The 288,358-nt window shown below is 42.7% G+C and overlaps 2 protein-coding genes, 1 long non-coding RNA gene and 1 pseudogene across 6 annotated transcripts; 3 read left to right on the top strand and 1 right to left on the bottom strand.

Annotated features, from left to right (window-relative positions):
- The first annotated feature begins 55,807 nt into the window (after positions 1-55,807).
- LOC112263362 (fibrinogen C domain-containing protein 1-like) lies at positions 55,808-220,461 on the top strand. Its single transcript, XM_024439512.2, has 7 exons — positions 55,808-56,759; positions 87,019-87,504; positions 115,892-116,051; positions 116,494-116,630; positions 157,170-157,266; positions 213,125-213,304; positions 219,019-220,461. Exons 1-7 carry the CDS (start codon positions 56,688-56,690, stop codon positions 219,279-219,281), a joined length of 1,395 nt encoding a protein of 464 aa, XP_024295280.1. The 5' UTR covers positions 55,808-56,687; the 3' UTR covers positions 219,282-220,461.
- Positions 201,734-203,199, bottom strand: LOC112263363. Its single transcript, XR_002955478.2, has 2 exons — positions 202,594-203,199; positions 201,734-202,162 (listed from the first exon to the last, which is right to left on the bottom strand). It is a non-coding gene; the product is annotated as an uncharacterized LOC112263363 (long non-coding RNA).
- Positions 220,462-239,591: 19,130 nt separating the features above from the next.
- LOC112264145 lies at positions 239,592-254,103 on the top strand (annotated as a pseudogene).
- Positions 254,104-255,509: 1,406 nt separating this feature from the next.
- On the top strand, positions 255,510-285,840 carry LOC112263361 (PHD finger protein 19). 4 transcript variants are annotated; one of them, XM_024439510.2, is made up of 15 exons: positions 255,510-255,754; positions 256,751-256,956; positions 257,223-257,304; positions 260,386-260,481; positions 261,734-261,828; positions 262,089-262,237; positions 262,815-262,910; positions 265,544-265,612; positions 270,574-270,694; positions 270,810-270,877; positions 271,137-271,283; positions 271,457-271,523; positions 278,926-279,011; positions 279,892-279,987; positions 284,871-285,840. In XM_024439510.2, exons 2-15 carry the CDS (start codon positions 256,774-256,776, stop codon positions 285,211-285,213), a joined length of 1,698 nt encoding a protein of 565 aa, XP_024295278.1. In that variant the 5' UTR covers positions 255,510-255,754; positions 256,751-256,773; the 3' UTR covers positions 285,214-285,840. The 4 variants fall into 4 exon arrangements, with proteins under 4 accessions (XP_024295278.1, XP_024295276.1, XP_024295279.1 ...); XM_024439508.2 differs by having other exon boundaries at positions 255,511-255,754; positions 256,743-256,956; XM_024439507.2 differs by having other exon boundaries at positions 255,514-255,754; positions 256,739-256,956.
- The last annotated feature ends 2,518 nt before the right edge of the window (positions 285,841-288,358 follow it).

Here is a 288,358-nt window from a genome sequence, read left to right as displayed (position 1 = left end):
AATTTAAGGGCTTGTAAGTAAGCTTTTCACTGTAAGTTCTATTAAGGGCTTGTAAGTAAGCTTTTGACTGTAAGGTTGTATTGTTGGTGCATGTGACAAATACAATTTTATTTGATTTGATTTGATGACAACATAATGATGTTTGTTTCCTGAAATTACAGCTGTTTTCCTAAAGAAGTTAAATTAGTTTTGTCTTTTGTTTCCTTGCCACGATACACACAAGTATTCCGATACTGGTATCGTCCTGGCCCTAGTTATTTAGACACGTTACCTGTGCGTTGTTGGGCACTGGGACTATGATGGTCTTCTTGAAAAATTTACGTATTACAGACTGGGTCAGGGAATGGTTGAAAATGTCAGTGAAGACACTTACCAGCTGGTCAGCGCATGCTCTGAGAACTCGTCCTGGTAATCCGTCTAAATGTTAGTCTTACTTATATTTTTAGGTGTACTGCATGCCCAAGGCATTATTACAGACCTGGGTTCAATCCTGGGCTGTATCACAACCGGCCGTGATCACTAGTCCCATATGGCGGCGCATTATTGGCTCAGTGTTGTCTGTAATCCATGGTTTCTGGTTGGGATATGTAGGTACGGTCACTGTGCGGATGACGTTGACGATGCACTTATTAATGAATCCGGTGACTGATGTTGTAAACTCCTCAATGTTATAGGATGAATCCCAGAAAATATTCCAGTCTGTGCTAACGAAACAATCCTGTAGGTTAGCATCCACTTCATTGGACCACTTCCTCATTCATAGGATTGTCTTAAACGGAGCTCATCCAGTTTGTTCTCTAGTGATTGTACGTTTGCCAATAGTACAAAAGATAGAGGTGGTTTGTTTACTCGCCGACGTACAATATATATATATATATATATATATATATTTTTTTTCAGAACATTAACCGTGTGTAGGTAGATGTGGAAAGATAGATGCAAATTATTTTTTGCAAGTTGGGGGAGGGGGGTCACACCTAGCTCAGCTATTAGACAATTCTTTAGTAAAGGTTGAATAATCTATTGTTCAGCTAATAGCCATCCTGCTACGCTTGTGAAAAACAAATAATAATAATTTTTCCCCTTTTCACATGTAAAGATTCCAATTGATAAAGTGTTTTTAGCCACAATCGGCCCCAACCCCAATTAATTTTTGGGGCACAGTCGATAGCATGCTGGACTTCGGGCTAGAATGTTGAGGGTTCGAAACCTGCTCCCTGCTTATTTCCTTACATTATTATGCCGGTCTCAGAGCAAATAGCCTGGATTGTTACTCCCATCTTGTTCCTGCTCCCTTCCATGCATCATTCTCCACCTGAGTGGCTCGCTTGTGGGCGTGCTGGCAGGATGTACTGTTTTTTATTCTGTGCATATGAATTACAAATCAGCCTTTACTTAAATCATGTTTCTAGTCTATTGTAATACATACATGCAGACACGGCATCATTCAAAGAATGGAGTTTGATAAACCTGGTATTGGATATGACTGAAAAAAAACTTGCTAAATAGCGATTTTCGTAAATTAACTTTATGACAAAAAAATATGCACAATCGTTTGTCTCTACATTAGCTAACATATTCCTCTCAATTGTAAATGTTTTGCTTGACTTGTTATGACGTTATAATTACTTAAAATAGCTTTCACCGTAATGTTTTGTCAGCCATCTTTGCTGAAGAAAGTCACCAGGGACGGATTGCTTGCGTGAAATTCGTCATTGGAACCACTCAATATGATTGGTCATATACAAACATTCAGACCCAAATGCATAATGAGGGCTCTACCTACCCCTTGCGGTGGTCTAGAGCTATGAAGCCATGACACTGGGTACCTCTAAGTCCCGCGGTGTAAGCTCGCAACTTCTAAAGGAGGAACCACTGTAGTCTCATCAAGGAACCTGCTCTTTTGCCTCTCTTGCACCATCTCTTCCTCTTTTGAGTATAAGGGCCTGGTCTGGAATGAGCACCACATCTACAGCTGCCGACTCCTTGAAGTAGAAATCTTCATCCAAATCAAGGTCAGTGATCGCTGATCTGATGTCTAGAAGCTGATTTCGATCATATTAACAAAATAGCAGAATTTGTCAGGAGCCTGTAAAACGTCCGCTCTACACTGCAGCGCCATCTTCAAGGAGATTGGTTGCTTATTGGTTGGTTGAGAAGTCATTGGCGACAGCTCTTTTCTAAAGGCCATGAACATTGACAATTATTTTGGGCAATGCTGCTAGCAACCGAAAGGGGTATACTGGAGAAATGATGAGTAAAGAGTAACATGGACAGGAATAATAGATTATATATATAAGACACCAGAATATCAGAGAGGTAGTTGGTGAACCAGGCGAGAGCCTTGGCCGGGTCAATGAATATGGCTGCACAGTATTGTTTCTTATCGATGGCGGTTAAGATATCGTTTAGAGCTTCCTGGATGGCGCAGCGGTTAAGGGTGCTGTACTCAAATCAAATCAAATTTTATTTGTCACATACACATGGTTAGCAGATGTTAGTGCGAGTGTAGCGAAATGCTTGTGCTTCTAGTTCCGACAATGCAGTAATAACCAACAAGTAATCTAGCTAACGATTCCAAAACTACTACCTTATAGACACAAGTGTAAGGGGATAAAGAATATGTACATAAAGATATATGAATGAGTGATGGTACGGCATAGGCAAGATACAGTAGATGGTATTGAGTGCAGTATATACATATGAGATGAGTATGTAAACAAAGTGGCATAGTTAAAGTGGCTAGTGATACATGTATTACATAAGGATGCAGTAGATGATATAGAGTACAGTATATACGTATACATATGAGATGAATAATGTAGGGTATGTAAACATTATATTAGGTAGCATTGTTTAAAGTGGCTAGTGATATATTTTACATTTCCCATCAATTCCCATTATTAAAGTGGCTTGAGTTGAGTCAGTGTGTTGGCAGCAGCCACTCAATGTTAGTGGTGGCTGTTTAACAGTCTGATGGCCTTGAGATAGAAGCTGTTTTTCAGTCTCTCGGTCCCAGCTTTGATGCACCTGTACTGACCTCACCTTCTGGATGATAGCGGGGTGAACAGGCAGTGGCTCGGGTGGTTGTTGTCCTTGATGATCTTTATAGCCTTCCTGTGACATCGGGTGGTGTAGGTGTCCTGGAGGGCAGGTAGTTTGCCCCTGGTGATGCGTTGTGCAGACCTCACTACCCTCTGGAGGGCCTTACGGTTGTGGGCGGAGCAGTTGCCGTACCAGGCGGTGATACAGCCCGACAGCCCGACAGGATGCTCTCGATTGTGCATCTGTAGAAGTTTGTGAGTGCTTTTGGTGACAAGCCGAATTTCTTCAGCCTCCTGAGGTTGAAGAGGCGCTGCTGCGCCTTCTTCACGATGCTGTCTGTGTGGGTGGAGCAATTCAGTTTGTCTGTGATGTGTACGCCGAGGAACTTAAAACTTACTACCCTCTCCACTACTGTTCCATCGATGTGGATAGGGGGGTGTTCCCTCTTCTGTTTCCTGAAGTCCATAATCATCTCCTTAGTTTTGTTGACTGTGAGGTTATTTTCCGGACACCACACTCCGAGGGCCCTCACCTCCTCCCTGTAGGCCGTCTCGTCGTTGTTGGTAATCAAGCCTACCACTGTTGTGTCGTCCGCAAACTTGATGATTGAGTTGGAGGCGTGCGTGGCCACGCAGTCGTGGGTGAACAGGGAGTACAGGAGAGGGCTCAGAACGCACCCTTGTGGGGCCCCAGTGTTGAGGATCAGCGGGGTGGAGATGTTGTTGCCTACCCTCACCACCTAGGGGCGGCCTGTCAGGAAGTCCAGTACCCAGTTGCACAGGGTGGGTTCGAGACCCAGGGTCTCGAGCTTGATGACAAGCTTGGAGGGCACTATGGTGTTAAATGCCGAGCTGTAGTCGATGAACAGCATTCTCGCATAGGTATTCCTCTTGTCCAGATGGGTTAGGGCAGTGTGCAGTGTGGTTGAGATTGCATCGTCTGTGGACCTATTTGGGCGGTAAGCAAATTGGAGTGGGTCTAGGGTGTCAGGTAGGGTGGAGGTGATATGGTCCTTGACTAGTCTCTCAAAGCACTTCATGATGACGGAAGTGAGTGCTACGGGGTGGTAGTCGTTTAGCTCAGTTACCTTAGCTTTCTTGGGAACAGGAACAATGGTGGCCCTCTTGAAGCATGTGGGAACAACAGACTGGGATAGGGATTGATTGAATATGTCCGTAAACACACCAGCCAGCTGGTCTGCGCATGCTCTGAGGGCGCAGCTGGGGATGCCGCCTGGGCCTGCAGCCTTGCGAGGGTTGACACGTTTAAATGTTTTCCACACGTCAGCTGCAGTGAAGGAGAGTCCGCATGTTTTAGTTGCGGGCAGTGTCAGTGGCACTGTATTGTCCTCAAAGCGGGTAAAAAAGTTATTTAGTCTGCCTGGGAGCAAGACATCCTGGTCCATGACGGTGCTGGTTTTCTTTTTGTAATCCGTGATTGACTGTAGACCCTGCCACATACCTCTTGTGTCTGAGCCGTTGAATTGAGATTCTACTTTGACTCTATACTGACGGTCATGTTTCCAGTCACCTTGCCCTGATTAAAAGCAGTGGTTCGCGCTTTCAGTTTCACGCGAATGCTGCCATCATTCCACGGTTTCTGGTTTGGGAATGTTTTAATCGTTGCTATGGGAACGACATCTTCAACGCACGTTCTAATGAACTCGCACACCGAATCAGCGTATTGCAGTGCCAGCTGTGCCACCAGAGACTCTGGGTTTGCGCCCAGGCTCTGTCGTAAACGGGCGCAACCGGGACGACCGACGGGCGACGCACAATTGGCCTAGCGTCGCCCGGGGTAGGGAGGGTTTGGCCGGTAGGGAAATCCTTGTCTCATCGCGCACCAGCGACTCCTGTGGCGGGCTGAGCGCAGTGCGCGCTAACCAAGGTTGCCAGGTGCACAGTGTTTCCTCCGACACATTGGTGCGGCTGGCTTCCGGGTTGGATGGCGCTGTGCTAAGAAGCAGTACGGCTTGGTTGGGTTGTGTATCGGAGGACGCACGACTTTCAACCTTCGCCTCTCCCGAGCCCGTACGGGAGTTGTAGCGATGAGACAAGATAGTGCTACTAAACAATTGGATACCACGAAATTGGGGAGAAAAAAGGTGTAAAAAAAAATATATTGTTTAGGACCTTGAGCGTGGCTGAGGTGCACCCATGACCAGCTATGAAACCAGATTGCATAGCGGAGAAGGTGCGGTGGGATTCGAAATGGTTGGTAATCTGTCTGACTTGGCTTTCGAAGACCTTAGAAAGGCAGGGTAGGATAGATATAGGTCTGTAGCAGTTTGGGTCAAGAGTGTCCCCCCCTTTGAAAAGGGGGATGACTGCAGCGGCTTTCCAATCTTTGGGGTACGACACGAAAGAGAGGTTGGACAGGCTAGTAATAGGAGTTGCAACAATTTCGGCAGATCATTTTAGAAAGAAAGGATCCAGATTGTCTAGCCCAAATGATTTGCTGGGTTCCAGATGTTGCAGCTCTTTCAGAACATAAGCTGACTGGATTTGGGATAAGGAGAAATGGGGAAGGCTTGGGCGAGTTGCTGTGCAGTTGACCAGGGTAGGGGTAGCTAGGTGGAAAGCATGGCCAGCCGTAGAAAAATGCTTATTGAAATTCTCAATTACAGTGGATTTACCGGAGGTGACAGTTTCTCCTATCCTCAGTGCAGTGGGCAGCTGGGAGGAGGTGTTATTATTCTCCATGGACTTTACAGTGTCCCAGAACTTTTTTGAGTTTGTGTTGCAGGAAGCAAATTTCTGCTTGAAAAAGCTAGCCTTGGCTTTTCTAACTTCCCTGAGAAGTTGCTTATCACCTGGGTTGTTCAATGCTAATGCAGAACGCCATAGGATGTTTTTGTTTTGGTTAAGGGCAGTCAGGTCTGGAGAGAACCAAGGGCAAAATCTATTCCTGGGTCTAAATTTCTTGAATGGGGCGTGCTTATTTACGATGGTGAGGAAGGCATTTAAAAAAAATAACCAGGCATCTTCTACTGACGAGATGAGACCAATACCCTTCAAGGATACCCGGGCCAGGTGTTGATTAGAAAGGCCTGCTCGCTGAAGTGTTTCAGGGAGCGTTTGACTGTCATGAGTGGAGGTCGCTTGACCGCTGACCCATTACGGATGCAGGCAATGAGGCAGTGATCGTTGAGACCTTGGTTGAAAACAGCAGAGGTGTATTTAGAGGGCAAGTTGGTTAGGATGATATCTATGAGGGTGGCCGTGTTTACGGCTTTGGGGAGGTACCTGGTAGGTTCATTGATAATTTTTGTGAGATTGAGGGCATCAAGCTTAGATTGTAGGATAGCTGGGGTGTTAAGCATGTTCCAGTTTAGGTCACCTAGCAGCACGAGCTCTGAAGATATATGGGGGGCAATCAGTTCACATATGGTGTCCAGAGCACAGCTGGGGCAGAGGGTGGTATATAGCAGGCGGCAACGGTGAGAGACTTGTTTTTAGAGAGTTGGATTTTTAAAAGTAGAAGTTCAAATTGTTTGGGTACAGACCTGGATAGTAGGACAGAACTCTGCAGGCTATTTCTGCAGTAGATTGCAACACCGCCCCCTTTGGCCAGTCCATCTTGTCTGGAAATGTTATACAGTAGTTAGGGATGGAGATTTCAGAGTTTTTGGTGGTCTTCCTAAGCCAGGATTCAGACACTGCTAGGACATCCGGGTTGGCAGAGTATGCTAAAGCAGTGAATAAAACAAACTTCTAGAAGGAGGCTTCTAATGTTAACATGCATGAAACCAAGGCTATTATGGTTACAGAAGTCATCAAAAGTATGAAGCATAGAAATATGAGGTATAGAACAATTTAAAACTTAATTTCCCCATTTAATTACTCATCCTATTGCCTATAGCTTGTTATTGCCAGTTGACTGTTACAGTGGTACTGGAATTCCTCAGCTAACACACAAGCAATAAGAGTGGTTTCCCCTGCTCTGTCCATCCGTTCATCATGCTGCCAGTCAAGTCAATGGTAGCTTCATCGGTAACCAGGGTTCATATCTGCAGGAAGTAGGGGTGCTAAGGGTGCTGCGGCACCCCCTGATGAATAAAACATAATTGAAAAATTGGACACACCTACTCATTCCAGGGTTTTTCTCAATTTGTACTATTGTCTACATTGTTAGAATAATAGTGAAGACATCAAAACTATGAAAAAACACTATGAAATTACATGGAATCATGTAATATCCAAAAAAGTTTTAAACAAATAAAAATTTAATAATTTTGAGATTCTTCAAAGTAGCCACATTTTCCCTTGATGACAGCTTTGCACACTCTACCTGCTGGGAGATTGACCAGTCGAGGGTTGGCCTTCTTGGAGATTGACCAGTTGGTGACCTCTGTTGTAGAGTAAGAGTTGAATACCCCAGGTCTATCAACTACGAGAACAACCGCAACCTTTTTGCAAACGACATTGCTAAAATAAGTACAATAAAGTTAACCTCACTGTACGTTACCTCTAATACTCATCTCATGTAGCCTGCTCCAATTATAATAGGTTCATACATTGTGTGTGATGTTAAACAGTTTTTTTTGTATACATGTGCTAACATATGTAGGCCTACACATACAACCCATGGCATATAGGTAGGCCTACCTATGTTAGCAAATGTTGTATACAAAAAACAGTTAAACATACATCACAAACAATGTATAAACCTATTACAATTGTTTCTTTTTCAGCCCAGCAATAACACACCTGATTCAATTGATCAAATACCGCTGGTATACTAAGTTGCAATTGAGAGAAGGTGTTAAAGTTCACAGTTAGCCATTGTTATGTAAATGACAGCTGAAAAGTCATTGTGGCCTGGCTTTGGCCCCTAGTGAGAGCTTGTCCAGCGGAGATATGGCCCAGTGAGATACGCGTGCCAGCCCGCGTAGATGGAAACAGAAAAGTCTGAGCGTTCTGTGTGAAACAGTGGGGTAAATCCTGTATGGAAATGCGCCATTGGTCTCTTTGGACATTCATTGGGACCACTCTCTTCATCTGCAAACACAGGGTTTCACAGCATTTCGTATCTGAGGACTGAAAACATCACAAAGAAACAGGCTTCATCATATTAAAATTAGACAGCAATGAATATTATTTTGCAATTATCTCTCTGGCCTCAAAGGTTTTCTCTAGGGACTGGAACTGGAGAATCTTTTCATAATGTCCTCCTACAGTTACCTGCACTATCCAGTATCCTTTACTGACAGCTGGAGTTGCAATTTCACTCTCTTCCTTGGCTGCAATCTAAAAATGCACTTTTTTAAATGTACAATGATTACATCACGATAGCTAGTTTATACAAAGTTAACTAGCTGATGACATGTAATTCCCTTAGCTAAACAGTGTGTAATGCTCAGTTGAGAGGCATACTTCTAGTACTGTAATAATAGTAATAGTTCTTTTACATTTTCAAAAGGCATTTACTTACTTGAATAGGTTCTCCCACTGCCTCTGTTTTTTGAGTCCTTACAAAAACTACATTTGATTAGATTTTTCTGGTGGTAGAACAACTCAACCAGCAGCTATGTGGACGAATGGTGCAATGCAAAATGTGTTTGTCACTAGATTAGTTTAGAACGTACTGTATTGTGACTTGACCAGAGTAATCCACTTTCAGTTTAAATAAATATAAATCGCAGCTGTTGGCCACATTTGATAAGTTGAAACCTAGCACTTGAAATTAGAACACGCAACAACTCTTTACAAAATGTGTCCTACCTGGACAGAAAATAGTGATACACACAGCACCCCTTCTACGGACGTGTGGGTGGACAGTTCTTGAAATGTAACATCTAATCAAAATCTTGCAGCTGGGAGCCAGCGGACCATTCAAACTGTTTTTGCCATACAAAATTCATGAAGTGATTTTGGAAATAAAGCATCGCGAGACTAAGTCAATGGCAATGTAGACATAATGTAGACTTAACTATCTAAAACAGAAAACAAAATGTAAATGGATATAGCTAGCTAACAATCTATGTGGCTAGCTAGCTAATTTAGCCAGTATGTCTCATTGACTTTGCATGAGCTCCTGTTAGCAGGTTAACCAATTAGTGTGCACCCCACCATGCATATTTTTGTCAGTTAAACATGACAAACGGAACAAAGTATGTATGTATTAACGTATCATGGTCATATATTGTAGTGAGGAAACAACTGAGACGTGAATGGCCAACATTTCACTCCAAAATGAAAGTTGATTTTCTCACTTGAGCTCAAAAATGGTCCCCATGTTTTCCAAAATATTTTAAAATGTCAGAATGATCACATGACAAATATCTGTGCCCTGATTGGAGGGTTTCAAAACATTGCTAACACGGCATGTAATAAGTGATGCGTAGTGTGGAGCAGCATGTAGTACACGCAGTCTGCAGATATTGTAGACCCTACTCCGTTGCTCGGCAATATTGCCCCCTTAAATTGCTATTAAATAGAACTATGCAGCCCCAACCGCATGTGGGGAAAATAACCCAATGGTTACCCAATTGGCTCACAGCAAAAAAACGTCACCTTTTTCAAATACAATGTTGTTGTCTGCTTGTTGTCTGCTTGTTTTAGTCAATTACAAAACAACACTGAACAAAAATTTGAAAGCAACATGTAAAATGTTGGTTCCATGTTTCATACACACAAAAAGCTTATTTCTCTCAAACATTGTGCATAATTAAGTTTACATCCCGGTTAATGAGCATTTCTCCTGTCCCAAGATAATCCATCCACCTGACAGGTGTGGCATATCAAGAAGATGATTAAACGGCATGATCATTACACAGGTGCACCATGTGCTGGGGACAATAAAAGGCCACTCTAAAATGTGCAGTTTTGTCACACAACACAATGCCACAGATGTCTCAAGTTTTGAAAAAGCATGCATTTGGCATGCTGACTGCAGGGATGTCCACCAGAGCTGTTGTCAGATAAATCAATGTTAATTTCACGACCATTAGCTGCCTGCAATGTCATTTTAGAGAATTTGGCAGTACATCCAACCGGCCTCACAAACGCAGACCACGTGTAACCAAGACAGCCTCCAAATCCAGCCATCCGGATAGCCACTGAAACTGTGGGTTTGGACAACCGAAGAAGAAACCGACTCAGGGAAGATCATCTGCGTGCTCGTCATCCTCCCCATGGTCTTGACCTAACTGCAGGTCTGCGTTGTAACCGACTTCCGTGGACAAATGCTCACCTTCGAGGCTACTGGCACACTGGATGAGTGTGCTCTTTTCAACTGTACCGGGCAGATAGCAGACAGACTGTATGATGTCATGTGGGCGAGCGGTTTGTGGAGATTAAAGTTGTGAACAGAGTGCCCCATGGTGGGGTTATGGTATGGGCAGGCATAAGCTACAGACAATGAACACAACTTCATTTTATTGATGGCAATTTGAATGCACAGAGAAACTGTGATGAGATACTGAGGGCCAGTCGTGCCATTCATCCGCTGCCATCACCTCATGTTTCAGCATGATAATGCCCATCTTGTAAGGATCTGTACACAATTCCTGGAAGCTGAAAATGTCTCAGTTCTTACATGGCCTGCATACTCACCAAGATATGTCAACCATTGAGTATGTTTGGGATGCTCTGGATTGACCTCTACGACAGCGTATTCCAGTTCCCGCCAATATCTAGCAACTTTGCACATCCATTGAATAGGAGTGGGACAATATTCCACAGGCCACAATCAACAGCCTGATCATCTCTATGAGACGGAGACATTTTACACTACACCAGATATTGACGGGTTTTCTGATCCACGCCCCCCAACCTTTAAAAAAAAAGGTATTCCCAATCATGTGAAATCCATAGATTAGGGCCTAATTTATTTAAATTGACTGATTTCCTCATTTGAACTGTAACTCAGGAAAGACTTTGAAATTGTTGCATGTTTAGTTTAAATTTCTGTTCAGTGTACATTTAACAAAACTAAAAGGTCTAAAGATTACTTTTCAACATTGCCTGCTCCAAAGCCTTCTTACTTCTTAGAAAAACTTCATATTGTAGGGCTTCCCTCATGCCCCTTTTCATGACAGAGCTAACGTTAGTCATGTGAGTGCTACCTAGCTACATATACCAACCATGACAATAAGCTAGCGAAGACCAACAATACAAAACAAATGGACTATAAAGCTACAAAGGAGTGAATGGAGTTACAAACGGACTATACGAAACAAGTTAAATGTCTTACCTGTGATTAGATGTTTTCCCTGCCAGGTCCCCACAATTTCCCTCTCTTTCACACCGAATAGCCTGAAGCTACATGGATGTTCTCACAGCCTCTATTTCCCTCTGTGGAAGCATTGCAAACCGTAGGTCGGGAATTTGGACCTGGTTACATTGAACAACACAATTGTTATTTTGTTATTTCTGTAAAACAAAAAATCTTCGAAGTTGTCTCTTTTACATTGGGGGTCAATGGGAAAGAATGTTTGTTTTCTCCAATTTGTGGGCATGGTTGAGGGGAATTCCTTCTAATGACATGAATACTGACTCTGAGTATGTATCATGGCTTTAATGTAGTAATCAAACAAAAACAGCATGTTGACATGAGCGCAGTGCTCCATGGTGAGACGTTTGTAATGACACCCAGGTTCAATTTAAATGTTAGCTTTATTTTGGACTGTAATCTGCTTTTCAAATGAGTTGTTTCCACAATTATGGATGAATGAGTCTGAAAGTGTTGTCAGATTTATTTGCTCTGGTGATTGCATTCTAGAGCTTTGCTTATTTATTGGAAGGTCCCCACTGGGCGCACATTTATTGAATCAATGTTGTTTCCACGTCATTTTAACCAAATTACGTTGAACCAACGTCGAATAGACGTTGAAAGCGTGGCTGTTATTTTAGAAAACAAGTGCTAGTTCATAAGTAATTTCTTACATCAATGGTTGTGTAATGTTTACTATGAGGAGATTCTCACTGTCACATCTGCACCTGCTACGCCCTCTGGTATTCATCCGGTGTCTTCTTAACCTGCAGTTACTCCCCCAGTACACTCTCTCTCCCTCTCGTTGTGATTGTGTGGTTGGAGACAGGCGTGCTGGAGTCAGAGCAAATCCCTTCCAGCTGCAACTCGTTCCATAATCAAGACCTCTACAAATACTCAGTCCTGCCACTTCCACTCTGCCAGATTGTAGTCTCTGCTCAGTCAGTTATTATTCTAGCAATTTATGATTACTTAAGATCATGTTACTCTGTTGTGCCTGTTTCCCTGCCTGACACAGTTTATCCTCTCATTGCAGTTACCGCTCTGTCTCCTGTTCCACATCTCACCACCCAACTACCTTGCTTTGGTTTTTACTCACCATCACCACCTTGGATTCCCCTCAGGATCTGTTTACCTTGTTGTACTCAGCCAACCTCAGTCTCCACATCTGATTTTTCTGCAACTCATCCAAGCTTCCCCGGATCTGCACTCCATGTCTCTCTGTGTAACAATAAATATTTTGGTTAATTCATCCTTGTTTCCTCATCTGAGTCTGCTCTTGGGTTCCCCGGTGTCACTCCGTTTAACACTCACTTTCTCGCTCTCTCCCACCATCTCTCTCTCTCCCCCTAATCCTACTACCCATCTATCTCTCTGTTGGTCCCTTCCCCTGTTGTGTACTATTTCCTTCTAATGTTCAGAACATGAGGCTGGTTTCATGACATCTGCCAGTAGATAAGAAGCAGTAAAGGAGTACTTGAGACACGCTGCTTAACCATTTCTGTATGTCGCAGGGAAATGAGATCCTCTTCGTCACAGCTGGAGGGCTGTCTTCACTGTCTGCATTTTGTCAAGGCTTTATTTCTTATTTAAACACGAAGGGTGATTTATATTTTTTTAAACTGCTCTGTTGGTTAGGGGTTCGTAAGTAAGCATTTCACTGTAAGGTCTACACCTGTTGTATTTGGCGCATGTGACTAATAACATTTTATTTGATTTTGATTAGTACCTGCTTGGAATTATGTTATTTCAACCTGACTTCAACCTGGTTGCATTGACATATTTTCACCCAGGTTTTCTCTGCTCTCTCTCTCTGGCAATCAAGGCCAACTGTTTATTGCTCTGAAATCCTTGACCTCCTCATTCTCATGATGCTGCAGTCAGTCTGGCTGTGTGCCATCTTATTCTCCCCCTCTCGAAGGGCTGCTAAGTAGGACTACATCTGAGTTTAATTGTAGCCCAGGGGCGTAAAATGTAATGTTTTAGGACTCTATCCTACCAGGTTTCCCTTTGTCTCTTAAAAATAGACACTCATTCTTTGTGATCGGCCGACATTGTGGTGACAGAAATACAGAGTCCTCATCACTTCTTTTACTGTGATATTTTTAAAGGGAGGTACTGTGGGATCAACCAACCTGCATGTGGGTCGTTTCTGCCTTGCATAGATATGACAGCTCAATGTCAACAATGCTCTTATTGGGGGAGAACTATGGAGGACGTGTTGGAGTGCATAGCCTTTTATCACGAGTGACTGTTTCCAGTCTGTACAAAACTGCTCCTTAACTAACATTGGCATCTCTATGCTAGAGAGAGCGATAGAGGCAGAGTTGTTTTGATGTCTTCGACAAACTCAGCCTCGACTTGTCCTGACCCAGAGGCAAACCTAATGAATGTATTCATGTGAATCTCCAGGCAGTGTACTCTGGCCGGTCAAGGCTACGGCCCTTCTCACTTTGACGAATTGAGAAACTCACAAGGTATCGAATAAAAAAAACTGAGAATAGCCTTATTACTGTAATGTAAAGCTGTGAATTTCTCAGGTCTCGACCATTACCTCCAGAGGTAGTGCATGACATTCTCCTGAAATCCAGCCCAGTCCCGGAGAATGGTAGGGTTGGGCTGGGGACTGGTAAGGCTGAGCCAAGAACTAGTAGGGCTGAGCCGGGGACTGGGCTGGAGGCTAGTATGACTGAGCCGGAGGCTGGTAGGGCTGAGCTGGGGCTTGATAAGGCTGAACTGGTAGCTGAGCCGGGGCCTGGTAGTGCTGAGCTGGGGATTGGTAGGGCTGAGCCGGATACATGCAGGCTGGGCCAGATACTGAGTGGGGGCCTGGTAGAGCTTGGCCTGTTGGTGGGATGAAGCCTGATGACGGTAACTGGCAGCCTGGAGAGCATTGGGGGCCTGTGGGTAGGGTTAGCCGCTCTGGTAGGGGCTGGATTGACTGCTTTGTTGGCCTTGGTTGGGCCCTGAATGGCTTTGGTTGAGGCCTGGATGGCCTGGGTTTGAGGTTGAGGCCTGGATGGCCTGGGTTCGGGTTGCGGCCTGGATGGCCTGGGTTAGGGCTTGGATAGCCTACATTGATGCCTGGATGGCCTGGGTTCGGGTTTAGGCCTGTATTGAGGCCTGTGTGGCCTGGGTTGAGGCCTGAATGGCCGCTTAGTTGGCCTGGGTTATAGTATGTGAGCGGAGCAAGGAGTGTAGCGTGCCCAAATTGACTGGAGCACGGAGCGAGTTTCCCAAAGGCTGGAGCGTCTTCAATTTTGCTCCAGTAGTGCTCACTTTGCGAGTTCAGGGCATGCCCGGCCAGCATGCGTTTGTAGTATACTTGTGTGCTGCTGTAGACCTTGTTTTAGCTATTGTCATGTAGTATGCTACTGTAAATATTTTCATAAGGAAACTGATAAAACACACAGGTGAAAAACCAAGGTGACTTACAAAGATGGGGATGACCAAGAGCAAGAGAGGGAGTGTGGTGATGTGGTGTCCACAACTAAAGAATCATTGTGGAATCTGAAAAGACATATCCCGAAAGCATGTTGGTGTACTTACTACATGCACATGCTAACAGAAAGGAACGAGGTGGGTAGCTAGCTAAGTGTGTCCTTGTAGCAAAGTATTTCTAAACAAAAAGCAGGTCTCTTAAAGGTTTTGTTCATTTTCATTATATTATGTATACAATAGGCCATCATTGATTTTGGCCCAATAGGCCTGGCATATTACCTCTTTCAAGGATCCATTTTGATAGGGTTATTTTACCTAAAATACTTCAAGCCTACCTACAGAAAAAAAACTATGCATCCCTACCCAACCTGGCAAGAGTGAACCAAATGGTATTTAGCATCTCCAGTGGCTCTGCAAGTGCTGAGAGGGTATTCTCCACTGCTGACCTGCTCTCCAGGCATCATCGCAAGAGTCTGAAGCCACAGACTCAGGCCAAACTCATATTTATTTCAATAAATTCAAAGGCACTGTAGATGGAGCCTAAGAGGCAATTTGTATTTAATTCTAAGTAATTTATATCCTATATGTGCAATTTATAGACTATAATGATTTAATGTCCCTGCCAGCCTAGTGTGTCACGATTCACAATTTATTTCTTTGTGAGTGTAGTCTTGCAATAATTGCAATAATATAATTTAATAATTAGGCTCCCTGTCTGGCTCCTGACCTACAGTATTTAGAGTGTTTATTTGATGTTTAATACGACATGTAGTCTATTTGAAATAATGAGCGCTTCTTAAAAGTCACATTTTCCTGTTGTTTATTAAAATACTTTTCATTCAAATCATGTGGTTTGGTTTCAATACTTCAAAACCAAATGGAAGGTCCAGGTAGTCACAAAAATAGATGGGTGTTGGTTAAATTATGATTTTAATGAACAGAGATCATTTGGAGTGAAGTTTTTTTTCTCCTTTGAGCGAGGAGCATTTTTTAGCGGAGCTGTTACAAACTCTGCTCACATACTCTGGCCTGTGTGCCGCTTGGTTAGCCTGGATGGACGTTTTGGAAGGCTGGGGTGGTTTCTTGGTAGGCCGTATGGTAGGCCGTTTGAGAAGCCAGTTAGCCGTCGTATTACCATCCGAGGTTTCGACACAATGAAAAATAACTCAAATAACTGGTAAGGGATGGGTGGGAGGCAACACAATGTTTGTGTCTGTAAGAACACATGGTGAGAGAAGGGTAGCCTTTGACCAATTTATTTTATCTATAGCCAGAGGACTCCTGATATCTCCAATTTCTGACTTAAACTGCCATTGTCTAGTACTGTCCTTTTGCTAACTACGGTCATCTACTTTAAGTGCTCTGTCTTCCCAGGAGTCTACCTGGTGTGTGAACTGCTGAGTGATCATGACTCGCAGTTGATTGTTAACACATCAACCAGGAGTAAGGGGCAGGGCAAATTGTGATTGATGTTGTTTTCATAATCAGTGGCTGAATTGCAGGGGGATTGGTTTCTCCTCTCCTAGGCAATCCGCAATTAGTACCGGGAGGTGTGCTCTTCCCCTCTGCTAGGCAATTAGTGTTAGTACTTCAGTCTCCGTTGTTTTCTCAGTCCAACGTACACTGCTCAAAAAAAAAGGGAACAACACAATGTAACTCCAAGTCAATCACACTTCTGTGAAATTGAACTGTCCACTTAGGAAGCAACACTGATTGACAATAAATTTCACATGCTATTGTGCAAATGGAATAGACAACAGGTGGAAATTATAGGCAATTAGCAAGACACGCCCAATAAAGGAGTGGTTCGCAGGTGGTGACCACAGACCACCTCTCAGTTCCTATGCTTCCTGGCTGATGTTTTGGTCACTTTTGAATGCTGGAGGGGCTTTCACTCTAGTGGTAGCATGAGACGGAGTCTACAACCCACACAAGTGGCTCAGGTAGTGCAGCTCATCCAGGATGGCACATCAATGCGAGCTGTGGCAAGAAGGTTTGCTGTGTCTGTCAGCGTAGTGTCCAGAGCATGGAGGTGCTACAAGGAGACAGGCCAGTACATCAGGAGATGTGGAGGAGGCCGTAGGAGGGCAACAACCCAGCAGCAGGACCACTACCTCCGCCTTTGTGCAAGGAGGAGCAGGAGGAGCACTGCCAGAGCCCTGCAAAATGACCTCCAGCAGGCCACAAATGTGCATGTGTCTGCTCAAACGGTCAGAAACAGACTCCATGAGGGTGGTATGAGGGCCCGACGTCCACAGGTGGGGGTTGTGCTTACTGCGCAACACCGTGCAGGACGTTTGGCATTTGCAAGAGAACACCAAGATTGGCAAATTCGCCACTGGCGCCCTGTGTTCTTCACAGATGAAAGCAGGTTCACACTGAGCACGTGAAAGACGTGACAGAGTCTGGAGATGCTGTGGAGAACGTTCTGCTGCCTGCAACATCCTCCAGCATGACCGGTTTGGCGGTGGATCAGTCATGGTGTGGGGTGACATTTATTTGGGGGGCCGCACAGCCCTCGATGTGCTCGCCAGAGGTAGCCTGACTGCCATTAGGTACCGAGATGAGATCCTCAGACCCCTTGTGAGACCATATGCTGGTGCGGTTGGCCCTGGGTTCCTCCTAATGCAAGACAATGCTAGACCTCATATGGCTGGAGTGTGTCAGCAGTTCCTGCAAGAGATAGGCATTGATGCTATGGACCGTTCCCCAGACCTGAATCCAATTGAGCACGTCTGGGACATCATGTCTCGCTCCATCCACCAACGCCACGTTGCACCACAGACTGTCCAGGAGTTGGCGGATGCTTTAGTCCAGGTCTGGGAGGAGATCCCTCAGGAGACCATCCACCACCTCATCAGTAGCATGGCCAGGCGTTGTAGGGAGGTCATACAGGCACATGGAGGCCACACACACTACTGAGCCTCATTTTGACTTGTTTTAAGCACATTACATCAAAGTTGGATCAGCATGTAGTGTGGTTTTTCACTTTAATTTTGAGTGTGACTCCAAATCCAGACCTCCATGGGTTGATACATTTTATTTCCATTGATATTTTCTGTGTGATTTTGTTGTCAGCACATTCAACTATGTAAAGAAAAACATATTTAATAAGAATATTTAATGAATTCATTTCTAGGATGTGTTATTTTAGTGTTTCCTTTATTTTCTTGAGCAGTGTATATGCAGTAAGTCATGAAGCAAGTGCACAAGGTGAGTTAAATAATAAACATGATGAAAATACAAAACAGGAGACGCGTACTGAATGTAACCAAAACCAATACTGCCTGAAGACTGAGGCCAGTAATCAGGGTGGTGGTGAAGTCCAGGTGTGCGTAATGACAGGGAGCAGGTGTGTGCAATGATGGTTGCCAGATGTGCACAATGTGGGTTGACAGGACCGATGGTTAGTAGATCAGCGACATCGAGCGCCAGAGGGTGGGAGCAGGAGTAAGCATGACACTCAACGTCAGCCGTGTAAGTTGTGGTAGTGTCAGCGGTGGTTTCATCTGCGAAACAAAGACCGTTCTGCCTAGTTGTTCTGCAGAGTTATTCTAGGAAGGAAAGAGAAGACTCCACACCACTCACTTGAGTATTCTACCTAGTTACTTTCAGATGATCTAATTTCGCTCTTTTGAAGCTTTGTCAAGTATGTGTTTTCTGTACCTGTTCGCTCCTCTCCCTGTAGACTTTACAGACTCTCCCCACCCCTTGGCTGCAACCCTTCAAATTTAGTGAACCCTGCACACATAACCCATGTGGAATTCCTGGTCTCCGTGAGTGTTTGGAACTGCCGATCTGCGGTCAAGAATGCAGAGTTCATCTGAGCTTATCATGCCCTTCAGTTCCTAGACTTTTGGCCCTGACAGAGATATGGATCACCCCAGAGAACACTGCTACTCTCTCTTCATCTGACTCTGTTTTCTCATTGTCTGAGAGCATCTGGTCGTCACGGCGGTGGCATAAGTGGAGATTTTCTCTTTTCTCCCTCACTTGAATTATATGCTGTCACTGTCACTTGTTCACACATGCTTAACATTTGTCAACTGTCGCCCACCAGGTGCACTTAGAGATCCTCAATGAGCTTGACACCTTGATAAGTTCATTTCCTGATGATTCGTACTGGTAGACTTCAACCTCCCGTTGGGATTTTGTACCACCACCTCAAATTCAACCTTCCTCTACGGGAAGGCCTGCTCGCGCCAAGACCTCTCCATCACAGTTGACAACTGCACGTTTTCGCCCCTCCCAGAGAGCAAAGAACCTTGGTGTGACCCTGGACAACACCCTGTCATTCTATGCATCAAAACAGTGACTCACTCCTACAGGTTTAGCCCAAGGCAAAAAATACTTGAAATTCTTGTTTGAACAACTTACTTAATCGCTCAAGCGAGATACTATCTCATTTGAACCCCTTAGCATCTCGTTTGAACCACTTAGTAAAAACAAATCTCTAATTTGTTATGCTGCTTGTTAGACCATGTAATGGTTGCTGTAGCCTTTAATTCACCGATTCCATTTCTATGATTATTAATTGACAATTCTTTGATAGCCTAAAGCAGGACTGCTTTTGAATGCCAGAGCACTATTCTTTTATTAACTAGGCAAGTCAGTTAAATTCTCTGCAGCAGCTCTGGGGGATATACCTGCAGTCAGCGGCTCGAACATTTCTGGAGGGACCTGAAAAAAGCTGTGCAGCAATGCCACCCATCCACCCTGACAGAGCTTGAGAGGATCTGCAGATAAGAATGGGAGAAACTCCCCAAATACAAGTGCCAAACTTGTAGCGTCATACCCAAGAAGACTTGCTGCTGTAATCGCTGCCAAAGGTGCTTCAACAAGGTACTGAGTAAATCTGAATACTTATGTAAATGTAATCAGTTTTTTACATTGAATAAATTAGCAAACATTTCTAAAATCTTGCTTTTGCTTTTGCTTTGTCATTGTCATTATGGTGTATTGGTGTAGATTTGGGGGGGGGGGATAATTTAATCCTTTTTAAAATAAGTCTGTAACGTAACAAGATATTGAAAAAGTCAAGGGGTCTGAATACTTTCCAAAGCCACAGTATATATAAATATGCTACTGTGGATGGGCTAGGCTAAATAATTACAACCATATGGGCCTAATAAAAAGTCAAAGGAAACAAAACAATTCTAGGTAGAGAATGCCCAGAGCTTTTTGCCGAGCAGTACTAGAGTGAAATTGGAGAGGGAGAAAAGGCTGACACCACTTTTTAAATCTGCTCGAATGACGTTGTGCTCCTCGCTCCACACTCAGCCATGTACATGCTCTGGCATTCAAAAGCAGCCCTGCTTTAGGCTAACTGTCAATGAGTAACCATATCAATGGATGGAATCAGCGAACCAATGGCTGCAGCAACCATTACACAGTCTGACAAGCTGCATAACAAACTGGCCTAATTAGACAAAAATAATTAAATTGTTCAAATGAGATCCTAAGTCGTTTAAACGAGAATTCCATTTTCCATTCCAATTCCATTTTTATTTTTATTGCCTTGGACTTTCAGTGTAGAGATCTTCGCGGTTTCAACAGAGCCGAAATTCTGAGATCCAACCCGGAACCCAAGTGAATCCTACATTTTTCCACGGTTCTCAGGTAGCAATTAAAATTGATTTACCTACTGGACCTGTCCTCTGTTAACGTAGTGTTTGTGTGATGAGAACTGCGCAAGCTTGTCATCTGTGTCAGCCAATTGCAACTCAAAATGTATAGCTTATTCCAGCTGAAAATGGTTGTGGCTGCTCACCTCATGTTCTCTGTTTCATTCACATTTCTTGAAGAGACCACTGTTAGGCTGTACTTGGCATGTGTGAAGTAGGAAACCACATCTCTGAAAGTGCCCGTGATGGGTATGATAGGCTAGTGGACCACTGCCTTTTACTGGTGTCAAATGCCTTCTAATGCTGTTAAAATGTGACAAAACATGCTCAGTAGGTCTACAGGTGTAGGATCTTTAATTTGAGCCAGTTGGCTACAGCAACAGGAAATGTGGATAATAATTCATGGACTTTTCATAATGGAAATTACAAACTTCAGAAGCCTTTTTAAACCTCAAAATACACTACAAGTTTGACATTTTTTGTATTGCAGAAAGGTCTCCTGCAACAGGAGATCAAATTAGATACAGTGCCTTGCGAAAGTATTCGGCCCCCTTGAACTTTGCGACCTTTTGCCACATTTCAGGCTTCAAACATAAAGATATAAAACTGTATTTTTTTTGTGAAGAATCAACAACAAGTGGGACACAATCATGAAGTGGAACGACATTTATTGGATATTTCAAACTTTTTTAACAAATCAAAAACTGAAAAATTGGGCGTGCAAAATTATTCAGCCCCTTTACTTTCAGTGCAGCAAACTCTCTCCAGAAGTTCAGTGAGGATCTCTGAATGATCCAATGTTGACCTAAATGACTAATGATGATAAATACAATCCACCTGTGTGTAATCAAGTCTCCGTATAAATGCACCTGCACTGTGATAGTCTCAGAGGTCCGTTAAAAGCGCAGAGAGCATCATGAAGAACAAGGAACACACCAGGCAGGTCCGAGATACTGTTGTGAAGAAGTTTAAAGCCGGATATATCTTTATGTTTGAAGCCTGAAATGTGGCAAAAGGTCGCAAAGTTCAAGGGGGCCGAATACTTTCGCAAGGCACTGTACATTTTGGAGGTCGGGAGATAACAATATCTGCTTTTGTTTTTATATCCCCACTGCAATTGGCCTTGACCTGTAAAAGAAATGGACTTCGACTCCAATGCAGTTGTTGGTTATCAAGAGCTTGTCAGCAGGCATGCTTAGAGGGGGATCATCTGACAGCGACCTGGGGGGCCTCCTCACAATCTATTATTGTGCTGGGGAAAGTGAGAGATTGAGATTAGAGTTCTGTCATCCTCCCTCACAAGCACTTGGGTGAAACTGAGACATATACAGTAGTTCCTAGTCCACGGGACAGTGAGGAGGAATGTGCTGATGTCCATTTTGGAGAAACAGAGCTCCCTGCTGTGTTAGGATGAGCCAGGGGCAGCTGGGGTTAAATAAAGAAATGTTGAAGGACGTTTGAAGCCAATGGTGACAGATTCAATTATGGTTTCTGAAAAGCCCTCGGCCCATTATTTTCAGTCTTTTGCCTTTTTTTTCTAAATTTTTGCCAACCTGCTACAGTATGTGATCTGGGTGTGATCTCCAGGCTTTCATATGTGACCTCCAGACCCTCCAGGCTTTTGTGTGTGGTAAGACATAATATCTTAGTCCATGAACTGATTTCAGAATCAATTTGAGTTTTTGTACATATGTTCAATGTATTTTAGTGGTTTAAAACTACTAAAACACAGATGTACATTTGCATTTTAGTAATTATCCAGAGTGACATACAGTTAGTGCATTCATCTGAAGATAGCTAGATGGAACAAGCACATATCATAGTCATAGTAAGTGATTTTTTCCCCCTCAGTAAAGTAGCTATCAGCAAATTCAGAGCTTGTAAGGGGGAGGGGAAGTCTAGTGTGGGTGTTAGTTCACAAAATATAATTTTGTTGGGGGGGGTACGAGGTGGGTGCTGTGGGGGTTTCAGATGTTTTCGGAAGATGGAAAGGGACTCTGCTGTCCTCGCTTCCTAGGGGGAAGCTGTTTCCACCATTGAGATGCCAGGACAGAGAAGAGCTTGGAAAGGGCTGAACGGGACCTACCTTCCCGTAGGGGTGGGAAGACCAAGAGACCAGAGATGGCAGAATGGAGGGCTCGGGTTGGGTTGTAGGGTTTGAGCATAGCCTGAAGGTAGGTAGGGGTAATTCCTTTTGCTGCTCCGTAGGCGATACCATGGTCTTGTAGTGGATGCGAGCTTCGACTGGAAGCCAGTGGAGTGTGCAGAGGAGCAGGGTGACATGGAAGAACTTGAGGTTAACTTCTTGACGCTACCCATCCCTTAAGCGGGATAATTGTCATCAGCAACCGCTGAATAGCATAGCCCCACAGTTAAATAATATGACTAAAGAATATTCATATTCATGAAATACCAAGCGAAATATTGCAAAACACAGCTTAGCCTTTTGTTAATCTACCTGTCGTCTGAGATTTTGAAATTATGCTTTATAGCGAAAGCAATCCAAGCGGTTGTGTAAGTTTATCGGTCGCATGACAAAACATTAAGTACACTTAGTATCAGGTAGCTTGGTCACGAAAATCAGAAAATCAGAAAAGCAATCAAATTAATCGTTTACCTTTTATGATCTTCGGATGTTTTCACTCACGAGACTCTCAGTTACACAACAAATGTTCCTTTTGTTCCATAAAGATGATTTTTATATCCAAAATATCTCAGTTGGTTTGTCCCGTTATGTTCAGAAATCCACAGGAAAGAGTGGTCACGACAACGCAGACAAAAATTCCAAATAATATCCATTATGTCCACAGAAACATGGCAAACGTTTTTTATAATCAATCCTCAGGTTGTTTTTAAAATATATATTCGATAATATATCAACCGGAAGTATAGGTTTTTCAATAGGACAGGGAGAAACAATGGCCGCTTTACTCTGTTGCGCAAAACTCACTCTGAGAGCCCCCACCTATCCACTTACACAATGTGATCTTTCTCGCTCATTTTTCAAAATAAAAGCCTGAAACTATGTCTAAAGACTGTTGACACCTTAGGGAAGCCATAGAAAAAGGAATCTGGTTGAATGCTCTGGCGGCTCCTGGCTGACTGGCGGGCTCTGGTGGCCCAGGACAGACTGGCGGCTCTGGTGGCCCAGGACAGACTGGCGGCTCTGGCGGCCCAGGACAGACTGGCGGCTCTGGCGGCCCAGGACAGACGGGAGACTCTGGCGGCTCAGGACAGACGGGAGACTCTGGCGGCTCAGGACAGACGGGAGACTCTGGCAGCTCAGGACAGACGGGAGACTCTGGCGGCTCATGAGAGGAGGAAGGCTCTGGCAGCGCTGGAGAGGAGGAAGGCTCTAGCAGCGCGGGACAGGCGGGAACACCTGTAGGCAGAATACGGAGAGACAGCCTGGTGCGGGGGGCTGCCACCGGAGGGCTGGTGTGTGGAGGTGACACTGGGTAGACCGGACCGTGCAGGCGCACTGGAGCTCTTGAGCACCGAGCCTGCCCAACCTTACCTGGTTGAATGCTCCCCGTAGCCAGGCCAGTGCTGCGAGGTGGAATAGCCCGCACTGGGCTGTGCTGGTGAACCGGGGACACCACATAACACGGTGCCTGCTCGGTCCCTCTCGCTCTCCGGTAAGCACGGGAAGTTGGCGCAGGTCTCATACCTGGCTTCGCCACACTCCCCGTGTGCACCTCCCAAGAAATTTTTGGGGCTGCCTCTCGACCTTCCAGACGCTCTGCCGTGATAGCTCCTCATAATGCCACCTCTCTGTTTTCGCTGCCTCCAGCTCTGCTTTGGGGCGGCGATATTCCCCTGGCTGTTCCCAGGGTCCTTTACCGTCCAGAATCTCCTCCCAAGTCCAGTTCTCCAGGTATCGCTGCCTCTCCTGCTGCTGCTGCTGCCTGTTACTACGCTGCTTGGTCCTTGGTTGGTGGGTGTTTCTGTAACGGCAGATCTCCTCTTCGTCTGAGGAGGAGTAAGGATCGGACCAAGATGCAGCATGGTAAGTGTTCATGACGATATTTTAATAAAGACAAATGAACACTCGAACAAAAACAATAAACAATAACGTGAAATCTACAAAAACCGAAACAGTACCGTGTGGTGACAAACACACACACAGAAACAAACACCCACAACTCAAAAGTGAAACCCAGGCTACCTAAGTATGATTCTCAATCAGAGACAACTAACAACACCTGCCTCTGATTGAGAACCATACTAGGCCGAAACAGAAACCAAAAATAGAAAAACAAACATAGACTGCCCACCCCAACTCACGCCCTGACCATACTAAATAAAGACAAAACACAGGAAATAAAGGTCAGAACGTGACAACTTTTAAGTAGTACTTTCAAGTATTTGTACTTTACACCACTGATGTTTTACTTAATTTATTTAACTAGGCAAGTCAGTTAAAAATGTAAAACTTCTTGGGGCTAGAAGTCCCGCTAGCGGGACAACTTCCGGTGACGCTGAAGGGCACGCAATTCAAATAAATAATCATAAAAAGTATGGATATTAAACATTTATATACATATAAGTGTCTTATATCGGTTGAAAGCTTAAATTCTTGTTAAATCTAACTGCACTGTCCGATTTACAGTAGCCATTACAGCGAAAGCATGCCATGTGATTGTTTGAGGACGGCGCCCCACATCAAAATATTTTTCAGCTGGCCCTTAAATGTACACAGAGAGCAAACATCAATAACATGCATGTCAATGACTCCTGGATCAAAGTAGAGGAGAGATTGACTGCATCACTATTTGTCTTTGTGAGAGGTATTGATATGTGGAAAGCATCTAGCTGTTTGTTCAAATGACTAGCACACAGCTCAGATACCCATGCATACCCCATGAGACCCCTCTCTTCACAGTCCTCAAGTCCAGAACAAACTCTGGGAAACACAGTATTCCACGTCAAGTAACTCAAGTAAACAGTAAAATCGGATTTTAAAAAACAACATAAAACAACACCTTATGGACCAACGTGAACTGTGAAGAGGCACACACAGGCACACACACACACTAACATGCTGACCAGACAGCCCACATTGCACCGCAAGAATTTGAAAAGGTAATGTTATTCGATAACTTGGTTCTAATTTGTATCCTGGACGCCTGCCTCTCCCATCTACTCATTGGTTTTTATGATCATGTACCTAAGTGGGTGATTGAAAGATGAATGAGGTCCACATTCCTGTCCAGTTGGTGGCGGTGATGCGCCTTAGTTGGTTACCGACTGCCATATAGAATCCACAGAAGAAGTAAGATGACCAAGGGAAGATTTATCAAAGAAAACAAACAAAAAACTAAGTAGGTTTCCCCTTCAGATCTGTGGATTAATTGTAGGAGTAGAGAACACACATTTTTGTATGACTCAACATGTGTCAAAATTCTACAAAGATCCAGTTAAAAAAAGGACCATAAGCATTTCAGGTGAAATATCAACCCAATGTTTTTTCCCAGGACAAATTAGCTAGCAACAGCAAGCTAGCTAAATGTCCATGAATGTTTTGACCTGTCCCAAAATTAATATACACTGTTCAAAAAAACACAATGTAACTCCAAGTCAATCACACTTCTGTGAAATCAAACTGTCCACTTAGGAAGCAACACTGATTGACAATACATTTCACATGCTGTTGTGCAAATGGAATAGACGACAGGTGGAAATTATAGGCAATTAGCAAGACACTCCCAATAAAGGAGTGGTTCTGCAGGTGGTGACCACAGACCACTTCTCAGTTCCTATGCTTCCTGGCTGATGTTTTGGTCACTTTTGAATGCTGGCGGTGCTTTCACTCTAGTGGTAGCAGGAGTGGCTCAGGTAGTGCAGCTCATCCAGGATGGCACATCAATGCGAGCTGTGGCAAGAAGGTTTGCTGTGTCTGTCAGCGTAGTGTCCAGAGCATGGAGGCGCTACCAGGAGACAGGCCAGTACATCAGGAGACATGGAGGAGGCCGTAGAATGGCAACAACCCAGCAGCTGGACCGCTACCTCCGCCGTTGTGCAAAGAGGAGCAGGAGGAGCACTGCCAGAGCCCTGCAAAATGACCTCCAGCAGGCCACAAATGTGCATGTGTCTGCTCAGAAACAGACTCCATGAGGGTGGTATGAGGGCCCGACGTCCACAGGTGGGGGTTGTGCTTACAGCCCAACACCGTGCAGGACGTTTGACATTTGCCAGAGAACACCAAGATTGGCAAATTCGCCACTGGCGCCCTGTGCTCTTCACAGATGAAAGCAGGTTCACACTGAGCATGTGACAGACGTGACAGAGTCTGGAGATGCCGTGGAGAATGTTCTGCTGCCTGCAACATCTTCCAGCATGACCGGTTTGGCGGTGGGTCAGTCATGGTGTGGGGTGGCATTTCTTTGGGGGGGCCGCACAGCCCTCCATGTGCTCGCCAGAGGTAGCCTGACTGCCATTAGGTACCGAGATGAGATCCTCAGACCCCTTGTGAGACCATATGCTGGTGCGGTTGGCCCTGGGTTCCTCCTAATGCAATACAATGCTAGACCTCATGTTGCTGGAGTGTGTCAACAGTTCCTGCAAGAGGAAGGCATTGATGCTATGGACCTGCCCGCCCGTTCCCCAGACCTGAATCCAATTGAGCACATCTGGGACATCATGTCTCGCTCCATCCACCAACGCCACGTTGCACCACAGACTGTCCAGGAGTTGGCGGATGCTTTAGTCCAGGTCTGGGAGGAGATCCCTCAGGAGACAATCCGCCACCTCATCAGGAGCATGCCCAGGCGTTGTAGGGAGGTCATACAGGCACGTGGAGGCCACACACACTACTGAGCCTCATTTGACTTGTTTTAAGGACATTACATCAAAGTTGGATCAGCCTGTAGTGTGGTTTTACACTTTAATTTTGAGTGTGACTCCAAATCCAGACCTCCATGGGTTGATAAATTTGATTTCCATTGATCATTTTTGTGTGATTTTGTTGTCAGCACATTCAACTATGTAAAGACAAAAGTATTTAATAAGAATATTTCATTCACTCAGATCTAGGATGTGTTATTTTAGTGTTCCCTTTATTTTTTTGAGCAGTGTAGTTAGTTCACAGTTGGTTTTGGTATTTTAACTTACGTGTCATGAATGCGTCTTGGTGGAGATAGACAAAATCAACATGCACGCGATCGTGCATTTAACATGCACACTAGTCATCATTTAAAACACACGCTCTACACACATGTACATTTTAATTCTGTAATATTGTGGTATTATACATTTTGTATTGTTTAAATGTAGCGGTAGAATAGTGGTATAATAATGTATGATGTCCTCTTTTATTTAAAAAAATGGTGATGTTAATTGCCTTAATCTTGTTTGGACCGCAGGAAGAGTAGCTGTTGCCTTGTCAGCTAATGGGGATCCTTAATAAATACAAACACATATCAAAGGAACGGCTGTAGCACAAATCAATCCAATCAATCTACCACCTGATCATCCCAAAAAGACTTGGACACCTTAAATGAATGTTTAATGGTACCTTAACTTGAACCCGGTTACTTGTGGCACCTTGTGTTGTGTCAATGCTTTTGAAGTTCATGTTAAAGTCACCAATTACATGCACAACTAGATACGCACATTCTACATGGGATTATTTCCGGAACACTTTGGAGAATTTATCCTTGCCTTAAATCCTTCAAGTTAAAAGCTGTTGGAGGATGCCGCCTGTCGTTGATGTTAATGCGCTCTCTGATTTCACGAAGGTCTGTAATCCTCTCAGCTTGCTTATCCTGCCTGGCAACATGACTTACCACCATCTGACACCGGGAGCCTAGACACGTGCTAAAACAACACACATCCATACACTCAAACAAAACACCATTACAATATGTACTCATATTCAGATGGCTAATAACAAACACTATGAAAGAGTGCAATATTTATTTATCTATGAATGAGAAATCAACTGGCACTCTGTAAGGGACTACAGTACCTATTGTGTTTGGACACTGCTGCTAAAATGTGGAATTTGGCACTTTGCTCCAGCATTTTGGATTTGACATCAAAGGTTTCATATGAGGTGACAGTACAGAATGTCACCTTTTTATTTGATGGACAAAACATAGTCCAAAATACCAATTGAAAGTCAATAATGTATTGTGTCATTTCGGAGAACCTTTATTTGTAAGCAAGATGTTTGTGAACACCTCTACATTGTGGATGCTACCATGATTATGGATCATCGTTAATGAATTGGGAATGATGATGAGCGAGAAAGTTAGAAAGGGGACAAAGATCACACTCCCCCCCCAAAATGCTAATCTACTACATTATTGTTAATAGTAAGAGGATAGCATGTTGTTGTAACCTCTGTAACTTTCTCAATCATCAATATTCATGATTCATTCATGATTTTTCTTAGTAATGGCAAGATGAGGTTTGATTTAGAAGTGTTCAGAAACATCTTAACTTGAGTAATTTCCTTTCTGAGTAGTTATCATTCACCATTCAGTTCGTTTTGGGTAAAACATGACCCAAAACACAACCAAAACAAACTGTAATTGCATTCAATGAGTTGGTAGAGTCACAAGCTTGATGTAGTCATTGAGTGTTAGCAATATGGGACCAAATACTAAACATCTACATTTTCCAAATACTTATGACAAGTTCAAATGGGGGGATTAGCTCTATAAAGTGCTTATATTTCTCATATGTCTGAACACCCTCAAATAAAAGGTGGCATTCTGTACAGTCACCTATTATCCCAAATAATGGGGCACAGAGCCAAATGTAAAATAAAACATTGCATCACTGTCCATCACACAGTACCAGTCAAAAGTTTGGACACACCTACTCATTCAAGGGTTTTTCTTTATTTTATTATTTTCTACATTGTAGAATAGTAGTGAATACATCAACATTATGAAATAACACATATGGAATTGTGTAGTAACCAAAAATGTGTTAAAGAAATCAAAATATGTTTTATATTTGAGAATTCAAAGCAGCCCCGCTTTGCCTTGATGACAGCTTTCTTGGCATTCTCTCAACCAGCTTCAGGAGGTAGTCACCTGGAATACATATCAATTACAGGTGTGCCTTGTTAAAAGTCAATTTGTGGAATTTATTCTCTTCTTAATACATTTGTGTCAATCAGTTGTGTTGTGACAAGGTGTGTTATACAGAAGATAGCCCTATTTGGTAAAAGACCAAGTTCATATTATGGCAAGAACAGCTCAAATAAGCAAAGAGAAATGACAGTCCATCATTACTTTAAGACATGAAGGTTCATCAAGCCGGAAAATTTCAAGAACTTTGAAAGTTTCTTCAAGTGTAGTTGCAAAAACCATCAAGCGCCATGATGAAAGTGGCTCTCATGAGGACCGCCACAGGAAATGAAGACCCAGAGTTGCCTCTGCTGCAGAGGATAAGTTCATTAGTTAACTGCACCTCAGATTTCAAACCAAATATATTATTCACAGAATTCAAGTAACCAGCACATCTCAACATCAATTGTTCAGAGGACACTGCATGAATCAGGCCTTCATGGTTGAATTGCTGGAAAGAAACCACTACTAAAGGACACCAATACGAAGAAGAAAAATGAGCAATGGACATTAGACTGGTGGAAATCTGCCCTTTGGTCTGATTAGACCAAATTTGAGATTTTTGGTTCCAAATGCAGTGTCTTTGTGAGACAGAGTAGGTGAACGGATTATCTTGGCATGTGTGATTCCCACAGTGAAGCATGGAGGAGGTGGTGTTATGGTGTGGGGGTGCTTTACTGGTGACACTGTCATTGATTTGTTTAGAATTCAAGGTACACTTAGCCAGCAGGGCTACCAAAGCATTCTGCAACAATACGCCATCCCGTCTGGTTTGCGCTTAGTGGGACTATCATTTGTTTTTCAACAGGACAATGACGCAACACACCTCCAGGCTGTGTAAGGGCTATTTGACCAAGAAGAAGAGGGATGGAATGCTGCATCAGATGAGTGCTGCATCAATCACAAGACCTCAACCCAATTGAGATGGTTTGGGATGAGTTGGACCGCAGAGTGAAGGAAAAGCAGCCAACAAGTGCTCAGCATATGTGGGAACTCCTTCAAGCCTGCTGGAAAAGCATTCCAGGTGATGGTGATTTGGAGAATACCAAGAGTGTGCAAAGCTGTCATCAAGCCAAAGCGTGGCTACTTGGAAGAATCTAAAATGTAAAATATATTTTTATTTCTTTAGCACTTTTTTGGTTACTACATGATTTCATGTGTTATTTCATAGTTTTGATGTATTCACTATTATTCTACAATGTTGAAAATTGTAAAAAAATAAATAAAGATAAACCCTTGAATGAGTATGTGTATCCACACTTTTGATTGGTGCTGTACAGTGCCTTCAGAAGGCATTCACATTCCTTGAGTTTTTCAGCAGTTTGATGTTACAAAGTAGGATTCAAATGGATTTAAAAATTAAAAATAAAAATTTTAAATTGAAAAACAAAACACTAATATATCTTTATTATATAATTATGCAACCCCTTAAGTTAATACATGTTAGAATAACCATATGGCAGTGATTACAGCTGTGAGTCTTTCTGGGCAAGTCTCTAAGAACTTTGCACACCTAAATTGTACAATATTTGCCCATTATTCTTAAACTTATTCGGCTCCTGTCAAGTTGGTTGTTGATCATTGCTAGACAGCCATTTTTAGGTCTCACAAAAGATTTTCAAGCCGATTTAAGTTAAAACTGTAACTAGGCCTCTCAGGAACATTCAATATCATCTTGGTAAGCAACTTCAGTGGATAATTGGCCTTGTGCTTTAGATTATTGTCCTGCTGAAAGTTGAATTTGTCTCCCAGTGTCTTTTGGAAAGCAGACTGAACCAAGTTTCCTGCAGGATTTTGCCTGTGCTTAGCTCCATTCCGTTTATTTATATCAACAAAAAAAACTCTAGTCCTAGCTGATGACAAGTGTACCCACAGCATAACGGAGCCACCACCATGCTTGAAAATATGAAGAGTGGTACTCAGTGATGTGTTGTATTTACCCCAAGCATAATGCTTTGTTTTCAGGACAAAAAGTTTTAAAATTGCCACATTTTTGCAGTTTTACTTTAGTGCCTTATTGCGAACAGGATGTATTTGTTTGAATGTTTTTATTCTGTACTGAGTGGTATTAAGCTCACTGCCATTGGTCTCTGGAGCAGTGGAAAAGCGTCCTCTGGAGTGATGAATCATTCTTTACCATCTGGCAGTCCAATGGACGAGTCTGGGTTTGGTGGATGCCAGGAGAACGCTACTTGCCCCAATGTATAGTGCCAATTGTAAAGTTTGTTGGAGGAGGAATAATGTTCTTGGGCTGTTTTACATTGTTCAGGCTAGACCCCTTATTTCCGGTAACAAGAAATCTTAACGTTACAGCATACAATGACATTATATACGATTCCATGCTCCCAACTTTGTGGCAACAGTTTGGGGAAGGTCCTTTCCTGTTTCAGCATGACAATGCCCCCGTGCACAAAGCGAAGTCCATACAGAAATGGTTTGTCGAGATCGGTGTGGAAGAACTTGACTAGCCTGCACAGAGCCCTGACCTCAACCCCAATGAACACCTTTGGGATGAATTGGAACACCGACTGCGAGCCAGGCCTAATCGCCCAACATCAGTGCCTGACCTCACTAATGCTCTTCTGGCTGAATGGAAGCAAGTCCCTTCAGCAATGCTCCATCATCTAGTGGAAAGGTTTTCCTTGAACCGTGGAGGCTCTTATAGAAGCAAAGGGGGATCAACTCCATATAAATGCCCATGATTTTGGAGCATGTGTCCACATACTTTTGTCATTCAATGTATTTCCGGAGTAAAAAGATGCGTAGTCATTTAAAAATCTTGCTGAAGACTATTATTGCACACAGAGTGAGTTCATACTGTTGATTATGTGACTTGTTAAGCACAACATACTCCTGGATTTATTTAGGCTTGCCATAACAAATGGGTTGAATACTTTGACATAATTTGCCAACATTTCTAAAAAACATAATTCCACTTTGACATTATAGGATTATTGTGTGTAGATCAGTGACACAAAATATAAATGTAATCCATTTTAAATTCAGGCTGTAACACAACAACATTTGAAAAAAAGTCAAGAGGTGTGATTTTTTTCTGATGGAACTGTATGTAGGGGGTTTATACAACTGGTGGGTCTAATCCTGAATGTTGATTAGTAAAAAGCTCATTCCTGCCAGTGTCTATTCCACAAGTTACCACCAGCTAAATCTATGATGTTAAAATGCCTATTTACTCTGTTCCATCTGACTGTGCAATCCACTTTATGAACTTGATCTCCACTATAAAATATATCCAGACATTATATCACATTTATTTTAGACCATCATTTCGTTTTCAACAGCGGAGATTTGTATAAACCTTGCTGTCTGTCTCTCCGACATTTCCAACATTGTTTCAATATTCAAATTCGATCTCCAGCTTGTCCAATATTAATGAATGTGTCGGGAGTCGGGACGAGACAGGCAGGCAGCATTTGTCAGCCAGTCGAAATCATGAATCAGCTGGCATCATTTTTATGGATACAGTTGAAGTCTGAAGTTTACATACACTTAAGTTGGAGTCAATAAAACTTTTTTTCGGCCTCCCGGGTGCCACAGTGGTCTAAGGCAGTGCATCACAGTGCTAGTTGTGCCACCAGATATTCTGGGTTCGAGCCCAGGCTCTATTGCAGCCGGCCGCGACCGGGAGGCCCATGGGCGGCGCACAATTGGCCCAGCGTCATCCGGGTTGGGGAGGGTTTGGCCGGCAGGGAAATCCTGTGTCGGGCCGAGCGCAGTGCACACTGACCAGGTCGCCAGGTGTATGGTGTTTCCTCCGACATATTGGTGTGGCTGTCTTCTGGGTTGGATGGGCTTTGTGTCAAGAAGCAGTGCAGCTTGGTTGGGTTGTGTTTCGGAGGACGCATGGCTCTCGACCATTGCCTCTCCGGAGTCCGTACTGGAGTTTCAGCGATAAGACAACACTATAACTACTACCAATTGGATACCACGAAATTGGGGGTAATAAAAAGAAAAACAATCGTTTTTCAACCACTCCACAAATTTCTTGTTAACAAACTATAGTTTTGGCTAATCCGTTAGGACATCTACTTTGTGCATGACACAGGTCATTTTTCCAACAATTGTTTACAGATAGATTATTTCACTTATAATTCACTGTATCACAATTCCAGTGAGTCAGATGTTTACGTACACTAAGTTGGCTGTGCCTTTAAACAGCTTGGAAAATTCCAGAAAATTATGTAATGGCTTTAGAAGCTTCTGATAGGCTAATTGACATCATTTGAGTTAATTGGAGGTGTACCTGTGGATGTATTTCAAGTCCTACCTTCAAACCCAGTGCCTCTTTGCTTGACATCATGGGAAAATTTTAAAAAATTAGCCAAGACCTCAGAAACAAATTGTAGACCTCCACAAGTCTGGTTCATCCTTGGGAGCAATTTCCAAATGCCTGAAGGTACCATGTTCATCTGTACAAACAATAGTACGCAAGTATAAACACCATGGGACCACGCAGCCATCATACTGCTCAGGAAGGAGACATGTGCTGTCTCCTAGAGATAAACGTACTTTGGTGCGACAAGTGCAAATCAATCCCAGAACAACAGCAAAGGACTGTGTGAAAATACTGGAGGAAACAGGTACAAAAGTATCTATATCCACAGTAAAAATGAGTCCTATATCGAAATAACCTGAAAGACCTCTCAGCAAGGAAGAAGCCACTGCTCCAAACCGCCATCAAAATGCCAGACTACGGTTTGCAACTGCATGTGGGGACAAAGATGGTACTTTTTGGAGAAATGTTCTCTGCTCTGATGAAACAAAAATAGAGTTTGACCATAATGACCATTGTTATGTTTGGAGGAAAAAGAGGGAGGCTTGCAAGCCGAAGAACACCAACCGTGAAGCGTGGGGGTGCTTTGCTGCAGGAGGGACTGGTGCACCTCACAAAATAGATGGCATCATTAGGTAGGGAAATTATGTGGATATATTGAAGCAACATCTCAAGACATCAGTCAGGAAGTTAATTCTTACGTATCATTGGGACGCTAGTGTCCCACCTCGACAACATCGGGTAAAAGAGCGCCAAATTCAAATTACAGAAATCATCATATTAATCAGTCATGGAAATACAAATGTCATACCTGTTTTAAAAGCTAAATATCTTGTTAGTCCAGCCGCTTTGTCAGATTTCAAAAATACTTTACGGCGAAAGCACACCATGTGATTATCTGAGGACAGCTCCCCGCACACAAAAGCATTACATACATTTTCCAACCAAGCAGATGCGTCACGAAAGTCAGAAATGGTGATAAAATAAATCAATCACTTACTGTTGATGGAATTTATAGCTTAAAAGGAATGATTAGAATACTCCACTCAGAAACCATATAATTGTAGAAATTGACTAGAATCATAAAGTTATAATTAATGATGTAGTTCTAGTCAGTCAAACAATATGTCTATTATAGTGTCTTGAGCACAGACTATCTGAGCAGGATTCTGGGCTGACCTTGGCTAGGGGCCACTGAGAGATTTGGGAGAGGACAGGGAGTGATTCTCACAGTGTTTTCACGGTCCCTAATCTTTGTCGGCTGGGTAGGAGGACATTGTGTGAATGTGTGTGCATATGTTTGTGTGAATGTGTGTGCGCGAGAAGCCAGTATAAAATGAATTGTTTTGTACAACAGGCTAGCGCGCTCTTGTGAATACATTTTCTGACTATCTTAGCTGGGCCTCCGTCTGATTAATTTCAACCAGTTTCCTACAAATTCTGGGTTTCAGGCTGAGTAGTTAATTGAATTGGGGTTATGAACATTGAGAACATAATTCTCGTGACACTTACCTTTTAAAGATCTTCATCTGGTTGCAATCACAAGGGTCCCAGCTACATAACAAATGGTCCTTTTGTCTGATAAAGTCCTTCTTGATATCCCAAAAAAGTAAGTTACATTGGAGCGCTTGACTCAGTAATCCACAGATTTCCCTCTTTCAAAATGCATACAAAATGAATCCCGTAAGTTCCCGTAAGTTACCAATAAACTTCTTCTAAACAGTCAAACAGCATTCCTAATCAATCCTCAGGTACGGGTTTCGCCTGCCACATCAGTTCTGTTATACTCACAGAAATTATTTTAACAGTTTTGGAAACTTTAGAGTATTATCCAATACTACCAATTACACGTATATCCTAGCTTCTGGGCCTGAGTAACAGGCAGTTTACTTTGGGCACCTCATTTATCCAAACTTCCTAATACGGCCCCCTAGCCCGAAGGAGTTAAAGCTTGGTCGTATATGGGTCTTCCAAATGGACAATGACCCCAAGCATACTTCCAAAGTTGTGGCAAAATGGCTTAAGGACAACAAAGTCAAGGTATTGGAGTGGCCATCACAAAGCCCTGATCTCAATCCTATAGGACATTTGTGGGCAGAACTGAAAAGCGTGTGCGAGCAAGGACGCCAACAAACCAGTTACACCAAGTCTGTCAGGAGGAATGGGCCAAAATTCACCCAACTTATTGTGGGAAGCTTGTGGAAGGCTCCCTGAAATGTTTGACCCAAGTTAAACAATTTAAAAGCAATGCTACCAAATACTAATCGGGTGTACGTAAACGTCTGACCCACTGGGAATGTGATGAAAGAAGTAAAATCTGAAATAAACCATTCTCTCTACTATTATTCTGACATTTCACATTCTTAAAATAAAGTGGTGATCCTAACTGACCTAAAACAGGGAATTTTTACTAGGATTAAATGTCTGGAATTGTGAACAACTGAGGTTAAATGTCTTTGGCTAAGGTGTATGTGAACTTCCGATTTCAACTGTATATACAAAGGAATGTCAACAGAAAAAAGGAACAACCTAACGAAGGACAGCTGGTTTGCAGTCTTTCCAGCTTCAGTTTGAAGTGATTGTGTTAGCTGTGTTGTTGGCTAGCTCCTTTGAACAACAGTGTCCTGACGAGGAGCCCATTTTCTATGACAGGGGAGCATTAGCTCATTGTTATGGATATATCCAAATAAATGTCATTAGAAAACTGCTTAAACAAATGCAAATGCAGCTACTTTGGGGTTATTCTTGCTGCACTTTTTGACTTGACTGTAAATTAGCTGTAGTTGGCTAGCTAGCAAGTAAGGGATAGGAACGTTGCCAGACAGTATGACAATGGAACATTTAAAACAAACAACTGGGTCGCATCCATAGATACAGAACAAAAAGACTGTCTCGAGCAACCGAACCGATAGAATGAACAACCAACCGGCTTGGGTAGGAACCCTAGATTTCTGTAGGGACTATATATATTCATAAAAATAACATTTTTATTGAAAATATGTCAATCGTTATTTGAATATGTTGGTAACCTGCTGTTTCAAAGTGATAATGCCTTCGAAGCCGGTGTTTGGTGGATATATTGGCACGGTTTGCTGGCCCTCGACTTCCTCTTGGGCCTAAGAACACCCGTGCCAATATATCCTCCAAATGCCAGCTTCTCGGGTATTATCACTTAAGTAAATGTCATGTAGTGAATTATCTAACACGAGTTAGGCTCCTACTTCATTTTGTTAGATCTTAGAGTGTACTGTAAATGTTTGACACACTCCTACATGTTGAACTTGTCTTCGGCATGGAATAATAACTTGTCTGTTGTGTATGTGTGTGTGTGCAACCTGAAATAAGTATTTGACAAAGCACTAGTACTCTGCAGTATTTTGGCAGGGCTTTCAGACTGAACATAGATAAAGGGGAAACGGGAATAGTCTACATTATATCCTCTATTTCAGCCTACCAGATCACAGTCATATCTCGGGGTGCTTTGTGGCCACTGGCGGAGTATCCCACCTATCCTCACACTCTGCTGGGGTTTAGCCTGGAAAGACCTCTGTCACTGGTTATTCCTCACTACAGATTACCAAGTCATAATCGGTAGGCCTTTCTAAGAAGCGCCAGCAAGGTTAAAGATTCTTCTCGGTTGCCAGGCTAGCTTCCCAGTTCCAGAGAATTACCATGGCAGCTGCACAGCACAACACGGTCCCAGACACACGGCCACCTCCAACACGCAGTCCAAGTCATAACAAAATCTAACGACTTGTCCTTTCCAGGCTGACCTGTCCAGCTGGCCTGGCCAGAGCCCCAGGTCCAACACCTTCGCATAGAAAACAAGTCTGGAAGCACAGGGACAGTGTCAACCGACTCAATTTCGAGGAGTTAGCTGAATTGGGCCAGCAAGGATAGGATCAGATCAGGACTGTCAGTTCGAGTTTTAGGTTGAGGAGATGTGATCAAAGATGTGGGTTTATGCCGGGATTTTCCTCTTCCTAATACAACCCCATGTCTCCAAGTTAATTAATCTGCAGCCATCTCCATGATTAATGCTGAACAGACAGGCTTTTCCAATCACACATTCAGAAAGGTCACTTATCCCCTGTCTGTGCCACTTCCTCCAAGACTCTGTGAGCATGTGGTCATAGAAACAGCTGAACTTCACCTCTGGAGTTTGCTTTCTCCCATGTTTGCTATATGTATTGTTACCACTATAAACCAGCCCCAATAGACCCTTACTTGTCTTCATTGTACTGCTAAACTTTATTCTACCTCCACAGAACTACATGTATGTTTCAGCTCCTGAGTTTCTTCTCCTACACAAATCACTGTGAGATTATCCCCTAAACACAATGTCGGGATTGAGAACCAGATTGCATCGCATCAGAACTCAAATCGATTACCCGTATGATGCAGTTACAGGACACAGAAGGCAGTGAAATGAGTACAGCTTATGACTGTTTGCAAACTGTAATAAACTGTGCTGCTTGGAGGCAGCTCTAGCTTAGCCCCATGGCAAAGCTTCATTTCACAACAACTTGGAAAGGATAGCAACCCTGTTCCTGGAGCGAGCTCCTCACTTGTCCTCTCCCCTGGGCTGTCTCATTCAGATGCGCTCCTGCCGCCTGTAATATGTCTCATCTGGCAGTCATGTTTACTGGAGCTGCAGTGGGATCAAAGTGGAAACCGTGTAACAAAAGGGACCTCTGGGAAGGAACAGCAGGTGTCCACTGTGGCTGCCGGGGACTTTAATTACCTGTACCCTCTTGTCTTTTCCTTTTGCCACCAATCTTCCCTTCATTCACTTGGCCTTAGTCACCCCAGGTTTTGTTCAACCATTCCTCTCCAAAGAACGCTCTACCTGAATCCATTACGTTTCCCCCTTTCACTTTACTGTGATACTGTTTCTCTCGCCCCGTATTATCTCACTCACTTAATGTCCAGGATTTCAATGTAAGATAAGTGTAGGTGCCAGTGAGAAAAGAGCAGGGTTCATATGGTGGTGGCCAGAATGTTTTTCTTTGTAGATCTGTTTCATGTGGTATTTATCTGGTATTTATGAAGAAAATATGTGGTAACAATTTGTACTGTTTTTTTTTGTGATGGTTTATTATAGATGTGTGTTCCGTATAGTCCGACAAGTTGTTTTTAGAACGTGTTTGATCAACAAAACAATATTTTTCGACTTTCATTTTCCTCTCCTGAGTAATTGTTCAACTTCATGTGGAGTGTTGGTGTTCCTGATGGCCTTGTTGTCCTGATTATCTTGGGGCCGTTATGACAGCCAAGGTTAAGTATTAACAGCATGCATGTCACTTATAATTGTGTGATTAAGAGATCAACGAGGGAAAACAACTTTGCGAACTGTTTGTATCTGAGCCTGTAGCCCCATCCCTCACCTATGGCCTGCATGGTTATGTACTGTTTGTTATGGATAACATTATCTCTCAGAGTTAATAGCATGGTGACAGGAAGACAGCCCCGTGTAATATCCTGACCCAAAACCTGTGTCTGCTTTGAAAATAGAAGGAAATCTGGATTAGGTTAGAATTGTTTACACATTTTATTAATATTTTCTATCATTACACAATGGAACAGGAGTTATTTTTAAGCCAGTAATAAGAACGTATTAGTCAACTTCCATCAGGAAATCAATTGCCATTACAGTTCTTAATAAGCAGCTGTTCTTTACATCGCTGTATTAATACTAGATTTGCCACATAATTGCCATAATTGTGATTATTCTGTATGTAATGTAAAAGGATCAGTTAAAATGAGAACATACCGTACAAAGTGATTTAATACATTTGTAATTTAGGAGACATGGTAGAGCTTTGTATGTAGCTTTGGATGAATGACTACCAATAAAAGGTACATTCATCCATACTTCATCCATCTCCCAGCCCATTGGAGCTGCTACTTCCCAATTTCCCACAACACTCTTAGCACATCGCTGTACCCGTCAAGGCTATGAGAGAGACGACTGCTGCTCCCCTCCACAAAGATACAAACAGAAGGTAAAGTGGCTTCTAGAACAAACCTAGCGGTTGTCTGGTCAGCACTCTAGTGAGCAAATAAATAAAATGGGGTAAAGATTTCACTAAAAGAGAGATTGCATTTTCTGTTATTAAGTATTGATATGTCTAGACAAAACCACTAGGGTGTGTAAGAATTTTTATTTCAGGAATTCCACTTTGACCAGAAAGAAACAGTATATCCTGAGTGCAAAGATGAAGACATTTCTTAATGTTTGTTCTGTGTCTGATCTTGTATCATCTGTATACTTTCACCATACTCTCTACTTTCATTCGTGCAATCCACGGTTGAGAGTCAGAGTGGAGAAGATGCGAGGGTCCATGTGACTGAGCAGGGTTCAAACCCAGGTAGTCTTTGCATTACAAACCTGTTGGCCTGCTGAGCTTAAGCCTAGGTGGTGGTTAGAAGTGCTTGACAGAACTAAACCTGAAAGGTTATCGTCTCCAGTGTCTTTGTGGCTTTAATTCAGTGGTGGTCAAAAAGTGGAATGAGAAATACTAAAACTTGTATTCAACTCAGTTCTCCAATTTGTGCAGTCATTTATATATTCCTAATGAGAAAGTTGTCACAATAATGAAAATATTGATTATGCTGCTCTAGAGCCTTTTCCTTTCAAACCCCATGGGAAACTAAACTTCCCCCCATAATGCACTTTTATGATCATTCTGCGACAGGCAGTTTCACAAGGTGCCCTTTTGGAGAGACTGTATAAGAGTGCCTGTCATGAATTTGTGTGTGTTCCGAGCTAAGCCCCCCCCGCCCCACCCCACACACACTCTTGGCTGACTGTCTGCAGGGGACTCCATGCGGTTGATTGTCTGATGTCGCCACATTCAGTACTGTCTCATCACCCTAAAGCGGGGGTCTTGAAGCGGCTCCAATCGGGCTAGAATATTCTGAGATAGGCTCTAGAAATTCCATTTTCAGTTGTATTGTTTCACTTCTCAATGGCAGCAGTAGAACAGGCCCACAGATCCCTAGCAACCTTCCACTGCTCTCTGCATGACTGGCAGAAATACGTGAACAGATTTCAGTCTTCTGAACAAGACGGTTTTATAAGCAGCCTTGCTGAAATGAGCTTAATCAAGTAGGGTACCCACCATCTCCTACTCAACTATACTTGCTGCATTGCATTGAGGTTTTTGGATCATGTGTGTGTCACACGTGATACCTGCTACAGTATCCCTTTGTAATTGAGATTACCATTAAACAACTTTCAAACTGTCGTGCCGACCGGAACTGTACTGTGATGACTCCGTATTTTGTTTTCACGTGCACAGCTCCAGCGACTATGGTAGATAACCAAGCCGACACAGTACAGCTCAGCAGGGTTCAGCTCTGGTTGAATGTGCAGGATGTGTTGAATATGCATTAACTTTCAGTAATGAACTGAAAACGAATGGTAAAATAACCTCACTGCATGTCCTCTGACTCGCTTCTCTGCACATTTCTACCCCAAAATGTTATGCTCCAGACCAGAGTGTTGCTGATTTCCCATGCAGAGCCCAGTGGTCTGCAAATAAAGCTGAGCGTATGGAGACTGTGAGAGAGACCTTTCAACCATCACATCTTTATGCACAGTTGAATCGTGTTTTGATAATAGTGTAGAACAGTTATGCATAGGGATACTGTACAATCCTGAAATGTGCTATGAAGAACGTAATGCATAATGCAACAAAATGCTTGACTGGAGTGTGCTCCCTTCATGACCATCCTTTATTCAAACTGAACAGAGGAAGCCTGCGTGCACTATGTTTACAATATGCTCAGAGCTGTGGCTTCGGAATCTGCCCATCACTACTGTGTTGTATTAGCGTTCTGACCTATGGCAAGGAAGCTTTCCTCCATTTGGAACGTATCTTCATGCCTTGATTAGGAGGCTGTTTCATGACACCAATTGTTATTTTGAGGGAGGAATTAATTGCTTCATATCTTGTACATAAATGGTGGGACCAAACATGTCACCCCCCAGCTTTCATCGTAAACATGCCATTACACAGGGCTCTGTGCCCAGTGAAATGTCACAATGGGAATTGCCTTGCTCCACGAAGAAGAGCAGCCGCAGCAGCACAGTGAGCCTGTGTGATTGAGTGGCATGTCATCACTTGTGGATAAATCAACTCCCACTCAATGTAGCTGCTTATTTACTCTCAAGTATTCCCATCTCAACCAAATCTGCATTTTGCATGTTGATGTCCGTGCTCTCGCTTCCTATTTCGAGTTTATTGAATGATTGCCTTTTATTCAGGGGGATTCTATAGCATGTCTTCATAACTGATAGGGATGGTTGAATTCCCACTACTGTATATGAGAGGTGAGGGAACAAATGTGGACTTGAATTAGCAACGAGGCATTGCAGCCTGCTGCTGGTGGCACTTAATAAAACTATGGGCTATTGGATTATTCTTCTGATCCAGCTCTGGAAGCATGACTCTTTTCTGTCTGTACCCCAGAGCCATTGGAGAGGTATAGACAGCCTGGGGAACCATTAAGGTAGTGTCTGTAGGTTATTTTGAGATGACAAAACCTTTCACATTATTGTGAGATGCTGCTTCCACTGTTGTGATACTCCCTGATTCTTTCTCTGCCATCACTGCAAGTGATTGCCGTTAGGTACAGCAGTATCACCAATAGCTGACCCTCCCATTGAATGTGGAGTCAATACACCGATTCCATCTGGTGCCTCCATCTGTTTCTCGCTGGCTTAGTCCACTCCCCTAGACCACTACCTTTGGGCTCCAGCTAGGTCCATCCAATGGAAAATCCATCCCCATCGGTTTTTGAATTGGTTATTTTGATTAACAAATGTATATTTGGGAAAGATAAGATTTGCATTTTATTTGTTTTAATCTTTTCCTTTCCAAGATTGCTCTTTGATCACTCAATGTAACAAAAAATGTGGTAATCCTTTGCCGGAGTAGTATTTGTGCTTTTGGAACTCCCACTCTCTCATTGGCAACAGTCTCCTGAACCAACTAGCCAACATTAATTGTATTTTGTCAATGTGCAGCGGATTCATGGACACATAATCCAAACAGATCCCACTGGATCTGCCAAGCCCTTGCTTACTCATTTATGTTGAATAGATATTTGTGCCTTTCTCGGGTCAAAGTTGAAAGCACCTCTGAGGTCATGAGTGGTTTCATTCACCGTTGCCAATCATAATCAATGCTGTTTATACATTACATATCGCATAATGAGGCTGCAAGGAAACATTCAGCAGTAATCTACTTGAGTGAAAACCCACTGTCTTGATACATGCTGGCATTTATGGGGCCCCGCAAAGAAATGTAAACAATATCAAGGCACCAAAGCATTCAAATCAAAATCAGAACATTTCTACTACTAATCCTATGTCAACTTTCTATGCCTCCAAAGCATCCCTTTCGCTTGTTCTCTTCTCCCTACTTTCTATGTCTAATTGTCACAGTCTTTTGCTTCCAAGACCTTTCATCTCCATCTGCGGGAGACAAATCATGTGCTAACCCCTTCTGTGTGTAAATAATTACGGGGAAAAAGACACTCCTCTTCCTTTTAGTATATATCTATTGCCAAATCACTGTAGATTCTCTAGATTTTAGTTAAACCTACCCACTCATGAGGATGCCTGAACCTAACCTGTCACGCTTGCATGTATGACAAATGTCTGTAGTTTTGCGATTGGGAAAATGAGAGTGTTTATCAGGCTGTTGCAATTCATACATGAGCATTTGTTAGCATTTGGCAGTGAGATTAAGTTGTTCTTGAACCAGAGATGGAAAGAGCAATAGGAAGACGAGCTTACTGTAATGGCTGGAATGGAATCAATGGAACGGTATCAAACATATGGAAACCGCATGTTTTATTCCTTTCCATTAACTCCATTCCAGCCATTACAATGAGCCTGTCCTCCTATATCTCCTCCCACCAGCCTCCGTTGTTCTTTACTCACATGGAGTAGTAAAATGTCACTGGAACTGACATGAAAGGCCTGCTTCCCCATACATACAGTGGGTCAAAAAAGTATTTAGTCAGCCACCAATTGTGCAAGTTCTCCCACTGTAATTTTCATCATAGGTACACTTCAACTATGACAGACAAAAGGAGAAAAAAAATCCAGAAAATCACATTGTAGGATTTTGTATGAATTTATTTGCAAATTATGGTGGAAAATAAGTATTAGTGGTTAGAGCGTTGGACTAGTAACCGGAAGGTTGCGAGTTCAAACCCCCGAGCTGACAAGGTACAAATCTGTCGTTCTGCCCCTGAACAGGCAGTTAACCCACTGTTCCCAGGCCGTCATTGAAAATAAGAATTTGTTCTTAACTGACTTGCCTGGTTAAATAAAGGTAAAATTAAAATTAAAATAAATAAAAAATTGGTCACCTACAAACAAGCAAGATTTCTGTCTCTCACAGACCTGTAACTTCTTCTTTAAGAGGCTCCTCTGTCCTCCACTCGTTACTTGTATTAATGGCACCTGTTTGAACTTGTTATCAGTATAAGAGACACCTGTCCACAACCTCAAACAGTCACACTCCAAACTCCACTATGGCCAAGACCAAAGAGCTGTCAAAGGACACCAGAAACAAAATTGTAGACCTGCACCAGGCTGGGAAGACTGAATATGCAATAGGTAAGCAGCTTGGATTGAAGAAATCAACCGTGGAAGCAATTATTAGGAAATTGAAGACATACAAGACCACTGATAATCTCCCTCGATCTGGGGCTCCACGCAAGATCTCACCCCATGGGGTCAAAATGATCACAAGAACGGTTAGCAAAAATCCTAGAACCACATGGGGGGACCTAGTGAATGACCTGCAGAGAGCTGGGACCAAAGTAACAAAGCCTACCATCAGCAAGGGCATTGAAGATGAAACGTGGCTGGGTCTTTCAGCATGACAATGATCCCAAACACACCGCCCGGGCAACGAAGGAGTGGCTTCGTAAGAAGCATTTCAAGGTCCTGGAGTGGCCTAGCCAGTCTCCAGATCTCAACCCCATAGAAAATCTTTGGAGGGAGTTGAAAGTCCGTGTTGCCGAGCAACAACCCCAAAACATCACTGCTCTAGAGGAGATCTGCATGGAGGAATGGGCCAAAATACCAGCAACAGTGTGTGAAAACCTTGTGAAGACTTACAGAAAACGTTTGACCTCTGTCATTGCCAACAAAGGGTATATAACAAAGTATTGAGATAAACTTTTGTTATTGACCAAATACTTATTTTCCACCATAATTTGCAAATAAATTCATTAAAAATCCTACAATGTGATTTTCTGGAGAAACAAATCAAATTTTGTCTGTCATAGTTGAAGTGTACCTATGATGAAAATTACAGGCCTCTCTCATCTTTTTAATTGGGAGAACTTGCACAATTGGTAGCTGACTAAATACTTTTTTGACCCACTGTATAAATATATATATAAACTCTATTTCTTGGGCTTGTCAGTAAGCATTTCACGGTAAGGTCTACACCTGTTGGCGCATGTGAGAAATGCAATTTGATTTGATATATATATATATATATATATATATATATATATACGTAAATTATTATTTTTTGAACGAAAGAAAACAAGTGACAGACAATAATAAAGAGAAACAATTATAATATATATGTATTTTAAAAAATGGTGTGCAGGTTATATGGATTGTGAAAAATTGAGTTTAAATGTACAGTTGAAGTCAGAGGTTTACGCACACCTTAGCCAAATACACTTAAACTCAGTTTTTCACAATTCCTGACATTTAATCCTAGTAAAACTTCCCTGTCTTAGGTCAGTTGGGATCACCACTTTATTTTAAGAATGTGAAATGTCAGAATAATAGTAGAGAGAATGATTTATTTCAGCTTTTATTTCTTTCATCACATTCCCAGTGGGTCAGAAGTTTACATACACCCAATTAGTATTTCTGCCAAGAATGAACCAGACTTGTGTAGGTCTACAATTTTTTTCTGAGGTCTTGGCTGATTTCTTTTGCTTTTTCCATGATGTCAAGCAAAGAGGCACTGAGTTTGAAAGTAGGCCTTGAAATACATCCACAGGTACACCTCCAATTGACTCAAATGATGTCGATTAGCCTATCGGAAGCTTCTAAAGCCATTACATCATTTCTGGAATTTTCCAAGCTGTTTAAAGGCACAGTCAACTTCTGACCCACTGGAATTGACCCACTGGAATTTGTTAAAAAGAAATGTGTGGTGTGGTTGAAAAAAATCGTTTTAATGACTCCAACCTAAGTGTGTGTAAACTTCAGACTTCAACAGTAAGTAATAAAATAAAAAGTTTTGTTGAAACATAATCCTACTAATTATCAATGTATAAATACAGTGCCTTGCGAAAGTATTCGGCCCCCTTGAACTTTGCGACCTTTTGCCACATTTCAGGCTTCAAACATAAAGATATAAAACTGTATTTTTTGTGAAGAATCAACAACAAGTAGGACACAATCAAGGTCTTGGTAGATTTGCAGTGGTCTGATACTCCTTCCATTTCAATATTATCCCTTGCACAGTGCTCCTTGGGATGTTTAAAGCTTGGGAAATCTTTTTGTATCCAAATCCGGCTTTAAACTTCTTCACAACAGTATCTCGGACCTGCCTGGTGTGTTCCTTGTTCTTCATGATGCTCTCTGCGCTTTTAACGGATCTCTGAGACTATCACAGTGCAGGTGCATTTATACGGAGACTTGATTACACACAGGTGGATTGTATTTATCATCATTAGTCATTTAGGTCAACATTGGATCATTCAGAGATCCTCACTGAACTTCTGGAGAGAGTTTGCTGCACTGAAAGTAAAGGGGCTGAATAATTTTGCACGCCCAATTTTTCAGTTTTTGATTTGTTAAAAAAGTTTGAAATATCCAATAAATGTCGTTCCACTTCATGATTGTGTCCCACTTGTTGTTGATTCTTCACAAAAAAATACAGTTTTATATCTTTATGTTTGAAGCCTGAAATGTGGGCAAAGGGTCGCAAAGTTCAAGGGGGCTGAATACTTTCGCAAGGCACTGTAGACTCTTGACAGTTGGTCTGACATGCTTTGAGTGCATGTACCTGTTTAAAGGTTTTGTTCACATCGGCAACCAAGAGTGTTCACACAGTCATCCAGAACAGCTGGTGTTGTCGTGCATGCTTCAGTGTCGCTTGCCTCAAAGCGATCATAAAAGGCATTTAGCTCATCTGGTAGGCTGGCGTCACTGGGTAGCTCGCGTCTGGGATTCCCTTTGTAGTCCGTAATAGTTTTCAAGCCCTGACACATCCGATGAGCATCAGAGCCGGTGTAGTAGGATTCAATCTTAATCCTGGATTGACGCTTTGCTTGTTTGATGGTTTGTCTGAGAGCATAGCGGAATTTCTTATAAGTGTCCAGATTAGTCTCCCGCTCCTTGAAGTGGCAGCTCTAGCCTTTAGCTCGATGCAGATGTTGACAGTAGCAGCAACATTATGTACAAAATAAGTTTAAAAATAAGTTACAGAAAACGCAAAAAGATAACAAAAATGCACAGTTGGTTTGGAGAATGTAAAACGGCAACCATGTTCTTCGGCGCCATCCCATCCATCCCAATGATTGTGGAGAAGGACGCTATTTTATTATTAATACGCTGGCTAAACACAATGCAGCTGTCAATGCAAATCCTTGGCAGTATCTGCTTCTGAAATAATTGCCTGTTTATGGAGCCACTGAGGTGTTTCAGCAAAAATAGATGCCCAAGGAGGCTACTGTACGTCAGTGCTGTCAGGTCTGTGGTCAGGTCTGCGGTCAGGTCTGTGGTCATGTCTGTTGTCAGGTCTGAGGAATGCTTCACAGTGTTTCTCTCACCTACCTGCCCTCACTAGAGTTGTCTCTCTACTCACTTGTCACCTGCACTTTAGACCCCCTTTCTCAACCCCCTCTGCAAATGCTTGTGTAATATTATGCTTGTGTAGTATTATGCATGTGTAGTATTATGCTTGTGTAGTATTATGCTTGTGTAGTATTATGCTTGTGTAGTATTATGCTTGTGTAGTATTATGCATGTGTAGTATTATGCTTGTGTAGTGTTATGCTTGTGTAGTATTATGCTTGTGTAGTGTTATGCTTGTGTAGTGTTATGCTTGTGTAGTATTATGCTTGTGTAGTGTTATGCTTGTGTAGTATTATGCTTGTGTAGTGTTATGCTTTATGCTTGTGTAGTGTTATGCTTGTGTAGTGTTATGCTTGTGTAGTGTTATGCTTGTGTAGTGTTATGTTGTGTAGTGTTATGCTTGTGTAGTGTTATGCTTGTGTAGTATTATGCTTGTGTAGTGTTATGCTTGTGTAGTGTTATGCTTGTGTAGTGTTATGCTTGTGTAGTATTATGCTTGTGTAGTGTTATGCTTGTGTAGTGTTATGCTTGTGTAGTGTTATGCTTGTGTAGTGTTATGATTGTGTAGTATTATGCTTGTGTAGTATTATGCTTGTGTAGTATTATGCGTGTGTAATATTTGATTTGTTCATTTGACTTCAAAAGGTACTGAGAGACTGAGGAAATTCAAAATGGTATTATTAATGAGAGAATAAAATTAATGTATCCCTCTTGAAGGGCACTCATTCAATGTGCAATGTATTTATGTGTGTTTTTGGGGTGTCACAACTCAACACGTGGCTATTTTCATAGCTATTTTCATAGCTTTCATAGCTCTATCCCATAATTTATTTAAGTTAAGAGTCAGAACTTATCTTTCACTACCAATTCAACCCAATTGACTGGTTCCTCTTTTGTCTGGTCATTCATCTCAAGGAACTCATGTGGGCTCTCATTATACATTGTGCGAAACAAAGGCTGGCCCTATTTTCATTTCTGTTCATTCATCTGTTAATTGTGTTCCCTTATCAGCACTATACTGCAGATTGATAGCATCAATCTGATCAAAGAGAATAGAGTACAAAGAGAATATCTTGTCTTGTCTGCTGACTCAATGATGGACCACTAACGATTGCTGATACACCATTTAATCTACCAGTTGCCATGTGAGAGAACCCTAAGAGGACCATGATGATCCATCTTACCTTCATGCAGCCAGGATGTCTTGTTTCCTGTGACATCAGTACACTTTGGCCATCGATCAGTGCATTTCATGTTGAAAGTGTCCGTCTCTCTCTGTTGTTGACTCTTTTCTCACGTGGACATGCCAATTTGGTAAAGTCAGGTTACAGTGCTTTGGTGTTTCAGTGTTATCACTGTGGGGTTTCTGAATACGCTCTAAGTTGGATCAGCAAAGGCCTTACAAGTCACAAAATAAGAATATTGCTTTATAACGCTATAAGGATATCCTGAGATTATTTGTAATGCTTTATCCAAAATATAACGTTATTGTCCATTGTAACTCAAATTTGAGGGGTTAAAGTGCCTGGCTCAAGGGCACAACGGCAGTAGGTGGCTCCAGAGATTCAGATACCAGCAACCCTCCGGTTAATGGACTGTGTTTCTAACCACCACCACCACTATAAAGAACATGGCTCCACAATGCAACATGGGTGAGAGCAAAAGACCACCACAGTAAGCCAGAGCAAATCTTTTAATAATGTTTTCAGTTGATGTGTGAGTAAAGACAGAGGACAGAAATAATAGATGCCACCAATGGCTTAGATCAGTGCTGTGGCATCCTACCACAAGAACAATACAAGAACAATAATAAAACACCTAGTGTTTCACCATCCGTGGGAACAAAAGAGCAGGCAGGAAAATATACTGAACAATATATAAATGCAAACATGTAAAGTGTTGGTCCTGTGTTTCATGAGCTGAAATAAAAGATCCTTGAAATGTTCCGTATGCACAAAAAGCTTATTTTCCTCAAATGTTTTGCACAAATTTGTTTACATCACTGTTAATGAGCATTTCTCCTTTGTCAAGATAATCAGCCACCTGTCAGTTGTGGAATATCAAGAAGCTGACGAAACAGCATGATTATTACAGAGGTGCACCTTGTGCTGGTGACAAAAAGCCACACACAAAAAAAAGCAACACAACGCACAGATGTCTCAAGTTTTAAGGGAGTGTGCAATTGACACACTGACTACAGGAATGTCCACCAGAGCTGTTGCCAGGTCATTTAATGTTAATTTCTCTACCATAAGCCACGTCCATCGTCGTTTTAGAGAATTTAGCAGTACACCCAACCGCAGAACACGTGTATGGCGTTGTATGGGTGAGCAGTTTGCTGATGTCAACGTTGTGAACAGCATGCCCCATGGGGGCAGTGGGGTTATGATATGGGCAGGCATAAGCTGAACACAATTGCATTTTATCGATCGCAACTTGAATGCACAAAGACACTGTGACGAGATCCTGAGGCCCATTGTCATGCCATTCTTCAGCCGCCATCAACTCATGTGTCAGCATGATAATGCGCGACCCCATGTTGCAAGGATCTGTACACCATTCCTGGAAGCTGAAAATGTCCCAATTCTTCCATGCCCTGCATACTCAACAGACTTTCCAGCCACTGAGCAAGTTTGGGATGCTATGGATCGACGTGTACGACAGCACGTTCCAGTTCTCGCCAGTACTCCTATTTTTCCTGACATTTACTCCTGAGGTGCTGACTTGCTGCAACCTTGACAACTATTGTGATGAATTTTATTTGACCATGCTGGTCATTTATGAACATTTGAACATCTTGGCCATGTTCTGTTATAATCTCCACCCGGCACAGCCAGAAGAGGACTGGCCACCCCTCATAGCCTGGTTTCTCTCTAGGTTTCTTCCTAGGTTTTGGCCTTTCTAGGGAGTTTTTCCTAGCCATCGTGCTTCTACACCTGCATTGCTTGCTGTTTGGGGTTTTAGGCTTGATTTCTGTACAGCACTTTGAGATATCAGCTGATGTAAGAAGGGCTATATAAATACATTTGATTTGAATATCCAGCAACTTCGCACAGCCATTTAAGAGGAGTGGGACAACATTCCACAGGCCACAATGAACAGTCTGATCCACTCTATGCGAAGGAGATGTGTCACGCTGCATGAGGCAAATGGTGGTCACACCAGATGCTGACTGGTTTTCTGATCCACACCCCTACCTTTAAAAAAATGTTTTTTTGTGACCAACAGATGCATATCTGTATTCCTACTAATACGAAATCCATAGATTAGGGGCAAATTCATTTCCTTATATGAATTACAACTCAGGAAAATCTTTGAAATTGTTGAATGTTGCGTTCATATTTTTGTTCAGTATATATTAGTTGATTGGCTGTGTCACGCCCTGAACTTAGTATTTTGTGTTTTCTTTATTATTTTGGTCAGGCCAGGGTGTGACATGGGTTATTTATGTGGTGTGTTGTGTCTAGGGGTTTTTGTAGGTTATGGGATTGTTGTTTAGTATAGTAGTAGTATAGTCTAGAAAGGTCTATGGTTGCCTGGAGTGGTTCTCAATCAGAGGCAAGTGTTTATCGTTGTCTCTGATTTGGAACCATATTTAGGCAGCCATATTCTTTGAGTGTTTCATGGGTGATTGTTCCTGTCTCTGTGTATGTTTGCACCAGATAGGGCTGTTTCGTTTTTTTCATGCTACGTTTATTGTTTTGTATTGTTCGTTATTATCTTTATTAAAGATGTATCGAAATAACCACACTGCAGTTTGGTCCTCCTCTCCTTCAACAGAAAACCTTAACAGGCTGACTGACTCAATGACTCAGAGTTGTCTTTCAAATTTTCAGACTTTAAAACTCCATTCAGAAAATTGAAGATCGGGCTAACAAATAAGTCATACTTTCCACCGGAAAGCTATTCAGGTCAGCCTCCAGTCCCAACAATAGAAAGTTTCCTTTCCAATTTATCTACATTTTCTTCTTTCGGGGATGTGTTTCATATACTCCTATTCTTCATGCAGTTATTTATTGGTGCTTTAACTTAAGATAGTATTTTTCCTCCATTTTAAGGGCCACTTTACAAATTAGACGGCTGCCTCTGACAGTCCTGCTCACTCTGCCAGATGATTACAGGCTTCTACCCCTCCGTGCATGAAGGCTCTTCATATGATTGGTATGGCCAGAGCAGGTCACATCCTCACAGACACACACTTCCTCTGCACAGATTCAACAAGGATATTCATTATGGCACTGCTTGTGAATCCACATTGTAGGCTACTTTTCAACTATACCTCAGAAATCAGACAGGCTTCATTTGATGGTTGGTTTTTGAATGACATAGAATGAACAGGATGAATTGATTGGTTTCTTTGAGAAGGATTTGAGACACTGCATTGTATGTGATTTTGCTCAAATGTGAATTCAACACCTTTTCTTAGACATGGGGACCAACATATTCAAGGTTATAGCACAAACTCCTACATTTACAGTAGACATGTAATGTTTATAGGACCCTCTCGAAAATGAGATGGTGAAAAAAAAACTTCATGGTTGTTTTTGTATGGTTTATTGTTTTTGTCAGCGTCATCCCAATAAAAAGGAATATGTACGCTCACCACGCTACACCTTGGTCTTCTTCCAGCAACGGCCGTGACAGTGACAGATGACAGCTTTGCACACTATACACAGGGCATTGTCCCCAATCAGCAGATGGCACCGGAGAGGATGGCTGACGTTTTACGTGCTCATAAACAAGTGTGCTACTTTGGTCGTTTTTTTGCGTTGTTTGTAACTTATTTTGTACATAATGTTGAGCTATCATCTCTTATGACCGAAAATAACTTCTGGACATCAGAACAGCAATTACTCACCTCGAACTGGAAGAAGCTTTTTCCTTTAACGAGTCCGACAGAAAGGATATACTCCTTTCTCAGGAACAGACCCAAATCCCTGTAATTTGCGTGATGAAAAGAAAAAGAAAAAAGGGGGTGGAGGTCGGGCTGCCTTCTGAGAATTCGTAGGCGAGCAAGTAAACCCCCACTGCCATCCGTTCTATTGGCCAACTTGGAATCGTTGGAAAATAAAATTGATGGCCTACGATCAAGATTACACAGAGACGCGTACAAAGCTCTCCCTCACCCTCCACTTGGCAAATCTGACCATAATTCCATCCTCCTGATTTCTAAGCAAGTGGTCAGATGAAGCAGATGCTTTCACTAAGACAGACTGGAATATCTTCCGGGATTCCTCCGATGACATTGAGGAGTACACCACATCAGTCACCGGCTTCCTCAATAAGTGCATCGATGAAGTCGTCCCCACAGTGACCATACGTACATACCCCAAACAGAAACCATGGATTACAGGCAATATCCGCACTGAGCTAAAGGGTAGAGCTGCCACTTTCATGGAGCGGGACTCTAACCTGGAAGCTTATAAGAAATCCTGTTAAGCCCTCCGACGAACCATCAAGCAGGCAAAGCATCAATACAGGGCTAAGATCGAGTCGCACTATACCGGCTCCGACGCTCGTCGGATGTGGCAGGATTTGCAGACTATTACAGACTACAAAGGGAAGCACATCCACGAGCTGCCCAGTGACATGAGCCTACCAGACGATCTAAATTACTTCTATGCTCACTTCGAGGCAAGCACACTGAGGCATGCATGAGAGCATCAGCTGTTCCGGACAACTGTGTGATCACACTCTCCCTAGCCGATGTGAGTAAGAACTTGTGAGAATGCTATTCATTGACTACAGCTCAGGGTTCAAAACCATAGTGCCCTCAAAGCTCATCACTAAGCTAAAGATCCTGATACTAAACACCTCCCTCTGCAACTGGATCCTGGACTTCCTGATGGGCCGCCCCCAGGAAGTAAGGGCAGGTAACAACACATTTGCCTCGCTGATCCTCAACACGGGGGCCCATCAGGGGTGAGTGTTCAGTCCCATCCTGTACTCCCTGTTTACTCATGACTGCATGGCCAGGCACGACTCCAACGCCATCATTAAGTTTGCCGATGACACAAAAGCGGTAGAACTGATCACCGACAAAGATGAAACAGCCTATAGGGAGGAGGTCAGAGACCTGGCCATGTGGTGCTTTGTTTACTGGCCATGTTTATTCGTGATCAAGACAAAGGATATGATTGTGGACTATAGGAAAAGGAGGACCGAGCACGCCCCCATTCTCATTGATGGGGGTATAGTGGAGCAGATTGAGAGCTTCAAGTTCCTTGGTGTCCATATCACCAACGAACTAACATGGTCTAAACACACTAAGATCAAATCAAATCAAATCAAATTTTATTTGTCACATACACATGGTTAGCAGATGTTAATGCGAGTGTAGCGAAATGCTTGTGCTTCTAGTTCCGACAATGCAGTAATAACCAACAAGTAATCTAACTAACAATTCCAAAACTACTGTCTTATACACAGTGTAAGGGGATAAAGAATATGTACATAAGGATATATGAATGAGTGATGGTACAGAGCAGCATAGGCAAGATACAGTAGATGGTATCGAGTACAGTATATACATATGAGATGAGTATGTAAACAAAGTGGCATAGTTAAAGTGGCTAGTGATACATGTATTACATAAGGATACAGTCGATGATATAGAGTACAGTATATACGTATGCATATGAGATTAATAATGTAGGGTAAGTAACATTATATAAGGTATCATTGTTTAAAGTGGCTAGTGATATATTACATCATTTCCCATCAATTCCCATTATTAAAGTGGCTGGAGTTGAGTCAGTGTCAGTGTGTTGGCAGCAGCCACTCAATGTTAGTGGTGGCTGTTTAACAGTCTGATGGCCTTGAGATAGAAGCTGTTTTTCAGTCTCTCGGTCCCAGCTTTGATGCACCTGTACTGACCTCGCCTTCTGGATGATAGCGGGGTGAACAGGCAGTGGCTCGGGTGGTTGATGTCCTTGATGATCTTTATGGCCTTCCTGTAACATCGGGTGGTGTAGGTGTCCTGGAGGGCAGGTAGTTTGCCCCCGGTGATGCGTTGTGCAGACCTCACTACCCTCTGGAGAGCCTTACGGTTGAGGGCGGAGCAGTTGCCGTACCAGGCGGTGATACAGCCCGCCAGGATGCTCTCGATTGTGCATCTGTAGAAGTTTGTGAGTGCTTTTGGTGACAAGCCAAATTTCTTCAGCCTCCTGAGGTTGAAGAGGCGCTGCTGCGCCTTCTTCACGATGCTGTCTGTGTGAGTGGACCAATTCAGTTTGTCTGTGATGTGTATGCCGAGGAACTTAAAACTTGCTACCCTCTCCACTACTGTTCCATCGATGTGGATAGGGGGGTGTTCCCTCTGCTGTTTCCTGAAGTCCACAATCATCTCCTTAGTTTTGTTGACGTTGAGTGTGAGGTTATTTTCCTGACACCACACTCCGAGGGCCCTCGGACAGTCGTGAAGCAGGCACGACAAAACCTATTCCCCCTCAGGAGACTGAAAAAATGTGGCATGGGTCCTCAGATCCTCAAAAGGTTGTACAGCTGCACCATTGAGAGCATCCTAACTGGTATGTCAACTGCTCGGCCTCTGACTGCAAGGCACTACAGAAGGTAGTGCGTACGGCCCAGTACATCACCGGGGCCAAGCTTCCTGCCATCCAGGACCTCTATGCCAGGCGGTGTCAGAGGAAGGCCCTTAAAATGGTCAAAGACTCCAGCCTCCCTAGTCATGGGCTGTTCTCTCTGCTACTGCATGGCAAGCGGTACCAAAAGGCTTCTTTACATCTTCTACCCCCAAGCCATAAGACTCCTGAACAGTGAATCAAAGGGCCACCCAGACCCCTCTTTTACGCTGCAGCTACTCTCTGTTTATTATCTATGCAGTCACTTTACCTCTACCTACATGTACATATTGCTATTGTTCTTTTACTGCTGCTGTAAAATTAATTGTTACTTTTATTTTTTTACTTAACACTTCTTAACTTCACTTTTTCTTAAAACTGCATTGTTGGATAAGGGCTTGAAAGTAAGCATTTCACTGTAAGGTGAAATGTTATCACTGTCACTGTTGTATTTGGCACATGTGACAAATAAAATTTGATTTGATATGATTTGAATCATTGCCCTGGGGCATTGTGATTTTTTAAATATTTTTCAGTCCAGAGGAAAGATTGCCTCCTACTTGCCCTCCAACACCACTTCCAGCAGCATCTGGTCTCCCATCCAGGACCAACCCTGTTTAGCTTCAGAGGCAAGCCAGCAGTGGGATGCAGGGTGGTATGCTGCTGGCAAATGATTGAAGGGCAATGATAGAAGGGCAATGTTGAATGTCTGTAACTTCCATCACATGAAGAAGAAAGCAACAAGCTATCCTCCTGTCGAAATGTTAAGCGATTCAATTAATGACCTGCATCCTCATCTCAGAGGGAGTTGAAACGGGTGCGTAAAGCCCATGCAGGTACAGGCATTCATGTAACATAGTGGCACACACACTTGCGCAGCGAACGGAATCATTGAGGGAGGCACACGCGTTGAGGCTTGGATTTCACGTCTTGCCAAGTGCAATATGCTTCTAATCTGAAAGACTGCGCCTTGACTCCTATCAGAGAGTTGCTTCATGCTTATTAAGTTAAGGTAAAACAGAGGCGGTTGAATATCTTACCCGAGCTCTCTCACATTTTAACAAGGACATAGCCCACGCGTAAAACCTTGACAGGACACTGGGCAACATTTTGAGTCTGAGAACAATTGAAATAGAAGGGGTTTTATTCTAGATTCTGGTTAACGACGGGTGAATTTTTGTTTCTTTAGGAACGGAAAATCTGCAACGCATCAAACGCGCACTGCCAAAGTGCACGTGGATTTTTTTTTACACTGTAACAAGAAGAACGTTGTAGCAATTTCACAATTGTGGAAATTCAAAGCAACTATTTTCAAGGGGTCCTACAAGTATGTATGATTTCAACATGTTTGTAGTACTTGATTCCCATGATCTGGACCTCCGTTAGAATTGTAGAGATCTGTGCAGTGAAGTAGCCTAGTTTTGTGTGTGAGAACCTTTTTTCTCTTCTTATTGGAATATTTCAAACACGCATATACCCTGGTATGTTGATGACACTCTTCCTTTACCAATGATGTCAAATCTCGGATTTTAAGAATTTCAGAGAATGGTCAATGATCGATGGACAATCATGAACAGTGTGTCAGAACTCGAAGATGGACAACAGCATAAATCGCAGGTAGGCATTGCATGCTGCACAGACTCATTAATTGATCTGCTCTGCTCAAAAACAAAAAACCCAGGTGTAAAGCCTGCAGGCACCATCAAAGTATTTCCTAAAATAGACTGTGGCTCCTAATAATGCAAAACTATTGCACGTAATTACACAGAAAACGAATACACATTTATTTCGTGGGGAACTAAATGTGCCTATTTAGGGAAAGCCTGTACCTATGTTTATTCATTGTTTTGACTTTGAAATTATGCTAATATGATGAGAATTATACATATTTAATTAAAATAGTATATAATGTACTGGTAAATCCATAAATTGCTATTGAATCGCTTGAGTTGATGATGATTTCTAATTGACAAATGGCAAGATGTCCGAATGATCCTGTAGAAACAGAAATGAGTTCAATCCTGTCTATCTTTGGGATTTATCCTTAGGTTTTTTTTTTATTGAAATATTTTTCATTCATTTTGTCGGTCCACTTACTTTACAATTTGTGCATCTATAGGGACATTAGCCTTCCAGCTGTCCAGCTGCAAATGTGTTTTTTTATTATTAGATTTTTGTATAAATATCCATCGAGGTAAAAAAAAAGAAAGAAAAAAAGAAGAAACGAAAAGAAAAAGGCACGAAAAGAAAAAGGCATTACTGCAAAGTGGAGGAAACTGATGTTGAAACAGTTTCTTATCTCACATATTAACTTTATAACACTCACACAAATGAGTGAGGGTACTTCTATGCTAGTTAAACATCTGTGGAGTATTTGGCATTGTGAAATGGCATACATACTAGGCTAAGTTTGTCGAAAGGTATTATGTAGCTTGGTGTATTTTTATGTAGCTTGGTGTCTGAGATTATATATATTTTTTGGCATGATACTCTCTTCTGGCTGTGTATTAGAGAACAGCATTATGGGTCTTGTTACTAATATACTTCTGTAGGAAACCTGTGTTTTTCTGCTTTTTGTTCAGTTGAAAGCCTGTATTTCTGGCCACAGGTGAACCAGGGTATCAGAACCTCAGCAGCTGCTTATCACAGGTGGACAACCACCATGCATGTTTTTCTCTCATTATCATAATGAGTATGATGTAGACTTCACACACACAAGCGCACACACAAGTTACACACACACACACACACACACACACACACACACACACACACACACACACACACACACACACACACACACACACACACACACACACACACACACACACACACACACACACAGAGAGACAGAGAGAGCTGTCTCCATGTAAGCCCAATGAATTTCTTTCCCATTTGGACCAGCTATCATTGACATGTTTGTTACAGTTGCATCATCAACACTGTTTAATGACTGCTTTGTTAAGTATTTCAACTGACCAAACCCAAATCTGGATTTTTTTTCCTTCACTCATGCAACACAATATAATCTCAATTAAGCCAGAATGAAAGTCTTGCATAATAGGTCTGCTGCTCAATTAAGTTATGGGTCCATTTATGTTAAAGGAGAAGTTTGCCTTTTTTTCAACCAAATCTCTATTTTTGATGTAAGTGGCATGTTATAGAAAGGACCAGACACTTTTTTTTTCGATTTCACTTTTTATTTTCTACAACCAGCAATTCACTACCTCATCCTGCAGTACAGGGGCTCTGAAAAAATAATTGCTCCAAAAAACACACATATTTCCTTTTAGAAACTGAAATGCTCCCAATATAGTGATGCACGTCTTTAGATGTTGTACACATGAAATTGTGCCATTCTGAACTTTAACCGCAACGTTATATATCATCTTGTTCAACTCAAACTGTTTCCCCCTATCCAGCTGTTTCATTCTCTGTGTAGCCTGCTGTTAGAATGGACAGAGCGGTATCGCAACAAAATGGAATATAACGTTGCGGATAAAGTTCGGAATGACACAATTTCATGTGCACAACATCTAAAGACGTGCATCACTATACTGAGAGCTTGCACATTTCTAAAAGGACATATGTGTGTTTTTGGAACATTTGTTCATGTTTATTCATGCTGCAGGATGAGTAGGTGAATTGATGGTTGGGGTAAGTTTCTTTAAAAAAAGCATCTGCACCCTTCCTTAGCATGCCATTTACATTGAACATTGGTTATAAAAAAAGCTAAATTTCCCTTTAAGAGAAGCAATTACAGGCCCAGTGCAGTCAGAAACATGATTGTTCTGTGTTTTATATATATTTCCACACTAAGAGGTTGGAATAATTGTGAAAATTATGATAATTCCCTTTTAGTGTAAGAGCTGTTTGAAAAGACTGCCTGTAATTTCAGACTGTTTTGGTGGGATGGAGTTTTGGCCTTCCACGGTGACATCACCATGCAGTAAATTAGTTAATAGACCAATAAGAAAGAGTTCCAAACCTCTCTGCCAATAACAGCAAATCTTCAGTTTTGAGTTTGGACTTTAGCACGTTTTGCACATTAGCGCGTAGGGCGCCACGATTGGTGTCACCTCGTTTGTCAGTATGTGTTACAACTGTGCTGGTTGCCCTCTCATTAGTGTTTCACCTGTGTTGGCCCAGGTGCTATTTAAGAGTGTCTGGTCCAGTGCTCTAATTGTCTTGAGAGATATGGAGGGCAAACACATTTAGTTGTTGCTCCTATTTAAAAAGAATTCTAGACAAAGTCACCTTTATCTGATTTAATTTTGTTCCACCTTTTTGGTTTGCTTCCTGTCTTTAAGTTTGATGTGGGTTTTCTTTTGTTTGCCTCTTCTTGCTCAAATTTAGTGGGTGCTCATTGTCTGTGTCTTTTTTAGGTTCCAGTTGTTGTTGCTGGTCAACTTTCAGTGCTCACCCCCATGAGTGTCTTTCAGATCCCCTCCTAAAACCCCACCTGTTTAGTTTTGGTTGTTGTCAGTTACTCTGTGTTATTTCCCCTCTCTGTTTGAGTGACAATGTATGGTTTTCTTGCTGGGGAACGTAACAAAATGGGTGTGCGTCCAGGATATTGTTCCCCATGAGTATGGTAGTCGCTCAAGTCACCTACTCTGAAGCTCTGCTCTGCCCAGATATTTGAATGTTCAAAATAAGCTTTTGTGGTAGTTTTTGACTATGACATCCACCTTGAGGGGTTATAACATTGGTGGAGTCATTTTGACAGTTGCATAAAGGCATAGGCTTATAAAATTAAAGCCATAGAGTTGGAAGCATTTGTGGAAAACCCTAGGTGGGAGATGCTAGATAAATGTACAAAGGTGAATCTACTTGTCATTGCAAAGCATTATGACATCAGTGGCATCTGACGACCCAAAAGCAGTAGCCAAAGAGTTGATCGGTACTGTTTTGGTGGAGGAGGAAATCCTCTCAGAGATAGGCTGATGAAAAGGGCGCTACGGCTAGAGTACATCCCGTAAAGTGCAAGTTGGAACTAAAGGCAAAGTTGGAGCAAAAACTATTTTGAGCTTGAAAAACAAATTACTGCTTGAGCTGTGCCCACAGATAAAGATAAAGATCGTATCCGCCAGTTTGTCATTACTGCCATGAGAAAGAAACAGTCTTTGTGTCCTAAGTTGAAAGAAAAATGAGAGGGAGAAAAGGTTGTTTCTTCTTGTTGGAGCACTCCAGTTCATCAAGATTTTGGTTCAGATGTGTATGAACCTTTTAAGTGGCGATGCTGTTAAGCAGCCAATGAAAATACTGCGAGACACTGGGGCAGCCCATTCCTTCATTTTGGAGGGTGTTTTACCTATGTCTGACACTTTTTATTTTTGTTATTTATTTTATTGAATATCCAAAACATACAATATACTTGCAGTGAAGCCGCTCAACAACTACACCACACCAGTCATCCAACAGACTCCCATTCAGAGGGACACACAGAAGCATCCAGGGTCAATTCCCTGCTCAAGGGCACGTTGACAGATCTCACACCAGGCCAAAAAACGTGAACCCGAACCCTCCAAGATTCCCCCCACAGTTCCCCAATAGCTGTCCCTCAACCATTCGAGACCCCTCCCACAGTCCCCCCCAAGAAGAAAAATAAAAAATACAATTAATTCCATTCCCCACCCCCAAGAACCCCCCAATGCACCAACAACCAAGAGAATTAACAAAAGAGACAGAAGAAAACAGCAAACAACAATGCAAAAAACAAAACAAAAACAAAGGACAACTAAAATCAGAACAACAATGCCTATGTTTGACACTTCAGCAACTGGCTACAGTGTGTTAATACAAGGCGTGGAGATGGGTTGCATGGAAGTTCCTTTGAATAATGTGGAGCTCTAGTCTGATCTTATTTCTGGTTCCGTTGGAGTGAGGCCTAGCCTACCAGTGAAGGGGGTCTCATTCATTTTGGGAAACGATTTGACTGGAGGGAAGGTCGTGCCAAATTCTGTCGTTTGTAAGGAACCCAGAGTAGAGGAACCTGATAGGTTATCAGAAAGTACCCTAGAGCAGTGAGTCCCCCCATGGGGGTCGTGGTAGGATTTTAACAAGTCACGTGACTTGTGCAAATAAATAAATATATATATAACATTATTTTGAAAGTCAACCACCGCACAGCTTATTGTTGCTGACTTTACATAATGTTACCTGTAGCATGCGCTGCACCGCTTGTTGTTGCTGACGTTACATAACTTGACCGCTACACACATGCGTGCATGCGCTGCACTGCTTACATGCTTTCAAACCACTCGCACACTCAAAACAAACTCTGAACCAATTATATTAATTTGGGGACAAGTCGAAAACCATTAAACATGTATGGCAATTTAGCTAACTAGCTTGCAGTTGCTAGCTCATTTGTCCTGGGATATAAACATTGGGTTGGAATTTTACTGAAATGCACAAGGTCCTCAACTCCGACAATTCATCCACAGATTAAACGATAAAACAATTTTCATTTGTCATCTCTCCTCCTTCCTTCAGGCTTCTTCTTCTTATTTTGGACTTAATATGGTGGTTGGCAACCAACTTTGTAGCATTACTACAACCTATCGAAGTGTAGACCTTCATCTTTCAATCACCCACATGGCTATATGCTCCTAAAAACCTATCTGGAGATGGCACATGGGTATATGCTTCTAAAAACCAATGAGGAGATGGGAGAGGCTGGACTTGAGCGTCACAAATGGAACCAATTTCTATTTTAGTGCCTGGCCCCCCGGATGCTCGCTGAGGTGCGCGAGCAGTGTGGGTGCAATGATTGAATAACAATAAATTGTATGTGTACATTTATTTTGCAACTCTTGCGCACGCGACGTGTCCGATCATTCTCACCCTACACAAACACACACACACACACACACACACACACACACACACACACACACATGCTGATCAAATAAAAATTTTAACCTGCAACATTGTTTGTTTTAAATGTGACACATCCAATCAGATAATACAGATCTTCTTCTGACAGCTAGCTTGATGGACAGCTAACTATGCAGATGTATTCTGCAGGCATTGCACATGTTGATAGTTAGCTGTCGTTTAACTCATGTAGGCAAGCTGTCAGAGTAAAATCTGCGACAGTTTTTTTTTTTAAAGTGCAGTTCCCTCTTCATCTACTGCTGCTTCCAATGTCAACAACAAGGCAGACAACCCGGTCCTTGTCAAGAAGAGAAAATACTACCACGACTTCATCAAATATGGTTTTACATAAGACAGGCAGGGTGAGTGTGGAATGCAGTGCGTCCTATGCAATGAGCTGTTAGCTAATGAGTGCATGAAACCCTCCAAAATGAAAAGGCATCTGGACACCAAGGATCCAAGCCACAAAGATAAGACAGCTGACTTTTAAAAAAGTAAACATCTGAAGGCCTCACAAGATTCATTGAAGAACGTATGCACGGTACAAGAAAAGGCACTTTGTGCATCATACCTTGTCGCCCAGTGCATTGCTAAATGCAGAAAATCCCACACCAGCGTAGAGGATCTCATACTCCCTGCTGCAATTGATATGTGCACTGAATATGTGCACTGAAATCTTGGGAGAGTCACCTGCCAACAAACTTGACACCATGAGGATAATAATCCAGGACATGTCTGAGGACATAATGCACCAGACATCAGAGCGCATCAGTACAAATGGCCATTACACACTGCAGCTTGATGAATCCACAGATGTGGCTAGCCATGCAATTTTAATGGTCTATGTCAGACACATCTGGGATAATAACATAATTTTTTTAACTAGGCAAGTCATTTAAGAACAAATTCTTATTTACAATGATGGCCTAGGAACAGCAGGTTAACTGCCTTGTTCAAGGGCAGAATGACAGATTTTTGCCTTGTCAGCTCAGGGATTCAATCCAGCAACCTTTCAGTTACTGGCCTGACGCTCTAACCACTAGGCTACCTGCCACCCTAAAACATCAACATGTTAGTGTTGGAGCAGTTAGTGCTGATTTGCCCACCACCACAGAGACTGTCTTTAACACAATGGATATGTACCTGCTTCCTACACAGGGAGGCATTGGCAGCGAAGGACATGGTGCCTGAGCTCCACACCATTTTCCAGGATATGATCAAGTGTGTTAACTATATCAAAAAGAGTTCCACGAAAAGCAAGTGTTTCCAGGCCTTCTGCAGGGATATGGGTAGCGAGCACCAGCAGGTGCTTTATAATGCCGGGGTAAAGTGTTGGATCACTTTTATGAACTTCGAGTGTAGATTGCTGCGTTACTTTCGGAAATCAAGTCACCTCTGGCCGAACATTTGGATTGTGAGGAATAGCTTGCACAGGTTGCCTACCTGGCGGATATTTTTTTATCATCTCAATTCGCTCAATCTGTCAATGCAAGTCAGGGGACACAATTGATTAGAACAAAGGGACAAAGTGGATGCCTTCAAGATGAAACTTACTGTTCGGGCAAATCATGTTTCTAACAGGATAATTGACATTATTTCCTTCAAGATTCTGAACCTGATCAACAAAGTGCACCGCAACACACTGAAAAAAAAACATTAAACAGCGTCTTGTCAAGCTGCAGGGAAAGTTTTGTGACTTCTTCCCGGAGAAGTACAGAAGACAAGACGACTGGATACCGGATCCCTTTCTAATGGAGATGGGAAGCGTCATTTTGCCAAGCAACTGTAATTTCATCCGGCCTGAGCATGCGTTTCTCGGAAATGACACTGCCGCAGTTCTGGTGCAGCGTAGTATGAAAGTATCCAGTTGGAAGGCCAAGATGGCGTCTTGAACAGACACCTTTTTTTACCAAACTCCGCACCAAACCATAAAGATTGTGAAAAAAACATGTTTACAGTCATTGCTATTGCTATTCTTAGTTGTTCAAGATATAAGAGCTTTCCTGTGACATGAATAATAATTGGATAATTTATTTTGGCATGTCCATGCGAAGTCATGACAAAAAAGAGGGGAAGAAGCTAGCTGTTCTATTGCTAATCAACAAGAGAGGAACGTGCCTGTAGACAACTGCCATAACTACACTTGGCCTATGGATAATCTCATGCTTTCGAATGCTGTTGAAGATGACTAGTTCCCCTCTTTACCAGTTACTCCGTGCAAACCTCCACCCTCCAAAAAACCCAACATGGACTCTGACATTGTGGCTACCCTCTCCTTACTCATCAACTCCAGGTCTGATGCCATTTAGAAAATGGTAGACGCGAACACCATGGTAATCGAAGGCTTGAAAAAGACTCGAGTTTGCATGTGGTGAAATCACGGATGTGAAAATGAGAGTGGCTAAAGTTGAAAAAAGTGTGGAAAAGGTGGAACAGAATAAAAATTATTTCCATAGACGTCTCACTGATCTAGAGAAATACACAAGAAGATTGAATCTGAGACTACAACGTGCCAGAGGTGGAGAATGAGGATGTGCGACGAGAGGCTATCCGCATCTGCCAAGAAGTTATGCCTGCAGAGAAGAACAAAGTTGGTGACACCATCGACGTTGTGCATCGCCTCGGCAAGAAGCAACAGCAAAATGATTCAAGACCAAGGGGTATCATCATCCTCTTCACTGCCAGATTCTACAGGGATGCTGTCTGGAAAGCTGCTAGGAAGAACGCGTTCCTTCAGACCCATGGTCTGCGCTTTGCCGAGCAACTCAGCCCGGAGGACATAGAAGACGGAACAAGTTGTGGCCAACGATCAAGAAAGCACGAAATGAGGGAAAGCCTGCTTGCTTCATCAACTGTTTGGAAATCTATATTCCTCTCTAGATTCCTACCTGAAGGAACCGATTGATGGTTTCAGCCATGGTATTCTCAATTTCCTTGTACTGATTAACATTACCTAACAAGCCTCAGGTGACTATTTTTCGGAATACTCAGGTACCTCAATAATGTAATAGCTTGTTATTGAATGACTACACCAGAAGAAGGCCTACATTGTTGAAACACAGTCTGGCTTTTCACTTTAGGTTGACTTAAATGGTGCAGATCTCTTCCATATCGCTTACATTCACTGCTCCAACGTTTTTGACTCATCCCCCAGTTTATACTTTTATATTATCTTTGTTGTTTTGCATTTGTCTATAGTTCCTCTTAATGCGAGGGGGTTACGAAACAATGTGAAGTGCAAGGCCTTATTTTTATTTGCTAAACAATTTCAAACAGATTTTTCAAGAGTCTCACTCAATTTCTGCTGATGCCAATTTAACCTTGGTAGAGCATCCTACTGGAAGCTAAATAGCTCGTTATTAAATAATAATATAGTTAAGTTTAAGATTAAAGATCTGCTCTCACACTTTTGGGAAAGGGCTTGTGAAGAAAAATCGTATTGCAAGAACTGGGAGCTCTTTAAATTTTGCTAAAACCAGAAGAGCTGAGGAGGAATTAAGATAACTTCCCTTTCTCAGAGGTCCCCAGCTGGCCTCTCTGGGGAGGAGAAGATGGAACTGATTGAGTTACAAAATAATCTGGATAATATACTGTTACTAGATTAAAAACAGAAGGAGCCTTTATTAGATCTAGGAAAACATTGTACTCTACAAATAACACTATCCATAAGTTAAACATTGATGGTTTTATTACAGATGACCAAACATGAATCGCTAAATCCTGTAGCAATTTGTACAGGAAATTATATAGCTCTACATACCCGCAGGAATCCACAGATATGTGGATTGTTCACTCTATCAGTGATACAGAATCTAAACAGTGTGATGAACCCATTAAAGTTGAAGACATTATAGTCTATCAAACATCTAAAGAACAATACATCCCCAAGTGTTGATGGAATTATGTCAGAAATTTATAAATACATTTGTATTCTTAATAATGACTATAAGATACTTACTACTTGAAAAAATAATTAAAGAAGTCCTGGATGCAATCATTGTCGAAACACCGTCTGGCTTTATGAGGAACAGACATATTTTTAACAATATCAGAGTAGTACTAGACATACAGTGCCTTGCGAAAGTATTCGGCCCCCTTGAACTTTGCGACCTTTTGCCACATTTCAGGCTTCAAACATAAAGATATAAAACTGTATTTTTTTGTGAAGAATCAACAACAAGTGGGACACAATCATGAAGTGGAACGACATTTATTGGATATTTCAAACTTTTTTAACAAATCAAAAACTGAAAAATTGGGCGTGCAAAATTATTCAGCCCCTTTACTTTCAGTGCAGCAAACTCTCCCCAGAAGTTCAGTGAGGATCTCTGAATGATCCAATGTTGACCTAAATGACTAATGATGATAAATACAATCCACCTGTGTGTAATCAAGTCTCCGTATAAATGCGAGAGACATACTGCTTGTCATCTTTACCTATGATAGAAAAAAGCTGAAGAATCTTTTGGCCAAATTTCAGGATATGAATACTGATTATGTCCACTTCACCATCAGGCCATTTTATTGGTAAACTAGACAGTATTGTAAAAGTTGTATCCAGAGGTAGAAAAATGATCTAGATCCTTTGAGGCTATGGAGGGATCCTTAGGGGGATCCTTAAATTGAGGCGATGGAGGCTATGGAGGGATCCTTAGGAGGGGTCCTTAAATTGATTTAAAGGAAAACATGAGCATACATCAGCATACAATGACACCTTTGTTTTTATGCCCTGGATTTCTATCCCCTTGATATTATTGTTGGATCTTATTTTAACTTCTTATGACTGCAGGGGCACTATTAAGTAGCTTGGATGAAAGGTGCCCAAAATAAAAGGCCTGCTCCTCAGTCTCAGTTGCTAATATATGCATATTATTATTAGTATTGGATGGGAAACACTCTGAAGTTTCTAAACTGTTTGAATGATGTCTGTGAGTATAACATAACTCATATGGCAGGCTAAAACCTGAGAAGAAATCCAAACAGGAAGTGAGAAATCTGAGGTTGGTATATTTTCAACCCATTCCCTATTGAAATCCCCTTGGGATATGTATGAAGATTCACTTCCTAGGACTTCCACTAGATGTCAACCGTCTATAGAAATTTAAATGAGGCTTCTACTGTGTTGTGGGACTGAATAAGAGGGGAATGAATCAGACTACTGGCAGAGAGCCAGTTCCAGGTATCGCGCATAGCACATGATATTTTCATGTGTTCCGTTCCTCCTCAAGACACAAAGGAATTCTCCGGTTGGAACTTTATTGACGATTTATGATAAAAACATCCTAATGATTGATTCTGTACTTAGTTTGAAATGTTTCTTCGACCTGTTAAATAACCTTTTGAAGTTTTTGTCCAACGATTTGATCGTCCAGCACCAGTGTTTGGATAGGTGTACCAAATGTGCTAACAAAAGTAGCTAATTGGACATAAATAACGGACATTATCGAACAAATCAAGCATTTATAGTGGACCTGGGATTCCTGGGAATGCATTCTGATGAAGATCATCAAAAGTAAGGGAATATTTATCATGTAATTTGTGGTTTATGTGGACTCCAAAATGGCAGATAATTTTATTATATTTCTGAGTGCCGTCTCAGACTATTGCATGGCTTGCTTGTTCCGTAAAGTTTTTAAAAAATCTGACACAGCGGTTGTATTAAGGAGAGGTATATCTATAATTCCATGTGTATAACTTGTATTATCATCTACATTTATGATGAGTATTTCTGTTGAATCGATGTGCCTATGCAAAATCACTGGATGTTTTTGGAACTAGTGAACGTAACGCGCCAATATAAACTCAGATATTTTGATATAAATATGAACTTTATCAAACAAAACATACATGTATTGTGTAACATGAAGTCCTATGAGTGTCATCTGATGAAGATCATCAAAGGTTAGTGATTAATTTTATCTCTATTTGTGCTTTTTGTGACTCCTATCTTTGGCTGGAAAAATGGCTGTGTTCATTCGGTGGCTTGGTGGTGACCTAACATAATTGTTTGTGGTGCTTTCGCTGAAAAGCATATTTGAAATCGGACACTGTGGTGGTATTAATAACAAGATAACCTTTAAAACGATATAAGATACATGTATGTCTGAGGAATTTCCATTATGAGATTTCTGTTGTTTTGAATTTGGCGCCCTGCACTTTCACTGGCTGTTGTCATATCATCCCGTTAACGGGATTGCAGCCCATTAATAGCTAACATTTCGATGGCCATAATGAATAAATATGCTGATAATGGACAACCTTGTTTTACTCCCCTTAACAGTTTGATACTTCCTGAGAAGTAGCCATTATTTACAATTTTACATCTATGGTTACTATACATAACTTTAACCCAATGTATAAGAGATTCTCCAAAATGTAAATATTCGAGACATTTATACTGGACAAAACAATATAAACATTTAAAGTGTTGGTTTCATGAGCTGAAACAAAGTATCCCAGAAATGTCCCATACACATAAAAAGCTTATTTATGTTTACATCCCTGTGTCACAAAAGTGTGTATAGGTGGCAGGGAAGTCAGGCGCAGGAGAATAAACTTGTTAAATAGAGTTTTTAATAAAACAAAACTCCAAAACTATAAATACAAATTAAACAAATTGGATACGTGGACCCGTTGCGCACCAAATACAAACAACACGAAAATGAAACAAGAAACAATCTCTGACAAAGACATGATGGGAAATAGAGGGTTAAATACACAACAGGTTATGAATGCGATTGAAACCAGGTGCGTAGGAAGACAAGACAAAACCAATGGAAAATGAAAAATGGATCAATGATGGCTAGCAGAACAGTGACGTCGTCCGCCGAGCACCACCCGAACAAGGAGAGGCATCGACTTCGGCAGAAGTCGTGACACCCTGTTAGTGAGCATTTCTCCTTTGCCAAAATAATCCATCCACCTGACAAGTGTGGCATATCAAGAAGCAGATTGAACAGCATGATCATTACACAGGTATTTGTATTTATTATGGATCCCCATTACAGCTACTCTTCCTGGTGTCCGGCAAAATTAAGGCAGTTATGCAATTTTAAAAACATTACTATACATTCATAACATATTTCACAACACACTAAGTGTGTGCCCTCAGGCCCCTACTCCGCTACCACATATCTACAACACAATATCCATGTGTACGTGTGTGTGTTTAGAGCGTATGTTATCATGTCTGTGCACCTAGTCTCAGTGCAGTGGGCAGCTGGGAGTAGGTGCTCTTATTCTCCATGGACTTTACGGTGTCCCAGAACTGAGTTTGTGCTACAGGATGCAAATTCAGTCGTATGTTTTTTGCCATCTTTCTCTCCCCCTCCCATTTTTTTTCAAATAACATTTTTACCTTTGTTTACAAAGCAGTATATACAAAATCTGGCCATTTCTCTAAGCGAACCCTGAGGGCTTTTAAAGTCCTGTTATCACTGACACCCCAGACGCCAGGGATCACCCTGGTGTTAAGCCACCCAGAGGAATTGCAAATGACTTTGAACTCCTCCAGTAGCCGACTAGCGAACAACGAAAGGAGCGAGTGCATCTTCCAGAGAGATGTGGTAGCAACAGACACACGTGCACGCACACTCATACACACACACACACACAAGCCGTTAAAATTAGAGGAAATTACAGTGTAGTAGAGAGACATTAATGCTGTTGATGACTTTTGAGTGGACTTGGCATCTGTCACATCAGATCATAGACTGAAAGACTGTCAAGCACCATAATCCATTATGGACAATCTAATCAGGGTTTACAGTACATCTTAGAAGTCTAACCAGCCATGTCAATCTGTCAGACTGGCCTCAAGTCATCCCAGTTCCAATGTGCATACCAAGCAGAGCAGTGTGGCCATTTGGCTTCCATCGCACTGGGCACACGCTGGTTGAATCAGCTTTGTTTCCAAGTCATTTCAACGAAATTATGTTGAACCAACATGGAATTGACATCTGTGCCCTGTGGGATGCATGTTGAAATAATGAATATGATACAGAACTCACCTGCATTGTTTTTGCCAAAACACCAGAGTGCGCGAATACAACAGATGTTGACCTTACCGTGAAATGCTTACTTACAAGCCCTTAACCAATAATGCAATTCAAGAAATAGTTAAGAAAATATTGACTAAATAAATTAAAGTAAAAATCAATTAAGAAAGAACACAATAAAATATCAATAATGAGGCTATATACATGGGGTACCGGTACCGAGTCAATGTGCTGGGGTACAGATTAGTTGAGGTAATTTGTTAATGTAGTTAGGGGTAAAGTGATTTTGATGAATTGTTCAGCAATCTTGTTCAAAATTGTTCAGCTAAGGTGGGGGTAGAAGCTGTTAAGGAGCCTTTTGGTCCTAGACTTGGCACTCCGGTATCGCTTGCTGTGCAGTAGCAGAGAGAACAGTCTATGACTTGGGTGTCTGTAGTCTTTGACAATTTTCCTCTGACACAGCCTATAGGTCCTGGATGGCAGAAAGCTTGGCCCCAGTGATGTACTGGGTCATACGCATTACCCTTTGTAGCGCCTTACAGTCAGATGCCGAGCAGTTGCCATACCAGGCGGAGATGCAACCGGTCAGGATACTCTGTGCAGCTGTAGAACTTTTTAAGGATCTGGGGACCCATGCCAAAACTTTTCAGTCTACTGAGAGGGAAAAGGTGTTGTCGCACCCTCTTAACGACTGTCTTGATGTGTTTGGACCATGATAGTTTGTTGGTGATGTGGACACCAAGGAACTTGAAACTCTCGACCCGCTCCACTACAGCCCCCTCGATGCCTGTTCGAACCTCCTTTTCCTCTAGTCCACGATCAGCTCCTTCGTCTTGCTCACATTGAGGGAGAGGTTGTTGTCCTGGCAGCACACTGCCAGGTCTCTGACCTTCTCCCTAAAGGCGGCCTCATCATTGTCAGTGATCAGGCCTACCACTGTTGTGTCGTCAGCAAACTTAATGATGGTGTTGGAGTCGTGCTTGGCCACGCTGTCGTGGGTGAACAGGAGGTAAAGGAGGGGACTATGCACACACCCCTGAGGGGCCCCAGTGTTGAGGATCAGAGTGGCAGATGTATTCTTGCCTACCCTTACCACCTGGGGGGCGGCCCATCATGAAGTCCAGGATCCAGTTGCAGAGGGAGGTGTTTAGTCCCAGGGTCCTTAGCTTAGTGATGAGCTTTGAGGGTGTTGAACGCTGAGCTGTAGTCAATGAACAGCATTTTCACATGTTCCTTTTGTCCCGGTGGGAAAGGGCAGTGCTGAGTTAGATTGAGATTGCGGCATCTGTGGATTTGTTGGGGCTGTATGCAAATTGGAGTGGGTCTAGGGCTTCCAGGATGATGGTGTTGATATGAATCATGTCCACCCTCTCACAACACTTCATGGCTAATGCTACGGGTCGGTAGTCATTTTGGTAGGTTACCTTCACTTGAGAAATGTAGGTATTACTGACTTGATCTAGGAAAATATCAGTGAAGACACTTGTCAGTTGGTCCACGTGTGCTCGGAATACACGTCCGGGGAATACATCCGGCCCCGCGGCCTTGTGAATATTCTCCTGTTAAAGGTCTTGCTTACATCAGCTACGGAGAGAGTGATTACACAGTCGTCCAGAGCAGCTGGTGCTCTCATGCATGCTTCAGTGTTGCTTGCCTTGAAGCGAGCAAAAAAGGCATTTAGCTCGTCTGGTAGGCTCTCGACATAGGGGCAGCTCGCGGCTGGGTTTCACTTTGTTGTCCATAATAGTTTGTAAGCCCTGCCACATCCGACGAGTGTCAGAGCAAGTATAGTAGGATTCAATCCAAGTCCTATATTGACGCTTTGCCTTTTTGATGGTTCGTCTGAGGGCATACCAGGATTTCTCATAGCGTCCTGATTAGTGTCCCTCTCCTTGAAAGCATCAGCTCTAGCTTTTGTCTCGTTGCGGTTGTTGCCTGTAATCCATGGCTTCTGGTTGGGTGTGTATGTATGGTTACTGTGGGGACAACGTCATTCATGAAGCCAGTGACTGAGGTGGTATACTCTTCAATGCCATTGGATGAATCCCAGAACATATTCCATTCTGTGCCAGCAAAACAGTCCTGTAGCGTAGCATCCGTGTCATCTGACCACTTCTGTATTGAGCGAGTCATTGGTATTTCCTTCTTTAGTTTTTGCTTGTAAGCAGGAACCAGGAGGATAGAATTATCGTCAAATTTTCCAAATGGAGGGAGAGCATTGTCTGTGTCTCTGTGTGTGGAGTAAAGGTGTTCTACGGATTTAAGTTTCCCTGCATTAAAGTCCCCGGCCACCTGAAGCGCCGCCTCTGGATGAGCATTTTCCTGTTTGCTAATGGCAGTATACAGCTCATTGAGTACGGTCTTAGTGCCAGCATCGGTTTGTGGTGGTATATAGACAGATACAAAAAATACAGATGAAAACTCTCTTGGTAAATATTGTGGTCTACAGCTTATCATGAAATACTCTACCTCAGGCGAGGAAATCCTTGAGACCTCCTTAGATTTCGTGCACCAGCTGTTGTTTACAAATATACATAGACCGCCACCCCTTGTCTTACCAGAGGCCACTGTTCTATCCTGCAGAAATAGCATAAAACCCACCAGCTGTATGTTATTCATGTCGTGGGCAGCCATCCCCTCCAGCGCCATGAAATAACAGTACATGGTATTGTTGATACCTTTAAACCAGCGATATGGAAGAACGAAATTTACATTTTTGTAATTTAGCAGACATTCTTTTTCAATTATAGGGTTCATTGACCCGCTCAAGGACAGATTTTTCACCGCGTCAGCTCGGGGATTCAAACCAGCGACCTTTCAGTGACTGGCCCAACACTCTTAACCGTTAGGCTACCTGTCACCCATTCTCATACTAGGAAACTGTAGTTGACTGTTATTTCACTGAAGTGTGTAAGTGTTGATCATAAATTAGAGTCATGGGGAAAGCTGCAAACACATTAGGAGAATGCCAGAAATGTCCATTAGCCTTCCGATGAGATCATTCCAACAGACAGTAGTAGATAATGTGTTTCTTAAAACTCGTGGGGTCTCTGTATTCTAGACTTCACTCCTTTGCATTTGGTATGGCTGATGTCGACCTTCTGCCAACATCTTCTAAGATTCTAAACAACACATTGCTATGCATTGTCTGTGTTTCCCAGCTAATGCATTCTGTTCTGATTCATTCTGACCTATAGAGTTGCTGTGAGCCCCTAACTGAACAGACTGGATTACTGTGATTACCACCAGTGGCTGAAACTTTTCCTTTCCTTCCCTCCAATGATAAAACATTTCCATTTGCTTTCCACTTAAATGAGAGCTTACTGTTCATTTATCGTTGTAGTTGCAGGCAGGGCTGGGTCAAGATGAGGGATAAGGAGATGTATAATAATACAAATAATAACAACACATTGAATTTACATTTTAATGTATGTTTTCTACCTAGTGGTTGGTATTCATTTGATCTTATGGCAACATGGCTCCTAATTGATAGTTCTCCCCTGAGATGCATCTGCTCTCCACCACTGATTTCAATGTGACCTTTGAAATATAATTGAACTATTACGAACCCCATTACCACCTCGTGATTCATTAATTTATATTATATTATAAGTCTTTATGCAACCGACTGATAGCAACTTTTTTCTGTTTAATGTAATAACTTTGAAAACAGCACAGGCACCACCCACTCAGTGGCAGTTATTTGTTTTTTCACTCCCTTATGACATACACATTGTGAAGTGAAATGAAAATAATTACCTGTTTCAAAAAATTATAAAAAATAAAAACAGAAAAGTGATGCGTGCACATGTATTCACCCCCTTTGCTATGAAGCCCCTAAATAAGATCTGGTGCAACCAATTACCTTCAGAAGTCACATAATTAGTTAAATAAAGTCCACCTGTGTGCTATCTAAGTGTTACATGATCTCAGTTTTTATTTTATTTTTTATTTTATTTCACCTTTATTTAACCAGGTAGGCTAGTTGAGAACAAGTTCTCATTTGCAACTGCGACCTGGCCAAGATAAAGTATAGCAGTGTGAACAGACAACAACACAGAGTTACACATGGAGTAAACAATAAACAAGTCAATAACATAGTAGAAAAAAAATTATCTATATACATTGTGTGCAAAAGGCATGAGGAGGTAGGCAATAAATAGGCCATAGAATTGAATAAATACAATTTAGCAGATTAACACTGGAGTGATAAATGATCAGATGAACATGTGCAAGTAGAGATACTGGTGTGCAAAAGAGCAGAAAAGTAAGTAAAATAAATGCAGTATGGGGATGAGGTAGGTAAATTGGGTGGGCCATATACCGATGGACTATGTACAGCTGCAGCGATCGGTTAGCTGCTCAGATAGCAGATGTTTAAAGTTGGTGAGGGAGATAAAAGTCTCCAACTTCAGAGATTTTTGCAATTCGTTCCAGTCGCAGGCAGCAGACAACTGGAAGGAAAGGCGGCCAAATGAGGTTTTGGCTTTAGGGATGATCAGTGAGATACACCTGCTGGAGCGCGTCCTACGGGTGGGTGTTGCCATCGTGACCAGTGAACTGAGATAAGGCAGAGCTTTACCTAGCATAGACTTGTAGATGACCTGGAGCCAGTGGGTCTGGCGACGAACATGTAGCGAGGGCCAGCCGACTACAGCATACAGGTCGCAGTGGTGGGTGGTATAAGGTGCTTTAGTAACAAAACGGATGGCACTGTGATAAACTGCATCCAGTTTGCTGAGTAGAGTATTGGAAGCTATTTTGTAGATGACATCGCCAAAGTCGAGGATCGGCAGGATAGTCAGTTTTACTAGGGTAAGTTTTGCGGCATGAGTGAAGGAGGCTTTGTTGCGAAATAGAAAGCCGACTCTAGATTTGATTTTGGATTGGAGATGTTTGATATGAGTCTGGAAGGAGAGTTTGTAGTCTAGCCAGACACCTAGGTACTTATAGATGTCCACATATTCTAAGTCGGAACCATCCAGGGTGGTGATGCTAGTCGGGCGTGCGGGTGCAGGCAGCGGACGGTTGAAAAGCATGCATTTGTATGGCATTGAAGCTTGTTTTGGAGGTTAGATAGCACAGTGTCCAAGGAAGGGCCAGAAGTATACAGAATGGTGTCGTCTGTGTAGAGGTGGATCAGGGAATCGCCCGCAGCAAGAGCAACATCATTGATATATACAGAGAAAAGAGTCGGCCCGAGAATTGAACACTGTGGTACCCCCATAGAGACTGCCAGAGGACCGGACATCATGCCCTCCGATTTGACACACTGAACTCTGTCTGCAAAGTAGTTGGTGAACCAGGCAAGGCAGTCATTAGAAAAACCGAGGTTACTGAGTCTGCCGATAAGAATATGGTGATTGACAGAGTCGAAAGCCTTGGCCAGGTCGATGAAGACGGCTGCACAGTACTGTCTTTTATCGATGGCGGTTATGATATCGTTTAGTACCTTGAGTGTGGCTGAGGTGCACCCGTTTACATACACTTGTTCTGAAAGGCCCCAGAGTCTGCAACTGGCCAGGTCGCAATGGCAAATGAGAACTTGTTCTCAACTAGCCTACTTGATTAAATAAAGGTGAAATAAAAAATACATTTAAAAAACCTACATTTAGGCACATTGCACACACACCACACCCAAATTTATAGAAAGTACCGATACAGTCCTATTTCTGCAGGCGTTTACCTGGTATTCATTAAGACACTTTATGATAATGATGGATTCAATCTGGCACTTTTTTGAAGTAACTTCCTCATGCCAAAGGATAGGGGTACTTGTTTAATTTAATCACAAAGAAAACAAACCATAATTATTAAGCATGTTTATCATTTACGCATGTGCAGTTAATACAAGGTAAAAAAAAAATGGCCCAGTGTCGTCCGGGTTAGGGAGGGTTTGGGTGGCAGGGATATCCCTGTCTCATCGCGCACATTCGACTCCTGTGGTTGGGCTGGGCGCAGTGCACGCTGACCAGGTCGCTAGGTGTACGGTGTTTCCTCCTACACATTGGTGCGGCTGGCTTCCGGGCTGTGTTAAGAAGCAGTGCAGTGTTAAGAAGCAGTGCAGCTTGGTTGGGTTGTGTTTCAGAGGACGCATGGCTCTCGGGCTTCGCTTCTCCCGGGTCCGTGTGGGAGATGTAGAGATGAGACAAGACAGTAACTACTAACAATTGGATACTACGAAAAGGGGGTAAAAAAATGATGTGTCTGTTTTTCTGCATCATTTAAGAGGCTATGTATTGTACCTTTAAACTATCACAAAAAAAATCACTTGTAAAAATGCAGTCTGTCCAAAAAGAGCCGTCCTCCTTAGTTTCTACCAGAACGCTCTGCTGAATTGACAAACAGAACAGTGGTTGCAGACCAGTGGAATTGCGCTTTCGTAATAAAATAAGTTCTTCCCAACATAGAGGCTCATCATTTCTTCCTGATATGAGGTAAAAAGGAGTTTCCCTCTGTTAATTTTTTACTTTGAATGGCTTTGCATCATAGTTACTGCTTACTGTACATACCCCATCTTTCCTCTGCTCACCTGATGAATATGCATCCGGCCAACCATTATCTTAACATTGTAAAAGACCAGTACAGTTCAGCTTAACGACAATTAGATTTGAGCTTTCTCCTCATTTTTGCTGATATACAGCCATGACCATTGTACTCACTATCAGTTTCTCAATTAGACACAGCCTCCCTTCCACTGAATGGATCTATCGTTCAGTATTGTCCTAAATACGCTCTCACTGTGGTGTGAGGGAAAGCTGCAGATATCAGTGAGGAAATTCAATGAATGCTGACACAGAGCAGCAGGGTGGCCTGTGTGTTATACCCTCTTGGCTAAAGGATCAGACAAACAAACACGCAAGACGGAGTCTTAATCACCCAGCTGCGGAGGAGTAAGTTGACTACTGATTCCAGAGCACAAAGAGTCCCCTCTGGCCATTTCATTAGATATGCTGGACCGTTTAAAAAGACAAAGAAGGACATGTCACCAAGACACATTGGGTGTTTCTGTACGATAACGTAATTATGTTAGGGAGTTTTTTCAGTGAAAGTAATCAACATAAGGAAGTTCTTTGTAGCTGTAACGGCTGATGAAAGGAGAGGACCAAGGTGCGGCGTGGCAAGTGTTCATACTTTTATTTAAACTGAACACTGAAATAGAAAGAAAATAACTACTCACATAACCCATGTGGGAAAAAGCTACCTAAGTATGGTTCTCAATCAGAGACAACGATAGACAGCTGTCCTTGATTGAGAACCATACCCGGCCAAAACAAAGAAATACAAAACATAGAAAAAGGACATAGAATGCCCACCCAAATCACACCCTGACCAAACCAAAATAGAGACATAAAAAGCTCTCTACGGTCAGGGCGTGACAGTAGCCAGCTATCGATATACGGTATAGCCCAGTTTTGCACAATAGATGTACAGCTTTGCCACATCAAAGTAGGAACCCAGTAGGAAATATGCCTAAAGCCATTTTGAAGCTCAACGGTAAGCCGCAGTATCTGGTTTCCTTATTACAGACCTATTTGTATGGATTGGTGCTCTCCCAAAGAATTATGTACAGTATGAGACATCCTCCTCTTGATTTGGGCCAACTCTTATAGCTTTCAGGGATTATTCTCCCATGGCTGTGGGGTCCAAAAGTCAAACGATTTTCTTTTTTTTTCTTCCGTGCAGCCCTCCCCTACCCCAAAAGCTTGCCATTTACTTCATAAGTCTGGTTTATGGGTTTGGATGACCATGTGCTAAATGGGCTCTCAGCAGTGTACTCTGGTAAACAAAGCAATCACTGTGTATTTATTCCTCTTCTCACTATTTATATATTTAACTCTATTTGAATAGACCCATCCAGAGGCAATATTTACCATTGATTAAACAGAAGAACATGACACTATTTATGCATGGATGACAATCATAGCAGGTCAGTGGCGAAACGGCACCAACTCCCTCCTGAGTATGCTTGAAAGCATTCCGTGTTTGTCTTGAAGGTGAGCTATTTCACCACTCTTATCTCTGGCACCTTGTGCCAGCTGCTGTTTGCAGATGCCTGTCAGATTGAATCCACTGTGTGTGTGGTAAGAACATTACAAGGGGTCACTTTGAATGCCAGGAAGTTTGCTTTAGCATTAACATCACACGGGATATCCAAATGTGAGGCAAAACAACAACACAGGTAGTGGTATACATTATGTGACTGTCTGTCTGCCCAAAGACTGATCTAGGACCCATGGTCTTTTCTCATCCCCAAGTGGAAGACCAAACAGTCTTGACATCTGCACTGACCTTCTAGAGAACGGGGAGTTCTCATTGTCTTCCATCCCCGGTAAAGCCTCAGGACAGCAGGCCAGTTAGGGGTTTGGCACTGAGGAGGAGCAGTTATATTTCCTGCATGATTTTTAAAAATATAAATCCACTTGGTAAATGTTCCCCATTAAAAAAAAATACATTAAGGATGAGCTAAGTAGATACCGACTGCAGTGATAAAAAATCCTGCTCCTCTGGTGCGTGTGTGCGTGTGTGCGTGTGTGCGTGCGTATAATGCTCGAACCAGGCCTTTTTGTCATGTACTGTAATTAAATGAATTCGCTGCAGCGTCAGCCTCATTATTCCCAGCCGGCAGGAGGGTCAAGGTTTTTAATTAGGTGACAGGCTTTTAGCATGAGACACGTATCCTGGAGTCTGCATGCACTCCCTGTATCCACAGCACAGGTACACCGTTAATGCCAACACCCCTGCTCAAGTCACACCAGAGGGTCAGATGAGAGAACTTCATGACTTTCATTATCCCTCTACTTTCTAATGGTACAGAGATCTGAGCTAGCTTCCCCTCTGCCTTCTTCCTCATAGGGTATGTGTTTCAAGTGGCACTCTATTTACTATATTGTGTACTAGCTTTGATCGTTTCAAATTTCCCTTCTGCCTCCCTCCAAATAGATAACTGCAATGCAGTTATAGTCAAATCGAGGACAAGCTTCCTCTGTTTGAGTAAGAGCCACATCTTAGAACAGCTCAGACCCAAGGTTTTCTGCTCAAGTGGATTATTGTGTGTATAGTGTATCAGGGTAAGCTGTGCTCAGGGAGCTATTCAACCACCGCCTGACAATTAATAGCCTGATAGCCTCCCAAATAGCACCGATCAGCATTATGTAGTACAAGCATATACTGGCCTTGTACAGGAGAATACACTGTAGCTCTGTTACAGGCAAGAGCTCCTAAAAGCATCTGACTTAATTCTTAATAATCATGCCTGGAATGGACCTCTTTAACTTGGGAAAGCTCCCATGCTATTGTTAATATACAGTACCAGTCAAAAGTCTGGACCCAACTACTCATTCTACATTGCAGAATAATAGTGAAAACATCAAAACTATGAAATAACACATGGAATCATGTAGTAAACAAAAAAGTGTTAAACAAATCAAAATATATTTTATATTTGAGATTCTTCTAAGTAGCCACACTTTGCCTTGATAATGCTATGCACAGAATCTTGGGATTCTCTCAACCAGCTTCATAAGGTAGTCAACTGGAATGCATTTCAATTAACAGGTGTGCCTTGTTAAAAGTTCATTTGTGTAATTTCTTTCCTTCTTAATGCATTTGAGCCAATCAGTTTTATTGTGACAAGGTATGGATGGTGTACAGAAGATAGCCCTATTTGGCAAAAGACCAAGTCCATATTATGTCAAGAAGAGCTCAAATAAGCAAAGATATGAAGGTCAGTCAATATGTAAAATTTCAATAACTTTCAAAGTTTCTTTAAGTTCAGTCGCAAAAACCATCAAGCACTATGATGAAACGTGCTCTCATGAGGGCCGCCACAGGAAAGGAAGACCCAGAGTTACCTCTGCTGCAGAGGATAAGTTCATTAGAGTTAACTGCACCTCAGATTGCAGCCCAAATAAATGCTTCACAGAGTTCAAGTAACAGACACATCTCAACATCAACTGTTCAGAGGAGACTGCGTGCATCAGGCCTTCATAGTAAAATTGCTGCAAAGAAACCACTACTAAATGACACCAATAAGAAGAAGATACTTTTTTGGGCCAAGAAACACGAGCAATGGACATTATAGCAGTGAAATCTGTCCTTTGGACTGACGAGTCCGAATTTGAGATTTTTGGTTCAAACCGCCATGTCTTTGTGACATGCAGTGTAGCTGAACGGATTATCTCCACATGTGTGGTTCCCACCGTGAAGCATGGAGAAGGAGGTGTGATGATGTGGGGGTGCTTTGCTGGTGATACCGTCAGTGATTTATTTAGAATTCAAAGCACACTTAACCAGCATGGCTATCACAGCATTCTGCAGCGATACACCATTCCATCTGGTTTTTATTTTAATTTAATTTTTTACCTTTAACTAGGCAAATTCTTATTTACATTGACGGCCTACCCACCCAGCCAAACCCTCCCCTAATCCAGACGACGCTGGGCCAATTGTGCACCGCCTATGAGACTCCCAATCATGGCCGGATGTGACACAGCCTGTGAACGAACCATGGTTTGTAGTGACGCCTCTAGCACTGCATAGCAGTGCATTATACTACTGCACCACTCTGGAGCCCTACAAGTGGAACTTTCATTTGTAGGACAATGACCCAAAACACACCTCCAGGCTGTGTAAGTGCTATTTGACCAAGTAAAGTGATGGAGTTCTGCATCAGATGACCTGGCCTCCACAATCACCCAACCTCAACCCAATTGAGATAGTTTGGGATGAGTTGGACTGCAGAGCGAAGGAAAAGCATCCACAAGTGCTCAGCATATATGGCCACTCCTTCAAAACTGTTGGAAAAGCATTCCTCATGATGGTGGTTGAGAGAATGCCAAGAGTGTGCAAAGCTGTCAAAGGCAAAGAATCTAAAATCAAAAATCTATTTTGATTTGTTAAACACTTTTGATTACTACATGATTCCATATGTGTTATTTCATAGTTTTGATGTCTTCACTATTATTCTATGTAGAAAAATAGTAAAAATAAAGAAAAACCCTTGAATGAGTAGGTGTGTCCAAACTTTTGATTGGTACTGTACATATGTGACAATCTTATGACAGATGTAATATTTCCATTAGTCGCTGTATACTCATCTCCCCTTATTTCTAAGACGCATCCGAGGCGTACATTTATTTTATGTAAAAACAGGTCCACCTTAAAACGTCCCTTCCCTTTAGCTTAGGCTCAATTCCATTGTGAGTACTTGAAACTTCACTGTTCACAGTCTAAAGAAGCAGTCAGTAGTTCTGTCACCCCCTTTCTTCTGTGTGACAAACCAGCAGTGAACTCCCCTAGTCTTGAGGTGTTCAATGTCACTGCTTGTCTTGGCCTTGTCGGACAGCACCAGGTGAAACAGGAGATAGAGGAGAGGAGGAAACGATAGGGGAAGGAGTGATGGGGGTAGAGGAGAGGGAAAGGAAAGGAAAGGAAAAGTGGAGAACAGTAGAGGAGAGGAACAAGGGCGGCTCGTTCTGTTCGACAGCTCCCTGCTGGTGCAGCCCAGGCCTGCACTCCCAGTGAGCCTTTCCTCTCTCTCTGCTGCATGGACGGATAAAAGTTGTCAAATATTGTCTCTGTTCAGCAGAGTGTGCTTTTCCAATCCCAACCCAAGTGGCTAACAGGGCCAGAGGTGGCAGAGATGACAAGATATGAATGTCTGCTTTTGAGTTGTCTTATGTCAGATTCAAGGGCACGACGGTAGAATGGGATATGAGAGGTGACTACTTGCCTGGCTTTCAAATTATTTCAAATAGTGATACACACACAGACACACACACACAGCTCAATGTGGCTGCTTTGGTATTGCGTTACAAAGGGTAAGCAGCAGAATGTTTAGGCTCACAGGAAAAGTGTGGAGCCCCAGCATTCTCTGCTCTTCCTCGGCTAGATGTGTTCAGAGGGTTCTCATCTCTACAATAAAGGCTAATAATTCTTGCAGACAAGCGACATTGTTGCTTTGATGTAACATATTTATCTTGTGCAGCATGGCGCAGTAGGCTGTAATCCTTTGTGCACATTAATTATCTTTAAAATAAAGATGACAATGCCTGCAGAGGATGTTGTGGGGGATAGGATAGGGAGTAGCTCCAGACTGTGGATGGGCCAGGCTGGGACTAGTTTTAACAGGCTGAATGCTCCACTGCAGATGTGGCACTAAATCAATGACTGGCTGTATTTCTCATATCCTCTATGACACTGTGCCCCCACAAATGTTTAACATATATATATATATATATATATATATATATATATATATATATATATATATATATATATATATATATATATATATATATATAAAATAAACTGTTGCAATATGTATTCCTGATGTATTTTGTTTTGTCATGTTCACGTTTTGTGACATGATGGTCAGGTTGTATACTGATAAAATTACTTTTTAAAACATATTCTTACAGAGCAGACAAACACATTCTTAACTTGTTGCAATCTAGTTGCAATCTTTCCCAGACCGTCTTAATTTAGTCATGACTGACATCTCTACCTGGTTGTAATCTGGTAATTTGGCTTCTCGACAATCACAAAGAACTGTTTATAACCATCCTATTCCAAATTGTGTCCACTAGATAACTGTATAGAGTACATACAGTACCAGGATGCAATATAAACTGCATGAGGATGCTGACATTACGACCATGCTATCAGTATGTGCCATTTGTAAGAGAAGAGACAAGGAATAGGCAGGAAACATTACTCTGGGGTCACACAAGTAGAAACAAATTGAAATGGCATTTGTAAAACAGCAAAAAATATAATAAAAAATAACTCTGAACGCCTATAAAAATTTTTAGAAAATGCCTGCAAAGCAAAGCTTTCAATGTGGCAGTGACAGGGTGCCTGCGTCCTAGTTGTTGCCCCTCCTGTGTCAATCACTTAATTTGTCATTATAGCTAACTGTCTGAAGTGCAATGGTATAGTAGCTCATGCATGCAGATACACATGCGCATAAATGCACACACACACACACACACACTCAAACAAACAAACACTAGTTCTCCCACAGTTGAGAGAGCTGTTGTGTGGAGACTCCTAGCCAATGCACAGATGATTGAGCTGCAAGCCAGACCCAGTTTATTTCCCGTCCCACTCTCCTTTCCTCCCCTGCAGAGATGCTTGCCTCAGCACCATGATGCAAAAGAGGAGAAACACAAAATTCAGGAGTTGGTTTTCCAAACCCCTTGTCAGCCCAAAGCAGTCGGAAGTGAAATATTGCAAAGCCTACTGTAGTTCCCATTTAGGTTATATTCTATGACAATGGACGTCGTTAGTATGTCTTGGATATTTAACCATTTCTGTGTTTAAGGATTGTGAGACAGACTGAAATGGACTGAATAATTTGTCTAGTGGTGAGAGTAGTTTGCTATGAGTAGATGGGTAAGAATCGGATTCATTGAGGTGAGGTTGGATCCTAAATAGTTTTTGCCCATCTCAATCAATGATTTATTCACAAGTTGAAAGGGAAATTATGTACAGTATTTCAAGATATCGATTTTTATTTTGATGTTGATGTAAATAGAATGTATGCACAAGTTTGAGTTACACACAAATATCTCATGTTGGGATTCAGCCTAAAAGTCTATCTTGCTTTAGTTACTATACCTACACTGATGTGATCCATTCTGGATGCAGTCCTAAACCCTTTATAAGGTCTATATATACTGAACAAAAATATAAACACAACATGCAACAATGTCAAAGATTTTACTGAGTTATAGTTCATATAAGGAAATCAGTCAATTCAAATAATTGAATTATGCGCTGACCTATGGATTTCACATGACTGGGAATACAGATGTGCATCTGTTGGTCACAGATACCTTAAAAAAAAAGGTAGAGGTGTAGATCAGAAAACCAGTCAGTATCTGGTGTGACCACCATTTGCCTCATGTAACGCAACATGTCCTTCAAATAGAGTTGATCAGGCTGTTGATTGTGGCCTGTGGAATGTTGTCCCACTCATCTTCAATGGCTGTGTGAAGTTGCTGGATATTGGTGGGAACTGGAACACAGTGTCGTACACATCGAACCAGAGCATCCCAAACATTCTCAATGGGTGACATGTCTGGTGAGTATGCAGGCCATGGAAGAACTGGGACATTTTCAGCTTACAGGAATTGTCTAGAGATCTTTGCGACTTGGGGCCGTGCATTATCACTCTGAAAAAAACGAGGTGATGGCAGCGGATCAATGGCACGACAATGGTCCTCAGGATCTCATTATCGTATATCTGTGCCCACACAATGCCATACACATGGTCTGCGGTTGTGAGGCCAGTTGAGCATACTGCCAAATTCTCTAAAACAACGTAGGAGGCAGATTGTTGATGAGAAATGCTCTGGTGGATATTTCTGTAGCCCGCATGCAAATTGCACCTTCCCATCTGTGGCATTGTGCACATTTTAGAGTGGTCTTTTATTGTCCCCAGCACAAGGTGCACCTGTGTAATTATATATATGCTGTTTAATCAGCTTCTTGATATGCCACACCTGTCAGGTGGATGGAGTATCTTGGCAAAAGAAAAATGCTCACTAACAGGGATGGTAATAAATTTGTGCACAAAATCTGAGAGAAATAAGCCTCTTGTGCATATGGAACATTTCTAGGATCTTTTATGTCAGCTCATGAAACATGGAAGCAGCACCTTACACGTTGCATTGGCATGCTGACTGCAGGAATTCCCACCAGAGCTGTTGCCAAAGAATTTGCTTATTTCTCTACAGTACCATAAGCTGCCTCCAATGTAGTTTTAGAGTATTTGGCAGTACATCCAACAGGCCTCAGCTGCAGACCACGTGTAACCACGCCAGCCCAGGACCACCACATCTGGCTTCTTCACCTGCAGGATCATCTGAGACCAGCCACCCGGACAGCTGATGAAACAGTGGGTTTGCACAACCAAAAAAATTCTGCACAAACTGTAAGAAACCATCTCAGACCGCTTGGCTTAACCCACATTTTGTTACATTAAAGCCTTATTCTAAAATGGATTAAATAGTTTCCCCCCTCATTCATCTACACATAATACCCCATAATGACAAAGCAAAATGAGGTTTTTAGAAATTAGTGCAGATTTATTAAAGATAAAAAATGGAAATATGACATTTATATAAGTATTTAGACCCTTATTTTCAGCATTTTGTTTAAACACCTTTGGCAGCGATTACAGCCTTGAGTATGATGGGTATGATACTACAAGCTTGGCACACCTGTATTTGGGGAGTTTCTCCTATTCTTTTCTGAAGATCCTTTCAAGCTCTGTCAAGTTGGATGGGAGGTGTCGCTGCACATCTATTTTCAGGTCTCTCTAGAGATGTTCGATCGGGTTCAAGTACGGGCTCTGGCTTGGCCACTCATGGACATTCAGAGACTTGTCCTGAAGCCACTGCATTGTCTTGGCTGTGTGTTTAAGGTTCGTTGTCCTGTTGGAAGGTGAACCTTCGCCCCAGTCTGAGGTCCTGAGCATTCTGGAGCAGGTTTTCACCAAGGATCTCTCTGTACTTTGCTCCCTTCAATTCTCCCTCGATCCTGACTAGTCTCCCAGTTCCTGCCACTGAAAAACATCCCCATAGCATGATGCTGCCACCACCATGTTTCACTGTAGGGATTTTGCCAGGTTTCCTCCAGACATGACGCTTGGCATTCAGGCCAAATAGTTCAATCTTGGTTTCATCTGACCAGAGAATCTTGTTTCTCATAGTCTGAGTCCTTTCATTGCTGTTTGGCAAACTCCAAGTGGGCTGTTATGTGCCTTTTCCTGAGGAGTGGCTTCAGTCTGGCCAGTCTACCATAAAGGCCTGATTGGTTTAGTGCTACAGAGATGGTTGTCATTCTGGAAGGTTGTCTCATCTCCACAGAGGAACTCTGGAGCTCAATTAGAGTGACCAACAGGTTCTTGGTCACCTCCCTGACAAAGGTCCTTATCCCCAGATTGCTCAGTTTGACCAGGTGGCCAGCTCTAGGAAGAGTCTTGGTGGTTCCAAACTTCTTCCATTTAAGGATGATTGGGGCCGACTGTGTTCTTGGGGACCTTCAATGCTGCAGACATTTTTTGGTACCCTTCCCCAGATCTGTGCCCCGACACATTCCTGTCTCGGACAGTTCCTTCGACTTCATGGCTTGGTTTTTGCTCTGACATGCACTGTCAACTGTCAAACCTGATATAGACAGGTGTGTGCTGTCCAATCATTTGAATTTACCACAGATGGACTCCAATCAAGTTGTAGAAACATCTCAAGGATGATCAATGGAAACCTGAGTTCAATTTCGAGTCTCATAGCAAAGGATCTGAATATCTTTGTAAAAGAAAATCTAAAACCTGTTTTCATTTGGTCATTGTGTGTAGATTGATGAGGAAAATGTTATCATTCTTAGAATAAGTCTGTAACGTAACAAAATGTGGAAAAAGTCAAGGGGTCTGAATACTTTCCGAATGCATTGTATGTCACCCATTGAGCATGTTTGGGATGCTCTGGATCTATGTGTACGACAGCTTGTTCCAGTCCCTGCCTATATCCAGCAACTTTGCATAGTCATTGAAGAGGAGAGGGACAATATTCCACAGGCCACAGTCAACATCGTGATCAACTCTATGCGAAGGAGATGTTGCGCTGCATGAGGCAAATGGTGGTCACACCAGATACTGACTGGTTTTCTTATCCAAGCCTTTACGTTTATCTTTAAGATATCTGTATTACCAGTCATGTGAAATCCATAGATTAAGGCCAAATTTCTTTATTTCAATTGGCTGATTTCCTTACATGATCTGTAACTCAGTAAAATCTTTGAAATTGTTGCATGTTGCGTTCATCTTTTTTGTTCAGTGTAGTATGACTTTGCTCATAAATTATTTGTGAAGCATCTAGTGCTTTTGAAGCCTTTATGAATGTTCTATAAAACCTGTAGAAATTGTTTGTGTAAAGTCGGTCCTAATCTCATGCTATTCTCTCCTCTGTGTCTCTCACCTGTCTCCCCAGAGGATGGGCTGTAGCTACTTCCTGTGCACCATTCTGTTCTTTGTGGCTGTCCTCCTGGCCATCATGGCAACGGGTACCATCCTACTCATGAACCACTACCAAGCTCCACCCCCCGGCACCAACGACGGCCCCCCACTCATCTCCACCAACCATGACGAGGGCAACGCCCTGGTGACAGTCGAGCGGGGCGATGGTTCGCGCATCAACATCTTCATCGACCCCAACTGCCCCGACTACAACAACAACTTCATGCGGATGGAGGCCGTGCAGACGTCGCTGCTCCATTCGCTGACCGACCATGACACGGACCTGAAGTCAGTGAAGGGCCAGGACCGAGCCCTGCTGGTGAAGCTGGCTGAGGAGGTGGCCAAGCTATCGGGCCATGCCAGCCAGCTTAAGTTGGAGTACGAATCTCTGAGGCGAGGCCAGGGGAACCTGGGACAAGAGCTCAACACTCTGCAGACGGAGCAAGGTCGTCTCATACAGGTTAGAGGCCCTCCCTAAAGGCTCCATAGGCCCCAAAGCCCCATTCCACCACTTACCCAGTGAAAGTGGGAGGTTAATGCTTTCTTTTCTTAGTGTATTTTATCCAAAGCCATTTCTACAACTCTCCCATTTTTTTCCAACTGAGTATGTTCTGTACTGGAGTAAGCCTGGTTAATGAGCCAGGTTACTGTGCTCAAGGGCATAACTGCACTATTCTCTATCTGAATTTCAGGCCAACAGCCTTCTGGTAAACCTTCTGATAACTATGTATGTAGGCCTAGCATTTAATGCTTGGCTCTACTGCTGCATAAACCGATGACGCCCATATACACGGAGTATACAAAACATTAACACCTGCTCTTTCCATGGCAGACTGACCCGGTGAATCCAGGTGAATGCTATGATCCCTTATTGATCTCATTTGTTAAATCCACTTCAAGTCAATGTAGATGAAGGGGAGGAGACAGGTTATAGAATGATTTTTAAACCTTGAGAATTGAGACATGGATTGTAATGTGTGCCATTCAGAGGGTGAATGGGCAAGATAAAATATTGAAGTGCCTTTGACTGAAGTATGGTAGTAGGTGCCAGGCACACTGTTTTGTGTCAAAAACAGCAACACTGCAAAGTATTTCATGCTCAACAGTTTCCCGTGTGTATCAAGAATGGTCCACCACACAATGGACATCGAGCCAACTTGACACAGCTGTGGGAAGCATTGAAGTCAACATGGGCCAGCATACCTTTGGAAAGCTTTCGACACCTTGTAGAGTCCATGCCCCGATGAATTGAGGCTGTTCTGAGTGCAAGAGGTATTCCTAATGTTTGGTATAGAAGTGTACAGCGTATGAAGATTTTTAGTTTGAATAATAACATGAAGGTTGATCTCCTGTCCTTCTCACGCTCTCTACTACAATCTAGCTTCACCAGACTAGATTAACCGATAAGAAAAGTATTGCCGTGTTTAGGAAAGTTGGTTGGTTCAAATCACAAGCCTCATGTTCTCCAACTCTTAATAGAGGTCAACCGGTATTGGCCGTTCAGCTCTTTTGACTTGAACAGCTGTTTTTTTCCATTCAGCACTTAATTCAAAGTCACTCATTAGATCAATTCTGAGCGTGGTAAGAATTAAATTAGTTGTTTTACCATCATCTGCAATATCGCACTGGCAGCCTCACAGTGAGAGGAGTTCCTTCTCAAGTACCTGTGTAAACATTTGTCGAAGGCCCCCCCACATACATACAGTACATACACCACTGCAAACTGTTTAGATGGACGGAATGTTAGAACATGCTAACGAAATTACAGTAAACGAAAATGTACGCTTTATCCAGTATAAATTAATGTGGCTTGCGAAAGTATTCATCCCCCTTGGCATTTTTCCTATTTGGTTCCCTTACAACCTGGAATTAAAATTGATTTTGGGGGAGTTTGTGTTATTTGATTTATACAACATGCCTACCACTTTGAAGATGCAAAATATTTTTTATTGTGAAACAAACTAGAAATAAGATTAAAAAAACAGAAAACTTGAGCGTGCATAATTATTCACCCCCCCAAAGTCAATACTTTGTAGAGCCACCTTTGCAGGAATTACAGCTACAATTCTCTTGGGGTATGTCTCTATAAGCATGGTACATCTTGCCACAGGGATTTTGCCCATTCTTCAAGGCAAAACTGCTCCAGCCAATTCAAGTAGGATGGGTTCACCTGGTGTACAGCAATCTTTAAGTCATACCACATATTCTCAATTGGATTGAGGTCTGGGCTTTGACTAGGCTCTTAAACCACTTGAGTGTTGCATTAGCAGTATGCTTAGGGTCATTGTCCTGCTGGAAGGTGAACCCCCGTCCCAGTCTCAAATCTCTAGAGACTGAAACAGGTGTTCCTCAAGAATTTCCTTGTATTTAGCGCCATCCATCATTCCTTCAATTCTGACCAGTTTCCCAGTCCCTGCCAATGAAAAACATCCTCACAGCATGATGCTGCCACTGTTGGGTTTGCACCAGACATAGCGTTTTCCTTGATGGCCAAAAAGCTACATTTGTCTCTCATCTGACCAGAGTACCTTCTTCCATATGTTTGGGGAGTTTCCCACATGCCTTTTGGCGAACCAAATGTGTTCGCTTGTTTTTTTCTTTAAGCAATGGCTTTTTTCTGGCCACTCTTCCGTAAAGCCCAGCTTTGTGGAGTATATGGCTTAAATGGACAGATATACGAATCTCCGCTGTGGAGATTTGCAGCTCTTTCAAAGTTCTCTCTGATTAATGCCATCCTTGCCTGGTCCATTAGTTTTGGTGGGTGGCCCTCTCTTGGCAGGTTTGTTGTGGTGCCATATTCTTTCCATTTAAAAAAAATGGAATACAATACTCCGTTTTAGAGATGTTCAGGACCAGTTTATTACTGGCCACCCATTCCAAAACAGACTGCAATTAAGGGTTTAAGGGTTTCAGTGACTTCATTAGCTGTGGTTGCTGATGCGTATATGGTTGAATCATCAGCATACATGGACACATATGCTTAGCTTAATGCCAGTGGCAGGTCATTGGTAAAAAATAGAAAAGAGTAGAGGGCCTAGAGAGCTGCCCTGCGGTACACCACACTTTCCATTAGAGAAGCTTCCATTAAAAAAAAACCTTTGAGTTCTATTAGATAGATAGCTCTGAATCCACGATATGGCAGAGGTTGCAAAGCCATAGCTCTTAAGTTTCTTCAACAGGTTATGGTCAATAATATCAAATGCTGCATTGAAATCTAACAGTAGAGCTCCCACAATCTTATAATTATCAATTTCTTTCAACCAATCATCAGTCATTTGTGTCAGTGCAGTACATGTTGAGTGCCCTTTTCTATAAGCATGCTGAAAGTCTGGTGTTAATTTGTTTGCAGAGAATTAGCATTGTATTTGTTCAAACACAATTTTTTCCAACAGTTTGTTAAGAACTGGCAGCAAGCTTATAGAGTAGGTCTTCTGTTAGAACCAGTGAAGGCCGCTTTACCACTCTTAGGTCGCTCCAGGCCTGAGGACAAAGACTTTCCTCTAAACTCAGATTAAAAATATGACAGATAGGAGTGGCTATAGAGTCAGCTACCATCCTCAGTAGCTTCCATTTAAGTTGTCAATGCCAGGAGGTTTGTCATTATTGATCGTTAACAATATTTTTTCCACCTCTCCCACACTGACTTAACAAAATTCTAACTGGCACTGCTTTCCTTTTTTGTTTTTTTATGCATGAATATAATTGCTCAATGTTTGTCGTGGGCATTTCCTGCATACGTTTTCCCACTTTGCCAATGAAATAATCATTAAAATAATTGCCAACATCAAATGGTTTTGTGATGAATAATCCATCTGATTCGATGAAAGATGTAGCTGAATTTGTCTTTCTGCCCATAATTTCATTTAAAGTACTCCAAAGGTTTTTTCCATCATTCTTTATATCATTGATCTTGACTTCATAATACAGTTTATTGTTGTTGTTGTTGAGTTTAGTCACATCATTTCTCAATTTGAAGTAAGTAAGCAAGTCAGATGTGCAGACAGACATATTAGCCATTCCTTTTGCCCCATCACTTTCAAGCATACAGTTTTTCAATTCCTCATCAATCCATGGATCCTTAACAGTTCTAACAGTCCATTTCTTAACAGGTGAATGTTTATCAATATTTGGAAGAAGTAATTTCATAAATTCATCAAGTGCAGCGTCTGGACGCTCCTTAATAATCACATCAGACCAACAATATTTTTAACATCACCGCATAACATAAAATTAACAACAAAGAAGGTACAGGTGAAAACTGTCAAGACAAAACCAATAGTAAAGAACATGGAATCGGTGGCAGCTAGTAGACCAGTGACGACGACCGCCGAGCGCCGCTCGAACAGGGATAGGAGCCACCTTCGGTGGAAGTCGTGACAGTTACCCCCCCACCCCTCCTCGACACGCGGCTCCTGCAGTGCGCGGACACCGGCCTCGAGGGCGACCCGGAGAACGAGGCGCAAGGCGATCCGGATGGAGGCGGTGGAAATCACTCAGCAGTGATGAATCCAAGGTGTCCTCCACCGGTACTGCAGGCTCCTTACCCGGCGTCTAGAATCCAGGATGGAACGTACCGTGTACACCGGGGGCCCCTCGATGTCCAGGGGGGGTGGAGGGGACTCCGGCACCTCACCTTCCTGCGGGGGATCAGCTACCACCGGCCTGAGGAAAGACACATGAAACGAGGGGTTAATGCGATAGTCAGCGCTCACCTTCTGCCGCCCACCCGCCCGTTTGAGCGATTCCTGGACGGCTTTCCAAGTCTCCTTTGATCGCTGCACCCACTCCTCCACCACAGGAGCCTCAGTCTGGCTCTGATGCCATGGTGCCAGGACCGGCTGATAGCCCAACAAGCACTGGAAAGACGGCAGGTTCGTGGAGGAGTGGCGGAGTGAGTTTTGGGCCACCTCAGCCCATGTGATGTACCTCGCCCATTCTCCTGGCCGGTCCTGGAAATATGACAGCTGAAACCTACCCATATCCTGGTTCACTCTCTCCACCTGCCCATTGCGCTCGTGGTGAAAACCCGAGGTCAGGCTGATCGAGACCCCCAGACGCTCCATGAACGCCCTCCAAACCCAGGACGTGAACTGGGGACCCCGGTCATAAACTATGTCCTCAGGCACCCTGTAGTGCCGGAAGACGTGGGTAACCAGGGCCTCCACAGTCTGCAGGGCCGTAGGGAGACCGGGCAATGGGAGGAGACGGCAGGACTTCGAAAACCGATCCACAACGACCAGGATCGTGGTGCTCCCCTGAGACGGTGGAAGGTCGGTGAGGAAGTCCACCGACAGATGTGACCAAGGCCGTTGTGGAACAGGGAGGGGCTGTAACTTCCCTCTAGGCAGGTGTCTAGGAGCCTTACTCTGAGCGCACACCGAACAGGAGGAGACATAAAACCTTACTTCCTCCGCTAAAGTGGGCCACCAGTACTTCCCCCTAAGACCCCGCACCGTCCTCCCAATTCCTGAATGACCCGAAGAGGGTAGTGTGTGGGCCCACCAGATCAATTTGTCACGAACACCAAGCGCAACATACACGTCCACCTCCCATACCACCGGTGCCACCAGACATGAGGCTGGAAGGATGGGAGTAGGATCGATGGACCGCCCCTCGGTATCATAGAGACGGGACAGCGCCTTAGTGTTAAGGGAACCTGGTCTATAGGAGATGGTAAACCGAAATCTGGTGAAAAACATGACCCACCTTGCCTGGCGAGGATTCAGTCTCCTCGCTGCCTGGATGTACTCCAGATTACGGTGGTCAGTACAGATGAGAAAAGGGTGTTTAGCCCCCTCAAGCCAATGTCTCCACACCTTCAGAGCTTATACCACAGCCAGCAACTCCCGGTCCCCATGTCATATTTTCGCTCCACTGGCCTGAGCTTCCTCGAAAAACAAGCGCAGGGGCGGAGCTTCGGTGGCATGCCCGAGCACTGTGATAGCACGGCTCCAACCCCAGCCTCGGACGCGTCCACCTCCACTATGAATTCCAAAGAGGGGTCCGGATGAGCCAATACGGCAGCATCGGTAAACAGCGCCCTCAGACGACTAAAAGCTCTGCCTGCATCCGCTGACCACCGCAAACGCACCGGGCCCCCCCTTCAGCAGTGAGGTAATGGGAGCAGCTACCTGGCCAAAACCCCGGATAAACCTCCGGTAGTAATTGGCAAACCCTAAGAACCGCTGCACCTCCTTTACCGTGGTCGGAATCGGCCAATTACGCACGGCTGCAACACGGTCACACAACATCACCACCCCAGATGTGGAAATGCGATACCCGAGAAAAGAGATGGCTTGTTTGGGGAACACATGTTTCTCAGCCTTGACGTACAGGTCATGCTCCAACAGTCGCCCAAGTACCCTGCACACCAGAGACACATGCGTTTATCAGAATGTCATCGATATAAACCACCACCCCCTGCCCATGCAGGTCCCTGAGAATCTCGTCTACGAAGGATTGAAAGACGGCTGGAGCATTCTTCAACCCATACAGCATGACGAGGTACACATAATGGCCAGATGTGGTACTAAACGCGGTCTTCCACTCATCTCCCTCCCAGATACGCACCAAGTTATCCTGAGATCCAGTTTTGTGAAAAAGCGCTCTCCATGAAATGATTCCACCACCATAGCGATGAGAGGTAGCGGGTAACTAAATCCCACTGTGATGGAATTTAGACCTCTATAATCAATGCACGGACGCATTCCTCCCTCCTCCTTCTTCACAAAAAATAAACTCGAGGAGACAGGTGATGTGGAGGGCCGAATGTACCCCTGTCCCAGAGATTCAGTAACATATGTCTCCATAGCCACTGTCTCTTCCTGTGACAGCGGGTACACGTGACTCCTGGGAAGTGCTTCGTTTACCTGGAGGTTTATCGCGCAATCCCCTCATCGATGAGGTGGTAATTGGGTCGCCCTTTTTTACAGAAAGCGATAGCCAAATCGGCATATTCTGAGGGAATGCGCACAGTGGAAACCTGGTCTGGACCATACACCTACCTGAACACCTACCTATACACCTAGCGCAGGCTGAAGAGGAGCTGGAGATGAGGTAGGGAGGCAGCTCCTCTCCCATCTGTCCATTCTCTCCATCATCTGGTCCATCGCCGTCCTGATCCGGTGTAGGATGTCCGTGTGATGGAGGACACGCTCTTGTATTGATGGGAGTGGGGGCGCAGCTGCTCCTGCTGACTCCATTGCTTATGGTGCGGCCCTGACAGAGGCGGTCACGAAAGCTAGGAGTGGTGGTTGTGGAGTCAGGCGCAGAGAGCAAAGCTTCAAATGTAGACGTATTTATTCAGCTGGGTCTAGCCAACATACAGGCACAATGACCAATAAACAGTTAAGTCCCCCAAAACCCGGGAAAATAACGAACAGCAAAAATACGTATAAGCAAAACAAAAATCTACCACTGACAGAGAGGAATAAGCCCGCACAAAAGCAGGCGGGCCCTGGAAGTTTAAATAGCCCTGAATTAACAACAAATAAGGTACAGGTGAAAACAATCAAGACACAACCAACAGAAAAGAAAACGGAGTTGGTGGCAGCTAGTAGACCGGTGACGACGACCGCCGAGCACCGCCCGAACAGGGAGAGGAGCCACCTTCGGTGGAAGTCGTGACAATAACTCACTGTATCACAATTCCAGTGGGTCATAAGTTTACATACATTAAGTTGACTGTGGCTTTAAACAGCTTGGATAATTCCAGAAAATTATGTCATGGCTTTAGAAGCTTCTGATAGGCTAATTTACATCATTTGAGTCAATTGGAGGTGTACCTGTGGATGTATTTCAAGGCCTACCTTCAAACTCAGTGGTTCATCCTTGGGAGCAATTTCCAAACGCCTGAAGGTACCATGTTTATCTGTACAAACAATAGTACACAAGTATAAATACCATGGGACCACGCAGCCGTCATACCTCTCAGGAAGGAGACGCGTGCTGTCTCCTAGAGAAGAACGTACTCTGGTGCAAAAAGTGCAAATCAATCCCAGAACAACAGCAAAGGACCTTGTGAAGATGCTGAAGGAAACAGATACAAAATGATCTATATCCATAGTAAAACATGTCCTATATAGACATGAACTGAAAGGCTGCTCAGCAAGGAAGAAACCATTGCTTCAAAACCTCCACCAATTAGCCAGACTACTGCACATGGGGACAACAATTGTACTTTTTGGAGAAATGTCTGATGCCTGGTCTGATGAAACAAAAATAGAACTGTTTGGCCATAATGACCATCATTTTATTTGGAGGAAAAAGGGGGAGGCTTACAAACCGAAGAACACCATCCTAGCCGTGAAGCACGAGGGTGGCATCTTCATGTTGTGGGGGTGTTTGCTGCAGGAGGGACTGGTGCACTTCACAAAATAGATGGCTTAATGAGGAAAGAAAATTATGTGGATATATTGAAACAACAACTCAAGATATTAGTCAGGAAGTTAAAACTTGGTCGCAAATGGGTCTTCCAAATGGACAATGACCACAAGCATACTTCCAAAGTCAAGGTATTGGAGTGGCCATCACAAAGTCCTGACCTCAATCCTATAAAACATTTGTGGGCAGAACTGAAAAAGTGTGTGTGAGCAAGGAGGCCTACAAACCTGACTCAGTTACACCAGCTCTGTCAGGAGGAATGGGCCCAAATTCATCCAAATTATTATGGGAAGCTTGTTGAAGGCTCCTCAAAACATTTGACCCAAGTTAAACATTTTAAAGGCAATGCTACCAAATACTAATTGAGTGTATGTAAACTTCTGACCCACTGGGAATGTGATGAAAGAAATAAAAGCTGAAATAAATCATTCTCTCCACTATTATTCTGACATTTCACATTCTTAAAATAAAGTGGTGATCCTAACTGACCTAAAACAGGGAATTTTTACTAGGATTAAATGTCAGGAATCTTGATAAAATGAGTTTAAATGCATTTGACCTCAACTATAGCTTTAGAACAAAGTTCTACAGCATTAGTAAAAATGTTATCGATACATGTGGATGATATTGTTCCTGTAGTATTTGTAAACACCCTGGTAGGTTGATTAATAACCTGAACAGGCACTGGTTACAAGTAAGAAGCTTCCTCTTGAGCGGACAGCTTGATGAAAACCAGTCAACATTCAGGTCCCCAAGAAAGTAGACCTCTCTGTTTACATTACATACACTATCAAGCATTTTACACATATTATTTAGATACTGACTATTAGCACTTGGTGGCCTATAGCAACACCCCAAAAGAAAAGGCTTTAGATATGCTAAGTGAACCTGCAACCACAACACTTCAATAACACTTGACATAAGATCGTCTCTAAGCATTACAGGGATATGGCTCTGAATATATACAGCAACACCTCCCCCATAAGCCTTTCTGTCTCTTCTATGAATGAATTATCCAATTGAGTCTCAGAAATGGCTAATATATGAATGTTATCTGATGTTAGCAAGTTATTGATTTCATTAACCTTATTTCTAAGGCTACATCACTCAACTGTACTGTGTACTGAATAACAGTACAGTTGAGTGATGATATGATTGACAGTTGACAGTACAGTTGGCATTAATCTGTGATTCTTGTCATGATTGGGTTATGTTAGAATTGGACAGTCGGTGGGTAATGTAGTATGTAAGTATGCATGTTTTTCTGAAGGGAAAAAATGGCAAATAACAAGCAATAATGATGATAGTACGTGAATGCATAATTAGGTTATCAAATGCTTTAAAAGTATAAATTGTCATATGAATAGGTAAAATGAATAAGTGATTAAGCTATGAAAATATACCACATGGAATTTTGAAAGGTGGGACAATCTTCACTTTTTTTCACATATTTTTCTTAAAATTAAAAGGGGAATGGAATCACTTCAGGAAGTTAAGCTGAGTAAAGAGATGTATTCAATCCACTAATACTAAACATGTGCTTAGAAACATAGAAAACTCTATGTTGAACAATGTTTATTGGAGGTGTATGGTTGTGCCATCTTCAATTTCCATAGTAACAACTGACACCAATGCTTCATGAATAGGAGAGAGCAAATTGTGAATTTTGGCATGGTGACTGAAAGTGGAGTTAGCCTATTCAATTTAGCTCTCATATTTTTGATGTAAATGTTTTCATTATTAACTTTACAAAATAAAATACTCTTATTGACAATTTGAAGAGCATTTGTCATTAGGATGAGCTAGACCTAGCTAAAACAAAATGGCTAGTGATTAGATATGAAGCTAGCTAGCCAAGCAGAAGAGAGGGCTGCTACATGATTGCTATTTTACCAGTAAAATGCATGATCCCCATATTATTATCTAGCTATAGTAAGTATTAGCTTAGCTAGCTAACTACGTACATAGCTAAATATCTACATTCTATTTTTTATTTGTGATATCTATGATTCGTAAAAAATAGTAAGCCTACTGACAGTTGATTGCAAGAAGTAATGTATCTTAACTTTAAGCCTAACCCTTATAATGATAGCTAGCTATCTGTAATGACCTTTGGAAGCTCAAGCTGGTAGACAGCTTGGTAACTAAATTATCCTGGTCTAGCTGGTTCGTGACTTTACTACTTACAGGCATACATTATCATATTACCTCAGTTATGGACTATCAGATATTAAATTATGTTACATATTTTCTCAAATGTTAGAGTGAAAAACTTTAGATAATAAAATGCTACTTTGTAAGCCAATTTATAACTGCAGGGTCATCTCTTGTACTAAATAAGGTCTGTGTTTTCTTAAAATCTCTCTCTCTCTCTCTCTCTCTCTCTCTCTCTCTCTCAGGGCCTCTGTTAATTTATCTCTCTGGATGTATAAATAAATCATTTGAACAATTCTTGATTGTGAAACATTATTCCACTTTGCTAGAAAAAGTGTTTATTTTACACTGTAAATGGCCAGATTTATATCTAACTACATTAGAAGTTGCAGAGAGGCCCTATCTAATAGCGATATCTGAAATAGGAGAGAATAATGTAAATGTTTTGGTTTTTGAGGGCTGTCAACTAGGTAGCTGGTAATCTGATTGTTTTCTCATTATCTCCAAGTAAAATCCCAGTGTAGTAGTCCATCTGGCCCCTCAGCCTTGTGAATGTTTACCTGTTTAAAGGTCTTGCTAATATCAGCTATGTTGCTTGCCTCTAAGCAAGCATAAAAATAATTTAGCTTGTCTGGTAGGCTCGTGTCTCTGGACAGCTTGCGGCTGGGTTTCCCTTTGTAGTCCATAATAGTTTGCAAGCCCTGCCACATCCGAATAGCATCGGAGCCAGTGTAGTAGGTTTGAATCTTAGTCCTGTATTGACGCTTTGCCTGTTTGATGGTTCATGTGAGAGCATAGCGGGATTTCTTATAAGCGTCACATAGAGTTGATCAGGGTGTTGATTGTGGCCTGTGGAATGTTGTCCTACTCCTACATGCTGTCTTACACCTCGACCCAGAGCATCCCAAACATGCTTAATTGGTGAAATGGCTGGTGAGTATGCAGGTCAGGAATTACGTACAGATCTGTGCATTATCGTGCTGAAACATATCAGAATCTCATCACGGTATCACTGTGGATTCAAATTGCCATCGATAAAATGCAATTGTGTTCATTGTCCGTAGCTTATGCCTGCCCATACCATAACCCACCACCATCATGGGGCACTCTGTTCACAACTAAAACAACAGCAAATTGCTCACCCATACAACGCCATACACAGGGGCTGTGGTTGTGAGGCCGGTTGGACGTACTGCTAAATTCTCTAAAACTACCTTGAAGGTGGCTTATGGTAGAAAAATGAACATTAAATTATCTGGCAACAACTCTGGTAGACATTCCTGAAGTCAAGCATGTCAATTTCACGCTCCCTCAAAACCTGAGACATATTTGGCATTGTGTTGTGTGAAAAAACTGCACATTTCTGACTCGTTTCAGGAAACTAGGCATAAACTATACTTTTTTGGCAGAAATGCCTTCTGGAACTTTCATGTGCCTTAATAACAAACTTGTATGCCATCTGTAAATGCGTAAACACAACATGCCGAGAGATGAGTTCGGATTGGTCTGCCGTGTAGCATGTTTCTGTCTATTTGAGCTGGTCAGTATGTGTAGTTAATCCTGTCTAACACAGTTTTTTAAAATATACATATTGCGTTGTAGAACTGCATTATTGTTGCTCTCCACTTTCTGGAGGACCGAGTTTTGAAATCCGAATTACACCTTCAAACTAAGGGCAACCATGGCATCCATGACAGAGAGGGAGAACCATCCATCCATGTATACACTTAAGGTAGTCTAGCTAGCTACATTTTCTGATATTACATGTTTCTACATTTGTCAGAAGGTTGTTTTCATTTCAAGTTAATGTTTACTATTAGCTGGGTGGCTTGCTAGCTAACGTTACATTTATGATCTGTGTAGTAATATTAGATTCATGCAGGGCAGTACAGTCATGAGTTGGGATTATGGTTAATTGTTTAGCTAACTAGCTACATGTCTTAACAAAAGACTCCACTATGCAAGTATCCATTTCAATAGAATATTAATGATGTCACTGCGACAGCTGTTGATAGACGTAGCTGGTAAATTCGCTCTGGCTATCTACTCTGATTTCAGAGTACTCTCATCTGAGTGTGACAGAGCGCAGAATAACTGACAAATTTACAAACGCTCAACATCCATTGAATATGGCTGGTGTCAATGAACGTTGGCAAGAAAAGCATAATTCAATTGTTGCCATCAGCAGCACTCTAGATAGCATAAACAGCCTAATCAACTCTACTAGGGTGAGTAAAATGGTCAGAGTGAGCTTTTTAGAGCGGTCTTTTATTGCCCCCAGCACAAGGTTCACCTGTGTAATGATCATGCGGTTTGATATGCCACATCTGTCAGGTGGATTGATTATCTTGGCAAAGGAGAAATGCTTACGAACAGGGCTGTAAACAAATTTGTGCTAAAGAAATATGCTTTTTGTGCAAATGGAACATTTCTTGGATCTTTTATTTCAGCTCATGAAACATGGGATCAACACTCTACATGTTTCGTTTATATTTTTGTTCAGTGTAATTACTGGTCCAAATCGCCATACAACTTTATTCAAAGTCAACTTTGGCGCTGCAGCCAAAGGCATTGACCTACAATCTTCTCCTTTGCAGGGTATTGTAACTCTAATAAGTACAGCGTGCATGCACAATGATTTGGCTGTGGACTAATGCACTCTAAAAATACAGTCCTTTAAAATGTCAGATTTCCTGCCACAAATCCCCTATGAGACGAAACCTGACTGCACTAAGCAGACAAGGCTGCAAAAACAAAAATAGGTTGCATTTTGAAACTTTTTCACAAAGCAACTACATACACACTTGTATCTATAACGTATAACCGAATCAGACATTTTTACTGTGGACTTTTAAGGTATTGATACAACAAATGGCCCTTCAAAATGTTCCATTCATCAGTGTAGAACGACCCCTGATCTCTGTATCTCTTTACAAACTCAAGACATGTTCAAAAATCTACTAATCACGGCTTCAAATCACCATACCACTTTGTGCAAAGTTAACTTAGGCACTGCAGCCCAAGCCTTTGACTAACACTCTTCTCCTTTGCATGGTATTATAACTAATAAGTACAGTATGCATGTACTTATTTGAGTCTTATAGGTGTGGTTCTGCATTTGGTTAATGATGTTTGTCCCCTATGAGACACTGTAGATGTGGAAGCCTTTTTTACTCTCCAAAAGAATCTCCAGAATGAATCTATGATACCTCAAGGAATCTGTGATTAGTTTTGCAGGGGATGTTTTAGTTGCGTAATTTTACATCCTAACTAAGGTGTTTGGTGCACTATTTCTCAAGTTTAAAAAGTGTGTGACGTGTTGACATATGTAAACAAAGTCGGAGCTGCTAGGCAGATCTGTCTCACTGTCTATGCTATTGGATAGAGAGTCATCACCGCAGCTGTTCACCCCATGTTCGTGGGCAAATGGACATCGTTAAATCAAAACCCAACCGTTATTTACCCGTTGTGACACACCGATGTTCCAAACTCCATTTTAAACGAGATTGTCAAAGTCTACACTAGGGAAAGTATTCAATTCCCAGGGTCATGATGAAAATCTTCATCAATCAATATTTATGAGATAATCCATTTGAAGTTTAAAACCATTTAATTGTATGAGAGACAGTCTGCAAAAGCATTATTTTTGTGTTTTAATGCTAGCCTTTACATGCACTGAAACACCAAAAAGTGTTTTCACAACACTCTTAAATTCAAGTACCACTTTGGTGTTTCAGAGTACTTCCGTTCTGTTTTGAAATACATTCAGTGTGTCATAACACCTACATTGGGTTTACATTAAAACACCAGATCTTGGCTTAGGTTCACTAGTTTTCATGGTTTTACTGCACAATGATGGTGTTTTGAGTCTTTCTATTTTAATAGTGTGTAGCAGCAGAAGGAGAACTGCACAATACAAAGTAACACATTTTCAAGATCCATTCAACAGTAACTAGAGCCTAGATTTCACCAGAGTACTGAGTACTGTATGTCAGGATGCAGACAATAACCATAATCCATAGCCCAGTTGTCAAAGCTATCAAGGTCTGCCAGAGGAACACATTTTTTTTGTTTCAAGTGTTTGTATCTCCTCTCATACCTCTCTAACGTTTTGCAAACTCGCTCAACTTCTGTAATATTGGATTCAGCTATAGAACAGAATGAAAAAAGAGATCTACTTTCCTAACCTACTGTCTTTTATACCCTGTATCAGGGGGAATTATAACAGCTAAGTATGTCATAAGGAGAGTGTGAGATATAGGGGCTTTGAAAGTGGATTTTTAGACAGTTGTGGTAGAAGTGGATGGTGTCAGTCTGGTCTCGTGGGCGTAAGGTAGCCTAGTGGTGTTGGGCCAGTAACCGAACGGTTGCTGGATCAAATCCCCGAGCTGACAAGGTACAAATCTGTCGTTCTGCTCCTGAACAAGGCAGTTAACCCACTGTTCCCTGGTAGGCTGTCATTGTAAATAAGAATTTGTTTTTAACTGACTTGCCGAGTTAAATAAAAATAATATATATAAAAAAATTGTGGTAGTTCTGTCAACTACAGACCATATCCCCCAAGGGTTCTAAACATGTTTGAGCCGTTCCCATTTTGACTGCACCTCTATATCTGTCTCTCTGTCTCCTTTCTACTAGACTGTCCTAAATAATGAAATACGAAAGGGATTGGGATTCCAAAAGGAGAGGGGGTGGTGCAGTTAACTACCTTGATTCCCACTGTGAATTTAAAGTCCTGCATGAGCCCTGATGCCTACTGCCACTTCATTATCAACGTGACCTCATTAGAATGATCACTACAGGTAATAGATACCCGGTCTGTTGCTACAGTGCTACATTCCATCAGGGCTGTGGTGATTATAGCCTCTGTCACAGAAACAAACATGTCTTCCCTCTCAAAGTCATCGGAATCAAGAAGAATGTTCGACTCATCTTGACTCATCTGTCACCCTAGCCGTTAAATTAACACTGGTTGGCACTTCTCCCCCTCCCGTCTCCAAGTGGCATCTGCTCATTGACAGCCAGCCAAACTCTGCTGTACAGTCACATTCACACAGTGAGTGTCGGAGACACATAGTCTAAGCTGTAGGAACACTGTCAGGCGAAATGTACATTTAGAGAAGAGATCCAAGGCCTTCTCCTTCAGACAAGGTATCAGGTAAAAGTGAGGAGTGTCGTGCTTTCCAGGCAATGCTTTCTGTGGAGCCATTTGACAGTGTTGATAATAGTACCCAGAGGGAGATAAGCAAAACATTTCGGAGGAAAGAAGAGAGAGGTGGGGTAATTTAGTTATTGATTTTAATGGAGAGACCTCTGGATGAGTTTTCACTTGTAAAAAAAAATGCAAAAGGAGTGATAACTGGAGCTCATAGCACAATGCAATTTTTATATTTGACGCCCCCTTGTCATTGTTCTTTCGTTCTAGGGCACATATGTTTTAATGAGAATTGTAGGCCTACATCACTTTTTACAAGCTGAGAGTTCAAGCAAATAATATCCTAGAGCATTTCCACAGTGACAAAATGTATCGTGGCCCAAATTTACAAAACAACAACATTATTTCTGGAACTACAGATACTGTCAAATCTCTGCTCGTTGTCTTCCATTCTGTATATTATTGTTCACAAAGTACAGTATATCAAACTGCTGTAGGACCCGCTACTGTGAGAGAGAGAGGGCTTCAGCAGATTAGAGGAGATGAGCAGAGAAAGCTCCTAATAGCATGTATTTTTCATACCAGCGTTGTGGTTTGAGGCCCACTCGTGATTGACAGGCTAGTGACATTGCTATAGAAGCATGTTAGGGAGGGGGACGAGGGGAAGGTGGTGGGGGGGGCATTTGGGAGAGGGAATCTGTGCAGAGAGCCGAGAGTGATCATGAGGTGCGCTGTCATCAATGTCAAACCCGAGGCATTGTGGGTCTCTAAAGAGTTCCTATGTCAGAGACAGAAGAGGAAGCAAGACACCTCACTCGCTGTTTTTTGGGGGGTGTTTCTTGTTCAATGAAAGTCAAGGAACTAAGTAGACGAGACCCAGATGCTATTGCATTGGTGTCTATGGGAAACGCCCAGTTAAGACTGGAACATAACTTTTTTTTCAACAGTAAACGGCCTTAGTGAACTATCTTCATTTATCCACCATCTTTGACGATGTCACCTTACTGTAGACCAGGCGTGGGCAACAGACCCGGCACCAGGATAAAGTGACTAAGGAGGCAGTTGGAGTCGGTGAGGGGGCACAATTTTGGGGGGTTCTCGCATTGGAATTATATTGAATTCAGCTTATACCACGTTATACCACAATAAACATAAAGTTCAAATGCCGAGACCATTGATTGAGTGCTTTATAATCACAGGTTGGCGCGAAATCTGTAGCCTATCTCCACTGCACTGTATCAGCACAATGGACAGCGCCCTACACACTAAAGTGAGGCCGTTTTGGTAATAGATTGGGTAATTCACCTTCTACAAACAGCCTGCATCAAAGCAGCCGTACACACAGTTGTCTTACCAAAATAATGTAAACTAAATGTGGAAAGTAGTAGCTAGTTATTCATACATGCAAATAAAAATACTGAATAGCAGTTTGGCTTAGAATATCGACACAACTGCGAATGCAAACAAATGAATGTGAACAGAACAAAACAGCGGTATCAGAGAGGCCTAGTAAGCAAAATATCAGACAGATAAAGACACGACACAATCTATATTTAGGCTAGTTGCGTTAACAGTAAACAAACAGTAAACAAAAGACGAATGGAGATCCAAATGACAAAAACATCCTACTACAGTGAGTTGCAGCCATGCACAGCTGTCTTGCAAAACACATGGGTCAAAAGGCCTGCTTCAAGCATGGAAAACCGTGTCGCTCATGAGCACAGCAACACGTTGTGATATGTCACAATACACCTATGTGGATCAAATTCCACCCACGTAATCAATTAAGCAATGCCAGCCTACCATAAACAGACAACCAATATGCACGGTTCCATTAACAACCACAAAAACCATAATAGAAGTGATCTATTTGTATGATGAAATAAAACGATATGTAGCTATAATCAGGGGCATCATTTTGGTTATTGCATTGGAATTATATGGAATTTTGTTTATATCACACTATACCGCAATAAACATAAAAGTTTAAATGCCAACACCATTGAGTGCTTTTTACCAAGAAGTGTAAGGTTGGCTCGAAATCTCCGCTGCACTCCATCAGCACCATGGACAGAGCCCTACACACATGGAAGTCATTTTGCCATTCCATGTTCTAGATTTTTGCTGAATGATGCCACTGGCTATACCATTAAGATTTTGAATAAAAACTAACCAGCTAGATTGTTTCTTACCTTTTCAGAAGAGTTGCAACCTCCTTGATGCTCTGTGGAACTTTCTGAGTAATCGATCATTCCATTCCCCCCCCAAGTCTTTTTGTAAGACATCCCTTAAATGCCAATTGGATTAGTTGAGCTTTCCTCGGGTGTAGCATGCTTCTTGTGCTGAGGGAACACGTTTGTCAAAGTGGAAAATGAGTTCTCGCATGTAGCTTTGGATCCCCCACTATGATTTCATTTTAAATATCGTGTGACTTGTACAGTATGTAGTATTGTGGGGAATGGTGCTCAACATCTTGGCAAGTTCCTTGTCTTTTCTGAGAATATATTCCATCATAGATAGAAAAAGTCCATTGCCACCCTCCCCTCTTGACTCTATTGTGTCATTTGTCCCCCTCAGTGGTTACTGGTTTGAAATAAGGAACTCAAGGATGCTCCAACAAATACATGCAATTTCTTGCCAGTGTTGACACTGATGTTCCCATAGCACTTCAAACTTGTTTTTCTTTCCACAATGCAGTGCATTTCAAACGCTCTTTGCATGCCTAGTGAATCCTTTGGTACTATCAATAGCATACTTACAATTAGAATACCCAGCTTGGGTGAAGGCCTTGTCTGCAATAGCATTAACACAGAATTTTCGACATGGGAAACAAAAATAATTTGCTGCAGTAAAGCTCTGCTACCTGACCCGAGACCGACGAGCCCCAACATTATACATCGAGTTAGGGCCAGGCAGTGCATGTTTTTAAATCAATAAGTAGGGTATGGGTAGGGCTCGGGTATTACTCAATTGATCACTAACATTTTGAAGCTGAGTAATTTGCTTGTGCTCTGCTGTGCAGTCGTATCTGACTAAGATCATAACATGGTGTCAGAAGTGTTTAAACCCAAAAGAAAATGTTGAATGTTCCTTGAGATTTTTCAGAGTTTAGTGACCAAAAGTAGCTAACTGCTCTCTCGTGTCTCTTCGTTAGTTGATCAGAGCCAGAGATACTTTTGAGGAGATGGGAAACTCCATTGGAATCATATTAACATTGTGTACATTGCCCATGTTACGTCAATGGGCCGGACGGTGACTTCTGGGTGATTCTTGGACAAGGAGAGCTCTCCTTCAAGGAGTGAATGGGAGTCAATTGGGCGCTAGCTCAAAACACAACATTACCATTCATTTAATCAACAAGAAGTACACTTTTCCAAGATGTGAGATAACAAACTTGCTATTTGTATTGTTGTATACCTTTGGAATCATGACATTATGTACTTTCGAGGAAACTAGGCACATTTCTTGACTCCTACCCTGACATTATCAGGAATGAAGGTAAGACCCAAGTGCAGACTGTGTGAAGTAACAATGTTTATTGTAACAACAGGGGCAGGCAAACGACAGGTCAATTTAGGCAGGGATCAATAATCCAGAGTAGAGGCCAAGGTATGGTACGGCAGGCAGGCAGGCTCAGGTCAGGCAGAGGTAGGTTATCCAGACGGGAGCAAAGGTATAGGTAGGTGGGCAATCAAAGTGGTCAGGCAGGCGGGCTCTAATTCAGGGCAGACAAGGGTCAAAACCAGGAGGGCGAGAAAAGAGAGACTGGAAAAAGGAGGAGCTGAGACACAAACCACTGGTAGGCTTGAACAAACCAGACGAACTGGCACCAACAGACAGAAAAGACAAGTATAAAAACCCAGAGGATAAGGGGGAAGATGGGCGACACCTGGAAAAAATTAATTACTTAAAAATCATACAATGTGATTTTCTGGATTTTTCTTTTAGATTCCGTCTCTCACAGTTGAAGTGTACCTATGATAAAAATTACAGACCTCTACATGCTTTGTAAGTAGGAAAACCTGCAAAATCGGCAGTGTATCAAATACTTGTTCTCCCCACTGTATATATATATATACACTACCATTCAAAAGTTATGGGTTGCTAAGAAATTTCCTTGTTTTTGAATGAAACGCTCATTTTTTGTCTATTAAAATAACATCCAATTGACCAGAAATACAGGGTAGACATTGTTAATGTTGTAAATGTCTCTTGTAGCTGGAAATGGCAGATTTTTATGGAATATCTACATAGGCATACAGAGGCCCATTATCAAGATTATAAAATATAAAATACATAGATTTGGTTGACACTTTTTTGGTTACTGTATGATTCCATATGTGTTCTTTCATAGTTTTTATGTCTTCACTATTATTCCACAATATAGAAAAACCCTTGAATGAATAGCTGTGTTCAAACTTTTGACAGGTACTGTAGGTCCACACTTTTGTAGTGTTCATAGTGAAACACTCTTGAGTGTTAAGATATGACTTCAGTTTTTTTTCAAATGACCCATGGAAGTGTTTTTTCAACACTTACCCAGTGTTTATAGAGGGCCACTCAGTGTTAATTTAACACTTTGGTAGTGTTCTCTTTGATACACCTGGAGTGTTACAACATAACACCTCAGACGGTGTTCAAATGACCCATGGGAGTGTTTTTTTCAACACCCTCAGAATTGAGCAGCAACACCTTACAGTGTTGAGGATCAACTCTTGAGAATGAATCCTGGAGCAGAATTGACACCAGAAAGTGCTAAATATTCACACTAGGAAATAACAATTTTGTCTGGTTCTCTCCCACTCATAAATCAAGCCTGCAATTTGTAGGTGACTTAAACAGGAACAATAAATGATTCCTTACAAGAGTAGTGACTCGGCTTTGTTTAATTTATTTGGGCCAAAATGAAAACAGTGCATCACAGGCCTATTAAAATGTAAACGGTGCATCACAGGCACATCACAGTGAAAACAGCGCATCACAGGCACATTAAAATGAAAATAGTGCATCACATATAGTGCATGTACCGAGGTGCCCATCACTGTGAAAACAGTGCATCACACCCGCATTAAAATGAAAACGGTGCATCACAGTGCATCCAAATGAAATCAGTGCATCACAGGCGCCTCAGTACATGTATTATATGAGAACAAGAGTATTTGCAGAGTTCCTATTTAACACAAGTGGAAGTCCTCCTTAAGACGAGGCTATGCAATTTTCTTGACATAGTTGCCAATAATCTATTACTCAAATCAAATCAAATTGTATTAGTCACATGTGCCGAATACAACAGATGTAGACCTTACAGTGAAATGCTTACTTACAAGCCCCTAACCGACAGTGCAGTTTAAAAAATAAAATAATAAAAGTACCAAGTAACTAAAGAGGAGCAGTAAAAAATAATAATATATACAGGGGGGTGCTGGTACAGAATCAACTCGGCTTTCCGGGACCGCTTGTCGTGTGGTAGCAGAGAGAACAGTCTATGACTAGGGTGGCTGGAGTCTTTTTAGGGCCTTCCTCTGACACCACCTGGTATAGAGGTCCTGGATGGCAGGAAGCTTGGCCCCAGTGATGTACTGGGCCGTTCACACTACCCTCTGTAGTGCCTTGCGGTCGGAGACCTGAGCAGTTGCCATACCAGGCAGTGATGCAACCAGTCAGGATGCGCTCGATGGTGCAGCTGTAGAATATTTTGAGGATATGAGGACCCATGCCAAATCTTTTCAGTCTCCTGAGGGGGACTAGGTTCTGTTGTGCCCACTTCACAACTGTCATGGTGTGCTTGGACCATGTTAGTTTGTTGTTGATGTGGACACCAAGGAACTTGAAGCTCTCAACCTGCTCCACTGCAGCCCCGTCGATGAGAATGTGGGCATGCTCAGTCTTCTTTTTCCTGTAGTCCACAATCATCTCCTTTGTCTTGATCACATTGAGGGAGAGGTTGTTGTCCTGGCACCACACGGCCAGGTCTCTGACCTCCTCCCTATAGGCTATCTCAATGTTGCCAGTGATCAGGCCTACCATTGTTGTGTCATCGTCAAATGTAATAATGGTGTTGGAGTCATGCCTGGCCGTGCAGTCATGAGTGAACAGGGAGTACAGGAGGGGGCTGAGCACCCACCCCTGAGGGGCCCCTGGGTTGAGGATTAGGGTGGCGGATGTGTTGTTACCTACCCTTTACCACCTGTGGTGGCCCGTCAGGAAGTCCAGGATCCAGTTGCAGAAGGAGGTGTTTAGTCCCAGGGTCCATAGCTTATTGATGAGCTTTGAGGGAACTATGGTGTTGAACGCTGAGCTGTAGTCAATGAATAGCATTCTCACATAGGTGTTTCTTCTGTCCAGGTGGGAAAGGGCAATGTGGAGTGCAATAGAGACTGCATCATCTGTTGATCTGTTGGGGTGGTATGGATATTGGAGTTGGTCTAAGGTTTCTGGGATGATGGTGTTTATGTGAGCCATGACCAGCCTTTCAAAGCACTTAATTGCTACAGACGTGAGTGCTACGGGTCAGTAGTAACTAGGGAGCAGTATTTTCATTTTTGGAAAAAAACGTTCCCGTTTTAAACAAGATATTTTGTCACGAAAAGATGCTCGACTATGCATATAATTGACAGCTTTGGATAGAAAACACTCTGACGTTTCCAAAACTGCAAAGATATTGTCTGTGAGTGCAACAGAAAAAGGGAACATTTGCTATCTTAGTGGGAGTCTCCTGAGTGAAAACATCCAAAGTTCTTCAAAGGTAAATTATTTAATTTGATTGCTTTTCTTATTTCCGTGAAAATGTTGCCTGCTGCCAGCAGAGCCTAGCATAGCATTATGCCATGATAAACTTACACAAATGCTTGTCTAGCGTTAGCTGTAAAACATATTTTGAAAATCTGAGATGACAGTGTGATTAACAAAAGGCTAAGCTGTGTCTCAATATATTTCATTTGTGATTTTCATGAATAGGAAGATTTTGTAGGAAGATATATGTCCGCTGCGTTATGCTAATTAGTTTGAGGCTATGATTACGCTCCCGGATCCGGGTTTGATAGTCGCAAGAAGTTATTAAACATGTTGGTATTACAGACTCGGACAGGGAGAAGTTGAAAATGTCAGCGAAGACACTTGCTAGTTGGTCAGAGTTCGCTCGCAGAACACGTCCTGGTAATCCGTCTGGCCCTGCGGCCTTGTGAATGTTGACCTGTCTTACATCGGCTGCGGAGAGCGTGAACAGCGTGAAGTCTTCCGGTACAGCTGCATGCATGTTTCAGTGTTACTTGCCTCGAAGCGAGCATAGAAGTAGTTTCACTTGTCCGGTAGGCTCGTGTCAATGGGCAGCTCTCGACTGTGTTCCCTTTTGTAGTCTGTAATGGTTTGCAGGCCATGCCACATCCGACGAGTGTCAGAGCCGGTGTAGTGCGTCTTGATCTTAGTCCGGTATTGACGCTTTGCCTGTTTGATGGTTTGTCGGAGGACATAGCGGGATTTCTTATAAGCTTCCGGGCTAGAGACCTGCTCCTTGAAAGTGGCAGCTCTAGCCTTTAGCTCAGTGCGGATATTGCCTGTAATCCATGGTTTCTGGTTGGGGTATGTACGTATGGTCACTGTGGGGACGACTTCATCGATGCACTTATTGAGGAAGCCAATGACTGATGTGGTGTACTCCTCAATGTCATCGGAAGAATCCCGGAACATATTCCAGTCTGTGCTAGCAAAACAGTCCTGTAGCTTAGCATTTGATTCCTCTGACCATTTTTTGTATACATCTAGTCACTTGTGCTTCCTGATTTAAATTTAGCTTGTAAGCAGGAATCGGTAGGATAGAATTATGGTCAGATTTGCCAAATGGAGGGCGAAGGAGAGCTTTGTATGCATCTCTGTGTGTGGAGTATAGGTAGTCCAGAGTTTGTTTCCTTCTGGTTGCACATTTAACATGTTGATAGAAATTAGGTAAATCTGATTTAAGTTAACTGGCATTAAAGTCCCCGGCTACTAGGAGCGCCCCCTCTGGCTGAGGGTGTTCTTGTTTGCTTATGGCGGAATACAGCTCATATCTCGGTGCCAGCCTCTGACTGTGGTGGTATGTAAACAGCTGCAAAGAATATAGAGGAAAACTCTCTCGGTAGGTAATGTGGTCTGCAGCTTATAATGAGAAACTCTACCTCAGGCGATCAATGGCTCAAGACTTCCATAGATATCGTGCGCCAGCTGTTGTTTACAAAAATACATAAACCGCCACCCCTTGTCTTACCAGACGCCGCAGTTCTATCCTGCCGGTACATCGTATAACCAGCCAGCTGTATGGTGATATTGTTGTCATTCAGCCACGACTTTCTGAAGCATAAGATGTTTGTTTTTAATATCCCGCTGGTAGTTTAATCTTCCCAAAAACTCGTACATTTTATTGTCCAAAGATTGCATGTTTGCGAGCAGAATTGAGGGGAGTGGGGTTTTATTTGATCGCCTCCTACTCCTCAGAAGGCATCCCGCCCTCTGGCCTCTTTCTCCGCCTCCTCTTCACGCAGATCACTGGGGTCGGGGCCTGTTCCCGAGGGAGCCATATATCCTCGGGCTCATCAGAGTCGTGAAAGAAGAAAAAGGATTCTGCTAGTCTGTGGTGAGTAATCGCAGTCCTGATGTCTAGAAGTTATTTTCGGTCATAAGAGACGGTAGCGGCAGCATTATGTACAAAAATAGTAACAAAATAAGTTACAAACAAAGCAGATAAACAAACAAAAAAACAATCGGTTAGGGGCACTAAAACCTATACCTTCTGCTCCAGCACCATTTTTAACGCTTGTCAAACAAAGGAACAACATAAAGGCTCTCAAGGCTCTCATAACTACAAACTAACAGTCCCTCTCTGTACTCCGTGCCATCCATCTTAACCCAGCTGGTAGAGTAAATGGCTTTCTGCATAGTGACTACAAAAAAGAGAGACCAATCAGAATACAGAGAGATAAGCCACCTAGGTGGCAACAGAATGGGTCTGACCCAAATCACGCCACAAGGGTTCAGTTTCGAAAATACAGCAGACAGTTCATATATTCACCTTGATTGATGAAATCTCCATAAGAGAACTCAGGCTGCAACTTCATGAACTTCTTGCATTTTTGGTATTGGACCTTCACCAACATGTGAACTGCTGCAAAATGCAATTACACACAATGTAATATTTAAGTGAAAGTCAGTTGCAAACATTTTATGGTGTTGCTGTAAAATAAAGAAACAAATCACAAAAAATGCCCCCTTATACCCTCTCTCCTTTGTCTTCCCTGGTGTGGACCAACCATTTGTTCCAAATGCCACTTTAATGATGTAACAGGTGTCTGCTTGCCTGCGGATCTGGGGTTTGGCAAGGCAATATTCCAGTGAAGTCAACCAAACTAGCTAGCTATCTAACTAGCTACAAACAGTTACCACCACCACTCAAATCTATAGGAAAGAAACTGGCCAATACATTTCAAGCCATATTGGATTGAACAACAAGCACACACTATAGACATGTTAATCTAAATGACCGAGGACAACCCTGCCACGTGTGCTAGCTAGCTAACGTGAGCACTAAATTAGAAGATGTTGAGGTCGGTGTTGTAGCTAGCTATATAGCTCGTTAGTTATCTAACCATTTTTGGCCAGACAAACATTCTTAGTTTTATGCGTTTTGAAGAACAAATTAGTAGATATTAGCCATGTTGTTACCTTCAATTCCCGGCTACTTACATGCTGCACCAAACAAAGCTCAAATTGATCACACTAGGGCACACCCCAATTAACACCATGCACCTGCTGCATCACTAATGTTAGTTGGCCTCGTGAACTCAACATGCACATGGTTGAAATAAACTAACGGTACAGCCTAACACTGATCCTTTTGGATTTCAATTCATTTTTCTCAAATCAAATTTTCTCAAAGTTTGCTAATTTTAGCTAGAATCCAGCCTACAGTAGATAACATGATGCAATTTTCCAGATTTGTGACCAGTTTTTTTCTCTGGCCTCTATTGATTTAGGTACCCTAATTATGACCATCCTACATAGGTAAAAACTCAAATAACATTTGAATGGATTATGATAGAGACATGAGGTTTGAACAAATAATTTTCTTAGAGGATTATCTACAGAATTAGCATATTCTTTTAACCATTGGTCAAAAGATGCGTTTTTGATTGTACACCCTACATTCTGATTAATGAACACTCACACTCAGGGAGAGCATAATTGCTTTTTTTTTACACAATTGTGCAGTGCAGGAACGTGCAATGCCGCCGGGGATACGCAAAATAAAAATGTGATTCACATTTTTTTAAATGTTGAAGTCCATTTAGAGTTTTTTTCTCGCCTGAGTAGCCTCGATTCACTGCCAAAAAATGTAACCATATAGTGTTCAGCGGGATAAAAAAACATTGTCAAATACAGGTAGCCTAGTCAAATAATTAACTTCCAATCACATTAACCGTTACTCTTTCACAGGAATTCCACTAATGGTCCATATGTAGCCAAACGTAGCTGCTAATGATTCTGTTTGCTAGAAAATTGATTAATGTTTAAGAAAAAGTAAGGCCTACATCCATAGAGACACATACCAGCTCTACTGGTAGTACTGCTACTACCAGAAGTACTACACCTGTCGATGGCACAAGTTGTTCTGCTTCCACGAGCACATCCAATGCTAGCATCAGTTATTCTACATTTGTTGTTAGCCCAGCTAGCATGGACACTGACAGTTGTGAATCTGATGCAGCCGAAGAGCTACTGCCCCCTTACCCAGGAAAGCACCAAACAACAGACAGGGACGTTGGACCATCGAAGAGGAGCAAATATGATGAGAACTACATTGATTTGGGGTTCACTTATATTGGGAGTAGTGCCTTTCCTCAGCCACAATAAGTTATATGTGCAAAAGTAATATCTCACAACTCGATGAAACCTTCACTCTTGCACAGACATTTAGAAACATGCCAATTTGGAAAATAAGCAAGAGAATATAAAAGAGTATAAAGAATATAAATATAAAAGAGTATAAAAGCAAGAGATACCATTAATAAGAAGGGGCTAGAATTATCTTACGTGGTGAGCTACCAAGTGGCTAGGACAGGCAAGTCCCATACTATTGTGGATGACTTAATTCTTCCTGCTACCTCTGATATGGCTGGGAAAATGCTTGGGGAAAAGGCAAAAAAACTATACAGACAATGCATTTATCAAACAACACCATTTCACGACGCATCAGTGACATGGCAGGAGATGTTCTGAAACAATTCCTGTTTCGCATACAAGCCAGTGAATTCTATGCATGACAGCTGGATGAGTCTTGTATATGTCCGTTACGTTTATGAGGGGTCAATTAAGGAAGACATCTTCTTCTGCAACCACTGGAACAGGACAACAGGCGAGGATTAAAAAAAAATACTGGACAGCTTTGTGACATCAAATGGACTTTGGTGGTCAAGATGTGTTGGTATCTGTACTGATGACACAAAAGTCATGACAGGGAGACATAGTGGAGTGGTAACGTGCGTGCAAGCAGTTTCTCCCGATTCTACTTGGGTACACTGCAGCATCCCCCGAGAGGCTCTTGCTGCCAAGGGAATGCCTGACAGCTAGAAAGACGTTTTGGACACTACAATGAAAATTGTTAATTTTGTTGAAGCAAGGGCAGCGACCATGTACAGTAATGCTTTTACAACATACAGAAGTGTGCTGGTTATCAAGGGGCAAAGTATTGATACATGTATTTGAATTGAGAGACGAGCTTCAAGTTTTCTTTACTAACCATAGTTTTCACTTGTCTGACCGCTTGCATGATAACGAGTTTCTCACACGACTGGCCTATCTGGGTGATGTTTTTTCTCGCCTGAATGATCTGAATCTAGGATTACAGGGACTCTCTGCAACTATATTCAGTGTGCGGGACAAAATTGAGGCTATGATTAAGAAGTTGGAGCTCTTCTCTGTCTGCATTAACAACATCATTGTATGATTTTTGCGTGCAAATTAACTCAAGCTCAACTCAAATGAACTCAATGTCAAATGTGATATAGCAAATCACCTCAGCGAGTTGGGTGCGCAAATTACGCAGGTCTTTCCTGAAACGGATGACACAAACAACTGGATTCTTTATCCCTTTCATGCCCTGCCTCCAGTCCATTTACCGATATCTGAACAAGAGAGCCTTGCAAAATTGCAACAAGCGGTCCTTTATAAATTGAATTTAATCAGCTACTGCCAGATTTCTGGATTGGGCTGCGCTCAGAATATCCTGCCATGGCAAATCGTACCGTTAAGACACTGATGCCCTTTCAACCACGTACCTATCTGAGAGGCACAGACTGTGTGTGGGAAATTATTTAAGATTGAGACTCTCCAATACAACCCAACATCGCAGAGTTATGTGCATCCTCATTAACCTGTGGTGAGTTATTCACAATTTTCAATGAACAAATAAGGTTTTATATGTAAGATGGTTAAATAAAGAGCAAAATGATTGATTATTATTATATTATTATTTGTGACCTGGTCCTATAAGAGCTCTTTGTCACACGAGCCGGGTTCTGACAAAAACTCACACTCATTCTTATGTTTAATAAATATAGTATAGTGTGTGTGTGTGTGTGTGTGTGTGGCAGGCTTACAATTATGGCAAAAATACAATATTTGAGAGTGCGCTGACCCTGGTGCTAGAGGGGGTACGCAGCTGGAGGTTGAATGTTGGAAGAGGTACGGGACTATAAAAAGTTTGGGAACCACTGATGTAGAGTTTACTGTTAATGCCATGTCTACCGAGGGAAATGTAATCACATGGCCTCGTGTGTTTCGAGTAAAGAGAGCCTGCCGTGGTATCGCATGATCCCTGACGTCTAAGATATGAGAGAATGGGAGGTGTCTGCATGCCCACTTCAACTGGAGATTATTATAGTCAGAGGAAATCCTTTAGAAAAACTACTTTCATGTGTCAGGTACATACTGTACAAGTATTCCTAACTATGCATTACATCCAAATACATTGTTCAAAACAGTTACTGTTAGGACATTTCATCCTAGCTCTGTCAGTAATTTCTCCAGCCCCATCTGGCAGCTTCATAGCAGGTGACAAGGCTGTTGTTTAGTTGTTTTTCCAACTACAGAGTGGCCTTCAATGGGCTATTTGTGCATTTGTTTCCAGCTGCTGTCCGAGAGCCAGATCAACATGGTGAAGGTGGTGAACTCCGTGAGTGATACACTCAACTCCATGCAGAAGGAGACGGGGAACCTGAAGAGCAAGCTGAAGGCAGACCTCCAGAGAGCACCTGTCCGTAGTACTCGGCCCAAAGGCTGCTCCAATGGTAGGCCTATGGATAGTGGCTGGTGAAAGGAGAAATAGTAAATGAGTGCATGGACAACTCTTAACTACCCCATGTCAGCTGTCGGACAATTGTTGATCCCTTGAGCTGCAGTGAACCATATGTTAGATGTATTTTATGTCTGACATGGCTATTGTTCACTATTGCACTAGAGGGAGAAAAAAACCATCGCTTCATATTGAAATAGGTTTAAACTGTGTTAACTGTTTGCGTACTCTGACATCCCAAATCATTTTTGTACAAACATGGCGTTTCTATAAGGTACAGACAGGATTTTGACAGGGTGTAGTGAAGCTGTCTAGGTTGATTCAGAGATAGGACAGATTATTAAGAGAAGAAATTGATGGAGCTCGCTGGTTTAATTGACTAATTTCTATGAGAAATTCTAGGATTTAAAAGTTAATCAGGTTTCTGATCACGCTAGGCTCTAGACCTCGGGACTGCAGTGATATCTTCACCAGTGGCCAGCGAGAGGATGGGATCTACTCTGTCTTTCCCACACACTACCCTGCTGGCTTCCAGGTCTTCTGTGACATGACAACGGATGGAGGAGGATGGACGGTGAGTGTCTCTTTTGTGTGTCAACCTGTGTCACGCCCTACTGTGTAGAAGAAACAATCATGTTTAGGTATGATACCAGTACTTGACAACAATGTACTATGTACAGTACATCCACACAACATATGGACAGACAGACAGATGCATGCATCAAACCAATGTTTGTTTCTTTTTCTTTTTTTAATCACAGAGCAGTTAAAAGCATGGCCTTTTACTCACTCACTCATTCATCAAACACATAGGCACTTTAATAGCACACTATCAGAAAAGTTCTAACTAGGTCCAACTTTCAGGGTATGTTTGGAGAAATTAATTTGTGTTACTCTTCTCATCACTATTCTTAAAGTGTCCTCCAATACTTCATTGCTTAAAAAGCCAATTATTCTGTGCATGAAGGATCACTTAAAAGTACCTCTTTCTCTTTTTTTCCATAAGAATCACAATGTGTTTCAAATACAAAGCCCATTAACTTTTCAAGTGCCTTGAAGGTAATAATACCCTGCGGCTTCTTAGCGTTCCTTCCTCTCTTGCATTTCATGTTCTTTTAGACTGTTGTGTAGACAGAGCATTGTTGGTATTGCTTTATTTAAAAAGCATTGAACTGATAGTGGGATAGGTCGAGTGGGAGGGCAGTAAAGCAACTGGCACAATGAAGATTGGAACCTCGGCTGGCCATGTTTTGTCTGGAGACGGCAGTGTTGATCACTAGACCAACCTCAAGCACAGGCCATTATACTTTAGATATGACAGCATGACATCAGGTAAAAAAAAGTCCTGCATGAGGATTTATTTATTTATGTTTTAGGGGGTAGATCAGCTTTAATATTGCAGATAGATTGTGGCTTCCGTCAACGTAATTGTCTGCATAATTTCCAATTCCCCGTATTTTTAGTTTAGGGTCACTTAGAAATGTCCTTGTTTTTGAAAGAAAGAAGAAAAACAAAAGTTGATTAAAGTAACGTCAAATTGATCAGAAATAGTGTTTTCTAATGATCAATTAGCCTTTTAAAATTATAAACACTGTGTGTTTATTAGCTAACACAATGTGCCATTGGAACACAGGAGTGATGGTTGCTGATAATAGGCCTCTGAACGCCAATGTAGATATTCCATAAAAAATCTGCCATTTCCAGCTACAATAGACATTTACAACATTAACAATGACTACACTGTATTTCGGGTCAATTTGATGTTATATTAATGGACAAAAAATTTGCTTTTCTTTCAGAAACAAGGACATTTCTAAGCAACCCCAAACTTTTGAACAGTAGTGTATATATATATATATATATATACACATATATATACAGTCAAAACTTTGGACACACCTATTCATTCAAAGGTTTTTATTCATTTTTACTATTTTCTACATTGTAGATAATTGTGAAGACATCAAAACGATGACATAACACATATGGAATCATGTAGTAATCAAAATATATTTTATATTTGAGATTCTTCAAAGTAGCCACCCTTTGCCTTGATGACAGCTTTGCATACTCTTGGCATTCTCTCAACCAGCTTCATGAGATAGTCACCTGGAATGCATTACAGGTGTGCCCTGTTTAAAGTTAATTTGTGGAATTTCTTTCCATCTTAATGCATTTGAGCCAATCAGTTGTGTTGTGACAAGGTATGGATGGTATACAGAAGATAGCCCTATTTGGTAAAATACCAAAAGTCCATTATTATGGCAAGAACAGCTGAAATAAGCGAGAGAAACAAGTCCATTATTGCTTTAAGACATGAAGGTCAGTCAATACAGAACATTTCAAGAACTTTGAAAGTCTCTTCAAGTAGAGTCGAAAATCCATCCAGCGCTATAATGAAACTGGTTCTCATAGGGACCTTCACAAGAAAGGAAGACCCAGAGTTACCACTGCTGTAGAGGCTGTAGAGGCTGCAGAGGACAAGTTCATTAGATTTACCAATTTCAGAAATTGCAGCACAAATAAATATTTCACAGAGTGCAAGTAACAGACACATCACAACATCAACTTTTCAGAGGAGACAGCGTGAATCAGGCCTTCATGGTCGAATTGCTGCAAAGAAACCACTACCAAAGGTCACCAATAATAAGAAGAGACTTGCTTGGGCCAAGAAACACGAGAAATGGACATTAATGTATAAATAAACTTCTCTAGTCTTATATGTTTTGGGGGGTTATTATCCAGCTTGATTGTTATTGTCCAACAGTAAATAGATCTGTGTAGGATTACTATTTCGTCAGTTTTAGAGATATTGAATATTGCAATTTCTCATGATGCATTCTGCACCACCATCTTTAGTCCGTCATATTAGCATTATTTGTCGATGCTCACCAGCAGGACATCATTTGCCTTTAAAATGGAAGCCCTATCCCGTTTGTGGAGTTTGAATAAGTTCCATTTATTTCCTCGGCTGCAGTCACACTCAATGTCTGCAGAAACCCCCGGATGGCTTGTGCTGAGAGAAGCTGTGGTGAAATGGCCTTTTAAACTGAAAAGAGTGTGATATTCATAACTTCCACAATGCAGTTGGCAATAGCTGAGATAGTGACAGTGCAGTGTTTCCTGTTTCCTCAAGTGACTTGTTGAGGTTTTCAGGGCTCTAGAGTCATCTCCCTTTGGTGTCAGCTTGGTTTAACATAGGAGTACTTGGAGACACATTCCCAGACCAGTCTAATGATCCAATGATTTCCAAAATCCTAAAAGAGACAAATAGTACCCAGTGATTACAGACCAACCTGCTTCCCACAGATGAGAGTTTTAGTTTCTGGTAATTCAGAGACATTTTTTTACTTGGCCACATCTCAGCAGTGGGCGATGGAAGGCGAAGAATGCAGCTTTTAAAAGGAATTAATAGTCACAGCGACCTTATTCATCATTGCTGGCCTCCAGCAGTTTTCAGGTGAGGATGCAGACTCCTCGTCTCTCTCTGCACAGCTGAAGATCTGTGAGCTCTGCTTTCCTGACATACAGGAAGGCTGCTGCTTCCCACTCAGACATGCCGCGTCTCACTCTCTTTCTCTCTCTCTCTCTCTCTCTCTCTGCTTTCTCTCTCTTTCCCTCTGTATACTTTTTTCTTCCATTTGGTTGACCATTGTATTGGCCTGATAGCCTCGTGTGAACAGCCAGGTCACCCGTGATACAAGTCAGTATTCGACGTCCATCCATGTCTGACCATGTGGAACTTGACCATGTGGACCATGTAGGTTTCTGTTTTGCCCAGGAACTGTGGATGGGGATGGCAGATGGGCATATGCATCAGCCTGTGACACTCAAAGTTTGCAGGTTCAAATCCAGCAAGAAAACATTTTTTTGTTTGTTTTAAGCCTATCCCAAATTTGAACCCTTACCTTAACCATTCGGAGTTAATGCCTAACCTTAAGATTTGAGAGTTAATGCCTAAACCTAATCCTGGCTTTTAAAATTCATAGTTAAAGCTTAAACTTAACCTTAAAACCACTTCTAAATTTGACGTTTGGGATACATGGATGAACAGCTAATTCTGACGTGAGACTGTGAGAGCTAATTACGTGTGAAAGCCAGATAATATCATGTTTTCACTCTGGTATAAATGATTCGGGAGACAGGCGCAGGAATGCTTAATAAGGTTTTTTATTAAGCCCAAATTACGGCGTCCCGTGTAAAGGCACAGGGACAAAGACCAAACAAACACGTAACAAAACACAAGGTAGAAACCCAAAACAAAAGAGTGAGGAGTACCTCGAATAAATAACACGTGCACAATGATTAACACACGGGACGAGACCAGTAATCGTCTGTGCAATCCACAAGGGCACGGAAGCCAAAAACACACAGCACAGGTAATCATACGCACCAACGGACATTGTAACAATAATCGACAGCACCATGGTGAACAAAGGGGACATTATACAAATACAATCAGTGGGAATAGGGGCCAGGTGTGTGCAATGAAAGTTCCAGAGGGATATGGTGACAGTACCCCCCCCCGACGCAATGAAACCGGTTTCAAGGACGATCACATGAACGCAGTGCGGGTCGATCAGGACCCAATGCAGCTGCTGAAGTTTTGTCGTCGTGGGACGAGCCAGTTGCCACAGCCGGAGTTGCGGTGGAGTTGGATGGACCAGTAGCAGTGGCGTCCGACAGACCGGTAGTGGTGGAGTCGGACAGGACAGTTGTGGCGATGTCGGATGACCCAGATGCAGCTGCCCGAAGTTGCGGCGGGGCCGGATAGACCAGTCGCAGCGTCGTCGAACGGGCCATTCCCACTGTCTCCCTCAATGGGAGCACAGGTACTCACAAATACCAACGAACATTGTAACAATAATCCACCCCACCATGGTGAACAAAGGGCACATACTGTATATACAAATACAATCCGTGGGATTAGGGGCCAGGTGTGCGCATTGAAAATTCCAGAGGGATCCGTGACACATATGACCCTAATGGAATGCATGGATGAAGGTATTTTCCCTGAGGCATCCCTTGCATTGACAAAGTGCATGAGACTAGCCAGAGTGAGTTGACAGATGTCACTCAGATCACTCTGTTTTAAATTGAAATTTGTTCAGAAAAAAATACACTTTTCTCATCCTTTTCTTTTAAAGAGCTCTGTCACAACGGACCAGTCAGTCATGTTGGCTTACCATCAGCTGTGGGGGTGAAGGAAAGGCCAATAAACTGACCGACTGATTGTAGCCCCATAACCAGGCCTTCTTTTAGATGAGATGCTGTGAAATACTGGGCACCTAACCTGATTGGGACGTTGTTTTAATTCCTAAATGTCTAAGCCGTTGGGGAAGGGAGTTCTAAACTGACATATGGAATTGTTTTAAGATGATCATATTATGGATCATTTAGCATTGAATAACACATTCAAAAACGGCCAAAAAGACATTCAGACGCTGCTGACGTTTTCATGAGAACACAATTTCCCGGATGTTTCATGGTCTGACAAACACCGCTCTAGTTCTGCCACCTTTCACCGCAGATGCAGATGTGCGACGTCAGCGGATGCAGTGGATGGAGACTCATCCAATGCAACCAAAATAGATATATCTAGTTTAAACTGACGGATTTTGATGTGGATTTTTTTATTTGGTTACTTACATTGACGCGCCGGTGCGTCAATCGACTCTAGGGTGTTAATCTGGACTCCTCATGTTTTTCCACTCCCACTGTGATGACTGTAGCAGCTTGTCTTTGAAGGTTGCTCGAACCCTAGTGGCAGTAGAGAGGTTAACAAACCCAGATCTACCCTATTTACATTGGGAACGTAATTAGTGTGTTTTGACAACCTTGACATTCACTCTTCGCCCATTTCACTCTTGGGTCAGCTTCAATGTGACAGGGTTGCCTCTCCCCACTGGCGCCCAGCGCTCAATAGACTGGTGGGTTATGACACTCTAGTGCGCTGATGTGCCTATGAGGGAGTGTCTCCATCAGGACTCTTCATGCACTGGAGGAGAGAGGTCAAAGGTCAAGACCTTGGAGGCCCAGCATCCTGAAATATCTTACACAGAACATGCTTTATTATTATCAAATTATAACCATCATCCGTAGTGGTGGTTGTAGTACTGTAGTGGTAGACAATAATGATAGTATGCCATCTGCTTTTATTCAATTTGATATAGGCCTAGGCCCAGTTGCAGTTGTAAACAGCAGAGTTGTAGTAGTGCTCGTGCTTTTGATACAAAAATGCTTTTGATATGTTAGATTATTTTTTTCCTTTTAAAGAGAAAGTAAATGAAACCAGCCTCTCAGGGAGATGGTCTGACTGGGAACCAGTCATCCAGGAATCATTTTCTGTCTGTAATCAACTGGGGGGATTGCAACAGCATTACAGGTCCACACTGTCTCTGGAACGACAGAGCATGGGAATAAAATATAGCAATCCAGTTTCAATTTGACCCTATAATGTTTGACACGTTCTTTTCTATTATAGCTTCTTTCCAAGCTGAGCCCCCGCAGTTCTGCAGTCCTCTCCACATTTTCCATTTTTTCAATAATTGCTGTATTTTTCTGCCTCTCATAGCTTGGGACACGACGTTGGCGAGAACGTGGTCTTATTTCTGATGGCAGACTTTAAAAGGTGATGAAAAGATGAAAGTTACATTAATACCAGAGGGGCAATTCCGTGGCATATTTTCTCCTTTTCCATTTTACATGACCACTAAAGGTCTGGAGAAACTCTAACGATTCTTGGAGTGTCTCTTTTAGATTCTGAAATAAGATGCGACCTTGAGATTAAAGTTGTTTTAAAACAACTGAACCCAGCATACTTAAAGGAAGTGGCTTAACCATTGATCCTGCAGAGTCATGATTTACCATGATTACAGATGGGTTGGAATTGTAATACAGTTCTCAGTGGGGAAAGATATGAATAAAAAGCACATTTAATCCATATAGGGTTCAAATGTCCCTGTTCCTAGCAAAACTAGATATTTTTTTCATTTTCTTTTATTTGCTAAAAGGAAGAGAGTTAAAATGAATGGTATATTCATTATTCATCATGGCGCAAGGTTTTCTGAAATATTTATCTTTGGTATACAGTACAGCGACTTAAAGACATTTTCAGTAGTGCAGGCGTTTTGTTTTATTTTTCAAGGTTAGATGTATTTTTGATGCACATACCACTTTTTCAAGTGTCCTTGAATTCTTCAGTTCCTGAATTGTCCTTGTATATATATTTTTTAAACTTTGAATTACCGACCGGGGGACCCCCATTGATTTTGTTAGTCACTCTCACTCAGATTGTCACGCCCTGGTCTTAGTATTTTGTGTTTTCTTTATTTATTTGGTCAGGCCAGGGTGTGACATGGGTTTATTTTGTGTTGTGTTTATGTATGGGGGTTTTTCGTAGGTTTTGGGATTGTGGCTTAGTGGGGTGTTCTAGCAAAGTCTATGGTTGCCTGAGGCGGTTCTCAATCAGAGGCAGGTGATTCTCGTTGTCTCTGATTGGGAACCATATTTAGGCAGCCATATTCTTTGAGTGTTTCGTGGGTGATTGTTCCTGTCTTTGTGTTAGTTTGCACCAGTTTAGGCTGTTTCGGTTTTCACGTACGTTTATTGTTTTTGTATTGATTGTGTTTTTTCGTCTATTAAACATGTATCGAATTAACCACGCTGCATTTTGGTCCGACTCTCCTTCGACGGAAGAAAACCGTAACACAGATACATGTATCATATTAAAAACTGTACATATTTCCCTATGCCCATGGCAAAATGTGTAAATTGCATAAAATTAGTAATACAATTCAAAATCTTCTCTACTCTGGATTTTAAAAATGTATTTCAGTGAATTTGCTTTAAATGTGCAACATTTATCCAGCACTATGGATTTTAAATTATGCAATAGCCCTTTTCACGCTGCATTGTTATTAGAACCTGGCTATCAATTAGCTCCAGGCTAAGACTGGCCACTAGGCTAGCTTGTCCTGTGTTCACACAAGCATATGTTAACCTTGGGCTAAACTTTAGCCCTGGGCTAGGATTCACACTTTTATTCCAAATAGCTGGGATTAAAGACAAACACACATGCGACAAATATTCTATCTCTGCCACGCAACCAATTTTTTGCAAATAAGGCATTTATTAACACATTACTTCCCTTTGCTTCTAGCCTAGCATTTTATTTCCAACAGTGATGGTTTGTATAAAGCTGATTTGTCTGCCTGTCCAACCTCGGAAACAATGTTTCACTGGCGACTTGTGATATCGCCCCGGCACAGCAAATACTGTGCACAGAGGAGATATCAACTTTTTTGATCCAAACAAAATTGTGCTACTATGATTATGGCTTATCCTGAATGAATTGTGAATAATGATGAGTGAGAAAGTTAGAGGCGGTGGTGAGGTGAGCATGTCTTGGAGGTATGATATTATGGATCTATAACTTAACTCACTCATCATTATTCACAATTCATTAAGGACTATCCCTAATCATGGTAGCATCCACATTAATGTAGAAGGGTTTAGAAACATATTCTACTCTTACTTGCAATAAATTCTTATTTACTCCAAAATGACACAATACATTATTTACCATCCATTTCTATTGGGCATAAAATAATCTAAAACACAACCAAAACAAACAACAAATGCATGCAACAAGTTTTTAGAGTCACAAGCTTGATGTAATCATTGCGTGTTAGGAATATGGGACCAAATACTAACATTTATACTACTTTAATACACATATAAGTGAATTTGTCCCAATACTTTTGGTCCCCTAAAATGAAGGGACTATGTACAAAAAGTGCTGTAGCTTCTAAACGGTTCACCGTTGGATGAAAATTCCCTTAAATGTAACCTGTTGGTTTGCATTTTAACCCCATAGTCAATGTATCCTTTAAAAGGTCCTTGAGTACAGAGCCAAAACAACAATAACATTGTCACCGTCTCAGTACTTTTGGAGCTCACTGTAGATCATATGAATTCTTAATGGGTTTGATCATTCGCGACGCCTGGAATTGGAAATCTAATGTAATTTTCATCCACAATATTTGAGCAGTTCATTTCCACAGTTCCTGTCTGAATTGGTTAAATATGATCTCAGCAGTCAATTGAACTTGTGTCACTGAGATGAGGATAAGAGTAGGGGGCCTATGGGGGAAGTGGAGGGGCAGTGGGTCTGCACACACAGTATCTATCTAAGACAAAGTCAATTCGAATGTGATCTAGATGAGAGTGAATTCTCCACCCTGGTGCACAGACTGCTAGTGCACTTCAAAGTGTATTATCTCTAGTAGCATGTTCTACATTATTCCAGATGAGGCAAGATTGCCTTTGCAGACATTAGAGGGGCTCTGCGTTGAAGTGACAGTTGTTTGGAGAGTATTGTTGGATCAGTGTATATAGTGTATTCGGAAAGTATTCAGACCCCTTGACTTTTTCCAGCTTTGTTCTAAAATGTATTTCATTCATTGTGTTCCTCAACAATTTACACACAATACCCCATATGAAAAAGAAAAAACAGGTTTTTATACATTTTTGCTAATTTATTATAAATAAATAACAGAAATACCTTATTTACATAAGTATTCAGACCCTTTGCTATCAAATCAAATCAAATGTATTTATGAAGCCCTTTTTACATCTGCAGATGTCACAAAGTGCTATACAGAAACCCAGCCTTAAACCCCAAACATCAAGCAATGCTGATGTAGAAGCACGGTGGCTAGGAAAAACTCCCTAGAAAGGCAGGAACCTAGGAAGAAACCTAGAGAGGAACCAGGCTCCGAGGGGTGGCCAGTCTTCTTCTGGCTGTGTCCCGGGTGGAGATTATAAGAGTACATGGACATTAAGGCCAGATTGTTCTTCAAGATGTTCAAATGTTCATAGATGACGAGCAGGGTCAAATAATAATCACAGTGGTTGTAGAGGGTGCAACAGGTCAGTACCTCAAGAGAAAATGTCAGTTGACTTTTCATAACCGAGCATTCAGAGGTCGAGACAGCAGGCGCGGTAGAGAGAGAGAGTCGTAAACAGCAGCTCCAGGACAGGGTAGCACTTCCGGTGAACAGGTCAGGGTTCCATAGCCGTGGTCAGAACAGTTGACACTTGAGCAGCAACACGATCAGTTAGACTGGGGACAGCCAGGAGTCATCAGGCCTGGTAGTCCTGAGGCATGATTCTAGGGCTCAGGTCCTCCGGGAGTAGAGGGAGAGAGAGAGAACTAGAGGGAGCATAATTCAATTCACACAGGACACCAGATAAGACAAGAGAAATACACCAGATATAACAGACTGACCCTATCCCCCCGGCACATAGACTATTGCAGCATATTTACTGGAGGCTGAGACGGGGGTGGGTCAGGGGCCACTGTGGCCCTGTCCGACGATACCCCCAGACAGGGCCAACCCGGCAGGATATAACCCCACCCACTTTGCGGAAGCACAGCCACCACACCACTTGTATTCTATACTACTCCACTGACTGTTAAACAGCCATCTCCAGCACATCTTTCCCAACAGTGCCTCCTTCACTCATGCTGCTAAACATACCCTCGTAAAACTGACTATCCTACCGATCCTTGACTTCGGCGATGTCATTTACAAAATAGCCTCCAACACTCTACTCAGCAAATTGGATGTAGTCTATCACAGTGCCATCATTTTGTCACCAAAGCCCCATTTTTCACCCACCACTGCGACCTGTATGCTCTCGTTGGCTGGCCCTCGCTTCATATTCGTCGCCAAACCCACTGGCTCCAGGTCATCTATACGTCTTTGCTAGGTAAAGCCTGTGATAGACAGTACTTTGTTGAAGCACCGTTGGTAGTGATTACAGCCTCAAGTCCTCTTGGGTATGATGCTGTAAGCTTGGCACACCTACATTTGGGGAATTTCTCCCATTCTTCTCTGCAGATCCTCTCAAGCTCTGTCAGGTTGGATAGGGAACATTTCTGCACAGCTATTTTCAGGTCTCTCCAGAGATGGTCGATTGGGTTCAAGCCGGGCTCTGGCTGAGTCACTCAAGGACATTCAGAGACTTGTCACGAAGCAACTCCTGCATTGTCTTGGCTGTGTGCTTAGGGTCGTTGTCCTGTTGGAAGGTGAACCTTGCCCCAGCCTGAGGTCCTGAGCACTCTGGAGCAGGTTTTCATAAAGGATCTCTATGTACTTTGCTCCATTCATCTTTCCCTCGTTCCTGACTAGTCTCCCAGTCACTGCCTCTGAAAAACATCCCCACAGCATGATGCTGGCACCACCATGCTTCACCGTAGGGATGGTGCCAGGTTTCCTCCAGACCTGCCGCTTGGCATTCAGGCCAAAGCGTTCAATCTTGGTTTCATTAGACCAGAGAATCTTGTTTCTCATGGTCTGAGTCCTTTAGGTGCCTTTTAGCAATCTGCAAGTGTGCTGTCATGTGCTTTCTACAGAGAAGTCTCTTCCATCTGGCCACTCTACCATAAAGGTCTGATTGGTGGAGTGCTGCAGAGATGGTTGTCCTTCTGGAAGGTATTGCTATCTCCACAGAGGAGCTTTAGAGCTCTGTCAGAGTGACCATCGGGTTCTTGGTCACCTCCATGACCAAGGCCCTTCTCCCCCAATTGCTCAGTTTGGCCAGACGGCCAGCTCTAGGAAGAGTCTTGGGGGCTCCAAACTTCTTCCATTTAAGAATGATGAAGACCACTGTGTTTTTTGGAACCCTTCCCCAGATCTGTGCCTCGACACAATCCTGTTTCGGAGCTTTACAGACAATTCCTTCACCTCATGGCTTGATTTTAGCTCTGACATGCACTGTCAACTGTGGGACTTTATATAGACAGATGTGTGCATTTCCAAATCATGTCCAATCAATAGAATTTACCACAGGTCGACTCCAATCAATTTGAAGAAACATATCAAGGATGACCAATGGAAACAGGATGCACCTGAGCTCAAGTTCCAGGGGTCTGAATACTCATGTAAATAAAGTGTTTCTGTTTTTTATTTGTATAAATATGCCAACATTTCTAAAACCCTGTTTTCACTTTGTCATTATGGGATATCGTGTGTAGATTTATGGAGAAAATGTTTTATTTAATCCATTTTAGAAAAAGGCTGTAACATACATTTTTTGGGAAAAAGTCAAAGGTTCTGAATACTTTCCGAATGCACTGTAAGTATTTCAGTACCTTTGTTGGATACAATGGAAGACAGAAAATGGTTGTGTTCTTTAGGGCATGCAATGGAAAATGTTTTAAAATTAAAATGTGTGTTTATTGGAAAATTCCAGGTAGTCCCGCCCTTTTTTTAGCCATCTTCACTGTCATTCGTTCAGTGTCACTCATTCCCTATTTCATCTAAAGCTTTTGCCACCTAAGCCGGGTACATACTCCAAATGGATGTTGGCACATCATTTGAGTTGAGATTCAAAGCTCTTGAACAACTGTGATTCTGTCAACACAAGTCAGACTTGAAAGAGATCCTGTTGATTACGCTACCATCCAACAGCCAATCAAAGGCTAAAGATCTAAGTTTACCTCAATCGGCTTGTGACAGCCACCTCAGCCATGCTCCCTCTGTGTCCAAATAAAAAAACTGAACCCCTTACGGCTTATTGGAGCGCACTAAGTAGTTGATTAGTAATAAAAGAAGGATATCAAGGGCTTTATTGGCAAAGGTAAGTAGAGCAGTGCTTCACAGATCGTCATCATTGCATTTGGCTTGTTAGCATTGCTTTGACAGTATGGCTCCATAATCCAAAACACATTCAGTTAATGCTTATCAGCAGGCCAAAGATGATTCTTTACTAGATTGAGACCTGCGCCAGAGGAGTCCTATTGGACACTTAAATGGATTTGGAGAGGCACAGGTAGGCCACAGGCAGATCAGAGAATAATCTGCTATTTGCATCTTCAGACAATACTAGATTGTCTTTCTCATGTACAGTATAAAGACACAGCTCTTGAAATAATGTACTGTAGCTTTTAGGCATGGAATATTCTATCCAGTTATGGGTACATATTCTTTATTCTCTATTGTATGTCTGGTGTTTGGATCACCGTGTAGTCTAACATGGTCATTCCTATGTAGTCATAACTGATGTACCTTATGCTTACTTGTATTGATCCATTCTGTATAGAGCATTGTAAAGTATCCTTTGCAGTGTGATCTATTTGAGACAATATACAGTTGGAAGAAAGAGCCTTTGTTGTTGTGGAGTGATGCACTCCAGCTCTGTGGCTTTGAAAGCTGGTGTTGGTCAGCCAGAGAAAAAGCAAGGGTCATGACACACAAGGAGGAGGTGCAGCAATCTTGCACAAATGACTGATGTCAGTGGAAATGCCTTTGGACTTGAATGGTGCTGTACCATTGGATACCGGTTTACGTGGAGACACTGTATTCCATCTGTATTTTGTGCTCATTAACAGCCCTGTATGGAGCCTTGTGATGGAGCTGGGTAATTTCAGTTGAGCAGAATACTGTAGGGAAGAGCAATTTGTACTGACAATGTGGTATAAAGACAACAGGAGCTCTGAAAACATGATGTACCCCTCCTTCATCCCTATATGGGCCTTTGGATGAGTAATGAGTAACCAGTAGGCCTATTTATTTTCTCCCATCACTCTCGTGTAGGACTGTTCCTCTCGTGGGTGTTATGACACGAGTGTACGTTATGAGTGACATTGGGTTGTTTTCCTGCATGGCTCTGAGGGAAAAACATTACAAATATTGTACTTGTGGAGCTGTTTATATGTTTACTATTGTGAGTAGCAATAGTTGTGGTAGTGGTCATCGTCATAGACATCATCGCAGTTGTAGTGGGGGTCACTGTGGTCGTCGTAGCAGTAGCCGTCGTAGTGTATGGGAGTTTAGAACGTTGCCATAAACTCTCTCCACAGCTATAGCTCGAAATGACACTGATGTAGCCATGCAATCTGTATCTTTTGGGTGGCTAAAAAAGTTGGTATGTAGTCAAGGAGGGTGGTCACGTGTGTTGCAAAGCAGAGGATCACTGGTTTGGACAGAGGAGGAAGCTAAATTGTTAGCAGCACACTGACCTCCGTTACGGTTGCAGTGGTCGTAATAACAGTCAGGTTTTTTTTGTATTAGGCATTGTAGCAGTAGTTGAAGCAGCAGTTGTAGTATTAGCAGTCGTCTGGGTCGGTGCAGCGGCTCACGGAGAACGGCTAAGTTTACCATCTCAGTTGATTGACAGCTCTGGGGGAGTACAGTACGTTATCAAGTTCTCTCCATGGTGCCTTGTGGTGTCTAATATTCCCTGCCAGATTGACAAGGAGAGGGCATGTTTGTTGGCACTGGAAAGGCCTCTCATTTTCCAAGCCAGCAGATTGGCATGCTATTCTACTCTGCCAGTCTTGGCTGCTCTGAGTCTTTCAGTGAATAGTCCAATGACATGAATAGGTTGTAGTGTCTTTACACTGCGTGGCTTTGTTTGAGAAGTAGGAACACAGCCCTCCAACACACCACAGAAACACAAGCCACAGACTATCTAATGTCTCATACTGGTCCATTAGGGTAATATGAAACTAACATTTGATGATCATTCTGAGTGCCGAGATATGATCTGTGCCAAGGAGAATGATGACATTTAGAGGCATATTAAAAGAACGACAGAACAAAAAAAATCAGATGTGATTTTCAATTTCTTGGTTGAAAATTAATGCAGTGTTTTCCCCCCAAAGTTAAATTAAACATATTCCTTAGGTGATTAATCAGGAACTCCTTATGTAATAAAATCAACAAAGAGACATTCCATCATTATTTAAATATTTACCATTCTCAGATCCCTTTTAATGTCTTCTATCCCTCTCGCCTCCTCCCAAATACAAAAGTGATTAGGAGTAGCCAGCTCTTCCATTGTTGCCATGCGCCATCCCAGCAAATCATTTCTAGTTACCTACAGCATGTATACCCAGAACATTAGTTGAGATGTTTTGAGAACATTCATATGGTACGTTTTTCCAGAACTTTTGAGGTTCTCATGGAGATTCCCATGACATGGCTATAAATGTTTTCCCCATTAACAATCAGTTAATACATTCTCGACACAAATGTGGCATATTCTTCTTCTAATGTTCATTAAATTATGTTTTCATTTTTAAAAAACAGTCATGGGATGTTGTCATCAGTTGGAAACCATATAGGGCTCCCATTGGAACGTTGCCTAACGTTGTTGGAACGTTCACTGTTTGCTGGGATGATGGGACTACGAGGCCATCCCAACATGCTGTTAATGAAGACCTAAGCTGTGGGAGTCTAGAATTCTCAACACATTCTCAGCAGAGTAGACCACCCAAGCACACCAGACAGATTGAGAGAGGGACTTCCGGCGATGGAATCATTAAGCTCTTCCCACACACACAGGATGCATTATTCAAGTGATTATTTGGACTAATACCATGTTATGGGATGTGTACACCAGACAATTCCTCTTCCGATGCCCATCAGACAAGAGTGTCATCTCGTTTTCTGTGGAATGCTGTGATCTAGCATGGTGCTTCACTGTGAATGACTAAATGACTGCTCTGTTTTGGGGGCTGGCAAAAAAAAGACTCATTGGAATAGGTCAAGTTTCTTTCGCGACTCACTCTGAATTGCGAGGCACAACAGACAGACACATCACAGGATGGGTGAGAGCGAGCGCTTCCCCCGTCCCTTTGGATTTTATGCCACAATAACATATTTATTTTGTGTGTGTACCCAGCATGTGGGGCTTTCGAGTCAGCGCTTTTCGCTGCAACGTTATTACAAGTGCCCCCTAGCTCTACCCATCAATCATCCCCCAATTTACCATCTCTCCCAACACCCAGGACTGTGTCAGCCAGCCTGTTATGCGATCCCGGTTTCTTTACACCATCTAAATACCCCTTAAATTAAAGCCAGCATCAGGCCCGCTAATGGGAATAGTCATAGCCCAGCTCATCAAATATTTATTGAAACATGAGATTTTGCCTTTTATTTTAATCAACTGGCTTATACACAAGGTGCTGTGGTGATTTTGGCAGATTAATCATCGAGAGGTGGCTCATTGAACATTTCCACAGATTAGAGTGAATAATTAAAATCTCTTTGGCTGTGTGGTGGGTTGGAGCGGGGATAGGAGGAGTGAACATATTTATTCTCAGTAAAGCCTCAACACATTAATTTTGAATGTAGCCCAAAGCACCTGCCCAGAATTTTGGCATGTTTTATTAAGAGAATTACAGTGTCTTCACAGATCAGCTCACTTCAAAATACACTGCATGACCAAAAGTATATGGACACCTGCTCATTGAACATCTAATTTAAAATTATGGGTCCCCCCTTTGCTGTTATAACAGCCTCCACTCTTCTGGGAAGGCTTTACACTAGATGTTGGAACATTGCTGCGGGGACTTGCTTCCATTTAGCCACAAGAGCTTTACTGAGGACAGGCACTGAGGTTGGGTGATTAGGCCTGGATCACAGTCGGTGTTCCAATTCATCCCAAAGGTGTTCGATTGGGTTGAGATCAGGGCTCTGTGCAGTTCTTCCACAGCGATTTCAACAAACCATTTCTGTATGGACCTCGCTTTGTGCACAGGGGCAATGTCATGCTGAAATAGGAAAGGGCCTTCCCCAAACTGTTGTCACAAAGTTGGAAGCACAGAATGGTCTAGAATGTCATTGTATGCTGTAGCGTTAATATTTCCCTTCATTGGAACTAAGGGACCTAGCCAGAACCATGAAAAACAGCCCCAGACCATTAATCCTCCTTCACCAAACGTTACAGTTGGCACTATTCATTGTGGCAGGTACCATTTTCCTGTCATCCACCAAACCCAGATTTGTCAGTTGGACTGCCAGATGGTGAAGTGTGATTCATCACTCCAGAGAACGTGTTTCCACTTCTCCAGAGTCCAATGGCGGCGAGCTTTACACCACTCCAGCTGACCCTTAGCATTGCACATGGTGATCTTAGGCTTGTGTGCAGCTGCTTGGCCATGGAAACCCATTTCATGAAGCTTTCAATGAACAGTTATTGTACTGATGTTAATTCCAGAGACAGGTTGTTACTCAGTAGTGAGTGTTGCAACCGAGGACAGACCATTTTTACATGCGCTTCAGCACTCAGCGATCCCGTTCTGTGAGCTTGTGTGGCTTACCACTTCGCAGCTGAGCCGTTGTTGCTCCTAGACGTTTCCACTTCACAATAACAGCACGTACAGTTGACCGAGGAAGTTCTAGCAGGTCAGAAATTTGATTAAATGACTTGTTGGAATGGTGGCATCCTATGACAGTGCCACGTCACTGAGCTCTTCAGTACGGCCATTCTACTGCCAATGTTACCTATGGAGAGTGGATGGCTGTGTCCTCAAATTTATACACCTGTCAGCAATGGGTGTGTCTGAAATAGCCAAATCCACTCATTTGATGGGGTGTCCACATAATTTTGAAAGCAGATCAAATGACATTGACTCGAAGTGAGAGGAGTAGATGTGCGGTCAGTCATTAGGCTCCACATGCTTTGAAAGAGCCTCACCTTTAGTAACATTGACTAATTGAGCTTCTCCAATGGATCACAGATGACTGGGCTAGAGATGAGAATGCTAAGAGGTCATTTTGCCAAACACTCTGAGGAATAACACCTCAACTGTATCACTATCATAATTGAATTTCACATAGATGGTGCCTCTGTCACAATGTATTTGTTTTTCAGTCCATTTGGGAATAGGGTCTCTCTCCTGGCTGTGGAAACTTGGCTTGGCAGTGTGGCACATGTGAGAGAGAGAGGGGCACTGGGCCTTGGCTCATTTACATTGATGGTGGATCTCGCCTCCGCTGGCATTTTCATCGGCCATTGATCCAGGGGCTGGCTGATTAATCTTCTATAAAGGGATCAGAAGTCAATTAGTGTCTGAAGCTCACTTCTAATTCCAGCCATGCATCAGCATCCTAGCAGCCCTCCTGGGGGCCACACAGTTTACACAGACTTTCTGGAGCTATTGAAGCCATTCACATCACCATTCCTCCCAAGTTTATGCTGTTTGAATGTTTTCATTTTTTTTCTCTCTTGATTTCAAAAGGACATCTGCATACCAAAGACAGCCCAACCTCTCAGGGGAAAGAGCATTGTTTTATGTTAGCTATTGGTTTTCGTAGAATTCAGCATTTTTAAGATAGCAAAATGAATTGAAGGGTGATGTGAAAATTGTGACAGATGGCTTTTTGGTGTTGTTTCTAATGCAAATCGAGCACAGTTGTCACGTCCTGACCATAGAAAGCCTTTATTTTCTATGGTAGAGTAGGTCAGGCCGTGACTAGGGGTTTAGTCTAGTTTATATTTTCTATGTGGGGTTCTAGTTTGGTTTTTCTATGTTGGTGTTTTGATATGATTCCCAATTAGAGGCAGCTATCATGGGCATTAATATAGGCAGCTATCGTTGTCTCTAATTGGGGATCATATTTAAGTAGCATTTTTTCCACCTGTGTGTTATGGAATATTGTTTTGAGTTAGTGCACGTAGCATCTCTGTAGTCACGGTTCGTTGTTAGTTTATTGTTTATTTGTTTTTTGTCTTTGTTAAGATTCACTATCATTAAAATTATGTGTAACTCAACATACGCTGCGCCTTGGTCCAATATTCATTCCAATGAACATGACAACAGTGTCTTAGGCATTTAGGAGAATAATATGTTGACATGATATGGACTGTTCGGTCCCGCTTTAAATGACATTCAGCTTATAATGACTTCATAAGCAATACATAAGTCTCACATAGCATCTATAACTGTATGTCATGCTTTATAAAGAGTTTGTAAATGTGTCATAACTGTGACATAATGACCAATGTGTCACGCCCTGGTCAAAGTATTTTGTGTTTATTTTTATGTATTTGGTCAGGCCAGGGTGTGGCATGGGGTTTTTGTAATTGTGGTGTGTTTGTCTTGGGGTTTTGGTGGTGGTATTGGGATTGTAGCTTAATGGGTTGTCTAGCAAGGTCTATGGCTGTCTGGAGTGGTTCTCAATCAGAGGCAGGTGCTTATCGTTGTCTCTGATTGGGAACCATATTTAGGCAGCCATATTCTTTGAGTTTGTCGTGGGTGATTGTCCTTAGTGTCCTATGTGTACTCGTTGTTAGTTTGCACCAGATAGGCTGTTTCGGTTTCGTTTATTGTTTTTTTGTAAGTTCGTGTTTCTTTGGTATATTAAACATGGATCGCAATCGACACGCTGCAGTTTGGTCCGACTCTCTTTCATCACCACTAGAAAACCGTTACAGAATCACCCACCACCAACGGACCAAGCGGCGTGTCAACAGGCAGGAGCAGCCGAAAAGGAGATGCTCACCAAGGATTTCTGGTCATGGGAGGAGATCTTCGACGGGAGAGGACCCTGGGCTAAACCAGGGGAGTGTAGCCGCCCAAAGGAGCAACAGGAGAAGAGGCAACAGAGGCAGCAGCAGCAGGAGCAGCAGCAGCTACAGTGGGAGAGGTTGCACCACCTGGAGTTATGGACATGGGAGGAGGAATTGGACGGTAAAGGACCCTGGAATGAGCCTGGAGATTATTGTCGCCCCAAAGCCGAGCTGGAGGCAGCAAAAGCAGAGAGGCGGCATTATGAGGAGCTAGCACGGCAGAGCGGATGGAAGCCCGAGAGTCAGCCCCAAAATTTCTTGGGGGGCTTACAGGGAGTATGGCTATGCCAGGTAGGAGACCTGCGCAAACTCCCTGTGCTTACCGGGGGCTGGAGAGACCGGGCAGGCACCGTGTTATGCTGTGGAGCGCACGGTGTCTCCAGTGCGGGTGCACAGCCCGGTTCGGTATATTCCAGCTCCGCGTATCGGCCGGGCTAGATTGAGCGTCGAGCCAAATGCCATGAAGCCGGCTCTACGCATCTGGTCCCCAGTGCGTCTCCTTGGGCCGGCTTACATGGTACCAGCCTTGCGCTCGGTGTCTCCGGTTCGCCTGCATAGCCCAGTGCAGGCTATTCCACCTCGCCGCACTGGCAGGGCAACCGGGAGCATTCAACCAGGTAAGGTTGGGCAGGCTCGGTGCTCAAGAGCCCCAGTGCGCCTGCACGGTCCGGTCTATCCAGTACCACCTCCACACCCCAGCCCTCCGGTAGCAGCTTCCCGCACCAGGCTTCCTGTGCGTGTCCTCGATCCAGTACCACCAGTTCCAGCACCACGCACCAGGCCTTCAGTGTGCCTCGCCTGTTCAGCGCAGCCAGCGCTTTTCTCCTCTCCTGCGCTGCTGGAGTCTCCCGCCTGTTTAGCGCAGCCAGAGCCTTCCTCCTCTACAGCGCTGCCGGAGCCTCCCGCCTGTTTAGCGCAGCCAGAGCCTTTCTCCTCTCCTGCGCTGCCGGAGTCTCCCGCCTGTTTAGCGCAGCCAGAGCCTTCCTCCGACACAGCGCTGCAGGAGTCTCCCGCCTGTTCAGCGCAGCCAGAGCTGCCAGTCTGCATGAAGCAGCCAGAGCTGTCAGTCTGCATGGAGCAGTCAGAGCTGTCAGTCTGCATGGAGCAGCCAGAGCTGTCAGTCTGCATGAAGCAGCCAGTCTACATGGAGCAGCCAGAGCTGTCAGTCTACATGAAGCAGCCCGAGCTGCCAGTCTGCATGAAGCAGCCAGTCTACATGGAGCAGCCAGAGCTGTCAGTCCGCATGGAGCAGCCAGAGCTGTCAGTCCGCATGGAGCAGCCAGAGCTGTCAGTCTGCATGGAGCAGCCAGAGCTGTCAGTCCGCATGGAGCAGCCAGAGCTGTCAGTCTACATGAAGCAGCCCGAGCTGCCAGTCTGCATGAAGCAGCCAGTCTACATAGAGCAGCCAGAGCTGCCAGTCTGCATGAAGCAGCCAGAGCTGTCAGTCTGCATGGAGCAGTCAGAGCTGTCAGTCTGCATGGAGGAGCCAGAGCTGTCAGTCTACAGGAAGCAGCCCGAGCTGCCAGTCTGCATGAAGCAGTCAGTCTACATGGAGCAGCCAGAGCTGTCAGTCCGCATGGAGCAGCCAGAGCTGTCAGTCTACATGAAGCAGCCCGAGCTGCCAGTCTGCATGAAGCAGCCAGTCTACATGGAGCAGCCAGTCTGCACGGAGCTGTCAGTCTGCACGGAGCTGTCAGTCTGCACGGAGCTGTCAGTCTGTAAGGAGCTGCCAGTCTGCAAGGAGCTGCCAGTCAGCACGGAGCCGCCAGAGCGGTCAGTCTGTAAGAAGCCGCCAGAGCTGTCAGCCTATATGGAGCAGCTAGTGCCGCCAGTCTGCCCAGCGCCGCCAGTGCCCCCAGTCTGCCCAGCATCGCCAGTCTGCTCAGCATCGCCATCAGTCTGCCCAGCATCGCCAGTCTGCCCAGCATCGCCAGTCTGCCCAGCATCGCCAGTCTGCCCAGCATCGCCAGTCTGCCCAGCACCGCCAGTCTGCCCAGCGTCGTCAGTCTGCCCAGCGTCATCAGTCTGCCCAGCACCGCCAGTCTGCCCAGCACCGCCAGTCTGCCCAGCGTCGCCAGTCTGCCCGGCGCCGCCAGTCTGCCCGGCGCCGCCAGTCTGCCCGGCGCCGCCGGTCTGCCCAGCATCGCCAGTCTGCCAGACTCTTCCAGATCTGCCAGTCAGCCAGACTCTTCCAGATCTGCCAGTCAGCCAGACTCTTCCAGATCTGCCAGTCAACCAGACTCTTCCAGATCTGCCAGTCAACCAGACTCTTCCAGATCTGCCAGTCAACCAGACTCTTCCAGATCTGCCAGTCAACCAGACTCTTCCAGATCTGCCAGTCAACCAGACTCTTCCAGATCTGCCAGTCAACCAGACTCTTCCAGATCTGCCAGTCAGCCAGGATCTGCCAGTCAGCCAGGATCTGCTGAAACCACCAGCCAGCCAGGAGCTGGTAGAGATATCTACCTGCCTGAGCTTCCTCTCACTCCTGAGCTTCCTCTCACTCCTGAGCTTCCTCTCACTCCTGAGCTTCCTCTCACTCCTGAGCTTCCTCTCACTCCTGAGCTTCCTCTCACTCCTGAGCTTCCTCTCACTCCTGAGCTTTCTCTCACTCCTGAGCTTTCTCTCACTCCTGAGCTTTCTCTCACTCCCGAGCTTCCCCTCAGTCCCGAGCTGCCTCGGTCCCGAGCTGTCCTTCAGTCCCGATCTGTTCCTCAGTCCAGTGGGGTTCTGGGTGAGGACTACTAGGCCATGGTCGGCGGCGAGGGTGGACTATCCAGGGACGAAGGGAGAGGGGACTAAGACATTAAAGGAGTGGGGTCCACGTCCCGCGCCGGAGCCGCCACCATGGACAGACGCCCACCCGGACCCTCCCTATTGTTTTGAGGTGCGTTCGGGAGTCCGCACCTTAGGGGGTTCTGTCACGCCCTGGTCAAAGTATTTTGTGTTTATTTTTATGTATTTGGTCAGGCCAGGGTGTGGCATGGGGTTTTTGTAATTGTGGTGTGTTTGTCTTGGGGTTTTGGTGGTGGTATTGGGATTGTAGCTTAATGGGTTGTCTAGCAAGGTCTATGGCTGTCTGGAGTGGTTCTCAATCAGAGGCAGGTGCTTATCGTTGTCTCTGATTGGGAACCATATTTAGGCAGCCATATTCTTTGAGTTTGTCGTGGGTGATTGTCCTTAGTGTCCTATGTGTACTCGTTGTTAGTTTGCACCAGATAGGCTGTTTCGGTTTCGTTTATTGTTTTTTTGTAAGTTCGTGTTTCTTTGGTATATTAAACATGGATCGCAATCGACACGCTGCAGTTTGGTCCGACTCTCTTTCATCACCACTAGAAAACCGTTACACAATGTCAAATATGATATAATCATGTGCTTTATCTTCAGGATCGGGGGGTTCCCTGCGGGAATGTTGAGCTAACATAGGCTAATGCGATTAGCATGAGGTTGTAAGTAACAAGAACATTTCCCAGAAAATAGATATATCTGATATTAACAAGAATTTAAGCTGCATTGTCCAATTTACAGTAGCTATTGCAGTAAAGATACCTTAATAGAAAATTACTCAAGTAAAAGTGAGTCACCCAGTAAATTACTACTTGAGTATAAGTCTAAAAGTATTTGGTTTTAAATATACTTAAGTATCAAAAGTCCTGGCTACTCCAACCTCAGCCAACAGCTCCGCCTCCCCCTCAGCTACTCGCCCAAGCCTCTCCAGGTTCTCCTTTACCCAAATCCAGATAGCAGATGTTCTGAAAGAGCTGCAAAACCTGGACCCATACAAATCAGCTGGGCTTGACAATCTGGACCCTCTATTTCTGAAACCATCCGCCGCCATTGTCGCAACCCCTATTACTAGCCTGTTCAACCTCTCTTTCATATCGTCTGAGATCCCCAAGGATTGGAAAGCTGCCGCAGTCATCCCCCTCTTCAAAGGGGGAGACACCCTGGACCCAAACTGTTACAGACCTATATCCATCCTGCCCTGCCTATCTAAGGTCTTCGAAAGCCAAGTCAACAAACAGGTCACTGACCATCTCGAATCCCACCGTACCTTCTCCGCTGTGCAATCTGGTTTCCGAGCCGGTCACGGGTGCACCTCAGCCACGCTCAAGGTACTAAATGATATCATAACCGCCATCGATAAAAGACAGTACTGTGCAGCCGTCTTCATCGACCTTGCCAAGGCTTTCGACTCTGTCAATCACCATATTCTTATCGGCAGACTCAGTTGCCTCGGTTTTTCTGATGACTGCCTTGCCTGGTTCACCAACTACTTTGCAGACAGAGTTCAGTGTGTCAAATTGGAGGGCATGCTGTCCGGTCCTCTGGCAGTCTCTATGGGGGTGCCACAGGGTTCAATTCTCAGGCCGACTCTTTTCTCTGTATATATCAATGATCTTGCTCTTGCTGCGGGCGATTCCCTGATCCACCTTTATGCAGACGACACCATTCTGTATACTTCTGGCCCGTCCTTGGACACTGTGCTATCTAACCTCCAAACGAGCTTCAATGCCATACAACACTCCTTCCGTGGCCTCCAACTGCTCTTAAACGCTAGTAAAACCAAATGCATGCTTTTCAACCGTTCGCTGCCTGCACCCGCACGCCCGACTAGCATCACCACCCTGGATGGTTCCGACCTAGAATATGTGGACATCTATAAGTACCTAGGTGTCTGGCTAGACTGTAAACTCTCCTTCCAGACTCATATCAAACATCTCCAATCTAAAATCAAATCTAGAGTCGGCTTTCTATTCCGCAACAAAGCCTCCTTCACTCACGCCGCCAAACTACCCTAGTAAAACTGACTATCCTACCGATCCTCAACTTCGGCGATGTCATCTACAAAATAGCTTCCAACACTCTACTCAGTAAACTGGATGCAGTTTATCACAGTGCCATTCGTTTTGTTACTAAAGCACCTTATACCACCCACCACTGCAACCTGTATGCTCTAGTCGGCTGGCCCTCCCTACATATTCGTCGCCAGACCCACTGGCTCCAGGTCATCTACAAGTCCATGCTAGGTAAAGCTCCACCTTATCTCAGTTCACTGGTCACGATGGCAACACCCACCCGTAGCACGCTCTCCAGCAGGTGTATCTCACTGATCGTCCCTAAAGCCAACACCTCATTTGGCCGCCTTTCGTTCCAGTTCTCTGCTGCCTGTGACTGGAACGAATTGCAAAAATCGCTGAAGTTGGAGACTTTTATCTCCCTCACCAACTTCAAACATCTGCTATCTGAGCAGCTAAACGATCGCTGCAGCTGTACATAGTCTATCGGTAAATAGCCCACCCAATTTTACCTACCTCATCCCCATACTGTTTATATTTATTTACTTTTCTGCTCTTTTGCACACCAATATCTCTACCTGTACATGACCATCTGATCATTTATCACTCCAGTGTTAATCTGCAAAATTGTAATTATTTGCCTACCTCCTCATGCCTTTTGCACACAATGTATATAGACTCTCTTTTTTTCTACTGTGTTATTGACTTGTTAATTGTTTGCTCCATGTGTAACTCTGTGTTGTCTGTTCACACTGCTATGCTTTATCTTGGCCAGGTCGCAGTTGCAAATGAGAACTTGTTCTCAACTAGCCTACCTGGTTAAATAAAGGTTACACACTGACCAAAAAGTTATTTTGTTGGCATTTGCGTATGTCCCCATTACCAATAAAACATATTTCTTTCACTTACTTTCTGTGCTGTTTTGTTGTTCATTTGTTCAGTCGTTTCATTCTCAACCAGGATTTCTATGGAAAGCCATTTGGGTCTTTGCATGTCGAAAAAGATACACGTCAAATCAAATAATCTTGTTGTCCAATCAGGACCTGAATATGACTGCACATCACAATTCTTTACGTAGTTATTACGCATTGATTACACTATCACTTGTATTTCATATGTCACAATGATTCATATGCTATGATGCTGGTAAAGTTGTCTCGCGCACCTACAGTGCTGGTCATAAAAAAAAGCTAGCTAGCTCATGGATGCAAACAATATTCTTCCCCAAAAACATAGCAAATATTTCAGTAGCTATAGTTAGCTAGCTAACTATATAGCTAGGTGTCACCTAAAATAACCATAATTTATAAGACAGTTCTTATTTGACTAATGGTGTAACGGTTTTCTTCTGTGGATGAAGGATCGGACCAAAGCGCAGCGTGGTTAGTGTTCAACATGTTTAATAAAGACAATAAACGTGAACACTACAAAATACCAAAACAACAAATGTGAAAAAAACAAAACAGTCCTATCTGGTGCATAGACACAAAGACGGAAGACAGGAAACCACCCACAAAACCCAACACAAAACAGGCTACCTAAATATGGTTCCCAATCAGAGACAATGACTAACACCTGCCTCTGATTGAGAACCATATCAGGCCAAACATAGAAATGGGAAAACTAGACACACAACATAGAATGCCCACTCAGCTCACGTCCTGACCAACACTAAAACAAAGAAAACACAAAAGAACTATGGTCAGAACGTGACAAATGGAGGTCAGACCCATCTGTGAAGCTAGCCAGAATAAGGAATAGCCACAATAGTGGACTTTACAGTATGCTTCTAAATAAAAATGTAATTGACAGTGATGCGAATGCATACAAATAGTAGAATTATTCCATAATTGAATAGATCATGCTAAACGAGGTTGGATTGTTGTTGTATAGCATCAACAAAAGACAATAATTTGTTAATTTGACAAAAATCTGTTGAAATCACACTGGATGTATTATACTTTAGAATTGTATTGGGGGCACACTTATTTTAGTGTACAGCCTTACCTATGGATTGTGGATCAGTGACATGGGGTATCAGTCTACTCAGTGACACCCAGAGAACATTAGTATCGTAGCTCTCATTGCGGGACTCCGAAACAACTTTAAATTGAGCCACATTTATTGTCAACCTATTGAACACTATTCCCGAGGAAAAACAATACTGTGTGGATGTTTTGGAGTCTGATAACTCTGAGGACGACGTTGGGAAAAAAGATATTGGGTATTGAGTAGACTGTCACCCCATTTCATTGATCCCCAATCCTTAGGTAAAGCTGTACAGTGCAATATGAATGTCAATACACACAATAGGCTGACTGGGGAGGTGATTTCACACAGTCACAGTCCCGCGATAACAGCTACAATGCTAATATTTGCGTAAACTCTTCACAGTTGTCTTCTGTGGGTGTGACCGAGTAGACTGATACCCCATTTCATTGTTTCACACATTCCAACCTTGTTTAACATTATCTAGTCTAAATATGGCCTTCTGCATCACCTTCTGCATCACTTTCAAAGAGGTACTTTTATTTTGAAGGCAAACCGCAAATTCCACTTTTGTGCCTAATTTCACAACACATAACCTGGTCAGCTCCAGCCTCACTAGCTAGATGAAGCTAGTTGGCTGCTTATAACGTTAGCTTTGGGCAACAGGGTTAAGTAGCTGGCTAGCTCCTAAATCTTTGCTAAGTATAGTGAAAATTATCATTGTTTTCAGGCTGGTTGTATTGGTGCTATCTAGCTACCACAGAAGTTGCTGTCGAACAAATAATGCTTTATTACCAACGCGGTATTGTAAACACATCGTTCGTGGCCGGTATTTGCTTGTTTGCAGACTTTGTACAGCTTTGATAATGCTACTGAAAGTAGTGGTGGCGCTTGGCTTGCACATGCAAATTCAGAGCACAGAACATTCTATAATATAACTGTGTTACTTGACGTGTCAGATTAAAAGCTTATTTAACCGTCAAATAGTGTTATTTGACGTGTATCTTTTTTGACACGCAAAGACCCAAACGGCCTTCCATAGTATGTCGTGAAGCTAATAGCAGTGACGCTATTACTGTGTAACTCCGGTAGGGCAACATCGGAAACAATAGCGCACTTGTTAACATTAGTGTGTATTGATGCTCGACCAGTCGCAAAAGCCAACATCACCCACGACAGAGAATGGTTGATTGTCAAGGGCAATGAACTCCATTATCTTGGCGTTAATGGATTTCGCCTTTGAGTTGTCTCGCTGAGATTTTCTTACTCTTTCAAATGACTGCGCAATTTATTGACTGCTCGATCCACACAGCAGACATTGTGGGCTAGGTTAAGAATGCTGTGTTGCACGTGTAGCTGAAAATTTTACATGGCGTCATGTACCTACGTGGTATAGGCATCCACGTCAGCTTTGACATTGGTTTTTCACATCGGCGTTAAACTAGACATCGGGCCAATACCAATGTTGGCATTCTTAGCTAATATCGGCCCATTTCCGATATATCGTGCATCCCTACTTTACACCACTGATAAATTGTGGAAATGGGCAGGGATTAGCTGGAATTATGACTCTGTGGTTGTCCTTCATAAATCAGCAAACCTTAATAACCTATTTAATTACACTTCATGTAGTGTCCTGTAATAGTTTGAAGTGGGACATCTGTCATTCATAACACATCCATAAGACTCTGTATTGGATGAGGCCTGTACTTATGTAACAGTATAACTTTAGACCGTCCCCTCGCCCATACCCGGGCACGAACCTCTGCACACATCAACAACAGTCAACAACAGTCACCCACGAAGCATCGCTTCACAAAGCCGCGGCCCTTGCAGAGCAAGGGAAACCACTACTTCAAGGTCTCAGAGCAAGTGATGTCACCGATTGAAACGCCATTTAGCACGCACCGCTAACTAAGCTAGCCGTTTCACATCCGTTACACTTACTTTAAAGTCAGACCCCTTTGCTCATTCATAACACATGAATAAATGCCTTGTATTATATGACGCTATACTTACTAGAAAATCAGACAGCTTTGGTGATTCATGACACATACATACAGCTAAATGATGTTAACACAAATGTATTAACACTTAGAAAATTCACTAACAGCTAAAACATGTTTAAACCATACATTCTTTTATTTGTACATTTGTTCAAATGCATTGTTTCAAAAAGTCCAGCAATGCAATTACATTGAACATTACACAGGGCTGTGACTAGCGTAACTTGATCCTGACCTGGCAGGCGAAGTGTTCTTGCCTCTCTGCCTGCTGGAGGTTCTGCATGTTGGTTAAATCTTAAAAGTAACAACAAATAAAGTTAGCAGTTCTGTTAGGAAATGCCTTCGTCACAGCATTTGGATAAGGGCACTGCGAAAATCTCTGAAGCTGGAGACTCATATCTCCCTCACTAGCTTTAAGCACCAGCTGTCAGAGCAGCTCCCAGATCACTGCACCTGTACATAGCCCATCTGTAAACAGCCCATCAATCTGCCTACCTCATCCCAATACAGTATTTATTTATTTATCTTGCTCCTTTGCACCCCAGTATCTCTACTTGCACATTCATCTTCTGCACATCTACCATTCCAGTGTTTAATTGCTATGTTGTAATTACTTCGCCACTATGGCCTATTTATTGCCTTAACTCCATTATCTTACCTCATTTGCACTCACTGTATATACTTTTTGTTTTCTTTTGTTCTATTGTATTTTTGATTGTTATTTGTTTATTCCATGTGTAACTCTGTTGTATGTGTCGAATTTCTATGCTTTATCTTGGCCAGATCGCAGTTGCAAATGAGAACTTGTTCTCAACTAGCCTACCTGGTTAAATAAAAGGTGAAATAAAATAAATGTATTGATTTATTATATTCCTTTCATTTACAAATCTCACGATGTGGCTGTTTCTAGGGGGATTCTTATTTAGCTGAGCCTACTAGCTAGCTGCATTTCATTAGCTAGCTATCAATTTAAAAAAATATATATTTAACCTTTAACTATTGCAGTGAAGTCACCGAAATTATTTGAAATAATGATTGAGGTATCTCTGTAATCTAACTCACTTTATTACAAAGTAATTTAAATTACAATCAATAATGGTGAACTTGCTAGTTTTTTCACTGTCTTGTGGTGCCACAAGTGGGCATTTGATTTGCAAACTCATCAGATGTGCACTTACTGAGCTACAGAAACACCGCTAACCAAACAGTGCAGGTCATGAGCACTGAATTAAAGGTCAACTACACTCTTAGGTCTTTCCCAGAACTCAAAAGTAAATACAAAAATTACTGTAAAACAGTTGGCCTAAGGTTCCCACAATTTGCGGCAAGCTCATATTTTCACAGACAAATTGTTGCGGTAAATTTGCAGCAACTTGTGAATTTCTAGCAAACAATTCTGGGAAACTTGTGGCGAACATTCTACTGTTTGCCAAACATTCACAGCAAGTTCATATTTTTTAATGCAAACATTTTTGGGGCAAACTGAAGCTGGCGAATAGTCACAAATAATCACAAATTTAAATGAATTTACTTCACAGAGTAAAAAAAAAAAAAACACATACTAAATACACTAAACATGTTTTCAATGTCTAAATCAAATACATCTTGAAATCAGCATGGTAATGAAGAAAGGCTACCTGCCTAACTATTTCATTCATAAAACACTTTTCACAATCCCCAACATGTAACATTTGTATTTAAAATAAATTGTTGCGATAGAATGAAAGCGTACCAGAACGCGCTTCTGTAGTTGAGCTAAAGGCAAATAAGCAACGTACTCTAGGCAAAAAGCAGGCCCAAATGCATAAAAGAAAGTCAGTTTATCAGAGCTATAAGTAGTGCCTTAAGAGCATTTTAGCATCCTCCTGTCACTTCTCACACTACATAAATGAGCAGATACTTATCCACTATTGCTCAGTTGAAAAAAAAATAGTCTTACTGTGAGTGATTCTGTTTCTGGCAGCTGATAAACCGGGGTCTGTAGAAATTCCCATGCTGGGGCGCAGTGGGAAAGTTGATAAACACATGATAGGATTTGAACCGCACACACCCTGTGCCCCAAGTAGAATACCTTGCTCCAATGCCAATCCACTAATTATCAGGTATCAAGGTAAGACCCAAGTGCAGGCTGTGTGAAGTAACAATGTTTATTGTAACAGGGGCAGCCAAACGACAGGTCAAGATAATCCAGAGTAGAAGCAAAGTGTGACACTCAGTGTGACACTAATGACCGTAAACACCTGTGAGCAGTCCCCAAGAGCCAACACAATGAAGCAGACAATGACTTTTTTTTTTTGTACTTTTTTTTTTTTTGTCAACAAAAACATACATTGACAAAATCAACAGACAACCTTTACGTACATATCCACAAACATTAATGACATCATACTTGCTCAAATCCACACATTCCCACTGTATCCACAACCAATGAGGTTTCGAATTCTTGTGAGACTCTGCCCCATATGACTGCAAATTGTGTTATGTTGTAGCCAGACAATTAATTTTCCATTGCAGTTAATCACTAGTCTAGCTAACACCTAACTATTGAAGTCCTCCTGACTTCAGTCTGGAATGGCTCTTTGATGTTGTCGGCACAATGTTTCAATAATGAAGGGGGCTGTGCTTTTACTGGTTGGCTCTCCTCTGTGCCTTTCTCACTCAAACACACACAGCCCCTGAGCGTCGCCCCCTTCTGTTACAATGGTTGTATACAAACAATGAGAGGTTTCAACCCTAAGGAAGAAAAAAACACGTTTGAGAGAACCAATCAAACCCAGTCGCAGGGTCAATGAAAATCAGTGTCCACCCCCCCCACAAAAAAAAAAAACACCCTCAAAAGATATTTCTCAGTTTTACTTACTCCCAAATTTTTGACTTGACCTATGCATTTAAGAACAGAAACAAATAAATATTAGAAAAGTAAGGTAACTCTAACGTTAGCTATCTAATGTCAGACAATGCTAACTAAGTTAACTCAATCAATTACCATGCACACATGAGATAACCCTGCAGAATATCTTGGTTAAATTAACCCAGATAGAGAATAAGTAAAATGTAGCTTTTCTACCTTAGCTAGCCAGCTAACTTAGCTAATGTTAGCTAATGAGGGAAATAGTGTCTGAGACAGTCCAGAACTGTCAGACTAAGTTAGCTATGGTAGCTAAAGTAGCTCTAGCTAGCTACCCTTAGATGCTGAAATAGTTAGCTTGCTAGCTAGCTAGCCAAACGTCATCAAAACACGTACATTTAGTTATATTATGCAACAATACTTCAATAAACTAGCAGCGCGAACATGGTTGTGAGGGTAAGGTTAGCTAACGTTCCCACAGTCAAAGATATTAGTACAGAAATGGCTAGCTAGCACCTAATTATGATCGGACAACCTACTTAACCTGAATGTCCATCAAATTCATAATTCATAAAGTTTGTTCCTTACCATTTTCACAATTGAAATAACATCAGCCATTTTCCTTGCAAGTATTCTGATGGACTTCACAAGCTGGTAGCAGGATAATTAAACTACTGTCTGGGTCAAGTATCCATAGCCCAACCTTTATAACCCAGCAGCAACAACCCAACCTTGCTGTATTTACAGAAAACAACCCAACTATTGACCATATGCCTGCAACCCAGCAATTGAGTCATCCAAAAAAAATCCACAATTTTTTAGAGTAATTTATATCTCAAAGCTATGCACACAAAAATAGCTGCACTTACTTATTGGATGCATTTTACCGCCATATCTGTGCTATGATTGGTTAAGAACACCCAAATGGTTAGGTCATGGTCAGTTTGATCCTGGTTGGCAATACGCGAACATGCCAGTCATAACTAGCTAATAAAGAGCTACTTTAAGAAATATCCTGTAGTACTGCATTTTATTATTTTGTACAAAGCGTGCAAAAAAAGACATAGTGTCAGAGTTCTGGAGTTCCTTCACCTCGAATCAAATCAAATCAAATTTATTTATATAGCCCTTCGTACATCAGCTGATATCTCAAAGTGCTGTACAGAAACCCAGCCTAAAACCTCAAACAGCAAGCAATGCAGGTGTAGAAGCACGGTGGCTAGGAAAAACTCCCTAGAAAGGCCAAAACCTAGGAAGAAACCTAGAGAGGAACCAGGCTATGTGGGGTGGCCAGTCCTCTTCTTGCTGTGCCGGGTGGAGATTATAACAGAACATGGCCAAGATGTTCAAATGTTCATAAATGACCAGCATGGTCCAATAATAATAAGGCAGAACAGTTGAAACTGGAGCAGCAGCACGGCCAGGTGGACTGGGGACAGCAAGGAGTCATCATGTCAGGTAGTCCTGAGGCATGGTCCTAGGGCTCAGGTCCTCCGAGAGTGAGAAAGAAAGAGAGAATTAGAGAGAGCACACTTAAATTCACACAGGACACCGAATAGGTCAGGAGAAGTACTCCAGATATAACAAACTGACCCTAGCCCCCCGACACATAAACTACTGCAGCATAAATACTGGAGGCTGAGACAGGAGGGGTCAGGAGACACTGTGGCCCCATCCGAGGACACCCCCGATGCATGGCGTAAGTACAAACTCACCCGATGCATGGCGTAAGTACAAACTCACCCGATGCATGGCGTAAGTACAAACAGCATGTGGAGCTAATGTTCACGGGTCCTCTGAAGGACAGAGGAGAAGAGGAAAAATGCAGCTACCTGCTCCTCTGATCGGTGAAAAAAATGAGAGATATATACAGCACATGGACAATAACCGAGGCTGAATCAAAGGTACTGAAGACATACTACGATCGTTGTGAAGCATATGTTGTGCCGAAGACCAATACGATATTCGCTAGGTTACAAATTCCATGAGAAAGTACAGGGAGATAGCGAGTCTTTTGAACAGTTTGTGACAGAGCTGCGTCTGCTTGTGAAAGACTATGATTATGCAAACAAGGATGAGATGGTCAGGGACCGTATTGTATTTGGAATACACTCACCGCGAGTGAGAGAGAAACTTTTGAATGTTGAGTCTGAGGTAACGCTGGATACAGCTATCGACATAGCCAAAACTCACGAGCTAGCACAGGCTCAGATGAAAACCATTTCGAGCAGCAGCAGGAGCGCATCACGTGAACAAGCAGTGCATGCAGTCAGGCAGACATCAAAGCACACCTCCGGTGCACAGAGAGCGTGTTTTCGAACGGAGAGAGACATAACTCCAAAACAGAGCGACACAGACTCAAAACGCCCCAAAACATGTGGATGTTGTGGATACAAAGTGCATGGCGAACAAGGAAATTGCCCAGCTAAAGGCAAACAGTGTACTAAATGTGGTAAATGTAATCACTTTGCAAAAGTGTGCAGAGCTTACCGTGGGAAAACAGTACACACAGTGAGTGAAGATTAAATGTCAATCAAAGAGTCTGATGAACTGTTTATTGATTCAGTGACACAGAAAAGTCAAATATCAGAGACAGCAAGCCTTTGCTGACATTGAGATAGGAACACAAGGCATAGAGCTAAAGTTCAAACTAGATACGGGTGCACAAGTAAACATTATTCCTCTGAATAAGGACGACAGCTTGACATCTGAGTGCGAGCTACAGCCCACTACGTGCAGACTGACTAGTTATGGTGGTGAACAGCTCCCAGTAAAAGCCAAATACAAGGAAAGTGACATGATGTTGGACTTTTATGTTGTTGTCACTAGAGCACCTGCAGTGCTAGGTCTTAAAGCATGTTTAGACATGGACTTTATCAGTGACAAGACCAGCAGAGACAAACAATGTACTGGAGGAGTTGGCTGATGTTTCTACAGGAATAGGATTATTCCCAGGAGAATGTACCATTCACCTTGACCCAGACTCAACCCCTGTGGTCTACCCACCGAGCAAGATTCCCCTTGCTCTCAGTGCCCATCTGAAGAAAGAGTTGGAGAGCATGGAGCAATCTGACATAGTCACCAAGGTTACAGAACCGACTGAATGGGTGAACGTGTTAGTGGTGGTGGAGAAACCACGCACAGGCAAGCTCTGAGTATGTCTCGACCCAAGAGACTTGAACAAGGCTATCAAACGCCCCCATTTTCCTTTACCGACGCTAGATGGCATCACACACAAGCTAGCGGGAGCACAATACTTCAGTGTCATGGACACTAGATCAGGCTACTGGGCTATCAAGCTCATTGAAGAGTCATCTAAGCTCACAACATTCAACACACCGTTTGGACACTACAGGTTCCGTCGCCTGCCTTTTGGGATTATCTCAGCCCAAAATGAGTTTCAGCGAAAGATCGACAAAGTGTACGAAGGCCTCGACGGAGTTGTGGCAATTGTGGACAACATCCTTGTCTATGGTCGAACCAAAGAGGAGCACGACCGAAACCTCCGCACGATGCTGCAAAGGTCCGAGAGAGGAGCCCGGCTCAACCCCGAGAAGAGCACAGTCGGCGCTACAGAGGTCAGCTACTTCTGACATCTTCTCACAGCGGCTGGAATCAGGCCAGATCCACAGAAGATCTTAGCCATAAAAGAAATGGAGCCACCAAAGAACCATGCAGAGCTGGAAACAGTGCTTGGCATGGTCAACTACTTAGCCAAGTTCGCACCCAGCCTCTCCAATGCTAATGCACCCCTGCGTGAACTGCTAAAGCAGTCCAGTGAGTTTCTCTGGGGCAAGCAACACGATATTGCTTTCCAGAATGTGAAAGACTTGATCACAAGAGAACCAGGACCAATCCTTGCCTACTACGACCCCGACAAAGAGCTCAGACTCCAAGTGGACGCGTCGAAGTATGGACTAGGTGCAGTGCTACTGCAAGAAGGAAAGCCGATCGGTTATGCTTCCAAATCTCTCACAGACTGTGAAATCAACTACGCTCAAATCGAAAAGGAGCTCTACGCTATTCTGTTTGGATGTAAACGTTTCCATCAGTACATATATGGACGACAAGTCATTGTGGAATCCGACCACAAGCCCTTGAGTAAATTATGAGGAAACCACTAGCCGCAGCCACGCTAAGGCTACAGAGAATTATCCTTCAACTACAAAAATACGACTTCACAATCACTCACCGTCCAGGCAAAGACATCCCTGTCGCAGACACACTCTCCAGTAAGTTTCTTACCTATAAGGACAGCAGCCTCAGTGAAGGCATGTGTCACGACTCCTACCGAAGGTGGCTCCCCTTCCCGTTCAGGTGGCGCTCGGCGGCCGTCGTCACCGGCCTACTAGCTGCCACTGACTCTTTCCTCCCCCTCCTTGTCTGTTTATTGGTTACACCTGTGGTTTATTTGGTGATTAGTTGTTTTTTTTTAGCCAGCCAGCCCCGCCTGCTCTTTGTGTGGGATTGTTTGTGTGACTAGTGTGCACGTTAGAGGTTAACGTGTTTTCCTGTTTGTGGATTTTTTGCTGGACTGTTTTAGTCCCCGTGTTTGGGGCATTTGTTTTTGTGTGCGCCCTGTGTTTTCGTGGGGTGGCTTATGTTCACCGTTTGTGCATTAAATAGCACTACCCTAAACTCTCTGCTTCCTGCGCCTGACTTCGCACCCACTACACCCAGATCGTTATAGCATGGACATGCAAGGGCACACTGTGTACAGCAACTTACCAGTTAGTGACACAAAACTGAAGGAGATCCAAGCAGAAAAAGAAAAGGACTCACAACTCGCACAGCTGAGGAAAGTCATACAGGATGGATGACCTGAGGAGAGGGGAAAATGCCCTCACAGCGTCTCAGAATTCTGGAACTATCGTGATGAACTATCACAGATCAACGGTATAATTTTCAAAGGAGAGAAAATCATTATTCCTACCAGTCGCAGAGAAGAGATTTTGACAAAGATCCATGCTGGACACATGAGCATGGAAAAGTGCAAACAGAGAGCACGGGACATTTTGTTTTGGCCCGGAATGTGCAAACAAATAGAGGACATTGTTGGTAAATGCACCATACTGTATGTCTTGAACGATGCCCCTCAAAACACCAAAGAGCCAATGTTATCTCACTGTATCCCAGACCGACCCTGGCAGGTCGTGGCACCCGATCTGTTTACATGGAACAACGAGGACTACATCGTAACAGTGGACTACTACAGCATATACAGTGGGGAGAACAAGTATTTGACACACTGCCGATTTTGCAGGTTTTCCTACTTACAAAGCATGTACAGGTCTGTAATTTTTATCATAGGTACACTTCAACTGTGAGACACCGAATCTAAAAAAATCTTTAAAAATCCAGAAAATCACATTGTATGATTTTTAAGTAATTCATGTGAATTGTATTGCATGACATAAGTAAAGAAAAGCAGAACTTAATATTTGGTACAGAAACGTTTGTTTGCAATTACTTTTATTTTATTTTTATTTAACCTTTATTTAACCAGGTAGGCTAGTTGAGAACAAGTTCTCATTTGCAACTGCTATGTGGCCAAGATAAAGTGTAGCATTTCGACACAAACAACAGAGTTACACATGGAATAAACAAAACATACAGTCAATAATACTAATACTGTATACAATAATTACAGAGATCACACGTTTCCTGTAGTTCTTGACCAGGTTTGCACACGCTGCAGCAGGGATTTTGGCCCACTCCTCCATACAGACCTCCAGATCCTTCAGGTTTCGGGGCTGTCGCTGGGCAATATGGACGTTCAGCTCCCTCCAAAGATTTTCTATTGGGTTCAAGTCTGGAGACTGGCTAGGTCACTCCAGGACCTTGAGATGCTTCTTACGGAGCCACTCCTTAGTTGCCCTGGCTTTGTGTTTCGGGTCGTTGTCATGCTGGAAGACCCAGCCACGACCCATCTTCAATGCTCTTACTGAGGGAAGGAGGTTGTTGGCCAAGATCTCGCGATACATGGCCCCATCCATCCTCCCCTCAATACGGTGCAGTCGTCCATTTCCCTTTGCAGAAAAGTATCCCCAAAGAATGATGTTTCCACCTCCATGCTTCACGGTTGGGATGGTGTTCTTGGGGTTGTACTCATCCTTCTTCAGGTAACGAGTTCAAACAGGTGCAGTTAATACATGTTTTAGATTCTGTCTCTCACAGTTGAAGTATACCTATGATAAAAATTACAGACCTCGACATGCTTTGTAAGTGGGAAAACCTGCAAAATCAGCAGTGTATCAAATACTTGTTCTCCCAACTGTACTTCGAACTCGACAAGCTTCACAGAACGACATCTGCAGCTGTGATACACAAGCTGAAAGCAGCCTTTGCCAGGCATGGCATTGTAGAGACTTTAATATCTGACAATGGGCCCTGTTACAAATCAAATGAGTTTGAATCCTTCACAAAAGCATGGGAGTTCACACTTGCCACCACAAGCCCACATTACCCTCAAAGTAATGGCCTTCCTGAAAAATCTGTGCAGATTGCTAAATCACTCATGGATAAAGCAAAAGCAGACGAGAGAGCCCTACCTCAGTCTCCTTGAATGCCGCAACACTCCAGTTGACAACTTAAAATCACCAGCCCCAGCTATTGATGATCCGCAGACTTCGCTCACTCCTTCCCAGCAACAACCAGCAGCTGCAACCTGAGGTCGTCAGCTACAAGGAAATGCATGAAAAACGTGCACAGAGACAACAACAACAAAAGCAATACTACGACAGGTCAGCTAGACCACTGCCACCACTGATCGACGGAGAGTCAGTTAGAATCTAGGAGCATGGCCTCTGGAAGCCAGCAGTCGTCATCCAGCCAGCTGACTCTGAATGTTCATATCACGTCCGCACCGCAGAAGGAGCGGTGTACCGCCGCAATCGTCGTCACCTACTGAACACAAAAGAACAACACACTGATGAGATGAACTGTTCCCCTGAAAGAGAACGTGATGGACTAAACATACACACAGCACAACACACACCATACTTACCTGCAACAGCACAAGAACTGTTGACTGACACAGAAGCATGTTCAGCATCATATCGCACAAGGTCAGGAAGAGAGGTCAAGCCCAGAGCTGTCCTAGACCTGTGAAATGTCAAAGGGTGTAGGCGGATAGCTGCCCTAGAAGAGTTCCAGACTGTAAACTTGTTATTTGAAAGTTCACTTGAAATGCTTTGGTATTGTATTTGTTTGAAATGTTAAGATGTTATTTCTACAGTGAAAGCTGAGTTGCTGAGAATCCCTTGTTTGAAAAGTAACAGTATGTTGGACTATTGTTTCTAGTTTCGAGTCTATGTTGATTCAGTTGGTATTGTATGCAATATAAATGGTTACTTACCTTGAGTTCAAACTACAGAGCATGTATTCAAAAGAAATGCTTAGAATATGTAAACATTTTTCTTTTGTTTTAAAAGAAGGGATGTAATATTCATATGTGTAAACATACTGAATTGTAATTGGATGCATTTTACTGCCATATCATACTGTTCTATGATTGGTTAAGACCACCCAAATGGATTGGTCATGGTCAGTTTGATCCTGGTTGGCGATAGGTGAACATGCCAGTTATAGCTAGCAAATTTTTTAAAATTTGATTTATTTTTATTTCTCCTTTATTTAACCAGGTAGGCAAGTTGAGAACAAGTTCTCATTTACAATTGCTACCTGGCCAAGATAAAGCAAAGCAGTTCGACACATACAACAACACAGAGTTACACGTGGAGTAAAACAAACATACAGTCAATAATACAGTAGAAACAAGTCTATATACGATGTGAGCAAATGAGGTGAGATAAGGGAGGTAAAGGCAAAAAAAGGCCATGGTAGCAAAGTAAATACAATATAGCAAGTAAAACACTGGAATGGTAGATATGCAGTGGAAGAACGTGCAAAGTAGAAATAAAAATAATGGGGTGCAAAGGAGCAAAATAAATACAGTAGGGAAAGAGTTAGTTGTTTGGGCTAAATTATAGATGGGCTGTGTACAGGTGCAGTAATCTGTGAGTTGCTCTGACAGCTGGTGCTTAAAGCTAGTGAGGGAGATAAGTGTTTCCAGTTTCAGAGATTTTTGTAGTTCGTTCCTGTCGTTTGCAGCAGAGAACTGGAAGGAGAGGCGGCCAAAGAAAGAATTGGTTTGGGGGTGGGTTGGGGGTGACCAGAGATATATACCTGCTGGAGCGCGTGCTACAGGTGGGTGATGCTATGGTGACCAGCGAGCTGAGATAAGGGGGGACTTTACCTAGCAGGGTCTTGTAGATGACATGGAGCCAGTGGGATTGGCGACGAGTTTGAAGCGAGGGCCAGCCAACGAGAGCGTACAGGTCGCAATGGTGGGTAGTATATGGGGCTTTGGTGACAAAACGGATTGCACTGTGATAGACTGCATCCAATTGGTTGAGTAGGGTATTGGAGGCTATTTTGTAAATGACATCGCCGAAGTCGAGGATTGGTAGGATGGTCAGTTTTACAAGGGTATGTTTGGCAGCATGAGTGAAGGATGCTTTGTTGCGAAATAGGAAGCCAATTCTAGATTTAACTTTGGATTGGAGATGTTTGATGTGGGTCTGGAAGGATAGTTTACAGTCTAACCAGACACCTAGGTATTTGTAGGTAAAAAAAAGTCTATATACAGTGAGTGCAAATAAGGGAGTTAAAGGCAATAAAGGCAATAAATAGGCCATGGTGGCGAAGTAATTACAATGGGGTCTTCAGAGCAGATTGAACAGGATTTTTATATTTAATCCATTTTAGAATAAGGCTGTAAGGTAAAAAGAAAATGTGCAAAAGTTAAGTGGTCTGAATACTTTCCCAATGCACTGTACGTAATGCACTGACTGCTAATCTGCAATTATTGTATACACATATCGGGTATGTAAGCTACAACCAGCATACATAACAAGCTAGCTAACAAGACAACCTAGATAACTAGCTAATTAGCAGGCTGACTCACAAGACTAGCCAAGTTAGTTGCCTTGTTGCTTTCATGAGATTGGCTGTGGTCTTGGCAGTTGCAAACAGTCTGGGAAACGGGGCTTCCTGTCAGGCATCATTCAGGGCTCAAATGCCCCACGAGGGAATATATATATATTTTTGCCTTTACCTCCCTTATCTCACCTCATTTGCTCACATCGTATATCTACTTGTTTATACTGTATTATTGACTGTATGTTTGTTTTACTCCATGTGTAACTCTGTGTCGTTGTATGTGTCGAACTGCTTTGCTTTATCTTGGCCAGGTCGCAAATTGTAAATGAGAACTTGTTCTCAATTTGCCTACCTGGTTAAATAAAGGTGAAATAAAATAAATAAATATATGTGCCAAGATGTCTTAGCTCATTGTAAGGGACTTTTAGCTTGCTAACATTCTAACTTAGAAACTGATAATGAACTCCAAACACAAATGAAAGCATGGTGTTAGCATGAAATGTACCATCGCTTAGTGAAGCAATCAATAAAAACATATGTGCTGATCCACTGTGGACTCGGCTGCATCAGTCATACTATCAATAATAAAAACAACCTTTGTTATGTCATTATCATGAGATACAGTGCCAGTCAAAAGTTTGGACACACCTATTCAAGGGCTTATCTTTATTTTTACTATTATCTACATTGTAGAATAATAATAATAATACAATAATAATAATATAACACATATGCCAAGAGTGTGCAGGGTGGTTATTTTATGAACCCTTTTATCGAGCATGACATATGTTTATAGATGATTTGTGACACATTTATGTCCTGTTCATGAAGGCTTTATTAAGGCTTCATGAAGCCTTTATAAACTGCACGTCATTTAAAGCAGCACCAAATGTGTCAATGTCATTTACACCAAATGGGGCTGGCGAAAACCAATTATTCAGAGTCATATTCACTAGGCACCAAACAGAAGAAAACAGGAGAGACTACTTGAGAAACGGTCATTTTCGTTTTCTGTTGCAAAACATTTTGCTATGGTGTGCACTAATGAATACTGCCCTGGATTAGGTTGCATTTGGGCACTTATGATCACAAAACAATATACCGAAATGTTGCCATGGTAATCATATGGGGTGTTTTTCTTTTTCTGTTTATCCTCCCAGGTCATTCAGCGCAGAGAGGATGGCGCAGTGAACTTCTTCCGAGCATGGGACGCATACCGCAACGGCTTCGGCAAGATTACTGGAGAGCACTGGCTTGGTGAGCACTCACAAATAGGATCAATACCATGAATAACTCAGTCTATTGGTTCGATAACACTCCACGTTCTTGTCACATTCCCAAAGTCTGCCCAGAAGAAAGGAGAACATTTTATTTGGTGTGGGATTCCAAAACTTGTTCTACACACTAGAATAATTCAAGGTAGATAATACAGCTGAATCAAATGTAGGCTTGCATAGAAGTTATGCTGTGTTTTCAGGAAAAGAGTCATTTTTCTTACCTGCAACACTGGAAGCATAACTTTTGCGTCAAAATCTTGGAAATCGATTTAACACTGAGCAGCATAAGCCTCTCAGGTTTCATTCATTGTCGTGACTTGACTTTAAAATTAATCTGAGGACTGTTATTTATCTAATCAACAAACTATGTTTAATTGTACCCAATTAAATTAATCATGTAACAATTCACTCATTAGGATCTGGAGCAACATGAGAGCGGTTCATTAAAGAGTTACCATCTCCCGAATTAAACTCCTAAAGGTCTTTACCTATCACATCTATAGGCAGCCAACTTATTAATCATAACCTCATATCATATCATCATTTTGAACAGTCGTGTCACGTACTGACCTTAGTTCCTTTGTTATGTCTTTGTTTTAGTATGGTCAGGGCGTGAGTTGGGTGGGTTTGTCTATGTTCCGTTTTCTATGTTGTGTTTTGCGTTTGGCCTGGTATGGTTCTCAATCAGAGGCAGGTGTCGTTAGTTGTCTCTGATTGAGAATCATACTTAGGTAGCCTTTTCCCACTTGTGTTTCGTGAGTGTTTATTTTCCGTGTCAGTGTTTTGTTCCACACGGAACTGTTTCGGTTTTGTTTTTTCACGTGGTTGTTTATTGTGTTGTTCAGTGTTCATTATTCTTATTAAAAAACTAAGATGAACATTTACCACGCTGCGTATTGGTCCGATCCTTGCTGCTCCTCCTCAGAAGAGGAAGAGGAAAGCCGTTACAAGTCGTAACCTCCTTGCATCTGCAAAAACCAGAGCCTTACTTATTATTATGCACTACATAAATTGGTTGAATTATTTATTTACTAGCTAATTAAATGGGAACACAGGATAAACATGCACCCTTAATATGTTAAAAACAGGTCCCTAGAGGACTGATAACAATATGGCTGCTTGTTACAAAAGAGATGAAGAGGGCAGGGCGAGACAGAGAGGGAGAGAGACACTTAACGTTGGTACGTTTAGAAACTACTCTCACCTACAGTAACCATATACTATACAAACCGCAGCCCGCTTTGAGTAAGAAATCATGAATGTATTTATGTGAAATGTCTGAGTCCGCGTGAATCTCTCTCAGTGGACAGGGCCGCCTTGGAAAGGGAGTTGGGCCTTTCCGCGGCACACTTGTAAGGCTCTGATTGTTCAAAAGGGTTCCAACTATAACGACACATGGCAAGACCCAGATGCAGACACAGGAGGAAGATGGTTCAAGTCTGATATTTATTCAAATACAAGGGACAGGCAATAGGCAGGTCGTGGACAGGCAGAAGTTCATTAACCAGGTCAGAGTCTGAAAGGTACAGAGTGACAGGTGGGCTCGAGGTCAGGGCAGGTAGAAGATGTTGGAACCGGGAGTGCTAGAAAACAGAGACTAGGAAAACCAGGAGCATGGAAAAACACGCTGGTAGGTTTGACGAGACAAGACGAACTGGCAACAGACAAACAGAGAACACAGGTATAAATGGGGAAGATGGGTGACACCTGGAGGGGGTGGAGACAAGCACAAAGACAGGTGAAACATATCAGGGTGTGACACCTTCTACTGTTGTTCTTCTCTGTAGTTGTCCAGTATCCGGTGACTTGACGTGTAGTCCTGAACAGAACTACAGAGTTTGTTTTCCTTCCATTCGCTCTTGAAGATGCTTCTTTGAAGATAGGCTAGCCAGCCGTATCTATGGTTTGAGCAGAGTGCAGGATGGCCCTACTTAAATTCGCTTTCAAATATACTTATTACAGCAAATCAGCAGTACCAGTGATTGTCCGGATGTGAGTTTATAATCTCTACCTCGTGTTGAGATATACAGTTCAAACCACTTTAAACATGCAGCTGCAACTGACGCTTTTGTGGTCTGCTATGTTCATTTCTTGACTCATCAATTATAAAGTTTGTTCGAAAGGGGGCGGTTCCGTCAGGCTGATACGCTCTCTGACATTCCTAGGGGGCATGACTTGTCACTCGTACAAAGTTATGTAAAATAATGATCTCTTATAGTTTTTCTAATCACATCTCTCTTAACACAAAATAAAATAAAAGTCATGTTAGATGCACAACACATAGGATGGACACTTCATACATGTAGTGGGTATCCAAAATACTTTATTTCCTTTATAACATTTTTAATGACATCACAAAATTACATTAGTGTTCTGTAGATCTTCGCTGACCATTCCCCACATTCAATGCTAGAAATATTGTTCCGGTATTTGCTTTTGAACGTGTTACAGTTTCACCAGGAAAAGTCTCTTGAAACAAAGGACATTCCTTTGGTGAGTATTGGAGAGGGAGATCTGAATCTTCAGGACGTGAGTTGTTAATCACCACTAATCTACCTCCCCTCATTGCAAACCTGATCTGACCTATTTGGATTCTCGTGGACAGTCATGACATCATGAATAGGAATGGATCCCGTCCTGGTAATTGCGTTACTTTATCCCAGCAACCCAATCTCACCAGCAGAAAGTAAAAGGAAAATGTTCTTTCTCAGGATTGCAGAGACACATGCTTTGTTATATTCTTTCTTTAGCTGAAATTCATCAGTGAAGCTCAAAGGAAAAAGCTTAGATAAATTCTCTACATAATTGTGTGTGTGTGTGTGTGTGTGTGTGTGTGTGTGTGTGTGTGTGTGTGTGTGTGTGTGTGTGTGTGTGTGTGTGTGTGTGTGTGTGTGTGTGTGTGTGTGTGTGTGTGTGTGTGTGTGTGTGTGTGTGCATACGTGCGTTTGGTGGGAGGGGCTGGTCCCAAAGGCCAATACAAAGAAGATTAATAGCTTTTTTCCTCATGCCATTTACTGCTGGGTGTTGCTACCTCATCAAAAAATTTGAAATCTGCATACCGTGTTTATATGTTACATTTCTCAAGTTGCCTCTTTGGGTCACTGATACTTCAGGGACATTTTTTTTATTGTTGTACTTTCCACCTGTCCTCTAGGAATGTGTGTGAAGAGTGTGTGAAGAGTGTAGGTGTGTACTTGCATGGGTGGTTGCGTGTCTTACATTTGCCCTCAGTGAGTGAACCGGAGCCCTAATTCAGGGTTGGGTGATTTGAAATGACAGGCCTGCCACAGAGCATCAGCATGTCAAGATTGACAAATTCTCCAAGAGAGGAGCAGGCAAGAGGAAAACTGCTGCTCACTGCAGCAGGGTGTTTAATGAAATGTATTTTACCTACAGGCAGAGCAGTCTCTTTATGTACTGGTGGACCTAGAGAGGAAAAAAGCATGGAAGACAAGGGGTTCCAAACTGGTCCCATATGGGGGGAAAAAACGTTTAAAATGTATTTTTAGATAAAAAGCATGTCTATCTATGTGAAATATTTAATACATTTTAAATGTACAGAATGTATAATGCATATCATAATATATGTTGAATACATCGGGAAGTGAAATACATTAAAGAATGTACTTTAGAATATGTATTTATCGATATATTTGCTAAATATATTATAAAATGTATTTGATGTTTTGTAAAATATTTTTCAAAATGCTTTGAAATATTTTACATTTTATTTAACCTTTATTTAACTAGGCAAGTCCGTTAAGAACAAATTCTTATTTACAATGACTATCACGGCCGTCGTTGGAAGGAGACCAAGGTGCAGCATGGTGAGCATACATTTTCTTTAATTTATATAAAATGTCGCCAACAAAACAACCGCGAAGCTTAACAGGGCTAAGTGCCACAAACAAAGTTAACTACCTATAACAAAAGGAGGGAAAAAGGACTACCTAAGTATGGTTCCCATTCAGAGACAACGATAGACAGCTGTCCCGGATTGAGAACCATACCCGGCCAAAACATAGAAACACAAAATCATAGAAAACAAAACATAGAATGCCCACCCCAAATCACACCCTGACCAAACCAAATAGAGACATAAAAAGGCTCTCTAAGGTCAGCGCGTGACAATGACAGCCTACCAAAAGGCAAAAGGCCTCCTGCGGGTACAGGGGCTGGGGTTAAAATTAAAATATTGGACAAAACACACATCACGACAAGCAATTTATTTGTAAGAAATGTATATTTTTATTAAGATATATGGCAAATATACAAAATTGGCCAAGTCATATTGTAATGAAGAGGTCACTGTATTAACAATGGAACTTTAGTAGGCTCTTTGGGTATCACATGCACTTATGTCAGTGTACACCAGTACGGGAGAAAAATATATTTCAATATATTTAACATCGCGTAAAATGTATTTCAAATTCAAATAGATTTTGCATCTTCTATTTACCTGAATTTTCTTCATCTCCTTCTCCTGCTCTGCTTCCACCGGACATTATATACACATTTTAAATATATTCTGGAATATATTTCAAATGTATGAAATAAAAGCTAATTAAATACATTATATGGCCAATTTCTTATATTTTGCACATATTTTTTTTCTCCATACAGTATGACAACGCTTAACCTTTAATTACACACATGCATAATACATTCACTGGAATGATAATCCTTCTCACGGGAGGCCAAAAAGCACTAAGACAAAGCTACGATACCAAAAAGCCAGGCCTCCAAGTCTTCTAATAGGTTGCCAACTCTACAATACGTTTTGTCAAAATGTATTGTTATTCTACTTGACACATTCCAAAAGCATTAACATGTATTTAAATGCATTTAAATGACTACAAACATGATACATTATCGGTCATGATGTGACTCCATGTCTTTCATATCACAAATAAACAAACTTGACGAGAGCATTGTAACCAGCGTCCAACTGGCATAACATGATGTGTACTTAAAATAGTCATTTTCTTTACCTCTTGGGAGGGGAAAACTAGTTTTTTATGAAGTCGAACATGTGCTCTTTATGACGTAGTATTAAAATGAGGTGGGGAAAAAAATGTATATCACTGCCAAAGTTTACATTTACAATCGTACCCATTTACACTTGTACCCGTATATTGAAAATACATTTTACATAATGTTAAATATATTGAAATTAATTTTTTTATGGGGTGGTTATAACCAGGGGTTGGAACCAGTTCAGGGAATAAAACCCGAAAAGTGGAAAACAACAACATTTTTAGAGGAACAGAATCAGAGCCCATAACGAAAGTGATTTAGACTGTTCCGGAACAGAACCGTTATTTTAAAAGCATAGGAACCGGTTAAAAAGTCTAAGCTAACATATGGAATTGTTTTAAGATGATCATACCATGGATCATTTAGCCTTTTGAGTTTTAGGACCCCTGTAAGTATCAAAAAAATATATTAACCTTTCCAGCGCAGCTCGACATTCTGCTGAAAGGCGCGCGAAATTCAAAATTATTTTTTTGAAATATGTAACTTTCACACATTAACACATTAAAGTCCAATACAGCAAATTAAAGATAAACATCTTGTTAATCTACCCATCGTGTCCGATTTAAAAAATGATTTACAGCTAAAGCACAACATATGATTATGTTAGATCACCGCCAAGTCGAAAAAATACACAACCATTTTTCCAGGCAAAGATAGGAGTCACAAAAAGCAGAAATATATATAAAATTAATCATAACCTTTGATGATCTTCATTAGATGTCACTCATAGGACATCATGTTACACAATACATGTATGTTTGGTTCGATAATGTGCATATTTATATCCAAAAATCTCAGTTTACATTGGCGCCTTAGATGCAGTAATGTTTTGATTCCAAAACATCCGGTGATTTTGCAGAAATACTCATAATAGACATGATAAACTAGATAGTGTTATTCACAGAATTAAAGATAGACTTCTCCTTAATGCAACCGCTGTGTCAGATTTTTTTTTTACTTGACGGAAAAAGCATAATCTGAGAACGGCGCTCAGAACCCAAAACAGCCAGAGGAATATCCACCATTTTGGAATCAACAAAGTTAGAAACAACACCATAAATATTCACTTACCTTTGATGATCTTCATCAGAAGGCACTCGCAGGAATCCCAATTTGACAATATCCTTCCTGTTTGGCCCTGTCCGGGGGTATCATCGGATGGGGCCACAGTGTCTCCTGACCCCTCCTGTCTCAGCCTCCAGTATTTATGCTGCAGTAGTTTGTGTCGACCATTCCATAAAAATTGAACTCTATAGGAGAAAGCCCTACCTCCATCTGTTTGCTTAGAAATTCTAGGGACAATTAGGAGGCCTGCGTCGTGTGACCGAAGCGTACGTGTAGGTATGTACGGCAGGACCAAATCAGAGAGATAGGTAGGAGCAAGCCCATGTAATGCTCTGTAGGTTAGCAGTAAAACCTTGAAATCAGCCTTTGCCTTGACAGGAAGCCAGTGTAGGGAGGCTAGCACTGGAGTAATATGATCAAATGTTTTGTTCTAGTCAGGATTCATGCAGCCGTATTTAGCACTAACTGAAGTTTATTTAGTGCTTTATCCGGGTAGCCGGAAAGTAGAGCATTGCAGTAGTCTAACCTAGAAGTAACAAAAGCATGGATCAATTTTTCTGCATCATTCTGGACAGAAAGTTTCTGATTTCTGCAATGTTACGTAAGATGGAAAAAAGCTGTCCTTGAAACAGTCTTGATATATTCGTCAAAAGAGAGATCAGGGTCCAGAGTAACGCCGAGGTCCTTCACAGTTTTATTTGAGACGACTGTACAACCATTAAGACTAATTGTCAGATTCAACAGAAGATCTCTTTGCTTCTTGGGACCTAGAACAAGCATCTCTTTTTGTTGTTAGCGTGTTCAGCCCAGTAATCCATCTTCATGAGGCGCAGGCACTTCATCCAGACAAAAACTCGAAAATTTCCGTTACAGTCCTTTAGAAACATGTCAAACGATGTATGGAATCAATTGTTAGGATGATTTTAACATCAAACATCAATAATGTTCCAACCAGAGAATTCCTTTGTCTTCAGAAAAAGCACTGGAACGAGAGGTAACTCTGTCGGAAGCGCGCGTCATGAGACCAAGGCTCTCTGCCAGACCACTGACTCAAAGAGGTCTCATGAGCCCCTCCCTTATAGTAGAATCCTTAAACCAGTTTCTAAAGACAGTTGACATCTATTGGAAGCCCTAGGAAGTGCAACCTCATCCAAATGTATTTGGTAGGCCAAGCTTTGAAAAAGTACAAACCTCAGATGTCCCACTTCCTGGTTGGATTTTTCTCAGGTTTACGCCTGCAATATGAGTTCTGTTATACTCACAGACATCATTCAAACAGTTTTAGAAACTTCAGAGTGTTTTCTAACCAATACTACTAATACTATGCATATATTAGCATCTGGGACAGAGTAGGAGGCAGTTCACTCTGGGCACGCTATTCATCCAAAGTGAAAATGCTGTCCCTATCCCAAAAAGGTTAATTAAAATGTTGCTTTTTAGCGTTATATTGATTTTGGCATTTAATACTATAGCCCATAGAAACACATTGAATAATACATGCATAAATGGCTAAACAGACAGTCAAAAAATAAATCATAAGTAATAATGTTTTGAAGAGTCTTTCCTATACATATTTTACCCATTTTTTAAGGCACAAAACTACCTCCATATGTCCATACATTTTTTAAACCGATACCGGTTACCTTCAGAACACCACTGTGTTTGTGAGAATCTCCCCTTTCTATAGTGGGGTCATATAGTTTATGGCCCAAACGGTTCAAAAGCCAAAGACAGAAGTTTGCACATCAGCTGTATTGACTTCAGACAAGTCCCATTAGGCTTGTGGGGGTCATAGAGCAAAATCATCTTGGTATTCTCCATTTGTAGGCCAAACCATTCGGATGACACTGTCACGCCCTGACCAGAGATATCTCTGTTTTCTTTATATTTTGGTTAGGTCAGGGTGTGACAAGGGTGGATACACTAGTTTTTGTATTGTCTAGGGGTTTGCATTGTCTAGGCTTTTTGTATGTCTAGGGTTTTGTAGGTCTAGGTATTTGTATGTTTATGGTCGCCCGATATGGTTCCCAATCAGAGGCAGCTGTTTATCGTTGTCTCTGATTGGGGATCATATTTAGGTAGCCATTTCCCCTTTGGTGTTTGTGGGTTCTTATTCTTGTTTAGTTGCCTGTCTACACTATTCGTATTAGCTTCACGTTTCGTTCATTTTGTTGTTTTGTTCATTTGTTCAGTGTTCTTTCTTTATTAAAAGAAGATGGAGTCAGTCAGGTAGTCGCCTAGGAGCATGAAAGGACAGCAACGAAGTCGGGGAAGAAAGCCACAGAAACCCCAAAAAGATTTTGGGGCACATGGAGCAGTCGGCAAAGTTGAGGGGTGAGTCAGAGACTATTCGAGGAGTTATTGGACAGATTGGAGGAGATGGAACGGAGGGGAGAGTATGAGACCGTCGAGGAGTTTTTGATCAAATTGGAGGAGAGTGAAGAGAGAGAGCTGTTGGTCTGGCGTAGTATGCACGGCATTCACCCTGAGGAGCATGTTAGCTGTCCGATGCTACCTGTGTCAGTTCCTCGTACTCGTCCTGAAACGTGTGTTAAAGTTCCCGGGAACAATTGATGCCAGCTATACACGCCAGGTCTCCAGTGTACCTTCACAATCCCGTGTGTCCTGTTCCTGCTCCTCGCACTCTCCCTCAAGTGCGCTTCCATAGTCCAGTACATCCTGTGCCTCTTTCTTGCACTCGCCCTGAGGTGCGTGTCATCAGCCCGGTGCCACCTGTACCGGTCCCACGCATCAGGTTTCCAGTGCGCCTCCACAGTCCAGTACGCCCTGTGCCTCTTCCCCGCACTCGCCCTGAGGTGTGTGTCTTCAGCCTGGTGCCACCTGTACCGGTCCCATGCCCCAGGCCTACAGTGCGCCTCCAGAGTCCAGTACATCCTGTGCCTCCTCCCCGCACTCGCCCTGAGATACGTGTCTTCCACCGGTACCCAGCACCTCTCCTCCGGCCCGTACCCTTCCCAGTCCACGAGGTACTGTAGGTCCCTCACCCAGCGTCTAGAGTCCAGAATTGAACGTACTGTGTACACCTAGGACCCCTCGATGTCCAGAGGGGGCAGAGGGACCTCCGGCACCTCACCTTCCTGCAGGGGACCAGCTACCACCGGCCTGAGGAGAGACACATGAAACGAGGGGTTAATACGATAGTAAGAAGGGAGCTGTAACCTATAACACACCTCGTTTTTCCTCCTCAGGACTTTAAATGGCCCCACACACTGCGGCCTCAGCTTCCGGCAGGGCAGGCGGAGGGGCAGGATTCGGGTCGAAAGCCAGACCCGTTCCCCCGGTGCGAACACGGGGGCCTCACTGCGGTGGCGGTCAGCGCTCCTCTTCTGCTGCCCACCAGCTTGTTTGAGTGATTCCTGGATGGCTCCCCAGGTCTCCTTTGAGTGCTGCACTCACTCCTCCACCGCAGGAGCTTCGGTCTGGCTCTGATGCCACGGTGCCAGGACCAGCTGGTAGCCCAACACGCACTGGAAAGGCGACATGTTCGTGGCGGAGTGGCAGAGTGTGTTCTGAGCCACCTCCGCCCATGGGACGTACCTCACCCATTCTCCTGTCCGGTCCTGCATACGACCGCAGAAACCTACCTGAATTCTGGTTCACTCTCTCCACCTGCCCATTACTCTTGGGGTGAAAACCCAAGGTCAGGCTGACCGAGACCCCCAGACGTTCCATAAATGCCCTCCAAACTTGGGATGTGAACTGGTGACCCTGATCAGAAACGATGTCCTCAGGCACCCCGTAGTGCCGGAAGACGTGGGTAAACAGGGCCTCTGCAGTCTGTAGGGTCGTAGGGAGACTGGGTAACGGGAGGAGACGGCAGGACTTCGAAAACCGATCCACAACGACCAGTATCAAAGTGTTCCTCTGAGACGGGGGAAGGTCAGTGAGAAAATCCACCGACAAATGTGACCACGGCCGTTGTGGGAGGGCTGTAACTTCCCCCTAGGCAGGTGTCTAGGAGCCTTATGCTGAGCGCACACCGAACAGGAGGAGACATAAAACCTCACGTCCTTAGCTAAAGTAGGCCTCCAGTACTTCCCCCTAAGACCCCGCACTGTCCTCTCAATACCCGGATGACCCGAAGAGGGTAGCGTATGGGCCCACCGAATCAATTGGTCACGAACGCCAAGCGGCACATACTGAAGACCCGCTGGACACTGTGAGGGCGCAGCTTCCAACCGTAATGCCTGCTCGATGTCCGTATCCACCTCTGATACCACCAGACATGAAGCTGGAAGGATGGGAGTAGGATCGATGGACCGCTCCTCGGTGTCATAGAGACGGGACAGCTCGTCGGCCTTAGTGTTAAGGGAACCTGGTCTATAGGAGATGGTGAACCAAAATCTGGGGAAAAACATTGGCCACCTTGTCTGGCGCGGATTCAGTCTCCTTGCTGCCCAGATATAGTCCAGATTACGGTGGTCAGTCCAGATGAGGAAAGAGTGCTTGGCCCCCACAAGCCAATGTCTCCACACCTTCAGAGCTTTACCACAGCTAAAAACTCCCAGTCCCCCACGTCATAGTTTCGCTCTGCCGGACCGAGCTTCTTCGAAAAGAAAGCGCATCGGTGGCGTGCCCGAGCGCTGTGATAGCACGGCTCCAACCCCAGCCTCGGACGCGTCCACCTCCACTATGAATGCCAAAGAGGGGTCCGAATGAGCCAATACAGGAGCGTTGGTAAACAGCGCCTTCAGATGACTAAAAGCTCTGTCCGCCTCCGCTGACCACCGTAAACACGCTTTAGCAGTGAGGTAATGGGAGCCGCCACCTGGCCAAAACCCTGGATAAACCTCCAGTAGTAATTGGCAAACCCTAAAACTGCTGCACCTCCTTTACCGTGGTCGGAGTAGGCCAATTACGCACGGCTGTAACGCGGTCTCACTCCATCACCACCCCAGAGGTAGAAATGCGATAACCCAGGAAGGAAACGGCTTGTTTGGAGAACACACATTTCTCAGCCTTGACGTACATGCTCCAGCAGTCGCCCATTTACCTTGACACACATGCGATATCATCAATATACACCACCACACCCTGCCCGTGCAGGGCCCTGAGAATCTCGTCTACGAAGGATTGAAAGACGGCTGGAGCATTCTTCAACCCATACGGCATGATGAGGTACTCATAATGGTCAGATGTGGTACTAAACGCGGTCTTCCACTCATCTCCCTCCTGAGGTCCAGTTTTGTGAAAAAGCACGCTCCGTGAAATGATTCCACCGCCGTAGCGATGAGAGGTAGCGGGTAACTAAACCCCACTGTGATGGAATTTAGACCTCTATAACCAATGCACGGACGCAGACCTCCCTCCTTTTTCACAAAAAATAAACTCGAGGAGACGGGTGACGTGGAGGGCCGAATGTACCCCTGTCCCAGAGATTCAGCAACATATGTCTCCATTGCCACTGTCTCCTCCTGTGACAACGGGTACACGTGACTCCTGGGAAGTGCTGCGTTTACCTGGAGATTTATCGCGCAATCCCCTCGTCGATGAGGTGGTAATTGGGTCGCCCTCTTCTTACAGAAGACGATAGCCAAATCGGCATATTCTGAGGGAATGCGCACCAGCGGAATACCTAACTTTAGGAATAGTCCGCAATCCATAAAGTTCCCAGCTGCGCCTGAATCGACTAGCGCCTTATGCTGGAGAGAGGGAGAAAACTCAGGGAAAGAGATTAGTAAAAACATGTGACCAACAGGGAGCTCTGGGTGAGTCTGGTGCTGACTCACCTGGGGTGACCGAGAAGTGCTCTGCCTGCCCTCTCGACTCCCAGACGAGCTCCTCCAGCACCGATCGGCAGTGTGTCATCTCCGACCACAACTGGTGCAGGAGGAGCCTCCAAACGCCACCGGAGGAGTAGGTTGAGCTGGCGGAGGAGGAGCCGGAGGCGAGGTAGGGAGACCACTCCTCTCCCATCGGTCCATTCTCTCCATCACCTGATTCATCGCTGACCCGATTCGGTGGAGGATGGCCATGGATGAGAGAGGGGGTGCAGCTGCCCCTGCTGACTCCATGCTGTGGTGCGGGCTTCTGCCACGTAGCTAGGAGTGGTGGGTGCGGAGTCAAGCGCAGAGAGCAGAGGTTTAGGGAAAAACGTATTTATTCCGGTAAGTATGGTCACGCCAAAAACAACAGGTGAAATAATGACCAACCCAAACAGGACACCAAACAGTCAGAAAAATAACAAAACACAACCATCCACAAACAGAACAGAGAACAAGCCCGCACAAAAGCAGGCGGACATAGAAGGCTTAAATAGCCCTGAAACAAACCCCAAACAAGAAACAGGTGAAACCAATACAGATATAACCAACAGAAAAAGAAAAGGGAATCGATGGCAGCTAGTAGACCGGTGACCACACCTGCCAAGCGCCGCCCGAACAGGAAGAGGAGCCATCTTCGGTGGAAGTTGTGACAGACATTCAAAGGTCCTTCATAGGAGTCAATCCTCTGTAGGTAGAATTCTGTGGGGTTCATTCAGATAATGCATGTCGTAACAAGATGCCCAGCACTTGAAGCCAGGCCTCCTCCTCCACCCTCTTTCACTCTCTCCCCACCAGCAAAGTTTCAGTCGCATCTCGCACCCTACACTTGTCTGTCCAATGCAGGAAAATAGTTTGCCCCGCTCCATACCAAGCTGCTCTATCCGCACAGATTGGTGAAGTGATTTAATGTCAAGCCAGATGTAACTACTTCCGGCGCCGACAGAGATGGCCGCCTCGCTTCGCGTTCCTAGGAAACTATGCAGTTTTTTGTTTTTTTACGTGTTATTTCTTACATTACTACCGCAGGTCATCTTAGGTTTCATTACATACAGTCGAGAAGAACTACTGAATATAAGATCAGCGTCAACTCACCATCAGTACGACCAAGAATATGTTTTTCGCGACGCGGATCCTGTGTTCTGCCTTACAAACAGGACAACGGAGTGGATTCCATGCAGCGACCCAAAAAAAACGAAAAAGAGGGAAACGAGGCAGTCTTCTGGTCAGACTCCGGAGACGGACACACCGTGCACCACTCCCTAGCATTCTTCTTGCCAATGTCCAGTCTCTTGACAACAAGGTTGATGAAATCCGAGCAAGGGTAGCATTCCAGAGGGACATCAGAGACTGTAACGTTTTTTGCTTCACGGAAACATGGCTTACTGGAGAGACGCTATCCGAGGCGGTGCAGCCAGCGGGTTTCTCCACGCATCGCGCCGTGGATTGATGGCAGCATTGGTGTGAAACTGAAAGCGCAAACCACTGCTTTTAATCAGGGCAAGGTGTCTGGTAACATGACTGAATACAAACAGTGCAGCTATTCCCTCCGCAAGGCTATTAAACAAGCTAAGCGTCAGTACAGAGACAAAGTAGAATCTCAATTCAACGGCTCAGACACAAGAGGCATGTGGCAGGGTCTACAGTCAATCACGGACTACAGGAAGAAATCCAGCCCAGTCACGGACCAGGATGTCTTGCTCCCAGGCAGACTAAATAACTTTTTTGCCCGCTTTGAGGACAATACAGTGCCACTGACACGGCCTGCAATGAAAACATGCGGTCTCTCCTTCACTGCAGCCGAGGTGAGTAAGACATTTAAACGTGTTAACCCTCGCAAGGCTGCAGGCCCAGACGGCATCCCCAGCCGCGCCCTCAGAGCATGCGCAGACCAGCTGGCCGGTGTGTTTACGGACATATTCAATCAATCCCTATACCAGTCTGCTGTTCCCACATGCTTCAAGAGGGCCACCATTGTTCCTGTTCCCAAGAAAGCTAAGGTAACTGAGCTAAACGACTACCGCCCCGTAGCACTCACATCCGTCATCATGAAGTGCTTTGAGAGACTAGTCAAGGACCATATCACCTCCACCCTACCTGACACCCTAGACCCACTCCAATTTGCTTACCGCCCAAATAGGTCCACAGACGATGCAATCTCAACCACACTGCACACTGCCCTAACCCATCTGGACAAGAGGAATACCTATGTGAGAATGCTGTTCATCGACTACAGCTCGGCATTCAACACCATAGTACCCTCCAAGCTCGTCATCAAGCTCGAGACCCTGGGTCTCGACCCCGCCCTGTGCAACTGGGTACTGGACTTCCTGACGGGCCGCCCCCAGGTGGTGAGGGTAGGCAACAACATCTCCTCCCGCTGATCCTCAACACTGGGGCCCCACAAGGGTGCGTTCTGAGCCCTCTCCTGTACTCCCTGTTCACCCACAACTGCGTGGCCACGCACGCCTCCAACTCAATCATCAAGTTTGCGGACGACACAACAGTGGTAGGCTTGATTACCAACAACGACGAGACGGCCTACAGGGAGGAGGTGAGGGCCCTCAGAGTGTGGTGTCAGGAAAATAACCTCACACTCAACGTCAACAAAACTAAGGAGATGATTGTGGACTTCAGGAAACAGCAGAGGGAACACCCCCCTATCCACATCGATGGAACAGTAGTGGAGAGGGTAGCAAGTTTTAAGTTCCTCGGCATACACATCACAGACAAACTGAATTGGTCCACTCACACAGACAGCATCGTGAAGAAGTGGCAGCAGCGCCTCTTCAACCTCAGGAGGCTGAAGAAATTCGGCTTGTCACCAAAAGCACTCACAAACGTCTACAGATGCACAATCGAGAGCATCCTGGCGGGCTGTATCACCGCCTGGTACGGCAACTGCTCCGCCCTCAACCGTAAGGCTCACCAGAGGGTAGTGAGGTCTGCACAACGCATCACCGGGGGCAAACTACCTGCCCTCCAGGACACCTACACCACCCGATGTTACAGGAAGGCCATAAAGATCATCAAGGACATCAACCACCCGAGCCACTGCCTGTTCACCCCGCTATCATCCAGAAGGCGAGGTCAGTACAGGTGCTTCAAAGCTGGGACCGAGAGACTGAAAAACAGCTTCTATCTCAAGGCCATCACTGTTAAACAGCCACCACTAACATTGAGTGGCTGCTGCCAACACACTGACTCAACTCCAGCCACTTTAATAATGGGAATTGATGGGAAATGATGTAAATATATCACTAGCCACTTTAAACAATGCTACCTTATATGATGTTTACATACCCTACATTATTCATCTCATATGCATACGTATATACTGTACTCTATATCATCGACTGCATCCTTATGTAATACATGTATCACTAGCCACTTTAACTATGCCACTTTGTTTACATACTCATCTCATATGTATATACTGTACTCGATATCAGCTACTGTATCTTGCCTATGCTGCTCTGTACCATCACTCATTCATATATCCTTATGTACATATTCTTTATCCCCTTACGCTGTGTATAAGACAGTAGTTTTGGAATTGTTAGTTAGATTACTTGTTGGTTATTACTGCATTGTCGGAACTAGAAGCACAACATTTCGCTACACTCGCATTAACATCTGCTAACCATGTGTATGTGACAAATAAAATTTGATTTGATTTGATTTGGAACTTTCTTTTGCTGATCGGGAACAGTTGGGGGAGAAAAAAAAAGTTACATAATTTTGGTTCCAACCCCTTTATTTCTCATATAAGTACAGTGAAATTCGTAACCTTTTCAATGCTAGTTAAGGATACAAAAGCTATATACAGGGTTCATGCCAGTACCAAATGTACAATGTGCAAGGATACTGGAGTATTTGAGGTAGATATGTACATGTAGGCAGGGATTAGGAGAAAATGACTGCTAGCAGGATAATTAATAATAATAATGCACATTTGTGGTGGGTTTATGTGTGTGGTGGTGAGTGTGTGGGTGTTAGTGTGAGTGTGTATGTGTGCAAGAGTGTCATTGTAAGTGTGATAGGCAGATATACTGTACATGTAAACAGGGCTGAAAAGGGTATAGTAGCAGGAATATATAAATACTTATGGTCATATATTCATATAAACAGGAGTACTAGTGACCAGTAGTAGGATAAAGAGATAGATACTAAGGTAATACTAATGGTAATCAATAATCAATTAATAATGTAGCAGCGTAGTGGTAGTAATACATCTAATCAATAATAATTTTAGCAGAAGCATCGGTGTGAGGGTTGTGTGTGTGTTGGTGTTGGTCTAAGTGTGTGGTGTCAGTAATGAGTGCGTGACTGAGGGTGTGTGTGAGTCAGAGTGACAGTGAAGGTGTGTGTATCTGAATGGGTACAGACCTGTGGGTGGGCATAGAGTCAGTGTGGATAATCTGTGGGAGAGGGAGAGAAGTAGCTGTTAGCCATTTAAGAGTCTTATGGCCAGGGGACAGAAGCTATTTAGGAGTCTGTTGGTCTGAGCCTTGATGCACCGGTACCGCCTGCCGGACGAGAGAACAGTCCATGTGTCTGGTGGTTGGAGTTTTTGGCAATATTTCAGGTCTTTCACAGACACTGCCTGACATGTACATCCTGAATGGCTGGGAAATCACCCCCAGTGATGCACTGGGCCATCCGCACCACCCTCTGTAGGTCCTTCCGGTCGAGGGAGGGGCAGTTGCCATACCAGACGGTGATGCACCTAGAAAAGTTCCTAAGGATCTGAGGGGCCATGCCAAATCTTTTCAGCTTCCTGAGGGAGAAGAGGCGCTGATGTGCCTTCTTTAGGACTGTGCTGGTGTGAGAGGACCATGTTAAGTCCTCAGTGATGTGGACACCGACTTTGAGCAACTGTGGCCCCGTCGATGTGAATGGGGGTGTGCACCTGCCCCTGTTTCCTGTAGTTCACGATCAGCTCTTTGGTCTTGCTAACGTTGAGGGAGACATTGTTATCCTGGCACTACATTGTTAGGTGTCTGACCTCCTCCCTGTAGGCTGTCTCATCGCCATTGGTGATCAGGCCTACGACCATCAGCTTATTGACTAGCTTGGAGGGCTCTATGGTGTTGAGCACTGAGCTGTAGTCGATTAACAGCATCCTCACATACAGTGCCTTCAGAAAGTATTCATACCCCTTGACTTATTCCACATTTTGTTGTGTTATAGCCTGAATTCAGAATGTATTAAAACAAATAATAATTATCATCCATCTACACACAATACCCCATAACGACAGTGAAAACATGTTATTAGACATTTTAACAAATGTATTGAAAATGAAGTATTGAAAATGAAGTATTGAAAAATGTATCGTATGTTTGAATCAGCTTTGGCAGCGATTACAACTGTGAGTGTTTCTGGCTAAGTCTCTAAGAGCTTTGCACAGCTGGATTGTACAATATTTGCACACTATACTTTTTAAATTCTTCAAGCTGTCAAGTTGGTTGTCAATCATTGTTAGACAGCCATGTTCAAGTTTTTCCCATAGATTTTCAAGACGATTTAAGTTCAAATTGTAACTAAGCCAGTCAGGAACACTCAATCTCATCTTGGTAACAACTACAGTGTATATTTGGCATTGTGTTTTAGGTTATTGTCCTGATGAAAGGTGAATTTGTCTCCCAGTGTCTGTTGGAAAGCAGAGTGAACTAGGTTTTTCTCAAGGATTTTGCCTGTGTTTCGCTCTGTTCTGTTTCTTTTTATCCCCCCCAAATACTCCCTAGGCATTGCCGATGACAAGCATACCCATAGCATGATGCAGCCACAACCATGCTTGAAAATATGAAGAATGGTACTCAGTGATGTGTTGTGTTGGATTAGCCCCAAACATAATGTTTTGTATTCTATACATAAAGTTAATTTCTTTGCCACATTTTTAGCAGTTTAACTTTAGTGCCTTATTGCAAACAGAATGCATGTTTTGGAATATTTTTATTCTGTACAGGTTTCCTTCTTTTCACTCTACAACGTTGTTGATCCATCCTCAGTTTTCTCCTGACCATGGTTGACGAACACCTTGACCAAAATGTCTGACCTTGTATACTGTCAAAAGACATTTCATACCCATTATAGTATTCTAATTCCTAATTCTATGGGGCCAAAGGCCTAACAGTAGACTGTTGTCACGTCCACACGCACACACAGACACAAACACACACACTCGACACACTCTGCTGCAAAATCAAGAATATTATACGTCTAAGATAGTTGATTCATGGGCCTCCCGAGGGGCGCAGCGGTCTAAGGAACTGCATCGCAGTGCTTGAGGCGTCACTACAGGCTGTGTCTCAGTCGGCCGTGACCGGGAGACCCATGAGGCGGCGCACAATTGGCCCAGCTAGGTCCGGGTTAGGGTAGGGTTTGGCCGGCCGTGATGTCCTTGTCCCATTGCGCTCTAGCGACTCCTGTGGCGGGCCGGGCGCATGCACCCTGACACAGTCACCAGTTGTACAGTGTTTCCTCTGATACATTGGTGCGGCTGGATTCTGGGTTAAGTGAGCAGTGTGTCAAGAAGCAGTCAGCTTGGCAGGGTCGTGTTTCTGAGGACGAATGGCTCTCAAACTTTCCCTCTCCTGAGTCCATACGGGAGTTGCAGCGATGGGACAAGATTGTAACTACCAATTATGGAGAAAAAGGTGTAAAAAATATAGTTGATTTGTTATTGATATTATCTACATTGTTTATGTCGTGGCAATATGATCCTACAGATTGATTTCAGTAAGATAAAAATGCTATTTATGTTTCATCTGAGCCTGAAATATGAATCTGCATATTATTTTGATATTGGGGAGACATGAATATTAATATGAGTATTTTTAAGTCATCAAGGGGTGAGGTTGAAATTGCCATTCTATATTTTTCTGTGGTAGTGTATTAGCATATTCAGTCAAAACCAACCTTGCAGAGGACTTCAGATAAGCATTCCCTTTTATCAGTCATAAAAAGAAGAAAAATTGTGATAAAAAGTTCATTCCAACACTCTGCTATAAAACTCTAAACCTTTACCCAGAATGCCAATTTATGGAGCATCTGACTCAAAAGCACCTTTCAAATATAGTGGCAAGCACACCATGCAGAGAGACTCATGCACATGCACGCAGGTACACACACACACTTTCAGCTCCAGCTTCAGTGGTCCACAGAGGTAGGAGGTATTATAAAAGCCTTGCTTTGTGCACTGTTGGAATCCCATTATTGAAGCTCAAGTGTTACTTTTGAGATGGCTGTTTCTTTTTATGATGAAGTGAACAAAAAACACCAAAGCCTTATCCTTCATTCTCTCTAAAAGAAGGAATGTTTTCAATCTCGTAACCTGATCCCTTCGGTATTCCCTGTATCATCAAACCCCACCAACGAGAGCCAGGACAGTCACACACATATCAGCAGAAAGAGAGGCCCTTTAATATATACTGAACTAAAATATGAACACAACATGCAACCATTTCAAAGATTTTACTGTGTTACAGTTCACATAAGTAACTCAGTCAATTGAAATAAATTCATTAGGCCCTAATCAATGGATTTCACATGACTGGGCAGGGTTGTAGCCATGGGTGGGTCTGGGAGGGCATAGGTCCACCTACTGGGGAGCCAGGCCCAGCCAATCAGAACGAGTTTTTCCCCACAAAAGGGCTTTGTTAGAGACAGAAATACTCTTCAGCACCCCCCTCAGATGATCCCACAGGTGTAGAAGCAGGATGTGGAGGTCTAGGTCGGCGGTTGATAGGCCGGTTAGACGTACTGCCAAATTCTCTAAAACGACGTTGGAGGCAGCTTGTGGTAGAGAAATTAACATAAAATTCTCTGGAAATTGCACGCTCCCTCGAAACTTGAGACATTTGTGGCAAACTGCACATTTTAAAGTGGTCTTTTATTTCCCCCAGCACAAGGTGCACCTGTGTAATGATCATGCTGTTTAGTCAGCTTGATGATGTGCACACCTGTCAGGTGGATGGATTATCTTGGCAAAGGAGAAATGCTCACTAACAGGAATATAAACATATTTGTCCACAAAATTTGAGAGAAATAAGCTTTTCGTGCTTGTGGAACATTTCTGGGATTGTTGGGACCAATACTTTACATGTTGTGTTTATATTTTTGTTCACTGTATAATCGCATTGATCCCAACCTTCCTCTATAAGTAATTCCTACTCAACCCAAGGTGAAAGGTCAATGGAGCTGGCAAATCAAATTATCCTTTGGCCCCTTATGTACCCCTGGTTTGAAACACAGGGAGGGAATCCCATGTCTGGTGTGGACCTGACACAACTGCCATGTCATGATTATGACAGTCATAACATAGCATAACGGCAGTCATTCTACCTGCCAGGCCTGTCGGCACACAACATACTTCTCTCCCAGTAATTAATTCATGACATGGCCTATTTGCCAATGCCTCCTGGCGTATTGATCGCAGTCTGAATAGTGATTCCTTATTACATGCTGGTGATTGAGGAACAATCCAGAGAGTGTGCTGCTCACGATACAATCCCATCACTCTGCTCGATTAGAAGAACATGCACACATCTCAGGGACAGGCCTTGCTGCAACGACAAAGATTTGCTGAATGTCATCACCCTGAAAAATGACAGTCCATTAGAATGCATTTTAAGCACCTCACCAGTTAACATATGAAGTGGCACACATTTGATGTTCTGGGTAGGTTACTACTCTTGACCCAGATGTCTTTCGGGCATTTTTTTTTTCATGCTACAGACTCTATTTCAGCAACAGCAACTGATCAAAATTTGCAACTGTGAGCTTTGATTTTGGTCACCAAAAGTTACATTGCAGTGTTGAGATAGACCTCTGTTTGTTGTCGTGCAGTTGCATTTGCATAACTCATATGAAAGCATACTTTTTGCATTAAGAAGAGGTGAGTTATATATCAGGTCAAGTATTCACATCCGCCTGGGATTTTCTTCCACCATTTTGAATTGCCACGATGTTATGATAAGAGTGTAACCAGGCAGGCGTAAGGGGCATACAGTCTATTTTGGACTGGAATCTAAATAACTTATACCCTTTTCACACTACTGAGCCGAGCTGTACTGTGCTGGCCAGTTAGCCACCATAGTTGCAGGAACTGGCCACAAGGCTGGAAAGGATCATGTAAAAAGAAAGTGTCTGAGTTTGTACAGTGCAGTTGGGCAAAAAAATATAAATGTGTTTTGGAACCCAGGGCTTTGGTAGCCTGGGGAGCTAAAGGAAGGGACTTACATGTACATCCAACCAGACACACTTATTTTTGTTTTCTGTTGCAAAACATTTTAAAATGTGTTCCTTTTCGTGCCGTAAGGAACACAATCCAGGCTAGGGAAGGCAGGCTAGTGGGATGTGGCCATGACCGTTTGTCTTGTCAGGCCGGTGCCCCACTTTCCCTGAATGGAATGCTGACTCTGTAACTTTCTAATCCTTCCGCAAACCCACTAGTTTCCTGCCACTCTCTCCCTCGCTCACTTTTACTCTTTGTTTTCATATTCAAATTTCGAGTTCCATTGATTTCAATAAGCTTAGATAAGCAGTCACCTTGCATCTCTACCCATTAGAATTTTAACAACTCCATAGAGAGTAGGCTTTGGAGTCTGTGCAAAATAGCTTTTCCCATGTCTCACTAGGTAGGCCACTTTGTTCACTAATGGGAGGAAGGTCCATTAAAAACCAATGAACTTTGATGACAGATGTCATAACAAGACTTTCTTAGCATAATTCATGTGTTACCGCTATTGATCAGTCCTTACATCATTCCTTACTCTCAGGACTAACTGCTTTGTGGCAGTTTTACTTGGGTGCTTTAGCTAGGTTAAATGGCCTAGATGATTTGTTGCCATCTTAAATAAAGGAATTTGAACTTTAGCACACATTTCAAAGAGTGCCTTTTCTAAATATGAAAACAAATGCCTATATTTAATCGTTCTACCATTAATGGAGTCATTTTCTTTGGGACATTACTTTATACATGATCTACACTGAACAAAAATATAAATGCAACATGTAAAGTGTTGGTCCCATGTTTCATGAACTGAAATAGAAGATCCCAGTCATTTTCCATGTGCACAAAAAGCCTATTTTTCTAAAATATTGTGCACAAATTTGTTTACATCCCTGTTAGTGAGCTAAAATAATCCACCTGATAGGTGCGGCATATCAAGAAGCTGATTAAACAGCATGATCATTACACAGGTGCACCTTGTGCTGGGGACAATAAAAAGCCACTAAAATGTGCATTTTTTTCACACAACACATTGACGTAGGTGTCTCAAGTTTTGAGGGAGCATGCAATTGGTATGCTGACTGCAGGAATGCCCACCAGAGCTGTTGCCAGATCATTTAATGTTCATTTCTCTACCATAAGCCACCTCCAACGTCATTTTAGAGAATTTGGCAGTACGCCCACCCGGTCTCACAACCGCAGACCACGTGTAACCACACCAGCCCAGGGCCTCCACATCTGGCTTCTTCACCTGCGGGAGCCGGATAGCTGATGAAACTGTGGGTTTGCACAACCAAATCATTTTTGCACAAACTGTCTCAAGGAAGCTCATCTGCGTGCTCATTGTCCTCACCAGGGTCTTGACCTGAGTGCAGTTTGGCGTCGTAACTGACTTCAGTGGGCAAATGCTTACCATCAATGGCCACTGGCATGCTGGAGAAGTGTGCTTTTCACAGGTTAATCCCGGGTTTCAACTGTACTGGGCAGATGGCAGACAGTGTGTAAGGTGTCGTGTGGGCGAGCAGTTTGCTGATGTCAATGTTGTGAACAACATGCCCCATGGTGGTAGTGGCGTTATGGTATGGGCAGACAGGCATAAGCTACGGACAATGAACACAATTGCATTTTATCAATCGCAATTTGAATGCACAGAGATATCGTGACAAGATCCTGAGGCCCATTGTTGTGCCATTCATTCACCGCCATCACCTCATTTTTCAGCATGATAATGCACAGCCACATGTCGCAAGGACCTGTACCCAATTCCTGGAAGCTGAAAATGTCCCAGTTCTTCCATGGCCTGCATACTCACCAGACATGTCACCCATGTTTGGGATGTTCTGGATCGACGTGTATGACAACCTGTTCCAGTCTCCGCCAATATCCCGCAACTTCACACAGCCATTGAAGAGAAGACGGGACAACATTCCACAGGCCACAATCAACAGCCTGATCAACGCCATTTGAAGGATGTGTCACGTTACATGAGGCACATGGTGGTCACACCAGATACTGACTGGTTTTCTGATCCACACCACATGATTTTATGGCAATATCTGTCTCACAGCTCTCCTCTGCCTGCTGTCTCTCAGGTCGATGTTCGCTCCAGCGTGGAAATCGGTGACGTCATCCCATTTTATTACTGGTAGGGATATACAGTACCAGTCAAAAGTTTGGACACACCTACTCATTCAAGAGTTTTTCATTATTTTTACTATTTTCTACATTGTAAAATAATAGTGAAGACATCAAAACTATGAAAGAACACATATGGAATCATATAGTAACCAAAAAAGTGTTACATAAATCAAATTATATTTGAGATTCTTCAAAGTAGCCATCCTTTGCCTTGATGAAAGCTTTGCACACTTTTGGTATTCTCTCAACCAGCTTCATGAGGTAGTCACCTGGAATGCATTTCAATTAACAGGTGTGCCTTGTTCAAACTTAATTTATGGAATTTCTTTCCTTCTTAATTCGTTTGAGCCAATCAGTTGTGTTGTGACAAGGTAGGGGTGGTATACAGAAGATAGCCCTATTTGGTAAAAGACCAAGTCCATATTATGGCAAGAACAGCACAATGCAAAATCAATATGCAGAAAACAAACAATGTTAAAATGTATGTGTGTGTGGAGTGCATGTTTGTGTGTTTGTTTCTCTTCACAGTCCGCGCTCTTCCATAAGGGGAAGTTTTATCTGTTTTTTATCTGATTTTACTGCTTGACTGAATTACATGATGTTGTATAAATAGTCTTGAATAAAGAATGTAGTCAGGGGTCTATCTGTAATCAGTACAGAACAGTAATAGACAAAAACAAACTCAAAATAGAAAATAAACATGTAATAAGTTATACACTGAGTGTACAATTAAGTGATAATGCCCGAGAAGTCGGTATTTGGAGGATTCATTGGCATGGGTGTTGTTGTTAAGTTGAAGGCCGGAAGACCATGCCAATATATTCTCTAAACACCGGCTTCGAGGGCATTATCTACTTTTATACAACATATTCAAATAATGATTGACATATTTTCCTATATTTTTTTATTTTGATTAATTTAATTTCACCATTCCACAACATATAGTCCCGACACAAATCTAGGGTAGCTACCCAAGCCGGCTGGTCATTTGTTCTGATTTGCTAGAAACACGACCCAGTCGTTCAGTTTTTTTGTTCTGTATCTATGGACGCGATCCAGTCGTTCATTCTAAATGTTCCATTGCCATACTGGCTGGCATTGTTCTTATCCCTTGCTTGATAACCAACTACGGCTAATTTACAGTCAGGTCAAAAAGTGCAGCCAGAATAACAGCAAAGTAGCTGCATTTGCATTTGTTTAAGCTGTTTTCTAAAAACATTTTTTTGGATACATCCATAACAATGAGCTAATGAGGCGCGATTTCGCCTGGTATGGATAATGTGCTCACTCATCAGGACACTGTTGTTCAGAGGAGTTAGCCAACACAGCTAAAACAATCACATCAAACGGAAGCTGGAAAGACTGCAAACTAGTTGCACTTCGTTTCATTTGTATATACCCATAAAAATGATGCCAGCTGATTCATGATTTCGACTGGTTGAGAAACACTGCCTGTCTGTCTCGTTCCGACTCTTGACACGTTCATTACTATGGGACAGCTGGAGAATGAATTTGAATATTGAAACAATGTTGCAAATATCAGAAAGACAAAAAGCAAGGTTTATACAAATCTCCGCCGTTGAAAACTAAATGTTAGTCTAAAAGAAATGTCAGATAATGTCAAGATGCTTTTTATATTGGAGATCAATTTTATAAATTGCTTGGCTGGGCTGATGAGTCAGTGGATTGTGCAGTCAGATGGAACAGAGTAAATATGCATTTTAACTCAGATTTAGCCAGTGGTATTGATGTCACGTGTTAAATGCACTTCAATCAGTGTAGATGAAGGAAAGAAGACAGGTTAAAGAAGGATTTTTAAGTCTTGATACAATTGCAACATGTGTTGACCAGCAGCATACCACCCTGCATCCCACTGCTGGCTTGCCTCTGAAGCTAAGCAGAGTTGGTCCTGTTCAGTCCCTGGATGGGAGACCAGGTGCTGCTGGAAGTGGTGTTAGAGGGTCAGTTGGAGAAACTCTTTCCTCTGGTCAAAAAAAATTATACACCAGGGCAGTGATTGGGGACATGGTGCAGTGTTTTGGATGGAATGTTAAACAGGTGACCTGACTCTCTGTGGTCACTAAAGCTGCTCTTATTGTAAGAGAGTAGGTTTGTTTACCATGGTGTCCTGGCTAAATTCTCAATCAGGACCTCATACCATCAGGGCGACCTAATGCTTCCAAATGGCTCATTAATCCCCCCTCTCCCCTGTAACTATTCCTCAGGTCATGGCTGTAAATGAGAATGTCTTCTCAGTCAACTTACCTGGTAAAAGACGAATCATGTATGTGTGCCATTGAGGGTGAATGGGCAATACAAAAGATTTAAGTGCCTTTGAACGGGGTATGGTAGTAGGTGCCAGGTACACCGTTTGAGTGAGTCAAACTGCGACCCTGCTAGATTTCTCATGCTCAACAGTTTCCCTTGTATATCAAGAATGGTCCACCACTCAAAGGACATCCAGCCAACTTGATACAACTGTGGGAGCCTTTGGAGTCAACATGGGCCAACATCCCTGTGGAATGCTTTCGACACCTTGTAGAGTCTATGCTCCAACGAATTGATGCTGTTCTGAGGGAGAAAGGGGGTGCAACTCAATATTAGGAAGGTGATCCTAATGTTTTGTACACTCAGTGTACAGTATATAGGAAAGACACCAAGAGACAACAAAAATACTATTTACACACTGTTCTTATTCTTATATACAGTACAGTTAAATTAGATCTTTAGAAAGAGCAGACGCACTCCGTAGTTGGGGGGTGTTTAGTCCCGGGGTCCCAAGCTTGGTGACGAGCTTGGAGGGGACTATGGTGTTGACCTCTATGCTGTAGTAAATGAGCAGCATTCTCACATAGGTTTTCCTCTTATCTAGGTGGGTGAGAAAAGTGTGGGATGCAATTGAGATTGCATCGTCTATTGATCTGTTGGGGCGGTATGCAAATTGCAGTGGGTCTCTAGGATGTCTGGGAATATGGAGTTATAACAAGCAATCAGTTAATCAATCAAATGTATTTATACAGCCCTTTTTACATCAGCCGATGTCACAAAGTGCTACACAGAAACCCGGCCTAAAACCCCCTAACAGCAAGCAATGCAGATGTAGAAGCACGGGTGCTAGGAAAAACTCCCTAGAAAGGCAGGAACATAGAAATAAACCTAGAGAGGAACCAGACTCTGAGGGGTGGCCAGTCCTCTTCTGGCCTTTCAAAACCTTTCAAAACACTTCATGATTGCAGATGTGAGTGCTACAGGACTGTAGCCTTAGAGTTCTTGGGAACAGGAATGATGGTGGTCAGCTTGAGACATGGGGATTACAGACTGGGACAAGGAGAGGTTTAAAATTGCTGAATATGTCTGCCAGCAGTTCTGCGCATGCTCTGAGAACATGCGCTGGAATACAGTCTGGCCCTGCGGCCTTTGGGTGTCGACCTGATCGGAGAGCGAGATCACCCAGTCCCCTGGGTCAGCGGGGGCCCTCATGCACGGTTGTTTTTGTCGAAGCGTGCATAATATGCTTTGCATTCGTCTGGTAGTGAGGCATCATTGAGCAGATCAAGGCTGGGTCTTGCTTTGTAATCCGTAATGGACGTAGCCCCTGCTACTCCCTTCGGGCATCTGAGCCTGTGTAATAGGATTCCACCCTGTTCATATATTGTCCTTTTGCTTGTTTGATGGCACTGCAGATGTCATAGTGGGACTTCTTGTACTTGTTCGTGTCCTCAGAGGTAGCCTCGGGGTTGGCTGCGGTAGCCCTGTGTGTGGTAGCCCTGTCCTTTAGCTTAGCACCATCCTCAGTGTTAGTCCATGGCTTTTAATTGGGGAAGCAGCGAACCTTGACTGTGGGGACGGTGATGCATTTCCTAATGAGGCCAGTGACGGAGGTGCTTAGCTCATCGATGCTATCTGCGGAGTCCTGGAACATATTCCAGTCAGCGTTAGCGAAGCAGTTTTGTAGCATAGCCTCCGATTCGGATGACCATTTCTCAACGGAGAATCACGGGTACTTTCTGTTTCAGCTTCTGCTTGTAGACAAGAAGCAGGAGTAATCTGATTTGCAGAAGAGTGGACGAGGGAGGGCCTTTTATGCTTGCTTGTGGGTAGAGTAACGGTGGTCTAGGACTTTATCGCCCCTAGTGGAGATGGAGATGTTGGAAAGCAGCATCCCGGTGCATAGTTTCCTGCTTGTTTATTGCCTTGTACAGTTTGTCATATGCTAGCTTGTTGTTCTTCTTGTCCTGAGGTGGAGGAATACATACAGCAGTCACTATAATGGATGGAAACTCTCTTGGAAGCTAGAAAGGTCGGCATTTGACCATCAGGTATTGCAAAATGGGTGAACAATGGGCCAATACTTCCACTGCGATAGAGTCAGCACACCATGTGCTGTTGATGAAGAGGCATACCCTTCCCCTCCACGGTTTCCCTGAATCCAATGTCCTGTCTGCTCGGTAAATGGAGAATCCATCGAGTTGGATAGCCACGGGGGTATCTTGTCCGAAAGCCATGTTTCAGAAAAGCAGAAAACATTGCAATCACCAGAGTCCCGTTAATTGCAAATCCGCGATCAGAGGTCATCCATCTTATTATAAAGAGATTGTACATTGGCCAATAGAATGGATGGAAGATGTGGCTGGTTTTCTCTTCACCTTAATCTCTCCTGCCTCTTTTTGGGCGGCTTTTCCTCTTAGATAGCCCAAAAATTGGGTTGGAATTACACAAAGAGCCCAGGGCAAATGGATCAAAGTTGAAGCCGGAATTGTCTGCCGATCTGATGTATAAAAAAAAAATATTTAAAAAAGTTATTGGCAATCCTAAGAAATGATAGCGGATACATTTTGTACAAAAAAAAGTAAAGATAAATGCCAAAAGAAAATAGCAAACGTTGGGTCAGAGATCGCAAGATGGCAGCCATACAGTACGGCGCCATCTTCTCTGTTGGTGAGTCTGATATGTGTATGGCCTCTATTCATTTATCTAGAATGTTATCTTAAAATAGTACAGAGTGCATGAGCAGGCGTCACCAACAGTGAATACATTGTTGTAGTTGCCAATATCTTGACAATAATGCATTGAGCTCCATGTCAAAAGAGAGCATAACTGTTCTGAGACATTCTCATAATTAGTTATTTGTCAGCGTGACACTGGTGTGACACTGGTGTGATACCATAGGTCTCCTTAAATACGTCTCCCATAGTGCTCCTTCTTATCTACTTGTCAAATAACACCATGGAGAAATGGTGTGGGAATGAATGGGCCCTAATCCGGTTCCAATCAGCCCTTTTCACACAATGCAGCACTTCCCACTCCCAGAGTGTCGCCTACTTTGAATGGACACAGCCAGCGAGCAGCCCTATTGTATTGAATTTCCTAAAGATGAGCCACCATGATATCAGCTCGTCCCTGTTGTTTCGTTTGGCAACATAAACACACAGCTAATTCTCTTATGTTTATGTTGTGTGGCCCATTCTCCTGCCATGTTGAATAAAACATTGTTTGGCTTAGATTGGGATTGTTTAAGACGAACTACTTACCTTCCTCTGCGAGTCACTCTCTCTCTTCCACTGAAATAAATTAGAATCAACTTGCTAGTTTCAGACACTGTGTACCCTTTGAGCCTTTTTATCATTCCAATTCATACCTCCGCAATCTGCAGCCAACTTGGAAGTCATCGATTTTGAACACAAGGCATGGAAATGGGATGAACAGACTAGAGCTACAAGCAGATACCATAACTACTTTCCCTTGACTAATGCAACTTCTTAGCCACATACCATAACATATTTCCTCTGGATCTCCAACTTGAGTATTCATCATTTAGATAGGCTTGTTTTGAATAAAATGCATTTTGTACTTTCGAATATATTATTTTTTGACTCTACATCTGTGTGACCTTGTTGATCTTGTTGGTCACATACACATGGTTAGCAGATGTTATTGTGAGTGTAGCGAAATGCTTATGCTTCTAGATCCGAAAGTGCAGCAGTGTCTAACAGGTAATATCTAACAATTCCACAACAACACCTAATATCTAACAAATTCCACAACGAAACGTAATACTCACAATCTAGTAAAGGAATGGGATAAGAATATATAAGTATAAAATACTGTATATGGATGAGCAGTGACAGAACGGCTAAGTTTCAATAGATACTAGTAAGGAATAGATAGTGAAGTATACAGTATACATTATATACATATGAGATGAGTAATGCGAGATATGTATGCATTCTTAAAGTGGCATTATTAAAGTGACAAGTGTTCCATTTATTAAAGTGGCCAATGATATCAAGTCTGTAGGTAGGCAGCTGCCTCTCTGTGCTAGTGGTGGCTGTTTAACAATCTGATGGCCTTGAGAATCTGTTTTTCAATCTCTCTGTCCCAGCTTTGATGCACCTGTACTGACCTCGCCTTCTGGATGGAAGCGGGGTGAACAGGCAGTGGCTCGGGTGGTTAATGTCCTTGATGATCTTTTTTGCCTTCCTGTGGCATCAGGTGTTGTAGGTGTGCTGGAGGGCAGGTAGTTTGCCCCCGGTGATGCGTTGTGCAGACCGCACCACCCTCTGGAGAGCCTTGCAGTTGTGTGCGGTGCAGTTGCCATACCAGGCTGTGATACAGCCCGACAGGATGCTCTCAATTGTGCACCTGTAAAAGTTAGTGAGGGTTTTTGGTGACAAGCCAAATTCTTTCAGCCTCCTGAGCGCTGTTGCGCCTTCTTCACCAGACTGTGTGTGTGGACCATTTCAGTTTGTTGGTGATATGTACACTGAGGAATTTCAAACTTTCCACCTTCTCCACTGCTGTCCCGTCGATGCGAATAGGGGGGTGCTCCCAGGGACGGACTGGGAATGAAAAATGGCCCTGGACTTTTTGACTCAGACCGGCCCATCAACAAAAAAAAACTGCGATACACCACCACCCACACCACCCACGCCACACTTTATGTAAACAAGATTACTAAACAATATTTGTAACAATAACTTTAGTAAACTTTTGGGGCGGCAGCGTAGCCTAGTGGTTGTGATAGAGTGCTCCTGAGCCTACCTTTGATGAATTTCAGAGTAGAGAAGCTCCTGGGTTTACTGACAGGGTAAGTAGGAACTTGTAAGCAAGGCCCAGGATGTGGTATGCGTCGGTCAATAGGTTGTACTGACTAAGAATACGGTAGCAACACACTGGACAGTCCTTGCAAGATGAACAGCTCTTGTTCACCATTCTTCTAGTCCACTGTTCTGCCAGACTCATGAGTTCACTATGTAAATTAGACACCATTGCTCTGCTGTCAAATTTTATGAAACATTTGCTTAGTTCTTGGGGTTGGGGGCTGTCTGTGGAAGGCCACTGGCACTGGGTGTTATCTGACTAAAGTTTTTAGGGTCCAGAAGAGCCATGTCGGCATACAAAGTGCCATTACTCAGAAATCGCCGATGGATGCCATCTATAACTGTATCCAGAATTTGATTATGGACACCAATCCTGTATGCACTCTCTGCCCCAGTAAAAGTCTCATCTTGTGGCATCTCTCCAGGCATGGTTTTCTTCTTTCAAGCCCTTTTCGTTGGCAGAGTGGTCTCTAACTCCAGCTCTGTTTCCTCATCCCATCCCTGCAACTTCCTGTTAGCCCACTGAACAAATGTGTCTGCAGCTGCCCTTGACTTTTTCAAAATGTCTTGCCATTCTTTTCAGTTGCTCCTCTGTAGACACAACCACACGGTGCGCAGACAGAATGTCCATTCCACTTGTTTGAAGATATTTTGAGACTGGTGAGGTGACCTGAAATATTCTGAGGAATATCTGAGCTGGAAGTATTGTTTCATACTTCAGCATCCCCTCAAAGTATCCTTGAGCCTTGACCCGTGCAGTAGTGTTGATGTTTTTTAAAATCTTGTATGGTTGAAAGAGTGAGAAGAACATCAACATACAGGCCCTCGTCTGGATTTCCAAAAATCTCCAAAGACCTTCTTTAAGGCACTGTCTTAAAGTCCATCAGCGTGTCGCTCCAATTGGAGCAAGACGTCTGTCTCTTGGGGTCCTTGCTCTCCTTCTCCCAAATGTTCACCCTCTGGTCGGATTCACGAAAGAACACAGCGATGTTGTTAAACGAGAGAAAAAAGTGACCCACTTGCCAAGCCACTCTCAGTTGTGTCTGCCAAAACAAGGTTCAAAATGTGTGCATAGCACCACACATGCACTTGATTGGTGGATTTTGCAGAGAGCAGGGCAGAGAAGCTTTTGTACTGGCCTTGCATACTGGAGGCCCCATCAGTAGAATTGCCAATGCACTTGCTGATGTGCTTCATGTTTTTCAGTACTTCACTCAGTACCTGGACATGGTATTGTCCACTGGATGCTTCGCATTTCACCACAGCCACAAGCCTCTCGTGGATGACGTTCGTCACATATCTGACTATGAAAGAGCATGATCTTGTGTTGTAATGCGTAGTGTCCTGCGTAGTGTCAATCTGGCCTGCATTGTGTGTTGGATGGTGGTAATGATGTTATCAATGGTTGTCTTTGATAAGAGTGATTAGAGAGCCTCTGCCCCCTCTTGACCCAGACTCAAGCAGTTTTTTTTTCTCTACGCAGTCAGTGAGATGCTTTTTCATACACATATACTTTCCCAGCAAATGTATCATCTCTAAAAAGTTGCCATGGTCAATGCTGCTGTCATCTAGTGTATAAGCTGCTTCAGACAGCATGCCTCTGTAGCTCAAACCCCTCTTGCCTTTAACAACATCTATAATGCGCTCTAGCACTTGCCTTCTTCTGCGCACTTGCTCTCCATGAGCAGACATCTGACTGGCGATGGACAGGCTTTCAATGTTACCGTTGGAGAACCTTAGAAAGTAGGCCTCAGCATAACCTCTATGCATAATGCTCTTCTCATGCTCTTCCACTCTCTGATGGATACGCTTCTAGTCTGCCATTCCATTCATGAAAGGGCTGTTCTCTGTGGGCTTTTCAAATGCCATACAAATGAAGCAGAAGAAAGTATGGTTCTCTTCACTGTATGACAGCCACTTCCTGATTGGTCCCATCTTTACAAAAGAAAACCTTCTGCACCACAGACTTTTCACAATTTTGTTGGGGGTGGAAACTAAAAAACATATCTAGGTCCCCTGACTTCGGCCTCTTAAAATAATCAAAAATTGGGGTGGCTCAATCTACATCTGTCCACTGCAGATAAACTATCCTCAACCTGGATGAGTAATTAGTATAAATTAGTATATTAGTATAATATTATAACATTAAATAAAAATAGTATGTTAACATAGTATAATGTTAATATATTAATTATGTAATGTTAGTATAATTAATAGTGATGATAGTATACTATATAGCACTAGTATAATATTAATTCCAATTGGACAATACAGCAGTTTAAGAAATACACAACCAACATTTATAATTTTTTTTGTTTTTCTGTCATTAAAATCTTGTGCAAGTAAAGTGGTCTACATTGGTGGTTCATCTAAAAGGTTTTAATGCTAAGTAGTAACTTGTCAATAATCATAATCATTCATGCATAACAATGAGTTCAACATTTCAAAAGTTTGCTGTAGCACAACCTTTTTTTAATGTCCCGCCCCATCCAGGCTGTGATTTGTTGGTTCACAAAAAGTGACATTGACGAGCGCTTGTTTCAACAAAAGGCACCCGATATAGCTAAACAGCCAGCTAGCCAAACCCAAACATTGCTTATCTTATCCCTATTGTATTCTGTCTTATCGCTTCAGCTGCAAAACCTTGACTAAAAGTTGAACTGGTATCGCTGGGCTCAATGGGCTGCTTTCTCTGCTCTCTCTCCTCTCTGCTGCCAGTGCCTTCAGGCTCACTAGGCTGAGATGATTGACTGGTAACGGCGCCAAATGAATCATTTGTTATTTTAAAACATTTGGCTACATCAGCCTCAAGGAACTTCAACCTCTTCTATCAAGGCGAGACCCAAATGCAGAGACAGGAGGCAGATGGTTGGAGTCTTACAATGTTTATTAATCCAAAGGGGTAGGCAAGAGAATGGTCGTAGACAGGCAAAAAGGTCAAAACCAGATCAGAGTCCAGGAGGTACAGAGTGGCAGACAAGCTCATGGTCAAGGCAGGCAGAATGGTCAGACAGGCGGGTACAAAGTCCAGACACAGGCAAGGGTCAAAACCCGGGAGGACTAGAAAAAGGAGAATGCAAAAAGCAGGGGAAACCACTGGTTGACTTGGAAACATACAAGATGAACTGGCACAGAGAGACAGGAAACACGTTAAATACACTGGGGAAAATAAGCGACACCTGGAGGGGGTGGAGACAATCACAAAGACAGGTGAAACAGATCAGGGCATGACACTCTTCTCTCCGCTTTTCAGCACCACTCATCTTGCTCATCTTGCTCCACTCAACTATTTATCCAAATGTCACCACTTAACAGAGATGGGAAAGGGGCAGGGCCCAGGTAAAGTTAGAATGGACTGGACCAAGATAGGCTGACAGATGTAATATCCAACCGTAATGGCAGTGGGCCAGCAGCCCACTCACCTGAGACAGTCAGACACACAGCACTTGGTTATTTTTATTTAAGCGGGGGCTGGGGTTATTTATATTTTGCGTTGCATCAGCCCCAATTGTCAAGCGGCCCACAGGGGAAAACTCCCAGGGCTCCAAATGTCCGGTCCGTCATAGGGTGCTCCCTTTGCTATTTCTTGAAGTCCACGATTATCTCTTTTGTTTTGGTGACATTTAGTGAGAGATTATTTTCCTGACACCACACTCCGAGGACCCTCACCACCTCCCTGTAGGCTGTCTCGTCGTTTTTGGTAATCAAACCAACCATTGTTGTGTTGTCTGCAAACTTGATGATTGAGTTGGAGGTGTGTATGGCAGTGGGTGAACAGGGAGTTCAGGAGGGGGCTGAGAACACACCCTTGTGGGGCCCCAGTGTTGAGGATCAGCAGAGTGGAGATGTTGTTTCCTACCTTCACCACCTCGGGGCGGCCCGTCAGGATGTCCAGGACCCAGTTACACAGGGCGGGGTTCAGACCCAGGGCCTCAACTTAACCTCTCTAGGGTACGTGGGACGGTAGCGTCCCACCTCATCAACAGCCAGTGAAACTGCAGGGCGCCAAATTCAAAACAACAGAAATCCCATAATTAAAATTTCTCAAACATACATGTATTTTACACCATTTTAAAGATACACTTGTTGGAAATCCAGCCACAGTGTCCGATTTCAAAAAGGCTTTACGACGAAAGCACCGATTATGTTAGATGAGTGCCTATTCACAGAATAACACAGCCATTTTTCCAGCCAAAGAGAGGATTTACAAAAAGCAGAAATATAGATAAAATGAATCACTAACCTTTCATGATCTTCATCAGATGACACTCATAGGACTTCATGTTACACAATACATGTATGTTTTGTTCAGTAAAGTTCATATTTATATCCAAAAATCTGAGTTTACATAGACGCGTTGTGGTCAGAAATGCATTGTCTCAAACAAACATCCGGTGAAAGTGCAGAGAGCCACATAAAATGACATAAATACTCATCATAAACATTGATAAACTATACAAGTGTTTTCATGGAAATATAGATAAACTTCTCCTTAATGGAACCGCTGTGTCAGATTTCAAAAATGCTTTACGGCGAAAGCACACTATGCAATAATTTGCGATTATGTTAGCTAGCCACAGAAACCCATACAGCCATTTTCCAGCCAAGGAGTGTCACAAAAGTCAGAAATAGCATTGAAATTAATCACATACCTTTGAGGATCTTCATCTGGTTCCACTCCCAGGTCTCCATGTTAGACAATAAATGTTTGTTTTGTTCAATAATGTCCCTCTTTATGAGCAAAAACCTCCTTTTTGTTTGCGTGTTTTGTCCAGTAATCCGAATGCAGAAGGCACGTGCACTAATTCCAGGATGAAAAGTTTTTAAAAAGTACAATAAAAGTTAGTAGAAACATGCCAAACGATGTTTAAAATCAAACCTCAGGTTGTTTTTGTCATAAATAATCAATAATATTTCAACCGGACAAAAGCTTCGTCAATAGGAAAGGAGAAACAAGAAAGGCGCGTTCACAATCAGGGCGCATGGCTGATGAATGGAAATTTCCACTGGTCACTGATTGTAAGTGCTGTATCTCCCTCATTTTTTCAGAGTAAAAGCCTGAAACAATTCCTAAAGACTGGTCACATGTAGAGGAAGGCACAGAGCTTGTGAACTTTGTCCTAAGTCTTTGTTTGGTGGATAGGCTTTCAATGGAAAAACAGCCTTTCAAAATAATAGTTCTTCCTGGTTGGATTTTCCTCAGATTTTCATCTGCCATATCAGTTCTGTTATACTCACAGACATTATTTTAACAGTTTTGGAAACTTTAGAGTGTTTTCTATCCAAATATACTAATTATATGCATATCCTATATTCTGAGACTGAGTAGCAGACAGTTTAATTTGGGCATGCTTTTCATCCAAAATTCCGAATGCTGCCCCCTACCCTAGTGAAGTTAATGATGAGTTTGGAGGGTACTATGGTGTTGAATGCTGAGCTGTAGTCAATGAATAACATTCTCACATAGGTATTCCTCTTGTCCAGATGGGATAGGGCAGTGTGCAGTGTGATGGCGATTGCATCGTCTGTGGACCTATTGCGTCGGTAAGCAAATTGAAGTGGGTCTAGGGTGACAGGTAGGGTGGAGGTGATATGATCCGTGACTAGTCTCTCAAAGCACTTCATGATGAGAGAAGTGAGTGCTACGGGGCAATAGTCATTTACTTCAGTTACCTTAGCTTTCTTGGGAACAGGAACAATGGTGTCCATCTTGAAGCATGTGGGGACAGCAGACTGGGATAGGGATAGATTGAATATGTCTGTAAATACACCAGCCAGCTGGTCTGCGCATTCTCTGAGGACGCGGCTAGGGATGCCGTCTGGGTCCGCAGCCTTGAGAGGGTTAACACGTTTAAACGTTTTACTCATGTCGGTCATGGAGAAGGAGAGCCCACAGTCTTTGGTAGCGGGCCGCATCAGTGGCACTGTATTGTCCTCAAAGCATGCAAAGAAGTTGTTTATTTTGTCTGGAAGCAAGACATCGATGTCAGCAACAGGGCTGGTTTTCTTTTTGTAATCCATGATTGTCTGTAGACCCTGCCACATACATCTCGTGTTTGAGCCGTTTAATTGCAACTCTACTTTGTCTCTATACTGACACTTTGCTTGTTTGATTGTCTTAGGGATGGAATAACTACACTGTTTGTATTTCCAGTCGCCTTGCCATGATTAAATGCGATGGTACGTGCTTTCAGTTTTGCGTGAATGCTGCCATCAATCCACGGTTTCTGGTTGGGGACGGTTTTAATAGTTACAGTGGGTACAACATCTCCTATTCACTTCCTAATTAACTTGCTCATCAAGTCAGCGTATATATCAATGTTATTATCTGAGGCTACATGGAACACATCCCAGTCCACGTGATTGGAGCAATCTTGAAGCGTGGAATCTGATTGGTCAGACCAGCATTTGATAGACCTGAGCACGGGCGCTTCCTGTTTTAGTTTCTACCTATAGGAGGGGAGCAACAAGATGGAGTCATGGTCAGATTTGCCAAAAAGAGGGCGGGGGAGGGCCTTGTATGCATCGCAGAAGTTACAATGGTCGAGTGTATTACTCGCTCGTGTACAGAAATCAATATGCTGATAGAATTTAGGTAGCCTTGTTCAGAAATTAACTTTGTTAAAATCCCCATCTATAATAAATGCAGCCTCAGGATATGTGGTTTCCAGTTTGCATAAAGTCCAGTGAAGTTCCTTGATGGTCGTCTTGGTATCCGCTTGCGGGGGTATATACACGGCTGTGATGATAACCGAGGAGAGTTTTCTTGGGTGATAATAAGGTCAGCATTTGATTGTGAGGAATTCTAAGTCAGGTAAACAAAAGGACTTGAGTCCCTGTATGTTGTTACAATTGCACAATGAGTCGTTAATCATGAAACATACACCCCTGCCCTTCTTCTTACCGTTGAGAGGTTTTCCTGTTGGCGCAATGCACTGAAAATCCAGTTGGCTGTTTGGACTCCGACAGCATGTCCCCAGCTAGCCATGTTTCCGTGAAACAGAGTATGTTACAATCCTGGATATCTCTTTGGAAAGCAACTCTTGCCCTCTTGCCCTCTTGCCCGGCTGTTTAACAGTCTGATGGCCTTGAGATAGAAGCTGTTTTTCAGTCTCTCGGTCCCAGCTTTGATGCACCTGTACTGACCTCGCCTTCTGGATGACAGCGGGGTGAACAGGCAGTGGCTCGGTGGTTGATGTCCTTGATGATCTTTATGGCCTTCCTGTAGCATCGGGTGGTGTAGGTGTCCTGGAGGGCAGGTAGTTTGCCCCCGGGTGATGCGTTGTGCAGACCTCACTACCCTCTGGAGAGCCTTACGGTTGAGGGCGGTGCAGTTGCCATACCAGGCGGTGATACAGCCCGCCAGGATGCTCTCGATTGTGCATCTGTAGAAGTTTGTGAGTGCTTTTGGTGACAAGCCGATTTCTTCAGCCTCCTGAGGTTGAAGAGGCGCTGCTGCGCCTTCCTCACGATGCTGTCTGTGTGAGTGGACCAATTCAGTTTGTCTGTGATGTGTATGCCGAGGAACTTAAAACTTGCTACCCTCTCCACTACTGTTCCATCGATGTGGATGGGGGTGTTCCCTCTGCTGTTTCCTGAAGTCCACAATCATCTCCTTAGTTTTGTTGACGTTGAGTGTGAGGTTATTTTCCTGACACCACACTCCGAGGGCCCTCACCTCCTCCCTGTAGGCCGTCTCGTCGTTGTTGGTAATCAAGCCTACCACTGTTGTGTCGTCCGCAAACTTGATGATTGAGTTGGAGGCGTGCATGGCCACGCAGTCGTGGGTGAACAGGGAGTACAGGAGAGGGCACATGACTTGGACTCGAGTCAGACTCGAATCACAAATATGATGACTTGCAACTCGACTTTGACTTTAACACCAATGACTCATGACTTAACTTGGACTAGAGCCTTTTGACTCGAACTGACTTGATACCCTCCCCAAGCCCAAATATGAATAAGGATGCCATTAAAAAAAGTGTACAGCACGTCAACTCTTCATTTAACAGATCGGACAGCAGCCAATCAAATTGTGCCAGTGGAGAAAAAGTTGTGCGTGCTAGTACAGAGGAACGTTGGCGGGTGAATTCAGATGGAGCCCTTGGAAAGATGATACCCCAAATTATTATTTTCGGTTATAAAGACTACGCTGTAGTCAACTAAAAACAGATTGCAACTTGCAAAACATGCAGGAAGAAAATAACAGACGGAGGAGCAACAACTTCCAACTTTGTTCAACATTTGAAGCTGCACAAAGAACGGTAAGTCGTGGCTAATATAGCCGACAGCTATATATAACTGTGATAGTGTAGCATGTAGGCTAACATAATGTTAAATCAATGAGCCTCCACACAGTCAGCCAGTGCGGGGAACGTGATCATTGCACCCAAGATTGAGCTGCAACTGGCTAGGCAGTTGGTAGCCTAAATCCTGCATGATGTTACTGCTTTTCCTAAAACCATTGACATACTGTATGTTACCTACTGTAACCACACGCAGAGTGGGGGTGGGGATGGGTGTGTGTGTGTGTGTGTGTGTGTGTGTGTGTGTGTGTGTGTGTGTGTGTGTGTGTGTGTGTGTGTGTGTGTGTGTGTGTGTGTGTGTGTGTGTGTGTGTGTGTGTGTGTGTGTGTGTGTGTGTGTGATTGTGTACAAGCCTACATCTCCCGATTGCGCACAGTTCATGGAGACCCATGTAGGGCAGTACAGCATGAATCATCCACAGCACAAAGCTATCAACAATGCAGTACTGTCCAACCTGGTTATTGCAACTTGCCTCTGTCTATTGTGGAAAACAAGAGCTTTTGTCACTTTCTGTAAGTGGTTGACAGTAAGTACAGCCCAGTGTGTCATAGAACATTGACATCAAAAGTAGAGAACCTCGCTACAGAGAGACGTTCAAAACTGAAAATTCAGTTGAGCAACACAGACCTTGTTTCAGTCACAGTGGACATTTGGTCCGACCGAAAGATGAGGGGGTTCCTTGGTGTCACTGTGCACTGTATGGAGAAAGATGGAGAGTGGATACAGCTCAAGTCCAATCTCTTGGCCTGTGACCGCTTCAAAGGCCCACACACGGCCAAAAGAATCTGTGAGCAATTTGAGGCCATATGTGGTGAGTACAGCATTGAAGATAAATTGGACTATATCATTAGTGACAATGCTGCCAGCATGAGAAAAGCATTCACAGTGTGCTTCCCCATTGAACAAGAAGATGAAGTACATGACGAAGATCACCTTGATGATCACACTCTCCGGCTGGTGGTGGGAGATGGCTTGAAAGAAACAAAAGTGAAGACTCCTTCTCTTTCAAAGTTATCAAAAATCAGCTCACTGCTGCATACAAGCACAACACTCAAAGAGGTGTTTGAGGCTGAATCCCTGCTGCTGTCAACACAAGATGGAACTAAACACTGAGACAAGTGAAGGCAGTTATCCAACGTGACCATCTAAAGCTCAGTCATGTTCTAGAAAAGGCTGGGCACAAGGAGTTGTTGTTCACAGTACGGGAGTGGAATAAGTTGAAGGAGTTGGTGGGCATCCTGAAGCCATTTGGAGAAGCAACAGATATGACACAGGGGGAGAAGATAGTCACAATCAGTTCTGTTGTTCCCTCTGTCCTGTCCCTGAATCACCACCTGGAGCAGCAGAAGCCTCAAGTCCATTTCCTGAGCGGCCTGGTCAGAAGTCTCCAGGCATCCCTGAACAAAAGATTTCTTGGAATTTTCATCAATGTGAAAATGGCCAGGACACAAGATGGAATCACTTCCCCCTTTTCAGATCCAGTCTACCTCAAAGCAGCTGCCTTGGATCAGGCTTTTTCTCTGATGTGGGTGGAGCACCATGTGCTGGTCAAGGAGGAGGTCGAGGAACAGGTGGCACAAAGAGTGAAAGTGAAATATTATTGAGTTAATGTAACTTTTTCTCATAATTCAATACAATTGACTGCAACAATAATACTTGTTCAGTTTAACCCACTGCATCACCAATACTCTAATACCGGCCCTTTTGTTTCTGCTATGCTTTTACATGTTTTGCCAGATCTGATTGTGAAAGATGCTGCAGGGACTGAGCAAGCTATGCTTCTTGTTGATGAGGAAGAGCAAGAGGACCATAGTCTTGGACAAGAAGATGGGCTGTTTGCAGCATACTGTAAGAGGCAGAAGAAAGCTGTTGGGACCTCTCCAGCACTACAGCTAAGTCACTACCTTGACACATGCGAAGGACAGAATGCCCTCTTGTTCTGGGCAATGAACATGAAGCATCTTCCTTCACTGTCCCGAGTGGCCATCAGGTCTTGGCAGTGCCTGCCTCCAGTGCTCCGGTGGAGCGTGTCTTCAGCCATGGTGGCATCATACCGCAACCTCATCGTGCACAAATGACTGACAGACTTTTATCGAATTTGGTATTTTGCAAATGCAATACATCATAGGGCCCTGAGAAAAGAGAAAAAATGAAACTGTTTATGCATTACACACACACACACAAACACACATACACACACACACACACAGTCTCCATGTTCAGGTTTTATCTCAGACATTCAGGCCAGTGTTCAAATTGTAGGCCTACTTGAAGTTCAGTAGCAGTTGTTTTGATGTACCTTTTAATAAATGTTTGTAACTTTATGGCAGGATTGATTTATGTGTCTAGAGTATATCTGGAGGGAGAGCGAGAGAGAGAGCACTACAATATTTTGTTTTTGTTGTGATATTGGTGTCTTTCTCATGGCTACCCATGTATTTCCATGGAAATTTAAAGTTTATTTGGAAAGTAATAAATAAATATATTTTTAAAAGCATTCATGATTTGCGTAAATTTAATATGCTAACTCTTACTCTTGTTAAAAATATGAAATAGTATTACATTTGGTGAAGAGCACATTATGACTTGTTTAGGACTCGAAACTCAAAGTTTAGGACTTGAGACTTGACTTGGGACTTGTCTTTCTTGACTTGAGACTTGACTTGGGACTTCCCAGTCTTGACTTTGGACTCGACTTGGGACTTGAGTGCTAAGACTTGAGACTTACTTGTGACTTGTAAAACAATGACTTGGTCCCACCTCTGGAACTCGCCATCACTCATTTTTTCTATAGCTGCATCTGAGTGGCGTAATGACTAATCGTGTGTACTTTGCCAAGTGCTCAGAGGGAGAAAAAGCCTGACTAGCCGAGGAGGTCAAATCAGGTCAACGCCATGGAAGATAAGATGCTGATGATCCTAAAAGTGAATTTAGCTTGGTTGTATCTCTGCGTTTTTCTCGATACCATCATACAACCAGAATAGAATTTCAGAATGTCATCGCTATCATTGCTGATAGTTCCGATAGTTCAGAAGAGTTTACAGCAAAAAGATTTGAGCATCCAGTCATATTTATCTCAAGAGATAAGTGATTACACTGATGGAGAATTATCATCTTTGAATGAATGATACTGTCTTCTTTAAATGTGTGCATAAATCACTCAGCCCAACACAGCTGTTTGTGTGGTAAACACAATGTATCCATCTGTGGTGTTCAGCTACTTCAATTCTTCTGTACATAACAGGACCTTGGTAATGCCATGTTTGACGAAAGCGTTCACCAACGGCCAACTTCTCATGAATTGACTCTTTGTAGAGAGTGGTTGACTACCAAGCTAGGAGGCCAATATTTGTTTATTTGGAGTACGAACAGAGGGAGACAATTGTGCTTATTCGTATGGCTAAATCCAAGAGAAGTGTGTGAGTGATGACGACATCTAGGATTATTCTAATGCGGTCCCTCTTATGGGGAGAGGAGTCTCTTCCCATCCTTATTGTACAATCTTCATTAGCTCAGCTTTAGCAGAGAACGGCACTTTATTTTTAATTGAATAATCGCTATTTCATAAGCCTGGAGGTTATACAATGACAGAGGTTAGCTGGATATTCGGGAGACTCCCCCGGGAGTGTTCCCCTCAGAATTGCTGATACCAGGAGGATTCTTCTCACAGAGAAGAATGTAAAATATAAAACAAGAGCCGCATCAAGCCTAATTAAATCTTCACCCTTATTTGCATAGAACTGCGCTGAAGGCAGAGAACAGTTTTGCCAAAGCAATCCTGCACAGAAAACCCGAGCCTCTTCAATGCAGACAAGCGCTGGAAATAAATCAAATGAATACTGATGCAGTGGTGTATGTCTGTCTATGGTACCAAAGCCATAGAGAAAGCCAGAAATGAGAAAATATGGGGACGTAGGGCGGGCCCCAGGTTTCATAGCGGGATGATTCATTTAGGACAAAACTGAGGGGATCCATATCTCCCTTTCTGAGAGGCGTTCAAGACCCCCTAAACTAGACCTGCGACTCTCAAGGGTGGCACTGACATCTGTGTGATATACTCTATGAAGTCAGCTCGTGTCTCCTCTTCCTCCTCATCCTCCACCTCCTCCTTGTCCTCCTCTACTTCTCACCTCCCTCTCTATGCCATTATCTGACAGGGAAGGGAGAACAGCCGAGCTAGATGTGTTACCAAGAACAAGCTCTACTGAGAAGTAGAATCCTGCTGCTGCTGCTGATGTGCACAGTGTGTTCTTAATAATTGATGGCGAGGAATGTTGCATCTGAGGAGAAAGGGAGTCTAGTTGTGATCAGAACCAGGTTGAGAGATCAATGTTTCCTCCTATCACAATGAGTATCAAATGTGGCCAATCTCCAAACAGAGAATTGGTACAATAATTTCTCACCTTAAAATATATGCAAACTTATTTTTGAATGAATAAGTCTTCAAATATTTGACCAATTTGCAGTTTTTTACTGTGATAGTTTTCAAATTAAAATGTTTAGAAAGAAACAAAATAACTTCTTAGCAAAAGGTAATTTCGCAAGCAAGAATGTTGATATGGTGGTCTGGGAGTGGTCTGAGTTGGGAGGGGAAAACTGAAAATGTGTTGTTATTGGCAGAGAGGTTTGTAACTCTCTTTCATATTGGTCTATTAACTCATTTATTACCTGGTGATTTCACCAATCAGGCCAAAACTCTATCCCACCAAAACAGGCACAAAATCACGGAAAACTTTTCAAACAGCTCTTACACTAAATGGGGATTATCATAATTTTCACAATTTCACAGCATTATTCCAACCTCATAGTGTGGAAATATAAAACACAGGAATATCATGTTTTTGACTGCACGGGGCCATTAATGACTTTCATTATCTGATTATTAATAATTCCATCAACACCTTATCCATGCAAAGAGTAATTATGACACAAGTCTTAATTTGTGTCAAAGTGATTAACAAAAATATTGAAGGCATTGCCAATTATCAATTATCTGAATGTTCAGATTGAGTTTGAGATAATGGATATGCTGTTAAATGTCTCCACTGCAAAGAATGTTATTTTTGAGAGATTTAGAGATTCTCAAGGGGTCTAATTAAAACCTAAACACAATTATGGAAATGTACAGGAAAGTGCAGTTTAAATATAAGTAGTATGCTTAATTTCCAAATGAATGCCTTTGATGCTCTTAAATGTTACATTTTTTGCCTTGAGATAGGTGTCCCCCCTTTTTTGTTGGGTTCCAGGGTCCTCACCCCTAAAACAAAATATGTATATGCACTGAAAAGCTTGGTTCTTGTTACGTTTGTTCGATGAATTAGACCAAGGTGCAGCGTGGTAGGCGAACATCTTACTTTATTTAAAATGAACACCGAAAAACAACCAAATACAAAACGAACGTAAAGTTCTGCAGGCTACACAGCACCTATACAAAATCAAGATTCCACAAACTAAAGGTGGAAAAAAGGCTGCCTAAGTATGATCCCAATCAGAGACAACGATAGACAGCTAGCTGCCTCTGATTGGGAACCATACCCGGCCAACAAAGAAATAGAAAAACTAGAATGCCCACCCAAATCACACTCCAACCTAACCAAATAGAGAAATAAAAAGGCTCTCTAAGGTCAGGGTGTGACAGTTCTGGTGACTTTTTATTTTTTTTTATTTTTAATAAACCATCTAAAATATAATTTACACCCCCAGAAATGAGCTCAGTAACATATTGGTAAAATGATTATAGTATACAGGATGCAATTTAAGGTTGAATGCTGCAGCTATCTAAAGAAACACAACAGAGACCTTATTTATTAAATAAATAATTGTATCTTGACAAAATGAACAGAGGAACATTTGACTGAACATGAATTAGAGCCCACTTATTCATGTTCAGCACAAAAAGAGAGCATTGGAAATCTCTTTCCAGGTTTTGATAAAAACCTAGTTCTGACATAGTTTACAGTCTTTGTCAGAGCACTTTATTCTTCTGGGCTTTTGGAAAAAGAAAGAATAATAAGAGAAGGGAGAGTATAATAAGAGAAGGGAGAGGGACAAAGAGGATCTACTTTCACATTTAATTGTTCTTGCTCATTCCATTGCAGAGAAGTCCCTCTCACAATTAACGGAAGACAATGGTATGGTCAGTGTGATTGCTGCCGGCTGGCTAAGGCAGGGGAAGACTGCCCCCGCTCATCAAACAGTGAAGGCTGGTCTAAAATACATGAAAAACAAAAAGATGTACAACATTAAAGAAGAGCCAGTGTCCCCGCACATTGACTCTGTACCGGTACCCCCTGTATATAGACTCGCTATTGTTATTTTACTGCTGCTCTTTAATTATTGGTTACTTATTGCCGGTGGTGCGCACTTGGCCTTTTATCTATTCCTCTTTCTTCTCCTTCTCTCAGCTCTCCTCTCTCCTTTTCTCCTTCCATCTCCCCTCCTGGCTTTCCTCTCCTCTGCTCCATTCTGTCCCTCCTGCATCCCTACCTCACTCCCGAGATTCTGCCTCTTCTCTGTCTAGTAAAGTAAGCCATACACTTGTTATGAAACGATAGCTTAAGCTTTTAAAAAGTTAGCTTACTAAAGAAAGTTTTATTTAATTCAGGCTGATTTTACGTTAGCTAGTTAAGGTAACATTACCTGACACTCTTGTCCTTTGTTGATAATGGGATATGTAGATGGGTGAGCCGGTCAAGGATCGATTCAGACAAAGTGGTAAATTGTATGACAAGCGACAGTTTAATTATGAGTGAAGATATCTGGTACAGCGTATATACGGGCCCTTCTGTTAGCTCATGTGAAACCAGCAGAAAGAAGCCCCGCTAACAGTGTGCACATGTATTATATACAGAACAGAAAGTAGGTTGATTCTAGAAGATCGGGTCTTCGGATTGGTTCAGGCTGGAGTGTAGTCTTCTTGTATTGGCTCAGTTGGACCATCCGTCATCATAGAGTCTCGTCGTGCCTGTTCTTGGTCACACAATGTTCAGCTAAAAAGGAGATTAGGCGTGTGCGTGTGTGTTCCTCTTTCTCAGGGTTGGGGGTGCCTCTGCAGCTGGTGTTTGTCACGAGATAGTGTATCAGACTCAGCAACCCCTCAAGGGCGCTTTGTGGTTAGGCCGCTCGCTGTTATGTAGAGAACAGGATGTTCCAGTGTCTGTGTGTGTTGACCTTGAGTATGTGTGAAGGAGGGTGTAACATGTTATAACAGCTCAGCTTGTGGTAATAGGGCAAATAAGGTAAAACCGGAAGGTTGCAAGTTCAAACCCCCGAGCTGACAAGGTACAAAACTGTCGTTCTGCCCCTGAACAGGCAGTTAACCCACTGTTCCTAGGCCGCCATTGAAAATAATTTGTTCTTAACTGACTTGCCTAGTTAAATAAAGGTAAAATAAAACATTGTCTGGGTACCCATTCAAACATTCAACCTCCAGCTGCGTACCCCTCTAGCACCAGGATCTGCGCACTCTCAAATGTTTTTCAAACTTTATTTGTCACATGCGCCAAATACAACACATGTAGACGTTACTGTGAAATTCTTACTTACAAGCCCTTAACCAACAGTGCAGTTCAAGAAGAGTTCAGAAAATATTAACCAGATTAACTAAAGTAAAAAATAAAAAGTAACATAATAACATAACAATAACAAGGCTATATACAGGGGTACAGGTACCGAGTCAGTGTGCGAGGGAACAGGTTAGTTGATGTGATTTGTACATGTAGGTAGGGGTGAAGTGACTATACATAGATAATAAACATTGAGAAGCAGCAGTGTACAAAACAAATGGAGGGGTCAATGTAATAGTCCAGTGGCCATTTGATTAATTGTTCAGCAGTCTTATGGCTTGGGGGTAGAAGCTGTTGAGGAGCCCTTTGATCGAATGAGAAGGGTGTGCTTGAAAGGATGCACATAACTCTGCAATGTTGGGTTGTATTGGAGAGAGTCTCAGTCTTAGATAATTTTCCAAACACAGTCAGTGCCTTTAGGATACTTTATGTGCAGCTCTATCCAGAAATCTGGCAGTGGCTTCTGATTAAATTAAATTTTCATAGAACCTCTTGTTGCAATTTTGATTACGCTCGGTAAGTTGACTGGAGGCAGGGCATGAAAAGGGATAACGAATCCAGTTGTTTGTATCATCCATTTCGGGATAGTACCTGCGTAATTACACACCCAGCTTACTCAGGTGCTTCACTATATCACAGTTGACATTGTCCGTAAACTTGAGTTCATTTGCAAACAAAAAATCACACAATGATGGAAAGAACTGCATTGTCCTTGTTAATGCAGACAGAGAAGAGCTCCAACTTCCTAATCATAGCCTCAATTTTGTCCCGCACATTGAGTATAGTTGCGGAGAGTCCCTATAATCCTAGATTACGATCATTTAAGCGAGAAAAAACATCACCCAGATAGTCATGTGAGAAACTCGACATCATGCAAACTGTCAGACAAGTGAAAATTATGGCCAGTAAAGAGAACTTTAAGCTCGTCTCTCAATTCAAAAAAACGTGTCAATACTTTGCCCCTTGATAACAAGCACACTTCTAGTATGTTGTAAAAAGTGTTACATGGTTGCTGCCCATAGCATTGCAAAATGCAGAAAATACACAAGAGTTCAGGGGCGTTGCTTTAACAAAGTTAAACCATTTTCACTGAGTGTGCAAAACGTCTTTCAAGCTGTCAAGCTTTCCGTTGGCAGCAAGAGCCTCTCAGTGGATGCTTCCGTATACCCAAGTGGCGTCAGAAGCAACTGCTTGCACTCGCGTTACCACTCCACTATGACTCCCTGTCATGGCTTTTGCGCCATCAGTACAGATACCAACACATCTTGACCACCGAAGTCCATTTAATGGCACAAAGCTGTCCAGTACTTAAAAAATTTCCTGTCTTGTTGTCGTGGTTTCCAATCATTTGCAGAAGAGGATGTCTTGCTTAATTGACCCCCCATAAAAGTAACAGACATATAACAGGAGCTGTGCCAGGCCTGCCACATCTTTTGACTCATCGAGCTGTAATGCATAGAATTCACTGGCTTATATGCGAAGCAGTAATTGTTTCAAAACATCTCCTGCCATGTCACTGATGTGTTGTGAAACAGTGTTGTTTGATGAAGGCATTGTCTGTATAGTATTTCTGGTCTTGTACCCCAACATTGACAAAGCCATATCCGCGGCAGCAGGAAGAATTAAGTCCTCCACAATAGTATGGGGGCTTGCCTGTCCTAGCCACTTGGTAGCTCACCATATAAGACGCTTCTAGCCCCTTCTTATTAATGGTATCTATTGCTTTTATACATGTCTTACTACTCGATAGTCATCTTAATGCTTGCTCCAAAAACTCAAATAGGCGGCTACACAGGTGAGAAAAAAAACATCACCCAAAGGTATAGCCCCGTTGGAAAATCGAAATGGACTGTTTGAAAATCTGAATTACCTTTTTATTTGGCGTACCCCCGACGGGATTGCCCCAGTTTGGGAATAGCCGCTCTAGTCCATATTCTTTCAGGGGCAAAACTAGTACATAGGATTTCATATTAGGGATGATGCCATGATAACGTGTACAGCTCCAGCTTGTGGGTGGGTCCAATAGTTGAGAGTCGTAAAAGTAACTCATATACATAACCAAAAGTATGTGGACACCTGCTCATCGAACATCTCATTCCAGAATCATGAGCACGGATATGGAGTTGGTCCACCCTTTGCTGCTATAATAGCCTCTACTCTTCTGGGAAGGTTTTCCACTAGATGTTGGAACATGGCTGTGTGAACTTGCTTCCATTCAGCCACAAGAGCATTAGTGAGGTTGGGCACTGATGTTGGATTAGACCTGGCTTCCAGTAGGTGTTCCAATTCATCCCAAAGGTGTTCGATGGGGTTGAGGTCAGGGCTCTGTGCAGGCCAGTCAAGTTCTTCCACACCGATCTCGAAAAACCATTTCTGTATGGACCTCGCTTTGTGCAAGTTGGCATTGTCATGCTGAAACAAGAAAGGGCCTTCCCCAAACTGTTGCCACAAAGTTGGAAGCACAAAATCATCTAGAATGCAATTTTATGCTGAAGCATTAAGATTTCTCATCACTGGAACTAAGGGGCCTAGCCCAAACCATGAAAAACTGCCCCAGAACCTTATTTCTCCTCCACCAAACCTTTCAGTTGGCACTATGCAGTGGGACAGGTAGCAATCTCCTGGTATACGACAAACCCAGATTCATCCGTCGGACTGCCAGATGGTGAAGCGTGATTCATCACTCTAGAGAATGCAATTCCATTCCTCCAGAGTCGAATGGCGCCGGTCTTTACACCACTCCAGCCAACACTTGGCATTGCGTATGGTGAACTTAAGCTTGTGTGCAGCTGCCCGGCCATGGAAAACCATTTCATGAAGCTCCCGGCGAACAGTTATTGTACTGACGTTGCTTCCAGAGGCAGTTTGGAACTCGGTAATTAGTGTTGCAACCGCGAAAGACAGACCATTTTTACACGCTATGAGCTTCAGCACTCGGCAGTCCAGTTCTGTGAGCTTGTGTGGTCTACCACTTCTCGGCTGAGTCGTTGTTGCTCCTAGACGCTTCCACTTCACAATAACAGCACTTACAGTTGACCGGGGTAGCTATACTGTAGCAGGGCAGAAATTTGACAAACTGACTCGTTGGAAAGGTGGCACCCTATGACGGTGCCACGTTGAAACTCACTGAGCTCTTCAGTACAGGCCATTCTACTACCAATGTTTGTCTATGGAATTTGCATGGCTCTGTGCTCGATTTTATACACTTGTCAGTCACTTTTCTCTATGAACTTAACTGACTTTTCCTCATTTAGGGTCATGACACCTAACTTCAAAATGTGGGAACACTGATGTGTTGTGGTATGTGTGTGTAGATTTTGTATACAAACATAATGTTATGGGCTATTTTGACCCGGAGGCTTTAATGTGTATAGATATTTGCACAGGTCCAAAATTAACAAGTGTCTTTGATGTATTTTGTTCTGACTCGTTCTGGTTGCACTTTTATTATTATATGTTTGGGTGAAAAGGAGCTTTCCCAAGCTTCTCCTTCTCAGTGCGAGAGCAGCAGATCTCTGACACAGACACTCAAAAATGAGCTCCAAACAGAAAATGCTTGTTTGTGAGAAAGGAAACATTTCTAACAAAAAGTTCTGAAATATAGAGTTTTTGAAATCAAATGTTCTTATATTTTTCTTTCTGAAAGGTCTGACAAGACAAAATAACGTTTTGGCTGTTTTTACTTGATTCTTTGACTGCCTTGAGTGTGTTTAAACTGTTCTGGTCAATCTGACTTTAATGACTTTAATTTCTGGACTTTAATGCAGGCCAACTTAAATGTGTTTTACCTCATTTCTACCAGCATGTCACATGTGCAACCGAAGGGAAAAAAAATCTAGACCACCTTTGCACCACACACAGAGATGCAAACAAAGCTCTCCCTCACTATCCATTTGGAAAATCTGACCATAATTGTATCCTCCTGATTCCTGCTTACAAGCAAAAACTAAAGCAGGAGGTACCAGTGACTCACTCAATACGGAAGTGGTCAGTTGCCACGGATGCTACGCTACAGGACTGTTTTGCTAGCACATACTGGAATATGTTCCAGGATTCATTCAACGGCATTGAGGAGTATACCACCTCAGTCATTGGCTTCATCAATAAGTGCGTCGACAACGTCGTCCCCACAGTGACCATACGTACATATCCCAACCAGAAGCCATGGTTTACAGGCAACATCCGCATCGAGCTAAAGGCTGGAGCTGCCACTTTCAAGGAGCAGGAGACTAATCTGGACGCTTATAAGAAATCCCGCTACCCCCTCAGATGAACCATGACTTTTATGCTCGCTTCAAGGCAAGCAACACTGAAGCATGCATGACAGCACAAGATGTTCCGGATGACTGTGCAATAACGCTCTCGGTAGCCGATGTGAGGAAGACCTTTAAACAGGTCAACATTCACAAAGCCGTGCGGCCAGACAGATTACCAGGACGTGTACTCAATGCATGAGCGGACCAACTGGCAAGTGTCTTCACTGACATTTTCAACCTCTCCTTGACCGAGTCTGTAATACCTACATGTTTCAAACAGGCCACCAATAGCATAATCTCGGATATCCTAGACCCACTCCAATTTGCATACCGCCCCAACAGATCCACAGATGACACAATCTCAATCACACTCCACACTGCCCTTTCCCACCCGGACAAAAGGAATATCTATGTGAGAATACTTTTCATTGACTACTGCTCAGCGTTCAACACCATAGTGCCCACAAAGCTCATCTCTAAACATAGAACCCTGGGACTAAACACCTCCCTCTGCAACTGGATCCTGGACTTCCTGACGGGCCACACCCAGGTGGTAAGGTTAGGCAACAACACACCAGCCACACTCATCATCAACACTAGATCCCCTCAGGGGTGTGTGCTAAGTACCCTCTTGTACTCCCTGTTCACCTACAACTACATGGCCAAACACGACTCCAATACCATCATTAGGTTTGCCGACGACACAAAAGTGGTTGATCTGATCACCGACAACAATGAGACAACCTATGAAGAGGTCAGAGAACTGGCAGTGTGGTGCCAGGACAACAACCTCTCCTTCACTGTGTGGAAGACAAAGGAGCTGATCGTGAACTACAGGAAAAGGCGGGCCGAACAGGCCACCATTAACATTGACAAGGCTGCAGTTGAGCGGGTCGAGAGTTTCAATTTCTTTGGTGTCCACATCACCAACAAACTAGCATGGTCCAAACACACCAAGACAGTCGTGAAGAAGGCCCAACAAAACCTTTTCCCCCTCAGAAAAGATTTGGCATGGGTCTCAAGATCCTCAAAAGGTTATACCGCTGTACCATCGAGAGCATCCTGACCAGTTGCATCACCACCTGGTATGGCAACTTCTCGGCATCTGACCCTAAGGCTCTACAGAGGGTAGTGTGTACGGCCCAGTACATCACTGGGGCCAAGCTTCCTGCCATCCAGGACTTATAAACTAGGTCGTGTTAAAGGGAAACCCAAAAAATTGTCAAAGACTCCAGTCAGTCCAAGCAGTACCGGAGCGCACAGCAAGCGGTACTCGGAGCGCCTAGTCTAGGACCAAAAGTCTCCTCAATAGCTTCTACCCACAAGCCATAAGACTGCTGAACAATTAATCAAATGGCCACCTGTACTATTTACATCCCCCCCCATTAGTTTATTACACTGCTGCCACTCGCTGTTTATTATCTATGCATTGTCCCTTTACCCCTACCTACAAATTATCTTGACTAACCTGTAGCCCCGCACATCGACTCTGTAGCGGTACCCCCTGTATATAGCCCCATTATTTTTTATTTTATTGTGTTACTTTTTATTATTTTTTACTTTAGTTTATTTGGTAAATATTTTCTTAACTCTTTCTTGAACTGCATTGTTGGTTAAGGGCTTGTAAGTAATCATTTCAACACCTGTTGTATTCGGCGCATGTGACAAAGAACACCAATAAGAAGAATTGACTTGCTTGGGCCAAGAAACAAGAGCAATGGACATTGGTCTGATGAGTCTAAATTTGAGATAATGTTTCCAACCGCCGTCTCTTTGAGAGACACATAGTTAAACGGATGATCTCCACATGTGGTTACCACCATGAAGCATGGAAAAGGAGGTGTGATGGTATAACAGTATCTTCTAAATCAAAGAGGAATAGGTGAAGCATGAATATGTTGGCTTCATGAATAAAGATTTAGTGTAGCCAAAGCTTATAGGGTCCCCTGGGAAACACAGAACATCACTTTGGTTCCTTTCCATTTCCATGATTCCAAAAGTTCACCCAAGTGTTTTGATCTAAGTCACAATTGCAACATTTGGCTAAAAATAAGGCCTAGTATTTTTGCCCATATCATGGCAGTGTGGAATAGATCTCAAATGAGTGCAAGAAATGCAGAAATTGATGGAAATGCAGGAAATTATTTTAGGTTGAAGTTGAATTTTAACAATATTAAAACAATCCAAATGGAGAAAGACCCACTGAAATAATTTAGAATATATGTGTTGCCACCCTAGGGTCACGCACTACTCATAAAGCAAATGTAGAACTTTTATTAATGAAAAACATCAAATACCGTCAAAAAAATAATAATAACCATGATATGATATTTTGGCCATATCGCCCAGCCCCTGTGGCTACTTGGAAGAATCTAAAATATATTTTGATATGTATAACACTTTTTTGGTTCCTTCAATGTCGAAAATAGTAAAAAGAAAGAAAAACCCTTGTCAAAACTTTTGACTGGTACTGTATAGTGTATCTCATTCTATCGATACAGGTGTACGAGTGGGCACACCGTTGTATCTGTGGGTGCCATTCTCGAGACTGTAATGACGACCTTCCAGTGTAAATAGCCCATCTATTTGCTGTAAAAATGTATCCATTAAACAACACTGTTTATGCCTGATGATGTACTATGGCGATGTGCCGGCTGCTGGGAGGAGTCTATCAAGCGGAACCCGCTGTTTGAACTGTGTCTCTCTGCACCAGGAGGGGGGCAGGTTAGGGTGTAGCGCGATTACTTGGTGTCGTTCTCCGTGCCCAGTCACACTGTCGTATTAAGGTCATTCTCGAGTGCTGAACCTTTTGGAGTTTAACTTAATCTAAAATCGATTTAGACACTCCTTCAGCAGCCCTGAAGTGAATTGGTCAATCACTGTGCTAGCAATGCGTTCCAAGAAGTCTGTGTGAAAACATTAGCTATTTCAAAAAAAAAAGTTAGACCACCAGCACAGCAAGGACAGTGTAAATACAGAGCATTATCGGTAATTCTGTGATTAATGTTAATCGTGACTTTCTCCTAAATGTTATCCTCACTGGCTGTCTGTCTAATGATCCTATAGCATCTGCTAAGCATTTCAAACAGCAAGAAGCAGTCAGTAAAAACTAATGTGGCCACCTGCAGTGGGAGATTCACTTTTAGGAACCATACGAGGTATTCCACAACTGTCGACAACAGTTGTAGAAAGGCAGCATGCTTGGCTTAGCAGCGGCAAAACCTCCCGTCCTATTGATTTTCTGTCCTGGTGGTACAGCACATACACCAGTCTATGGCCTACAAAGAGAATTCATATGAGGCAGAGCACAGTAGTTCCTTACCAAGAACCCATATACAGTACTTGCAGAGAAAGAGGGGGGGGGGCTGGTGGTGGTGTAAAGCCTCATCTCTCTTTTCTGCTTGGAATAAGGTCCCCCTGGAGCTATTGATCCAAGAGTTCGTTGCCCCTCTACAGCACCCTTGCCTCTGGCTGTCAGATGCCTTGTCTTCAACTATCGCTGCCCACGATGGCTGACAGCAAGACTGGGATCCCAGGGGGACAATTTAGCAAACTAATGGTTAACTCTATGAAAGTTTAGTCCAAAACACCCAAAAAGTTGGTTACGGTGCCTTGTAATGGTTCAATGCTGGAAAGTTATGTAAGAGCTTCATTTTTCCAAACCTAGTTCTACCATTGCATGAAGATGAACACAATGTAAGCATGAGCTGACAATAATTGCAAATTCTAACAGTGTAATTAATACATTTCACATATGCTATAGCAAAAATAATAATTTGGTTGTGTTTATGTAGGCCTTGGGTAACATTAGAATACCATTGTTTTTTTAATTTCAAATAACAATAGCATTTTTATTCGTTTTTTTATGTTACTGTAGGCTATACTAAAAACAAAGAAACACAAAAAAACACCTCAATTCAAGTGTTCAATCAGTTTTATTCGTGGAGTGCCTTTGTTACAACTATGAAACAGAAAGCATATGTGTTGGAACACAGTAACAGCTTCTTTTTATAATAACAAAATAAAATAAATACCCCAACCACCAAGACGCACAGCCAGCAAGACGCACGATCAGCAAGATGTGCGGTCAAATTATGAAAACAGTAGCCTAAACAGTAATATAAGCACGAAGTGGCCTTAATAAATAGCGAAAATCGTCACAAAAGCAATAATGGCATTAATATAGGAATATAGGCAATTATTGTCAGCTCGTGCTTACATTGTGTTCGTCTTCACACAATGGCATCAGTTGGATTTAATTTAGCTGTTATCCCTTATCCTAACAGTTGACACAAATCTTCATAATTTTCACTTGCTTGACACACTTTGATATACCTTTGTTTGGTTGTACTGCGTAAATCTACAGTTCTCTCTTTATTGTTGTCTTGTCGTTCAACAGCACCTTTGTGGAGTACAACAGCTGTGCAGGTGGCTTATTTTGCGCAGAGAGAGGGAGGGAGCGACTCACTTTGTTCATGGTGCCGACTAGGCTTGTTATTTGCAAGCAACTTGTTCGCCAATGACAGTGAAGTGAAGAAATTGTCCATGGTGACATTTCACCCTTTGTCATCATAAGGTTCTACAAGCCTCATCACTACATTCTCCAACACTTGCTCAACTGCTGCTCGACTTGGATCTTTTCCCAGATATTGAAAGCCGTTCAAGCATGTTTATTTTTTTTTTTTTTTTACAATGTACAATTACTCCCTCTCTCAATGTACAATTACTCCCTCTCTCACAGTGTAAGTAGGCCAGTAGGCCTCCAAGTAGGCCAGATCAGACGGATAAGACTGTTTGGATTCAGAGGACTGATAGAGTACCGACCATTTTGAGATTATAATTAGAACAGATCAATACAATGGAATGGTCCACCCTGTTCTTCAATTGGTAATTACATTATCATGCATCGTTAGCTTCCCCTCGCTCATTAACTCACCAATTCACCCCCTTTCTCCCTCCCCATCATAATTCATTTATTTGATCTGTTGTGATATGTGTGGAATTAGTTTCGATATAGTTTAGGTTCAGTTTCGAAGCAATTATCGGGATGATTATCAGCTGGGCACTGCACATTCAACTGTCAGGAGAAGGAGAGGCAATGGGGGAAACCATTCAAAAATGACGTGCCCTCCTAAAACGGGTTATAACTCCAGTTTTGTTTGTAATATTAAGATACACCGACAGCGTGTTATATGGATGTATTGATGGAAAGTCAAGAACGGACGGGGCATGACTTCAAAAAGGACAGAGTAGTAATGTTTTTAAATACATGAACTTGATCGGTTCTAGTGTTAATCACAGCTGTTCAATTCAGATCATGACTAGCCTCTCCTCTGTCTTCAAACTCAGGTTTGAAGAGGATGCATGCCCTGACCACCCAAGCCAACTACGAGCTGCGCATTGACCTGGAGGACTTTGAGAACAGCACAGCCTTCGCCCAGTATGGAGCTTTTGGAGTGGGACTGTTCTCCGTTGACCCGGATGACGATGGATACCCGCTGACTATTGCTGATTACTCAGGCACTGCAGGTACTGCAATATCCAACTGTACTGTAGCCATTTATTATGGCTCATACACATTTGTTTCATAGACTTCATAAATGTCCCTTAAAGCATTTATAAATTGTACTGATCTTCCTATTGGTCAATGCCCCCCTCTCAGGGAAGAAATACAATTTCTAAACATCCAAATATCAGGAAAATCCAATTCAGACATCTGTTCACCAGTATAAGAGTCTTTCTCTGGCTGTTGTTTGTTCTACATCAGCTGTAGATCATGAGCAGCAGCATCCAGGCAATGTGTGTGTGATTCTCCACGGTTCAGCTCTTCTGTCGCGGAGGGCTCTTTTGGACATTAATTGGGTCCCTCCACTCCGTTAGTCTCAGGTTCCCCCTTCCTCAGCCCCTCACTCATGGTTGGGCCCAGCTGGACAAAATCATGACCTTCCAGGGCTGCTGGAAAGGGCAGGGATGATGAAGCTGTAGGATGCCTCTGTGGCCACGGCAAAAAAAGCAGGCCATTAGGTTATTACGGCCTGACATAAACAAACAGTCGGCTTCCACTTGATTTAATTAGTGAGGTTGTCTTTAAACGTCTGCTGCCAGGGATTCATGCAACATTGATTCCCAATCTTATCAATTAAAGTTGACTTTTCATCCTCTCTTGTTGTTTTTGTTCAGACGAATTGAGGCTCCGGGATTATTTTTTTTAAAGAAAAGAAGTTTGTTTAAAGGCCTAGTGCAGTCAAAATTGTGATTTTCCTGTGTTTTATATACATTAATGACACCTACTCTTTCCATGACATAGACTGACCATGTTAATACAGGTGAAAGCTATGATCCCTTATTGATGTCACTTGTTAAATCCACTTCAATCAGTATAGATGAAGGGGAGGAGAGGTTAGAGAATGATTTTAAGCCTTGAGATAATTGAGACATGGATTGTGTATGTGCGCCATTCAGACTGTTAATGGGCAAGACAAAATTCTTAAGTGCCTTTGAAAGGGGTACAGCATAGGTGCAACGGTTTGTGTCAAGAACTGCAACTCTGCTGGGTTTTTCATGCACAACAGTTCCCCATGTGTATCAATAATGTTCCACCACCCAAAGGACATCCACCCATTTTACCCAACTGTGAAAAGCATTGGAGTCAACATGGGCCAGCATCCCTGTGGAACGCTTTCGACACCTTATAGAGTCCATGCCCCAATTAATTTCCAGGGCAAAAGTGGGGGAGCAACTCAATATTAGGAAGGTGTGCTTAATGTTTGTACACTCAGTTTATATTTCCATCCTATGAGCTTGGAATAATACTGTCAAATTGTGAAAATGGTAACAATGCCCTTTTAGTGTAAGAGCTGTTTGAAAACACTTTTTTTGTTGGGATAGAGTTTTGGCCTGCCTCACCAGGCAGTAAATTAGTTAATATACCATTAAGAAAGAAAGAGAGTTTCAAACCTCTCTGCCAAAAATAACTCGTTTTCAATTTTCTCCTCCCCACTCCCAGACAGTTCTAGCTAAAATTATTGCTTGAGAAGTTGCTCTTCGCTAAGAAGCTTCACTACATTACCAAAAGTATGTGGACACCAGCTCATCGAACATCTCATTCCAAAATCATGGGCATTAATGTCCCCCCTTTACTGCTATAACAGCCTCTACTCTTCTGGTAAGGCTTTCCAATAGATGTTGGAACATTGCTGCAGGGAATTGCTTCCAGTCAGCCACAAGAGCATTAGTGAGGTTGGGCAGTGATGTTGGCCGATTAGGCCTGTCTCACAGTCGGCGTTCCAATTCATCACAAAGGTACAGTATTCAAAGGTCAGGGCTCTGTCCAGGTCAATCAAGTTCTTCCAAATCGATCTTGACAAACCTTTTTGTATGGACCTCGCTTTGTGCATGGGGGCATTGTCATACTGAAACAGGAAAGGACCTTCCCCAAACTGTTGCCACAAAGTTGGAAGAACAGAATTGTCAAGAATGTCATTGTATACTGTAGCATTAACATTTCCCTTCACTGGAACTAAGGGGCCTACCCCGAACCATGAAAAACAGATTATTATTCCTCCTCCCCACCAAATTTTACAGTTGGCAATATGCATTCGGACAGGTAGCGTTCTCCTGGTATCCACCAAAAACCAGATTTGTCTATCGGAATGCCAGATGGTGAAGTGTGATTCATCACTCCAGAGAGCACGTTTCCACTGCTCCAGAGTCCAATGACGGCAAGCTTTACACCACTCCAGCCGACACTTGGCATTGCGCATGGTGATCTTAGGCTTGTGTGCAGCTGCTCGGCCACGGAAACCCATTTAATGAAGCTCCCGACAAACAGTTATTGTGTGGACATTGCTTCCAGTGGCAGTTTGGAACTCGGTAGTGATATTTCCACACTATGCACTTCAGCACTCGGCAGTCCAGTTTTGTGAGCTTGGGTGGCTGAGCTGTTGTTTCTCCTAGATGTTTCCACTTCATAATAATAGCACTTACAGTTGACCAGGGCAGCTCTAGCTCTTCAGTAAAGCCATTCTACTGCCAATGTTTGTCTATGGAGATTGCATGGCTGTGAGATTGCATGGCTGTGCATGGCTCAATGTTATACACCTGTCAGCAACGGGTGTGGCTGAAACAACAGAATCCACTCATTTGAAGGGGTGTCCACAGACTTTTGTACATGTAATGTTTTTTTTTTTTAACCATTTTAATTGAAAACAATCACAGTAAGGTACTTAATTGTTACCCAGAAATGTTTTGATATTGAGATTTTAGAAAACGGCAGCATTGGACCTTAATAAAATGTTACTCTGCAGCAGCACTGTTTTGACTTCAGCACAGTCCTGAGTGTGCTTTCAATACCTGGATTTAAATGATTTGTTCTTCATATATTTGGTTTCAGTTGTAAGTGACATTTGGGAGGAACAGTTTGAGATGGGACAGTCAAAACCAATGATAAAGGACATGTTCACATTTTGACTAAGACTGTACTTGTATTTCTTTCCCCCTGTTTGTTCTGGATCCGTTCACACAGAAAACTGTCGCTGCCTTTTAGCCATTGATAATTAATCTTCAATCCTTGCAAAGAGTATTTAACTATTATCCTAAACAACAAAATTATGGTTATATACTACAGAATTGTGTATCATATATATAGACATGAAATGAGTACTCTACCGGCAGAGAAATAGGGTGAACGTGCAATTACCTGTGTTGATTAGGCACACTAGCTGTTCACACTTTTAAGTGCTTACTCTCAGAACTTGAAAGAAACTCTTTAATGACAGTTTGTTACCTAACCAAAGTGTTTTAACCATATCATTACTAGGGCCACAGGAGTGTTTTAATGTTTTATTACAATGCTTGTGGAGGAGCACATCATTTCCCTCTGATGTTTTTAATGTATTCATTGTGAATATTATTATGAGTTCTGGGGCATGTTTAAATACTTTCGCTGCTCTCATTGTAGGTTTCTCCCAGGATATTTGATTAAAATGTGTCCAACATTACATTACATTGCATTACATTTGTTATAATGGTACAGTAGGCATCCATTTACACGGCATCTTAAGGAGTTTAAGAGGTTTAATCATCCATGCAGTGTGTCATTATCATATCCTGCCACTATGTTTACAATTATTCTATATTTAAAAGGTTGCCAACCTTTATTAGCGGTAATCCACGAGTGTGTTGAAGCGGTTAAAGTCAGAATAGAATAGATGTACAATAGGTGGGTCATAGAATACACTGGGGTACTTTTTCCATAGGAAGAGAGGCAGACTCATCCTACACTGCCCTAATAAACTGACTCTTCCCTTTGTGCATTGCATGGTTTTACTATTATTATCACCATGCTCTTTCATCATCTGCACGAACAAAACAAATAATGTGCTCTGTAATAACTCCATTTTATTGTTGTATGAGTCGGGGGGGGGGGAATGACATTTCAAAAATGTTCAACTTCATATTCATAATGTCCAGCACCACCCCAACATGAACATGGGTGAAAATGGCCGTTTCTATGTTTTTTTGTAAAAAAAAGATAGAGGAAGGATGACAAGTGTTTCCTATGACATCGTCAACAAATTAGTAGGAAATGCCTACTCATAATTGGTTAAAATCACATGATGCACACCAATGATGTCATTGGAATCACTTATCTTCCTCTATCTTTTTTTTTTACTACAAAACATAGAAAAGTGCCATTTTCACCTACTGTATGCAGATGTTGGAGTGGTGCAGGAGATTATGAATATTTAGTAGAAAAGTTTAGAAATTTCCCTTTCACCCTGTGTCCTGGCTAAATTCCCGATCTAACCTCTTAAACTACAGTGTAACTTCGTGTTCTCAGTCAACTCACACAGTAAAACAAGGGTTAAATAAGTCTATAGTCTGAGGCACTTGGTGGGAAATTGAAATATATAACAGGATCTGTAATCTGCATAATGTGATAGTTAGGGGGAGATTTTTCTCCTTACCATCAGCCCATGATTACGAGGCATGATATGGAAGCCAAATCTGAGAGGATATCCATACAAAAAAATGGAGTTAGTGCTATATGGGCAATAAGCAGCTGTCGCTAAGAGCTGCCTGGTCCAGCCACAGTAGAATTAGCACCTTCAGAGTAGAGCGTGGTGCTGCACAGAGGGGATTTGATTAATGCACCACTGGCCTCTGCATTACATCCCTGAGACATACATCATAGGGTTTAATAAGGCCACCACCACAGCCTACAGCCTCTCCACCAGTCTTCCTCTGATCTGCACACACACACACACATATGCAAGCATGCACAGATACACACAAACACCACCCATACCCACCCACACATATCCTACTGAGCACACACTGGTTGAATAAATGTTGTTTTAATGTAATTCGTCAATGTATTGTGACGTGGAATCATAGTGGAAATTAGATTGGATTTGAAAAACGTCATTAACCAGCACTGTTTTCATCTCATTTCAACCAACATTGTAAACATTGAAATTAGGGTAAAACTTCAACTTAAATACATTAACTTAACTTGACTAACAGGTTGTTACATCAATCTAATTTCAACATATTCATCAGAACTATATATATGTTGAAAGTTCCACATAGACATTTTACTAATATTTTTATCCTATATTGATTACATATTGTGTGGTTGAATTTATGTAGAATTTCATATTTGATTAGAGATATTTTATTTGGCCTTGTTTCAATGTTGATAGTAAAATGGTATGTTTGAATCAACGTCGTTGTTTCAACGTCATGCCATCAACCTAAATAAAGAGCTATATTGAATGTGAAGCCACAGTCCACCAATTCCTGCCTGAACATTGACTCATACTGGTATATAATGGGTAATAATCTTCATTGAGAACAAGTATACCATCCAGATCAACCTCTATCTACACTGCTTAGCTTTGGAAACAAGCTGTGTTCGATTCAGCTGAGCTATCATGTCAACACATTTCTCTCTCTCACTCACTAACACAGAACCTGACAATAGCAAAGTCATTTACTTGCCCATCCCTGTGGTTTTCATTTATTTCAGTATAATGTTATATTTCACTAAGCAATAATGGTCTTTCTTTTTAAACCTCTCACACATATACCACCATACATGTCATCATGATCCTGTCAAAGTGCTACAATGCTGGCAACCTCTCTCATTCCCCACCCTCTCTCTCTCTCTCTATTTCGCTCTCTCCCTCTCCTCCCTGTTTCTGCACCCACCCCTCCTCCCGTCTGTCTGTCTTTGTAAGGTGACTCAATGCTCAAACACAACGGGATGAAATTCACCACCAAGGACCAAGATAACGACCACTCGGAGAACAACTGTGCCTCCTTCTACCACGGTGCCTGGTGGTACCGCAACTGCCACACGTCCAACCTGAATGGACAGTACCTGCGTGGGCCGCACACCTCCTACGCCGACGGCATCGAGTGGTCCTCCTGGACGGGCTGGCAGTACTCCCTTAAATTCGCTGAGATGAAGATTAGAGCCACGACAGAGGAGAACAAATGAGAGGGAATCAATAGCACGAGAAACCGTAAATGGATGGACTTAGGCGTTATTAAAGACACTCGACCTGCCGAAAATTAGAATAAGGACTCTGAACCTTAATCTGCTCGTACTGTAACCCTTGTCCAAAAAACATTCTTAATCCCCTCCAAACGTTGACCATTTTGTGGTGTTGTGTTGAAACCTCCAAGGTGTTGTAACCTTTTGCAGCTTCTTGCTGATCTGATCATGTTTCTAAGAATTATTTAAAATAATAATGCAGGCAATGTCAGAACCACAGTATTGTTGTGCTTTTAAAAGGAAAGCTGTGGAATTTTGAAATATGAAATGTTAGGATTTTTCTCATTCTCTTGAGTGAAATTGAATTGAATGAATTGAGTTTCCGACAATTTATTTGGGTTGTCCCAGCTGCTTGTATGTACAGTTAACTTTGCATCTGACAGCAGTCTGAGTTCTCCTAAGTGTTACGCAGGGGGTTCAGTGAACCACGCTCACGAGGTGAGGAACCTTGCTTGAGACCTGAATACGTGTGATAGGTCCCTGAGCTAACGCTCAGACTTTAGCTCAGTAGGTTAACACTGTCTTGAGATACACAAGAGACACAGGTTTGAACCCCAGTCAGTTACATGATCTTGTGGTTTACCCCTAGCTCCTTTTTGACGCCTAGACATACCTTGTACAGATCATGTGTCAGTCCAGTGCCCCAGTAAGACACATTCATGACAAAGCATTATATCAGTCAGACAGGGGTTTTAAAGCCAACCCAATCACTTCACAAAAGGCAGCCTTTTGCCTTTTACATAACATTTACAAATACAATGATCCCACAAGAGTGGCTTTGAGCAACATGCATGTGTGACCTGTTACAATGAAAGTAGAGAGAATGAAGAGAGTACGTGAAACGGCTGGGCCAGCGGTGTGCCAATTATAATCAGAGGCCTGGATCTGTGTAGCCTTCCAGTTGTTGGTGGAAACCTCAGACAATAGGTTCTAACCTATAAATTCATCTCCTCTGAGAACCAAGTCTATTCACTGATATGCTATCTTGACTCAACTCAAATTAGTCCTTTCAATATACTGGATTTTGCTTACTCCTGAAGCCTTCTAGTCTGTCATCTTCAGTGTGTGTACAGGAGATGATTGATAAAGTCAGGCAAACGGTGTTCTTTACTCAGTCAGAGTACCAAAACAACCAAAGTTTTTTTTAAATACGAAAACATTGTGTCATAATACAACAACGGCTAGAAATTCATTCCCTGCAAAAAGCAGCCTTTTCATCTGCCCAGATGTTGAATGACATTGTGTCACTGGTACAGTATGAGTGTATGTCTTTCTCATTATTTACAGTGATATGATATAGTGTTCGATACCTTGGAGGCAGCAGACAGTTGTACATCTGTGTAGTTTCCAGACCTGGGTTCAAATACATTTGTATCTGCTATTAAAAATGCTTTTTATTGTGTATTTGAGAATTTTTAAATATACAGCCCAAAACAATGACTTTTATTTGAGTATTTGAATGTTTATTTTAAAAAATTGAACAAATAAAGTCTATCAAATTGTATTTGAAAGTATTCTCAAATACTTTTCTGGAACACTATTTGAAACCCTTTTCAAACATATTTTCACCAAACATATTTCAAATACTCTGCTCTAAATGTTTAGCAAAAGCCAGATGTTTATATACAATCCTATGAATATATGTTGTAAGTAAATCGATCAATTAATTGCTCAAAGGGACTTTAAAGTGGCAATCACCCCAACACTGTTTTGTTTACTTAAGGATCAGACCTTCTTTTTCAATTTTTGCCTAAAATGACACCCAAATCTAACTGCCTGTAGCTAATATTTGAAATGCAAGAGAAAGGCCATACTTTCAGATAGGAGATTGTAGATTTTGGCCACCAGATGGAAGCAGTGTGTGTGCAAAGGTTAAGACTGATCCAGTGGAGAATTACATTACTGCACACTATTTTGTATCAAGTCTGCCAGGAGTTTGCCCAAATATGGCAAATTGGTCAGTTGATACATTTTCAAGTACATAACTACAGAGAACATACAAAATTGCTATGGTAATAAATGTTTTTATCTTATACACTAACTTTCACACGTCTAGATGGCCGGGCGGGGTGGGTGTGGAGTCAGAGACAGCAGTGGGGCCAAACTGTAGACCCCAGTTCATACATTTGAACATAAAAATGGATTTTATCAAACAAAACGATGCTACATTTTATCTCTGGGGCCCTCAGGATGACAAATCAGAGCAAGATGACTGATTGTAAGTACATTATTTACCTTCAGAGGTGAATCTATCAAACCAGTTGCCATGATACGTTTTTGTTGTTGTTGTGTACTCCTCAAACGGTAGCATGGTATTTGTTCACTGTAATAGCTACTGTTAATTGGACACTGCAGTTAGATTGACAAGAATTTAAACTTTCTCCCCATATAAGACATGTCTATGTCCCAGGAAAGTTGGCTGTTGGATACAACGTCATTCTAGTCACATTAGCACACATTAGCAACAACCACTCTGGTTTAGGGACACCTATCCTGTAGAGGTTTTAAACTGCTGAGGGATGGGGCTGGTGAAATGTTATCAAAAAGAACAAAGATATTGAGGATTACCTAATCACCCAATATCTTCCACCAACTACTGATCCTCTGAAATTCTGGAAAACACACAGTCACACACACCCAACACTGAGCAGAGTTGCTGCTGAGTACTTACATGTTCCAGCATCCTCCGCAGCTGTGGAGCGGCATTTTAGCATTGAAGGGCGTATCTTCAGACCAGATCGCTGCTCAATGTCCGACAAGCTTTTTGAAACCCTGCTGTTTTTTAAATGTAACATGGAATCTTGCCATCTTTCATGAGACACCAACGTAAGGTAGCCTAGTGGTTAGAGCATTGGACGAGTAACCCAAAGGTTGCAAGATTGAAGATCAGCTCCCTGAGCTGACAAGGTAAAAATCTGGCGTTCTGCCCCTGAACATGGCAGTTAATCCACTGTTCCTGGGCTGTCATTGAAAATAAGAATTTGTTCTTAATAACTGACTTGCCTAGTTAAATAAAGGTAAAATAAATAGTGTGATTAAAAAGTGAAGTAAGACACATACATGTAATATCTAAATACTTGTTTTGTAAAGTAATTGAAATACCTGAAATCGTATTTCAACCGAGATCTGTTGGTGCCTATAAAAGTCAGAGTGAAAAAGGGTTGTTACAAAGTAGAAATGGCACATTGAGGCTCACAACTTGGAGTCAATATTGAGACAACATTGTGTGGTGTTTGCCGGGAATGTGGTGGTCTCCTATGCATTTTGTATTTATGTTTAATTTACTGTTTGTTTTTGTCATGATGCGGCTAGTCTTTCCATTTAAAGGTTGAGTGAAAATATTGCTTATATGGTGATAGGTAGAGAGGTCTGTTTAAGTTAGGCTGAAACACACTTAAAGTGAGATTTTAATGTTGGTATTATTATGAGTGTGTTTATAATGGTAAGCTGTTGTTGTAAAAGATCCCTCAGTCCAATATGAGCACTTAATAATCAGATCTTCTGATTGACATTCAGTATACTTTCTATGTTTTTGTCTCAAAATGAATAAAACAAGAAAACATTGTGTTTAGATGTGTAAAGTTGTCTCATCACAGTATTTTAAAATAAAGGTATTACTATAAGAACTAACATTTATCACTTTACAAATTTAGTTTTTAATTTCTTATGATTGTAGCCTAATCTTATCACTCATTATAGTTACTCAATTAGATGATAATTCCACCATAAGAGGGACATTGAATAAAACATTCTCAATAACAGAGTACTGTCAGTTTGTCATTGGGGGAAGGGACAAAAATATAGTTTTTCTACAGATATACTGTAGGCTACAATATTAGTACAGTTTTTGAAATTGCTTTAATGCTATTGGTTACACATGGTCTGCGGTTGTGAGGCTCCAACAACGTGGAGAAATCCTTTACTTTCAATTCTTTGTCAACAGCTCTGGTGGACATTCCTGCAGTCAGCATGCCAATTGCACACTGTCACGTTCTGACCATCGTTTGTATGTGTTTTCCTTGTTTTAGTGCTGGTCAGGACGTGAGCTGGGTGGGCATTCTATGTTGGATGTCTTGTTTGTCTATTTCTATGTCTGGCCTGATATGGTTCTCAATCAGAGGCAGGTGTTAGTCATTGTCTCTGATTAGGAACCATATTTAGGTAGCCTGGGTTGCACTGTGTGTTTGTGGGTGATTGTTCCTGGCTCTGTGTTTGCACCAGATAGGACTGTTTTGGTTTACACATTTTCATTATTTTGGTAGTTTATTCATGTATAGGTTTTCCTTTATTAAAATAACATGAATCATCACAACGCTGTATTTTGGTCCGACTATACTTCACCACAAGAGAACCGTTACACACACACACACCCTCAAAACTTGAGACATCTGTGGCATTGTGTTGTGTGACAAAACTGCAAATTTTAAAGTGTCATTTTATTATTCCCGGCACAAGGTACACCTGTGTATTGATCATGCCGTTTAATCAGCTTCTTGATATTCCACACCTGTCAGGAGAAACGCTCACTAACATGAATGTAAACAAATTTGTGCCTAAAATTTGAGCTCATGAAACATGGGACCAACACTTCTTTTCCAGTATAGTTATTTTATCAACCAGGTAATCCAATAGCAAAAAAATCAAGATACATTTCCCTTTAAATGTAATATGCTATGGTACATTAAACTGTTTTCACATTAGGCAAAACACTTGCATTACCCATTAAAATCAACTGAACATCAAATTTCATTCAATTCTATCACGTGTGTGATCAAAGGTGTGATCATTGAACACGACATACACAAAAATTATTCACAGAAATAATTACATCACAGGTGTACTGTAATCAAATGAAACAAATTAAATAAATTTAAGAAGCAGGCACTAGTTTGCATCAAGTCTGTCTTGAGCTTTTGGCCAAACATTCTCAACCCCAGGTCCACATTATTCATGCACCTGGGGAAAAACCTTTTGGCATGACGAATCCAAGCCTGACATAGGTCTGGATTGAGGTCATTGCATGCCTGATCCATGGCCTAAAGGAGAATGGTACGCTCATGGGAATGGCATCTTACACTTGTATCGTAATTATTACAAGTTTTGGGTTTTTCCATTTTCGTTTTAAAGGTTGGACTTTAGCACATTAGCATGTAGGGCGCACAGATTGGTGTCAGCTCATTAGTCCGTATGTGTTACACCTGTGCTGGTTGCCATCTCATTAGGGGGAAGGTGTTTTACCTGTGCTGGCCCAGGTGATATTTAAGAGTGGCTAGTGCAGTGCTCCACTTGTCTTGAGAGATGTGGAGGGTTTAGTTGGCACTCCCTGTTTGATTTCTAGAAAAACATTCTTTGTCTGATCTTTAAGTTTAGTGTTTGCCTTCTTGGGAAAATTTAGAAGGTGCTCATGGTGTGTGTTTTTTAGGTCACAGTTGTTGTTGCTAGTCAACTTTCAGTGGATACCCCCATGAGTGTCTTTTACGAATCCCTCCGAGAACCCTACCTTGTTTTGTTTTGGTTGTTGTCAGTGACTCTTTGTTAATTCCCTTTTCTGTTTGAGCAACAATTTTTTGTTTTCTTGCTGGGGAACGTAACAGTAATCATGTCTTGTATTTGTCTACTTATTGTCTACTTATGTAGTGTAGTGGTCCAGTACATGACTCCGTTCGTAAGAGCATGGCACTAGCAACACGAGTTGTGGGTTCCATTCCCACTGTTGTCACATAGAAAAATGTGCAGTCTCATACAGTGCATACAGTGCATTCGGAAAGTATTCAGACCCCTTTACATTTTCCACATTACAGCCTTATCATAAAATGGATTAAAGGGAGAAAAAAAATCTATCAATTTACACACAATACCCCATAACGACCAAGCAAAAACAGGTTGAGTTTTGCAAATGTGTGTATATATACAGTTGAAGTCGGAAGTTTACACACATTAAAACTAGTTTTTCAACCACTCCACAAATTTCTTGTTAACAAACTATAGTTTTGGCAAGTTGGTTAGGACATCTACTTTGTGCGTGACACAAGTAATTTTTCCAACAATTGTTTACAGACAGATTTTTTCACTTATAATTCACTGTATCACAATTCTAGTGGATCAGAATTTTACATACACTAAGTTGACTATGCCTTTAAACAGCTTGGAAACTTCCAGAAAATGATGGCATGGCTTTAGAAGCTTCTGATAGGCTAATTGACATCATTTGAGTCAATTGGAGGTGTACCTGTGGATGTATTTCAAGGCCTACCTTCAAAATCAGTGCCTCTTTGCTTGACATCATGGGAAAATCAAAAGAAATCAGCCAAGACCTCAGAATAGAAATTGTAGACCTCCACAAGTCTGGTTCATCCTTGGGAGTAATTTCCAAATGCCTGAAGGTACCACGTTCATTTGTACAAACAATCCCAGAACAACAGCAAAGGACCTTGTGAAGATGCCGGAGGAAACAGGTACAAAAGTATCTACATCCACAGTAAAACGAGTCCTATATCGACAACCTGAAAGGCCTCTTAGCAAGGAAGAAGCCACTGCTCCAAAACCGCCATAAAAAAAGCCAGACTACGGTTTGCAACTGCACATGGGGACAAAGATCGTACTTTTTGGAGAAATGTCCTCTGGTCTGATGAAACAAAAATAGAACTGTTTGGCCATAATGACCATAGTTATGTTAGGAGGAAAAAGGGGGAGACTTGCAAGCCGAAGAACACCATCCCAACCGTGAAGCACGGGGGTGGCAGCATCATGTTGTGGGGGTGCTTTGCTGCAGGAGGGACTGGTGCACTTCACAAAATAGATGGCATCATGAGGATGGAAAATTATGTAGATATATTGAAACAACATCTCAAGACATCAGTCAGGAAGTTAAAGCTTGGTCACAAATGAGTCTTCCAAATGGACAATGACCCCAAGCATACTTCCAAAGTTGTGGCAAACTGGCTTAAGGATAACAAAGACAAAGTAATGGAGTGGCCATCACAAAGACCTGACCTCAATCCTATAGAAAATTTGTGGGCAGAACTGAAAAAGCGTGTGTGAGCAAGGAAGCCTACAAACCTGACTTAGCTCTGTCAGGAGGAATGGATCAAAATTCACCCAACTTATTGTGGGAAACCTGTGGAAGGCTACCCGAAATGTTTGACCCAAGTTAAACAATTTTAAGGCAATGATATCAAATACTAATTGAGTGTATGTACATTTCTGACCCACTGGGAATGTGATGAAAGAAATAGTCACTGAGATAAATCATTCTCTCTGCTATTATTCTGACATTTCACATTCTTGAAATAAAGTGGTGATCCTGACTGACCTAAGATGGAATTTTTACTAGGATTAAATGTCAGGAATTGTGAAAAACTGAGTTTTTAAATGTATTTGGCTAAGGAGTATGTCAACTTCCGACTTCCACTGTATATATAAAAAACAGTTATCTAATTTGCATCAGACACTTTACTCAGTACTTTGCTGAAGCATCTTTAGCAGCAATTACAGCCTCGAGTCATCTTGGTATGACGCTACAAGCTTGGCACACATGTATTTGGGGAATTTCTCCCATTCTTCTCTGCAGATCCTCTCAAGCTCTGTCAGGTTGGATTGGGAGTGTCGCTGCACAGCTAATTTCAGGTCTCTCCAGAGATGTTAGATCGGGTTAAAGTCCAGGCTCTGGCTGGGCCACTCAAGGACATTCAGAGACTTTTCCCGAAGCCACTCCTGCGTTGTCTTGGCTGTGTGCTTAGGGTCATTGTCCTGTTGGAAGGTGAACCTTCGCCCAGTCTGGGGTCCTGAGCAGGTTTATATCATGGATCTCTCTGTACTTTGCTCCGTTCATCTTTCCCTCAATCCTGTCTAGTCTCCCAGTCCCTGCCGCTGAAAAACATCCCCACAAACATGATGCTGCCACAACCATGCTTCACCGTAGGGATGGTGCCAGGTTTCCTCCAGATGTGACGCTTGGCATTCAGGCCAAAGAGTTCAATTTTGGTTTCATCAGACCAGAGTATCTTGTTTCTCATGGTCAGAGTCCTTTAGGTGCCTTTCGGCAAACCCCAAGCAGGCTGTTATGTGCTTTTTACTGAGGATTGGCTTCCGTCTGGCCTCTCTACCATAAACGCCTGATTGGTGAAGTGCTGCAGAGATGGTTGTCCTACTGGAAGGTTCTCCCATCTCCACAGAGGAACTCAGGTTTTTGGTCACCTCACAGGTTTTTGGCCCTTCTCCCGTGGTTTCTCAGTTTGGTCAGGCAGACAGGCAGAAGATTCTTGGTGTTTTCAAACTTCTTCCATTTAAGAATGATGGAGGCCACTGTGTTCTTGGGGACCATCAATGCTGCAGATATCTTTTTGGGCCCTTCCCCTGATCTGTGTCTTGACACAATCCTGTCTCGGAGCTCTACAGACAATTCCTTCCACCTCATGGCTTGGTTTTTGCCCTGACATACACTGTCAACTGTGGGACCTTATATAGACAGGTGTGTGCCTTACCAAATCATGTCCAATCAATTGAATTTACCACAGGTGGACCCCAATCAAGTTGTAGAAACATCTCAAGGATGATCAATGGAAACATGATGTCCCTGAGCTCAGTTTTGAGCCTCATTGCAAAGGGTCTGAATACTTAGTTGCAAGAAAAAGTTGTCATTATTGGGTATCGTGTGTAGATTGATTGGGAAAATATTTTATTTAATACATTTTAGAATAAGGCTGTAACGTTGAAAAGGCTAAGGGGTCTGACTACTATTTATTTGACCTTTATTTAACTAGGCAAGTCCGTTATGAACTAATTCTTATTTTCATTAACGGCTTAGGAACAGCGGGTTTACTGTCTTGTTCAGGGGCAGAATGACAAATTTTTACATTGTCATCTCGGGGATTTGATCTGGCAATCTTTTGGTTAATTGTCCAACGCTCTAACCACTAGGCTACCCGCTGCCACTATCCGAATGCACTATATATTATGGTATTACAGCACTGTATTGGCCAATGCAATTTGACTAAAACAGTGTGAATCCCACCCCAGCAACTTCATTGTGGATACAGGTTTACTGTATAGGGGATGCATGTTACATACAGTACATCTTGGATATTGTCAATGTCAGATTTAACTGAGTTAAGTCATAATATTACAGTACATATACTTTGTTTCTAATTCACAGACATACACTTGCATTATGTTCTCCATCTTATTAGTCGACAAACCCGTTTAAAATCTATAGGTTTACCAAATGGTTTAGTGATTATCAGTTAGGATAAGTTAGATGAATTAATAGTCAAATGCATTTAAACAAATGAAAAGTATCAAATCTAAGTTTATTGGTCGCGTACACAGATTTGCAGATGTTATCGCAGGTGCCGCCGCATATAAATACTTGTGTTTCTAGCTCCAACACTGCAGTAATACCTAGCAATACACAACAATGCAGTAATACCTATCAATACACAATGCAGTAATACCTAGCAATGCAAAACAATGCAGGCGTAATACAAAAAGGAAGACATTTGAGAAATATCAGAACAAACAAAAATCATATAAAAAATAATGTGAGAATTGCATTGTGAAAGGCAAATTACTTTATATGAACATGTATTGCAATGTGAAACGTGTATATCTAGATGAAACACTGATTAAGTTTGGTGAAAAAGTGACTGATGTGTGTTGCACTTAGTCAGTTAAAAATGTGCTTAGTTTTGTAACAACTGCCTTTTTGATGATCTATTTTTAGCTTTGTACTGAGAGTTGTGAAAATGTATCACACACTTGTGAAAAATGTACCAAAGGATTGAAAAACTGTTATATAAATGTTAAATGCATAAATGTTTTGTGTTGAATGGAAAGGAATGAGACCAGGCAGACATTTGTAAACAGTCTATGCTGCAATGACTATTACCTCTGGATGTTTTCAATCTAAGCCAACTCTCCTGATTGTGCTATTTCCCTGAATATGGTGATGTCCATTGCTTTTTCTTGAATCCTTATACTGTGTTTAAATGTTCTCCACAAAATGTATTAAACACTTACATTTTCTAAATGAGTCTCCCTTGGTGCGTCAGAACTATTTCTGTCATCCCTATTTTTGATTATCTGACTCCAGTCGACACATCTATGCCTTTTTAATTACTCTTCACCGGTCAGGGAGACTAGAACAAGGCTAATTGAATAGATCAGCCAAGAATACATTGTGTGTGTGTGTATGTGTATATATATATATATATATATATATATATATATATATATATATATATATATATATATACACTGCTCAAAAAAATAAAGTGAACACTGAAACAACACAATGTAACTCCAAGTTAATCACACTTCAGTGAAATCAAACTGTCCACTTAGGAAGCAACACTGATTGACAATAAATGTCCCATGCTGTTGTGCAAATGGAATAGACAACAGGTGGAAATTATAGGCAATTAGCAAGACACCCCCAATAAAGGAGTGGTTCTGCAGGTGGTGACCACAGACCACTTCTCAGTTCCTATGCTTCCTGGCTGATGTTTTGGTCACTTTTGAATGCTGGCGGTGCTTTCACTCTAGTGGTAGCATGAGACGGAGTCTACAACCCACACAAGTGGCTCAGGTAGTGCAGCTCATCCAGGATGGTACATCAATGCGAGTTGTGGCAAGAAGGTTTGCTGTGTCTGTCAGCGTAGTGTCCAGAGCATGGAGGCGCTACCAGGAGACAGGCCAGTACATCAGGAGATGTGGAGGAGGCCATAGGAGGGCAACAACCCAGCAGCAGGACCGCTACCTCCGCCTTTGTGCAAGGAGGAGCAAGAGGAGCACTTCCAGAGCCGTGCAAAATGACCTCCAGCAGGCCACAAATGTGCATGTGTCTATTCAAACAGTCAGAAACAGACTCCATGAGGGTGGTATGAGGGCCCGACGTCCTCAGGTGGGGGTTAAATAAATTGTGGTCTAAAAAATGTGTTTCAAATATTTAGAATGGTCTTGCTGAAACAAGCATATTATCTATTGCTCTATTCAAAACACGTTTGTCCATGAGGCAGCTAACGATTAAGAATTCAACGGTTGAATGGAATAGCCTATAACATCCAAGCATCATCATGCAATTCACAGCAGGCCTTTATGGCACTGGGAAACAAGTAGCTGATGCATTAACAGAGTCCTCATCTGTGTGTGCCCTGTCCAGCCAAGCACTCTAATTATCCCACCATATTGCAGCAATATACTCATTTGGTGATGTACTTGACAATGACATTGACAGCACAGGGCTGTTATGTGAGGAATACAAGAGGAAATGGAGAGCGATGTGGATTAAATAATATCATTGTGTTGAGCCACTGTCATCATTACCCCATAAGAAGGCTGCGTTCCTGCTGTTCTGTTCCTCAGCAGACATGGGTTACATGGGTTCAAATACTATTGGAAATATTTCAAATACTTGAGCTCTAGTTTGCTCTACTCTGCCTGGAGTGCCAAATGCGAGAGGTTTGCACAGATGATTCAATTGATTTGCAATTGATTTTCTATTGATTGCAACAAATAATCTGCTCAGACCCCAACCAAGGAGCATCAAAAGTCGTGCTATGAATTCACAGACAACACAAAGATTCCTTGATGCCCTTCCAGACTCCCTCTGCCTACCCAAGGACGTCAGAGGACAAAAATCAGTTAACCACCTAACTGAGGAACTCAATTTAATCTTGCGCAATACCCTAGATGCAGTTGCACTGCTAAAAACTAAAAACATTTCTCATAAGAAACTAGCTCCCTGGTATACAGAAAATACCCGAGCTCTGAAGCAAGCTTCCAGAAAATTGGAATGGAAATGGCGCCACACCAAACTGGAAGTCTCCCGACTAGCTTGGAAAGACAGTACTGCGCAGTATCGAAGAGCCCTCACTGCTGCTCGATCATCCTATTTTTCTAAACTAAATGGAGGAAAATAAGAACAATCCTAAATTTATTTTTGATACTGTCGCAAAGCTAACTAAAAAGCAGCATTCCCCAAGTGGGGATGGCTTTCACTTCAGCAGTAATAAATTCATGAACTTCTTTGAGGAAAAGATCATGATTATTAGAAAGCAAATTACGGACTCCTCTTTAAATCTGCGTATTCCTTCAAAGCTCAGATGTCCTGAGTCTGCACAACTCTGCCAGGACCTAGGATCAAGAGAGACACTCAAGTGTTTTAGTACTATATCTTGACACAATGATGAAAATAATCATGGCCTCTAAACCTTCAAGCTGCATACTGGACCCTATTCCAACTAAACTACTGAAAGAGCTGCTTCCTGTGCTTGGCCCTCCTATGTTGAACATAATAAACGGCTCTCTATCCACCGGATGTGTACCAAACTCACTAAAAGTGGCAGTAATAAAGCCTCTCTTGAAAAAGCCAAACCTTGACCCAGAAAATCTTTAAAAAACTATCGGCCTATATCGAATCTTCCATTCCTCTCAAAAATTTTAGAAAAGGCTGTTGCGCAGCAACTCACTGCCTTCCTGAAGACAAACAATGTATACGAAATGCTTCAGTCTGGTTTTAGACCCCATCATAGCACTGAGACTGCACTTGTGAAGGTGGTAAATTAACTTTTAATGGCATCAGACCAAGGCTCTGCATCTGTCCTCATGGTCCTAGACCTTAGTGCTGCTTTTGATACCATCGATCACCACATTCTTTTGGAGAGATTGGAAACCCAAATTGGTCTACACGGACAAGTTCTGGCCTGGTTTAGATCTTATCTGTCGGAAAGATATCAGTTTGTCTCTGTGAATGGTTGTCCTCTGACAAATCAACTGTAAATTTCGGTGTACCTCAAGGTTCCGTTTTAGGACCACTATTGTTTTCACAATATATTTTAGCTCTTGGGGATGTCATTCGAAAACATAATGTTAACTTTCACTGCTATGCAGATGACACACAGCTGTACATTTCAATGAAACATGGTGAAGAACCAAAATTGCCCTATCTAGAAGCCTGTGTTTCAGACATAAGGAAGTGGATGGCTGCAAACTTTCTACTTTTAAACTCAGACAAAACAGAGATGCTTGTTCTAGGTTCCAAGAAACAAAGAGATCTTCTGTTGAATCTGACAATTAAAATGAATGGTTGTACAGTCGTCTCAAATAAAACTGTGAAGGACCTCGGCGTTACTCTGGACCCTGATCTCTCTTTTGACGAACATATCAAAAATGTTTCAAGGCCAGCTTTTTTCCATCTACATAACATTGCAAAAATCAAACTTTCTGTCCAAAAATGATGCAGAAAAATTAATCCATCATAATCCATAATCCATTAATCTTTTGTTACTTTTAGGTTAGACTACTGCAATGCTCTACTTTCCGGCTACCCGGATAAAGCACTAAATAAACTTCAGTTAGTGCTAAATACGGCTGCTAGAATCCTGACTAGAACTCCAAAATTTGATCATATTACTCCAGTGCTAGCCTCCCTACACTGGCTTCCTGTCAAGGCAAGGGCTGATTTCAAGGTTTTACTGCTAACCTACAAAACATTACATGGGCTTGCTCCTACCTATCTCTCTGATTTGGTCCTGCCGTACATACCTACACGTACGCTACGGTCACAAGATGCAGGCCTCCTAATTGTCCTTAGAATTTCTAAGCAAACAGCTGGAGGCAGGGCTTTCTCCTATAGCGCTCCATTTTTATGGAATGGTCTGCCTGTGAGAGACGCAAACTCGGTCTCAACCTTTAAGTCTTTACTGAAGACTCATCTCTTCAGTGGGTCATATGATTGAGTGTAGTCTGGCCCAGGAGTGTGAAGGTGAACGGAAAGGCTCTGGAGCAATGAACCGCCCTTGCTGTCTCTGCCTGGCCAGTTCCCCTCTTTCCACTGGGATTCCCTGCCTCTAACCCTATTACAGGGGCTGAGTCACTGGCTTACTGGTGCTCTTTCATGCTGTCCCTAGGAGGAGTGCGTCACTTGAGTGGGTTGAGTCACTGATGGGATCTTCCTGTCTGGGTTGGCGCCTCCCCCTTGGATTGTGCCGAGGCGGAGATTTTTGTGGGCTATACTCGGCCTTGTCTCAGGATGGTAAGTTGGTGGTTGAAGATATCCCTCTAGTGGTGTGGGGGCTGTGCTTTGGCAAAGTGGGTGGGGTTATATCCTTCCTGTTTGGCCCTGTCCGGGGGTATCATCGGATGGGGCCACAGTGTCTCCTGACCCTTCCTGTCTAAGCCTCCAGTATTTATGCTGCAGTAGTTTGTGTCGGGTGGCTAGGGTCAGTTTGTTATATCTGGAGTATTCTCCTGTCTTATCCGGTGTCCTGTGTGAATTTAAGTATGCTCTCTCTAATTCTGTCTTTCTTTCTCTCTCTCGGAGGAACTGAGCCCTAGGACCATGCGTCAGGACTACCTGGCATGATGACTCCTTGCTGTCCCCAGTCCACCTGGCTTTGCTGCTGTTCCAGTTTCAACTGTTCAGCCTGCGGCTATGGAACCCTAAACTGTTCATATTTACTCTTGAGGTTCTGTCCTGTTGCATCCTCTACATCTACTGGGATTATTATTATTTGACCCTGCTGGTCATCTATGAACGTTTGAACATCTTGGCCATGTTCTGTTAAAATCTCCACTCGGCACAGCCAGAAGAGGACTGGCCACCACTCATAGACTGGTTCCTCTCTAGGTTTCTTCCTAGGCTTTGGCCTTTCTAGGGAGTTTTTCCTAGCCACCGTGCTTCTACACCTGTATTGCTTGCTGTTTGGGGTTTTAGGCTGGGTTTCTGTACAGCACTTTGAGATATTAGCTGATGTACGAAGGGCTATATAAATACATTTGATTTGATAGAGGACTGAGGGTCTTCCAAATATTGAAAGTGTGTAAATAGTTACCCATGTTATTTTGTAAATGTATATATTTTTTTCCATAGTTTTTTCTCCATTTTTGGGGGGTAGTTATTTGTTTCAAAATGTGTACCTTCACCAATTTGGCCACTTGGGTACATTTGGGCTACTTGTGTGGGACACCTGGGTGACTTCATGATAAATGTCATGTAGCACACTCATTTTGGAAGTTATCATTCTGAAACTTTGCACAAGTACTGTTGCCCTCATATTTTTCACTGAAATTGTTTGTTTTATCTTGTTCATTTTAAAGTTGATGATACAACAATAAAAAATAAAAAACGTATGTTTTTTTTCATTGTATTATCTAAACCAGATCTATTGTGTTATATTCTCCTACATTCAATTCACATTTACACAAACTTTAGAGTGTTTTCTTTCTAATGGTATGCATTTCCTTGCTTCTGAGCCAGAGCTACAGGCAGTTAGATTTGGGTATGTCTTCAGGCGGAAATTGAAAAAAGTAGAAGGGTAGCTCTAATTAAAGCTTGGTGAGAGTGTGGTTGTCATATGGTTATTTTGCAAACAACCTTCCCACAATTTTCTAGGAATGTTGCAGGATAGATGTTTGGCTTTGGAACATTCAACATTTCAAAGGTACTTGACAAATAAACAATATTTTCTTGGTATTTCATTACTTTAACCTAACATTTCCTAAAAGATCAAACATGGTTACATTTAATAAAATGTTGGTTATATTCTAGGAACGTTCTCCAACTGGTTTGACATTGGGAATGTTCTCAAATAGTTCGGAGAACGTTAACAACATTCTTCTGTGGGAATTTCAGTATTTCCCATAACGCAGATTTCCTCATGGTTGTATTTATAGTCATGTTCTCAAATTGGTCAGAGAATATTCAAAAACCTTCCGTAAAAACCCCAAGAACTAAACGTTCAGAGAATGTTATTTAAAAGCATATACTTTCCATTCTCAGTATCATCAAAACCCTCCATCCTCCATCTTGTTAAGCGTGTTCAGGTGTGTTGGCTGCACACAAAAATTGGCCACCAGATCTTAATGAGTGCTTTTTCCCTTTTGAAATGGGGTCTGTTTGAATAGACTAAAATGAACAGCTTTGTGTGCAGAAAAAAAACATGGCGCGCTATCTCCATCGTGGTAAACAATGGACTAATTCCATGGATAGGGAATGGTAGATTATAGGTTAAAATCTCACTGATGCTGTGTCACAAAAAATACATGTGTTCCCATGATTAATGTCGAGGGAAATTAATTTCCATGTGTCCTATCTGTGCTTGGAGTTCAAAAAAGAAAGTTATTCAAAAACCTTAAAAACCTATCACTTCCATTGAGTGTTAATTAACCTCCCAGGAAAACTTTCAAAGAACCGGAGTAAAATGTTCTCAGAACCTCCCTGTAACCTACTGATAAACGTTCCCAGAACAGGCTAAATGTTCACTTCTGCCTCCCGGGTGGTGCAGTGGTCTAGAGCACTGTACTGCAGCGCTAGCTGTGCCAACAGAGACTCTGGGTTTGCGCCCAGGCTCTGTCGCAGCCGGTGGGCCGGGCGCAGTGCACGCTAACCAAGGTCGCCAGGTGCACGGTGTTTCCTCCGACACATTGGTGCGGCTGGCTTCCGGGTTGGATGCGCGCTGTGTAAAGAAGCAGTGCGGCTTGGTTGGGTTTTGTTTCGGAGGACACAGGACCTTCGTCTCTCCCGAGCCCGTACGGGAGTTGTAGCGATGAAACAAGATAGTAATTAATAACAATTGGATACCACGAAATTGGGGAGAAAAAGAAAACGTTTAAAGATATACTATGCAGAAATGCTCCGCCATTAGCTGGTTGCTAAAATTCGAATAGTTTTCCTCGTTCCAGTTTGTGACCAAATAAGCAGTCATTCTGTTGAGATTCATTGTACCATCTAAACCGTTGTGAAATATCGTTTCATTAACCAAAAATATTGTATTTTCAGCTGTTTGAAGCTGGTGTACAAAACCATATGTAACAGATGGAAAATATCTACTGTTTTATAGACTTGTTTTCAATCAGTGAAATCTAACTCACATTTCTATTTGAATTTGGTCGGATCGCCCAAAATGTTACATATTGTAGCTTTAAAAAACATTCACACAACTTCCAAGGAATCAAATGTGCTTGTTGGCTAAACTGCATACAAAGTCGCTGTCACAAATGGTCAGTTCTAGAAATCTCTCCTTTTTAGGGAGGTGTCCAAGTAATATGTAAAGCAGCACAAGAGGGGTGGGGAGGGTAAGTTTTGCTGTTTTGGGAGGAATTTCTGTTTGATAAAATGGACAAGTGGCACAACAAGCGTTGTTAAGCTCGGGGTTAAAGTCAGAGAAAGGTCAGCTATTTTGTTTGGTGATGACAAGCTCTTCAGAGGCATTTTTGACCCCTAATTAAAGAAGTCTCACACATACCTGCATACCCCAATTTTCACAAATGCCTTAGTATACGTAATTCCCAAACATTCTAATAATTTATGAAAACATGAAAACGACCAAATCTAAGTGGTTGCTTGTCAAGATTTTTGTTTAAGTGTCATATTGTTCCTGGGGGTGTATATGAACAGATTTTCAAAATATTTCATGTTGCTAAAATGCTGTAAGTTCCACACACAAATTATTTTCAAAGAGATGTCTCACAGCAAGCGCGCTGCAATAAAACACAGGTCCACTCACCAGATGATGATAATTTGAAACTTAACTTCTTGATGAAAGTTATTCTTGAAAAGGGAGAAGATAAGAAATTTGCAACAACATCCTTTTTGATAACACCTGCTGCAAACTAGCTGACAACAAAAGCTATCTAGACCATGGAAAAACTATTCCTCACTATTGTGCAGTGACTTGTTGGCCTTCAAGAAGGCAGAAGTTTCCATAAATTTTTGTACAAGTCTAAATTTGATTGGTTGATTCCACTGTCACTCCAAAATGTTGCCCTAATACAGTTCAATGGCAGATTCCTTTATCTAGCTTTTGATGGCCTAGCCAATGGCCACCTAGCTAGCTGACTAGCTATATGTATCTCCCCAGAGACATCAAAGAAAAATCCAGATTAGATGTTTTTTTTTCTCTTTATTTAACTTGGCAAGTCAGTTAAAGAACAAATTCTTATTTTCAATGATGGCCTAGGAACAGTGCCTTGTTCAGTGGCAGAACGAGAGATTTTGTACCTTGTCAGCTCGGGGATTTGATCTAGCAACCTTTCGGTTACTAGTCCAATGCTCTAACCACTAGGCTAGAACATAATTGAAAATAATAATCTAATTATCATTATTATGATATAACAATCAATATTTTATAAATCCTTCTAGAAGTTAGGCTATATCCTATAGGCCTATGCAAAACGTAGCACATGTCGCTGTCATCATTCTTGCTGCTTCAAGTTCAGTACCCATACCTGTGAGATCAGGTGGGCATGTGGTCTCAATTCAATAGAGTAGGCTATAGCCAATGCGATGGCGGAGAAGCACGGGGCAGTTATCTTTCCAAGGAAATGTACTTCCTAAAATAGGCCTATGATTATGTTATAGCCTGAAGGGCCTAAATATTGATCACCCATATTTTTCCGTCTGAATACTCCAAAAAGGTAGGCTATTAAAAATAGCTGAAGAGAAAGTGCAAGTCTCTCCAATTCTGCTCTCTTCAAACTACATCTAGCATATTGGCTGACCAGTAATACTGTCACGGGCGTCGTAAGAAGTGGACCAAAGTGCCGTGTGTATGCTCAGTACATATTCCTTTTATTTATAGAAAATGTAGCCAGGAAAACAAATAACCGACAGTGAAGCTTAACTTCGGCAATAATGCCTCAAACAAAGTCAACTACCCACACAGAAAGGAGGGAAAAAGGGCTACCTGAGTATTATTCCCAATCAGAGACAATGATAGACAGCTGTCCCTGATTGAGAACATTACCTGGCCAAAACATAGAAATAAAGAAACATAGAAAACAAAACATAGAATGCACCCCCCCAAAGGTGCGGCCGCAAAACCTGAATCTATAGGGGAGGGTCCGGGTGGGCATCTATCTGCGGTGGCGGCTCTGTTGCGGGACGTAGACCCCGCTCACCCCACTTTGGTGGCGCGTGTGGGGACCCTCGCCGCCGACCCCGGACTGGGGACCCACTCTGCGGTCCCCGGACTGGGCACCCTCGTTGCGGGCCCTGGACTGGGCACCCTCGCTGCGGTCCCCGGACTGGGCACCCTCGTTATGGGCCCCGGACTGGGCATCCGGTGACGGTTCACAGTCCAGAGCTTCTGGCGACGTTTCACAGTCCAGAGCTTCAGGCGACATTTCACAGTCCGGAACCTCGAACGACGGTCCACAGCCCGGAGCCTCCTGAGATGGTCCACGGTCCGGAACCTCCTGAGAAGGTCAACGGTCCGGAACCTCCTGCGACCGTCGTCGGTCGGGAACCTCCAGCTTCATGGCCGGAGCCTTCCCCTGCGCTGATGCCCAGTCTAAGCACGGCGTCCAGTCCAGCTCCAAGGCCAGAGTCTTCTTCTGCGTTGGTGCCCAGTACAGGCACAGCGTCCAGTCCCGCTCCATGGTGGGAGCCTTTCCCTGCATCAATGCCCAGTCCAGGCACGGCATCCGGTCCAGCTCCAAGGCCGGAGCCTTCTCCTGTGCCAGTGCTCAGTCCAGATACGGCGTCCAGTCCTGCTCTATGGCAGGAGCCTTCCTCTGCACTGATGTCCAGACCAGATCTGGTGTCCAGTCCCGCTCCATGGCAGGAGCCTTCCTTGATACCGAGGTCCAGTCCAGGCACAGTGTTCAGCCCAGGTCCATTGCTGCATCCATGGGATGAGCGGGTTCTTCGTCCCGCACCAGAGCCACCCCCGATGCTGGCGGATCCGCCGGGATGAGCGGGCTCTTCGTTCCGCACCAGAGCCGCTCCATGAACGCCCTCCATACTCGGGACGTGAATTGGGGGCCCCGATCAGAAACTATGTCCTCCAGCACCCCATAGTGCCGAAAGACGTGGGTGAATAATGCCTCTGCAGTCTGTAGGGCTGTAGGGATACCAGGCAACGGGAGGAGACGGCAGGACTTAGAGAACCGATCCACAATCACCAGAACCGTGGTGTTCCCCTGAGACGGAAGATTGGTCAGGAAATCTACGGATAGATGCGACCATGGTCGTTGTGGAATGGGGAGGGTTGTAACTTCCCTCTAGGAATCTGCCTAGGAGCCTTACTCTGGGCGCACACTGAACAGGAGGGGACATAAACCTCAACGTCCCTAGCCAAAGTGGGCCACCAATACCTCCCCCGAAGGCTCCCCACTGTCCTCGTCACCCCAGGGTGACCAGAGGAGGGTAGGACGGGAGCCCACCAAATCAGTTGGTCCCGAACACCAAACGGCACGTACTTACGCCCCGCCGGACACTGAGGAGGCGCGGGTTCCGCCCGTAATGCCCGCTCGATGTCCGAGTCCAACTCCCATACCACTGATGCTACCAGCCTCGAGGCGGGAAGGATGGGAGTAGGTTCGGTGGACCTATCCTCCGTGTCGTAAAGGCGGGACAGTGCGTCAGCCCGGTCTATAAGCCAATGTAAACCGGAACCGGGTGAAGAACATGGCCCACCTTGCCTGACGTTGGTTCAGTCTCCGAGTGGTCGGTCCAGATGAGAAAGGAGTGCTTAGCCCCCTCAAGCCAGTGTCTCCACACCTTCAGAGCTCTGACCACCGCTAGCAACTCCCGGTCCCCCACATCATAGTTACACTCCGCTGGGCTGAGCTTCCTTGAGAAGAAAGCGCAGGGGCGGAGTTTTGGTGGCGCACCCGAGCGCTGTGATAGCACGGCACTCACCCCAGCCTCGGAGGCGTCCACCTCCACTATGAATGCTAGAGAGGGGTCTGGATGCGCCAACACGGGTGCATCCATGAACAGCTCCGTCCGCCTCTGCTGACCACTGTAACCGCTCTGGGCCCCCTTCAGCAGTGCGGTAATGGGAGCCGCTACCTGGCCAAACCCCTGGATAAACCTCCGGTAGTAGTTGGCAAGACCCAAAAACCGCTGCACCTCTTTTACCGTGGTCGGAGTCGGCCAATTACGCACGGCCCTAATGCGGTCACACTCCATCACCACCCCTGAGGTGGAAATGTGATAACCCAAGAAGGAGACAGCTCGTTTAGAGAACACGCATTTCTCTGCCATGACATATAGATCATGCTCCAGCAGTCTACCAAGCACCTTGCGTACCAGAGATGCATGCGCGGTGCGAGTGGCCGAGTAGATCAGAATGTCATCGATATAAACAACCACTCCCTGCCCGCACAGGTCCCTGAGAATCTCGTCTACAAAGGATTGGAAAACGGCTGGAGCATTCTTTAACCCATACGGCATGACGAGGTACTCATAGTGGCCCGATGTGGTACTAAATGCGGTTTTCCACTCGTCTCCCTTCCGAATACGCACCAGACTATACGCGCTCCTGTGATCCAGTTTTGTGAAGAACTGCGCTCCGTGAAATGATTCCACCGCTATCGATGAGAGGTAGTGGGTAACTATACCCCACTGTGATGGCGTTTAGACCTCTATAATCAATACACGGACGCAAACCTCCCTCCTTTTTCTTCACAAAAAAGAAACTCGAGGAGACGGGTTAGATGGAGGGCCGAATGTACCCCTGTCCCAGCGACTCCGTGACATATCTCTCCATCGCCAACGTCTCCTCCTGGGACAATGGCTACACGTGACTCTTGGGAAGCACAGCGTTTACCTGGAGATCTATCGTACAATCCCTTCCCGGTCGATAAGGTGGTAATTTAGTTGCTTTCCCTTTACTGAAAGCGATTGCCAAATCGGCATACTCGGGGGGAATGCACACCGTGGAACCCTGGTCTGAACTTTCCACCGACGTGGCACCGATGGAAACTCTCAAACACCTTCCAGAACACTCCTCTGACCACCCCTGGAGAACCCCCTGTCTCCACGAAATTTTAGGATTGTGCCGGGCCAGCCAGGGAAGCCCTAGCACCACTGGAAACGCAGGCGAATCAATAATGTAAAGACTGATACGCTCCCTATGATTCCCCTGTGTCACCATGTCCCTTGGAACCGTGGTCTCCCTGACCATCCCTGACCCTAATGGCCGGCAATCTAGGGAGTGCATGGGAAAGGGAGAATCTATCGGCACCAGCGGAACCCCTAACTTAAGGGCGAGTCCGCGATCCATCCAAGTTCCCAGCAGCAACTGAATCGACTTGCGCCCTATGCTGGGATGAGGGAAAAAAGTTAAGACAAACATGTGGCCAACAGAGGGTTCTGGGTGAGTTTGATGCTGACTCACCTAGGGTGATCGAGAAGCGTTCCACCTGCCATCTCTACTCCCAGACGGACCCCCCCAGCACCGATCAGCCGTGTGTCCTCTCCGACCACAGCTGGTGCAGGGGAGGCCTCCTCCTCCAGTACCCCTCGGCACGGCCCCTCCCAACTCCATCGGAATGGGAGCGGGGGGGCTGGGGGGTGGAACACACAGGACCCTCTCCGAACGCCCGCGGGCAGCCAGTAGATTGTCCAATCGGATAGACATATCGATTAGCTCATTCAGGGAAAGAGCGGTGTCCCGACACACTATCTCCCTGCAGACGTCCTCCCAGAGACTACACCTGTAGTGGTCAATAAGGGCCCTGTCGTTCCACCCAGATCCTGCCTGAGATGAAATAGTCGTTCTCCCGCCGCTCGGCCCTCTGGAGGGTGATCAAACACGGCACGGAAGCGGCTGGAAAACTCTGGGTAGTGCTCCTTCGCTAAGTCCGGGCCATTCCAGACTGCGTTCGCCCACTCCAGAGCACGACCCGTGAGGCAGGAGATGAGGACACTCACCCTCTCCGCTCCCAAGGGAGTGGGTCTGACGGTGGCCAGGTATAGCTCCAGTTGGAGTAAAAACCCCTGGCACCCCGCCGCCGCTCCATCATAAGCCCTCGGGAGCATCAGAGGGTGCCGAAGGTGGAGAGAGGAGACCACTCCTCTCCCATAGGTCCATTCTCTCCATCATTTGATCCATCTCCGATCCGATGGAGGACGGTGTTGTGGTGGAGAACCCGTTCCTCCATCGATGGGAGAGGGTTGGCCGCTGCTCCTGCTGACTCCATTCAAAAGGGTGCAGGATTCTGTAACGCTCCGGGTGTCGTGGGTGTGGAGTCAGGCGCAGGAAACAGAGAGTGCAATACTGTGCTCTTTTAATGCACTCACGCAACACTGGGTGCTCAAAATCAAATGCCCCAAACACGGGGGACGAAAACAGTACAGCAGAAAATACACGACCAGGAACAAACACGTTCCTCTACTACCTACACGAAGGTCACAATGATTAATCCCGCACAAAGACGGGCGGGCGGACCGGCTGTCTAATAAAGCCCAACTAATGACTCACTAACAGGTGCTAACAATAAACATACAAGGAGGGGGAGGAAAGACAATCAGTGGCAGCTAATAGGCCGGTGACTACGACCACCGAGCGCCACCCGACCGGGAAGGGGAGCCATCCTCGGTCGGACTCTGACAACAATGCTAATTTCACCATTCTCCTATTTCTTTAATATGCAGTGGTAAATACGTTTTACAGTGGTAAATATGACAGTAAAAGTTTCCAAATTTCTACAAACTACCCCTGTTCATAATTGGTATAAATTCTGTAGAGCAGCTCTGTCCACTCAGTAGTGCTACATTTCGGCCTCAGTTGAGCTCCCTTAACAAACGCATAGATGTTCCTTTGTAAATCATCATTTTCGCCATTTGTGGTGTTATCATTGGTGTTCTCCGTGCCGTCCGTGGCCACAAGAAGTAGACCATGTATTTAGCTTTATTATCTTATATAAATGTTTATTTATTTTCTTTCCTGGATCAGCTGATGATGGTCGACAATATCACTAGCCATCCAACAAGTAGGCTATAAGTAGTTGAGGTTAGATTTTGCAATAGATTAGGGCTACATTATTTTGGATTTGTGTGCCCTTGAGAACTGTTTTCACAGTTACATGTACAGCGCGTTTTTTCTGAGATCTCAAAGATCCAGGATTCCTACAGAGTTTAAGGTCAATGTTCTAATACACTTGTTAAATGCCTAATAATGACAAATAATAGCCATAAATGTCATTCATGTAAGGAAAGAAACATTGTGTTTTATGACACATGATCTGTGAAGACTCCAAGTGAATTTTACTGTTTACAATGCCTTTATCAATACATTTTCTCTGTTTCTAAATGGTGATTGTGTGATGACAGAATATAATTGCTAACGTTGTGATATCTTAATGGCGCTTTCAAGACAACTGGGAAATTAGGGAAAAAAACAAAGTCAAATCATGACGCCAGTGATCTTCAGATCGGAATGTCGTGGTTCTAGAAAGATGCCTGAGTTTCCAAATTCCAAAATTCCAAGTTGGATGATAATTCAAACTATTTTTCCAGTCAGAGCTCGATATTTTCCGAGTTCCAGTTGTCTAGAATGCACTGAAGTCAGAACTCTGCAATTTATGAGTTCCTAGTTATTTTGAACGCGGCATAAGCAGCTTTATCTGAAGCCTGCTTATGTTTATGTGTGTAAAATTGCCTCGGCAGTGGTGTATGCCTAGTGGAGGGTAAACACAAGTAAACACAGTTTAGCCATCTTTTTCAGACAAATACATTGAAAGTATAGGGAGCGTTTTTTTTATCACCACGACCGGCAATCGGAGTTTAGACACAATTTTTTTTTACCACACTAGAATACAGCACTGGCTACTGTTGGGCCTATTTGAAGTTAATGGCAATACACATTGTAGTCTAGTAAATTGACTGTGTGTATTAGGATGACCATGCCATTTTTCTGGGACAGTTTGTTTCAGCCCCAATTCCATGTCTCGACTTTTCAGGCTAAAGAAAAAAGTCAATTTGACAGCAAGACGCATCAATTAATGTAGCCCTAATCTATGACAATTGCAGAATGTCATTAGGCACACTTTTTGGTGTTTTGTAACAGTAACCTCCACAAATGTATGAAAAGTTGACATGTTTTGGTAATGTGCTCATTGTTGTGATCATTTGATGAGTTCTTCTGTACAACACATTTTTACTGACAGTAACAGCAACAATACTCACACACCTGTCATGTAAATAATGGGCCTCTATCACAAACGTGGTGTTCTGTGCTAGATGACAGGCAGGATGTGTGAAAATTATGGCAAAGGGACTTTCCTATTTGGCGGAAGTGACTGTAGTTGAGGCAATTGAACCTGCCTCACACATTCAGAAAAATAAACTGCAATAAATGTTTGTGTGTGTATGTGTGAGAGAGAAAGGGAGAGACAACAGCATTGCGAAAACTGGCTCCTGGAAATGTTTTACCCCTCATTTGAACACCATGCGTACTCACTGTAAAGTACATTTTTGCTTGGCACCACACATGGGGTTTTTGGTTTTAACATGTTTCCCGGGTTACCGTAGGGGGGAAACCCACTGAATTTTTCTCTCTTCAAAATGATAAAGGTTGACACTATTTAATGGACGTGTCATATAGTGGGAGAGAATAGTGACAATTACAATCTTAAAACAACTTGGTGATTTGTAGATGGAGTCTAGTTTAAAACCAGAGGACAACTTCTAGTGATTCATCTGCCCCAGGTGAAAATGAGTTTCCTTCTGGATTTCCTCAAAGTATTTGCGATGATGTACCCCAGCAGAAGTACCTGTGCAGCAACTGTAATAACGTACTGAAGGAGGCACGTCAGACTTTGTGCAGCCACCGCTACTGCCTCGCTTGTTTTCATTGGTTAGTGAGGTTAAGGAATTCCAATTGTTTATATTCTAAGTTTTGTGAAACATCTTCATTCATAACCAAAGTGAACCATTTCCTCATATCACACTCTTGCGAGGTCTTTGTATGTAATATAGCCTACATTTGCCTTTTTTGCCTTCCCCTTACGTTTTTAAAGGTTAAGATATTACAATTTTAGGTTAACATATTTGTGTTTATTGTATTTAAATCAAATCCCACATGTTCATTGCTGTTGTTTAGGAACATTTGCGAAATGTGCAAAGAAGAGGATCCGAGCTCAGAGAGTGAAACAAGCATACTGACATCAGACAATGTATGTATAGTATTACTGCACTTTGTATATATGCTTGTATAGTACAAGTGGATAGGATGGAATGATATGGCAGGCCTCTATGAAGTTGAGAAATGGAAAACTGTTTTTATGGCACACAGGTAGATAGCTTTGGTGAAAGACCTGCTTTAACAACACAAAGGATATCCTTTTATAAGACCATTTGAAATGTAGGCTACAGTGACCTTTTCAGTCTCGATGTAATACTGCAGCCTCAATAAGTGGAATTTCCTGTAAAAAACAACACCAATGACATGGGATGAATTGAATCAAAAATGAAACCGCTCTTAAAGAATTCCCCATGTCCCTGTATGTTTACATAAATGTGTGAATATCATTTCCGCTTTTCATTATTTGACTAATTTGCATGACACAGACACCAAGGTGCTGTGTGAATGAGCATGAAGTGGGAAGGGCACTGCTCTAACATTGGGAGGCAAGATTCAATGTATTCCTACGGTAGGTACCAAATCAAATAGAGGCTCTATAATAGTGGTGCTTCTAGTGTTATCCAAAGCATTCCCCTTTACTCAATACTTCTGTCATTCGAGCACTTGTGTTCCTACGCAAAATACATGTAAATATTTTAGCTGGATAGAATAAATGATCCAGATAACACTGATTGAGTTACAGTGCATTCGTAAAGTATTCAGACCCATTCACTTTTCCCACAGTTTGTTACGTTACAGCCTTATTCTAAAATTGATTAAATAGTTTTTCCCCCTCATCAATCCACACACAATACCCCGTAATGACAAAGCAAGTCCGGGCTCTGGCTGGGCCACTCAAGGACATTCATAAACTTGTCCCGAAGCCACCCTTGCATTGTCTTGGCTGTGTGCTTAGGGTCGTTGTCCTGTTGGAAGGTGAACCTTCGCCCCAGTCTGTTACGACTTCTATAAATGGTGCGGTGGAGGAGTCAAACGCAGAGAGCAGGTAATATCGTACGTGAATCTATTTATTCCAACGACAGTGGAGACATGGACATGCCAACACTAGGGAGCATGACTCAAAACAGGTGTACCCAATTAAACCCAATAAACAGAAACAAAAGGAAAGGGAATCGATGGCAGCTAATAGGCCGGCGACGACGACCACCGAGCGCCGACCAAACAGGAAGAGGCACCATCTTCGACGGGATTCGTGACACAGTCTGAGGTCCTGAGCACTCTGAAGCAAGTTTTCATCAAGATCTCTCTGTACTTTGCTCCGGTCATCTTTCTCTCGTTCCTGACTAGTCTCCCAGTCAATGCTGCTGAAAAATAGGGATGGTGCCAGGTTTCCTACAGATGTGACACTTGGTATTCAGGCCAAAGAGTTCAATCTTGGTTTCATCAGACCAGAGTATTTTGTTTCTCATGGTCTGAGAGTCCTTTAGGTGCCTTTTGCCAAACTCAAAGCGGGCTGTTGTGCCTTTTACTGAGAAGTTGCTTCCGTCTGACCAATCTACCATAAAGGCCTGGTGGAGTGCTGCAGAGATGTTGTCCTTCTGGAAGGTTCTCCCATCTCCACTGAGGAACTCTGGAGCTCTGTCAGAGTGACCATCTGGTTCTTGGTCACCTCCCTGACCAAGGCCCCCCCCCCCCAGATTGCTGAGTTTGGCTGGGCGGCCAGCTCTAGGAAGAGTCTTGGTGTTTCCAAAATTCTTCCATTTAAGACTAATGGAGGCCACTGTGTTTTTGGGGACCTTCAATGCAGCAGAAATCTTTTGGTACCCTTCCCCAGATCTGCCTTCGACTCATGGCTTGGTTTTTGCTTTGACATGCACTGTCAACTGTGGGACCTTAAATAGACAGCCTTTCCAAATCTTGTCCAATCAATTGAATTTACCACAGGTGGACTCCAATCAAGTTGTAGAAACATCTCAAGGGTGATCAATGGAAACAGGATCCACCAGAGCTCAATTTCCAGTCTCATAGCAAAGGTTCTGAATACTTATGTAAAAAAGTTATTTCTGTTTTTTATTTGTAATACATTTGCAAACATTTATAAAAACCTGTTTTTGCTTTGTTATGATGTGGTATTGTGTGTAGATTGATGAGGAAAATGTTTTATTTAATCAATTTTAGAATAAGGCTGTAAAGTAACAAAATGTAGAAAAAGTCAAGGGGTCTGAATATTTTCCGTATGCACTGTATTGCATACTATTTAGCTCCCCAAAACAGGAGACATGATCAGAGCCTGTATTTGGATTTTAGCAGAAAGGTCATACAATTGAACTCACCAGAGAATTGCAGTAACCTGAACTTTTTCATTGCTCTGGTGAGACTCCGCTCAGGGGATATAAGGTTTAAGAAAGAAATTGAATGTGAAAAGATGCTTGAATGGACTGGTGTAATTAGAATGTCTGTAGAGTTGACAACATGCCACGTGTTGATATTTGTCCAACGTGAATTAGTCCATTGCTGAGGCCCTGAGACCATAGAAAGAGAACGGCTAGAACGGATATTCCCATTCAAGTCAATATTGTATTTCTATGGCTGAGACGTGTCTCACCAATACATCATTCTAGTGATAAGTGATATGTTATGTAAGCAGGTAACCTATAACAAATACGTCATTATAATGATAAGTGATATGCTATGTCAGTAGGTAACATATAACTAATACATCAGCATACGTGACAACTAGATTGGTAAAAAAGCATTATTTCAACTTATTCTAATGAGACCATGTTGGTCAGCATGTGGTTCTATAAGGGCACAAGGCGAGACCCAGATTCAGACACGGGAGGCAGATGGTTTGAGTCTTGATATTTATTGAACAATCCAAAAGGGGTAGGCAAGAGAATGGTCATGGACAGGCAAAAGGTCAAAATCAGTTCAGAGTCCAGGAGGTACAGAGTGGCAGGCAGGCTCAAGGTCAGGGCAGGCAGAATGTTCAGGTAGGTGGGTACGGAGTCCAGAAAACAGGCAAGAGTCAAAAACCGGGAGGACTAGCAAACGAGAATAGAAGCAGGAATACAGGAAAACCGCTGGTTGACTTGAGAAACATACGAACTGGCACAGAGAGACAGGAAACAGAGATATATACACCAGGGATAATAAGCGACACCTGGATGGGGTGGAGACAATCACAAGACAGGTGAAACAGATCAGGGTGTGACAGGTTCAGCATCAGAATGGGGTTCAGCATCAGCTCCTCCAAACATCCTAGGCAGAAGAGACACCCCATAACCGTCTGACTTGTTGACTTGTAGTATTTTGGTTTGTTGTGCTAAAATAATAGGCCTTGAATATATTCATATCAATATCAGTTGGAAAAGTCTATTTTCAGGACAGATGACTCCTATATCTTGATTCAATTGGGTTAATTGGCCACAGCGAATACTTTGAGCATCAGAGTGGAATGGAAACTAAGCTTGTTAAACAGTATGTTTTACTTTATATTTACGTCCATCTTCCCTTGTATGCTCACAAAGCAAAGGCTTGACTGTCTCTGACTGTTACTTACACAGTGGGTTCATTGTTGGTTGACAGTTTTAAGAAGCTACTGTTGTATTGAATGATTCATTGTTATTATTATGATGATTAAAGAGATAAAATGGCTTTGTGTGTTTGTTGCTTTTGAGCGGTAGAGACACAGCAGAGCTTAAAAGTTCCACTTCAAGGTGTATCAACTAACAACAATGACAGCCAGAGAACGTTGTCATTTAAACCAGTTTAGCACTGAAGATTGCACCGGTGTGATATGTAGAAATCAAATAAAACACATTTTCCCTCTGAGGAAAATTTAACATGGTGAGACTGAATTTAGGACTGAAAGTTGATCTTAATTCTCCTATGTGTTACTGCAGTTATTCAGTGATGCTTCCATCAATAAGGAGATCTTGGAGTTGAAAATGCATTGTGCTAACCAAGGGTGCTCCTGGAGGAGTATTCTCAAGGACTTTGAGGTATTGACACTGTTTTACACATTTGTGAATGATACAATAAAAAATTGATTTTTTTTATCACCATGTGACCATTGTAATACCTACCCACTGTAATTAGATCAGGGTCAGGGCCCAATTTTTCACTAAAACAAAAGTCCTGTTGAAGAAAACCTTCAGACAATTTAAGAACAAAATATTTTAAATTGGTACCAAAATAATGAATACATTTTAGAACTAATGAGGACAATTGCCCCTGATGGCTGATATTGACTTTGCGCTGCTATCAAGATGTTTATCCTCCAAGTAGATTGATTCACTGAAATGTTGTGCTGAGCTTGGGTTAGTTTATTGTGATTTCTGAATTGTTTTGAATCCTCTTTCAGGAGCACCAGGAGCAGTGTGAGTATGCCCTGATCCCCTGCAACATTGGCTGTGGTCACATGGTGCTGCAAAAGGCCTTGGCCTGTCACCTGGAGAAGGCCTGTACAAACAACATGTCAGTGTTCCCCACATGCTGCCGCTCTATGTGCCCCTCAGAGCTACAGGTAAGACAGGCCCAAATAATTAACTTCCAGCCGTGCACTCAGTAGCTGTCAAACTAACCACCTCGTCTAAGTTGCAAGTCCTGTCACTGACAATCTTGCTGAGATTCTCAAATGTTCAGCCCTGGTATGAAGTCTTTTTACTCCTGGAAATAAATAACCAGTGTATGGTTTCCTGTGGTTTTATACTGCAGGGGCTACAGTCGCTGGGAATTGTACAAAATAAGTTTGAATTGATCTCTAGTGGAAAACCTTGTTGGGGACGAGGTCAGTGTGACGAGGTCAGTGTGACATTGGTTGGGTCCCCACAGCGCAGCTCAAGCAGCAGTGTCTCCAATGTTTACTGCTGCCCCATATTCCCTTTCACCACTGATCTGGGAAGGGCAGGGGGCTGCCGAGAGCTTTGGACCACAGCGAAAGGAAGCAGACAGCCACAGAACTTTAGACTCAAGAAAGGTTAGGTTAACCATTAGGGGAAGGGCATCATGATTCGGGAAGAAATGTATCAAATGTATTGTAAGAAGCAATTGCAAAAGCATTCTGTGTGTAGACTACTGACTACACTAAAATAGTAATACTGTACTCCTTAAGTCGTCCAGTCTCTTGACAACAAATTCGAGCAAGCGTTTCCTTCCAGAGAGACATCAGAGATTGTAACATCCTGTTTCACAGAAATATGTCTCACTCGGGATATGTTATCAGAGTCGGTATAGCCACCTGTTTTTTTCACGCATCGCGCCGACAGAAACAAACATCTTTCTGGTAAGAAGAAGGGCGGGGGTGTACGCCTTACGATTAACGAGTCGTGGTGTGATCATAACAACTTACAGGAACTCAAGTCCTTTTGTTCACCTGACCTAGAATTTCTTACGATCAAATGCCGACCGCATTATCTACCAAGAGAATTCTCTTCGATTATAATCACAGCCGTGTATACACATTTAAATACGTTAACCCTCACAAGGCTGCCGGCCCAGACAGCATCCCTAGCCGCATCCTCAAAGCATGCGCAGACCAGCTGGCTGGTGAGTTTACGGACATATTCAATCAATCCCTATCCCAGTCTGCTATTCCCAAATGCTTCAAGAGGGCCACCATTGTTCCTGTTCCCAAGAACGCTAAGATAACTGAGCTAAACGACTCTCGCCCCGTAGCACTCACTTTCGTCATCATGAAGTGCTTTGAGAGACTAGTCAAGATCATATCACCTCCACCCTACCTGACCTAGACCCACTCCAATTTGCTTACTTCCCCAATAGGTCCACAGATGATACAATCGCCATCACACTTCACACTGCCCTAACCCATCTGGACAAGAGGAATACCTATGTGAGAATGCTGTTCATCGATTACAGCTCAGCATTTAACACCATAGTACCCTCCAAACTCGTCATTAAGCTCGAGACCCTGTGTCTTGACCCCGCCCTATGAAATTGGGTCCTGGACTTTCTGACAGGCCGCCCCCAGGTGGTGAAGGTAGGAAACAACATCTCCACCCAACTGATCATCAATACTGGGGCCCCACAAGGGTGCGTTCTCAGCCCTCTCCTGTACTCCCTGTTCACCCATGACTGTGTGGTCAAGCACGCCTCCAACTCAATCATGTGAACTTTAAAAAAAAAAAGTTTGATTATTCTTCTTAAAGGTCCAATGCAACCATTAAAAAAAAATCTCAATATCAAATAATTTCTGGAAAACAATTAAGTACCTTACTGCGATTGTTGTCAATTAAAATGGTCAAAAATAAACAAAAAATGGTTCTTAGCAAAGAGCAATTTCTCAAGAAATAATTTTTGCTAGGACTGTCTCGGAGTGGTCTGAGGGGGAGGGGAAAACTGAAAACTAGCTGTTATTGACAGAGGTTTGGAACCCTCTTTCTTACTGGTCTATTTGTTACATCAGCTCCTGCCACGCCCTCTACTTCTCATCCTGTGTCACCATAACCTGCTGCCACTCTCCCAGTGCTCTCTCCCTCCCTCCCTCTCTCTCTGTGTGAGTGGAGACAGGTGTGCTGGAGGCAGAGCAGATCCCCACCAGCTGCAACCTGTTCCATATTCAAGAACTCTACAAATACTCAGCCCTGCCACTTCCACGCTGCCAGATCATAGCCTCTGCTCAGTTGTGTCTGCGGTTCAAGCCTGTTCCTGCATAGATCTTGTTATCCTGTTGAGCCTAGTTTTCCCTAGCCTGACGCTCCTTTTCTCTCCGCTACAGTTCCGCCCGCTCTGACTCTGGTCACTGTCTCCAGTCCCTCATCTCGTCAGTCCTGCCCCCCCCGCTCCGGACCTGCTTACCCTGCTCCTACTGCTTTTCAATAAAAACTTGTCCCTGTCTCCTTGTCTGAGTCTGCACTTGGGTACACCTGCTCCACCACACGTTTCACTAACTAATTTACCACCTGATGTCACCAGGCAGGCCAAAACTATATCCCACCAAAACAGTCTTTTCAAACAGCTCTTACACGAAAGGCATTATCATAATTTGCACAGTATTCTTCCAACCTCATAGTGTGGAAATATATATAAAACACAGGAAATATATTTTTTGACTGCTCTGGGCCTTTAAGAAGTGCATGCGTGAACTATCCTCCCAAATTACCGAAAGTAACTTTTCTGATGCTCCTAATTTGCAGTGGTGGTATTGTAGCCTTACAATTGCTCTATACACTCACTGGTCTTGAGAATAATAAAATGCTGGTCTGGCTGAACATTGAGGGGGAAGGGAGAGCATCAAATGTCACATCTTGGTTGGAAAAATGGACTGTTGACAAGAATGTATTTCACTTTCCTGAAAAATATCCATTTATATCCCGCTTCTACAAACGTTCCTATCCTACTCTTATAGTAGAGAGCCTCTTCTCATGTAACAGTGCATAGAATAACTCCTAACCCCCTCCCCACAAAATGAAACAGATTTTTATCTCCAGCAAACAATAGTTTTGAGTGTACATTTTTTATTAAAACACATTACCAGGGTCTCTCTGCTTTTTTTCACTGGCCGTTGAAATGTCAGCTTAATTAACAGAAAAGTGGGATGTCATTTTATATTTTAAAATGTCATCTTAAATCACTGTTCTAATTTCTCTCAAATCCAAAACAAAACGTTATTGAACAGTAAACAAAACGAAGCAGTAATTGTATATTTTCAAAACAAACATATCTCAGACAGTCAGCTGAAATTGAAAGGTCCTAAACATAATATTTAGTTACGTGTTATCTGACCAGGATAATGGGGGTGATTCAGCTACACTGCAATGTCAAGACCTGCGACAACAATACCATTTCAGAAAGCTCGGCGAGAAACAAATTATAGAGGGGACCAAATAGATGTATCTGACAACAGACATCAACAGTTTTCTGTGTGATGTCTGTTGTTTGTATCAGCCTACTTTATTGTGGAGAATGTTGATATTTGTAACCTAACTATGCCTTCTTAAGAAGATGAAATCTGTTTCATTTTGTGGGGAGGGGGGTTAGGGGTTATTCTATGAGCATGAGAAGAGGCTCTCTACTTTAAGAGTAGGAGAGGAACGTTTGCGGAAGCGGGATATAAATGGATATTTTTCAGGAAGGCGAAATTCATTCTTGTCAACAGTCCATTTTTCCAACCAAGATGTGACATTTGATGCTCTCCCTTCCCCCTCAATGTTCAGCCAGACCAGCATTTTATTATTCTCATTTTCTTCAAGAATAGTGGGTGTGTGCAGCAATACTAAGGCTACAATTCCACCACTGTAAATTAGGAGCATCAGAAAAGTTACTTTCTTGATTGTATTAGTCTACCTTTCTGTAATTTGGGAAGATAGTTGATGCATGCACTTCTTAATTGCCCCTGTGGGGATTAATAAAGTTCAATTGAATTGGTTGTTGCCCTGTCGGTGCCAAAGCAGCAGCACAGACTGGCCAGGAAAGATCTTGTCATCAGCTCCCTGATAGAAAGCCTCTGCGCCCACCAGGAGGTCTCCTATGACGGTAATTTCATCTGAAGGCTGTCTGACCTTAGCTACAAAATGAAGGAGGCCATCTCTGGCCATTGGAATAGGCCTAACCTGTACTCTCCTGGTACAGTATTCTTTCAATTTCACCTAAAACGGAAAAAACAGTGGTGTGGGACAGTCTTCTATGCACATGGAATAAAATAGGCCTTCATTAGAGAGTGCTTAATTTGAACACAATTGTTTTTTATGTACCACCTTTGAAACACTACACAGACAGACAAGTTCCCTCCGATATTAACATTTGTGTCCACTGAAACACTGGCACAAGTTTGAATCAGCGTTTTTTTGTGTCCTCTGCTTCCTCTAGCATTCTACACATCCAGGTACGGATTCAAGGTGCGCATGAGGCTGTATCTGAATGGTGACAGGGTGGGAAAAGGCACTCATATCTCTCTGGCCATTCAAGCACTCTCTGTAATACCTGTGTAACAGACATCATAGATTGTTTATTTAGAGGGCTGAGGTTTTCAACTGAAATGTTAGTTGAGATACGTATTTCCCGAATGTCAAAAATCAAACAAACAACAACATCTCCTCATGAGTCATTATAGTTCTAGTTCTCATCTCTTTCCCTCTGCATCATTAAGGTAAGTAAGCATCGAGTCAACCATCTTGTGTGGTATGTCTGTTACATGGATTAAACATGAACATGTCTGTCTCCTTTCCAGGTCACTTTCTTTTTGCTTGATCATAATCACTGAGAACTTGTGATTGACGCCTTGTTTTATGCATAGATATGTCCACAACATGAGCCTGTGGTAGGTAGGTAGGTAGGTAGGTAGGTATGTAGGTAGGTAGGGGGGAGGAATAGGAATGGGTCATACATACTAAGAAGGGGGGTGATGGGAGATGGCACAGATACTGTAGGCCAATTATCAACTTTTCATTTTATTAACTTGGTGTTTTGGTGTTTTTTCCATGTTTTTTTTGTACTGTTTTTCGATTCTTTATCTATGTACTTCTTGAATATAATTTCCTGTCTTTGATCTGAACCCCTCCCAGGGAAAAAAAGACAAAAAGTTGGTAAAAAAAATATCCACAGGCTCATGCAGGCTAATTACAAAGGTGTTCGATTAGTTGCATTTAGATTGCTTAAAACTTCACCATTTAAGATAATTTTAAAAGTCTTACAAGAGTGTAGCAGTACTTACAAGTTATATATATCAGCAATTATATAACATAACTGATTTTTAGAAAGCATAGAATTGGTAAAATAATTGTCCCCTCAACTCATCTGCTAAATGACATTTCAGTTGATCCCTGACATTTCCTCTCAGCATAGAGCCATTAGAAAAATCCTCATGAACAGACAGCAGCACAGTGGAAGTAAACAGAGATCTCTTTGGATTTCATGTTTTTTTATTTGCTTGAGAGTAAGCTCAAATAAACAGGGCAGAATCCGTAATCTTACGTCAGTGCTAGTATAGCAATCCTAGGATTTTCAAGGAATTTGATTTGAAAACCTCTCAAATGACTTGTCCAAACATGTTATTTGTTTAATGTTGTGTGTTATTTATTACATTCAAAAAAAAGGTATACATTTAATAGTGCAACAGTAATGTTTAATACATGTTGCAGGCATTTCAAAATCATAATTCTTTACAAAAATATATTATTAGTCTTATGGTGATGATAGTGGTGGTGATGATGATGAATAGGGTAGTAAAAGCCTAGTGGTAGTACAGTGTTGCGTCATCAGTAGTAGTGGTAGATAGTATTACAATCATTGATAATAACAAATAGTGCGTGAAAATATATGTGAGTGAAAAAAAAATACATGTAGAGATTTGAAAAACGTAAGGGGCTCATTTGAAGAAAACAAATGCTGTTCCTCCGCACCTTGTGAGGAAATATTGAACTTCCTGTATGGTGATGATGTGTTTATGTTAATCACATAGCTAAGGCAAAAACCTAAATGATTCGCGGGAAAAAGTAAAAAATGGCGACTAGCAGAGTTTGAACTTTAGCGCCTGTACACATATTTGCAAGAAGAGACAACTCCTCGCTAATGGAACGTTACTCAACAGCAACAACAATATTTCGAGTTTTATCGAACCTGGGTTGGAAGTTTATCAAGGGGGTAAGAAATCTGGATACATTAGAGCTATATTTGATGTGTTTTTGTTGTTGTATCTCCTAGTTTTTATGTCTCAAACTAGTATTTTATGTAACGTGCTCAATCTCATATGTCGGTTATTCATTATAGATTACATTTAGCTAGCAAGCAAAAATATATGTTCCTAATGCATATGCGATACACTATACCCAGGGCCAAGCAACAAATACGTTTCATTGCATTGACAGTTGCAGCACAGTTTAGCAGGCGAACTTCACTAGCAGCTACTTTATCAGTTACCAAGCTAGCTATATTCAATATTGCTACTATAGTTAGCTACATTTGATAGATAGCATTTTAGACTAGCCAGCAACGTTTTGTGACTCTAGAAGACATCCTGTTGAGATGCAAAAGTGTCCGATCAGATTTGCAGAAGAAAATACTTAAAACAGCTTGAGCTGGCGATATGACCATCATCTTATTGATGTACGTTAACTTAGCCAATCAACCAGTCTATTATCAGTTTGATATAAGTTACATTCGAGAGTTGCTATAGTTTGATAGCCTACTAACTACTACAAGTTTGTAAGCCATGTTACTTTTTAATGCTGGGCACGATTGTTTGGCTCGAGCAAGTGCTGCAATCTGCGACTGCTTTGACAAGTCCAACTCAAATGTGCAGGCTGGCTGTAGTTAGCTGATGAGTCAAACCTGTAGGCTGTGCTGCGATCTACACGCAGGACAAAATTGAGTCATCAGACATCAGCCTCAGAACAGGGGAGGGGTGTTAAAACAAATATGTTGAAGGGCTGGAATTCATGATAGCATGGGCATATGTCGTAAATATGTTTTTGTAGGCTTTGTATGACACAGTAATAATACATACATGTGATCAACAACCCCAAAATTACAGGACGATGTTCAACCACCACTAAACCTCCATAACGTTGTGATCAGGAGGACATAGGTGTCTACCACAATGACGATGTAACACCCTGATTCACCTAGGAAGTGTTGTAGTGTGTGGACAGCCCAGCTGCAGCATGTTGGAGTCAGCATACAGAGATGACTTCTGCAGTGTGGAGCCGAAGAAGGGGCTGGATGCCAAGCGTCTACCCCAGAAGAGGGAGCGGAGCTTCACAGACCTGGAGAGCAGCCTGACAGTGGGCCAGTATGTCCTGTGTCGATGGTCTGATGGCCTATACTACCTGGGGAAGGTCCAGAGAGTAAGTGCTCAATAGAAAACATTCCTGTTATCAGTCAAATACTGTAGTATACTGCCACACAATGGTTTGGATTCATTTGATTTACTACCCAAATACCGCTATTCACAAACTGTGATGGTTTCTCTGTAGTTTTCTGGGACCACATCTGTTATTCCTGTTTTATGAAAAATCTATTGTAATACACTATGAGAATAAAACTGTAATAAGGTTGCTGTGAACAACTTGCCTCCTGCCTCATACTGGCTGTTTTCACTTTTCCATTCAAGGTGAGTGCCTCCAAGCAGAGCTGCTTTGTCACTTTTGAAGATAATTCAAAATTCTGGGTTCTCTGGAAAGACATCCAACATGGTGAGTGAAGAGGGACTAGAATATTGTTGTTGTCACAGTGTTCAATAAAAAACGTGAATTAATCAAACGTCAAATGTACTATACCCAACATCTTCAATGAATGTACAGTGGGGCAAAAAAGTATTTAGTCAGCCACCAATTGTGCAAGTTCTCCCACTTAAAAAGATGAGAGAGGCCTGTAATTTTCATCATAGGTACACTTCAACTATGACAGACAAAATGAGAGAAAAAAATCCAGAAAATCACATTGTAGAATTTTTTATGAATTTATTTGCAAATTATGGTGGAAAATAAGTATTTGGTCAATAACAAAAATTTATCTCAATACTTTGTTACATACCCTTTGTTGGCAATGACAGAGGTCAAATGTTTTCTGTAAGTCTTCACAAGGTTTTCACACACTGTTGCTGGTATTTTGGCCCATTCCTCCATGCAGATCTCCTCTAGAGCAGTGATGTTTTGGGGCTGTTGCTGGGTAACACAGACTTTAAACTCCCTCCAAAGATTTTCTATGGGGTTGAGATCTGGAGACTGGCTAGGCCACTCCGGGACCTTGAAATGCTTCTTACGAAGCCACTCCTTCGTTGCCCGGGCGGTGTGTTTGGGATCATTGTCATGCTGAAAGACACACCCACATTTCATCTTCAATGCCCTTGCTGATGGAAGGAGGTTTTCACTCAAAATCTCACGATACATGGCCCCATTCATTCTTTCCTTTACATGGATCAGTCGTCCTGGTCCCTTTGCAGAAAAACAGCCCCAAAGCATGATGTTTCCACCCCCATGCTTCACAGTAGGTATGGTGTTCTTTGGATGCAACTCAGCATTCTTTGTCCTCCAGACACGACGAGTTGAGTTTTTACCAAAAAGTTCTATTTTGGTTTCATCTGACCATATGACATTCTCCCAATCTTCTTCTGGATCATCCAAATGCTCTCTAGCAAACTTCAGACAGGCCTGGACATGTACTGGCTTAAGCAGGGGGACACGTCTGGCACTGCAGGATTTGAGTCCCTAGCGGCATAGTGTGTTACTGATGGTAGGCTTTGTTACTTTGGTCCCAGCTCTCTGCAGGTCATTCACTAGGTCCCCCCGTGTGGTTCTGGGATTTTTGCTCACCGTTCTTGTGATCATTTTGATCCCACAGGGTGAGATCTTGCGTGGAGCCCCAGAATTGAGGGAGATTATCAGTGGTCTTGTATGTCTTCTATTTCCTAATAATTGCTCCATTTCCTAATATTGCAGATTCAGTCTTCCCAGCGTGGTGCAGGTCTACAATTTTGTTTCTGGTGTCCTTTGACAGCTCTTTGGTCTTGGCCATAGTGGAGTTTGGAGTGTGAATGTTTGAGGTTGTGGACAGATGTCTTTTATACTGTTAACAACTTCAAACAGGTGCCATTAATACAGGTAACGAGTGGAGGGCAGAGGAGCCTCTTAAAGAAGAAGTTACAGGTCTGTGAGAGCCAGAAATCGTGCTTGTTTGTAGGTGTCCAAATACTTATTTTCCACCATAATTTGCAAATAAATTAATTACAAATCCTACAATGTGATTTTCTGGATTTTTTTTTCTCATTTTGTCTGTCATAGTTGAAGTGTACCTATGATGAAAATTACAGGCCTCTCTCATCTTTTTAAGTGGGAGAACTTGCACAATTGGTGGCTGACTAAATACTTTTTTGCCCCACTGTACATCCACAGGTACACCTCCAATTTACTCAATGATGTCAGTTAGCCTATGACATCACTTTCCTGAATTTTCCAAGCTGTTTAAAGTCACAGTCAACTTAGTGCATGTAAACCTCTGACCCACTGGAAATGTGATACAGTGAATTATAAGTTGCACAATTGTTAAACAACAGATTATGCACAAAGTAGATGTCCTAACCGACTTGCCAAAACTATAGTTTGTTAAAACTTCTTAGGGATAGGGGGCAGTATTTTCACGTCCGGATGAAAAGCGTGCCCAAAGTAAACTGCCTGCTACTCAGGCCCAGAAGCTAGGATATGCATATTATTAGTAGATTTGGATAGAAAACACTCTGAACTTTCTAAAACTGTTTGAATAATGTATGTGAGTATAACATAACTGATTTGGCAGGCAAAACCCTGAGCACAATCCATCCAGGGACATTTTTTTTTTTAGGTCAATCTGTTTTCCATTAGTTTTCTATGGTAAACCCTTTTTATTAGGAATCTGCTTGCAGTTCCTATGGCTTCCACTAGATGTCAACAGTCGTTAGCCCCAAAACTTCGTTGCTCTAGAGGAGATCTGTATGGAGGAATGGGCCAAAATACCAGCAACAGTGTGTGAAAACCTTGTGAAGACTTACAGAAAACATTTGACCTCTGTCATTGCCAACAATGGGTATATAACAAAGTATTGAGATAAACTTTTGTTATTGACCTAATACTTATTTTCCACCATAATTTGCAAATAAATTCATTAAAAATCCTACAATGTGATTTTCTGGATTTTTTTTGCTCATTTTGTCTGTCATAGTTGAAGTGTAGCTATGATGAAAATTACAGGCCTATCTCATCTTTTTAAGTGGGAGAACTTGCACAATTGGTGGCTGACTAAATACGTTTTTGCCCCACTGTATGTCTGCTGATAATATGGATCTACACCATACAGGTTCAACATATCAAAAGCTCGCTCTAAAAGCCATTAGTAATGTAATCCACTTTGAACAGCATTGCACAACATCCTAACGGGAAATCATTGACATTTTGTGCTGTAGCTCTGTGGAACCTCATGAAGCTGTTTTAGGCCTTTATTCCTTAACACTTTTTCATTGGCTAGCCAACACTTGTACTATGTAGTAGGCCACTTAATGGTATATTTAGATAATTCCCTAAAGGATTTAGCTGTCCTTCAAACTCTTCAACTGTCACGTTTCATTGAAAGGCTGATTTATGTCAGTAATTCCCTGCCAATTGCTTCTAATTTAATATCTTGTATGTTTTGTCTACATGTTGGTTTCATGTAGCTGAACGATGAGAAAGCTGAGAATCCCACTCCAGCTCTTCATTCATCATTGAATATACCCTAATGCTATTCTTCTCTCCCAAAACATGCAGCTGGAGTTCCGGGGGAGGAACCCAAATGCTCGGTTTGTTCTGAAATGGTGCTGGTGTCTGACAATGAGATCCTGATATGTGGGAAATGTGGAATAGGTGAGTCACTGTAGAGTAATGTATAGTCGGACACTTCAACATTAAAACATAAGTGGTGAAGTTCCCCTTTAAAGGAGGGTGTGGCTACACCCATCTATCTTGCCCTGATATAGCCTACAAGAGGATGTTGGTTCTTTACAAGCCATGGTTAAGTGGGAGGAGATCGCATTGCTTATTGCATACAGGGTTCTGTATGCTTCTATATTTACTTCCATAACTTTGTTTAACTCTTTTAATGATTTAACACTCACTCTAAAAGCATAAGCTGTATCTTTGAACTGTGGTAAATGGACTGGAACAACATATAGAACCTAAGATGGGGACAATGTGTCCAACTTGATCAAAAGTAGCCTAACTGCATCAAGTTATCTTCTACAGTTAAAGTGGAACTGGACATTTTCAAGTTGGACAAGGCAAGTGCACACCAAGCCTCTGTGACTCATAACATAATTTACTGAAGCCTGTGTACGTTAAACTAAGTACTTTCCATGGATGTTTGTCTTATAGAGTCCGGTCTCATTTGCAGTCTACGGTTTGCAGGTCCTGTCTTCAGGCTGTGGTCTTGTTGGTTCGGTTTTTACATGACACTTAATTAAAGTCATTGGGAGAATCTCAATTGCATCCTCTCTCCTCGCCTCCTTCTGGAAACCCATTGAAGGAGAATGTCAGAGGGGAGGGACCTCTGGCTTTCTCATCAAATGGGTTGAGAGAAGAGGACGCGAGGAGTATGTAATTGAGATTCTCCCATTGATTGCTTTGGGAGTCCACTCCTGGCTTCCTCTAACATTTGCTGATCAAGGGATTAAAAGCTTCTAGTTGGTTCGGTGCCACCTTCAGATAAACATAACACATTGATGTGGTTGAAAGTGCGGCCGGCAGTAGCGCTTTCATTAATCCATTCATTTATTTCTATTGGGTTTGAGATGATCCAAGGCAAGCGATATTTTTCAAATATTTAACCATTATTTAACTAGGCAAGTCAGTTAAGAACAATTTGTTATTTACAATGATGGCCTACCCCGGCTAAGCCCTAACCCAGATGACGCTGGGCCAATTGTGCGCCGCCATATGGGACTCCCAATCACGGCCAGTTGTGATACAGCCTGAAATTGAACTAGGGTCTGTAGTGACGCCTCTAGCACTGAAAGGCAGTGCCTTAGACAGCTCAGCCACTTTGGAGTTCCGGGGGAGGAACCCAAATGCTCGGTTTGTTCTGAAATGGTCTTGGTCCTCTTGTTTTTGTTTTTTCCAGGTTACCACCAGCAGTGCCACCTGCCAGAGGTGGAGAGCTCAATGGATTTGTCACCATGGTTTTGCAGGAGGTGCATCTTTGCTTTAGCTGTGCGGGTGAGTATTATTAATAGAACAACCTGCTCAAGGAAAACAAAACTGACTAATATAATGTATAAATGACTGTTTATCTAGGGTCTAGTTCAGTAGTGAGAAAACATTTGGAAAAGGAGTGAAATGGAGAGGCACTATCTAAACATGTCCAATAAGAAAACACATTTTTGTTTTCTGTTTTAAAACATTTCACTATGATGTGTCCTACAGATCACTGTCCTATTGCCGAACCATGTTGACGTGGCTGTTTCTTCTCTTCACAGAAAGGGGGAGCTCTCAAAAAGGGCGCTATCGCAAAAGCACTGCAGGCCATGAAGCAGGTGCTTACCTACAACCCAGCAGAGCTGGAGTGGGATTCTCAGCACCGCACAAATCACCAGCAGTGTTATTGCTACTGTGGAGGACCTGGAGAGTGAGCGTGCTGGCTAGACACACTGTAGCATAGCATTTACATATCCACACTTTTAAAATCCATTAGCAGCTTTTGTGACTCAATGAAGGCACAGCAGCTGTATTTGATTCAGATGGGCACAGCAGCTGTATTTGATTCAGATGGGCACAGCAGCTGTATTTGATTCAGATGGGCACAGCAGCTGTATTTGATTCAGATGGGCACAGCAGCTGTATTTGATTCAGATGGGCACTGCAGCTGTATTTGATTCAGATGGGCACTGCAGCTGTATTTGATTCAGATGGGCACAGCAGCGGTATTTGATTCATATGGGCACAGCAGCTGTATTTGATTCAGATGGCCACAGCAGCTGTATTTGATTCAGATGGGCACAGCAGCTGTATTTGATTCAGATGGGCACTGCAGCTGTATTTGATTCAGATGGGCACTGCAGCTGTATTTGATTCAGATGGGCACTGCAGCTGTATTTGATTCAGATGGGCACTGCAGCTGTATTTGATTCAGAAAGATGCCTCTTAGCACTCTGTTGCTCATTCAGTGACTACTACTTTTCACTAAATGGCTGCTTTCCACCCAGGTGGTACTTGAAGATGCTGCAGTGTTTTCGGTGTCAACAGTGGTTCCATGAGGCCTGTATCCAGTGCCTACAGGAGTCCATGATGTTTGGAGATAGGTGCGTAACATTGTTATCAAACAAGAGGTTTTATTCCCACGGTCCGGTAGGGCTGAGCGATATGGCCTAAAAATCATATCTAGATTTTTTTCAAAGTCATGGGGGATTTACGATATACTGTATATTTTGATTTTTTAAAACGTTTTCCCTGAATAAGCCTTGTTGTGCAATAAGGGAACGGGTGATACCTAGTCAGTTGTACAACTGAAATGTGTCTTCCGCATTTAACCCAACCGCTCTGAATCAGTGAGGTGCGGGCGGCTGCTGTCTTTAATCGACAACCACGTAAAGGTCAATACACTGCATGTAAAATTCTACCTAGGTTAACTATAAGCCTTCCACAACCATAAAACCCACTAATAATTATTTTATCAAAATAGTTTAACCTGCTTTTTTTTTTTTTTTTTTTTTTTTACAGTAATCACTGATCTGGCTTTCAAGTCTGTCTATGAAAATGGCATTTCTGAAGAAAATGTAACCAGAATCATGCACATGCAATAATAATGACCAACTTCTAGTAGTAGGCACATGCTAGTGAGTAGCCAGCTCATATTTAAAGTCGAGCCAACTTGGATCTATTTGCTTGCTAAAAAGAGAGTAACTGTTATTAATACACCCTCCTGTCCATCTCAAACTGTTTGAACATCATAGCCTGTGCACAGTGTACACAGCACAGAAGAGTGAAGGAGACGAGACCAGAAAGACATAAAAAGCTCATGAAAACAAACAGAAAAACATGATTCTTTTGATACAGGCATTTGGAACATTGCGCTATAAAATCAATTGTAATTAATCAAATTGATATACAGTGCATTAGGAAAGTATTCAGACCCCTTGACTTTTTCCAAACGTAACGTTACAGCCTTATTCTAAGATGTATCAAATTAATGTTTTGCCTCAATCTACACAATACCCTATAATGGCAAAGCGAAAATGTGTTTTAGACATTTTTGCAAATGTATTAAAAATGAAAACAGAAACACCTTATTTACATAAGTATTCAGACCCTTGGCTATGAGACTTGAAATTGAGCTCAGGTGCATCCTGTTTCCATTGATCATCCTTGATGCTTCTACAACTTGATTGGAGTCCACCTGTGGTAAATTAATTTGATTGGACATGATTTGGAAAGGCACACACGTGTCTATATAAAGTCCCACAGTTGCCAGTGCATGTCAGAGCAAAAACCAAGCCTTGAGGTCGAAGGAATTGTCCGTAGAGCTCCGAGACAGGATTGTGTCGAGGCACAGATCTGGGGAAGGGTACTAAGAATATTTCTGCAGCATTAAAGGTCCCCAAGATCACAGTGGCCATGGAAGAATTTTGGGACCACCAAGACTCTTCTTAGAGTTGGCCGCCTGGCCAAACTGAGCAATCGGGGGATAAGGGCATTGTTCAGGGAGAGATCAAGAACCCGATGGTCACTCTGACAGAGCTCCAGAGTTCCTCTGTGGAGATGGGAGAAACTTCCAGTAGAACAACCATCTCTGCAGCACTCCACCAATCAGGCCTTTTTGTGGTAGACTGGCCAGACGGAAGCCACTCCTCAGTAAAAGCCACATGACAGCCGCTTGGAGATTGCCAAAATGCACCTAAAGGACTCTCAGATCATGAGAAACAAGATTATCTGATGAAGGCAAGATTGACCTCTTTGGCCAGAATGCCAAGCGTCACATCTGGAGGAAACCAGGAGATGCCAGGACCAGCTCATCACCTGGCCAATACCGTCTCTACGGTGAAGTATGGTGGTGGCAGCATCATGCTGTGGGGATGCTTTTCAGTGGCAGGAGGACTAGTCAGGCTTGAGGGGGAAAAGACCGGGGCAAAGTACAGAGATCCTTGATGAAAACCAATCAATTACATTTATTTATAAAGCCCTTCTTACCTCAGCTGATGTCACGAAGTGCAGAACAGAAACCCAGAGCGCTCAGGACCTCAGACTGGGGCGATGGTTCACCATTCAACATGACAACGACCCTAAGCACACAACCAAGACAACGCATAAGTGACTTTGGGACTCAATGTCCTTGAGTGGCCCAGCCAGAGGCTGGACTTGAACCCGATCGAACATCTGTAGAGACCTGAAAATAGCTGTGCAGCGTTGCTCCCCATCCAACCTGACAGAGCTTGAGAGGATCTGCAGAGAGAAATGGGAGAAACTCCCCAAATACAGGTGTGCCAGGCTTGTAGCGTCATTCCCAAGAAGACTTTAGGCTGTAATCGATGCCAAAAGTGCTTCAACAAAGTACTGAGTAAAAGGTCTGAATACTTATGTAAATCTGATATTTCATTTTTTGTTGTTGAATAAATTAGCTAAAAATGTCTAAACAGTTTTTATTTTGTCATTGTGGGGTATATTTGTGTAGATTTATGAGGGGAAAAATGACAATTTATTCAATTTTAGAAGGCTGTAATGAAACAAAGTTTGGATAAGGTGAAGCAGTCTGAATACTTTCCGAATGCACTGTAATGCTCAGCCCTACGGTCAGAGCAAATCCTGGGAAGTCATAAGACATATCATGGAAGTCGAAGGTGTAGCCAGGTGACCGAGGGCCAATATTGATTTTGATTTCCCCTAGAGGCATGTGACCTGTGCTTTCTCCTCCTCTGATCTTTCTTCCTTTCTCTTTCAGGTTTTACTTGTTCATCTGTTCCGTGTGTAATAAAGGACTGGAGTACATTAAGCGCCTGGCTCTCCGATGGTAAATGGCTATTATTTTCCTACCTACCTCTGAGGCTCACTCAGGGGTACTTTAAGAATACAAAAGGCATTTGTGTCGTATAGTGCAGGATGTATGCATGCATGCAATGATTGTGCTCTTGTGCGCATAATGTCGTAGGGATAGATAAAGTTGTACAGTATTGCACTGTATTGGTGTTAATACACATAGTGGTGCTGTGAACGATTCAGGCAGCACAATAGCTCTGATTAAGAGGACTACATTTACACCTCTCTCTAAACCCAATTTCTTATCTGCTAACCCATAGGGATGTATAATTGAGAATTCCATTTATGAAGATGATGAAATACATTGTCATACTCATACCTTATGATCTGATATGCACCTTTTACTTGTGAATGCTGCAGGTGAGGGTTCGGCACTCATTAATTGCTATCAGCTCTAGATACATTACAATCAGTTCATCTTTAGATTTTCAGGCCTTCAAGGAATTGTGTGATTTATTTTTATTTGTTTATATATATATATATATATATGAGGTTTTGCATGGCAATATTGTCCAATTTGTCAAAAATATGGTTTGATTCAACCATATTATGTAGGGATGTAACGATTCACTGATACGCATCGGTCACGATTCAAATATGTAATCTGCAAGTGCAACGGTCCGCGGGAGCCCAAACCGATCCAAATGAAGCATGCATCGGTAAGAAAACCAAATCAAACATTACGAATCGGCAGTTCACTAATGTTTATTACTCATATAATTGTTTTCTGCCTTATTCCAAAAATACACGACATGGCCAAAAGTAGGTGGACACTAGAGGTCGACCGATGCCGATTATTGGATGACCAAAAAGCCGATACTGATTAATCGGCCGATTATTATTTTTTTTTATTTTTTTATTTGTAATAATGACAATTACAACAATACTGAATGAACACTTATTTTAACTTGATATAATACATAAATTTAGCCTCAAATAAATCATGAAACATGTTCAATTTGTTTTAAATAATGCAAACACAAAGTGTTGGAGAAGAAAGTAATATGTGCCATTATGCAATATGTGTCATGTAAAATATGTGCCATGTAAAAAAGCTCAAGTTTAAGTTCCTTGCTCAGAACATGAGAACATATGAAAGTTTGTTCCTTTTAACAGGATACTTCAATATTCCAAGGTAAGAGGTTTTAGGTTGTAGTTAATATAGTATTTATAGGACTATTTCTCTCTATACCATTGACTATTGGATGTTCTTATATGCATTATAGTATTGCCAGTCTATAGCTTCCGTCCCACAGTATAGCTTCCGTCCCTCTGCTCGCCCCTACCAAGGCTCGAACCAGGAACACATCGACAACAGCCACACTCGAAGCAGCGGCTCCACAAAAGCCGCGGCCCTTGCAGCGCAAGGGGAATAACTACTCCAAATCTAAAAGCGAGTGACGTTTGAAACGGTATTAGCGCACACTCAGCTAACTAGCTAGCCATTTCACATTGGTTACACCAGCCATTAGCCTGATAGGCTTGAAGTCATAAATAGCTCCATGCTTGAAGCACAGCGAAGAGCTGCTGGCAAAACGCATGAAAGTGCTGTTTGAATGAATGATTACGGGCCTGCTGCTGCTCAGTCAGACTGCTCTATCAAATCAGACTTAATTATAACATAATAACACACAGAAATACGAGCCTTTGGTCATTAATATGGTCGAATACGGAAACTATCATTTCGAAACAAAACGTTTATTATTTCAGTGAAATACGGAACCGTTCGGGATTTTATCTAACGGGTGGCATCCCTAAGTCTAAATATTCTTGTTACATGGCACAACCTTCAATGTTATGTCATAATTACGTACATTTCTGGCAAATTAGTTCGCAATGAGCCAGGCAGCCCAAACTGTTGCATATACCCTGGCTCTGCATGCAATGAACGCAAGAGAAATTACACAATTTCACCTGGTTAATATTGCCTGCTAAACTGGATTAGTAGTTATAACTAGTGTTTATGATTGATTGTTTTTTATAAGATAAGTTTAATGCTAGCTAGCAATTTACCTTGGCTTCTACTGCATTCACATAACAGGCAGGCTCCTCGTGGAGTGCAATGGTTAGAGCGTTGGACTAGTTAACTGTACGGTTGCAAGATTGCATCCCCTAAGCTGACAAGGTGAAAATCTGTCGTTCTGCCCCTGAACAAGGCAGTTAACCCACCGTTCCTAGGCCGTCATTGAAAATAAGAATGTGTTCTTAACTCAATTGCCTAGTTAAATAAAGGTATAAAAAAATATATATTTAAAAAAGTATGCTCTGCTAGAGCTGCCCCGGTCAACTGTAAGTGCTATTATTGTTAAGTGGAAATGTCTAGGAGCAACAACAGCTCAGCCGCAAAGTGGTAGGCCACACAAGCTCACAGAACGGGACCGCAGAGTGCTGAAGCACGTAGCGCGTAAAAATCATGTGCGAGTTCCAAATTGCCTCTGGAAGCAACATCAGCACATTAACTGTTCGTTGGGAGCTTCATGAAATGGGTTTCCGTGGCCGAGCAGCCGCACACAAGCCTAAGATCACCATGTGCAATGCCAAGCGTCGACTGGAGTGGTGTAAGGCTTGCCGCCGTTGGACTCTGGAGCAATGGAAACATGTTCCCTGGAGTGATAAATTACGCTTCACCATCTGGCAGTCTGATGGAAGAATCTGAGTTTGTGGATGCCAGGAGAACGCTGCCTGCCCAAATGCATCGTGCCAACTGTAAAATTTGTTGAGGAGGATTAATGGTCTGGGGCTGTTTTTCATGGTTCGGGCTAGACCCCTTAGTTCCAGTGAAGGGAAATCTTAATACGATATTCTAGATGATTCTGTGCTTCCGACTTTGTGGCAAGAATTTGGGGAAGGCCCTTTCTTGTTTCAGCATGACAATGCCCCCTTGCACAAAGCGAGGTTCATACAGAAATGGTCAATGTGCGGGGGCACCGGTTATTTGAGGTAATATGTACATGTAGGTAGAGTTATTGAAGTGAGATGATAACAACAGAGTAGCAGCTGTGTAAAAGAGGGGGAGAGGGGAGGGCAATTCAAATCAAATCAAATTTATTTATATAGCCCTTCGTACATCAGCTGATATCTCAAAGTGCTGTACAGAAACCCAGCCTAAAACCCCAAACAGCAAGCAATGCAGTTGTAGAAGCACGGTGGCTAGGAAAAACTCCCAAGAAAGGCCAAAACCTAGAGAGGAACCAGGCTATGTGGGGTGGCCAGTCCTCTTCTGGCTGTGCCGGGTGGAGATTATAACAGAACATGGCCAAGATGTTCAAATGTTCATAAATGACCAGCATGGTCCAATAATAATAAGGCAGAACAGTTGAAACTGGAGCAGCAGCACGGCCAGGTGGACTGGGGACAGCAAGGAGTCATCGTGTCAGGTAGTCCTGAGGCATGGTCCTAGGGCTCAGGTCCTCCGAGAGAGAGAAAGAAAGAGAGAATTAGAGAGAGCACACTTAAATACACACAAGACACCGAATAGGACAGGAGAAGTACTCCAGATATAACAAACTGACCCTAGCCCCCCGACACATAAACTACTGCAGCATAAATACTGGAGGCTGAGACAGGAGGGGTCAGGAGACACTGTGGCCCCATCCGAGGACACCCCCGGACAGGGCCAAACAGGAAGGATATAACCCCACCCACTTTGCCAAAGCACAGCCCCCACACCACTAGAGGGATATCTTCAACCACCAATTTACCATCCTGAGACAAGGCCGAGTATAGCCCACAAAGACCTCCGCCACGGCACAACCCAAGGGGGGGCGCCAACCCAGACAGAATGACCACATCAGTGACTCAACCCACTCAGGTGATGCACCCCTCCCAGGGACGTATGAGAGAGCCCCAGTAAGCCAGTGACTCAGCCCCTGTAATAGAGTTAGAGGCAGAGAATCCCAGTGAAAAGAGGGGAACCGGCCAGGCAGAGACAACAAGGGCGGTTCGTTGCTCCAGAGCCTTTCCGTTCACTTTCCCACTCCTGGGCCAGACTACACTCAATCATATGACCCACTGAAGAGATGAGTCTTCAGTAAAGACTTAAAGGTTGAGACCGCGTTTGCCTCACATGGGTAGGCAGACCGTTCCATAAAAATGGAGCTCTATAGGAGAAAGCCCTGCCTCCAGCTGTTTGCTTAGAAATTCTAGGGACAATTAGGAGGCCTGCGTCTTGTGACCGTAGCGTACGTGTAGGTATGTACGGCAGGACCAAATCATAGAGATACGTAGGAGCAAGCCCATGTAATGCTTTGTAGGTTAGCAGTAAAACCTTGAAATCAGCCCTTGCTTTGACAGGAAGCCAGTGTAGGGAGGCTAGCACTGGAGTAATATGATCAATTTTTTTTGGTTCTAGTCAGGATTCTAGCAGCCGTATTTAGCACTAACTGAAGTTTATTTAGTGCTTTATCCGGGTAGCCGGAAAGTAGAGCATTGCAGTAGTCTAACCTAGAAGCGTTTCCTTGTTTGTAATACATCTCATTCAATGCTGTCTAAATGCCTCAGTCTGGTGGTATGTAAACAGCTGCGAAAAATACTGAACTTTCTAGGTAGATTGTGTGGTCTACAGCTTATCATGAGATACTCTACCTCAGGCGAGCAGTAGCTCGAGACTTCCTTAGATATTGTGCACCAGCTGTTATTTACAAAAAATAAATCGTCCGCCACCCCTTGTTTTACCAGACGGCGCTGTTCTATCCTGCCGGTACAGCATATGACCAGCCAGCTGTATGTCGATAGTGTCATCATTCAGCCATGACTCCGTGAAGCATAAGATATTACAAGCCCTTGCATAATATGTGGGGAATTGTTGATTTGGCAAAAACAATTGCAATCATGGGATCCTGGAGGGACTGGTTTCTGTTAAACATGCGTATCTTTTCCCCCCTCTCATTTCATCTCTATTTTGAGCTCACTGATTGTCCCTGGTTTCTTATCCAGGGTGGACGTGGTGCACTTGGCACTTTACAACCTGGGAGTCCAGAGTAAGAAGAAGTACTTTGAGCTGGAGGAGATCCTTAACTTTGTCAGCAACAACTGGGAGCATTTCCATTTGGGCAAGGTTAGAACCACCAAATGAATTCCTGTCTGAATTCTGAGTAGGAATCCGGATAGGAAGTTGATTAATGCCATCTCAAGTCAATTGCATCAGACTAACATTTTGATATTCCCCACAGCTCTCCAATACTCCTCCAATAGAAAGAGGCCAATATCTCCTTGATGCTCTGAACAACTACAAGAGCAAGTAAGACATCTCTCTCCGTTGTATTCAGATAATGCATTATAAAACTCAACAGCATATACTGAATCTGCCAATGTAATTCTCATGTCCAGCTAACAATAATATAGTATGGCCCCCAACATTCAGTAAGTTGTTTACTTTTTGTTCTGGGTGATAAGAGTATTTGTTACAACAGACATGTTACTTGCCTGAAGGTTTATTTGTTGACATCACACCTCCTTTACCAGACCATGACCTTAACATCCCCTCTGTATTTCTCCAGGTTTCTCTGTGGGAAGGAGATCAAGAAGAGGAAATGCATCTTCCGCCTGAGGACACGCGTTCCACCGAACCCTCCCTCCAAACTCTTTCCCGAGAGGGCCCAAAATGAGGGATGGAGAGGACGAAAGAAAGGCCCAGACAGGAACAGGTATTTCACGGCGTTGTGATATGCTTGTTTTCATGGGAAACTGTGTATTTCAATGAGGCCTGTCTTGGCTCAGTCAGAAAGTGTTAATCAATGTTAATGATGCTATAAGGCTGTGCCGAATTGTCACCCAATAATCCTATTGTTTGGTCAGAAAGTGAAAGTTGTCTCTTTAGCTCTCTCCCGGCAGAGAAGAGGAGGAAGAAAAGGTCAAAATGGCTGCTGGAGGACGCCATTCCCAATGTAAGTTCTCGGATTGTCACAAGATCCTCCCTCATTCTCAAAACACCTCACATCAAACCACCTTTCTGCTGTTTGAACTAGAGGTCGACCGATTATGATTTTTCGACGCCGATACCGATTATTGGATTATTATTTTTTATTTGTAATAATGACAATTACAACAATACTGAATGAACACTTATTTTAACTTAATATAATACATCAATAAAAATCAATTTAGCCTCAAATAAATAATTAAATTTGGTTCAAATAATGCAAAAACAAAGTGTTGGAGAAGTAAAAGTGCTATATGTGCCATGTAAAAAAGCTAACGTTTGAGTTCCTTGCTCAGAACATGAGAACATATGAAAGTTGGTGGTCCCTTTTAACATGAGACTTCAATATTCCAAGGTAAGAGGTTTTGGGTTGTCGTTAATATAGTATTTATAGGACTATTTCTCTCTATACCATTTGTATTTCATATACCTTTGACTATTGGATGTTCTAATTGGCACTATAGTATTGCCAGTGTAACAGTATAGCTTCCGTCCCTCTCCTCGCCCCTACCTGGGCTCGAACCAGGAACACATCGACAACAGCCACACTCGAAGCAGTGTTACCCATGCAGAGCAAGGGGAACAACTACTCCAAGTCTCAGAGCGAGTGACGTTTGAAACGCTATTAGCGCGCACCCCGCTAACTAGCTAGCCATTTGACATCGGTTAAACCAGCTATTAGGCTGATAGGCTTGAAGTCATAAACTGCGCTGTGCTTGTGAAGAGCTGCTGGCAAAACGCATGAAAGGGCTGTTTGAATGAATGCTTACGAGCCTGCTGCTGCTGCCTACCATCGCTCAGTCAGACTGCTCTATCAAATCATAGACTTAATTATAACATAACACACAGAAATACGAGCCTTAGGTCAATAATATGGTCGAATACGGAAACTATCATTTCGAAAGCAAAACATTTATTATTTCAGTGAAATATGGAACCGTTCTGTATTTAATCTAACGGGTGGAATCCCTAAGTCTAAATATTCTTGTTACATTGCACAACCTTCAATGTTATGTCATAATTACGTCAATTCTGGCAAATTAGTTCGAAATGAGCTAGGCTGCCCAAACTGTTGCATATACCCTGACTCTGCGTGCAAGAAAAGTGACACAATTTCACCTGGTTAATATTTTTTATAAGATACGTTTAATGCTAGCTAGCAACTTACCTTGGCTTACTGCATTCTCGTAACAGGCAGTCTCTCTGGAGTGCAACGAGAGGCAGGTGGTTATAGCTTTGGACAAGTTAACTGTAAGGTTGCAAGATTGGATCCCCGAGCTGACACGGTGAAAATCTGTCGTTCTGCCCCTGAACAAGGCAGTTAACCCACCGTTCCTAGGCCGTCATTGAAAATAAGAATGTGTTCTTAACTGACTTGCCTAGTTAAATAAAGGTATTATTATTATTATTATTATTTTAATCTGCAAAATCGGCGCCCAAAAATACAGATTTCCGATTGTTATGAAAACTTGAAATCGACCCTAATTAATCTGCCATTCCGATTAATCGGTCGACCTCAAGTTTCAACCACACTGAACGATCCAAACCCCTGGTTATTTCACTCATTCCTATCTCTGATGGTTATCAACGTGGCAAGAATCCCTCCCTTCTCCATTTGTCTGTGCTCTTCTTTTTTCTTTCCCTCTGACCACTGTCCATCTTCTAAAAGTCTGTCTTCTCTCTGCCATGTCCCATGAAGAACTTATGTGTCATTGCCCTCATCACTGTCTCTCTCCACAGTTCTACTCAAAAGGGGATTACAGTTGGCCTTTGAGGCATTTTACTGACAAATCCCCCTGAACAGAGCAGTGCATGTCTGGTCCCCAGGCATATTCATCTCAAACAACAGACCTCTGACATTTCTTAGTAATTAAGCTAGTACTGCCTCGCTGGAAGGAGGAAGGTGCTCTGATTTGAAAATGTAGACAAAGCATATAGTAGGGTTCTCCAACTGGCAGCCCGCAGGCCAAGTGATTTTTATTTGGCCCCCAAGTTTTCTGAGCAAAACACAACGTATTATTATTAATTGTTGGAAATATACGGGTTGGCTGACCACGTCACGAAAATCATGTGCACGCATCGATGTGACCGGAAAGTGTGCGTTATGATTCTGAACAGTCCGATGGCTAGCAACAAATAAAAGAAGATTCCATGTGGGGAAGCGTAGGTGGCTCATTTCTGCTCGTTGTATCTTGTTATTGATGTCTTGTTTTGACTGCTGTCATGTCTATGTTAATATGAAAAACATTCGCTAGCTAGCTAACCAACATCGTTAACTATGTTTTTGAGAGACAACAAGTGCTCATTGTGCAAATGTATTTGTTTTCAATAAACATGTGGAGGCAAAATGTGGTTGTCAACAGTCTAAGCTAACCCAGTCTGTTTTGCACACATCGGTTTTGTTGCTCTACAACCAACCCGTCTATAAAAGACTGTAAAAAGACCCGCAAATCAGCTCCAAATGTAAACAAGGTTTGAAATTAGGCTTTGACGGTATCCAGATTTTCATATCGTCATACTGTCCTTTTCTCATCCTGGGATTTATGGTATTATCATCATAGCACACGGGGGGTGCAAGAAAAGCCCATATCGGGCCTCTATCACCAGAATGCTAACAAAATTAGAACAAAGTACTAGCAAAATCAGACGCTATTAGCTAAATGCTAAAAAAAACCAGATACTTTATTTACGGAAGTATTCAGACTGTTTGTTATGAGACTGGAAATTGAACTCAGGTGCATCCTGTTTCCATTGATCATCCTTGAGATATTTCTACAACTTGATTGGAGTCCACCTGTGGTTAATTCAATTGAGTGGACATGATTTGGAAAGGCACACACCTGTCTATATAAAGTCCCACAGTTGACAGTGCAAAAACCAAGCCCTGATGTCGAAGGAGTTGTCCGTAGAGCTCCAAGACAGGATTGTGTAAAGGCACAGAACTGGGGAAAGTTACCAAAAAATATCTGCAGCACTGAAGGTCTCCAAGAACACAGTGGCTTCCCTCATTCTTAAATGGAAGAAGTTTGGAGACACAAAGACTCTTCCTAGAGCTGGTCGCCTGGCCAAATTGAACAATCGGGAGATGAGGGCCTTGGTCCTTTTTATGGTAGAGTGGCCAGACAGAACCCCCTCCTCAGTAAAAGGCCCGATTGGAGGCACCGAAACAAGATTCTCTGGTCTGATGAAACCAAGATTGAACTCTTTGGCCTGAATGCCAAGCGTCTGGAGGAAACCTGGCACCATCCCTACGGTGAAGCATGGTAGTGGCAGCATCATGCTGTGGGGATGTTTTTCAACGGCAGGGACTGGCAGACAAGTCAAGATCAAGGGAAAGATGAACGGTGCAATGTACAGAGAGATCCTTGATGAAAACCTGTTACAGAGCACTCAGGACCTCAGACTGGGGTGAAGGTTCACCTTCCAATAGAACAACGACCCTAAGCACACAGCCAAAACAACACAGGAGTGGCTTTGGGACAAGTCTCTGAATGTCCTCGAGTGGCCCAGCCAGAGCCCGGGCTTGAACCCAATCAAACATTTCTGGAGAGACCTGAAAATAGCTGTGCAGCGTTGCTCCCTATACAACCTTACACATCTTGAGAGGATCTGCAGATAAGAAACTCCCCAAATACATGTGTGCCAAGCTTGTAGTGTCATACCCAAGAAGACTCAAGGATGTAATCGCTGCCAAAAGTGCTTCAACAAAGTACTGAGTCAAGGGTCTGAATACTTATGTAAACGTGATATTTCATAAATGTTTTCTTATCTGTTTTTGCTTTGTCATTATGGTGTATTTTGTGAAGGTTGACTATTTAATCCATTTTATTATAAGGCTGTAATGTAACAAAATCTGGAAAAAGTGAAGGGGTCTGAATACTTTCCGAATGCACTGTAGGTTGGGAAGAGATTTTTCGATGTACCAATTCCATGGCACATGGTTTATGAACTGATACACAAAACAACGCTAGATTCAAAACTTTGAGTTTTTCAATTTTAAATCATTATACAAATTATTGCAACCAGTAGAATGTTATATACAGTTGAAGTCGGAAGTTTACATACACTTAGGTTGAAGTCATTAAAACTTGATTTTCAACCACTCCACAAATGTCTTGTTAACTTCTTAGTGATCCCTTCCCGCTCGAATCCCGGTAATGGGATTGATTTGACAACATCCAGTGAAATTGCAGCGCGCCAAATTCAAAAACAGAAATACTCGTAATAAAAACTCTCAAAACATCCATGTGTAATACATCAAAATAAAGCTTAACTTCTTGTTAATCCAGCCGCAGTGTCAGATTTCAAAAAGGCTTTACGGCGAAAGCAGACCGTGCGATTATCTGAGGACAGCGCCCCGCATACCAACACATGAAAATCCTATTTCAACCAGGCAGGTGCTACACAAAAGTCAGAAATGACGCTATAATTCATGCCTTGCCTTTGAAGATCATCTTCTGTTGGCACTCCAAAATGTCCCATAAACATCACAAATGGTCCTTTTGTTCGATAAAGTCCTTCTTTATATCCCCAAAATGTTTATTTGGATCGTTTGATTCAGAAAATACACCGGTTCCAACTCGCCCAACATGACTACAAAGTATCTAATAAATGACCTGTAACCTTGGTCCAAACATTTCAAACAACTTTCCTAATCCAACCTTAGATATCCTAAAACGTAAATAATTGATCAAATTTAAGACTGGATAAACTGTGTTCAATACCGGACGAAAACAAACGTTGCCATCTAGTGGAAGCCATAGGAACTGCAAGCAGGTTCCTAATAAAAAGGGCTTACCATAGAAAACTAATGGAAAACAGATTGACTTAAAAAATCAGTTTGGTTATACTCACAGACACTATTCAAACAGTTTTAGAAAGTTCAGAGTGTTTTCTATCCAAATCTACTAATAATATGCATATCCTAGCTTTGGGCCTGAGTAGCAGGCAGTTTACTTTGGGCACGCTTTTCATCCGGACGTGAAAATACTGCCCCCTATCCCTAAGAACTTTTAACAAACTATAGTTTTGGCAAGTCGGTTAGGACATATACTTTGTGCATAATCTGTTGTTTAACAATTGTGCAACTTATAATTCACTGTATCACATTTCCAGTGGGTCAGAAGTTTACATGCACTAAGTTGACTGTGACTTTAAACAGCTTGGAAAATTCAGGATAGTGATGTCATAGGCTAACTGACATCATTGAGTACATTGGAGTTGTACCTGTGGAAGTATTTCAAGGACTACCTTCAAACTCAGTGCCTCTTTTTTTGACATCATGGGAAAATCTAAATAAATCAGCCAAGACATCAGAAACAAAATTGTAGACCTCCACAAGTCTGGTTCATCCTTGTCAGCAATTTCCAAACGCCTGATGGTGCCATGTTCATCTGTACAAACAATAGTACGCAAGTTTAAACACCACCGGACCACGCAGCTGTCATACCACTCAGATCTAGGATCTGTCTCCTAGAGATGAACTTACTTTGGTGGGAAAAGTGCAAATCAATCCCAGAACAACAGCAAAGGACCTTGTGAAGATGCTGGTGGAAACCGGAACAAAAGTATCTATATCCACAGTACAACGAGTCCTATATCGACATAACCTGAAAGGCCTCTTAGCAAGGAAGAAGCCACTGCTCAAAAACCGTCATAAAAAAGACAGACTACAGTTTGCAACTGCACATGGGGTCAAAGATCTTACTTTTTGGAGAAATGTCCTCTGGTCTGATGAAACAAAAATTGAACTGTTTGGCCATACTGTCCTTCGTTATGTTTGGAGGAAAAGGGGGAGGCTTGCAAGCCGAAGAACACCATCCCAACAGTGATGCATGGGGGTGTCAGCATCATGTTGGGGGGGTGCTTTGCTGCAGGAGGGACTGGTGCACTTCACAAAATAGATGGCATCATGAGGGAGAGAAATGATGTGGATATATTGAAGGGTCTTCCAAATGGACAATGAACCCAAGCATACTTCCAAGGTTGTGGCAAAATGGCTTAAGGACAACAAAGTCAAGGTATTGGAGTGGCCATCACAAAGCCCTCACCTCAATCCCATAGAACATTTGTGGGCAGAACTGAAAAAGCGTGACGCGAGCAAGGAGGCCTACATACCTGACTCAGTTACACCCAACTTATTGTGAGAAGCTTGTGGAAGGCTACCCAAAACGTTTGACCCAAGTTCAACAATTTGAAGGCAATGCTACCAAATACTAATTGAGTGTATGTAAACTTCTGATCCACTGGGAATGTGATGAAAGAAATAAAAGCTGAAATGAATTATTCTTTCTACTATTATTCTGACATTTCACATTCTTAAAATAAAGTGGTGAACCTAACTGACCTAAAACAGGGAATTTTTACTGGGATTGAATGTCAGGAATTGTGAAAAACTGAGTTTAAATGTATTTGGCTAAAGTGTATGTAAACTTCCGACTTCAACTGTATATGGGGACACAACCATCCCTGCTCTGCATATTTTGCTGTGAATAGAGAATTATTAGATAATTTATTTTGGTACTGGCCATATTTAGCTGGTTTTTGGTCGAAGGTTCAGGAATAGCTGAAGAATTGCAACATTTACCTGAATCTGTCTCTGCAAATAGCACTGCTGGGTGATTAAAAAAATTAATAGTCAATCGATCAATGATGTAATAATACTCTTAGGGAAATGTATCTTTAATTTACAATCTGTAAAAACTATGAGAATATATATAAAGGTTCAGAATGTTTGTGAAACATCACAACACAGTTGAAAAATAGATGGTCTCAGAGATGAGTTCCCACATATGCTGAGCACTTGTTGGCTGCTTTTCCTTCACTCTGCGGTCCAACTCATCCCAAACCATCTCAATTGGGTTGAGGTCAGGTGACTGGAGGCCAGGTCATCTGATGCAGTGCTCCATCACTCTCCTTCTCGGTCAAATAGCCCTTATACAAAATCAAGGAAAACCCTTGAATGAGTAGGTGTGTCCAAACTTTTGACTGGTACTGTACAAAAAATATATATGGGAGATTGAAAATTACGAAGACAATTACATTGATGGAAGCCACAATCTATCTGCAATATTAAAGCTGATCTACCCCTAAATACATTTAGTTAATAAAATGTTTTATTGATATCAAATATGATATCTGTTAGGGTTTCTTGTGGTCAATTTGTAGTTAAAAAAATATTATTAGTAACTATGTTTCGCCCCCCTGATCATCTTATGAAAGAAAAAAATTGCCCCAGGCTGAATCTAGTTGATCTCTGGCATGTAGCATTTAAACAGTAGTGATGAAGACAATGATGATGATGACTGTCTGTTTATGACACTGGCTGAGTACTATAATACCGTGTGTGTGTGTGATTTGTTATGTAGAATGACCTGACCTCAGCCTGGAGCACCAACCATCATATGGCCAACATCTTTGACTTCACATTGGACGAGTTACAAAGCCTCAAAAGGTAAATGGTTTGGATACTAAGGGCCAGTTTCCCTGACAGATTAAGATTCAGCTTGGATTAAGTAGCATGTTCAATGGAGTTTATCAATTTAAAGTTATTTTAAATCTAGGACTGTGTCTTGAAAACCAGCTCTAAGTGTAATTTTGAACACTTTTGTCTAGATGCTCATTTCTAATGAACTCTACTACTGCAAACATTTGACATTGACTTCGATTGAATGCAATCATTTTCAAGGCCCTAGCTATCTACTTAATTTACATGAATTTCCCTTTGAAAGACAACCTCTGGCAGTGTTGTGTTGTCACCCCTCTGATGATTTTCATCAATGTGTCGAACGAAGAGATTTAATTATGCTTTCCTGTAAAGGTTATCTCCCGAACAGTGCATAATAATAAAAGAAAGGCAAACACTTTGGGGACTGTTGAGAATCAACCAAGCTTTCTTAGAGGAAAATCAAGAGATGGGGAATAGCTGGTGCAACGCCAAAAAGTGGACTAACACTGTCGGAATGTGAGGAGTGGAATAGGCTTGGTCATAACTCTATAGCACCTGAACTGAGCTGGAGGATGAGAACAGCTAAAATAGTCTGTGGGAGCTTTGAAGCATTACATGAACTTTCTTCCATTAGCTAGATATAGTACTTTCTCACACATACACACGCCTTTAGCATGCAGGCTCTTTTATTATATGGGCGCAGAACAGTGACTTGCAAATTCAAGTCGCAGGCATGAGGGACCATGGTAATAATGTACATTTTCCTTTGAGGTTAGGATTAGAAACGACAAAATAGGACTATTCTATCTGGTCCAGGGACCACAAAATCCTCTGATTAGCACTTATTTCCAGCGTCTGAACGGAGCTGACGCTGTTTACTCCTCAGCACTAGCTCGGGACGGACCTTCAGTCTTGACTTGGACTCCACAGACGCTGCCAGCACCTCTGGGTCCGCCACCACCAGTGTCTCCTACGACTTCAGGTACAGTACGAGAGTCACCAAGACTTTTATTGTTAGAAAAGGCAACTCTCTCACGCCCGGTTACCTCTGCAAATTGTTCATTGTGTTGGCATTAGGAGGAGGTCCTGTCTTCTTTATTTTGCTCCACTGTGTGGAATGTGTTGCAAACCGATCGATAAGACTGGAACCGCTGCAGCCCGGGCTGTCAGATGAGATTTTGTCTCCCACGCTTTCTAAGCTCTTGGACATTGTCCTATGTGAGGAGTTGAGGAGAGCCAAAACATGTTTGACAGCACACAAAAATAAGTATGATGTGAGGTCCTGGATTATTTAATGTGGTTGGCTCCTCTACATCTTCCAATATTAGCTTGAATATTTGCTTAAACTTGGTTGGAACCTAGCAATGGAAGTGACTATACATTCACTCTATCCACATTCACAACCCCCCGATGACAGAATTATTTGAACACTGTGAAACACCACCCCTCCCGATATCTGCGAACACCCCTGGGCTCCCTAACTGACTGGCTTAATTTGGCGACACTCTCAGTGCTGGCTCCTCGCACGAGGGAGGGGCTCTGAAGTCTGACATACAGAGTGTATTGACACTCTATGCTAGGTTTCAAAAAATATATATTAATAGTCATTTGTCTTTGCCTTTACTGTGTTTTGTTTCATGACTGAAAATCCTACTGTTTGGCATCCCGGTGGAGCTGCTGACATCTCCTGTGGCTCTATTTCCAGCTGGCACTAAGGAGGCACATGTTAGTTTGCAATTTCGTCATGTATAAACTGGCATTTTACGGCCCTAATGCAAGGTTTGGTAATTTACCTGTCTATCGTCATCTCGCTTGCCCTGAGGTGGGAGGGGTGGCAATATTTAATTTCATGCAGAGCTAATGGGAAGTTCAGACCCACAAAAAGCAGGTCTTAATGGTAACGCAGTTTATAATGGCATGGAGTTTGAGAGCAGAAACACAGCCATGCATGACACACAGTGCCTATGGAAGGAGAAATGTGCCTTTTATGCCAATTCATCTGGTTTAGAAACATAATTTCATTTAATTTGATTCAAAACCAAGCATAGCCTACCCTCCCCTTAATCAAGGCTGGTTTAGCAGCATCAGAAAGGTGCGCATTTGTATTCGGGCTTATAGCCAAAAGAAGCCTATGGTTCAACAGCAATGCGTTTTGCCTTCTTTATCCTGGTCTTGCAAAGTAGCATTTCCATAAAAGTAGCCATCCCCATTTCCAAAGAGCGCCTCATGTTTTTACGAAAGACTCCCTTATCCAAACTTATTGAAGGATTCAGTCCTATAATGCAGTATCAACAGTAGGCCAAGGCTGTATTTTGCTTATTGACAACATGCTTCACATACAATACAATTTACGGAGCCTAGTATTTTGTTATTTTTGGAGAAGTGCAATACGTAAAGATATGTAGGCTAGGCTCGTTGAAGCCAATTACAACTCCAAACATACTGTTGCTATTACTCATTACCGTAGCCTATGCTATTTAATAAACGGTAGTATCAATCCACAATGGACCTGGACGAGAATTGAAGTTGATGACAATAACCTACAGAACTTGAGACAAACGCAGGCAGTATTAAGCCTATGGACCGCGTTGATTGGCCAGTGAGGGGCCAAGCCCTCGTCACAACTACTGTTTATTCATCAAAATCCAGGCCTTTCGGGCCACCGCCAGCTATTGCATTCATAATTACGGCTGTGAAAATAGCTAACATATTTCTGAAACACCCCCAGGACCTACAGTTGAAGTCAGAAGTTTACATACACTTAGGTTGGAGCCACACATTTCTTGTTAACAAACTATAGTTTAACCTAAGTCGGTTAGGACATCTACTTTGTGCATGACACAATTTAATTTTTCCAACAATTGTTTACAGACAGATTGTTTCACAATTCCAGACGTTTACATACACTAAGTTGACTGTGCCTTTAAACAGCTTGGAAAATTCCAGAAAATGATGGCATGGCTTTAGAAGCTTCTGATAGGCTAATTGACTAATAGGCTAATCATTTGAGTAAATTGTAGGTGTACCTGTGGATGTATTTCAAGGCCTACCCTCAAACTCAGTGTTTTTTGCTTGACATCATGGAAAAATCAAAAGAAATCAGCCAAGCACTCAGAAAATAAATTGTAGACCTCCACAAGTCTGATTCATCCTTGGGAGAAATTTCCAAACGCCTGAGATACCACGTTCATCTGTACAAACAATAGTACGCAAGTATAAACACCATGGGACCACGCAGCCATCATACCGCTCAGGAAGGAGTCTCCTAGAGGTGAACGTACTTTGGTGGGAAAAGTGCAAATCAATCCCAGAACAACAGCAAAGGACTTTGTGAAAATGCTGGAGGAAACAGGTACAAAACTATCTATATCCACAGTAAAACGAGTCCCAAATCGACATAAGCCGCTCAGCAAGGAAGAAGCCACTGCTCCAAACCCGCCATTAAAAACAAGCCAGGCTACGGTTTGCAACTCCACATGGGGACAAAGATCGTACTTTTTGGAGAAATGTCCTCTGGTCTGATGAAACAAAAATAGAACTGTTTGGCCATAATGACCATCGTTATGTTTGGAGGAAAAAGGGGGAGGCTTGCAAGCCGAAAAACACCATCCCAACCGTGAAGCACGGGGGTGGCAGCATCATGTTGTGGGGGTGCTTTGCTGCAGGAGTGTGGTGCACTTCACATCATGAGGCAGGAAAATGATGTAGATATATTGAAGCGACATCTCAAGACATACGTCAGGAAGTTAAAGCTTGGTCGCAAATGGGTCTTCCAAATAGACAATGACCCCAAGCATACTTCTAAATTTGTGGCAAAATGGCTTAAGGACAACAAAGTCAAGGTATTGGAGTGGCCATCACAAATCCCTGACCTCAATCCCATAGAAAATGTGTGGGCAGAACTGAAAAAGCGTGTGCGAGCAAGGAGGCCTACAAACCTGACTCAGTTACACCAGCTCTGTCAGGAGGAATGGGCCAAAATTCACCCAACTTATTGTGGGAAGCTTGTGGAAGGCTAACTGAAACGTTTGACCCAAGTTCAAGATTAAATGTCAGGAATAGTGAAATACTGAATTTAAATGTATTTGGCTAAGGTGTATGTAGACTTCAACTGTATAACGCTATTTCCAGTGCTTGGATTTATCATTGCTTTAGGTTTGTTCAAATAGAGCCCTGAGAGAGAGGACTGATTGTGATGATGATGTTTACACTGATGTTACTCTGCCCTGTCCGTTTCCCCTCTGGTACTCTGTCTACACATACATACATACATGCATGCATGTTTGATATGTTCAGAGTGTAAAGAATTGGGGAAACTACCAGATACGGGGTGCCACACAGGACATTTTCAAAGGGATTTATTGCTTTTTAAAGGTAGTCGCTCTTTAAGTGTGGCATTGAGGAGGGAATGTAAAAGCAGCACAGTTATTGGGCATGAAAATGAGACAGAGAAAAATCATGTAGCGGACCACAGCTACCCCTGGAGGCTGATCCAAGTCATGTTAATAATCGCAGTCTTCTTTTGGATTGGGTTGGTGGATTGCATCCAACTTAAAGGTGCATACACCACCACCTATTGTACCAAAGTGTGAGGCCAGTCACGGCCTACCTACATTACATTCTCTTCATTATTCCTGTTCCTAAAAGGAAAATCTTGTACCACCAACTAGCCCTAGACCTATATACCACTATTTAATAAACATTTAAATCACCACCCCATTAACTCTTCTGCAGTAAAATCTTGCACACCCAGGTACTTCTCTGCAGCTGCCAGTTTCCCACGACCCCATTCCCACTACTTTGACCTTATCTGCTCCTGCACCATGCCAAAGGCCTGGGATGACGGGACGTCGCTCTTCAACACACCCTGTAACTCTTTTGAAGTCAAATCTCATATCCCTAAATACTTCTCTGCAGCTGTCACCACAACATTTATTCTCTGTGATTTACGTTCCATTTCTGCAGTACATTTGATAACCATTGCTAAGAAGCCAACCTTGCTGAAGCAAAACTCACTTGTTGGCCTATCCCTCTGTGCTGGCACAAATCTACTACCCACTGGGATCTAGGGCTGGGCGGTATACCATATTTTACTATATACCAGTATTGATTCACGGACCGGTTTAGGTTTTTACTTTACCTTCTATAACAGTATTTGAATGTTTGGTTTGTTAAATGTGATACGCTGTGTGTAACATCCATTTTTATAGTTTACTATGCTAACTATGTTTACTATGCTAATAGCAAGGCAAGAAACATATCTTGACCCATGTTGTGTAGCGCAATCGCAGTAGGTGTCCAATGTCCAGTTGTACAAAAGTGTTTGTTGACTCCACAAAGGTATGACTGGTGGCACAGCAAAGCACAAAAAGCAGTAAATTCAGGAAACAGTCGTTACTTTTGTTTCAATAGGTTGCTGATATCAGGGTCATTACTTTCATTAGGCATCAAATGGAATAAAACAGACTGAAAGAGGGAGGGACTAACTGGACTTGTCCAATAAGACAAGGTTTCCCAAACTCGGTCCTGGGCAGGGTTAAGTTTAGTGCCAGGTAAGGGTTAGTAGCTAGCTAGTTGAAATGTTACTGATAGTCTGTAGAGCAGGGTTTCCCAACTCTCCTCAGGCCCACACCGATGTTTCAGAGTTTTCGTTTTTAACCCTAAACTGGCACTCCTGATTTCAATTAGTCAACTAATCATCAATTGAATCAGGTGTGCCAGTGTAGGGTTAAAACAAAAATGCGAAACGTCTGGGGGGACCGAGGAGAGGGTTGGGCAAACCCTGCTGTAGAGCATCTACAGATGGATTATCCAAATGTTTTTTGCTGCATGCCCTAATGAACCCGTTATTCTAACTTGTTGCAGGAAGAATGTTGGCAGTCGTAAGAGGAAGCTGCCCACCTCTAACTATACGGTGCTGGCCACTAAGAAGGAGGTGGTGGAGAGCGAGCTGAGCCCCATGGAGCTGAGCCTACCAGGAGAGGAGGCTGCCTCCGCGATGCTGGACAACGCGATCGACAGCCACACCTTTGACAGCATCAGCGAGGACGACTCCTCCCTCTCCCACCTCAAGTCGTCCATCACCAACTACTTTGGGGCGGCGGGGCGGCTCACCTGCGGAGAGAAGTACCAGGTGCTGGCCCGCCGGGTCACTCCAGAGGGGAAGGTGCAGTATCTGGTTGAATGGGAGGGCACCACTCCCTACTGACCTAGCTGGCCAGACTGGCTGGCTGCTGCAGTTAGGAGGTGTCGCAGAGGGAGGGGGAGTAATAGGCAAGATCGGCATAGCAAGGCCTACCAGGTTGTACTCGTTTATTTTTTTCATGTTACTTTCTCTTGCTCTACAGTGCTATCTTTATTTCAGTATATAATATTATTTTGGGTATATTGAACCAATTTGGTAGCGTCCTCTTGAGCATCTTGAATAGTAACAAAGCCTGAAAAACTGTGTTCCGGATGCTAGTTTGAGTAGGTTTGTGATGGTAAAGATAGCGAAAGAGTTGGCTCAGAGTTCCAAGAAAGAACAATACCACTGATTCTAAAGGATGGGAGCAAAACTGTCGGAAGAGCACTACTAAAATACGGGCTCTGTGTCCCTAAATTCAACAATATTCTACTCTATTAATAGTTTTTCACAGTATTTAAAAAAAAAACTTTCTGTTTAGAATTATTTCACAATAACAGCAATATGCCATATCTAAGCCACATTTATAGTGCCTTCAGAAAGTATTCATGCCCCTTGACTTATTCCACATTTTGTTCTGTTACAGCCTGAATTCAAAATGGATTAAATGTATTGTTTCCACCCATCTATACACAATACCCCATCTACACACACTACCCCATTTTGCAAATTCACAGCCCTGAGTCAATACTTTGTAGAAGCACCTTTTTGGCAGTGATTACAGCTGTGAGTCTTTCTGGTTAGGTCTAAGAGCTTTCCACACCTGAATTGTGCAACATTTGCCCATTTTATTATTTTCCAAATTCAAGCTCTGTAAAATTGGTTGTTGGATCATTACTAGACAACCATTTTCAGGTCTTGCCATAGATTTAAATCAAAACTATATCTTGGCCGGTCAGGAACATTCGCTGTCTTGGTAAGCAACTCCAGTGGGCCTCCCGAGAGGTGCAGTGGTCTAAGGCACTGGATCGCAGTGCTAGCTATGCCACTAGCGATTCTCGGTTCGAGTCTAGGCTCTGTCGGAGCCAGCCCTGTCCGGGAGACCCATGGGGCGACGCACAATTGGCCCAGCGTCGTCCGGGTTAGGGGAGGGTTTGGCAGGGATGTCCTTGTCCTCGCGCACTAGCGACTCCTATGGCGTAAAAAAAAGCTAATCCAGTGTATATTTGGCCTTGTGTTTTAGGTTATTGTCCTGCTGAAAGGTAGATTTGTCTCATGGTGTCTGGTGGAAAACGGACTCAATCAGGTTTTCCTCTAGGATTTTGCCGATGTTTTAGCTAGATTCTGTTTCTTAGCCCCCCCAGTCCTTAACAAAAACATTGATTGGAGAAGATTTGGAAAGGCATGCAAGTGTCTATATAGGGTCCTACAGTTGACAGTGCATGTCAGTGAAAAAACCAAGCCATCAGGTCGAAAGGAATTGTCCATAGAGCTCATAGACAGGATTGTGTCAAGGCACAGATTTCGGGAAGGGTACACAAAACATTTCTGCAGCATTGAAGGTCTCTAAGAAAACAGTGGCCTCCATCATTCTTAAATGGAAAAAGTTTGGAACCACCAAGACTCATCCTAGAGCTGCCCGCTCATCCAAGCTGAGCAATCAGGGGAGAAGGGCCTTGGTCAGGAAGGTGACCAAGGACCCGGTTGTCACTCCGACAGAGCTCCAGAGCTCCTCTGTCGAGATAGGAGAACCTTCCAGAAGGACAACAATCTCTGCAGCACTCCACCAATCAGGCCTTTATGGCAGAGTGGTCAGACGGAAGCCACTCCTCAGTAAAAGGCAAATGACAGCCCGCTTGGAGTTTTCCAAAAGGCACCTAAAGATTTTCAGACCATGAGAAACAAGATTTTCTGGTCTGATGAAACCAAGATCGAACTCTTTGGCCTAAATGCCAAGCATCACGTCTGGAGGAAACCTGGCACCAGCCCTACGTTGAAGCATTGTGGTGTCAGCATAATGCTGTGGGGATGCTTTGGGACAAGTCTCTGAATGTCCTTGAGTGGACTTGAACCTGATTAAACATCTCTGGAGAGACCTGAAAATAGCTGTGCAGCAAAGCTCACCATCCAACCTGACCGTGCTTGAGAGGATCTGCAGATAAGAATGGGAGAAACTCTCCAAATACAGGTGTGCCAAGTTTGTAGCGTCACACCAAGAAGACTCGAGGCTGTAATTGCTGCTAAACTTGCTTCAACAAAGTACTGAGTAAAAGGTCTGAATTCTATGATATTCTTGTTTTTAATTTTTAATAAATATGCAAAACAAAAAAATGTTTTAATTTGTTTTTGCTTTGTTGTTATGGGCTATTGTGTGTAGATTGTGGAAAATGTCATCCATTTTAGAATAAGGCTGTAATATAAAAAAAATGTGGAAAGCATCAAGGGGTCTGAATGCACTGTATAATTTCATATTTTTTGGAGTGGTGGCAACGATTTAGCAGCGGCAGCTCGCCTCTGCTAAATTAATATAGGGGGAAACACTGGCAAACACTGCAAGCACCTCTTATATAGTGTATAGTCCTGGTTTTCCTTTGGCTCTGTTTATGCTGACATAGGTAGTTTGGCTAAGTAGATGCAAAACTTGTATTTTCCCGGAAATGCAATGCAGATGATGGAGAGCTTAACATAGTACTTTTAGACACTGTAAGATCTTTTTTGACATTTTCAATTTAGAAAGTTACAATGAGAATATTATGGATTTCAAGGGGTAGTCTTGGTTTATTTTCTTACAATATCCAAAGATTTCTTTACATATTCCTCCCATCCATAGTTATTTCTGTGTTGCCTCAAGACATATATATATGCTGTTGATTTATTTTTCACTAAAGGTGAAACCTGGGTCGTGTTCCTTAAGGCGCTCAGTGGGAAAAAACAAATATTTGTGTTTAGGGCTTCATATGACAAGTCCAGGTCGTCTCTCCCTGTTTCATTTTTGTTTCCTTCTTTTTCTGCCTAAATGAACATGATACAGAAAATAAATATTCGATTTCAATAAGTCAGTACATTCTAAAAGATAAATGATGCTTTCCTATGAACATTTCTACGTGCATAACCCCCTTTTGCTTCATTGCACTATTGACATCTTAAACTATGCAAGTATTGTTTTTTTTCAATTCCTTTGAACTAAATAACCAAATATTATTGATGAATATGGAAATTTGTGATCAGA

This window comes from Oncorhynchus tshawytscha, linkage group LG12 (assembly GCF_018296145.1).
Source record: "Oncorhynchus tshawytscha isolate Ot180627B linkage group LG12, Otsh_v2.0, whole genome shotgun sequence".
Classification (NCBI taxonomy): Eukaryota; Metazoa; Chordata; class Actinopteri; order Salmoniformes; family Salmonidae; genus Oncorhynchus; species Oncorhynchus tshawytscha.
Note: the sequence above shows the minus strand (reverse complement) of the source record. Positions and strands in the feature narration are given on the sequence as shown.

Bases quoted from the DNA above. Each gene is read 5' to 3' on its own strand.
- LOC112263361 (XM_024439510.2), top strand. From the start codon at position 256,774: ATGTTGGAGTCAGCATACAGAGATGACTTCTGCAGTGTGGAGCCGAAG. The intron at 270,695-270,809 runs GTTAGAACCACC...TATTCCCCACAG, and splicing joins AGCATTTCCATTTGGGCAAG to CTCTCCAATACTCCTCCAAT. The intron at 279,988-284,870 runs GTACAGTACGAG...AACTTGTTGCAG, and splicing joins AGTGTCTCCTACGACTTCAG to GAAGAATGTTGGCAGTCGTA.
- LOC112263362 (XM_024439512.2), top strand. From the start codon at position 56,688: ATGGTCAATGATCGATGGACAATCATGAACAGTGTGTCAGAACTCGAA. The intron at 116,631-157,169 runs GTGAGTGTCTCT...TTATCCTCCCAG, and splicing joins CGGATGGAGGAGGATGGACG to GTCATTCAGCGCAGAGAGGA. The intron at 157,267-213,124 runs GTGAGCACTCAC...CTTCAAACTCAG, and splicing joins TACTGGAGAGCACTGGCTTG to GTTTGAAGAGGATGCATGCC.